Below are 288,358 nucleotides of genomic sequence, written 5' to 3'. Positions count from 1 at the left end.
TTAGTGCACTGTGTAATGAGACAGAAGATGGAAATAACAGAGTTTCAGGTTTTAAAAGACATCTCGTTAACCCCGTTCCCAAACTCAGAACTTGGACACAGTCACTTTCACTAACAACAAATTAGACGTGTTCAGACCCTTACTGTAAGGACTCATATTTGAGTTGACAGCGTGCTGACTAGGAAGGATATTTAATTAATCACAATGCCTCATGTTGACTCGCTAAACTTGGACACAACCATTCTCTGTTGGGATGACTTCAAAATACTCATAATGGTACTGCACTGGAAATTTCCAAAGCAGATTCCTTGTCAAACTGTGTCTGGCTGTCATGCTAATTTTTATTTGGACCTACTTCCACACCATGACCTTTATAAACCTAATTAGTTTTGTTGCTTTAAACCAAACCTGACTCTTTCATCTTAATGGGAAAGGAGCAGCAGCCCAGTTCCTACCAAAGTATCCTGTATGGGGGCCATAAAGCTCAAGACAAGACTAACTTTTTGTCTGGTATAGTCAAATTTAGTTATGGGTCTATATAATTGTATAATTTGATGACTTCTGAGCGAGGTGCATTAATGATGTTGCAGCTCGTTTCGTTTACAGAGTGTCCTCTTTAGAGTGTCTTTGGTAGGGCCAGGAACTTGGACATCCATGGGGACCTCAGCAAATAAGCCAACAAAATCGTTTCATGGTGTTACTAGAAAAACAGATTCAGCTTAAAGATAAGTTGATTTAAAAAACCCAACTGAAGGTAACTCCACTATATATGAACCATTAACTGCCCATTGTCTAACATTGGGTCTCATTATATTCTTCCTGGGAACCTTTCCTGGTGCTGGTTTGAACTAATCTATTTAAATGTGCGTGTGTGCTTGTGTGCAGAAAGAAAAAAGAGGGAATGTGACTATATATAGTAGTGTTTTCCTGCATTTATCTCATTTGGTTATCAGCAGCATTGGGCAGGCTAAATGCTTCCTCAGGAAATATAACATGTCGACATTTCCAAATGAAAAAGGAGAAAAGCAGACTCTCAATCAGTGAGTGAAATCAGTGTGTGTGTGTGTGTGTGTGTGTGTGTGCGTGTGTGTGTGTGTACAGAGATGGGTTTAGCTCTCTGCAAAATGCATGCCTTCCTTCAGAGACAGGAGGAGAATCAAACTGAATTGAATCAAACTGCCTCCTTCATCCCATGTCCTGGTGTCCAAAATAGTTCCCATGCTGAAAGTTGAAAGTTGAATCAAGCCCAACTGGGTCTAGATGGAGTTTGTCTTGGCCTACTTTTTAAGCTGTGTATGGTAATTGCTTTCTGTCCCCATCAGAACAGGGACAAGGAGCAGCTTTCCCAAGTATGTTTGAGCTTTACCAGTCAATGATGTCATTTTAGATGCATATGAGGCATGATGGAAAAGGTTCAAATCAGCTGTGGCTACGGTCAAATGATTGACAACCAACAGAATTTAAGGTGCCTTTTTTAAATAGAGACAAGGCTAGAATGCATCTATGTAATTCTAACTACATTAAAGGAGGGTTGTAGGCCTCTGCCATATGAATGGGACTATATTTACAGTTTTCATTTGTATTTTATTTTGTTTTTACTTTGTAGTTCTTCACTGTATTTGTGATGGAACTATACTTTTAAGTCTTTATTTATCTATATCCTCTATATCTACCCAGTATGGACTCTAAAATAATGAAGGCCCTATTAGTACTGAGGCTTATCAAAGGGGTTTAAATGGAACTACTAAATGATTCCTGAAGAGTTTGTCTCTATGAAAACAGTATTGTATTCTAATTATTCAATGTTTGCTTTTTATATATATATATAACTAACGTCCACCAGCAAAATGTTGCCAGTCATCGCAGAAACAGTACATTTGACTACTTTATAGATAATAGCTCATCTAATGTCTCAGGGGAAAGACAACATTGGCTCATATGCTGCACTTTGGGCAGCAAATGAACACATAAGACATCATCTCCCCTCATCATTGTGATTTGTGTGGTTCAAAGTTTTGTGGTGTCTCGCCAGACCCGAGACGCCCTCAAAAGTCCTCAGGGCTCACATGCAAAATTGCACACAGTGGAATTGCACGAGCAAGTACAAGGCACGTGTTTTCTCTTATGGACTGAAAACCTTCCCAGCAACATATGGAAACTATAGTGGTTTCCGTGGCGTCAGCGAGAAAACACTTATACGGTGCGATTTGAACTGTTGACATCACCTACAGTCAGACTTTCAGTACTCTCATTAGTACACATTTATATTTTACCATTTTCCACACATGCACAAATAAGCACCTATAGACTTAAAGACAAGCACATTATGCATTATTGTATTTGCAGATTTTACAGCTCAGATCTTCTAAAAGTAAGTTCCCTGCATTGAAGTCACCTGTATGAAAGACACCGAACTGCAGCTGCGCTTATACTTTGAGGTCATGCACTGCCCCCCAGGATTTGAAGTGGTGGAGCTGTATATTTAAGCAGCGTGAAATGTGTGGGATTTAATTACAGATGTAGAGATTGTGAAGGTTCACTCGCGGGCCACCTACTCCATCCCTCTGTGTGTGTCTGTGTGTGTACCGGTACTTTAGTCACACATGTGCCTCAGAAACTATGATGTCACAGGCCATCCCAGTTTGACTGCAATTAATAATAATATTTTTTTTAACCTTTGTAATGACAGTTGTGATATCAGTTTACAATACACATATATATGTTCTATAATAATTTCCACTGAAGTTGAATAACAATGTAAAAAGTTACATATAGAAGGCATGCAAATAAAGGACATTTATTTGCATGCCTGTTATCATATATCTGTTATCATTCTTCTATATCAGTGATTTTAACATTTGCATGTTTTTCTTCTGTGTTTCTCTCACCAAGACCAAGCTTTCTGTGTTACTGCTGGGCCGCTCATCAGACTTGAGGCCAGGCGAGTTTGTGGTTGCTATCGGGAGCCCGTTCTCCCTCCAGAACACGGTCACGACTGGAATCGTCAGCACCACTCAGCGAGGCGGCAGAGAGCTGGGGCTTCCCAACTCTGACATGGACTACATTCAGACTGACGCCATCATCAACGTAAGAAGAAGGAAGCTGATTGTTATGATTACACTTAGTCGTCCTCACTGTATTTCATAGTCTCTCTTTGTGTTTCACAGTATGGTAACTCAGGTGGGCCGCTGATAAATCTGGTAAGACATTTTTTTTTTTTATTATGGCGACAAATATGACCAATTTTTACTTTACAATCCAAATGATAATTCTATCTTACCTTTCCGTCTTACCTGACACTAAGCCGAGATCTACTATTTCAGGATGGCGAGGTGATTGGGATCAACACACTGAAAGTGACGGCGGGCATTTCCTTTGCCATACCCTCAGACAAAATCCGTCAGTTCCTGGCAGAGTCCTATGACAGGCAGGCCCGAGGTACACGCTCTCAGTGACACAGCGTACTATCTTTGATTGTAGTCTTTCTATGTGATGAGCCTGTGATGCAATTTCAACCTAAGAAACCGTGTGTGAGTTAAGCCGACCACAAAGTATGAATTATTTGCACGGATGCTGTTTTTGTTTGAATTGCACACAAACATGAAGCTGACAAAATGAAAGATGCTGCATGTAGATAAGCACACTGTCCTGCAGGACATGTGAGATCCGCTGTCTGATCAAAAGTAAAAAGTGCTTCCATCACTCACAAACAGAAGATAAATGCAACGCATTTTTTTGGGAAGTTAACAAAGAGGATTGGTGGCTGTATTTGTATTGTATTGTTGTCCATTTCTAGGGAGTGCAGCTATCAAGAAGAAGTACATTGGTGTGAGGATGATGACTCTGACTCCATCGTAAGTTGTATGCACTTAACATCTGTATTGGAAAGGCACCATATGTAGATTCCCTTCTCTATGCTTATACAAACATTCATATGTTGTTTAAAGCTAGATAGAATACTGTAATCAAATACAAAATTCACTGTTAACTTTTTCACTTTTAGGCTGGCCAAAGAGCTGAAAACCCGACATCGTGACTTCCCAGACATTACCTCTGGAGCTTACGTTATGGAGGTTATAGCAAAGACGCCAGCCGCAACGTAAGGAAGCTATTTACCGAAAATGGCTCCAAATGCGTCGCTGCTTTTCAAATAACCACGACTGTAACACGATGGCTCTCAGCGACGAGCGGACGCAAATGTCTCTGACTATCTCAGTTCCCGTACGTTGACTTTGGCAGCTAATGCTGCACACATGAGATTAATTCCCCCCCCCAAGACTTTCATCACTCTTCTTGCAGCTCCTGCTCCCCACCCGCAATGCGAAGAAGCAGCATGTTTCATTTCCTTTATTCACTTTTTTTTCTCGCCTCTAACTAGACACATACGTAGCACTCTACACAGCTGCCTTTGTAAAGCCTAACTTCACGACTCGCTCCAGTGTGCCTGAAGCGCCCGCACTTCCAAAAGCCTTCCCCTCCTCCCTTTATTGCTGCCCACTCCATCAAAGCCACAACTCGACCAGAGTGGGCCTTGTGAGACGCTGAGGTCAGCTAAATCCTTCAAAGCTCATGCAGGGAAGTTACGCGCTGTGTGGTTTTCCTGCGCCCGTTCCACACCAGAGCGCCGATGCCTACAAGGCCTCGTCAGTGTGTGTTCATTGCTGAGGTTCACGTCACATGTTATTTTCCAGGCTGCACATTCATGCATTTGAACTCAGTGAATTTTGTTTGTTCTCTTTGTACCTTAGCACTGTCCATTTGCTCAGTTTGAAGTGACACAACATCTGCATATATCGAGGGAAGCACTCCGTTGTGCTAATGGGTGCGATTGAAAGTGAAGGTGTGGTGGTCTCTGTTCTCATGTGGCTGTGATCTAGCAGCTGCATCGATGTCGCTGCTGGTTACTGCCCCGGGAGGAGGTTACGAGCTGCACTGTGGTTTTCCTGTCCTTGCTTTCCCCTTCCTCTCCAGAGCGATGTCAAGGCCTCGTCAGAGTTGACTCATTCCTTAAATTACCGTGTGTGTGTGTTTTTCTTTTTACACAACATTGTTTCTATGATTCACTTTGGATCCATAATCATTTTCATGCATGCCCAGTCATTCTTCTCATCTCACTCTTTTCCTTTTCTGCTCCTGTGTTTTGGAAAGCAGTTGAGAACTTTCCTTTTTGCCTCTGTTGGAGGTGTTGCCGAAGCTGAGTGTAATGATGGGATTAGTGAGCTGCAGTTTGTGTTAATAGAGGCTGTTGCAAGTGAAGGGGCGGTCGTGTGTGTTTACATGTGGCTGCAATTTAGCAGCTGCGTGGAGAGTCGGCTTTTAATGTCACTGTTGGTTACTACCCCGGCCTGCGAGTGGTTTCACATTTACTGGTTTGCTTCTTTCATTATATGTGTTTTCATTTGCACTGCGCTCTAGCCTTATGCCTGATCATTCCTTCAAGCTGGTCCCATCGTTGGAAGTCAAACAACAGATTGGTTCGGCTTGTGTTCACAGACCTGACCAAAGTTCAAGTTAGATATGCTTGTAGAAAACATTGACAAAACATCTGCCAGCCAAGATATTTACCTGCTGTTTTAATCCTTTCTAGCAAAATCCAAATGGAAAACATATCTACATATTATGGGAATAATCTCTAATCTCTTCTGTCATCTAGGGGTGGACTCAAAGAGCATGATGTCATCATCTCCATCAATGGCCAGAGGATCTTATCAGCGAATGATGTCAGTGCCACCATCAAAAGGGATGGCAACTTGAGAATAGTTGTGCGCCGTGGAAATGAAGACGCCATCCTCACAGTTGTTCCAGTGGAGATTGACCCTTGACCGTTCACAGATCACACTTTAGGATCTGGAGCTATGTCTTACTTACCAACCAGTGGGCCTTAGATGGGAAGGGAGTTTCTACTGATGCGCCCCCTCGCCGTGGCTAAAGGTCAGCGATGCCATACATCCAGAAGAACACTGGCTTTGCCTTGAAATGAATGACTGCGGATGCTCGTGTTTCACTTTTCATCTATGAGGTTTTTAATCAATGCTAAATCTTATTGATCACAACACACACATCATCAGATTTTTATCCTGTTTTTTCGCCTTTTTTATGGACTCGCTCAGTCAGGCCTACCTTCTGCAATTTTAAGCATTTTAGCGACTCGCTGGGCAAATCTGAATTCTATAATTGTTGTTTCCTTAACTCTTGTTTGAAAGTACTGTAAATTGTTTGTGTTGATTATGTGTATACTGAGAGGAAATAAACAGTTGACCTTCTGTTGTTTCAAAACTGATTCCTTTTCCATCTCTCTCACTCATTTTCACGCACAAAAACGCCATTTGAATATCTTGTCTGTGTTAAGAGTTTGCTCAACCATCGGTCATGCATTCAAACGTACACAAAAGGATCATAAAATGTCTTCTTCATATAGACTTAATAGAGGCCCGATGTGATTGTTGGTACTGGGCCTCCGCAAGCTGACCTCAGAGACAGGAATATGAGCCAAACAGTGATCAAACTCACAAAGAAATGACCACAGATGAGGGGCTTGCATGAATACAAATATGCACTTGGTGTTTTGGGAGAGTTCTTGTTAACGTTAGATTTGGAGGCAGATGATGAAATAGACCTTCTGGGAACTCCAGGAAAAACAGCATTAGGATTTACAAGAACATTTCTGACACTCCTGAACGACAATTGAAATCTTCAGTGGTAAAACTGTGCAAAAGCTTTTGCTTGGCTTGGCACCCCATCATAACCCAAATGAAAGGTACCGTACATGATTCTCCTGTCTGCAGCAAGAATGAACAAACGTAATAAAAAAATACAACAGATGTGGGTAACCAATTCTTTTTATTTTTGGCTTTCAGCCCTCTAATAGTCAGTGGATTGCTTCCATTCCCATGCTCCACATGTAAGCTCCATTACCAAAAACAAAAAGATCCTTTCCCTGATGCCATGCAACCCACAGGCATGTGTCACCATGATACATTATTTTAAATATAGGCCTCGTATTAAGAACTATTTTGGCTAGTAGCATTTTAAATACTCACATACTTGCCATCTAATAGATGTACTGTACATTCAGGCAAAGATCAATTGTGAACCCCCCTCAAAATAAAAACAAAATAAAAGAAAGAAAATAGAAACAGATGTATGACAGCAAGTGTTGCTGCCATCTCATGGTTCTGCATCAGTGTTGCAGTATCTCAGTGTAATTTACTGTACATGTCAGACAAAATTTGAATTGCAATGTTTTCATTTCCCTTGGCAATGGCGTCAATTCCTGAATCATGCATCAAGGTTGCAAAGGATTAGACATTACAGGATACAAACATCGCACTGGACACAGCTGTAATGTTTGCTTGTTGCCAGACTGTCAAGACCTGAGCTTAAAACCATCAGTCATGCAGGGCATGGCCATATTACCTCACCATTTATTGGCCTTAATGTGGAGGGGCAGTCTCTCTGTCAGTCCAAACACATGAAGACAAGAATGTATAAAACCGACTGAATACAGTGTGTTTCATTTTACTTAATGATGAGTGAAACGAAGTCAACAGGTTAGTTCGACTTAAGTAGGCTTGATTTGATATCCTGTTATTTCTGCAGGAAAAAAAAATACATTTTCACAAATGACCTTCAGAAGGACTCGCATGGTCTCTCAGCGCCAATGGACCATTTTGACAACTAGACCTATGTTTTTTTAATGAGATGCTATTCATTCAATCCCAGCAGGGGGTCAGTGTTATTAATATATGTGCTTTCTGTTTCCAGTATGCTGCAAGCGTCCATTAAGCACGGTATACGCAGACAATCAAACTGGCCCTTTTGCTTTATATTAATATTGATTGTGTGAGGTACGTGTGTGACTATATTTAACAGGCTATGGGTACTTTAATGGAGAGCACTTTTTTTCACCCAAGCAGATCAACCCACTCACAGCTTTGCATGCCATTTTGTCATTTAAATAGTGGATTACTTTGAAATATCAAGGACAACTCAATGTCCATCGATGATTTGTTTCTAAGCTGAGCATGAATATTAACTTCTGTAGGACATTTCATGCAATTCTGAAGCTGTTTTTTATGGAACCCCTACTTTTGTTATGTGACTAAATTCTAGTGGCGGTGAACGCTCTGTTGACGCCACAACGACTGCCTCTTCTCATGTAGATGTAGATCTCTGGTGCCCCCTATCGTTTGTTATGGTTTTAGATCTAAACCAATCGGATTCGAGTTTGCTGACAGAATCCTAAAACACGCGATACCATCCCTACCGCCGATTGGCTGTCTACTTTGCACTTCTCACTTCGTAGGAGTCTGCCCATCGAACGAGAAGGGAGGGGATATTTTAATGGCCGTCAGTAGCACTACAGAATGCAAAAAGTCCACATTAGCTATAATTTTAGACCATGGTAGTAACATGTGCGCTTTTGTTCTCTAAAGAGCGTTCCTTTATGGACGTTTTCTAGTCGGACATAATCGTCTAGTGTGGTTTGTCATCGGCTGAACGGACTTTAATCGCTTGATTTGTGCGCGAGTGGGGGATCAGGCCTAGCCGGCTGGCTAAAAAACAAACGGACGTTTAGCTAGTCGCCGGAGTTGATAGGTAACAGTGTGTGATCTTATTCTTTTGTATTCACAACCGTAATCGCTGGAAGTTTTAATATCACTTGAATTATGTTTTATAATAATATTACATTTATTACATGTGATGCAGTTGCAAGTTGAGAAATGCAAACAGGAGTATGCTGTTAGCATAGTTGAGCAACTCTGAAGCCATCGGCTATTTGCTAACTTTATAGTAACTTTACAAACGTAACCAGACCGAGGTTAACAGATGCGGGTAAGTTAGCTATACTTCCATCACGGCACCTAATGCAATTAAGTCCAGGGTTTACCTACCCTCGTATCCTGTCAAGTTACACTGACAAATAAATATTAGAATGCTTTGCTGCGTAAAATAGCAAATTAGCCATGTAAACTCGGGGCGCTGTCAACCAATAGTTGGCATATGATCAGCGAGCTTACCCGTAGTTTGTGAAACCAATAACGTCAGTGTCACTTTTGACTAAAATATCGACTGTAATTTGCTTGTTTTGTAACGTTGTATACTGTTTTTCGTCAGACACCCATTTCTGCCTGACGTCGGTAGATTGAAATTTTCTTCTTCTTTAGCTTTTATTGGTGGTCGGCCATCATCTTGAAATGTTCTTAATTTACTTCACACTTGATTTGCTAGCTACGTTTTGAATGATGTCTGCTTCTTTTCACAGATAATATGTAACAGAAAGCAACCAACATGACATCTAGATTTGGTAAAACATACAACCGCAAGGGAGGGGAGGCCAATTCAAAATTTGAAGAGGTCTTCTCTAATAAAAAGCCCACACTGACCACCAGATGGGGGGAGACAACCTACAAGGCTCAACTGGGAGCGAAAAGGCCGCTGTTAAAACCAGAACCGAGTGAGCTGTCCAAGAGGCCCAGGCTTGAGGACAGCAATAGTGATGAAGACCCATTTGGTTTTGATAGTGATGATGAGTCAAAGACCCAAACCTCTCATAGTGTATCCCAATCGAAAGTCAATGATGGCAAAGTCGTAAAGGTGACGACTGTGCAAGGCAGCGAGGCAGGCTCAGTTGTGACTTCTTCACAAGGTTCTGCAACCTCAACTACCACGTTTGCAAGTAAGTAGTCGATTCGTTTACTCTAACGTATTCCTTAAAATATGCCTTTGATTGCCCAACGCCCCAATAATTCATTTACTTTCTGTAGTTTAAGAAGAATGAAGTGTTTCATAATTAATCTCATTTAACTTTGTGACTATTTGTAATTTTTCTCTTCCATTCATAGACAGGCAATCATCTAAATTTAAGGATGTTAAAGATGACAAGTTCAAAACTACATCGGATGACAACGTAAATCCTGCATATGAGGCATCCTTGTCAGAAATGGTCCCCTCTGATGAGCATAATTTCTCAGCTTTCCAGAGGCCCATCTCCTCCTTGCTCAATATCGACACAGCCTTAACACTGTCTACTGGTGCACCAGGTGGTAGTACAGACCTTCAGGAGATGAAGAATGCCGAGTTGGCGCCTCCACCAGAGCCAGTGGACAACATTCCGCCTTCTCCATTTACACTAAGGGCCTCAAACTGCAAGAAATACCAGCGGCCCAGCAGATCCAACAAATTATCACCTGAACCTGCAGAAAACAGCAACGAGCTTGCAGAAACGGGGAATACTGGTACTCAAGATACACCCAACAGTGTGCATTCTGTTAGTACAAAAAGTGCTGTTCCCAGTGCTAAAGCAACCGCAAAGCCTGCAGGTAGAGGCGGTGGGAGGGTACGAGACTATACAGTTCTGCACCCTTCCTGTCTGTCGGTATGCAATGTCACCATCCAGGACTCAATAGAGAGGAGCGTTGATGAACTGGTCACCCCTGCTACTCCTGCTGACCTTGGACAGGCAGGTCAAATGAAGAAGAAATCAGACCCTCTTCCTCCTAAACCTACAAGGTTTGTCCTTTAAATTTCTGTCTGTTTTGTTCTGTGTGCTTTATTGAAGATATCATTCGTTCAGTTTTTCATAACTGAAAGGAATAAAATGGCATTTACGTTTTACACAGCATCCTAACCTTTCCGCAAATGATATCTATTCTGTTTTCTCATGTCCTGCATAAGACGATCCGCCCACAATGACAATCAAGGATATAGATTATCTTTATTATCCCCTAGGGGCAATTGGCTTCGCAGCAAGCAGTAAACACGAGAAGTAAAATAATGAATGGGAACACTATCGGACATGATGTACAGGACAATAAAATCAACTCACTTTGAATTCTAAAGCAGACCAACAGCAGTAGGAACAGATATGTTTTTTTTTTTTTAACTGATTGGTAATTCACCTTGGCACAACATATCTGCAGCCAGAAGGGAAGCAACAGGAATTCATTTGAAAGCAGATGGCTCGGTTCGGCAGTAATGGCACAAGGTCCGGGTGATGTGCGGATCATTCATGTCATTCGTTCAACTCTAAAGTCATACCTGCAACCTTACTGCAGACTTTAACAAGACTATGCAGAGGGTTTTGAAACCGATTGAGCAAAACAAGCATATAAAAAGATAAAATGAGCAGTGATTCAATAAAACACAAGTGCCAGGATATGAATATTGTTTCTCACACTCTGTCTGGTCACCAAAAACAACAGGGAAGATGAGTGCAGGATTCTTCTCCTAATCTACAACCATCTCTTTTGTTTTGGCCATGTTGGTGTTTAACTATGATGACTTGCACTACTCAAGGAAGTCTGCCACCACTGGGCCATGGTGAGGATATGCTATTGCTCACTAAGGACAGGATAATCAAAACTAATTATATGATTGCCTGTATATTATTGACTCTGGCAAGCGTTGGTGTGTAAAACAAATAAAAGCAGTGATAAAATGCAGCCCTGGAGCGATCCAGTTTGATCGCAAGCCATTGACTTTCACATGTTGTGACCAGTCAGTTAAAAGAAAACAAAGAAACTGCACTTTTTATATTTCATTTTGCGCTTGTCCATAAATATGGTATAGGCCATGAAAAAGAAGATATAGGTCATAAAAAAACATCTATTATTGCACTTACAAAATGGAGTAGCATATAATAGCAGAATTACTTAAAACACTTCAATTGCTTGATATGTTTGAGATTTAAATTATGTATTTGTCTCCCCCCGCAGACACATATTAACAGATTGGACATTTATTGCAGAAAGCAGCTGCAGAATGAGAAAATTAGTATACGGCAGAAATAATTTGAGTCTAAAATAGTTTTGCCTCATCAGAATTCATGACTGACAATGTGAAATTTTCCTTTCCTCTATTTTTACAAAGGTTTGATGGGCTACATCTTGGGCTTTTTTATTTAACATATCTTCATGCTGTATTTTCCCAGGTTCAGACCCACCCAGACAAAGGCGAAGAAGACAAAGACAAAGACTGAGACAAAGCTAGAGTTTTTCGGCTTTGAGGACAAAGAAGACCCAGAGGGTGAGGATGGTCCAGAGGGTGGTATGGTCGGAAAAAGTAGCTACAAGATCAAGTACTTTGGCTTTGATGACCTGAGTGAGAGTGACAGCGATGAGGAAAGCTCTCAGACCAAAGAGAAGGCGGCCAGGAAGGCGGCTGCGGCCTTAGCTTCTCTGAGCACCAGTGTGGACAGCCCCCATACCAGTGATTCTCAGGACAGTCAGGCCAGCAGCAACACAGGTGAGCTGTACATATTTCTACAAAGTCATGGTGAGGATGGCAGAGATGATAGTGTGGCTGTTTACTTTGCTTTTTCCCATTTATAAAGTAGCCTATTTTTTTTAAAAATATTTTGGTAATGGGAGATAAATACAGTCACTTTGAAGTGAGTGGCAGGTTTGCCTGTTCAAGCTGACACAGACGACACCAAAAATTGTCAGGAATGTACATTCTTTTGGCTCATGATAGTTTGTCAATTTTAAAATATGGATCCTAAGAAGAAAAAAAGGTAACCTCTGATTTACACTAGGTCACTCTGGTCTTTTCACATATTGAATTCTTCCCATGAACAATCTGCTTTCTTCAACAGATGCATTTGACTTCTCTGATGACTCCAGTCCTGGTGGAACTGAGGGGCAGAAAGGGCGCTCAGGAAAGCAAAGTGATAAATCTAAGGACATTGGTAGTGGACAGAAAAAGATCTTCAGTGGACCCAAAAAGGTGACTATGTAAACCGTACTATGTTCCTATGAGCCAAATCCAGCAGCATTGCTGTTACACAAGAACATGTTCAATATTCCAAACCCAATATATCTTGTGAGAAGAAACAAAGATAAAAGCCAGGATTTCTCCGGTCCAGTACATCATTATGTCACACTGCATGTTCTCTTTAAATAGTCCTGGGTCTGTTTACTTGTTGGTGATGAAAGTTCTGAGTGAAAGTGGGCACAGAGGTCAATGGACTCACTTCTCAGAACGGCACAGCACTGATGCTCTCAAATGAAAAACATTGTTTTTGGAATAAATCTTTGTTATATGAAATAAATACAGGATCTTTTGAACGTTAGATGTGTATTTGCTGCTGACTAATTCTTATTCTATTCTTCTGGATTTCCAGTCCCCTGCTAAAGCGGTTTACAATGCTCGCCACTGGAACCAACCCGAGCCTGAAGCGATTCCTGTGCCCCCACTTGCTCGATCCCAAACTGCTCCGGTAAGATATCGATCTCTTTGTGGTTACTATTGATGTTATGTTCAGTTTTTAGTGCTATAAATACAATAATTGATCATTAGTGAAATATGTTGCAATGAATCTTTACTTGAATTTGCATTGTGGTCTATTATGTAAAGTGAGTGCTAATAACTAGCTCCAACATTGATTATTAGAGTGCTCCATTCCCAACAGTCTACAATCCAAGGTGTTGTTTATTGGTCTTATAGTTATCACTAGTTTTGCTTAATTGCTTTCATTAATTTCCTTCTGTTTAGGGTTATTTCTCAGACGTGAATCTGGATTTACTTTTATATTCTGTGGAATTACCTTCATTTGAATAATTGTTCATTTAAACATTGTTTTCATCTTTCCGTTGCTTCATTCGACATCTGTTAGCGATACTTATTATAGTCTTGTGCGCTTAACAGACTAGTCAGCCGTGATAAATCTCGTGGACATTTCATTAAACAGATTTTGTTACTTTGGGATGAACCCCTATTCCACGCCTTTTTTCTTCCTTAGGCCATTTTATCAAGCAGCAACAAGGAGAGCAACTCCCATAAGGATGATGGCTTGTTCAAAGCTCCTCCACCGCCGCCCAAAGTCATTAAGGCAGAGACTATTCCCACGCGACTGAACCAAGATATTGTAACGGCTCTCAAATGCCGGAAGGAGCACAAGGAGGTGAGTCTGGAGTGTATAAAGATGCTTTTTGGCGTCAGCTCGGGGACAGGAGAGAGAGGAAGCGCTGTGTTTTTAGCTGTTTGTCGGTTCATTTTTTGCAAGAATTGTTTGCAGTCTTCTATGGACCGATTCTTTGTGTAATGTAGTGAAGCTGTTTTAACAGATTTGGAACAGGCCACAAAGCAAAAGGGCAGCATTTACGGGGTCCATTGAAACCCATCAGCACCAGCAAATAGAACTGATGCTCTTAATTTAAACTACAGGGGGTCATCGACTTATGACGACAATTGGTTCGGAGGGCTTTGTCGTATGCGTCATGATACGGAGTAGAAAGAGACTTTTCTCTCGTTCAACATCGTGGGTGAGACCGCATAAACTGTCGTACACTCGATTCGCTCGCTTTCCGGTATGTTGTAAAAGCGCCTCGTAAACGGACAAAAACAAAAACAGACGAGTGCGGTCGTAAGTTGACGAACCCCGGTACTTAGTTTTTGCAGAGACACCATTTGGCCCAAAATCACTCTAGTTGCCACAGCTCAGATTCAGAACCAACTGACTCACGTCCGCATCATACTGAGGGGACACATGACTGTTGATATTGGTAGGCATACAGAATCAATAAATGATCAGGGCTTAACTTCGCAGTGAGCTTTTGATGAGCTGCATTTCCACAATTGGCTTTTGGTACTTGGTACTAATGTAAGCAAGACAGAGGAACTTAAGAATGATGGTGCTCCTCATTTGTGCGAACTGATTGTGTTCCTGGATTAGATGCATTGTTTGCCCATTATCTGTAATCGCCTTCCTTTCCACCAGCTGTACACTGTGGTGCAGCATGTAAAGCACTTCAATGACGTGGTGGAGTTTGGAGAGAATCAAGAGTTCACAGATGATTTTGAGTACCTGGAGACTGGACTAAAGAGCGGTCAGCCACTCAATACAAGATGCCTTAGGTAAGTGTAAAGAATTGTAGGGGGCGTAGATGGTGCAGTGGTTTAAATGTGTGATCCCTGCAGAGACTGCAGTCTTCACACAGTGGCTATACTTTAGATTCCTTCTTAGTGTCAGCCCCCACGCTCTCTCACCATTTCCTGTCACATATCTTCAGCTGTTCTATCCATTAAGGCAAAACTGTCCCAATAACAATAGCATTAAAAGCATTTGGTGCTTCCTATTTCTTGTGGCTTTTTTTCCCAGAACATGAACAGTCTTGAAGTAAATGAAATACAATAGCCATCAGAAAGGATCTTATTCTCTGGCTTTTGAATTGATTTAAGCAAATAATCTTTCATTATTACAGAGTGAGTGCTTTAGAGACATCCTGCAAGCCCTGCTTCTACTTGGTGTGCTCATTTGTTTATGCATCTTTTGTTCATCTATTTCCACCATTGTGGACATGCTTTAGTCTCAGAAAGGACAGAACCGCATGTAAGAGATTTTAGAAAAAATATTCAGACAGTTCGGGGTCTTTGTTTCAGAATTGATTTCCTGTATGTAGAAAAGAACAGGGTGAAAAGTCATAATTCAGCTGAAATGTAAAACAAAATATTGCACTTGGAAACCGCAAATGGTGATTCTAATGTGAAGGTCAGATATGGATCATCATTTCTCTTTTCAGCATACCACTGCTAAATATTTGATCCAACATTTGTGTGATCCTTCCTTTCGCTTCCTCTCTCACTGCTCAAGTATTATCAGCCTGGCCACACGATGTGCCATGCCCAGTTTCAGGATGCACCTGCGTGCCAGAGGGAAGGTGGCGCAGGTCTTTAAAATGATCAGTGATGCTCCACAACACCCGGTCAGTGAAAAGTCTTTTCTTCCTTAAAAGAATGTACGATAGTACCGGTACATGTTTGCAACATTTAGGAATTACTGCCTGTATTATTTATTATGTCCTCAATGAAAATGTATCCGCTAACAGGATACATGGGGTGTTGGTTGCAAGATTGTTGAGCTATCCGATAGCTGCTATCGGATGTAGCAATGTTCTATTGAGTTTACTGGAACCTTTCTTCTTTAACCATTTGGTTTGTCTTGAATCACAGTTGAGTTGGGCATCGAACGTTTGTTCCAAATTAATGGGTCAGTTTTATGCTCATCCCCTTTGTAAAAGCCTCTCTTTATCGCTGTAACAGAACCTTGCTCTGTGCACGGCTGCCCTGATGTACATTCTGAGTCGGGATCGTCTTAACATGGATCTGGACAGAGCCTGCCTGGAGCTCATGATCAAGCTGCTGGAACTGGACCAGGACTACTCGGCACACCAGGATCAGCTCACTGCTAAGGAGGTGGAGAAGGTCAAGGAGAAAATCAGAAAGCTGTGCGAGACTGTGCATAATAAGCACCTTGACTTGGAGAATATCACAGTGAGTTCTACTTCAGTAATGACGCAGCACCGGCTCTGGATGTATGTTAGTCTAAACAAGTAACTGCCTGCAGTGAGTTTTCAAATAATTCTCTATCAAGCTCAACACAAAGACGAACCCTAACCCTAATTGTAAATGCATTGAGTAAATGCCCTTTTTTTCCAAATATAATTTTCATTGTAATTTGGTTTTCATACACTTCACTCCTATTTGTGAGATAGTTATGTCTTTAAGTAAGATTTGCATCATAGACTCAATTAATCTCAATCTAATTCAAATATTCTGTTGGACTAATGTTTTAGAGACAAAAATGAATGACAGATGGCTTTAATTCATTAAGTCACCTTGGTAGTGGCACGATTCACGTGAAGTCATTTATATTCCTTATCCACTGGTTTGCAGCTAGTGTTGCATCGGTTTTTTCCCCTTCTCGTAGACGGGTCACCTTGCCATGGAGACATTGCTCTCTCTCACCTCCAAGAGAGCCGGGGATTGGTTTAAAGAAGAACTGCGACTACTGGGGGGGTTGGACCACATTGTAGACAAAGGTGCGTGTGTGTGTGTGTGTGTGTGAGATGCCGAGCACCATGGTGAGAATGGGTGGCTAAAGTACAAGACTCTTGTGTTTAAGTGTAGAGAGCTGCTTTTCAAAGTCAACTGTCACAGCTGCTGACTTTCATGTAGCCTCTGGATGTGAAATAGTCATGTTTCGTTTTGCCACAGTTAAAGAGTGTGTGCAGAACCTGAGCCAAGAGGATGACAAGGAGAACCTTGTCGCATCTTTATGGGGGGCTGAGAGGTGTCTGAGAGTGCTTGAAAGTGTAAGTACTACGCTGTCAATTTGGGTTCTCCCTCTTACTGAAGTTTTACAGGCATGGCATTTTTGTCCAAACACTGCGACGCTTTACTGTGAACGGATGAAAAGCTTTTTCCGTAACACTGGGAGTCACCTTCATACTGTCTCATTTAAAATGTCACTGATCAAAAGTCACATCCCCTTATTTTCTGTTCCACCGCTCCATTTCATCCTTTTAATCCTCCCTCCCATAATCGTTTTATTTGTCTTTCATATCTAACAGGTGACTGTGCAGAACCCCGAAAACCAGGGTTACTTAATCGCCTACAAAGACTCGCAACTCATCAGCTCCTCAGCCAGGTGAGCATCAGAGACGTGTTAGAAATGACTGCACACAGATGACTATTACATCTTCGTATTAGGTCATTCGTTCACTTCACTCTGGATCTGTTTTTGAAAACATTTTATCTCTGAAATGGAAATAATGAATCAGGAGAGAATAGAATCATTATTTGTGTGTGAGCAATAGCATGCGCAGTTGTCAGATGAAGCACGTGGAAAAGATGAATCCGATGTTCAATGTAATGTCTGAAAAGAAACTGAGCTTCTCCAGCCGAGCTGCTTGTCTCTGTCACCGTCAGTAGCTGAACAGGACTAAAGATAGAATATCTGTCATGCTGGAGATGATGAAAGTCAACGTTATGGTCACGGCGTGGTGTGAGATATGTGCTGAGGCTGCATGCTAGAGATCTGGATCTGATTGTTTCTATAAAGATGGGCTCACACTATCCTTTTTGTCACGAGGGATGGAAAATTAGGGATGGAAGCTTAACATGCTTCCCCCTATTTTTTTTTATCTTTCTACTTGCATTCCTAAAATGATCACGTTGCTTTCTGTCTTCATTGTGTTTTTCTGTCTTTCCTCAGAGCTTTGCGGTACTGTGAGGAGATGATTCAGCGATACAGCAGGGCGTTAAACAACAGCTCCCTGTCATTGTCGGGTGCAGCGCTGCCCCACTGCAGCTTCAGTAACGTGGGCAAAGCAGTGGAAGACTGCATGAGGGCTGTCATAGGGGTGCTGCTCAACCTGACCCACGACAACGGTACTCTCGTTCACTACTTAAGGGGGTTTGCATGTACTTTTGATACGTGTTTGCCCTGTGTTGCAGTCATCTCGCATTTTGCTTTGAGTTCTTCGTTTACAATAATGATTATTTTTTAGTTCTGGCTTGTTCTTTGTTCGCACAGCAAGAAAGTACACTTCACGACGACTTGGCTGCTCAGCAGGGAAAATCATGCGCTAGTATGAGTTAATGATGATATTTTTGTCTACAGAGTGGGGCAGCACAAAGACGGGTGAGCAGGAGCAGCTAATAGTAACTGCTCTGAATTGCGTCCTTCGTGTTCCACGCTACATTCCCCAGGAGCAGCGTTTTGACGTGCGAGTATTGGTAAGATCAGAAAAAAACAAACCCCATCTAATTGTTCAAGGTATCCTAGCATCGTGTTTGCACTGTGCTCTTCTGTGTGATACGTTCACCAGGGTCTGGGCCTACTAATTAACCTTGTGGAGTACAGCTCCAGAAACCGCCACTGTCTGGTAGACATGGAATACACGATTGACAACACCTGTCTAGAAGACAGCCTGGTGCAACCTGCTGACCGAACACCAGCTGACACCGCCGTGGCGTCGGCGTCAGCGTCAGCGTCAGGAACGGCGAGCATCGCCGAGACTCTGGGAGACAGGCCTGATGAGCCCCAGTCCTCCGGTGCACTGGCTGCCCTGGTTCAGGTAGGACCTGTGCCAGGATTCAATTCATATTTTGGCCATCATTGTAGAATTGATTATTTTGTGTGTGGGGAAAAAACAACTCAATGTTTTTACAAAGAACAATTTGCATTTCATGAAAAGGTCATTTAACTCTTTTCTCAGGGAGATGCTTTAGTTTAAACAATCTACTGATTCTTTACTGAATATGGACGGTGCTATATCGTACCGTTGTAAATCAACGCACAATTGTGGGTTGGGTTGATGTTATTTAAACCGAATTCCTTGGCAAACATAATTGTCAGCTCTCTTAGTTTTCTGAAAGAAACCTTTGAGAATGAATTAGTGATGAACGTTCTTTTCTTCTTCAAGACCATTCTTTAATCGCTGATGAGTTATTAAAGTTCTGATGTTTTGGATTCTAAATCGGCCTATATCCTAGTTCTTTTTGGAGAGGGAGCGTGCTGCCATCCTGGCTGAAGCTAAGACCGATGACCTCATCTGTGAGGCGCCCAAGCCAGCGTTGGACAAAAGCGGCGAATGGCAGGAGACATCGGGAGAGATCCAGTGGGTGGCAGCCGAAACCAATGACTGCCAAAATGAAAAGAAAGAAAATGAGAAGGAAGAGGAAGATGAAGAATTGGATTTAAATAAAGGTAGACTTATTTTTGTGTGGAAGCTGTTTTTAGTGTTGGCCAGAATACAATACAAATAAATGTGATTAAAGTTGCTTTACTGATTTCTAGTTAGAAATAAATCCTTTACCTCTTTTCATTCAGCCAAATGATGAAAAAGGAAGCGCTGGCCTCAGAAAACTGTTGTCTGTGTCTTTACCCAGTGAAGCTGAAACAAAGAATTAGTAATCATCAGCAGCAACTATTTGACATTGTTGGACAATTTTAGAGCCATTTTCAATTGTCTAATTTCATTTTGTCATTTAAAAAAATAAATAAACGATAAATACATTTGCAGCAAAAACGTATTCACCTCTTCCCCTTAAGCAGCGTGTTTGGTATCTGAGCAAAGCATTTTAGCTGCTGAGTTAAATTCACAGGGATTATTCCAGCAACACTGTATTAAAAAGTCTAACATGAGTTTACCTCTAGTGGAGGCAAAGTTATGTATATGAGTCTTTCCCTTCTCTCCCAGCTCTGCAGCATGCAGGCAAGCATATGGAGGACAGCATAGTTGCCTCCTACACAGCTCTGCTGCTGGGCTGCCTCTGCCAGGGCAGTCAGGTGAGAGTAACTTACACATATACAGTATGATTTTTTTTTTCTTCTCACTGATCTCCAATTCATCGCTCACCAACGTTTCTGTCCCTCATAGATAAACGCAACTACTGTGAGGGTGCATCTACCGAAAGGGGATTTCTCCATCATGACAGAAATGCTGAAGAAGTTCTTGAGTTTCATGAATCTTACTGTGAGTAGAAATGTTTCCCGTCGACAACATTAATGACCAGGCCACCATTATGCTAAAGTAAAATATACAAATTAGAAGTCAGGGTAATACCAATCTATGCAGATCCATCTCTGAATACATAAGCTATGTGAATAAATGTTTCTTTTTCTTTTTATTGTAATTGCCTAAAAAGATTTATGTCATTGGATTGAGGGACTTTGTATTTATGTTTAAAAAAAAAAACGAAGGGTTGAATGGACCAAAAGAGTTCAAGCTCATATTTGTGCTGCCTGGATCTTTTGCTGATCAGTAATTTTATGTAACAGATTACGTCCTTCTAGGTAAACATTTTGCAGTTTTTACTTCCCATCTGCTGTCTTTTATTCTTTCTCCTGAGAAAATATTAGGATTTGAATGACGATAAAAGCTTTTATTTGTGTTTACACCGAGATTAAATAATGCATAATAGCTGTAAAGACCAATATCTAGACATGCTCTGATTGTCTTTCATTCAGAATCTCTGTCTCGGTTGGTTTAATATTGTTTAACAGCCTCTAGTGGCACTTAGATTATATTGGATTGTGTACTGTGATCAATAAGTTATCGGCCAAAGGCAATTGTTGCTTATGAAGTAGTGATAGAATGATAATGATAATTTAATATTCATTTAAGCATGAATATTAGATGGAACATTTACACAGTCACAGATGTGTATTTTGCAGAAGCGTTGAGTGCACCTCATCCCGTCAGAGCTGAAGAACGCCACCATATGTTTCACAAAAAACCCTTTCAAGTCCACAGAGGTGTAAACACCCCTAAAGAAATGCGAAACAAGACCGCATCAAGGATTGCTCCGTTGTGCACCTTGTCGTCTTCACATTTGTTTTTGTTTTTCCTATTCTGCTTTCATAGTGTGCAATGGGCACCACCGGACAGAAGTCCATCTCACGGGCCATTGACTACCTGGAGCACTGTTAACAGGCCACCAGAATGCAAACCCGCGCTCTGCACATCGAAGGGATCCCAGGCTTTCCTTCAGGCCACCCCTACCCGACAGGAGACAAAAGGGGGTCATTGGAGACGTGGCAGCATTCCCTTCACTTCAAAAGGTTTCACTCCTTTCCTGGAGCACAGCCTGAACCAAAGCCCTGGTAGCTGACGTACACAGTTCTCTCAGTTCCACTCTACTAATTCTACATATTCGGAGTCAGATCGAGATCCGTCCTCAGGTAGCTGCGAGTCAGGCCGAGTCGAGCCTAAGTTTCAGAATAGTCGGTGGAGTCAGGCGGACTGAAAGCAGATCTCTTTCGGAAACGTCCTAAAAAGGTCTGACGGCAACAGGCCGCTGAGGTGATGTCTGCCGGCTGGTTCTGGATCCCTGGCCACTTAGCTGGAGTGTGAACCTCTAAATCAAATTTTATGGATCATTAAATTTTAATCTCTACTCATCCACATAGACGCGAAGTGTGAATTAATTCATTAGCATGTAAAATAATGATTTTATTTTCATGGGTGTTCAGAAGATGTCTGTGTAACTGCATACATCTATTTACCTACATGTTTGCTTGAATGTTTAAGGGACAAAATTATCAAGCTTTGATTTTTATGTTCTCGTTGTGCTCCGCTCATTTATTAACCGGGATAAGCTAGGATGTCACATAGGTGTTGCCATGGTTTTAGATTTTTCCTTTCCCTAGAGGGCATTTTTAATGGCCGCTAAATTATGGGTTATGTTTTGATCCGGTCAGGAGTGTGTTGTTTGATTGATAATGATTTCCAGAGTTCACACTGTTCGTTTCCTTCATCTCTATTGTGTATTTGGTCTTCTTTTTTTTTTGTTCATAAGAAATTACACTTACTATGAATTTAACTTCACAGGCATAATGGCCATGAGTTATTTGTCATTTAAAAATTCTGGTTATGCTTCCTTTTGAATTTATAATGCGTGTTTTAGAATGTATTTAATTTAATGCTTTCTTCTCCTTTGTCAATGTCTTTACCGAGTGAGATTTCATTTGTCTCTTAAGTTTTACTTTAGGCTCATTAAAATATAGCCCATGTGACAGCTGAGTGGCTGGACATCACACATGCATGACCGAATGTTTGCTATGATTCATGAGTTTAGCGCTAAGTAATGCAGAAATTCATCCAAACCTGCCTCATTTAATAATTTCGGAGTTGTAAATGAATGCTCCTGTTAGCAATATTTTTTAAATTGTGTCCGTGCATGTCCAGCCACATGTGGCTGTCTCCTGTTCGCAACTCCCATTTTCTCCTATTTTTATGCCTTCGACATCATGTTTTGACCTCCGCGTTATTTATTTTTTCGAGGTGTCATTTTACCTGCAATGAAGCACAGGAACTTTCTGGCTGCTTCGACATGTGCGATCGCTCATTTGAATGGCAACCAAACCTGTATAAGCAGATTCGTTTGGTTTGTAGGGCTGCGGCTAATTACTGCTAATTACTTTGCAAAATTCTGGCCCGAGTGGAGTTTTTGAATGTATATACTTCTGTACATAGTGGTTAATGGACATTTAAAATGCTTAGACTACTTTTTTTCCCTGAAGCTGATATTTTTGTTTTATACAATATTTCTGAGTTGTCGTTTAAAAAAAAAAAAAAAAAAACTAAAATTGCATAAAGTGGAAAAAACAACTGTTTGTACCTGTTTCAAGGACATTGTCTTTGGCTACATGTAAATGGTTGTATCGCTAAAACAAGTTGCTACTTTCAGCACGCTCCCTACGTGTTTTCCTCCTTTGACTTTTCGTGCCAGAATGCCGTTTTTAATTTGTAGTTCAGTTGAGCTTTTCCGTTCGTGCAGCTACTAGAGGTAAACACTTCACAAAAGAGAAGTGACATTTTGCGTTCTGATGGTTTCCGTCTGTGGGCCAGACACCGGATGCTTAATGTTGCCCTCTCCTTTGTGTGTGCGCCTGTGGAGAACCCTGCACGACTGTTAGTGGATGTGTGTGTGGTGAGATGTCTCTCCCTGACAAACTGGCTAGGATGGAGTGCAAGTCTAAACCCTTGTCAGGATACTTAACAACACTCTGGTGACAGTTTGCGGACGCGGCCCCTCAGCCTGACTGACTGCTGAATAATGGAAACAAAAGATTCTTTTTGCGGTGGCAAGCTGAGAGTCAGACTTAGAAATAGCTTCGGGAGACCTGGGGAATGTAGTGAAACACTATCTGGCAACATGATTCCACAACAACCAGGGTCAAAAGCGGGCTTTAAATCTAAATGACAGGTTGGCAGCGCACTAGTAACATGTTATTATGTCTTGTCCAACAACATGCAAATATGTGATTACGCTTTGGATGAAGTGCAATTTAAATTCCACACGGCAGCGTTGTTGCTTGTAGACGACAGGCACCTTTGCCCTTCATCCCCCTCGACGCACGATACATGACGGCGCTTCTGTTGTAGGAATTCAAAGGGAAAATTCCCCATGTGCTGATCATTGCTGAGAACGTGGATGAGAGTAAATGCGAGGAAGGTTGATCGGCCGTCCGCCCCTGAGAGAGAAGGACCGAGGGCGAATGGGATCAGCGCTTTGCACCATTTCAACAAAAGGCTTTCACTGAAACTGATCAGACCGAGCCGAAGTGAATAATTGGGTCTTCCTCTGCATTCATCCTCATCTCCTAGTTTGGTTTGCATCCCAACTCTTGTTTCTTTCTATGAGGGAGAAAGAAAAAAAGCATTTCACCATCTGTGACTTAATTTGATGATTCATACCAAGTTGTTTGTGCAGAGGGAGCGAGGCGTGGGTCATCAGGTGTACTTATTATTCTTTGCCTTTTCCTGGTTGAAAGATGGGGGGGGGCTGTGTGCCGCTAGGTGGTGCGAGTACTCAGCTTCTGACCCCGACGCACACACCCACACAAAAACACGCAAGTGCATCTTCTCATCAGCGGTGTTGCCCACTGATTTCCCCTCAAGCTGGAAGAACCATGCCGCATGTGGTGAGACAAACACCCTCGACTCGCTGATGCAGACAAACTCCAAAGACTTATCGGAAGAGATTTGATTCGTTGCTACTTTACTGACTGCCAGGGCCCATTCAGTAAACTTAAATCAAGCAGGGATGTGACTTGAGAACAAACGTTTGTTTCATGGAAAGCTGTCTGCTTTTGATGCGAATTATGTGGGTGAATATGAAAAAGACTTCAACTCCTCCAGTTTGTACTTTAAGAGCACTTTTTTTCACAGCAGCATTTATAGATTGCATTACACAGATGCACACCCTTCCCTACATCAACACGACTGTTTCATTTTAACAAACTTTTAAACCATATTGGCTCTGGTAAATGAGTTAAAACGCCTCCAAGAATTAGTGGATTCTTCTCATGCGTCATCCATGCCACGTCAAAGTTTTTAACAGTGAGGCTGGACTGACTCTATTATCCTGAAACTGCAAAATATCCTGAAGGAGCATCCATCTGCCAAACCCAAAGAGCCATGTTGTCTTTTTACTGGTTTGAAAAGCCTTAGATTATTTTGCTTTTTACTCTGATTCATTCAATTGGTCCCCGATGCGGTGCCGTTCAGCTGCGACAGCACACTGTGCTCTGCCGCCTAAGTGGATGCTTTCACTGGTGTCTTGTTTACACACACACAGCCAGGCATACGAGAAAATTTACACAGGTCTGCAAACGGCTCACAAAAAGGCAGCTCACACAAAAGCACAGCCGAGGGTGCGCGTGCATTGCCTCGAAATGTGTGAACGCAGTTACATCCTAACTAAATGTAACAGAGTACACACATCTGCTAGCAAATACGCAGGTCTAGTTCCTCTTGTTTAATGCATACCTTTCAAATCATTGAGCGGCAGGGAAGAAAGACTCGCCAGCCCATCTGTATTCCTGGCAGTGCGTGAGCTGCACTCTAATGGATGGGCTTTGTCCACAGGTAGGCCGGACGAGGAGCAGAGCAGAGCAGAGTGGTCATGTCTCTGCTCCATTCTGCCTCGCTCTTTTGCTATTCTCCACCTCCGGGTTCAGCCAGACTTCCCTCTGTCGGTGACGGCAGGGTGGAGGCTGAGGAGTGTTCAGTGAGGTTGGTTGCTGTTAGGATGTCCTTCTGTTTGCTTGCAGTAGTGTTTGATAAAAAAAAAAAAAAAATTGGCCTCAGGTAGAAACAGGAAGTTTTCTCGACTTTCCTCCCAACACCAAAATACATGTCATATTAGTCATTTGTAATAATCTTTTTACGTGGCCTTATGATGAACTGGCGACTTGTCCAGGCGCTACCCTGTCAACCAGTTGGGATAGGCTGTACCAAAGTCAGCTAAGGACTGGACCAAAGGTGTGGGCCCAAGCGGTTTGGACATTGCACCTCAGCTCTAATGAGGTGGGTGCAAAGAGATCTCTCCAGCAATTCCATCAAGATGAGACAAAGGTTGACAAAATCCACTCCGAGAGGATAGAATTGTATGGGGGGTGGGGGGCATACTCCTTGTAATTGGGATGAAGTAAACATCTGTTCAGTATTTTAATTGGAAATTATTTTACGTTGTTTTGAAAACCCAAAACTCGAGCAGGGCCCCCCCAGAGGCCCAGACCCATGAGCATTGTGTGAGAAACACAAATACTAACACCACGCAAGGGTCAAATATACATCATCTGTTTGCGCCGTTTTGAGCATGCAAAGTGATTATTCCTTTCTTTCCCTGCGTGGACGGCACTGAGCCCAATCATCGACTCAATTCAGGTGCGGAGCGCGCGCACCTGGTACCTGTTGGTTGATTTCAGAGCGGGGGGGGGGGGGGGCTGCTTCACTGCAGAGCCATCGTACAGCAACATGGCAAAGCTGAAGTCGTGGCCGGAAGTGGGCGCGCCACGGCGCGCGTAAGGTTTGGATATAGCGATGATCGGTCAAACCTGTGGCACCGTTGTTTCCTGATCTTACGGTGTGTGAGTGCAGGCGAGGCTCTGAAAGACTGATTCCTCTCTCAGGCCATGAATACTTCAATCACCTTTTGATAGTTCCCTTCAAAGTAGGAGCTCATTAATCCACTTTTTAAGCAAGCTCTTGGTTTTTAATATCTATCACTATACTTGGATTCATACAGAATTCACAAGGACAGCCAGGCCGGAGCAGGGAAATCCTCTTTAGCGTTTGGATTTTCCTTTTTTAAAGGGGACATATTATGAAAAACTCACTTTTCCCATGTTTCTACACTATTTTTTTTTTTTTTTGAGTCCTTGTCAACCCCAAAACACCTAAATAAACCATCAAGTAAATGCTTCGTAGTTTGGGTAGGTCTGTAATCACCTCCTGAAACACGTCTGGAAGAAATCTCTCCCCTTTTTACGTAATGAGGGGGGAAACGTGCACAAAATGTTCCTCTTAGGCTGCTGGAACTGCGACCCACCCTGGATGAGAGGTTTGAAGATGATTCAAAGCATTTTTATTCCGTCCTGATAATATTTGTGTGTGCGCGCGCGCAATGACGCACACTCACACAAACGCGGTGCGATGTGTGTGTAGAGACACTCGCACCTTGATTGCGCTCCCATGGTGGCGTGCATGCGCGCGTGCTCGCTATGAACGTACTCTTGCTTCCGGGTTCAGAGCATCTCTGGCAGAGCGGCTTGATACAGAAATGACGGACGCTGTCCTGCAGCATCTGTTTGCTATTTTTACCAAAGACTGTCACATATATTTCATACAAGTGCCTGAGAGCTGCGTTAACTTGTAGAAAAAGGGTAGAATATGGGACCTTTAACATGACTAATTCTGAGCTTGCCTTGCTGTGGAAGCAGGCTCAGCTTGTGTGATGGGTTGTGTGAACATTATGAGGAGACACTTGCTCATTCACAGCATCTGTGGCATTGCTTTGGTCCTGAGAGCATAAGATCAATTAGATGAGAATATAAGATTCCTCCTGCTGTTCACTCCTGACTGGTCCATGCAAAATATTTTCATGCTGTCAGAACCTGTTTTCCTTTTTTTTTTTGGCCTCTTATTTGAATGTTGGTCCGATTGAGTGGAGTTCAAGGGCAGAAATGTGATGTAATGCTCAATTATATTTTCATTAATGTGTGTACAGAATGGTAAGATGATCACCTTTCAGCGCCACCACTTTATCTCGTTACTGTCTACACTTGGGGTTTCCCATCAGGGATTGCCACAGCAGGTCATCCATCTCCATTTCACGGGTATCGTTCATGGGTATCAGACATGGCACTTGTTTTAAGCTCGATGCGCGTCCTGATGCGTCCTTTCCGTTTATCCACGGTGTTGGCACTCTCAGTGGCTGAGTTATGTTCCACAGTAGCACGTGTACTTTTAGATGATTGAGATTTTATTCAGAGTTTAAACCTTGTATGCCAGTCGGTTACTAACGGGTGATAAAATATTTGCAAATACTGTATCTGATTTTCTTTCATTCATCCATCTTCTTGAAGAGTAGAAATCAGAAATCTCCTTGTCCTCAGCCTCTTGTCTGAATCTAGGTCACGGGATACACTGGAGCCGATCCCGGCTGACTACGGGTGAGAGGCTGGGCACACCCTGGACAAGTCCCCAATTTATTGTAGGACCACACAAACAGACAGACACCGATAAAAGTGCCATCCATGGCCCTTCAAGTGGAATAATAGGTCCACCTGTCATTGAGCCATGTTTAAATGTTGCTATTTGTGCTTATTATTCTCAAAATCTTTGGGGTAATTCGTATGGAGATACACTAAATCACTTCTGACACGGATTTCGGGATTTTAATGCTTTCTAGGCCATCGTGGACACATCTGGGTGCTGAAGGGTCATGGATAGGTCAAACATTTATAACACGGTCAAATTCTGGGTTTTTGTGCTGAAGGTTCATATATTAAGATTTTACACCATTAATGACACCACCCCGCCAAAAATCAACTCCCATGAGGAGGGTGGTTGCCTGTGAGTGCGTTTTGAATTTTCTGTCCAGGGGTAACCCGAGGATCAATAATATGAATAATTTAATCATGAATCATCATCATGAATTATTTAAGAATGCATTTGAATCCGCGTCTATGGAGGGGTGGACCCGAGGACAGCACCTGTGGTGGAACAGTGGGACTATCCTCTTCATGTAAAGTATTCAACACCTTGTGGACGGGGGGTTAACAGTCCTACTCAGGGTTTGACCCAAGAGCCTTTAAGAGGCTATAAACTCTGGAGCGGAGTGATAAAATGCAAATCCAGAGCCCTCCTAGACTATATTTACACGCTGGGATGTTCTACAACAACTCATTAAATACTACAGCTTAGTTGCCATGTGACTGACAATGGAGCATGTGCGCCGTGAAATACAACGCCTATGGGGAAGATATTGCAGCGGATCCCATTTTGTGAATACTGCAATGCTGGGACACAATCATACTTTGCAGTATAGTCTGCAGAGAAGATGTGCTGGAAATGTGTACAGGAAATGACAGGAATCCATTATTACACGCCTGGAGGGGGGCTGTTAAAGTCAAACTCTACTTTAACAACCTACGAGTTAATTTCTGAGCATCTAATAGATGCCTAATAAATGGTTTACAACACAATTAGATGATCCGTACATACACAAGAGGTATCACAAGGACTCTGACGATGCAAAAATATACATTAAACATACATAGAACATGCATAAAAATGCTATATAATATGTTGTCATTAGCATAATATACAATGAAATGGAAATATGTACCGGGTAGATCAATATATTCCTTGTGTGGGGGGGAGGACAGTGGTACTTCTGAGATAGTTCACTACAAAGGTAGAGAAACAACAAAGAAGAGGAGAGGAGGAAGAAAGGAACTTTGAAACTTCTGTCATGGCTAAAACCCCCCAGAATAAAAGCAGCCGAGCCCAGAGGGTGATGCAAAGTTTGTGTCTATGCTTTTAACAAAGGAAAGCATCAGTCTGGGGGTGTTTTGTCTCCTCGGTCACTGGTGCATTCTTTGCATTCCATTTTGTTTGAATGGATTTGCTGCTGGACTGCTTAGGATTTCTCTAAACTGAACTAACCTGTTAAGAACTTTTGCTGAGATAACCCCCCCCCCCACACACACACACTTTGCTTCCTTATTTTGTATTTTCCTACAAACTTGTGACACTTGAACACAAGCTGTTAATTCCCTTTGAGAGTGTTGAACAGTTAAAGTGAGGCTAACTCTCAGGCCGTAATCTCCCGAGTGTTGTATTTTGCTTCGAGCCTTGCTGATCACAAAATCTATCTTCATGAATATATTAGAACGTATTCTTATTTCTACTACATGTGAGTATTTATAGCCAATTATACCCAATCCTGAAATCAACTCTTATCTCTCCGCAGTCATCATCCAAATGCCGAATTAGGTTAGATGAAAGAATCCGGCGATAAGGTGCAATGTATTTAATTAGCATAAACTCATTTTACATAGAGACCATCGTAAAGTAAAAGATTGCCAGAGTCTGAATAGAGGGAAGAGATGGTGTAGCACTCTTAATTAAATTCTACTGAATGATCAGATTCCCGAAAACGTTCACGAGGAAATTACAGATGTCATATTTGCTGAAGAGAGAGAGAGAGAGCGAGAGAGAGAGCTCCTCCGCCGGAATGAAAACACAGACCCATTATGAATAAGAATGACTCATTTTTATTTTATGATCTTGAGAAGATGTAATTCACATTTGTAAACACAAGTGACTTCCCTCAAGGCTATGAATCAGAGATTCAGTATTTTAATCCGTGATATAATATACAGACGCCAAGAGTCAAAATCAATGAATCTCATCAATTCTTAACGACACATTTGGCGATTTTTGAGAAGACCTTTGTTTTGCCGCTTGGCTGTTGGTGTTTCCAATCTATTTTTTAAAACCCTGGTAGAACAGAAAATTAACATAGATGTTAATTCACAGTAAAATCATTTTCCATTCATGACCTTGAAGTTTTGAATCTATTTATATTGTGTTTTCATATGATTTTGAGTGTCCTAGACCGAGAGGGAAAAATAAATTCCATCTCATCCGCAGAATGCACTCTCTACAGAGACGTCGGTTTCTCCTGCAGCTGCACCGTTAATAGACCATGATGCAATGGAGAGGACATGCAGCATTTGATTGAAACAAGACGCTGTTTTCTGTTTTTAAATGAGAAAAAAAACTGTCACTGTCGAGTGCTTTTAAACCCCTCGATAGATGAATTTATCCATTTCACACATTTACTCTGCAAATCTTTCCAAACAATTCTAGGAAATGCAGGAAGACTCTCAGATGAAAATGTCAACAAGAACTGTTTGTGGAAGAAAAAATAAATCCTAACAGAGCATTGCAACACAGACATCTCATACCCTCTGCACAATATAACGTTCAGCAGGGATGGAAGACAATTGGAAAAATGTTGAAATGGCACAAAAAGCATCAACTTTTTCTAGATTGTCTTTTTGCTCTCCTGTCTTCTGCCTGCTCCAGCCCACTTCGCCACCATGCAGATCCGAATCTATCGATCTAAAACAGTGGGACATATCGTCAAGAAGTAAGGAATAACATTTCCACCAATTTCATGACAATTGATAATATTTGACATATTTAAGTCTGTACCAAAATGATCTAACAGATTGACATTACCATTTCTGGAGACACGTACTGGTCTCGAGGTCCCAATCAGTAGTTTAGACGTAACCTTCATGCATAGTGGCCCATTCAGCACCACAATGACGAAATATCCTGGTGAAGCTAAACCATCTGACAGGTGAAGTGTCCCCATTCGTAACACTGAATGCATAACAGCAAGAAACTAAATGCAACTGCTTGGAGAGGGCGCTAAATCCTGAAAGCTGAAACACATTGTGTGATTTTGGTTGCTGCCGTGCAGTTTAAAAGTGTAGAGTGATAAAGTACCAACTGCAGCTGCCTTTATTATTTCTTATACATTTACTCACTTTCTGGGTGTTTAGAGAGAACGTCCTTGAGGTTCTTTATTGAGTCCACAATGAGCTCTCAGAGAAATGTCTCTTCCTTGTGTGATATAAATAGGGCACTGGCTTGCTCCACCTTTCCACAGCTTTGTGAATACAAACCTTTGAATTGATTTATATGAGCCATGCATGAGTCCCAAGATCACAAGGGGTGATGGTGATGGAGGGTTAGCATCCTGGTTCTGATTGCTTGGTAACAATATAAGATGAGATGTCTGTGCATGCAGATAGAGATCAGCTCTCTGATTCCTGTCATACAACCAGGATGGGGTCTTTTCTGCTTCTTAATTCTATCCATCCAAACCAAACAGTCACTGCTGACATTTACTTTATTCTTCAGAGGCGAGGTGAATCTTGTGGGCATGAAAACATTTTAAACGGAGGTTGCCGGTGTTAAAGTGTCTTTGTTGCTCTTAATCCAGGTGTGACTAAATACATTTTGCATGGTAAATCCAGAGCAACCGAGTGCATGCCTCCGTTGCTCTCTCTAAGCCCCTTGCTCACATTGAGCGAGAATGGTAGACTTTACCAAGTTCATTTAGAGTTTTTGCATCTCTGCTCTCATTATCCATGCTGTTTCAGGAAAAGCAACAGCTGGGGAAAAAACAAACAAACCTGTCCTCCAAATTATTCACAGAGGGAAGAATAGGCCGGAGTCTAATTTGTTTTCACCTCACACAACTCTCTACTTTGGCTTTTACTTCTGACTCCAAATCACAGTCGCCCCATTGTTTTCCAATCTCTTTCCTCATATTCTGTTCTTTCTCTGTTGTTGAAAGCAAACAGACAGCAAAACTATTGCCATAGGCTACAAAAACGCACAAGGTGGATAAGTGGCTGTAGACGAGACAAATGCGATCATCTCATTCACAAGAAAATGGATGGATGAATGAGATACCGTAGCTGGATTGGGTTAGGAATGACAATGATGCTTTGACCTTTCATACTCAGACTTAGTACTAGGTTGGTAATTTGAAGATCAAACTGGCCTAAAGATTGAACGTTGCTGCCGCAGCGACAGCTGACTTCTTTTATACTCGTGGAATTCAGCATTTACCCCCCCCCCCAGTACTGAGCATTGTTGTTGAGAGGCCAACCCAGTGGGCACAGATCTACTGCAGTTCAACAGTAACTGAAGGGCCTTTTTGTATGTGAATGCGAACTGGATCTATGAAGCAGTCAGTGCGGACAGGCAGTTCACGTTGACCATTGACACGCTCTGGAAGCTTTGGAGAGAGTGGATATGATTTTTGTTTTCTGTTTTTCAATTCAACACTTTCTTTTTTGACTTTACAACCTTGGCCAGCCGCAGCATCCGCATCCTGTTGTTCACATGTTTGTTTTGTGAAGCGAAGCATCGATGTGCTTAAAAGTTTAATGGATGCTGAAGATGTTATTTTTGCAGGTTCTTACAGTTGAATGTAGTCGGACAGACAGAAATAATGTGTTCCACATTACAACCAGATAAATGTCATACACCCATGCTCTCTGCCCACACACACACACACACACACACACACATTGTCTGATACACTATTAATGACCTCATCTCCTCTAATTACCTTCTCCATCAGAGCTTCAGCTCAGCAATCGGCCAAGGGGACCATGTGCCTCTGGGATCACAGGCCTGGCTTCCTGCTGGCTGGCTGCATCTACATTCATGCCTGTCAAGCTGTGCACAGATTCATACTGTGGTGATAATGACAGCATTGCTATTGACCGATGGATGTGCTGCCTGTTGAGGTGTAAAGGGCAATCGCTGGTTTGGATTGTAAATATGGAAGTCCGATCAGGGAAAGAGGAAGTAATCGATTTATGAGATTTTCTCTAAGAGAAATGGCAAGCAAAGAATGAAATGACATTCCTGAACAAACCGCTAATTATTGTCATCCCTGTTAATTAAAGGAATGTCAGGTTAACTCTACCCCAGTCTGCCACTGATGGGCTGATGTGAAATGATGGGCTGATGGGAAATGTTGCAAATCATTTCAAGGTGTTCAAGACACAAAATTCGTGCAATGCAGAAGCCAGCCTTAATCAAAAGACCTGCATGCATTCTTAATGGGAGAGAGTGCATAAACATCTCCTCTGAAAAACGTGTTTCTCTCTAAAACTGTTACACCGGGTGTGATGCTGAAATGCCTTAAAGGCACAATAACACAAATTAGAGACAGAACCTTTGCCAATACGTTATTTAAAGCTATTGACCTGACTTATTTAATAATACCTGGGGTAATAACAGAAGCATTGATCCGGCAGCAAAACTGGCAGTAAAAGCAGCCTGAAATTTACTGTTAAGTAGCCCAAATAAAATAAAAATAAATAAAATGAAATTGAGTTGGTGTCTTTCCATATCGACTTTGCATCTGAGTGCTGTTTTTCGTTCTTTCATGAGAGTGTTTGAATGACAATAAACATTTCTTAATTCTTGATTCTTGATTCTTTATCTTCTTCCCATGTGTTGGTTCCCTCCAGTTGCTGTAGCTCAATCCTGCTGGTAAGTAGTGGTGTGATAAACTGGAGACCTGTCCAGGGTGGACCTTTCAGCCTGCCTGGGATAACATGCAATGTGAGTCCAACACTGAAAAACCCAAGGCTAAGATTTTTTTTTCCAAAAGTTAGTCGATGTTGCCAGTTTAGGCCTTGCAAGGTTTATTCTCCCTGCTCCTCTGGGATGTTTCTACATCTTTGTCACCCTCATTATCATCCCTTGTGAACTGTCTGAATAAAGCAGCTATCTATCAAAAACTATTTCTGAGGTTGCAGCATTTCTCTTTCTGTCCATGTTTCAGCAGCAAATGCGAGATCATTTCAGTTGTGAATGCAGCCAATCTGCTATTATGGGCCTCTCAAATCATGCAATCACAGCAAATATTGATCTCTAGTTATAAAACTCACCAGATCTAAATCTCAAATATTTACATTTTTGTTAATTTTGCTTGAATTGGGGAAAACAATTTCTGAAATCAAACTTGTGTTCTGAAAGTTGAAACCTACTGAGAACAATTAATGGATGGATAAATGGAAGGAGAGATATAACCATGATAATAGTTCAATAATAGCTTTTTCTTAGTTTAACTCAATGTTGTAGATGACATAATGCAACAATCATTAATATAGAGAAACTTAAGATACTTGATAGATGACATAAGATAATGTGTAAATTAAGTAATTTATAATTACTTAATCCTCTGACCCATTCAGTAATTAGCCTGCCCTCTCAATCAAAACTGATAGCAATCAATCATGACTTCCTTCTTATGCAAATGTTTCTGATTTTCATGGCTTCAAAAATATAATAATCCATCATGCAGCATTGTTAATAAGGTATGCATCATAACTTCACGGTTAGCTATATTTACCCCCGTTAATGCATCATCATACAAAAATCAACTCATTACTTACTCATTTGTTTTCCTTCCTCTTATTACTCACAATTGTATTTGCTTTATTCTTATAGCTTAATTCTTGTAAACCTCTCCCATGGACTTCGGTACAGGCTCACTATGAAGACTGATTGCTGGATTTGTCTGTGGGGGTTATTTTTGGCTGCATGCCTTTACTTCTGCCGTGTTTATAATTTCATTTTAAGTTGCTCATTAATTTCATTTTGATCCTGCTTCCTCTGTCCCTGTCGGTCTGCTCCTGGTTTATTAGAGGGCTGTCACTCAGCAAGCCGCTCACATAAACACGGTTGAAACCATCTTGCACTGCGATCAAAGTAGCATTCAACCTCAAGGATTTTTCAACTTATATGTGTGCTCACAGGAGAGAAAAAAAAGAAAAAGGATGCCCACACCCCCAAATAAAATCTGCTTTTATGATTAACCCTTTAGAAATAGTTTTGATAATTCCCACCCTGCAGTGAAATGAACTGTGAATGAAGAAAGAGGGAAAGATGTTAGAGCAGTAGTGAACCTCTTACAGGGATTTATATAATGATCAAGAATCTTTAAGATGATCACTCTAACAGAGACTCGACTTCTATTCTATTCTATTATATTCTATTCTATTCTATTCTATTCTATCATGAGATTTGCTGATATTTGAGTGAAAGAGAAACAATCCCCTGCCTCACTTGTTTTTCCTTCTGCTTTTAAATCAGGTTCACTTGTTGCTTGACTCTTGGATTGAAAGCAATAATAATTCCCACAATGCATTGTCTGCCCACCTGTGTTCTCATTTAAAGTTAGTTACATTTTCAGTTTTCCATCATCTATCTTTGGTATGATTCTGCTCAATGCTGATTCGTCAGATCTGAAGATAAAAACTGATCAAGAATTCAAGCTCCCTTGAATCTCTGAGAGCCATTCATTTCATACGATGCTGCTGCTGTGTCTGGGAACTGCGATACCTTGTGGAAAAAGAGTATAATATGTGATCTTTAAGAGAGCAACGGATTTCAGGTTGTTTGTGCATCACTGACTTACGCAGGTACTCTACGCCTCTGAACGGAGATTTATGCTGCCAAAATGTTTTCCACAACTGAAGTGCACTGCCTTTAAAATGGCCAAGTTCAAGGGAATGTCTTGACTAAACTTTTCTCTCAAAGCCTTTTTGAAATATGTTTATTTTTCTTAGCTTGGTGGTTTCTAACTTGCCTTGCCTCCCTACATCACTGTGAACCCACTCCCATGCATCATTTGCAAGTATGATTTGGAGCACGCCTGCACTGCCGGTGTGAATTGCAAATAAATACAAAACAAAGAGAACCACTTGAACCACCCCAATTTCAACTTTCACAAATACATTTCCATCCACTGATGACAGAAAAGAGATGCTGGAGCAGTCATCAAATCCTCGGCTTTGTTGTTCTTGTCGTATTGTATCAAGGTGCCATGGCATCCCTCCACCACGCTGTCTTTCAAATCCCGAGCCTCCCAAAGTGAAAGTGGCACAGCAATCGACTGACGGAGCTGAGGGGCTTGTGGTGAAAGTCTGGGCACGTATGAGGTCAGCACTGCTGGCTGAACCCAGTCCCTGACCACATCACCATTGTCTCATACCTGCTCAAAGGACCTCTGTGTTAGAAAGGGCTGACACACAAACCCGTCCGCTCTGGACTATCATCCGTTGCATATGCAGAGCTGGCGGGCTAGTCGTGCCATGAGGTGGCAAGAAGCGTCGCGCTGCCTGCTCAGATCAGGCTAACAGCCATTAATGAGGGCTTTTATCTCCCCGTCATTCCTTAATTCCAGCTTCAGTTACCTGAAGTCTCCCCTCAATCTGTTCTGTCACAGTATATGTTTTCATCTCTCCAACTTGTAATATCTCAAACTGTGAGTCCCCTTCTCTACATGCTATTCTTATGACCGTCTCTAGTTGCTGTCACTATTATTAATTCCCAGTCTCATTAAAGTGCCCAGTCTTCCTGTCATCTTCCGCTGTTTCCCTCTTCCCTCCTCTCTCCTCTTATTTGCTTCCCGTTTCTTCATTCCCAAATCAGCCTCTCCTCCACACTCTCAACACTATGCTCATTCCCAACCCATCTTCAGTGCTGTTTCCTTACCTAATTAGAAATCCCCTTTAGGCTTTGATTACATAGCAGAATATTTACAACGAACGGTTCAGCCGTGGGTTTCTGGGCCAACCAAGGGGGAAGGGAGAGCGAGCGATGAGCCTGAAGTTTGCAGCTAAATGTAACTAATTGCAACTAAACAACACATTAGTGCAATTATATTACTCTCCTTGGTGTAATAGTGCGAGGCATTATAGCTGGATATTTGGTAATCATATTTAGGTACTGAAACTGGTAAAACCAACTCGATCTACATGCAGGTTCAGCAGAACGCTTGTATAACTACTACTAATACTGTGTTTGCGGCTTGTCCCGTGAGGGCTCGCCACAGCAAGTAAGGTTCTCCACTTCACCCTGTCCTTTGTATTGTCTTCCCCAACACAGCTATTCTGATGTCCTCCCTCACTACGTCCATGAATCTTCTCCTAGGATCTCTGTCTCTCTGTCTGGCCAGTCCCTACTGATCCTTCTCTCAGTCTTTACTATCTAAGATGGCATACCGGTCATCACACGCCCGCTGTTTGGCCTTTGCCACCTCTACTTTTGCCGTGCGTCTCATCTCCCTGTACTCTTCTTCTTGTTTACGCTCTTCTGTCCTCTCGATGTCCCACTTCTTCTTAGCTGACCTCTTTTCCTGTATACACTTTTGCACTTCCTTGTTCCACCACCAGGTCTCCTTTTCTCCTGTCCTTCCAGAAGACACATCCAGTACTCTCCTACCCGTCTCCCTGATCACCTTAGCTGTGCATTCCAGTCTTCTGGAAGCCTCTCTTGCCTGTCACACAACACTCTTCGTTCTTTAGCCTCCACCACTTTGTCCTCTTTCACTTCTTCACCACTACATCATTTTACACCCCACCAGCTTGTGCTGGCTGGCAACACTCTCTCCTACCACGACCTTACAGTCACCAACCTCCTTTCAACTACTCTGTCTACACATAGCTCTTAATTTATTCCTTTTTATTGCACACTTAATATTGTTTTGATACAAAACTCCAATATACACATGGTGGCATGAACTGTTACCTAGCAACTGTTGCTCTAAGTGGGTGTAGACAGATGAGTGTATGTGAGGACAGATGCTGGAGATACCAAATATAAGAAATTGGAAGGGGAATTGATGTGCTTTTAAAAATTTAGTCATTCTTTATTCGGATGTAGATTCCTAGGAAGTAAATGATTTCAATTTCAAGTTGTAAAATGTCAGAATTACAACTTAATGTGTTGTCGAGGTTCTTAGCTATGAACTCTACTATAATGTAGAACTGACTGAAATATTCTTGCAGCATATGGAACAGTATTTATTTCTGACTTTGCAATAGTTTGCTTTTCAATAAGCAAACAAGTAAACAACAACAATGTGTTTTTAAACCTCTAGTTAATCAGCTGCATGTTCTCTGACTAATGCAAATCATGACCATGTATAACTGTCCATATATTGGTAAAAGTCAAACTGAAAATCTTTATTGAAAATGGGCCTGTTCCACAATCTAGATTCTGCATGGATTCCAGTATTTAATCACATGAGTGACAGGTTACAGAGGTTAAGCACATCAAATTTGATTGACACAAATGGAAAGAAACACATCTTCCTTAGGGGATCATAGTGTGGGATGATTGCCAATTAATGCAATTAAAGAATTCCCAGGCTCAGCATTAACCGCTGTGCTGGAAGCACTTCACAGGAGCTGCCTAAGGAGCAACACCTTGAAGGGAGTGTTTTATTAAAATCAGCTTATATATATGTCTTGGGTGTCTGGCAGCATGCTTGTCATGATTGTAAACGCGACCTGGGGTTGTTAGAGGCATACAGTGGTTGTATTTATGCAGCGGCGGCATGAAGGACACATTCAGTGCATTAAATGAATCAGATGCCAGATACTTACGCCATGACTTGATGACTTGTTTGCTTTGAATTGGATAAGCGCTTGCATTTTTTTTTTTAGTATTTACAAGCCTGCTGAGCTATCAAATATTCAATCAGTCTCAGCTCAGAGATCAATTACAGTGTGAGGTCAAACAAAGTAAATACTAAATTCAGGGGTTTATTAATCTACAGTATGTACAATGCTTTTGGTATCTGCTGTCCCCGCCGCACCAATTGTGCTCCATCAAGTTTTTATTTATATTTTTCATTATGCATTTATTTATATTGATTGCAATAATTTACCATCATTTATATTTCATCTTGAAAGCCAGTGCATCCCAAATAGAAGCAATTTGAGCAGAATTATTACACTGACCCTTTTTTCAAATCTTTACCCAGAGCATGGCTTCAATTTTGGCTCACAAAAGTATAGTTCAATATTTTTTTTAACCCTGTGTATGAATAAAACAATGCCTTTCTTTTGAAAACCAATTGCTTGGATGGCCAGTTTATATTAATATAAATACTGTTATGCTAACAAAAAGAAATGAGAGACCCCATTGGCTCCTTTCAGTTTGCCATTCACTGTGTTCTTATTAAATATAACATTTACATTTCACATGGGGGGTAAGTTCAAGTTCTCCACACACAGTCTGCTGTTTTATTAACTGAAGAACTACTTTTGATTTCAATATCTGCTTGTTAACGCCGTGAACTATTCCTTTCACACACAAATATCGACCTATAAGAAAGCAGAGCATGCTTTCTTTAAGGAGACGGCAGTCGGCGCTGAGGGATGAGTGTAAGCGCATCATGTCATATTTATACATTGTCTGTCAGCGATGGGAGGTGTGTTTTCATGTTGTTCACCAAAACCCACTGCAGACTCTCGTAAATAATGCAGCACCTGAGGTTGAAATACAGCCTTGGGCATTTTTCTCCTTGCAGTATATCTGGAAGGAATTAGCATTTCAGCCAGTTTTCATGTGGACTGCGAGCAACACAACAAATAGGAGTATTCAACTGAACCAGGTTAGCTGTTTTTAATGCGATTCATAGATTAGATTATTAGATTATGCATTAAATTAGATTCGATTAGACATTTTTTGACATGCAGAATGGAAGAATGATGCTGATGTGAGACACACAAGGTGCTGAATAAAAGTTCAAAACTCTTCTGGTCTGCCTAAAAAAGCTGTATCAAGTGAGAAACTGGATTGAAATCAAAGGACCTTGAAATCATCTTTTGTGTACTGCCAGTTGTATCTAAGCCTGCACCTAAAAAAATAAAAATAAAGTTCCTCCTCTTATGATGCAGGGAAAGAACATGCCTTCAGCGCTTCCTCAGAATTCAGAGGAGATTTCCGCCGAGTGGCTCGACCTCACAGCCTAATCACCAGATCGAGATCTCCCAGCTGCACTGAGAGGAATAAACCCCCCTCTCCCGCTCTTTCCTTCTCCGGCCTCTCATGCCAGGACACAATTAATTTGTGCTGCTGGCAGCCTTGACGGTCCCAATAGTTCAGCAACCGTCCCTCGTCGCTCATTTTCTGTCCATATTTGCATAATATCACTTTGGTTTATAATGCTCTATTGGGAAACACACAACACAGGTTTGCACAAACAACGCAAAAGAAATGCACATACCTCAGGTGATGTATGGTCAAAGCAGGGTACAACATCTGCTCCTGCAGTGGAAGTCGTGAGTGAATATATGCGACATGGGCAACATTGAAACTTTCCGTTATTTCGGTGTAAAGGTAGTTCCTGTGTATGAACCTTTTCCTGAGTTTCCTTTCGAGATAGCTCTATCTCAAAGGACATGTGTGTGTGTGTGTGTGTTTGTGTTTGTGTGGAGGTAAGTGTGCTGATGAATCCAGTAATCACAGCGAGGCAAACTGGCCGTGGGTTAAGTATGTGAGTAAGTGTGCCACACTCCTCCTCCTCCTCCTACACCGACTGCTTCAGAGGAATGCACACACAAAAACAGAGCGCGTCACAGTCAGGGAAACAGACAGGATAAGAGAGAGAGATGAAGAGAAATGGAGCGAGAATGAAGAAATTGGAAGAAACAGTGCAACAGCGCGGAGGAGAAGATTAGGTGAGGGCCAAACTAAATCTAGAAAGCAATCCCCAGGCAGGCTCCTACAGTGGAGCCAGAATCTGTATTAACAAAGCTCATAGGGATGAGTGCTGATAGGATCATAGAACATCGTACGACTAAATATAGCTTGGCAGCGTGGTTGGAGCGCCTTTTCACCAATAGGAGACAAAAAGAAGAAGTGGGACAGGAGACAGGTTTGATTTTTCTATGCTGGCTCCAATGTTGGGATCATTTATGAACATCATAAGCTGCGTTCCTGCCATTGTGTTGACACCCAAATGCATGAGGAGCCATACAAGGCGCATCCTCCTTTCATGCATACATTCTGCTTCTCCGATGATCATTTCTTTCCTAGCAGGCTTTCTTGCACATTCAGGGCAGGCAATGTATATACTGTGCATAAGAATATCATGTTAGTAATATAAATATTTATGTAAGCGCATGCTTTTCTGAAATGTAACCTATATAAGAGGAGAATGGATGCCTGTGTGAGAGTGTTTCATCAAACTGGTCATACTGGGAGAAGTTAGGCTTCAGGGCTTTCTGCCAGGGCCAACCAATGAAAAGGTGATTACAGTTTGAAGCGCACATGGACATGGATCCAAATCCAGGACCACTCTTCCTCCTGGAATTCTTCAATATTTTGCCAATATTATGAAAATTAATTATAGGCCAATTGAAATAAAAAATTACCCAAGGCGTGGAAAAGGTAAATTTTCCATCAGTATGCACAATTGGATTATGATCTCCATCATAATCTGGAACTAAAATATTAAAATACGCATCCGGATGAGGGTGAGACATTTCTCTTGTGGAAGAACACCAGATACTGAATTAATATTCCTCTGCGTTAATGACTTCCATTAGGGACCGCGCTTTGTCCATGAGGAGGGTATCCTGTCTTTAACAATTATCAAACATCTGGAAGACAGGATGGTTGCAGAAGATGGAATCAATTCATGGGAATCGATATTATATATAAAGTTTTGAAGTAATTTTCCCAGTAACCTCATTTAACCAGATCACTTATTTAATTTGCTGTAATTCCAGTTACCGTAAGTGGATTGTGGCAGGCGGCAATAAACGCAGTTTACTGAGTCATCCTATCCTCATGATCAATTTGTTTAATTGTTTTATGTGGAAATAAATCAAATTTATGGCGCTCGCTCATAGACTCTTTCACCTTTGGACACCAGGATAAAAGATATCTAAAGGAAACGCTGATTTATTGTTCTACTACTTACATGTGGCGCTTTATCTAATGCGAGCTGCTAATCATCAGCACTGTCACAACGAACATAAGCATGCAACTTCCAGGATTTAAATCGATGCACCCGTGTAGCCCAGCGCCACTGTTAGCATTTCAGCAGAATACGACTTCACCAGGATGAAGAGCACCTCTAAAACCTTTCCAAGCATTCAGGAGGGGTTATATTTCAATCCAGGGGTCATGTTTAAGCATAACACTGCCCACACTTTTACACTGTGGCCTCCCACATTATCCTACACCTGCATCTCACTTGAGTGACTACACAACCTGACATCATCCATGAATCATGATACCACCATTCAAACAGAAGTACAAAACACACTTTTGAGTCACCTCCAGATTTGCCATATTGCACCCTGCTGAGCATCTGAAGTAATGCACACTTTCTGATATAAGCCCCCCCCACACACACACACATTGCATTGCTTCAACATTTTATTTGTTCAGTTATTTGTCCCCTGGCAACTCTTTTGTCACGTACTCTTGTTGAATTCCTGCTTTTGAAGATACAATTTCCGACCAGGAGTGATGATGATCTAAATAATGACCCAGCATCGTGTTATCAAAACCCAGAATATAACACTTCAGGCCAACAAATTTGCTATTGTCCTAGATCTCTGGTATTTTTTTTTCCCAACAATTTTCCACCGGGACTGTGTGAGGCAGCACAGGAGTGAAGACAAGCGACAAAATGGGCATAATGACTGACCGTAGGGGGGTAGATGGAGGCAGAGCGTCGCACGAATGTCACACTCTTAACCTCATCAACAGTTAAACCTGCAGACTGATTTAAAAGGTAAATGTCAATAAACAACTTAAGTCCCAAGTGACAATGATATTTTGCCACAACAGGAGAGGAAATATGTCTTGATGGATATAACGGGAACATCTGGATGCAGATGGTGGGAGGTAAAAGATTGCCATTAACCTCCTCCCTAATTCAATTATAGACTGAAATATGGCAACCATCAAAAAACCCACCCATAATCCCTGGTGAATTGCTCAGTGCCATTATGGGCTTTTTGATAAACGACCAATTGTGCTTTATCCCTCTAAAACGTCGAAGTGCTTCATATGAAATATTCTATATAAATACCTACGCTCAATACTGCATTATGCGGCAACTCATAAACAAAAATGCCCTGAGGCTGTCAAATATATCAGAACATATGGACTGAAGATGTCCCCCCCCCCCCCCCAGATGTGGTTTTATATTGTGATTTACACAAAGAAGTAATGACCCTGCAATTATTTTATCTATATTTTTAGATTCCTTAGCCAAACACGCTTTCAGTAATGCCGGTTTCTTCGGATCTATAGACCAGAAGCTTTTATAGATACCGGTACAACAAATCTGGGTGCCCACTACTAATTACACAGTGTCTTTGTAAAGGCCAGCAAAAACAGAACCTCCTTTGTGGAAGTAAGATACACGAGATACATAGGAACAGGAGAGGCTGGAAATAATGATGAAACAGAGAGGATGTTCTGGCAGAGAACTGTCCAGAGAGGCAGGAGCTGATTCGGTGAGATGTGTAACAGGTGCGTCTCGTTCAGTTTAACGATGCCTCCACAGCTGAAATCAACCTGCAGCAGACATTACCGTAGCGACCCTCACAGATGGGGTTTCAATGGCAAAAGTAAAAATATTTCCTGACTTCATTCTACATCAGATCCGGAAGACATTGTGCATGATAATGCATATCGGACCCTTTATCACTGTGATTTTTGGTGAGTGTATTTAATGCTTATTTTAGATAAAGTTCCCCACCCCAAGGAGACACTTCCACATGACATTTTTATGGATTTATTTATTTTACTGAGCTATCGTTGTAGCAAGTCTGAAACAGTATTTCACAAATAAGTCTTTAAAATGGGATCTGGAGTGTGAAGGCTTTCAGACGGAGAACCTTTGACTGACATGAACTGGTGTTAGCTAACTACCTAAACAGGTTGACAGCAGCGTATAAATGCTCTTTCACTTTTGTGTTGATGCAAACTCATGCAGAGGATTTCAATTCACTATGAAGCACCTGTGGGGATGAAAACAGAGCCTGCCTTTGCACCAGGTTCATTCTTCTCATGCTGCATTCAAGTCACCGGTTTCCTACCTCTGCTGTCTTCATGCTAGATCAGGATAACCAATTATCAGTCATAAATACGATCCTCATATATGTCTCAGTTGTGTAATTGCCTCTTAAATGAACGCAGCCACATACACATGCTTTCAAATATAACGTTGCTGCCATGTCGGGAGATGACTTCTTGGAACCATTTGATAATCCATGAATCATGACGTGTCTTAATCAGACAAGCCATTTGTTCATTTTTTCCTTTTGAATCACTCAGTCGAGTGCAATGAAAACAGTCCATATACACTACAGTAACACACCGGGCATCCTGTTCTCTGCATCAGCTGCCACTAGAGGAAGCAACCTCCAGGCAAACATGCATTGCACCATCAAGTTCTTTTCAGTATTGCTTTCTGTCAATAGTCCTGCTAGTGCAATTACCACTGCAATCCATTTCAATAATTCACTCAACAGTGATCTGGAAAAACAACCTTTGAATTTGGTCACATTAAAGGATCCTCACGGCTCACACAAACATCTGCTGCCTGTAGGATTCTGCAGCTTCACAATCAAAATAACACATGGGGTACTTTGCTCTTATAAATTAGAACCCCATTAAATAGAATGAATAGCTCACACAGGCTTAAATCCATACAATGCTGCTGGATTTAATCCTCTGTTTTATAGGGGAGGCATTGTCATGCTTGAAACAATGTAATTTCATTAAATATCACTGAAGGAGCAAAAGGACAATTAAAAACAAAATTTGACACGATGGGCAACTACTTTTTATATATCTATCCTTCAAGCTCAGCTTCTTGTCCCACAGCACTGAAGCTGGCTGGAAGGAGGTCACATGTCCAAGGACCAGCAAATCTTAGAATGCATCTGGATGAAAAGGTGGCTCCATTTTTTTCTTTCATTTTCTGCTGCATTGTGAAAAACCTGAAGGCAGCTGTATTTTGATGGAAGTCATGTTTGGTGACTGCTTGACCTTGGAAAGGTTATGCACTCGGTCTGGCCTTCTAGTGTTTTGTATGTAACTTTAGGAGAACTGAATTCAAAAATGTGACTTATAAATTGAATGACTGGCCTGTATCAAGACTGGGTGCAATTTTAATGGCCTTCCAGTTGTGGTGTTGGTGTATGTTGACTTAATAAAGACACAACACCAGTCATATCACTGCAGGATCTTGTGGTTGTCTTGTTTTAATCCTGGTTGTGTAAGAAGAGGGGAATATAAACGTGCGTACAGAAACATATTCTATATTGCCTCTAGATTTACTTGCGTTGTCTTTTTTGGGGATGAAGTTTTTTTTTAATGATTTTTGTTAGTAGCATGGTAAACGGTGGACATGGGTCAAGGAAGTACTCATTAAATTATGGACAATATCAAATTGACAAATTAATTTAGAATACTTGCTGTTCACAGTAATGTGACCAAATGCGCTAACGGGCATCTGAACTATGTGCTGTTAGCTGTTAGCTTGCTCACAGAGAAGGGAATCGCTAATGAGCCTACTCTGTTGGACAGAGGGGGGACATAAAGCTTATTGGTTTTGGCTCCTTACTTTAATTATAGTACTAATAAATATCACCTAAGAAGAAACACTACATTGGGAAGAGTAGCTCAATGTGGCTGGCCTTTGGGGAGTAGGGGGCTCACGGGGTCTTTATTACACTCTGCGCTTTCTTTCGGCTTTAAATCTTAAAGTAGAAGAACGGAATCACGCACAGTCACATTACTAAAGTGAGTACATCTGTCTTTTATGGACTGTAGTTTCTGGAATATGAATAAATAATAAATTCTTGTCAAAACATTTAGAATGTTGCACTTTTGCAAATTACTTAGAAATTGTTTTTTTTTTTTTTTAAAAGCATCTTAGATTTTAACTTGTGATTCAGTGGATGCTAAATCTATTCTGTCTCTTGAGGTAAATGTAATACACACATTCTGATTTTCTTACACTTCAGAGAATGTAACTGTACTTCTACTTGAGTGAAGAGTAAGTACTTATACCACCTCTGCTGGTGTCAAAGTTCTGCACTTGACCTTTGGAACACAACACGTATAAGAATATGAATTTCCTTCAGTGTTTAACTGGCAATAAACCAGCAACATTACACACGTTATGTTAAGGTGTGTTAATTCTGGTATACTTCTGTGCCATTTTAATTCCAATGCTCCGCTTCATCCGTCCGTAATGTTGTGGTAACAAGGGTTACAATCCATCTAATAGTGGGATTGTTATAAAGGGACACTTTAATAATCATGCTCTGTTTCTTTACTCGTACTCCAAGAGAGATTTGATCCTTTTTAACAAGTGTTAAGGAATCATAGGATCATAAAACATGCATCTTCTCATAAAAGTGCAAATGATAATATAATATAATCAATGATTTTCAATTATCTTCATCTTAAGTGTTTATTGCATGTGAAAATATTGTATGCAGAAGCAGCAATGACTGAAATGCTGACGATGTCTGTACAAATATAGCTTAGTTTCTCCCGTGGGTGTGTGCGAGATTTATCCAACTGATGAAGACCTAACCCATCGTATTTGATCTGTGGATAGACTTTGTAGCATGAAAAGCCCCGGGCTAGACTTTTAAGAGGAATGGTTCCCTTGCTCTCCTTCTTGACATATCTGCATGTCTTTCTCTTTCTCTTCAAGAGGCAGGAATGCACACATACACACACAGGTATTCTTTTCTTCAAAGGTTCAAAGTTTATTGTAGACAGTATTTGATCATATTTTGATCAGCCTCATGAAAATGAGATGAAGGCACACACCCTTTTCATATTTACTTTCGAAAGCACATTTTGAAACATAATTTAGTGTGTGATTGTTTTTAATTATTATACTGGTATTTATGATACTATTGATTGAACTATTCACTTCTCAGGTCGAGACACTGTTTGATTTTCTAATCTGGAATCAATACTTCGGAACCGACTGTGCTGAAAACTTTAATTTGGTCATTTGTTACCTCAGCAGGAATGACATTTTTGTCAATAAAATTTTTATCAATCAAGCTTCAGATGGTGGAGAACAGGAAATTAATGAATGTCATCCAGTGGCAGCTTTGCATACTGTTATGAACCGGGCACTCGAGCAGTATAGATGCTTGCCATGAAATGCACAGGATTGCTTGAATCCCGATGCAAAAGACAGCGACACTCTGAAGGCACTTGTCAACCTGCGTAACCTCTCCTGCTGCTGCTTTCCTGGTGTGAAGCTTTGTTGCACTGTATTTCAAGCAGGTGTTTTTTCACAATTCAGAGCATATCAGTTTCTAAGATGTTTTCCTCTCAACCTATCACCACAAATGACTCATGTCATCTTCAGTCTGGCATCAACTCTATTTTTTGCCTTCTGTGTAGCACCTACTGATGTCATGTTTCGCCTTGCTGCTTTTGATATTGGTGCCACTGGAAAAGCTTTTGTGCTTTTGTCCCCTTAAAATTGTATTTTTTGGAATATCCAGAAACAAATGTCGTTTCAGTAAAGATATGTCTCCAGTATTATAGTCTTGACTGAATTGCAGGTTAGTTATAGATTAAAGGAGAACATTTCATTTAATGGTCAGATAATCAAAGAGCACATACCTTTGGCAAAGCTACAAAAATAAATTTGTGGAATCTACACAGTGATCACCTTGATCTCTTAATGCCTGAATCACAATGTTAACATAGAAAATTAAAAAGCTTTTTTTTTTGGGCACCTCATTTAACAGCTGCTTTAAAATCCAATAACCTCTTCTCCTTTCCAATGGCAGTTTCTCTACAATATACCATTTCAAATTTGCAAGGAATAAATAAACGGGCCCACAGACAAACAGCATCCTTGAATATTTTCATTTATTTATTTGTAAATTAATTTGACAAGTTTGCTCCAAAACAACATTTTACAGGTTACAATAAAATGATAAAGATTCATTGCATTGCATTGCAAAGCTAATTTACGTTCCCAGTCCCTGGTTACGTTACATTATTGTCTATAACACATATATGCATTTGTTTGAACTAGAATAATACTAATGAATAATTTACTGGCAATCATGATCTCTGTCAACCATGAAATATAGGCAAGAACTATCAGCTCATATCTTTCAGTTAATTGTTCCAGGCAGATACAAACTGTAATGAATGTGTACTAAACGTAAAGTGAGGATTTCTATGATGGCATCAAATATGTTTATTACAGCATACTCTGGCTGGACTGTGCAACATTTAGAGATGAACAATAATCTAAACATTTATGCGTATTGATCTCTTAGCTTCAAGTCAAACCTGCACTGCAAGAGTGCAGTGAGACAGAGAGACGTGCATCAGATAGCTTTGGCCCAGTTGGACGTTTCATGAGCAGCACTTATGGATACAGGAGCGCTTGTTTATTTAGCCATTTCTGACTCACTCAGGATAAAGTTTGATTTAGTTTGCTGCATAAATATTGTTAGCTACATAAATATTAAATTATCTGGCGAAAATCATATAAGAGCCTTTGGCAGATGGTGAAGGTTGTGTTCCTGTGTGTGGGTTTAAGTCGTGGGGTGACTGTTTGTGAAACTAGATGTATCTTTCCATTTATTTAGCAGCTCAAAACTTTGAGATAAATGCAATACGGTTGTTTTTATTATTTAATCATCATTTTGTTGATCCAGACAGAAATAGTACCAGAACTGTTTGATTATGAAATGTTTCTGCAGATGTTCATGGCTGTCAGAAGACGACCCGTTGTGATTTCCTGATGATTTCTCTTGCTATATACCAAATTTACAGAAATGAAATGTGTAAAGAACAGAATTGCTTCACTCAGTTGAACATTAGCCTCATGACATGTTGAAAGTTGGTCCAAAGGAAGGATCTGTAAGTATAATTCCAGTTGGATTCAGCGTGGGTAATGATGTGGAGGTCATATGCTCATGCACTCCTGCTTACTCATATTTCATCATTATGGCTTGTGTTTTTGTGGATGCATGTAAAGCATGATTGCAGACAGGCAAGTTAATGAGGACAGCAATTTCTATATGGTTATATGTGCATGGCATCATTCATTTGACTTGGTTGTGGACATGTGCATGATGGGTTGACACTAGCAGAGCAGTTACTATCCCGCTGTGTCGGCCCTGAAGCCATGAAATCCCATCCTTTAATCACGACATTGAAGGGACGTGGGGATTTGGCGGTGCTGTGTTGTACTCTGGGAACTGTAGCTGTCTCCTCTTCGGATGGGGACAGCAATGGATTGTGCAGAATATGCATTTGTTCTCTCATAATCTGTTCCGCCCTTTGGCAGGAAGCTGAGGTTGCTTATCTCCTCCTCGTTCCGTTGGCTTCGCACAAGATACCTGGTACGCAATTTGTTATTACCAGGATTGCCTTAACAAGGATGTTTTAGTGGATGTAACAATAATTACATGGCCTTACAGCAGCTTAAATTCATTTCTATTGGGTTGTAGTTGTTTTCTAATTAAACATCCTGAGCAAAATCTCCCTCTGGGAAATTATTAAAACATGCATTGTATCTACGAGGAAGAGATTTAGCTAAAAGTAATGCAAGTGTGATGAACGTTGACATGTGAATTTGAAAAATCTATCAAACCGAACAGAATGGTGTAATCTGCTCGGTGACTCAAGATAAAACTTCAACTTATAATAACCCTATGGTTATTATCTCAAGCGATGGAGTGACCTCCTCAGCACTGTCGTTTCTCAAGGTATGTGAAGCATGAAATACTGCATGTACTAATCTAAGTCATTAAATGCCACACTAAGCTGTAAATGGTTATTGACCAACATTGGGAATGCTGTGACGAAAGCATCTGTCTTGCACAATGTGTTACAACTAGGCAAAAGACGATAGTAATAATTGACTACATTGCTAAAAATTCTAATTCAAAGACATCTTTAAATAACCTTGATCTTTTTTCCATATGCTACAATAAATATTTTGTCCTTAATAGACTGCTAAAGTCTTGCCCTCAGCGTCTTTTCAATTGTCCCATCAAGCGCTCTGAGACCACCAACATGCTCTGCTGCACTGAATGATCTCTTCTAAAGGAAAAATCAATGCACTTTGTTTAGTTTGTCGCTTCTTCTCCCTCATCTTTGTGCTCCTCGCCGCATCTTTCTCCCACTCCCCTATTTAGTCTTTTGGGATTGATGATTTGGAAAGTATTATGAGGCTCAAAATCAGTTCAGTGAACAGAACAACACTGTGTGGCCAGCTCTTTGATGAATATCCTTGTTCTGATTGCATGAGCTCAGTGCCATATACTGTAAGGACTGTTTTAGCTCTGACCCTTCATAGCCTGAGAGACGGATACTGTGATCAGGCTATCTGGCTACTGTGGGGGATCAGCAACTGGATAATGAAACTTTCTTGTAGACGTTCATGCCCACTGGAAGGCACAGGCTGCCAGAAAGACACACACACACACACAAATGTATACAATGTTCCGTGACTGATCAGCTTTCCTTTCGCAATTGCCAGGACTGGAGGTGGCAATGGCTATGCTCTGCTGGAGGAGAGGCTGCCATAGTGAGCGAAAGTGATTTTAGTCTTGGTTGTTCGAACACCTCCACAGTCAATCTCTGCCCCTCACCAGCCTCAAAACCGCATGGAGAGGATCTGCTCCCTCTTCCTTCAGCTACTCTTTTACTACAGTAGGTGGAGCCGTGATGATGGGTCTATATTTTGCCTTAAATAATTTGAAAGTCTTTTTCAAGGAGTGTTCTGCATTCTGGCATCGTGTTCCATCCATTACATTTCTTACCGGATCTAATAAGGATCATCCTTGGTAGGACTCAACACCCACTGACAGCCTGTTTGACTTCATGCCGGGGATAAGGACAAGCCCTCACTTCACCTCTGCAATGAGCCAATGTCATGCTGTTACTCCATAACACCACACAATACCCACAAGACACTCTGAGGAAGTTCCGAAGCCATGTCCACAAAAAAAACTAAAATCAAGTGAATAAAAAAAAATGAAATAACAGCATGACTTTGATTCTACGCTTTTTCTCTGTTTTCATGGTGTGTTGCTCTAAATATCTTTGGGAACCTTGTGACAAACAACATTTCAGCTGTTGCTTGACATTCATTAGCGAGTCCATTTAATGCAATTTTGAAAGGGTGTTCTTGTTTCATTGCTTGATACTCTCTCCCTATCAAGGAGCTGGCGGTTGTCGCCTTTCAAATGCAACATGAAAGATTACTGAGATTGGAGTCAGAAGGTTTCCAAATGCAACGATAATAAGCAACTCTTCTCCGCGCTGCTGTCAGCAAAGAACCTTTATCCTTTGGTGTACCAATTTAACAGAACAAGGTGTGCAGGTCTGTACAATTAAGATTCCACCAGCGTTTCACCTGTTTGTATTATCGACCTCTGCAGACTGCCGGAGTGACTCAGTCACTGTGAAATGACCGGCCTCTGCAGAGTGTGAGCCTAAGTGCGTGTCCCCATGAAACTGCCAGGGTTCAGAATGAGGCTTCCTCACAGAGAGATCCAGACACATGCAAGCACAGAGCAAAACAAACCCAACAGACGACACCTGAGTTCCATCACTTAAGAATAAGTGTGGGGGGTATTAAAGCATGCTGGAGCCCTCGAACACACACACACACACACACACACACACACAGTCTCTCATGTGTTAGGCAAGGCTGGGTGTTTGGATTCTGACTGCCTACCGACATCTACATAGACAATTCTTCCTTTCAACAACTCAATAATGGCATTTTCTTTTAAAATGAGTTTTAAAATGTAGAATATTGAAGAGTGTCTGAGGTTCATAGATGAAAGAAGAATAAAAACATTTAATCAGTTCTCTGGCTCAGGCTAATTTAGCCCTTTTTATAACAAATTGAAAACCAATTTATTTAATTGACTGTGTGACACTATTTGGCCTGAGCTGAGAGCTTAGATCGACCCGCAATGTTTATTTACATTGTTTATCAAACAATTGACAGAGCCTTTCAATGAAACCATGCAAATTTAAAAATGCATACAAATTAAATTGAAAACACGGATGCCTTTTAGAATCGTTTTAACCTAAAGCAAGATGGTTTTTTTTTTTTTCAAACACTAACCAGGTAATAGTTTTAGATTGTAACCTCAAGTTTTGTGTTGACACATCAAACATTGCCTTTATTGGTTGAGAATTCCACCAAGATATTTAATTGTTCAGAAAAGAACAATAATGATGTCCTGCTAGTAGCACGGCTGATCGGACAACCCTTCCACATCTTGCTTTACTGCTAAGCCTCAGCATCATGTGTTTAACATGATCCTAGGCTTCCTTTGCTCCCACAATATCTTACTCCAGTAATGTTTGTGTCATTGAATGGATTATCTGGCATCTTGTCTTCAGATGCATGGACAGTTAATATGATAGGTTGGCAACACAGATTTTATAATCAAATGATTATTCTATTCGAGTCATTATAGGCCTATGGAATTCTCATTCCCACTAATCAAATTCCACCAGGATACATTGTCACTTACCCCAATTTTGAAGTATAATTAGCCACATGGAAGCCAGTCATGTAACCCCAGAGACTATTTAAATGATATCCACTTTTAAGTAAGGAAATTAGGCGTAATCCTGCATATTTTCATTGCAGAACTGACAGTTTTAATACGTCTTGGCTATGAGTGGTGAATCAGCCGCAGGGGAATATTTCAGCACAGGAACTCCCGTAACTATCAGGACAAGCCTCATAAGGTGTAGAGTTGGTAGCACATTTGGAGCCACTAAAAGGAAAACCAATTTGGTTTCACAAGTAGATTTCATCATTAGGCCCTGGGCTTCGAGGTCTCGGAAGTTAGGCTAGGGGCCAAACGAAACGGGGAAGCCCCATGGAGTTAAGAGCACAGTCTGAGCTGAATACTAAGGACTGTGTCCTAGCTACCCTTTAAAGAAAGTACGTGAGACTAAAAGAGCTCTCTCAAGTCAGTCATCTGTGAAGGTGGCAGGGTGAGAGAAAGAAAAGAAAAGAAAAGAGAGCAGAAGAGTCGCCACACAATAGTGAAAAGGGAATGACAGAGAAGCAGCTCTTTGTAAATCTACAGAGCCTAACACTGAAACTCAAACTTTTACCTGTAAATGATTTAAAAAATATGAAGGTGGGCTATAGAGAGCTGTGCTGCCGTCTACTCTGCGTGGACCTTTTATGCATGGAAATATCTTTCACATATTAGACCACATTCTGCTGCTGTAAACTGATTCCACTCACTGGAACTCTCAGACTAGAAATCTGGTGCCTGTGTTTTATCTGTAAACATAATCGAGATATATTTACCTCTTGTTTGTTTGTGTGTGATTGCAAGCAGGACAATGGAAAACATTTTCGATAAGTTGCAATAAGATTTGATGAAAGAATGTGGCCTGGGGGAGGAGAATGGGTGAATGGACTTTTGAGGCTTATCTAGAGGATGGTATAGATCTAGCATCCTACTATGGAGATGACATAATTTGCTCTACTCTGCTTGGTTTGGTAAATCAATAATGCTTCTGAGGTTCTCTCTGTGAGGAGCCATGGGAGAAATGTGATCTGAGGCAGTAAAGCGAATCATGGAGTTGCCATAATGGGTTTTCTGAATTTGCTATAGGCAGCATGTGCTTGCTGATTGCTCTCTAGTTTTGTGATCATGAGCTACAAAAAGGGAATTAGATCAAATGTTTGTAGTAGCAGATGATTAAAAAATATTTTAGAAAGCCTCCCAGTGTCTCACCACTTTATCGATTCTCTGCTTCCTTTTAGTCTGTATTTAATTAATCAAATTGACCTGATCTAACATATTCGAAAATATTTTGTTGCCTCGTTCAACTGCGTATTTCTTTGCAGGTATGTTTTTGGAATGTGTTTGAGTGGCTCCTCTCTAAACAGCCTTCCCCACTAATGACTGTCTTGCAGGCACAGCTGGAGCGAAATGTAGCGACACTGACTCTGAGTTAAAAAAAAAAAAAAAGCCAAACAAATGCCTGAACGGTTGCTATTAGGCATATAAATTGCAAACACCTCTGCCTCGCAGATTCAGGTAATACTGGATAATAACGAGGCTGCTTATGCAACCGTTATTTATTTCATTACGAACTCCTCCACGCATATTCATTGTTAATTTTATTATTTATTTAAAGAGGAAACAACTTCGATTATTCCAACTGCTGGCATTTTTGGTTTGTTAATAAGGTGAGCGATTTCTTGAGTCACTGGCAGACGGATGCATCGGTATGCTGTCCATTCACTGTGTCTGAGAGATGAGTGCAAGCAATGAATTCTGCACGGCAACAACAACAACGGGATCTTCTCCTTTATTTTTAATAGGCATAGCAATCCTTTCTCAGTCTGACACATGACGATGAGCCCATGTGGCTATGGAACAAGAAAAAACTTAAATAGTGCAGCAGTTTGGCCGTTCTTTATTTTGAATGGGCTTTTAGCAGAGCGGTGTTAACCTTTTGCATTTCTATAACCACAAGTGGTAAGGCATCTTCTGTAGGATATATAGTGTATATGCTTTCAAGTTCTGTACTCTTTTCTTACAGAGACAGAATGTTAACATTATCTATGTGGATTGGAAAGGTTTGGTTTAAAACTTGGCTTTTCATTGAATACCAAGTGATAGGAAATTGTCTAAAGCAGTTTTTACATTGTGAAGCATTTCTCATATAAATACTTCCGTGTAAATGAGATTCTTCCCGACTGTGTTCTTAGGTGTGAGTCATGAAGGCTAATGATACATTGAGGTGCACAAAGCAAGCTCTTTAAATTCCATTAGTAAATTATCTCAAATCAATTTGCATTGATAACACTGGCTATTTCCCCCAATGAAATACCAGTACAATGAAAGCTTAGAAACGAATAACCATGCACTAAAAACTAAAATATATAGATATATATTTTTTGAAAGATGTGCTTGTACTGGTTTCTCTCAGAAAGACAGACCTATGACTTATATTAAATAAAGGTCAAATGGTATTTCTTATTACTTCAGATCTTATTTTACCTGCGTCAAAAATGTAAGACTGCAAATCCGCTGATTCTCATAGAACTCTTCATAAAGTTCCAACATTCACCATCGGCTTGGCCACAAGGCGTATGTATGACAAATCCCTTTGGGCCAAGACATTAGTAAGCAAGGTCAGATAATAATTTGTACACAGTTCCTGCTTGGCTCATACTTGTATTACAAAATTGATTGTTGCTGTGGTTCCTAAATGAGGTTCCTAGTCTTTACTTCAATGGATCTATATTGCAGAAAGAGCAGCATATTCTAACAAGCCTTCCAGCCTCAGGCAACATCACTCTTCAAAGTTTCATACCTAATAACCCTGAATCTGTATTTATTTTGGAGTCTAGAAAACTCTTCTCATGCAGCTGTCGTACTTGTTTGGCTGATCAATAGTTTCTTTCCTTTCTAGAGTTCTCCTCTGGTATATATACGGTATATATATTTTATGATCATTCATAGATTTATAACCAGTCCATATTTCACTGTGGTTTTGTGGTTTACGGCTGAAATGTGCAATGATGAAGGTAGTCAACAATTCACTCATTGAAATTCAGAGTATGCAATAAAGGTTCCTTATCCACCTCTAATGCTGCAGCCCCTTATAAATATTCCATGCACATTTCTGTTTGACCTGAATGGATTTCCATCTCGTGTTCAATCTGACACACTTCCAAACTGGCGACGTGGCTTCATATCATCATAGTACCACAGTGGGATGGAGAAGACCGCCTGCTCAGAGACAGACTCTACATTTAACTCACAATCTCTTGTTGTTCTACTGTTCATGGTAGCAGACTGTCAACCTCATAACTGTGTCTACTTCATTTGTGGAACACGGGTTCTAATTTCAATGCATCCTTCACTTATGCGTACAATATGTAATTATAACGCATGTTACACAACTACTGCAGTAGCTAGGCTCTGCTGGTGTCCATTTCTTCCCACTAATGTAAGGCTACATGCTATTGAAGTCATTGAACTCTGACTTACACCACATCACAAAATCGACTAAATCATGGATACATGTTCAGTGATGATAGACTTAACAAGTAATCTGCCACAACAGTGCAAGTTGCCCCGAGTCAAACGCCTATTCTATGAACATGCAGTATTGGATATAGCCCTGCTAATCAGTGAGGACTGAGGTCAGTAACACAGGCCTGAGAGCTGCACTGTAAAAAGTCACCGCTTCACAGGAAGCACTTTTCTCAGCCCCAGGCCATGCATGAGAAATTAATTTAACATTAAACTGAAAGATGGTCTTTTTCTGAGGGAACCGAGGATCCAGAACGCAAAGATTCTATAGAAACGATTTATCACGTTGAGTCTTGTGCTGCAGGCTTTCGGTGAGAAAAGCATTTTGTTGAGGAAGAAGGCAATGTTGTTTCTCACAGAATAGTCCATTAGTAAAAGGTCACTGTGTAGCGCTGGCACTATTGATGACAAGCAGCTGCAGGGTTTTAGTGTCGCTGTCGGCTTTGATACTTCTGCATATGACAGTGTCTCTTAATCTAAATTCACTTTTTGAATTCATTCCAAAAAAGGAAGGGAAAAAGGGCTGTCTTTCCTTTTCACTCCGTCGCTCACAGGCGTAAAAATTAACGAAGCAGGCCTGTGTGACAATGAAATTCCACCTTCATCGCTGAGAATAGGCTTGACCTACTGTCTTCAGCGCAATGCAAGCCGACTTGCCATAGAGGCATGCTCCACAACTGCAACTAAAGAAAAAAAACAAACATTGACCTATTTTTAATATTCAGAAATAATTATAAAGGAGAAATCTTTGGAACAAAATCTGAGCTGGTATGAATGAAGAGGACAATAACTCTAGAAATGTGGTATTTTTTTGTATGACCTTCTTTCTGTCAAGAGCTATTCAGTCCAAATTGTTAATGTAAAATCTACTTACTAATGCATGGAACTCGCCTACTCAAGGACCCAGAAGAACGGGCAATTCCTTAAAATATCTCATTAAATCCTTTCTATATGCAGAGAGTGAGAAATTATAGGACATATTATATATTTTTTAGATGTCTGTCTGATATATGGTAATGGCTAACATAGCAAGACTTACCACTTAAGTCACTATGAGAATCTTGAGTTTGTTCCATCACCTTTTCATCAGAAACAGTCTTCACTTGATGCAATGCTTTGCCTGCTGAACCATCATTCTTGCTCTGCGTGTGCATATGTGAGGAAGATGTTTGCATATTGGATTGTAATAAACACAGGAAAACAAGACCTGTGTGAATTGACACTTTAAATGAATAAACTAGAATGTTTTTTTTTTTTTTATGAAACATATTGTTTCATAAATCCAGGAACAGTGATGCATTCCTTTATCACAATCTAGTTGACAGTGTTTTGGATGGATTACTACCATCTTAAAAACTCCAACTCTCAAGTTCAGTCTTTGTTGTTTGATCTCTGAGGAAAGGGTCTAGATTCAGCTACTCTGTTTTTAGGAACTTGAAATTGGATCAATATAAGTGACCCGCAAAACAGAAAAGTGATGGCAGGTGAGTCGATCATCTCATCTACAAGAAAATGGATGGACAGATATCTATCTTCCATTTTTATCACATCTTTTGCTCTTGATTGTAACTCATCCTATCCTTAACCCTCATGCAGATATGAATATCCCCTATGATGTGCTGCTTTTCATCTTTTAATATAATGGGAAGTATCTCAAATGCAGCTATACTTACAAATCACCTCTCTGTCACCCCGTTTATCATACATTTCTTCATATCACAGCAATTTTTCCAACCTTTGTGAAAAGATGGGAAGGTTGTGAGCCACCGTCGCTGCAATATGCACCGGTGACCAGTAGGGGTAGTGTGTGATTTTTTTACAACACCTTTGGAGCCATGGACGTTTATTTCTCTCTCCGTTGCAATAAAACATCAGATAATCGCAGCCACACAGAAAATACAAGACCTGGACATGGGGGGGGGGTTCTGATTTATAGATCTTTTGCAGCACATGGAGCTGTTTAGCAGACTGCGAGCTTCGGCCGACTCTTCTTGCTCTACAGGTGCGCTGCTGCTGTTCACTGTCGGGAGCTGTCCGCCGCTCGTGAGCTGAAAGTTTGCGTCTCTGACGGACTCAACCAAACAATTAAAAGACATTTCTCTTTTTACTGAAGTCACAAGAAATATCCTTTAATTGTAAGATTACGTCCATCTCCAACCCCCATCTGTTCCATGGATTATTCCTCCTCCTCCTCCTCCTCGCAGCTCTGCGCGCGCGCTTGGTGAAGAGAGTCGCTCGATCCATACAATCTTATTTTTTTAAAACGCGTCAAATTTAGCATGTGCAACAATTTTCCATTTGCATCCAGCATTATATACAGTAAAAATAAACCCCCATCCGTTTGGCTTAGCCACAATCTATGAAAGAAACAAAGCATGCGTCTATTCTCCTCCTTTACAAATGGCTCTATACCGGAAACCCGATCTAACCGGTCAGGCAGCGTGGTTTGGATCACGTCCCGTCCCTCACCCATCACTGTGGTGCGTGACTCCTGCGCTCCGTCACCACTAAAGTGAGCGGAAAACACACTTCTCTGCTCCCACGCGCACCAGCCACGCACACGCCAACTTTTCCCAAAGTGCACTGATCAAACCGCCGCCGACTTCTCATCTCCTGAGCCAGTCTGCAGGTTTTGCGCGCAGGAAGTCCCACAAGCTGAGCTTTCTGTTCATTCCTTGTTGTATCCTCCAATCGCGTGTTTCGATGTCGGCTCCACTCCAGTCCTCCGCCGGCTATAGTCCAAACCATGTCTACCCGGCGTGTCGGGACAGCGGGCGCGTCCTGAAGTCTCTGCAGTCACGTGATCGAGACGGGACCGAAGTGTGCGTGTGTGTGTGTGTGCGCGTGTTTCTTCTGAGTGCGTGTAGGCGAGAGTCGCTCCGCGTCTCGTTAAAGGGGTGTCCCTCCTCCGCGCTTTAGATGCCGGAGCTGGAGACGGGTGAGAGTGAGAGAGGTAACGCAACGCCGCTCTCTCTCAACGCACGACCTGTTATTTCAGTTTCACCTCGGGTCCCAGTCGATGCTTCTTGTTGAGCCCACCTTCCTGTGGCCTCTTTTGTTGCATTGGAGAGAGAGAGAGAGAGGGAGAGAGAGAGAGAGAGAGAGAGAGAGAGAGAGAGAGAGAGAGATTTCTCTCAGACGTGGGTCTGGTGGACAGGAGGGGGAGGACCTGGTGTCTGTGCTGGACTGGGGTTCTGATCATCTCTTCTTTTGTCTCTTTATTTCGCGCACTCCATTTGGACAGTGTCAGAAAGCCGGGCAGGGCTTGGATGAGCCGCGTAACTGAAATCCCGAGATGGAGTTGCTGCTGATCTGCCTTTCTCTGTGGATATTGCAGCGCAATTCGGCCAAAGCGGACTCCATCATACATATCGGTAAGCGTCCGATGAAGCGACTCGCTGCTTGGGGTCGTCCAGCTTTCAGGAGACGTGCGCGTAAAAAGCTCAGCCTTCGCGTTCTGCCTTGATCAGAGGATCTTGACGAGAGGGTGGAATGAATTGTGTATTCAGCGCGCATCCCGAGTCGGAGCAACACCGACTCTCAAGCGAGTTGAAAAGTTGACGTCGTGTGAACCGTCGTGCGTCCGACTTGCACTGACACGATTTTGTTTTACATTTTCTATCACAATTATGCTCCTGAGCCTGTTGGTGCAGACATTTCTTACACATTTCGCCTGTAGGTAACTGCGCTTTTTAGATCTAAATATGCTAATTAGGTCTCAAAATCATTTGACGCTTAAATTAAGGTTCATTAACTAAACGACTGAGGTTTTTTTTTAAAGACCAAGCTGCCTGTCTGTTCCCGACAAGCCTCAACTTTCACCAGAACGTGACTGCAATATCAAGACAGGGGGGGGGGGGCTGCCAGCGGAGTTTCGTTTTCGAGATGGAAAAACGCAGTGTCTTTGTTCTCAAACTTCAAACCACTCCTGCTTTTTTTTCTTTTTTCTTTTAGATCTTTTAACTCACGATTACTGATTCCTTCCCGATTTCCCTGAACGTCGTGTCTTATTTTAGATTCTGCGCAATCCATCGCAGACCCGTCGTCCCTCTCCGCGCAGACACAGTCAGGGAGCCGCTTTAAAACAGCTGGCGTCGTAAATTCAGATAAACATGTCAATGTCACTGTGAGCCAATTTGGTCTCGCTGCTGCTGCTGCTGTTCACTGCAACAGTCTGGCAAGCATCAGGTGCTCAGTCACTGGCTGAATACGGAGGCGGGACGCCGTCCAGATCATATTGGCTTATGCGCCGCTTTACATTTGAGTATCCAATAATACTTTCCCTGGTACCCTTTCTCCTGATATATTCCCGTCTACCACAGTGGCGGCTGCTTTGATAAACACTGATATGAAAACGGATTGGGGGGGGGGGGTCAGATCAAATTCAGAATGCCTATATATGGAAGGCCAATATTGGGAAGAGTGTTATTGATCTGATAAGAGTTATTCGTCTTTTAAGATGGGCTGCTTTGCGCATTGGGTTTGTCGCGCAGCCACGTCGCTGTCCAAGGTGCTGAAGGCGAAGCCGCGCACCGAGGGGCACATGTTGCACATGCTTCAAGGCAAAATAAAGCGCACGAGGATGAATCCAATTTCCAGAAACCACCAACAAACGGCTCATTTATGCTCTATTCTGACATGATTTTACCAGGAAAGATGAAAAGTGTGTTCACAATGGGCCTATATTGAGGGCTTTCTCCACTTGTTCTACCGCCATCTCTTCCGTGCAATCACCATTCACCTGCCTCATTACTTTCCTTCCCTCCTATAAGACTTGTGATTCATTTCATTCAACAGGTGCCATATTCGAGCAAAACGCAGTGAGAGATGATGAGATTTTCCAACTTGCCATCTCAGACCTGAGTCTCAACGATGACATTCTGCAGAGCGAGAAAATCACGCACTCCGTGAAACTCATCGAGCCAAACAACCCCTTCCAGGCTGTGCAGGAAGGTACGGCCACTTTTGTTTTATGCCATTTACTGAGGCTACATCTGCTTCGCTGTCCTGATCTCCTACACTTTTTTTGGGCAAGAAGCTGATACTGTTGATTTCACACGTGAATCAGCAGTCATTGATGAAGCGCTGTGTGTGTGTGAGTGTGTTGCCATCTGCAGAGCGCTGCGCTGTACTAAAGCGAAGCGTCTTCTCTGTGTGAAAAGCTAGGTGGAAGCATTGAGTTACAGCTTTTCAGCCAAGGATAATATATGAAACAGAAAGAAATATGGACGTGATCAAATGCAATTTCACCTCTGATACACTTCTTAAGTCACGGAAGAGGGAACTATTTCGGGCTTGTATGCTCCTTTGAAAGATGGGCACAGCATTCTCAATGTACATTTATCAATCTTTTTATTTAAGTGTTTTATCTACCCCATTTGTATCTTCCAGGAGTACCCAAAATATGCATGCTTTTTCAAAATAGACAGGGAATGAGCGGTTAAATTATTTCACTCAAGGTTATCTCTTTCATAGACTGAAAGATGGTTCCATACACTGTTGATTGCTAAAGTGATTAAAAATCCCTGTGCTAAAATGAATCATTAAGACTTTAATGGGTTCCCAGAGACCTTCAAAGGCTGTTTATGTCCACTGCACGTTGTCACCAGTCTTTACTTGTGTCCCCCCCCAGTTTCACGAAGGCCTTGAAGACTCATTGCTATTCATAGTGTCCTTGACATGTACTGAAAGAACATAATACACCCGGACTCTTCCTATAATTATCCCCCGCCATATCTGTGGTTCTTCCCAGCTTGTCAGACATCTAGGAATCTAAATAACATTACTTTGGTAAACTAAAATCCTGATGAAGCTCACATGGCTGTCATTCAGGTCCTTTCGGTGAACCTGAGCAGTGTAGACAGTTCTGAGATCTGCAGAGATGCAGATAAGAAAATGCATTATAAACATGTTTGACTTGCCTAATTTATCAGCCGTGGTTGCTTGAGATGGAAACAGACTTCAGCAAATCATTTACAGTACTCTGATTACTTCAGCAGTTTCATCAAATATGGAGTGTCGAAAAACACACACTTTAGAACATAAGTATCTATATTTGGATTTTACAACCATGTTGGCAATATTATAGTATAATTCCAAGCCTGTCAGTTGTAGATGTTGCTGCAAAAAAAAAAAGTCTGAATGCGTAACTGCAGAATTGCTTATTTCTTATTGAAAAGGATTCAGCTCTTATTTTTCCCCGCTTAAACTGTCTTTTGTTAGTCTTTATGGGCTAATTTCCCACACCTAATTACTGTTTACAGTTATGATCCTGATGATTAAATAGACACAGAAGAGTCATTAATGGCACATTATTGCTTTGGAGAGGGCTAAAGACGACACGAGTCTCAGTGAGTGGTGCCTGATTGTCCCTTGAGACAAGGAGGCGCGCTGCGTATTGAGTGACAAGCGGGATGCGCTGACCTTCAGCGTTGCTCTTTTGTTCAGTGCTATCCCACAGTGAGGACCTTGCCATGGCATGCCAAAGAAAGAAGGGTGGGCATTAACAGAAATGAGAGGAAGAGAAGGAGGGAGGGGGCAGTGAGGGCAATAAAAATGAGTCGATCGAGGTGGAGTGACCGTAGAGGAGAGGACAGGGGTGATATTAAGGGTGAGAAGAGCTTTGAGAGTAAGGATATCCATGGCAACCAGCTATGATGGGGACAGAATAACAACCAGGACCTGAATAAACATGAGTGGACAAAAGCAGCAGGAGGAGAATTAAGATAGGAGTGAGGTGATGAGGAAAATTTGCCAGTCCAGTGGAAGTAGTTGCAGAGTCATGTTCGTCCTTATCTGGCTTCCTCTGTCCTTGCACTTGTAGGAAGAGGTTGTCACACAGGAACACCGAGCTATTCAGTCGTCCCACGCTCTTGTGGTTTAAAAATGGCAGCTCAAGGCTGACTGGATATACCGCTTGATCACGACTGGCGGATGCTGTCCGATTTATAGGGTGTAGCGGGATTTCAACACCGGGAGAGAAAACAGAGCAATCATTGTCTTGTCTGCTGATTTCATCAGATTTTTAGATGCCATTAATCTGATGTACTTTGGCAAGAAAGCAATTGCATTTTAAACAGGTAAAATATATTTGTCTTGTAATTTTGTATGGTTCTCTGGGAGGGAAAGACTTTTATCGTGTAGCTTTGTAAAACTGAACTGCATAATGGCCACTTATCTGGTATCAGTCACGAGGGCCAGTTTGAGTCTCACAAGGAAGTGAGCAAAGTCAGTAATAACATTCGGACTTTGAAAATTTCACAAACTGCTTAGTAAGGCACCAGTGGCACATGTTACATCTTATTCTATTCAGACCTGAATGCTGCAGGAGTATAATATATCTGTTGAATGACTGACCTGAATCGGGCAGCAGCAACTGTTAGAATAAGAGGAATGTGTATTTAAGTGGTGTCTCACACATCCTCGGTGTTGAATACAACATTTTCTTTTCAGCTTATTTTAAAAGTAGAAGTTTGTCCTCTAAACCAGATAATAGGAAGCAAAGCTTCTGTAACCTTTTCTGTCTGGCAGTTTATTGAAAGGAGTGGCAGAAAGCGGCCAGTAAAGCCGCCACTTTGTTGGGTTATTATGTAAATCTGAACCTGTGCATATTTCATATTAACCTGTAGGGTGGATTTACTCAGGAGACATGATGAACTTCGAGAAGGTTGAACCATCAAGTGTCTCTATGACATTTGCAGTTAATCCTGCCTTTGAAGCACATTGGATATCGACAGAATTCTGCAACTATTGAAAAGAAAACGAATTTAAAGTATGGAAAGACATCAAAAAGAGAAGCACCAAGTGGAATCACCATTTCTGTATAATTTCGGTAATCTGTACAGTGGTACTTCTACTTACGAATGTCCCTACATCCGAAATTTTCAGGTTACGAAGTTTCTGAATGGGAAAATATTGCCTCTCGTTACGGAGGCGTTTCAGGCTACGAAGTCAAAAATAGCTGCTCGTAGCTGCTCTGCCATTGGCTATCGCCTAAAATCTGCCTGGCAACCCGTTGCGTATGCGTGTATCCCAGCACGCTATTCGTGTCCCCCTCGTGTCACCCGGAAAAAGTGTTGACAAGTCGGGCTATTGCTCATTATGATGACGTCTGCCTCGCACATTTCCGACGGATTGTCAAAAGCCGGCAAAAGCAGACGTCATCGGATCAGTTTTTCAAGAAACGCGAGGCAGAAAACACCGCAAAGGACCAGTAAACAAAGAGGACAAAAAGTAACAGCTAACAGGTAGATTAATATTTAAAAAAAATATCATAATGTAGCGTCCGTCGGACGCTGGAATAAGCACACGACGGGTAACTCTCTGTGTGTGTGGGTGCCGCGAGGAGGAGGAGAACGGGAGAGCTGCGGGAGCTACGCAGCTCCCCCGTTCTCCTCCTCCTCCTCGCGGCACCCCCACACACACACCGCCCCTCCTCCCTGGATGCCTTTGCGGACTCTCTGCAGCGTAGGAATAATGAACACTCCTAAAACATGAACCGTTACAATACTTTTGCGGGGCTTGGAACGGATTAGTGCATTTACATTCAAAATGCGTCTCTACTTACGAAGTTTTCACGTTACGAAGCTAGTCCCGGAACGGATTAAATTCGTAAGCTGAGGTACCACTGTATTTGTTCTAGAGGGTCTGTCAGGCTGCATTCAGTGATATGGATGACAGGTTTAACAGGACCAAAGTGTTGAACTGACAAACAGCAAAACTGGATTATCATGATAACCTATGACTAACCTAAAAAAGAAAAAACCTCAAAAGAGGAACATCAACCATTAGTCGAATCTAATTAACATGAATGTGTTGAATATGCACGTCTGTTTTACTGACACAAACCCTTTTGGTTCACCTTTAAAAATCCTTTTCATGAGGCCTTCAGGAGCTTTTTTCAAAGCCCTGCAGATTCTCATTTGATAAAAAATAATAATAATAGAATGAAGCAGGTAAAAAACAACCATCTGGCCAGGCAGGGAAGTCATTTCCTTGTTGAGTGTTCTGTCACACTGAGTCACAACCAGTGACCTGCCATTTTCAGATAACCTCTGCCAAGGTAACGTCAAGGATGACTTGATTCTTTGCTCTTTGTGCCCCGTGGATCAAAAGACGCTGAAGAACTTGCAGTGCACTAATTTTCTCTTTACATTTCTATCAATCTGCGGTGACAATAGTTAAATTAAACGTATGAAAGCGTTGGTGTGGGTAATGTAATGCCCTCCATCGGGTTCTCTGCTTATGACAACTCATTACTCCCCATGCTCTAGATATGATGGAATGCTGCCCTTTCTCTATTATTGTCCCGGTGAATTTAATAATGCAGCATACATCTTGGTAATGGATTTGTTTGTTTTTTTAAGGCCTTTTTACCAGCTTTACACAGAGGGGGGAATAATCAGGTCATTTTACCAGCCCCTGTTAATTACCCAGCGGTTATTGTAATCTGTCATAAGCTCCCCAATGGGCTGTATAAAGGCCTTCTGCTACCTTTAATCAGTCAAGTGATGTTGTGGTATACCTTTCACCGTTTAATCCCTTTACAGTGTGAGGTCTGCTACTCAGTCTGCTATTGAGGAGATGGAGCCATTCTGAAATAATGATAATACAAAAAAATCATTTCCCAGCTAGAGGGGCTACCTCTGCTGTTTTCACAGGGTAACTGGGTAGATGAAAATGTACTGTAGCTCGATGATTTATTATGATATTAATGTATAAACCTGTGTGGGTTTCCTTTGGATGCTCCAGCTTCCTGCTGCAGTCCACAAACAAGCAACATAAGTGAATTGGTGACTCTGAATTGCTAATTCTCTTTGAAGTTTGTTCATTTGGCCTCGTGACGAGCTGGTGACTCATCCAGGACATGCCCTGCCTCCAGCCCAGCAGGTAGGCTTCAGTGTTCTGCATGGTAAAAATGAGAAACCATAGAATGGAAGATGTTGAATTCCACACCAGCCGAGACGGCTGAAGGCAAGACGATCTTATACGTCTTCAAGAAGATTAATGAATGAACTTTCAACAGATTTCAACGCAGCATTGTGTCGCACTGATTAGAGAGAGTGGCAGTCATGTGTGGTGTATGTATTCATCACACTCTCCATGATGCCTAGCTGGCAGGCAGCTAAGGGCCGATTTCAAAGAATTCTTTTTGCTCTTCAGGTGGGAATGTTTGATTGAGAATGTTCTTCAGAGGGGGGGGGGGGGGGGTCATTGTACATAAGGCTGACTAATGGCTTCTGGGTGGCATGATGGCTGCCTGTCTCTGAAGGACAAATGGAGGAAAACACATTTGAAGAGTGGATATGTTTTCAATGGCCAAAGTGAAGGAAATCCTTGATTGATGTTTGTGCACAGGAATCCTCATCAAAGAATGTTATCTATATCTGACAGTGACAAAAAACTAGTGGATTCCTGAATGTGTCCTGGCCTCTTCCTTTAAATGCTGCTTATAAGGAATTATTTATAATGGCGTGGCTGTCTAAAAACCTACACACACAATGCACATAACTCTACAAACTGTGTGTTGTGCACACACAAGGACATACAACATGTGCTTTCTTCATCACCTATTACATGTCTCTCAGTCTCAACCTTTATTCATGCTCCTGTCTTCTCTGACGTGATAGATTTATAGCTAGCTGTAGGGAACACTGTGATAAATGTTAGTGCTTTGTCACGACCCCGAAGAGCCCCCGACCACCGCTGGGGATCGGCCATCAATACAGCTCTACCCGTTAGAGTAAGAGAGACTGATTGAGAAATAGAGAGAAGGAACGAGGGTGAGAGAGCTAGCCCTGAAGAGGTGTCCCGTCCAATCAGAATGATGCTTATGAGGCCTTCGGCCTCTGTCATTTGTAATTCGTTCTCGCCCGGCATGTTAGCTGCATCATTTCTCTTCTAACATTGTAATCACTGTTATGCCACAGCCTTATTGAGCTATAGTTGGACAAGGTTTGTTGCTGAGTTGCTTGGTATGAATGTGGGCCTTAGATGTGGTGTTGGCGTGTCTTAAAGACAAACGTTTGTGTTTGCGGATTTGCTTGAAAAACCATAATCAGCGGTGTTGGTGAGATGTAGCGCTAGAGTTGATAACACCTTGATGTTTGGAGGTTTCCGCCTCTCCTTGCACTCATGCTAATGCTGAACAGCTTTAAGGGAAGTGTGCATAATTTACTACCCATCACCTGCATCACTGGGTGCAAGAAGACTTAATGCCAGGGAGGAGGACGGGGAGCGCAGAATCGGCCTAAGGTAAATGTTATTAGAGGCTAAACATGATTCAGTCAGCGATAGCTGTGCGGCTATCAGCGACTTCACACTTCTCTGAGACGGAGGGATGAGAACGGTGCAGCCGTTGATGGATGAGGCGAGGGCCAGAATAGGAATCTCACAGAGAGTAAAGGACTCGAGCAAAATGAACTGGTGAGCAAGCCTGATGACGGAGGGGCAGGGAGTGGCAGAAGGCAGAGGGAAAGATAATGAAAGGAAAAAAGGAGCAGAGGCTGTGAAATTTCTGGAGACAAGAAAGGGGGAAATAAGTCATTTGAAAGTGTGGACTCAGATCGCTCTTGACGCTGACGTTGCCAAAATGTATGTGGGAGTCACTGTTTGCATTACTGCCCACAGACCTGGATACCAAGTGAGACCATCTGTCACGAGAGATCCTCCTCACTGCTTCATGGAGTCTCTGATGCTCTCTCTCTCTCTCTCTCCCCCTCCCTGCAATGGGTCCTCTATCAAGCCCAGCAACATGAATCTTATCCAGAGATGAGGCTAAGCTATTGTGTAAGCGCTTTGAGTGAAATCAAAACCCAGTTTAAACCCCATGAGTGAAAGCTTAATGGAGTGTAGATGGCAAATAATGCAGGCACCACTGAAAATGGCATTAAATACACTTCCTATTGTAAATACTCTTGACACTGTTAAGTCTTCTGTTTCATTCTTCAGTGAAAATCGTCACAACTGCGGATCAGAGAGAAAGTGCAGTCGCAGAACCAGATTCCCTGCATCTCAGGGCAATTCTGTCTGTTGGTGGTCTTCAGTCCATTAATATATATATGGTATCATATTGGTGCAGAGGCAGAAGTATTTCTGCTACTGGTGTTAGTATCATAACAACGGTGGCTCCACCTTTTGTCCTGTATCTTTGGTCTTTACTATTTAATTGTATTTAAAAGCCATTGATTTTTTTAAAGAGGAAATCTATAATACTAAATACTTTTTATTGATTTGTCCCTCAGAGGGCAATTTGGTTTACAGCAGCTACACCTTCTACAACTATAGTCTGCTGCTGGTTAGGGTTAGTGCCTGAGCCGGGAATCGAACCGCCAACCTCTCGATCATAAGAGGACCCTCTCAGCCACCTGCGCCACCGTGTATCCAAACTCGATGCTCACTGGAATAAATGTACAATTATGTTGCAGCTTAAAAAAAAAGAAATCTGAGATTCTTGGACTTGGGCTAAACTTAATAGCATCACCTTTTCTAGGCTTCAGTCTTGAGGCTCAGTATTAATGAGGTGCTCCACCCACAAATGATCAATGGCTTAAAGATGTGTGTACATTGTGTTTCAGTTTGAACCTTTTTTTATTGACATTAGTATTTATAGGATGGCGAGAAAAGGCAGGTTAGGGTGTTGCCTGCCTGTTAGAAGTCAGCAGTCAGTCACTCAATCACACTTACTAGATCCCAAGAGATGCTGATTCTCTCTTTTCTTCCTTTGCCTTCTACATTCAGGAGGTAAAGTACATTTCCTCCTTGGACAGCATTCAACCCGAGATAAAAATCTGACAGTAGGTACACGTGACTTACTGCTGCGAATGAGCTAACAAACAATAGTGAAGATAAATCTGCTCTTTAATCCCAAAAGTTTAAAAGTGCACTCTGAGGTCTCTTCCCACTGGTAAACGCCTCCAGATAAAGAAAGATTGCAATCTAGCTGCTGGTATTAATTTCTCCAGAAGGCCCTGCTCCGACCCCAGCTGTCACCTCCAGAGCTCACTTGTTTTCAGCAGCTGAGCGGCATCGATGCCCCTCTGCTCTGTCTGGTCCTCTCCATTCACAACACTCTGCAGAGACGTTTGACAAATGCAAACCTGTCACACATGTTGCAAGGGCAACATTTCCCTCATTTGGATTGGGCGGCACAAATAAACCCAAAGTCATGTCTTTTTGTGTGATTGCATTAACTTTTGTATGTAAGTCTAGGGTTTGAAAATTTTAATTTTATCTGTTTGATCTCAACACAAGAGTACAAAAAGGAAACAATCGCTCGCCATTGCATTTGAATATAATCATTTCCCTGTTACAGCACTTAATCCATCAGGTTACAGCTGAGAGTCTGATCAGCTGTAATCACGGATTGTCTCAGATGACGATACGTCTCACCCAAATTATTGATTTGCTGTTGTTTTATAAAAATGAGCCGAATTTGTATTTCTGTACAAAACAGGTCACAATTTGTAGCTGGACACAAGCTTAAGGTGCAGCTAGAAATCTTTTTTGTAAGTGGTGTGATTTGCAGGGCCAACTTCATGAGGCTGGTCGCTCTAATAAAGGGCTCTCATAGATTAAATAAAGTTGTCTGAATGTGAATCTGATCATAATGGGAAGCTTTCTTGTTTTACTAGCAGTGATACAGAGCCCCTTGAGGAGTCTTTTGGTTTCATTGTAAATGCAAGTTACCATTGCATTTTGTACATGTGTTTGTGATTCACAAGAACATTCCTGATCACCTCACTTTGCTTTACTACCAACACACAATCATTTTGCGAGATGCCTGAAACATTGTAGGCGGGTTGGTCTTGATAATGTTTGAGCAGAGCAAGGTAAAACAGGAGGGGGAGAAACACAAACAAGTGGGAGATGAATTTAAATGATGCAGCGCTTTGGGAGGAAAAGACGTGTCGACAATGAGAATATATTTCTCAGAAGCATGACTGTTTCGCCAAGAATCTGCTGCCAACCATGAACTAGAACAAACCATAAAAGCCGCTCGCACAATAATAAAATAATGACTTGGAATTGATTTTAGTAAACATTCTGCAGCAAGTAGATATATTTAAAGTGACATAAAAAAAAAGACCTTTAAAGCTGCAGCTGGAAGTAAAGTGTTGACTCAGGAACAGTGTAAAAATATCTTCTTATTATCCTCGAAAGTGCTCCAACGTCCTTGGTCCAAATTGTAGAGTTTATCTAATTTTAGATGACATCTATAACATTTTTAACCATTAGGCATTACAGTAGACGGTAACAAAAGTAAAGAGCACACACTGAACTCTGATCACACTGTACAGCAAAGGCTGTTTCTCAATTCAAATGCTTTCAAACACAATGTTGTTATTTCGGGACATAAAGTCTTGGTTGGTCTCATTACCAAAAACAGAGCTATGCTGTGCCATCCAAATAATAATGCAATCCTGAAATTACTTAGAGGGGTGGAGCAAGCCAAACAGACATGGTCAAAGTTACTCCACCTTGGTAGAGATATGCAATTTTGCTGGATATTATTCTAGTCTTTTTATTTCTGCCATAAAATGCCAAAATAAATACCAAACTGAGAAAAACTGCTGTTTTTTAAATTTAATTACATTTTTTACAAAATGTCAGTTGCCACACATAGTAACCCAAATCCTGAGGGTAGGTGAGTCTAAACTGGCTTAAAACAATATACCATACAGAGCAAAGTTTATCCATAAAGAGGAGTCCTTCATTATAAGTAGTTTGCTGTGATTGGCTGACCAGTGTTGTACTCCAGATAACTGCAGGCATTTAATGTACGAGCTCAGAAAGTGCAGGCACGTGGCTTTAAATATTCCAAGCATATGCGCCTAATGCAAAACAGGGAGACCTGCATAATGCACTAACTCATCCACTTCATTAATTCCATGTGTATGTCCATTGTGGTCTAATTCTCTGTATAATTCTTGTAAAGAATGATATACCAAGCTTCATGCTTCAGGGTCATCTCCTGCTTTTTATTCAGAGGACAAAGCAGCTGGTCCAATCCAACAACTTCTATTTAACTTTATTTTATCAAAATAAGAGCAAAATAAACATTCAAAACAATCTGATGTTTTCATATCTTTAGTTCAAACCACAGCATAATGTTTTGTAACAAATAATTTAATGTACTCAGGAGGTACAATTAGGCAAAGGAAAAAAATAAAACTTCTCATTTGATATAAGCAGCGCCCGCTGAATACTTTTGCGGTTGGTTCTTCAATCCGGTACAGTTAGTAACTAGGTATCCAACATGTTCCATCCAGGTAGCAATTGGTAGGTAAGTACACACACACACAGAGCAAAGAAGAGAAAAGAACACCCTTGGGCAAAAATGAGATTGGTTCTATTGATTTTCAGCCACTTAGAGCCTTACTTTTCAATGCCTTTCCCAGTGGGGCAGCAGCAAACACAATGGCATGAGCATGGACCGAAACAAACAAAAAAAAATGCAATGAAATGTTTAAAAGAGCTACATTATAATGAGGACAAATGTGAAGAACATTACAAAACAATTCAGCATGTAGAGGCTTATCTCCGACATACAAGGCACCATGAAAATAAAGACATGAGTAGGAAGATGAGAGAAGCAGATTGCCTCAAGGGAAAGAGAGGAACAGCGGGAGAGTAGGAGGTGGCAGCATTTTCAGATCATCTTTCCCTTTTTGGTTGGACGGGGGGGGGGGATGATGTCTACCAATGCAATGTCATGATTTCTGGTCTCGCCATGCTCACTGTGCAATAGGAAATGAGGCTAAAAATGAGGCATCACCCCTTTGAATATCCCATGCTGACTCACCACATGCCCAATCAATGCCACAATGAAACCCCCTTTTACCAGTACAGAAATGGAAGTACTTGTACACGGCCCACTTCGTCCTGGGACGATGCGCGCGTGTGCTTTTCTCACAGGCTTACATGTGGTTGATTAGAGTTCCGTCTCTGTGCATAGCATGTAGCAGTCAATGTACATCAATATACCTTTTTGCCATATGGCCATGAAGTAGTCTGATGCACTTCCATCTTGGTGAACCGCATGCTTTATTTCAGATTGCCCTCAGACTGAACAATCTAATGCCTCGAACCAATGCATTGGTTGATATGGCAACTGCTCCTTGCTTGACAACAATTTTCCCTTTCTACCTGTTGATGAGGGAGAAAGAGACCAAAAGATTCGAGAAGAGAGAACCGGTGAGATAAGAACAGTGCCCTGCACTGCGTAATTTCTGACCATGTAAAGATGGGCTTCTGTTGTGTTTATTGTTACGCAAAATAAAAAGAAAGAAAGAATCAAGGTGTTTAGAACATCACATGAGATGCATTGACATCGATGCCATACCCTGAGCTTCTTTATAATTGAAAAGCTGCATACTATAAAATGTTAATTTAATATCACCGCACACTGAAGAAATGAAACACAAACTTTAAAGTCAAATTCGCTGGACGGTTGATGCGGCTGTGTGTTTGTTGCTCCTTCCAGGACACATGGGGCTACTGTTCCTTGACAATATTCCAAGTGTTGTTCATATTCTCTAATTAATTCTGTAGCATTAAGAACTAAAACACTCCAAATGTAATGAATTCAATGTTTAGTATTTTTCTCATCATTTGGTTCTGTCTGCTTTACATTCAGAAAGCACTGACAGAAGCTGCTGCCACTGTTTTTTTTTTTTTTTAGAACATTTGGAACGGATTTATCTATTTTTTCAGGCATTATTTCTGCCTGGCATGAATCCTAATTGTTAAGGGGTTATTGCAGCTTTCATTTTAAGCCTGCTGAGGAGAATTCCACTGTTTGTGTTCATTAATGTGTTTGCAAATATTAAGACACATGTATGCCTGCGTTTGTGCATGCATACATTTGCAGAGAGCTATGTGCCCCACACACAAAAACACACACACAAATGTGGGATGCAGGCACAGCTTTTCGGATTTTGCCTTAAACAGTGCAAATCTCTGATTATGGGTTCCTCTATCTGAGCACGGATATTTATCCGTTATCCCGCTGCTGTGCTGCTAAAGAGGAAAAGCTTGCAGCTCTGCTCTGCTCGGCTGGATTTTGGTTGGAGTCAGTATTGGGCTTCAAATTGAGAGAGCTGAGTAGTAGAGGTGTGTCTTTCTTGTAATTTCCATTACGTTTTAATAGAATGATATTGTGATTACACAATCTGTTATTACATTTTGTTTCTGTTCTATGAATTAATGCTTCCTCGTCAGCTTACCAACCATACCCCAGGAGCAGAAGGCAGGGGTAAGAAAAAAAATATTCATAGTTTATCTCACCGAAGGCGTAACAGCTACCTTTTGTTTCCAAATATTTAAATTCTCCAAACGGGTTGAGAAATTGAATATATGGGAAAATGCCTTTTTCAGCTATCTCATTTGAGCAGAGGATGAGATCAATATCACAACAATGGCAAACGACTGTTGTCGTGCTATTTCATTGTTCACACACAGATCCTCATTTGTTATTTGCCATGCTCGACACCTTTGCAGCTACAGATAAAGCCTCTTTTGCTTTCATCAGTGCAAATGAACACAGATGTGGAGAAGGGTCCGTCTTGCAGCTTCTGGCTCTTTAAATGTTACTAGACATGACAACACTTATCAATGGCCAAATGTCTGCTTGGTAGTGATGTTAGAGCGATGCCACAGTGAGTCCATGAGAATTGTTATTGAAAGGACAGAACAGTAACCGTTAAACAGCAAATCCAGTCAAAACACAGATAAGTGTTCTGCTCAGGAACCCTTCATTTGGCCTTCAAGCACTGACTCCCCGTGGCGCCGGTTGACGCTTGATGTTTGAATCTGTGGTCATGATTAACTTGAGCATAAATATGGTGCTTTTTTTGAGGGGGGGGGGGGGGGGGGGGGATATCTGATGTTTTTTTTCCTCAGGAGAAAAGTCATAATTTCTGTTGACAACTTTCCTTTTAGTGGCTCGACGTTTTAATCTATGTTGTCGCTCTGTAAGGAACAGACATGAATACCAGGCTACATTTATCTTTTTTACAGGGAAACATCTTTATGTATCGCTGTCCGTGTCGGATAAAACAACTCAACAGTTGCTTGAAATGCATATTTTCACACAACAGCCATCACAGTGTGGAAAAACATCCACTTTCATCTACGTTCTCTGCCGCAGAATTACATCTTATTATCCCGCGTCTTAAACCTCGATGCTACCATGATTATAATGACACACACGTTCAACACTTTGTAGAAACTGTAGGCTGAGGTGCCAGAAGGCCAAAGGAGTGCCAAGAGGATTTGGTGGCTGTACTGAATACAGATCTCATCCTTATTAGCAGCCGGCTCGTCGTCATCTGGGATGCTTTCAGTTCTGGGCTTGTCGCAGGGTTTACATTTAATGATCGTCTGATTAAGTCTGATCACTAGTGTTTGAGCAACAGGATTTCAACATGCTGTCTTCATTGGTGATTCCCTCATTTAGCTCCCTGTGGGATCCATCATCTAAATGACAGAACCGCCCTCCAATGAAAACTCCAATGATCTCAAATGGAGTCCATCCGTCAAACCTTATGATTAACCTTTGAAGTTCCATTTCTCCACATATAGATTATTTCAGCATGAGATTGTTGCCTTCAGGATAATGCACATGCCAGTGGCTGTAAAAAGCTCATACATTGGATAACACTGTGATGTTATCTTCATTATATAGGTGAAAACCTAATCTTTAATCAGCTTTTTATCAGAAGCTCCATAATTTATAACAATGCTAAATTTAATAAATGATGCCATTATCAACATAATTTTCTCATCTATATATATATATATATATATATTTCCACACACGCTTAAATCAAACTACTGCATGCGTCAAGACCAGTTGATTCTGAGGTGGAAAACGAACCCTCCCACCCTCGGTGTTGTCCATTCAACTGGTTTGTCATCTTGCTCGCGGCTGCCATTCACTATATTCACTCAGCGGAATCTCCTCGTTGCTTCCCGTTCATGCCTTTTTACAAACAACTTGATATGCATGACCTTTGCAACACACTTGATAATTTTGACCAAAAAAAGGAGGATGGCTTTTCCTTTCATCAAAAGGGAAAGTGGACGACTTGCTTGGCTTTTCCAATGTACAGCACAAAGGTAGATGAAGGAGCCTTGCTGAGGCTCCAGACTATTTACAGAACTCCTTCTTGACTGAAGTCAGTGACCCTAGCAAGAAACATTCTCATTGTTGATGCATGTTTATTTCTGCATTTCTGTTTCTTCTTCTTTGCCCATGTTTCATCTCAGGAGGCTTTCTTTTTTTATAGACGAAATGTTAGGATCCAGTTTCCTTTGCGTTCTCATTAATGTTTGGAATGTCTCTTATGCTAATATGTTTTTTAAGTTTTAATGATGTGCTTTACTTCCCCATCATTTACCTCTCTAATCATATGGATTAGTTCTGAGGTTGATTCCCCTGAGGGTTTGTGGGTAATGCTAAAGTTTTGAGTCTTACTCAAATGCCCCCCCCCCCAATCAAACGCAATAGATAACAAACAGAGTGGATGCTAATTAAGTTCTGTTTCTGTTCTGCCTCTGATTTATGGGATGATGCCAGTTTCTGCTCTGCCTGCTTGCAGATACACAGCGTGTGTGAATATTTAACACTTGCTCTGCTTAAGAAGTAAATGTGAAATCAGCTTTTCTGATGTGATGAGGACTTAATTAAACGATATCTAAACACAGAATGGAATGGTTCATGTTCAACAAATGTGTGATCCCTTCCAGCTTTTGTGTATCATGACAACACAAACAGACATTCGTATTCATTAATGTGGCAGCTTTTACACATCTTTACATTCTCTTTTTAAAGACATACACTGTGTATGTGTTTGTACAGTTTCTCCCCTTCCAGCCGCTCTCATGTTGTCGTCATTGGGTTGTTTAAATCCAGGCTGAATCTGATCAAGGTTTTTATAAACTCATTGAAACATTAATGAAGACTTGACTTTGGTGAATGTGTTTCAGCTTGCACTGCTGCTGTTTGCCCTATTTGAGGGCACATAATCACACACGCACACACACACACACACGAGGAGCATTTTTATAAATTATGATCATTTTGATTCTAGGCGCTTTTCTTATTTTAAATTTGTAGAGGGATAATTAGATTTAGGTCACATAGGGGTTAAAAAAATCAGATTGTACTTATATAAATCCAGCTAAAGGGTAAAATCGTGACCTTTAGGGGTGGGAAATGGGGTGTGATTTACGTTCAGATCATGCAACCATTTGGTATTGGCTATTATCCTGTTCTCTTCTGCCTGTTAATCATGGCAATCTCCCAGGGTGCGTTGGCAAGGTGATCACATTTAATCTGGCTGTGTAAAGATCAGTCCACAGAGGTTGTTTTATCATTTAAGAGAGGAGCCCAGCATTATCCAAATGAAAAACAAGCCGGAGAAGAGGCTGATTTGTTACAGGCTGATTGGAGTTCTTTCTGGCACTGCTTGCTGCTCCTGCAAGAGTTCTTCAAGGGCATGGCGAGAGACAGAGGGCCTGTGAAAAGCACAACTCTATTCAATGCTAACAACAGACAACAAAGTGAAAGTCTTCCACTCACTGATTGTTGCTCACCGTGAAGCGACGATATAAAAGGAAAGGCTCTTACCTTCTACACACAGATTTCAACACAGACATGTTATTTCTTCTGTTTGTTTTTAGAAGCACAGCATCGTCCCGGCGCAGACCTTGATCTATTGACATGTAAAACACAAACCCTAAGATTTATTATGGTTTATACTGGTTGCAGAGGAATTTGTCAGCCTATGACGCACTGTTTGTGTTCACGTGTTTGTGTGTGCTTTCAGATTAGTTAGTTAGGATAGGGGCATGGTATAGTGGTACAAATTACCTTGTTGTATACTACAAAATAATGACTTTCCATCTTATTTTCCTGAGGGGGGGGGGGGGGGATATGCTTGTATAATTCATTAAATATAACATGTTGGAAGAGGTCGTTGAAGTCTTGCTCCCAGGAGCAATCACAAGATCAGCCTTCCCATTTACTGTTTGCCTTTCTCCTATTCCCATTATTGGATAACAGATGTTGATGGTGATGGTGCTATTCTCCTCATTCCTTTCCCCCCTGTATGCAAAGTGGTTTGACTAGGAGACTGGTCAGTTACATAATGAGAAAGGAAGCCATTCTCCATCTAAGAGAGATTTCAGTTTTCGTTTATGTTCTGATGAGTGCCTTAAGCCGTGGGCCTTCACACGATTTTATTATGTTCGCATAATGATAATAAAGTATCTTGAATCTTGAATCTAGAGATCCGTGGTTTACGCTCATCTACACATCTTTTACCAAAGTATGCTTGAACCTCATATTCCTGGAAGCCGTATCGTAGCCAGACTGTGGCTGATAGGCAAGCAGGCACACTAAGTACTTTACCAAGTATCACATTCTAATTAATGAGCTAAAGAGCATGTTTGTGTAACAACTTGATCATGCATTTGGCTGTCAGTCTGTCACACAATGATACTGTGAAATGCCGACATCTGCTCGTGTTTTGTTTGCCGCTGCCAGTCGGCCAAAGAATATTATTGAATGAACAAACAAGTAGGAAAACAGGAAAATATAATCTGATACTTCCGATTCAAACATCTGTAACATTTAAGCCATCAGAAAATGATTATAAATGTCAATTTTAGTCTTTTTTTTTATGTCACTGAAATCAAACACTTTATAGAGCTTTGGGTAAACAAGCTGTTTGAACATGTCAGGCAAAGGAAAATTGTAATATGATTTCAATATACGCTTCTTATGTGTAGCCCTAGTCCTGATTTGAAATTTAGACTGTGACTTCATCACCCCCATGAAGTGTGATCAGTTTGGGGAAAGGGATGATTATAAGAACCCATGTCAAAGCCATTACGAGGATTCTACGGGTATCACTGTACCCGGACTTTATTTTTTAGCATTACTGCACTGTTACTTGAAAGTTCTAAATGCTTCTTCCATCGCTGGTATTTATAATGACTTGTTTCATTGTTTGAATAATGTCGGTATTTATCATTACCGTAGATACACAGTGCCGAGAAGGAATGAGTTTAATGACTGCAGAGATGAGGTGCGATGATCACACAGAATGATGAGAGCTGTGAACAGTGGAGAGATCAAGGAACATCATTCTCAGCATGCTTCAAGCAGACAATGTGTGACACAATTGATGAAACATATTTGACTTACCTTTAAACGTCTAACAAGGAAGATATAATGATAATAATTCAGAGGCGATCCTTGTGGTAAGATAAGATCATTTGTGAACTGATGAATGAGAGTCAGTGGGTTAGAGACTTTCAAGAGATTAGAGTTGTAACAGGACAAAAATCATGATGCCTTGAGAGTCAGCGCCATCAGACATCTGATCTGCTCTGCTCTCCTGTGATTAGCCCAGTTACTCTTCCTCCGTCTCTCCTGTAAACCTTTAACAGAACCTCTCCCCTGCAGTCCACTCAATGCCTCTCGATCTGTGTCCTTTCCAGAGAGTGCAGTGAGTTAGAGGAGGTTGTTGGATGGACAGTAGGAGTTGCTTGGCACCATTTGGTTTGAAAAACATCCTCAATGCAATGTTAGATGTGGGCTCGATGTGACCTGACTCCATTTATTGATGCTGGCTGAATAGCGATGATCCGTGGGGGGTTCACTCAGTCTCTGTGGGTCTGCTTATAATCAATCATTCTTGGTTGAACAAAGCCACATCAGTTCTGTTTGTACAATGCAGAGTCAGTTTGGGAGAGTGTGTCACATGCTCCTTCTCCTTCACATGCATTTTGCACACTTTTAGAATTATGCATTATATATATATATATGGGGCACCACTAATTAAATCCTCTATATAACTGAATGTATGTTTTTTATTGGGATATTGCATTCAAACTCAAGAAAAACCCACATGGACATAGAACGTACTCCGCGCAGATAAGATTCTAACCCAGCACCTTCTTGCTGTGAGGCGAAAGTGCTGACCACTACGCCAACATGCCACCTTCCATGAGAAAATAAAAAGACTGGCTAGTTGCTCTTTGGAAGAATTTTTTTTTTTTCTCACTTGACTCGTCCACGTTTGCAGGAGTCTGCTCTGAAACCTGCGGCGTTCAGAAGGGCTGGCTGCCGGCGACTCTACCCTCTATCTCTATTTGCATTGATCCCCTTTCTGCATGAGACGCCATTCACTTAAATGGATGGGTTCTTTGGGATTAACCCACTGACCGACGATCACAATGACATGCTGCCAGGAACGTGAACATCGGCACACTCTGATTGCTGAGATGGAGTTTTGAAGCAGATATTTAATCAAACACTAGAGGGGCGAGTATATAGAAACACATAATATTCTTGTCAAACTGTTAGATCAGACTGAAAAAATAATAATAGTAATGATTAAATGTCACACTGCAATGGTCCTTCACCTCCTACAATTATGTATATGTGTTCTGAGAGGAGGTGACAGGGCTGAATTTTACTCTTAGCAGGAGAGGGCAAAAAGAAATCGGACTCAGTCATGTTTGAGTCGATGTGTCGTGACCTGTCCTCAAAGTTGCATCGACTGTCTTCCACGATAATGTGCTACACAAGATTACAGCATTAAGCAGGCTGTGCAATATCTCTCAGGGCTGTATCATTTAGCTTGATCTTTGAAAAATGTATGGATTTAAAAATGTATTTTAATTTTGTAGGTCATAGCAGATAAAGCACAAATGAAATTCTGTTTCATGGAAACAGTAGATGGCACGCAGAGCCATTTTTGACCCATGAAATTGCATTAAAAATAAAATTGAGAGCAAATAGCGTTGGCATTCATGCAAATAATCATTGCTGTGATGTTTTCTCACAAAGTGACACCGTGCATTTTATTACACCTTTAAAAACAAGGCTGCGTGAATTATTTTGCATTCAGAAAGTTCCACGTGGTTGTGATGCTGATGCACACAACTGAAGAACAGGGAACAAATAGAATTAAAGCCGCAAGCGGCGTTGTAGGCCCTCGCCGGCCGACAGGCCGTTGAGCTGACCCGCCGACGCACGCCGCTTTTGTCCTGAGTGCTTCGCAAGTGTTTAGATTTTAGCTGCATGAGTAGCTCACAGTTTAGTCAAATCGTTATTTGGATTATATGGCCATCTGCCATCAGGAGTTTCAATCCAATATGGCCGCCTTCCTGTGTGTCTGGGGGCGTGGCCACAATACTTTTTTTTTTTGCCCTGACATGACGCATGTCTGTACCGAATTTCGTGGCTGTCCGACAAAGTTGGCGTCGGACCCTTCCCCATAGGAGGGGTTGCCATCGCCACGGCAACACCGTAAAACCAACAACATGGTTACGATTGTGTTTTTTGATCGGGACCACATGAGGGACTTTTCTGGTAAGTTTCAATCATTTCTGGCAAAGTGTTTTTTTAATTCCCATTCAATTTTTGTTATCGTTCTCTAGGGGGCGCTGTAAGGCTGATTGTCAAAGTTTCACTTTTAAAATGTCCAGGTAGGAAGGGTCAAAAAGTGTTTAAAATTTGGTTTGGATTGGAGTGTGTGTGTGTGCAAACGCTGACTCAGCAGTTTTTAAGTTTCAATCCAATATGGCCGCCTTCCTGTGTGTTTGGGGGCGTGGCCATAATTTTTTTTTTTTTTTGCCCTGACTTGACGCATGTGTGTACCGAATTTCGTGGCTGTCCGACAAAGTTGGCGTCGGACCCCCCATAGGCACAATGCATTGTGATTTTTGTAGGTGGCGCTAGCGCACCACTTTTTCATGCCCAATTTTGAAACACATAAAATAATTAATTTTTCGCCGGTTCTGAGCTTGGTTCAAAGTTTGGTGAGTTTTCGAGCATGTTCAGGGGGTCAAATTGCCGTTTAAACAGCAGAACAAAGAAGAAAAAGAAAAAGAATTAAAGCCGCAAGCGGCGTTGTAGGCCCTCGCCGGCCGACAGGCCGTTGAGCTGACCCGCCGACGCACGCCGCTTTTGTCCTGAGTGCTTCGCAAGTGTTTAGATTTGAGCTGCATGAGTAGCTCACAGTTTACTCAAATCGTTATTTGGATTATATGGCCATCTGCCGTCAGGAGTTTCAATCCAATATGGCCGCCTTCCTGTGTGTCTGGGGGCGTGGCCACAATACATTTTTTTTTTCCCCTGACATGACGCATGTCTGTACCGAATTTCGTGGCTGTCCGACAAAGTTGGCGTCGGACCCCTCACCATAGGCGGGGTTGCCATCGCCACGGCAACACCGTAAAAACAACAACATGGTTACGGCTGTGTTTTTTGATCGGGACCACATGAGGGACTTTTCTGGTAAGTTTCAATCATTTCTGGCAAAGTATTTTTTTAATTCCCATTCAATTTTTGTTATCGTTCTCTAGGGGGCGCTGTAAGGCTGATTGTCAAAGTTTCACTTTTAAAATGTCCAGGTAGGAAGGGTCAATAAGTGTTTAAAATTTGGTTTGGATTGGAGTGTGTGTGTGTGCAAACGCTGACTCAGCAGTTTTTATGTTTCAATCCAATATGGCCGCCTTCCTGTGTGTCTGGGGGCGTGGCCATAATTTTTTTTTTTTTTTGCCCTGACTTGACGCATGTGTGTACCGAATTTCGTGGCTGTCCGACAAAGTTGGCGTCGGATCCCCCATAGGCACAATGCATTGTGATTTTTGTAGGTGGCGCTAGCGCGCCACTTTTTCATGCCCAATTTTACAACACATAAAATAATTAATTTTTCGCCGGTTCTGAGCTTGGTTCAAAGTTTGGTGAGTTTTCGAGCATGTTCAGGGGGTCAAATTGCCGTTTAAACAGCAGAACAAAGAAGAAAAAGAAAAAGAAAAAGAAAGATAAAGAAGAATAAAGAATTTTTGCAAAAACAATATAACTTTTTTTCTGAGTATGCGATTTCTACACAAAATACGTTTTTGGAATGGTCTCGACGAGGGCTACGCGCCTGTGGGGGCACACAAACACGAGTTGACGAGCTTCGCTCGTCAACTCGTGTTTGTGTGTGTGTGTGTGTGTCTGTGTGTCTGTGTTGTTCAGTGTCGGGGTGTGTGTGTGTGTGCTGTTGAGTGTCGTGGGTGTGGGCGTGGGTGTGTTGGTCGCCCGATGGTTGACTCGCTGCGCTCGTCAACCATCGGAAGACAGTTACAAACACGAGTTGACTCGCTGCGCTCGTCAACTCGTGTTTGTGGACCTCTGTGTGTGTGCATTTGTGTTGTTTAGTGTCGGGGTGTGTGTGTGTGCTGTTGAGTGTCGGTGTGTGTGTGCATGGGTGTGTTGGTCGTCCTCAACAGCATGGCAAAGTTGGATGCCGAGGGTTGACGAGCTGCGCTCGTCAACTTTGTCGAGGGTTGACTCGCTACGCTCGTCAACTTGTCTTCTGCGTTGCAAAAGCAATAGCCCCTTACGCCTAGAATAGGCGCTCGGGCCTAATAAAGAATTTTTGCAAAAACAATATAACTTTTTTTCTGAGTGTGCGATTTCTACACAAAATACATTTTTGGAATGGTCTCGACGAGGGCCACGCGTCTGTGGGGGCACACAAACACGAGTTGACGAGCTTCGCTCGTCAACTCGTGTTTGTGTGTGTGTGTGTGTCTGTGTGTCTGTGTTGTTTAGTGTCGGGGTGTGTGTGTGTGTGCTGTTGAGTGTCGTGGGTGTGGGCGTGGGTGTGTTGGTCGCCCGATGGTTGACTCGCTGCGCTCGTCAACCATCGGAAGACAGTTACAAACACGAGTTGACTCGCTGCGCTCGTCAACTCGTGTTTGTGGATCTCTGTGTGTGTGCGTTTGTGTTGTTTAGTGTCGGTGTGTGTGTGTGCTGTTGAGTGTCGGTGTGTGTGTGCGTGAGTGTGTTGGATGCCGAGGGTTGACGAGCTGCGCTCGTCAACTTTGTCGAGGGTTGACGAGCTGCGCTCGTCAACTTTGTCAAGAGTTGACGAGCTGCGCTCGTCAACTTGTCATCTTCTGCGTTGCAAAAGCAATAGCCCCTTACGCCTAGTATAGGCGCTCGGGCCTAATTAAAAGTACCGCCATGTTTCAACTCCCTCTATCAAAATCTTTCAATTTTCATGATGGACCTATTGTCTAAATTGCACTGATCCATTTTCGGTTCAATGGCAGCATTTATATTTGAGTATTTTCAACACCGAGCATCAAGGCTGTGATCCTACAGAGACATCATCACAAACTCTTTGCACCATAACAGTTTTATACCCCTTATTGTTTTGTTAAATGTTTATTGTTTTTTTTAGACATTGTCATGTATAAATATTCTAAATTTAATATCATCCATGAATCAAACAATGAAGCACTCGACAGATTCTCCAGTGTGTTATTGGCTACTCCAGCACAATGGTTCACAATGAAAACCTTTAGATATTGATTTATATTGTGGTTCTTTTTTGGCCTTCATGCGCTCAACTCATCCAGCCAGAAGTCAAGTGTATATAAGTCATTTACCAATGGCTTGTGAACAGCGGGTCAGTACACAGAGGGAGTACTTTTAAATACATCCAGTGCCAGTGACAGTTTTCTGTTTTGAAACATTGACCAACTAAAATGTCTTGTCCCTTTGCAATACTCAATAGCTTGCCCAAAATGAAAAGCACATGGACGCTTAACATGCAGTGAGTGGGACATGACATCTTACTAAGGGATTCCAGCATTATAGTAGGAAAACAACCTGATCAGGAGAAATGATTTGTCTTTGGCTATATCGGAGAAAGGACGCGGACCTTTCCCACTGCTGTGACTGAAACCGAGACATTTACTCCCGGTATATATCTGGTGCCTGGTCATATTCACAATACCAGTGGGCTTCTATAGCTGGACGAACTTCCAACCTGACAATTACACACAGCATTTGCTTGATTTTTTTTCTTTATTCGATTCTCTCCTGCCGTCCATGGCCTGGCTTGATTGCATCCAGCAGCCACGAGTAAACAGAGGCAAAAGAAGACATGCTGACAAGCAGAGAACAAACAAACAAATAAGCAAACAAAAACAAACAAATACAAATACACATATGCATGCAAACACGTACACCATATAAACACTTTCCTGCCTTTGCTATAATTTGAAATAAGACGCAGAAGCAGCAGCCCTCTGTAGGCTGTGTATTAATGTCAGCCTCGTATAGCCAAAGGCAGACTAATTATTAATTCCACTCTCAAATAATTTATTTCTGCAGGCATTGCCTCGAATAGCAGAATTTGTCTCTGCGACGCATCTTTAAAATAGCTTGTGCTCACAGAATATATATATTTTAGCGACTAACGTATGTGCATTGGTTCATTGGTTCGAATGGGTATTAGGGCTGTATGTGTGTTGATAAAAATTATCCTGTAACTATGCAGCTAATTATAAGGTGAACTGCAGGGCAGCCAGATCATTCATCATGACCTGCTGCAATCTAATTGCTGAGTTCTCATTTCCACGCTTGCATTTTGCAGTTTCCCTCAATTGTGGAAGCGCATTTTCTGAAACGGTCATCGCATCGTTGAGTAATATCGCTGCATCAGTTTTGCAAGGTGAAGCACAGCATTAATTGGCCATCACTCAATTAAAACATTTAACAAATCTAGCAACCAGTTTATTACAGTCAGGAACAGGAGAAGTCATTGCTAACCTTTTAAATAATGGAGGAGCTACATCAAGATCACTAATAATTTTTAAGTCCTGTTCGACGTTATTGGATAATCAGTAACACTCAAATCACATCTTTGCTTCTGTATTCTCTAAGTGGGTTATTAACCCTTTCTTTATCTTTCTGCTTTATACTAATACACAGTGCAAATGTTTGAGAAATTTCATATTCACTAATTGAATTTTCTGTGGAGACACGTTTGTTTATGCTCTTATGTCACTGACAAAAATCCTGGAAAATGATGAATGGCTTTCTTAAAAGACAGCAAAGATAAATAAATGATGAGACGTGTTTTTTCCAATATGAACCTCATCACCCCCCCACTCAATACCTAACTGTAGTTATGACCGTCATCAGAATCAGTGGCATTTCGTAAAAGTCGATTATTCACTGCAGCATCATTAGCATTTTCACTGACACATTTGTTTATGCTCATCTTCTTTAGATGTTGAACTTTAAAATTGGTTTTCTAAGTTGAGGCTCACCTGCACACACATCCTGTCTTGATGGGATTTTGCATACAAAGTGGAGATCATCTGGCGTGCCAGTGCATTCTGACACATTTGGCCTTTGTCTTTGAGTTATTCTGACCCTAAGCTTAACATGGCTTCTACCCTTATCGGCGTGCATTTGTTAAAAAGTGAGATGCGGCTGGATCGCAGCTGTTTAATGAGCTTCTGTTTTGTGGGAGCAGGCGTGCAAAGGTGCGGCATCGCATCTACAGAGGGAGGGCAAAAGACAATTACATGTAAAAGTAGATTTGTGAAATGAAAACCACTGTGGTATACATTTTTAATACATTTTATAATAAGGACATATTATATATAAATAAAATAAGAGGAGCTTAATTATCAAAGCTCAGACTTGAGTTGACCTTTTAAGAAATGTATTCTGTAAAGTTTGCTGTATTAAAGAGAATGAAGGACATATCAGTGGATCACTATAACAACTCTCTTCACTGCCTGCGGGACATCCATGCCCCACCCAAAACGTGAACTGTGTCTGTCTCACTCAGCGCCTTGGTTTACTGGCTGCTGGCTGAGTGATCTGCCATATTCTGGCCTCTCAGTTCATATAAGGCTGGGACAAAGCCTATTTTTGCATTCCTTTACAAATAATGCAAACATGCTTTTGTAATGTCCATAAAAAGAAGCACAGTCCAACTACTACTTTACCATCATCAATAACAGCTCTCCTCAACAATAAACCATCTCCCAATTCCTCCAAACCAAACCCACACAGCATCCGCAGTGGAACAGTGTGTTCAAACTCCCATTTTTTAAACACAAATCCAGAAAACACCAGACTTTTCTTTAAAAATCAAACTTTCACCTCAAAAGAAGTTCTTCTGTTGAAAAATCAAACAATGTGTGCATTTTATAGATGGATGCACACGTGCCAGGCATGCTGTCTGACATGGACTCATCCTCCCGATTGGTCTGATTACAATTGTGTGTTGTGTGAAAAGATAACAGCTGTGTTGGAGTTAGTGTTTCCATTTAGCTGGCAGTGAGAACAATTTTGCAACACAAGTGTATCACAGTGTGAAAATGTGTTTACTGGCAGAGTCTTTTAGCAACACCAAAAAAAGAGAGCAGATGAGTTTGCAATTAAGTACCTAAGTACCTAACCAATATTTGATTCAAGAAATGAGTTGATACCACTGATAATTTGGTTCACAGAATGGAGTTTCTTGTTTTAGCATTTGAGAAAAACTACAATGACAAAGTGCAGGCTAATTGTAACAAAATCCCCTCAAGACCTGACCATCCTTTGAGTCAGAGGTATCGATGGTTTGGGCTGTGCACCAATGGCTTAAGAGACCAAATCTATATATCCTGCTATTTCTATGCAGTCAAGAATAAAAGCAAAGACATCTGTAGCGGTTATAGGCTTATAAAAGAGCGATAGTAACTGACACACTGGATCAGCTGTTCATAGAAATAAATTAAGGCCGACATTCAAACCAGAGACGTCCTATTAGGTGTCAGATACATGCGTAGCGCATAGTCAGATTGAAGTAAATCAAATATTCATAGATTATGATACCAAATGTTTGAAGCTAATTTTCTTGCAGGATAACTCATGTATTTCCAGTTATAACCTTATTATGGGTTCAACGCTGTCACCTTTGCTGCTCCACTGGATTTGTTTCAGGGTGGCCTTCAGGTCCGCTGCGTGGGTGAGAACTGACTTGTCAAGACGCAAGGACAGTAGAGGCATTTGCATCTCATTAACCTCTGTCTGTAATTACAGTGTGAAAATACAGGCTGTCCTTTCACGTAAATATGGCCGCGGAGCAAACACAGTTTAATCGAAAAAGAACCCCCCCCCCCCCCTCTGATGTGATGCGACGCAGAGGTTATGACTATGGATAGAAATGATGAGCTGGGTGGGGATTATATATTATATATACCCTCCTAAACTAACTAAAAGGCACATCATTAAAACTCTGAGCCAATTCAAAGAATTTAACAAAACAATTTGTGATGTTAGTTTTTTCATGATGCAAAAATATGTTTACAGCATTTGGTCCATTACCGCCTAACTGTAACAAAAACAAACCTCACATATAGGTAAACTTTTTAACTTTGTAACTGATTTAAAAGACATTCAAGGGAAGCAGACAGATGGGAGAAAACTGTAAAGTCATTAATGGTGAAAACATGCTGCCAGAATGTTGCTTTGTGAAAACAGAAAAAAAAAGAAGCCAAAGCCAAAATACAATGGAGTGTGGAGATCTTTCAACTCGGGCAGTGTGACGAGCAGAGGGCCGTCACACTGGCATGATCGCTAAGCAGAATTTAAGGGATGAAAAATGCTCACAGCATGGATGCACAAATGTAGGAAATGGCCTTGACTGACATGTGATTTGTTGTCTGAATTTTTAGGGCTTCTGGTCGCGCCTTCACCTGTTTTATTAGCAGGATTATCCGTTGGTGTTTGATCGCAGATAAGTCATCCTGTTAACAATAAATTAAAGCCTGCATTTCTTGACATTTGACAGCCGACAAATCACAGCGCAAACCTCCAGTTGTTGATATATAAATATATAATATATAAATCCTACACAGAGCCCAGGTTCAGACATGCTCCTGCTGTAATTACATCGAGGTGTAATATTACACATACCTGGCGTGGAAATACTCAACACCTATTGCACATGAAGAATGGTGATATTTCTTTTATGAACTATTTTTATTGTTACCATAATGTTCCAGTTAAATGGTGAATACAACAAGATGGCGTACCCACCAAACCAACGCGATGCAAAATGTTCATCAGGAGCTATACAGAAAAGAATCCAGTGCGAGGAATTTATCCTTTCATTTCTTCCAGCAACTCATCAAGCTCGAGATATTCTTTGCAGAATTTCTTTGCAGGATCGATCGCATCTATCATTGTTTGAACAGGCCTAAATAAATGCCGCCCATCTTATTGTGCATCTCTGCTCAAAGAGCATAAGGCTCAGTGATGGTCTTTTGTATGTGAACTGAGCTGCGGATCATTCCGGATGTGAGCAATCATGGTAAGGCATAAGAATTGAAGCGCAAAAAAATCTGCCCCACAAGAATATCAGAGTTTCCACTCCATTTAAAAAAAGAATACCCCGTCATCCCTGGATACTGTGTTCAATACTTTGAAATGATTTCACTCACGTTACAGGACATCTGATGCACCTGGGGAAGAATGTGCAAAATGAGAGAAATATCAGCTGCTGCACATGACACAATCATGAACAGTTAAATACAGAAGCACCCATTACAGCCGAGGCCATGGTCAATGTTTCATTCTTTAGACAGTCGTGTTCTTAATAATAATAAAGTAACATCATGCCTCGGCACCTCCAAAAAAAAGAGCATCCAATTAATCCCTAAGAAGAACATCTTCCCAGTGTTTGGAGTACCATCCCTTCAGTAGGTTTACATTCATTGTTGCTGTAACCTGATGTGTGCTTAAATCTTACGTCATATTCTATCTGCATGGATGCAAATAGAATCAACCATTTGTTCTGGGAGAAAGGGAAAATCTCTTCATCCTTTCATCTCTCCCTCCCCGCCATTACTGTCTTATCAATCGCTCCTCACCACTCTTCTTTCAGGGGAGCGTGGCCATACCTTGAGGCTATGAAGGCACGTGGCACAGTCAGAAATGGCTGCAGAGGGAGGAGGGAAATCAGTAATGGTCACACGGTTAGCTTGAGAAAATGCTGCAGTGTGCTGTGTTGCATACCATGGGGGCCAATGGAGCTCCCATTGGCAGATTTTGATTCAGCTTGACCTTTCTCATACAAGAGCATGGACAACAGAGTTTTTTTTTGCTAACAAACCAACATAAATCAAAAACAAAACGCTGTGCAGGATTAAGTCACTCACATAGAAATTGTTGCCTGCAATGCAGAACCATCTCGATATCCTCTACAAGGAGGGAAAACTTTAAACATGGATCCTAGCAATCTATGATTTTAAAATCTTCTTTACAAATGAAACAAGAAAACAGGCAGCAAAAGCAGTTGTCATGCTAAGCTATGTTCATTTTGCATTTTATGAAGCCTGGGTTTCTGCTTCTTTTTCTGAATTTGCATCCTCCTACATCCTTTTATTGTCCGCCTCACCTTGTCTCAGGTTGTCTGAATACATTGGACAATATGGTGCAAAAATCAACATCCTTCTGAGGCTTTGAAGAACTGCCCCGTTACACACAAATACACACATTTACGCTGCATGGATCTGACATTCACATAAAGAGTACAGCGTGAGCCTGTCTCATAAAGTTACACACACGTGCAGTGTAAATACTTCCTGTGCTATTTGTACGAGACCTCGTGTACGGATATTCGGTTGTGCATGTCTCTGGTTACACCAGATTCTGATGATGGGGCCATGTTCCATACACACATGGAAATAACTCAGTGAGGCCTCTGCTCTTCTCTTCTCTCCTCTTCTCCTCTGTCACAGTGTCGGCTCCTGCTGTAGACAGATAACAGGAACTGGAGGTTTATATTTGCTTTACTGAGCGTTAGATCCAGAATTGTGTGTACAGCATTGATGGATGTTCCATATGAGCCATGCTATATGAATGTGATTGTGTTTATCCATGTGTATCTGTCTGTGTTTGTGGTGATAATGTGCTTACCGGTATATATTTGTCTAAACCTAAACCTACACAAAGTGAATAAAGATGAGTGTAAAAGGAAAGAGAGGCTGCTAAAAACCTGTGAGGGTTTGCTATACATAGGCAGATGGGTTCACACCGGCTTGTCAGCTAGTGTTCTGTAAGAGAGCGATAACAATGACAGCTCGCAACAAAATTCAAATTAACCTTTTATCCCATTTGTCATTTCCATCTCACATCAGCTCAGCTTTTAGAAGTTAGATAACAGATAATTCCATCTAATTTCTCCTTTCACCATGATATTAGTACATTGGGCTTTTACCGTATAATCCTCCTTTCATTTGCATTTTTTCTTTGAACCTTTTCTGCAAGTAGCAAACCTCCTCCAGCACACTGGTTGGGCCATATTTCTCCAATGCAAAATGAGACCATGACAAAGCATATATTATGCTTTGATTCTTATTTGACCATTATTCTCACCACCGTGCCCGATCTGACATTTTAAATGAAAGCCACTCAACCATGCCACTCATCACGAGTGCCATCTGCTTAGACATGCCTGCTTGTTATAGCAGCTCTCCAGGGAGGATATCATCCCTTGCTTGGCAGTGCTCCTTAGTGGTGAAGTAACCACCGATATGGTACGGACATATACAGTACACATTGGAAAACATGACAAGTGAAGCCCATGATGGAGTTTGCACACCTTACAATGCTTGCAGGGAACAGCTAAACATTCATAAATGCAAGTGGCAAAAGGAGTACCAACATTTTAGTTGAAGAGCAATCTGCAAGCATTGTTTTTTCAAGTTTAAGGCCTGCATTTTAAATGTACATAAAAATATATATAGATGTATTTGTAGCATCTTGCAATACAACAAGGAATAACTGTCATATGCATGTAGGTTTGTGTTCTACATTTATTTCAAGAACCATTTATGACTCAGCGCATGTATTGCTTGGGATCAAGTGACATTGTTTTTTTTTTTTTTTTGCAATTTGGACCCAAGACACGTTCCCTTTGAACTGAATAATCAGCCAAACAGCACTCTGTGCAGCGGGAGGGCAGGGCATGTGCATGAGATGCAGGCACAGATGACACAACGAGGGATAATCCATCAGAGAAACAGTCAGGCAAAAGTAATTTTGCATGTCAAAATATAACAAAGTGTACAGTAGATGGAATTGTCCACACCCACCCTGGTACATCACTCTCTCCACAGCCACCACATTCACACACTCCTATATACTAACTAATGCAACATACTGTATCATCTAATATTATTAATAATCTGCTTCTTGAGGTATTTTATTGTAATTTCTACTATTTGTTTCAGAGAATAACATAAACCAAGTATAGCTAAAATGTTTCTGGAGACCGATTGAAAAAAACTGCTGCATCAAAGTTGTATCAAAAGTAATAATGTTTGCACTCCTGAAAAATTACCATTAATTGTCACTCATACAATCTGTAGTTAAGTTAAGTTATTACCGATACATGACTGTTTCATGACCAATGGTGCGTGCAGCTCAGAAATAATTTACAATTCATGTTGAGTATAAATTACATTGACAACAGGCCGGGAAAACCCTAGATAAGTTTATCACAGGACAGATAAATAAATAAATATATACATATGTATATGTATATATTTTTTTCAGTGACCGCTAGTTTAGAAACTCCTTAGATAATATAAACTAACAGTGACAGGCAAAAAGTGCTTCATTGCTCTCACTGGCAAAATGTCCCAAGCCATAAGTTTAGCTCTATCCATATTTAATTAGCAGTCCCTTTTGTGCTTTTAGGCCTTTGGTAAATGAAAGGCACTCAACTCCAAGGGCACGGCTTATTCCCAGTCATTTTGGATGAAACTGTGCAACTGTGAAACATCGCACAGGGGAGAACTATAACAGAAGAAGCAAGCTTAAACATATATCTGTATTTGAGCTGACGCGCACTTTATGTCAGAATCAGAATATTTTATTAATCCCAGAGGGAAATTCTGCAGCAACATTGCTCTACTCAATGTCACTCCTGTACACCTCGATTTGTATATCCAACTGTTTGGCAAACAATGTGTGTGTGTGTGTGTGGGGGGGGGGGGGGGTTCTTTATTCCATCTGTTGGAGGGTCATTTCAGTTGCAGTTGTTCAGTGTTGTTGGCAAGAGGAGAGAGACAAAGAGTCAAAAGTTGCAAAGTGGACATATTTAGATTTGTTTTCAAAGCCAATTTGTCAAAGATTTATCTGACGCACTCACGCACACACACACACACACACACACATACATACATACACGCATGCATGCATAGACACATGCTGGATTTCAGAATCAGAATCAGAAAAAACATTATCATCCCCGTGAGGGGCAATTTGACACACGGCAATTCAGTCATCACACAATCAAAACATAAAAAGTACACAAGTTGAATAGAAGCTGGTCATAACAAGCTGTTGTTAAAACCAATGGATGCAGGAAGAAATGACTTTTGGAATCTGTTTGTCCTGCACTTTGGTGCCATGTATCGACGACCGGAAGGCAGCAGCCTGTATTCAGAGGACTGCGGGTGAGTCGGGTTAGCCAGGACAGCTGACCCGACAGGATTTAACATGTGCACATGATCAAAGGCACAAGCCCTAAAACACAACAAGAGCATGGCCTCGTGAATCCTTTTAATTTTTTTTCCCTCTTCATCTCAGACAATTTGAAATGTTTCTGTGTGAAATGTTTCTATGAAGACAGACGGCATTATTCATCATTTGGAAATGTTTCTCACAAATGCTAATTAATTCAGAGTTGTTTATTGCTTTTTAAAATCAAAATAATAGTTATGCAAACCATTGTATTAATATGCTAATTTGATTTTTGACCTTCATTTCATGACAGACATTTAGCGTCTGGCAAAATATTATTTTATAATTAAGAACTGGCTGTAGATTGTAAAATTAGAAGAGTGTCATGATGAATCTAATAATAGATTACAGTTTTTCGTTTGTTTGTCTTCCTCTAGATGTATTTATGAAGTGAACATTCCTATCAATGCCAGCCGATCGGATTTTTTTGGATTGCTCGTTTGACTGAGATGATGACATTTGCTAATAAATTCCACACCAACATAAAGGTGTACATGTAAATCAAAAACTAAATCAATAGACTTAAAAAATGGATCAATAGAAGTAACCTCTTTTTATCTTTTTCAATAAAATCCTTTTCTCTACGTGACCAAAAGGAAAATGCCATGTCGATAATGAAGTTCCCTCATTACTCATGAAACTTTACACATCTAAAATAATATGATATTGTTCTGTGACCAAGTGCATGCTATTGCAAGCTTATGGCAGACACTCACACAGCTCATTATTTTTAATTAGCCCAATGTTCTCAGTCATCACCAGGCTGCGCTGCAGATGACATTTAGCACCCACCCCAGTGGCCTGAATGAGCCATTTGTCACTGCTATCGACGGGATAAAGAGAAATACAGTTTTTAAAAAAACACCTGGATACATGATCACGATGATATGTAGGTCCAGTCCAGGGTAACGAGGGGTGATGGTTGAAATTCTTTATCTAGGAACTGGGAGACCACTCGTTGTGTCATCAGTAGATAAATCACATTGTGGTTAGGATAATTATCACAGACATTTATGCACAAATACAACAATCTTCTGGATGAACGGAAGAGTAGGTCCAGTTGACCCTTCCTTTTTATGCTCTTCTTGGTTGTGGCTGTTGTTTTCATCATAACTACAAAGCTTATAAGTTATTATAACACATTATTCACTCTTATTGTGTTCTTATTTTACTCCTGCAGGAGTGTGACCACTGTTGGAGTTTATTGCTTTTATTACAGAAGGCTGTGTAAACATGCCAGATAGGATTTTAGTGTTGGTGTGATTGGCATTAAGCCTCCTTCAATGCGGAAACCCTATTTGAGTGTGACTGGTGCTGATTGGGTTCAAGTGCTCCTTGACTGCAGATGCCATTTGGAGATTGCTTTCATCCCCGCTTTGAAACATAAGATAAGAGACAGACTGTTCATCTTTTTTCTTTTTGTAAAATACATTAAAGATAACAAAACCCACTTTTAATCGGTGGGAACGATGACCATTTGGCCCAATAAGATGTATCGTGATCAGTTTATCTCTATTAACATTTATCTGCTGAAGGTGTTCAAACATTTTACAATGAATACAAAAAAAAACATGTTTAGAGGATTCATGTTCACTGTGAAAAAATACTGCAGATTCCTTCAGACTTTATCAATCGAATGGAGGGTTTTCATTCATTCATTCATTCATTTTCCAACCGCTTTGTACGTTAGATATAAAATATTACCTCATCCTTGAACCTTTACGTCAAGATGGATGTTCAAAATGAAGGCAATTTCTATGATGCTGCGTTATTTGACATCGTCAGACCGCGTATTCTGCCGTGTCAGATTGTAACCCTAGACAATAAATAGCAATCTATGATTGAAACAAAGTAAAACTTTGCAGCAACAGATTGTGATCTGTGCAACCAACCACAGCAACTTTCAGTCCATTTCATCACTCGGCCAGATTATTGTGACGTTACACCTCAACTGCATCACTGCTGCTTTTTTTTTGACGAAGCTGTCGTACAGCACTTAACACCATGTACTCGTTTGAATCCTTGTAAACTGCAATGAGTACATGTTTGTCACAGGGAAGCAGACAACTCATGGCACTCCTGGGATTTGTCCATGAGCATTGCACAAGCTGTTACCAGGCCCTGTAGCACAGTACGTACATCACACTTAGTAATATTAATAAAATCGAAAAAGGCTTTCCAGGAATCTCTCACCATTTTGTTCAACTGAACACTCATAGCAGTAAAAATGTCCACGGGTGGGTGTGTGTGGCGGTGGTGGATAGCACAAGCCTCAAACGGCAGGACTCTAATCTAATAAGGTGCAATGCAGTCTGTGGCAACACTCCAACAAGCAGCCTGTCGAGTGGTGTAAGTTGGTGATAACACAGGCATCTGTAGGGTCACAATGAAAGACGTCTGATAGTGCTGACAGTGTTTCAGAACATCTGTGGAATCAGGAATCTGATATTCATGATGCATACATTTCACACTTTCTCCTCTCCTTTGTGTTTGCTCTTCTATCCTGCTGTCTTCCATTTCTCTGACCACCTCTTTTCTCTTTTGTGCTTTTCTCTGTTTCTCTCACTGCCATCACAATCAGTTATTTATGCCTCTTGCCTTTCACTCAATTATCCTATCATTCATATTTACAGGTCCATCTCTCCTCCTGCTGCCTCTTTCATCTTTCCCCGCTCTTTTTATTAGTCGACTGGCTGTTAACTGCCTCTTACATCTATTGCACCTCATTCCTCTCCTCTGGCTTTCTTTTTCCTTTTTCTTTTTGATCCCATGCCCTATCTTTCCATCTATGAGAATTTATGTTACTGCTGGGGGCAGGCAGGAGGACAGGAAAGCCGCTGTGTGTGTGAGAGAAGAGAGAGATCAGAGTGACCATCAGATGGTGTGCAAGAATGAGTAGATGAATATTAAAAAATAGAGAGAAGTCTGAAGTCTCAACTAATTCAAATTTGTCATAAGGAAATTCTGATTGACGTATGGATAGGGGGGCAAGAGGGATGAAAAAGAGAGTTAGGAGGATAATAAGTTAGAGAGGGGCCAAGAAATTGGATAAAAACTAGAAGAGAGAGAAAGCTAGAGCTCCTCTGGCCGGACCAATTGAATTCCGATTTTCCCACTGAGATTGGTTAGCAGCAGGAAGGCCGACAGGCCCCTCCAGCATGGATCAGCTCTATCTAACCAATCACACTAATACAGTGTTTATTTCCAATCCAGTGCAGCCTGGTCAATAGCATCTCCTCTAGTACAAGGCCAAGAGGAAAATTACTGGGGTAAGAGCCAACTTAGGAATTATACATAATTGAAAAGCCTTACATGTTGGCTGGAAATAAACTGCACCGTACGGAATGGGCTCCTTTAAATACAAGATAGAGAATAGTAAATATTTATTTTGTATTAATCATGTATTAATGTATGTAGCCATTGTATTATTTATTGTATAGTATATTGAGTATATTTATTTTAGTATAAGCAACAACATGTGTCCATCAAGGTCAATATTAGCATTCCTCTTAGGAAACAGAGGAAGAGAAGAATGCAATTTTAGGGAACTCTGTGCTAAATCAGACATCTTTGTCCTAAACAACGCACGTGTGTGTCCATTGTCAAGAAAAGCAAAACTAAACTACAAATCTACAAGTTATACATTGTGCAGGAATTCTATGCACCATATTTGATTGACTCGTCCTTCCATCTTGCACCTGGATAAAAGCAGCGCTTACAAAATAAAAACAAAAAACTTTAGAATGACAAACATTCGGGAAATTACCAGAGATGGCAGGGAGTTATTTTTGGTAAAGATTAATGAGAACATGTTGGTTCGCACACAGGTACAGGCCGTAGAAGTCAGGCAACAAACACAAATGTATTTATTTTCATTCGTAATACTAGAGAGAAAAGAAAATATAATAATATATAATACTTTGGTGAGACTTGCATGTGTTTAGCATAAACCCACCATATTCTGTGTCTAAGGAGAAATGTGCACGTTTGCATGCATGTGTGTCCATGAGTGTTTGTTTCTCTGTAATTGCACGTTTGTATTTGTGACTTTTTTTTCGGAGCGTCTGTGCCTCCACTCGCTGTGCGCCTCCAGCTGTGTCGTGAAGCATTGAGGTTTCTCTCTCTGTGCTCATTACTCGCCTCTCTCCTCAGTCTATCCTGTCTCCCATGCCGCTCTACGTCACTATACCCATCGCCACTGAGCCTTCATGAATATTTAACCGCTCCTCAAGCTTCTCACGCTTCTCCTTTTATTCCCTTGATTTTTATCTTACCGTCTGTCATACCTTTTTGTCACCGCACACATTTGTATGACTTTTTCACCTGGAAACTCTTGCAAGTCATTCCTTCCCCACTCCCTCCCTTTCTCTCCCCCACTCTCTCATTTGCTTTTCAGTGGGAGGGGGGAATGATGCTACTATGACAAAACCCTGCCCCTTAACGCCCAATCATTGTTTCTTATTTAATCTGTTCCGCTTTATTGGATTTAATTATATCTAAATAATTAACTCGGAGATCAGAAGAAGGGAGGGTGGGCAGAGGGACATATGCTGTGGGATGGGGTGGAGGGGCCATTGGATGAAAGATTGTGGGGATCATAGCTTTTTGTTTTGGACCCAGGCAGAGGAAATAACCTAATATGCACTCTCATCATGCAGTCTTGGAATCCATTAATGCTGCATGGCTGCAAATGCATGCCTCACTCCGACCAGCCTGCCCTTTTCACCCTCACACATAACACAATATGTAGGTTTGGATGAGTGTGTATTTTGAAAGGATTATTACTATTTTCTTTACAGGTGCTAATCTCTCGTTCTGTATGACAGGCAATGGGTATACTTTGACTCTCCAGTACCTCAACAAAATGGTATTCATTACTCCACCAGCATGGTGTGAAACTATAATGAGTTCAGATGCCAGCTCTTCAGATGAAAATGTGACTGGTGGAGGAACAAAATTGATAATTTTCCTGAACTCATGAAGGAAAAGCTCATGTACGTTTAAACACAATTTATTGCAATGCCAGATTATTGAAGTTTCGGCCATTTTGATGCATTGCGAGAAACACAACAGCAGTTTTCCTCTTAATCCAGAATAAACACTTAAAACTTATTTGAGACTCACACTGCTGTAATGTGTGATCAAAACGTTTCTTAGAATTAGTCCTTAAATTGCTCACAGTGAATATGTGCAATAGACTATTGGTTAGAATCATTAATATTCCTTAAATATTGCCAAATATTTTGCCAATTTGTTCAGAAGGTGTCAGAAAGGTTGTTAGTTGATTGATTAGACACAGCAAGACATTCGGTATTACAGAGCATTTTAGAAGTCTGAAATCGGTTGTCAATAGTTGCCTAGCAGCATCCACTTTTGTCTCATGATGATTGTTATTTTTGCACTGGTTTATCAACTATTTCTGTCAGGTTTGTCCTCAATAAGAAAGACAGCCTCATTTACAGAAACTATAAATTTATCTTCATCTGTAGTTGTCACAATTGGCAGATATTATTGCAAACAATTAAATATCAGAAATCTCACGACAACCAGTACATTTTCCTCCACATGATAACCCACTGAGAGCACTCAGTTGTCTCCAGAAAACTCCATTCATAATAGATTGTTATTGAGTCGAGAATCATTTTTCACCTCGGACAACTCAGTAGGGATTTCTCAAAATGTCACCGGCTCTGTTTAATTGCTCAGTGTGACGCCACTAGTGTAATCCAAAGCAATCCCTGTCAAACCGGGCCGAGTCGTTGATGATAATGCTTTACTGGAATCAGATCCAGCATGTTTTGCTATGAACCTCCAATTTCTAGTAGCACTCTCAGCCACCTAAATGCTCTGTGTTCTCAGATATAGCACCTCGATAGCCTGCAGTGAACACGAGGAACCCTTTACACTCACTTTGCTTTTGCTGTGCAGTTCCCCACCATGCATTATTGTGTTTAATAGCCACGCTTGATCAAAAATAAAATTCTGAAACATAGTAGTTAATCATCACGGCAGGTCCAGTGCGCACTCTTCTCAACAAGCTGGCTTATTGACTCTGCCTGCACCGACAATCAGCCTCCTAAGCTTTTAATCTAAAACACAATTTCCACCTGTGACTCGATGCTTTTCGGCAATAATGTTTTTCTGTTATTCCAGTGGAATTTCGATTAAATCCTAATTTACACACTGCATTGGTCAGTTAGGCAAAAAAATAAAAAAATAGAAATAAAAAGGCAGTACGATTTCATTTTCAATTATATATTAGTGCATGAAAAGATACCACAAACGCACTTATCTACAACAATGATTATGCACATATCCGTGCCAGTGAACAATGCAATGGACTTCCATACAAAATCTGTAGTTTACAACTGAAGTGGATGCTAGTGGAAAGATGTAGCTTGGAGCAAGAAAAAAAAACTTAAACTCATTACATTTGAGAGGATTGGATTTACAAGCCATCCACGTAATGTTTTCCACTATTAATGGGTGGCATTGGTCTGTGTGTGGCTCCCTCCTCCCTATCTTGAGAGAACAGTGGGTGGTTGGTGACAGACAGCGAGGCATCGGCTGAAACACCTCCTCATATCCCAGCAGGAAGGTACTAAATGCTGGATTTTGTGTGAGTCCCTAAAAAGAACACAACAAAAACACACATCCACCTGTAGCTCATTAAACATCGCCGACACAGAGCAGAGGGACAGCACTGCAACCTGCCCAATACATTTGAGCCTATAGTCACATTTCATTGCGTTATTATTGGCTGAGGGCTAAACAGCATCTAGCCAAAGGCTGATCCCAACAAAGACTCACGATGACTTGTGCTGGGTCGCAAGAGACAACAGGAGGTACTGATACTTCAGCCATGTAATTTTAACATGCAAACAATCAACATGCATGAAAATTAGCATATCAGAAAATAATGAATTGTTAGACTTGGTGCAGCGTTCCTTTACGCTGTAGTGTACAGCGGTCTGAGGGAGGCGGACGCCAACAGACTGAGCAGACCAATCGGCAGGGCTGGTGACATCATTGGGGTAAAGTTGGACTCTCTGTTGTCGAGTGGGACATTGTCCTAGTTAAGGGTGATCTTGGACAATGAGTACCACCTGCTTGTACCACCTGCATCATCCTACTACTGAAGGAACGCCCCATCCAATCAATGTATTGAATGCACTACTGAGTGGCATTGGAAATCATTCCTGCCTGTGGTCATTGAACTCTGACAGTCCTCACTCTGACAGTCAGGCGGTGAGGAGGAAAGAAAAGGAAACTGGACAATGATTACTGGATGCATCCTTACTTTCACATTATTTTCGTCATTCTGATATATGGATAGTATATTATGGTAAGGGGCTTTCTCTTGACTTTCAACTTGATCGCGGGACTCTTTCTGGAGCAGTACTGTACTGTACTGTACAAAAATCAATTTCCCCCACGAGGATCAATGATGATCAAAGCACAGACCCTCCACTAAGTGAACAAGGCTCTTCTCACCTAAGCCACAGCTGTCCAAAGAAAAGCAACATGGTTCAAACAATCTCTCAGCTTGTTAATGTGACAAGCCCTCTAGATACATATGCACAGCATGCCAAGCATGTAGTTACAAGCATAACTGTCATGTATTTACAAGTCAGCGATACAAGCTGATGACTCATTAGTTGAGATACCTATAAACATCTAATGATGTTATTTGGCCACAATCATCTGCTGTTCAGTTTCCAATATTAATCTTCCTCTAATGTTTTTGCATTTTATTTTAGGTATTCTCATTTCCGACATTGCAGATTGGTCGACCTACAAAATTAATGTTTGTATTGTATTCAAAAGTTGTCTGAAACACTGAAGATAGCAGAGTAGCCCATTGCTGATAATGTAATCTTGCAGAAGCAGAGATAAGCATGCAATAGGTCTGTGTGAGAAATGTGGCAGAGCTCGAAATATCCATGCTGTTGCAGTTCTGCCTGCAGGTAATCATTAGAAGGAAGTATTAGAAATTATTGCCCAGCCCAAAATAACTTCTTGACATGGCCCCTGCAACATCTGCGTAAAAGTCAATTCAAAAATGTAGTACACTTCTAAAGGTTATTGTGGTCGTTCATGTTATAACTGCTTTCTTGTTAAATGTGATTCTCAATTAGCTTTTAAGAATGGCTCTGACAAATGGCTACTTGAAAGACTCAGAACATCACCATAGTAATATCTCTCATTCTTCAACTATAATTGCATTTAGGTTTTGCCAACACTGACATTGCTTCTAAATATGAAAAGCACTGCATGTCCAATATTAGTAGATTATCTAAAGGATTTATTATAAGTCGTCTCTTTTTAAATAAGAATGCACTACAGTTGAAGTTGATTAGATTATTTACGCTGTTTGAACAGTCTTCTTTTGCTCATGTTACAGCTTAATAATAGCAATTAATAATGTTTCATTGAGCCCTAATGAAAAGCAATATGTCGCTGGCCATGTCACAGGAGTCATGGTATTAGTACAGCTGAGATATGTTACAGTCCGTGCATGTATGTGATCATGCATGTGTGTTTGGACTCTCATCAAAGTCAAAATTATTTGAACACTTTCACAAAGAATTCTAGTTAAGTGTGCTATTTCATGCATGTGTGCTATTTCAGTGCGGTCTACAGGTTCTCGTGGCTGTGTGTTTATGGGTTGGAGTGAGCTGCACCATGTGCTAACAAACCTGGCCAGAGAAAGCTAACATACGGATGGTTTTTCATTAGTGCGGGTCAGTGGCCTGAGAGAACCTGCTGGGTAGACAGACTGTCAGCCACATCAAGTGGACAAATGGGGCTGTCCAGGGCCTAGGGGCATCCAACAAGGTCAAAGGTCATAATCATCATCGAGGTGCACGGTGACAGAATACAGTGAGTCAGACGCAGAATCAGTTATTGTCAACATGTTTTCATTTATTTCCAGTTACTAGTTGTGTTGGTAAAAAAAAACCCTCAACTGTTATGTGCTGTCAACAGATATTTGTGTCTTAGTTGTTTCATGAGAAAAAGTTGTGTTTTCTATTTTTTTATTTTATCCTTCTGAAAAGATACACACAAAAAATGTGATAGAAACCCTTTTAGTCTACACTGGAAGTAATCCACATCCAAGGGCGGTGCCATTATTTCATGCCCAGTCATCAGTATGAAATAAAAGCAAGACCAAAAAAAAGAAAATGAAAGAGAAGGTGTGTTATTGCCATATATTAAAGTGATTTTGCCTCTGTATCGTAATGCAGCCATTGCCAAGGTTCATAAAGGACATAACGAATAGACTTTAATGCCCTTAAAGACATTAACAGTAATGGCCAAATTCATTTGACAGCATTACAATTACCCAGCCATGGGGCTCAGCGGCTCCCTTCTCCTTCTGTCTCATTGTCAGTGTCTTCTATCTTTCAGTCATTTTTTTTCCTCCCGTACTGCGATTCAGCTCACAGTCCGATTCCCAGGTTTTTAATAATGCATACATCATTCAGGCAAAACATGCCTGCATCAGGCAGAAGATGTGAGAAGCACAAACACACAAATGGACAACAGAACGCAAACATTTATCTTTAAACACCTTATGAGAATTAAAGATGGGCGGGAGCGTATCATAGTAAATTACTACAAAAAGGTACAGAACTGATTAGCCTCTATCTAGCTGGGGGAGGTTAGAGGGAGGGAAAGCATTAGACATGAGGTATGTCTAACAGATGATCGATACACAGTCATAACCCCCACTGTGAGAAATTATCGGTGTAAACAGAGGCCTCCACCTTATAGATGCAAATGCATCCGGTGATGTGACACCATGCCTCGCGATGCTGTCATTGCCAGCGAGCAATATCTCACTCAGCAAGAACTGCACTGACTGCAGACCACGGCAAAAGTGAAAAAATAAACTGGGAAAATAAATTGTCAAGTCAGGGTTCGCCAGGCGGTAAGAAGAAGCCACATTTATCAGTGGATTAATTGCTGCCATATGAACCTGGGTTTCAAGTGGAAGAATAGTCTTAGAACATTATGAAGGTAGTCTGGAAGGTACCACAGTATAGCTTTATGCATGTGGAGAATAGTCACTGCAGTAGTTCCATCAGCCACAACGAAGAGGCTTAAGAGGACCTCATCACTACCTACCGCCACACGAGCTTTAAATGAACAGAGAAAGTTAGGCTCGGTTAATGTCGGTGGCTTTCCAGATACTGTTTGCGATTTGCTACCTACGTAGAATATGAATAGCACCAAATACATAACATTCATTATTTATTTGAAAAAGATGAAGCCAAAAGTGGGCGGCAAAGTGGCACAGTGGGTAGCGCTGTTGCCTCACAGCAAGAAGTGTCCAGGTTTGATTCGTTTCTGTGCTGTTTCTATGTTCTCCCTGTGTCTCTGTGGGTTTTCTCCATTTGATCTGGTTTCCTCCCACCTCCAAAGACAAGCATCTTAGGTGAATTGTTCACACCAAATTGTCCGTAGGTGTGAGTGTGAGTGTGTACCATGCTTCTCGCCCATAGCCAGTTGAGATATTTCTTTTCTTTTCATTTTTCAGTTGTGGGCACCATCAGTTGAACTACTTTTGCCTTCCCTTGAAAGACACAGTCAAATATTAATGTTATATATGTTGACTGACCCGAGGTTACAAATTTGGTTAATGTGTTTAATCCATCGGGCGTCGATAGATCATTCATATAACCAGATTATGTGATAAAATAAACGTCTCCAAAAATTTACTAGGACCGAGAGTACAGTTTTCATCTGAGATGGTGATGAAATGATGCTACAATGAATATTTTTTCTTTAATAATATTTGTGTTATCTCTGCGGAGGGAAGCCAAAACAATAAAAATAAAATTAATCCTGACTGTTTGATTAATCTCAACTGAAAAATTCATGGCATTGCTGAAAACATTTAGCTCAAAACCTGCTTTGACTTCAAAGATTCATTTACAGTAAAAAAAAAAACCCCATCAAAGTCATAAATCAAGTTTTAACATATGAAAATGACCCTTTTCTAGAAGGTGAATAAAATAAGGTGAATAAAATAAGTATTACGCCCATAATAACACATTTGACATTATAGTGCAACATAAGGAACAGAACAGAACATGCAGATGGAGCGGAAAATCTAGACAACACTTTGATATGATAAACAAAATACTTTGAAAGCCAACAATATTGTTCAAAAAAATACATCCTACTATCATGAATCTTGGTGGGCAGATGCAGCACTGAACAACAACCCACTAAGTTTTGGAACCGATCAAATTCATCGACTCACACGCGAACAATCTCTCGGTTTCAGTGTGCAGAATTCAGAGTTGTGAGTGAGAGAGGCAGACGACAAGAGCGCTGAGGGAGTGGTGATGAGTTATTTTCTGATTGCCTCATGGTGGTTACAATCCAAAGCAGAAACACCCGTGTCCATGTGCAGAAGGTTGCCTTTATACCTTTATTTAGCCCTCTATACATCTGTGATCCACAGCAGAGAGAGGAAGACCGTGATATAACCCTGCTGCTGAGGTTTGAGTCTCTTCGGACGTCAAAATCTGCGCACTGTTATTGACTGTGGGCTAGAAGACAACCAATGAAAGGATGACGCATAAAGATGTCCCCAACGGACCATAATAATAAAATAATAAGACGAAAAAAAAGAGCCGAGCTACATTCAGGCTCCCTGCAGATGCTTTGACATATTTCTTCATAAGTGCTGGTGAATAATAATTTTTCCATTACAATTCTTTTCCAACCATATCCACATATTGAGAAGATGCGTTTATGGATTTGCATATAAAAGAAGAGTGGACTATTAGCCATGTCTTAAGTACAGAGTATTCTCTGCGTGCCCTTCTACTTTTGAAATAGATGATTCGGGTTATTTCCCCTAACATGATTCAGTGTTACACCAAATCTAAATCCACTATGGCTGAATTGTATGTGAGTAGATAATTGTCACCTCTAGATGTGGCCTTTCTTTTGAGTGCCATTAAAGTGTGTTTTAATTCAGCAAGGGGGGGCATTTCTAACCAGGAAAGTGATCATTAGCCGCAAGTTACAATCATGTCAGGAGACATAATCACAGTTGTTAACATTTATATTCTTCTATTGTGGTCTAATGTTTTTTTCAGCGACTCTTTGTGGCTGCATTTTGCCCATCTATTCAGGTGGTCATGTGTATCTGCTCTGGATTAATGTAATGGTGAGACAATTCAATCAGACCCTGCTGTTCACTTCACTCTATGAAGATCCATCAGCAAAGCAGGGGATGTTTACAGGGCAGCAGCGAGGGGGCATCCTTTACAGTCCAGACAAAGGGAAGGAGGAGCATGGGGGTACTCTGGACTTATTTCAGGAGTCATTTGCGTAGACATGGCACGACTGTGCTTTGGTCTTTGGTGAATTCAGTAGGCCTCCTTTGTCGTGTCTTCGTTTTCTGTTCTCCCATCTGTTGGAAGTGGAGGGACTGGTTAAAGAAAGAAAAAAAGGGGGAAAAACGGTTAAAGCTTAGGCTGCTTCCCGCTTCACAAAACCCAGGTGGCTATTTGATTATACCTTTGTATTCTCAGGAATGCTTCTCTGATACTGATGGACCTTGCTTGACTTAATAGAACTCAGACAACTAACAGAACGTCTCAAACCACTACAGGAAGTGCTGAAGAAATGTGCTTTTGCTATATTTTCAGTTAATGGAGCATTGTTTCATTTCATTTTAGAAATAGAAATAGAAAGCCTTTATTGTCATGGCATAGTAGCTACTATGCCAACACTATGATGTGAGCACAGTGTTGTTTGTAACTAGGCCAGTTAAAAGCACATAAAAGCTCTTTTTCAGAGCATTCATAGTTTGTTGTTGCCGTGTTCGATATAGCACCCCTCCATTCGTGCTTGCGTTTTGTCATAAATATTATTAGTGGACATTTTTACCCAGTAAATTCCAGTCATTATCATTCATCACTCTGCTTCACGGCCTTCTGCCTCACAAGTTTCCTTGGTTCTTAAGATAAATAAAAAGGCTGCTTTGGTTTCATCATACGTGAGTAATGTGGTGATCTTTAGGGACGTTCCGGCTGCTGATCATTAGCTGGCTTGTCCAGTGCATGAAGCTGCATTACCAAATTGCTGCCTCTAAATAAAATGAAGTGTAGCCATGGATGTAGTTCAATGAAATTAACATCGCAGCCAATCAGTCAGCCCTGTCGCTTTGTGACTTCTGGAGTCGGTTGTGCTTCACCACTGAGAGATAGCCCGCTGGGGGCCACGCTAGCTGGAATACATGAGGCACAATTAAATCCTTGTGTCACTCCCATTAATGATGCTAATATATTCCTCTATCTGGAGATCTTCCGGCCTCGTCTTGTTGAGCTGTGGATGCTTCTTTGATGGCGATGAGGCGCGGCAGACTCTGCACATGAATGCAGCATGTCAGGAAAGCAATGTCGCCCTTAGAGATGATACAAATTTGATACAAGCAAATCTGTTTGTCAAAAGATAATATAATCAACGTTGTATGATATGGTATCGCACCATGTTTCAAAACATTTGACTGAAATAAATGACTGCCTTTCTAGAAGAACTTGGAACAGTGTATATTTTTTCTGAGATTTGACAATTGTAGGAGATGGAAACTAATCTGCAAAGATGCAGCTAAATAATCCAGAATCTTGAGTGGATTCCGGCTCGTGGTCATATAAAAATATCCCTCCTTCATTAGGGGATTATTCAAATGTGGTTGTTTAATTCCCTGCTACTTTTGACTAAGCTATTGCACAAGTCAGAGAGAAAACTAATCAAAATAAAAGTGTCAGACTCACGTCACTGTCTAGCTGTTAGAGTCCTATTGTCAATCATATGACACAATTGTCAGTAACTGTGGGAAGCAAACAAGAGTCAACTGAGAGGCGGAAAGAGGTGACTCCAGCAGAGGCCTTCTGGTTCCACGCCTCCTTTTTCTCTCAGATAAAAAATAATGAGTTCAGTTCCACGTATGAACACTTCAAACAAACTGTAGACTGCCTTTGTAAATATTTCTGCTGTTGGATCTATCGCGTTAAAAGACAGAAAGAAAAGCTCATCATGTTCGTAACATCAACAGAGATGTCATGCTCCACGTTAAGACAATTTGATCACTCAGCCCACTGCAGAGGAAGCTACCACTTGTCTCGTTATCTCTCTTCACCGCTTCACGAACCAAGCTGTGTTTAATTGCAATTTAACTAAACACACTTGCCAAGCACCTGAGAAACTACATATCAGTTTTGGTACGGATCTTTTTCAACATATGATTGTTTTATTTGTTTTTTTTTATTAGTATTACACACACAAAAACAAATCTGTATGAAACAACAGATCACTTTAGCAATGAGATAGAGCTTTATTTATCTCTCAAATAAAATGCCTGCTTAATTAATTAATTAAATCAGGTGGGAGAGAGGTTAACACTAGTTTTGTAAATTCAGTTGAAAGATTACCATGGAATGGTGTGGAAGACCGGAACGGACATTGCCCTTAAGAATTATTGTGCCGGTTTAGATCACAAGAAGGAGGGGGGGCATATTGACTTTTGGGCTTGATGGACAGAACGTTTTCTACTTAGTTCTTATAAAAAGCAGTCAAATAAAAGCAGCACCATTTCCCTCTATCTGCTTCACGGAAGGATTGCACAGTTTGATCACGATGGGTTCTGTTTGCTCTGAACAGCCCACAAAGACTCTACCTGCAGGGAAACACTAATCCTCTCTCAGGCGCAACACGTGAATGGCGATCCCACCACGGACAGATTAAAGAGAGCGTTTGATGCAAGGGTCTCCAGATAAAAGAAGAGAAGGTAGCCTTTTGGCATCGGCATCAATAGCCAAAGAATGCTGGCAGAAAAGGACACGGCGAAGAACATTTTACAGCAAACTGGTGACTTTCCCCACTGATACGGGGTGGCAAGGTTTTTTGCCGCTCCATCAAAGGGGCCGACACACAGGGAGACAAATATCCATTCACATTTATATTCACACCTACAGGCGATTTCAAAATCAGCATTTCATCTCCATGTTGCATTTTTTTGGACACGTAGAAAGCCCATAGGGAACCCGCACAGGCAGGTGAAGAATGCTCAAGAACTCCACACAAATCCTGGATTGAACCCAGAACCTCCAAGACGACAAGGCAGCTGAGATTCACAGCTGGATTTGGCCACATCTAATGATGATAGATGCTGTATGCATTTTAACTTCCACTACATTTTTATTTATTTTTTGGTCCCTTTTTGTCCTTGTTCACAGAACAAACGGTGACAGCCACGTCCTCTGCTGATGTTTCGTAGCCCGCTGCCTTCAATAACCTAAACTAAAGAAAGTATTCATGTTGGGGATCTAATTACGTGTCCACTGAAGGTCAAAGCAGCATTGTACTGCATAACGTCCTCTTATTTTTCCTCCGAGGTGAAGAGTAAAACGCTGCATGTCGCTGCTGAACCATGACCGCTGACTGGACAGGAGTCACTGTGTACTCGAATCTGCGTTGCCTTCGTATGCATGTGTGGAACGCCACTGTGCGCTGGGTTAAAGTTCTCTTTCATTGTTTCAAGTGAGTGGAACTGAAAGTGCAGAGTCAAACGGCGCAACATAACTGTTGTTCCTAAATTCCCTGCATACACAGATGTTTAGTTCATGTATTTATTTATTTATGGAATTCAATGTCAAGCTGCAGCAATGTACTCAAGTGTAAATGGATGAATGGATTCATTTTGAATCACACTTTACACATTATGCCAATGGTCCTAATTATAGTTCCACAGATTATGGTCACCTTATCACAAATTACATACATGGTGGTTTAATTAATTCAATTGCACTTCTAAACAAACAAAACCCTGAAATGTATTCATGCAAAAACAAAGAAAGAAAATCAAAGAGGGAAATTAGGTCCAGACTTTGTGAATGTGATTGATATTAAATGAAAAATGCTGCCCTTGAGGATAATGTTGCCGTGACTAAATGAATGCAAGCTTGGCATATTTCTCAATCACTTTTCAAATGAACATCGGGAGCAGTAAGAGCTGTATATTCAGACACAGCACCAACAAACTCTGCACTCATGATCGCGGTTGATCTCATTTTATGAGCTATGCTGCTGTTGAACAGTGAAAGTTGGGCATAACTTGAGAACTGTTCTTGATTGGGATTCTAATTGTCATTCAAGTCAATGACTGCTTCTTGTTTAAGCTGGTGAAGCACCTTATAATATTATCGGGCATGATTAAGTTTGGCATGTACTATATTATGGGATACTCTATATTTCCGCTTGCCAACCACATCATACATGGAATCCAACAATAGCACTGAAATTGTGTCGTGCCTGTGGAATACTGTGAACATAGTGACCACTAGCCTGCAGAGCTGAGTCTGCAGATCATTTGGCGTGTTCCCAGGAAACCTGCTGCTATGTACGACAGCCTCTTTAAAATTAGAAATATGCCTCTTCTTCTGCTCTGCATGCATTCACCCCACACACTACCATAATGTTCAATGAATCATATGGACAAGTTGCTACTGGGCCAAAAGTGCAGCCAGTTCTTCTTCAGATGCACTGCATGCACACTATGCTAGATCTCAGTCTCCTCAATTGTCATCAACCAAGTTAAACTGCAACATGTTAATGCTGCTGACAACCTGCATGCATATGGCTGCCTCACTTTCAACCCTGCTGCAACCTCAGCAATCCATTTAAGGGCTCATGCAGCTTGCCCATCCTTTCCCATTGACTCTTTGCAAACATATTTATAGAGAGTGATTAAGGCCAGAGCCTAGGTCGTGTCATAGTCACATCCTCTGGATGAATCATTTGTGCTGATTCGATGGGGACATGGAGAGTTACTATAAATTATCCTCTTTTTTGTTGTGTACCACATGTTCTGTCATGAGGGCTGCACGTCTGTACTGAATACATATCTTGATGCTGCATCCTAACAGAATCACAAGACCTGTGTTAATCATGTCACAGCCTGATGATCAGTCAAACTGGGAGAAATCTCTATTAATTTCCCTTGATCATTTGCTTGTACATGCCCTTTTCCCCGCCTCTACTGGGACAATTTGGCTTGACAGAGTGGGTGTAACATTACATAAAGCCTGAAGCCATCTTGGCGCTTGCTAATTAACTCTGCTCATCGGCCGATGAACCATTCATAAAGCATCACACATTGACATATAGGGATCTGGTCAAGATCAAGACAGCAAAAAGGTTTTGCACAAAGTAAGATTAGAGTAACGTTTATTAAATCAGTCATATTTGAAATGAATCTAATTAAATATCAAACAGGTTGCCAATACTCCTATTTCACTAAATTCAACTATCAGTCAGCTGAATAGGAGTTATAATCAAATATAAAGGGTATTAGGGCACAATTATATTATAACTACGGGTAGGTTTAGGAGATGAACACAGTATTTCTAATAACATTTATACATTTCACTATTCCCCCTGCCCCCCCTTTTTTTTTTCCATCAGATGACTCTACTGCCTTCTAGATGGGGCTTGAGTATGTGGATTATGAGATCAGAAAAAAGACAACAGCAATAACTTCAAAACAACCGTCCCTGCCCCACTCCCCCGTGCTGCACCCCCCACTGTTTTTACCAAAATGTGCTGCAGTTAGTAGCTGTTTAAATAGCTTATGAGCAATCCTTTTGATGTCCAAATTCAGCATTAACATGTAGAAATGTTAATGGGTATTAATAACCTGAAGTAGAGCATGGTAATTAGAGACAGTAATGTGTGATTTTATTTATTATAAATGTATGTTTTAGAAATAGGTGCTGGACGCGATCACAAAAAGCACTTGGATTTAAATGTTAATTAAAATTGGTCCGAAGTCCACATGTTCATGTTTAAAGGATTTTTAAAGATGAAAACTTGTTTGCCAATGATTCCATTTATTTACACAATGTTGTAAAATCAGGGGTTTTCAGCTTGATGTATGTTTAACCTCAATAGCTACAAAACTTTTGCGCTTCATGGATAAAACTGCTAAAGCTATGGGACAATGTGAGGATCAAAGGGCCCTAAGCAGGACTTGAACCCGTCGCCTTCACACTGCCTTCCCGTTAGCTGCATGAGGTAATAATATTTTGCTTTATCAAACCTGGGACAAATAAGTTTACGTCTTGTGTTTACTCAGCCTTTTCAATGCAGGTATAACTTCACAATTTAGTTTTTTCTCCCAAATCTTTTTGGAAATGAAGTCATAAAATTACCTGAACTTTTAAAGAGCCAGTAGAGTCAGAACTCAAAAATAAGTCCTTTCCTCCTTTTTGCACAAAATGCTTACTGCTCTTGAGCTGCCTGTCGCACACCAACATAATGGTTTGGAAACAGCTAATTTAAATATATTGTGAAGGGGGCAAATTATATTGTCAAACCACGAAATGTTATTTACCATGTCTGGGAAGTTTAGAAATGATTTCTCAAATATTTTCAATACATTTCTTTCAAAAATAATCAATCTTGCAATGCAACTTTTACTCCGACAGCAGAGTTATTTTTAATGGAAGTATTTTTAAGCATTGGCAAAACAGTTTTAACATGAAAAGAAAACAAACACAAGCAGCAGACTTTTTATTTCAACAAAATCCAAATCTTCCCAACTTTATGTGCAGTTGCCTCAACTTTACTTTAAGTAAGGAGTCTAAATATTGGCCATGTCAATGTAGCATGAATAAAAACCATTCAGTTGTATACATAAATATAAGGAAAGAGGTTTGTTGACATCACCTTCATTATACAACACATTACAAAAGCCCATGCGGTACCGACACAACCCCTTTAACACGAACGTGTGCATGCATGCGCTGAGTCAGCGCAGACTGCAGTGATCACTGGCTGCTGTCCAGCTCAGGCTGGTTCACAGGTTAAAAGCGGTGAAAGGTGCCATGCCTGCATTTCCATCTCTTTAGAGTGTGACATAAATGGCTTTAATTTAACTTTCCAATGCGGGCACGGTGTTCTCCATCAAACATTGACACATTCAAATGCCTTTTCAAATCCTCTGTGTTTGGAGGTTTCATAGCCATTTTCCCTGCCATTAAGATAAATGTTTTGCAGTTTAATGTCTGACATGGGTTAGAAGAAGAATGGATATAGACTATTGGTACATCATGCTTGCTTGTTTGTTTGTGCGTATCTATCTATCTACCAACACGGTGGTGTTGTGCGTAGTGCTGTCGCCTCACAGCAAGAAGGTACCAGATTTGAATCATATATACACACACAGTATATATCGAGCCAAGATTCTGTGGGACTTACAGATCCAAAAAGACAAACTGGCGATGGCCAACCAGCCTGACATAGTGCTGGCGGATAAGCAACAGAAGACAGTGGTAGTGATAGATGCAGCAATCCAAAGTGATAGCAACATCAGGAAGAAAGAACACGAAAGGCTCGAGAAATACCAAGGGCTGGAGAAAATGTGGAGAGTGAAGGAAACAGTGGTGCCAGCAGTGATCGGGGCACTAGGGGCAGTAACCCCCGGGCTGGGTGCATGACCTCCAGCAGATACCAGGAACAACATCCGACATCTCTGTCCAGAAGAGCGCAGTCCTAGGGACATCTAAGACCCTGCTAGGACCCTCAAGCTCCCAGACCTCTGGTCGAGGACCCGAGCTTGAAGCAGACACCATAACGCCCACCCGGGTGGGCGAGACGCCGATTTCATATGCAGTATATATATATATATCAGAGTGGTGGAAGATATCTCAGGAAATTCATGCTCTTGGAAGTGTTGTTATTCTTTAAAATGGTTAAATTCATGCCTCCTAATACCTTAATTCTGATCATATGTGAGCGTGTTTGATTACTACAGTGTCCAAGTTACAAACGCTGGAATACTTTCCGCAGCCATGTTTCATATTTGTTCTCATACGTTCAACCGCAATTTAATTATGGCAATATTGCTCGTGTGGCAGAACGCACATTGTTGCTATTCTGTGATTATGTTAATGCGATTAAACGATGAACTGTAATTACAATAACAAAGAGTACTTCGATTATAATATTGTTAAATATCCTCAGTCCACACATGCAAGTTAATGGCATTTCTTGAAATGTGATTAGGCTTTGCATTTGTCGGGTTTATCCTGCCCCCTACAATGTAAGGAAACTATATGAGTTAGACTTAGCAATATTCTTTCCCCTATCATTATCGAGATAATAATATACAATTATGTTAAGTAATTTGCTGCCTGTCTTCACTTCCGTCTCCGAGAAGAGATTATAAAACACGTACTAGAAAATAGCACACACTGGCTAATCATGTGGCTTAAAGAGCAAAAGGCAATAAGCTCCAGTCAACAAAACCTATTCAACAATAAACAACAGAAAATAATAAACTTCATTGATGCTTGGAATTCATGAAAACGAGGACGTGAAACAAAAAGCCCACAGATACATTTCGCTTCCTCTGGTAACTCACAGGACTTGTCTGACAGGCACTAATCACAGACTTGCAAAAAAGCTCAATCGACTGTTCGGTTTCATATTCAGGCAAGCCACCCCGATCCATCACCCCCAAGTTCAATCCCTTCACACAAGGGGAGCTGACAGCGAGACAGAGAGAACATGTTGGCACTTTAAATCCATTGAATCACTCACAATAAAAAGTATGACGTCAATGAATAGTACTAACCGTTAAAATGTAGTCAGAACAGTGCTGTCAATTAAAAAACTGGTACAGACAAGAACTACTCATAACCTTAGAAACTCTACAATGAACAAATTGACTGCAATGACAACTTTACTCCTTTGCACCTGATAAACTCCAATCAAGACTGGGGCATACATATGCACAGAATAATTTTAACTTTTTTCACTTTGAATATAGAAAAATATTGTCATCACTTCTAACCCAGGAATAAAGAAAACACACCCTTCTTCTTGAGCCCGAGGGGAGATGACATCCGCTCGTCATAAGACTGACACTTTCTTTTCGACCTACTTGACATGATTGTGCATGCTGTGTAATATTAATTGGTGCCAGACTCCTGGTGTTTAGTTGGATGGATACTGCCTCCCGTTGTCCCTGCCATGTAAAGCCAAATTATGCATCCAAAAAAAGGTAAAGCAATGACAATCAGTATAAAATGGCACCTTTGAAATACTCCAACCATTGTCCTTAATGTGTTCTTTTATGCTAGACTGGTCGAGTGGACAGTGGGACAGCAATTAAAGATCAGTCAGCATTGTAGCAGGACAGCTCAATTCAAAAAGACAGTTTGGAAACAAGGCAAGACGGCAGCTCCACCAAGGAGGAAAAGCTTAGTTTGGAATAAACCGCCCCTGCATGGGAAATATAAAGTGAGAAAACATTCTACCATTAAAGAGAGGTGCATCAAGTAATACACACTCACATAGGTGCTATAGAGAGCAGAGTCTTCGAGGCAGCAGACCAGAAAGCTACAAAGCATCACCCTCGGGTGGGAGTCACTGTGAAAGTCCAGGAGGGTGGAGAGATAACATGAACCAGCCTATCTCAGTGGAACGAGATACCTTAGGCCGAGGCTCAAGGTGGGTCAATCAGCTCCGAGCAGCAGACGAGTAGAGAAGAGCCAGACATGCAGAAAAAAAAGGTGCGAAAACACGTGCCACAAGTTTTGCGCACAACGATAAATAATGCCGCGCAAGAATGTAACACAAAACCACAACTTAACTCATGTCAGACGCCAGACGGTAGAAGCCAAGGGGGAGGTGGCATTTGTGCAGCAGACATCGATTTAGACGGTCTGAGCCGCTTCGCCCTGCAATCAATGCACAGGTAAACACCGAGCGTGGTGATTAAAGTGGAGGCAGACAGGATTGCGAAAATAAGAACTTACAAAGAGCAGATTCTCTCCAAATAATAATAGTGCTGCATTTTATTTTTTCTTGTCTCTAGCTGTATCTATGCAGTTTGTAAGATGCGCGTATTCACACCGGACATCTGACCATCACAGGTAGTCGATCTGATAATGTCTTGTCTATTGCTGACACACACACACACACACACACAGGTAAGATTGTGTGCCATGCATAATGTGACATTTATACAGCCCTTGAGCAGTTTTGAATAGTAAGTAACCAATGTTGCCAATTTCTTTTTATTTTACAAGGCTCAGACTGCTGAAATGTCAGTGAATCGACTCACTGAAGTAATAGCCCTGGCTATCAGCCCTCTCAGGAAGGAAGATGTGTTGATTTCTAATGGTCCTCATGTCATTTTGCATTTAATTTATTACTTATTTCTATGCACAGTGACAAGTCCTGACAAACCTCTCAGGGGACACAGATGTTGCGATTACATCCACTGTGATTCTCTCAGTCCTGGTTGTCTCATAAAGCAACACCTCCAGTATCCAGCAGGCAGTTTTCAACCAAGCTGAAATTGCCCGGAGAAGGCAGGAACAGAATTCCTGTTGAGTGCTTGTGCCGCAGCATGGTAGTTTAACTGGCATCACTGTAGGTTCCCCTAGCAGGTACTGGCTTGGGGACACTTATCTGAACCATAATAACTGGATTAGCCTTTTCAGTGCTTTGACTTGAAGTTTTTCCCCATAAATACCAAGTCCACCAGAGAAAAATTGGCCCCTGGACTCTTGTGTGAACTCCAGCTGCCTTGTGAGGTAATGTGATCCACAGCAGGACTGCTGAGTGGGTTCTCATGTGACTTTAGAGCAGCAGTTGGTGAAGGTAACCCGCAGAAGAAAGCAAGGAGAGAGGGGCACAGAGAAGCAGACACGGCCAGCACATACGAACTCCTCACAGATAGGATTTGAACCCGGCACCTTCTTGCTGTGAGGCAACAGTGCTAACCATTACGCCACCATACCGCCTGCTCGGATGCCCTTTTAATATTACGCAGTGTTTTTCATGGTGTCATCATTGGGCATGTCAGTGGTCCTTCTACTGTTTGTGCATATTTACATCGTTTATAATTTTAAATTAAAGCTAAAGTCCTCCATGTCGTAACAATGTTCCATCATGTGTTTGAACGTTTTTTCATGTCTGTTCAGAGCAGCATGGAGAGAGAGTGAGGTTTGAACTACTTTAGGAGGTCTGAGCAGACACAAGCAGACTAAATACTGACAGATTTTCAGAATGACACACAGATAGCTCACTGCAGAAACTTGCTTTCTGACACAAACACACATGCTCACATGTTATTTGCACATAATTGCAAGTTAATTGTGATTAATCAAGCAGGCGTTTAGAATTGTGTACACGTACACCTGTACGTGTGTGTGTGTGTGTGTGTGTGTGTGTGTGTGTGAGTGTGTGTGTGTCTTAATTAACACAGACAGACAGCCAAAAGGGAAGGTCACAGTCAAAATGTTAGGATGGGGCTGAAGGTAAGGATGAAAGGGTTTTGATCACGGGCCCATGAGGCCTAATTGCAGGCTGCAATGCCAGGGCAAGTGAGGAGAGAGCTGATAAAGGAACATTTAGTCTTAGGCCACCCATTTTAAAAGTGCTGTGATCAGAAGAGTTGATACGACCAAACAGAATAGCCTGGCTCAAATAGGCATAGCGTCTTATCAACACCTGAAGGTAAGGTGGGAGGAAGCAGCCCGATAATGCCATTTTGTCACATCCCTTGTTGGTCTGATCCAGACGTCGGAGGTACCTGTTAGAGATGCGGTATTCAAATTCAATCCAAGAAGTCTGTTGAGTCAACCTTACTTCATTGCAGAGGTCAGAATAGTGACATTACTACAATTATGGGATTGTGCTTTTAATCAAACTGAAGAACTAAATTTAGTCTGCATTACCTTTCATCCATCCATTTTCTTGTAGACGAGACAATTGCAATCACCTCGTCTATAGCCCCTTTTCCGCCTCAGCTGGCTACAGTCGAGAGGCGGGGTGCGCCCCATACAAGATTCCAGCTCATTGCGGGACCTCACAAAAGACAAACACATGCATGCTCACACTCATGCATTGTCTCTACTTCCACTAGTCAGTGAGGAAAGTGGCTTTAACCTTTAAAAAAAAAAAAACTCAACCGTGTAAATGCAGTTCATATATTGCACAAATAAATAATGTATAAAAAGTGCAATGAAACCTTCATCTCTACATTTACATAACCTCTGCAGGAGTGGAGCTCAGAGCAGGCTGATGGATAATACAGTACTATGAGAGGAGATCTGGGCTGTCTTCCCTTATTTGGGTCACTGTCCCTTCCCCATTTCTTTTCCTATGATGGAGGGGGCACCATCGGTGGCATTCAGCACATTGTTTATTGGATTGATTCCTGTCTATGATAGCCTTTCTTTCATGACCAGGTACAGCAATGTCTTTCCTTCAGGTGTGTGCTGTAAGTGCTGTGACACCAAGGATGTCCTTGCAGAAACCTTGCTTCTCTGCATTGTAACATCTGAACACCAATAGTTGGGCATTGTCAGTCACATTAAAATTGTCTTTGTGTCTTAGACAGCCAAACTTATGCAAGGTACAGCTGTGACTTTGCATCCTCTACCAACACTCCAGCTCTTCTTGTTTTTGCCGCTTTTGCAGGAAGATCTGTTTAATACGTTTTCTCTCAGTTCACGTCTTTCTTCTCCAGTTCTAGCATTTGTTTCAGTTAGAGCATCCATATGCTCTCTGTCTATTGCCCCATCTGTAACGTGCGTTAATGCGCATTGTTGTGCTGTGTGGGAATGACAGAAGACCCGTGCAGATGGCTCATACTGGGCTCTGAGCTAATTTAATTTACCCAACTTTATGTCAGACGTCCGCGGGCATCTTTTTCCAAAGTGTCTATGTCTAGATTCATAATGGCATTTTATATTTCCACTTTTCTACAACACCATCTTTCAAACGTCTTGTGAACTTCAGTTGTTCATTTTCTGAACGCGTGTGCAATATATGCAGCAGAAAATGCTAACAATCTGCTGTAGTGGGCTTCATAGTCCAGATAGAAGCTTCTCAGATGTAGATTTGGCTGGTGGTTCGATAATCTGTGAATCATGCTTTATAGTTTTTATGATGCCACAAAAAATTATAATAATAAAATGGTCTGAGAAAATTAAGTTTAAATGTTAGTGTCTTTTTATTCTTTATTTATTTATTATTTAAGATAAAAAATAAATACTTTCTGTGAAGATTAATTTAATTTGAAGATTAAGATTAGTTTTGCTTGGTTTTTGTTTCTTCTGGATGAGCGGGGGATGAAGTGAATTCAGGTAGAAACTGCTAAATGCAGTGTTGTTAATTTCCTCCACTGTGAATTAACTAATTCAATTGACTGGTGGTATTTAAATACGGGATGTGAAAGTTGACGGGAGACAATTATGACACTAAACATCTAATTTTGTAAAGACAAGTTCGGTCTGCGATGGCAAATTGAAAGCTGAACAACAAGGCTCTTTAAAATAAGTCAAAGCAAACCATGGAATTAATTTATTCTTAAATGTAGTTGTTTATAAGGGCAGATGCCACAATGCTTGGAATTTAATATTTGCACTCTTAATCAGAATTGCATTTAATGCCTCCATACAGTGCAGGATCATGAAGTGACTGGTTAAGTGGGGGTTTGTGCAAATGTCTGGCAGTAGGAGATTATGCTCAGGACTTTCGGGTTCTAACTCGGTGTCCCTGCCAATTATAATCAATTCTGGGCCTAGCTTGTGTCATTATGGCCCACATCAGTTGAGGCGTTATGATTAATGACTGCTCAAATATGAACGTGGGAACATTGACATTGATAGATGTCACTTTACCAATGATGCTTTTAACTCACTTCAAAGTGGCTTTGGTCGAGGGCATCACTAACTGTGTCTCTGTTTGGTTTCTTCTCTCCCTGCTTCTCTTTCAACATCTTTCTCTCTGTCTCTCCATTTATTTCCTTCTTCACTGTTACTTCTGACATAATGGTGCCATCTGCTACAACAGGTAAGACGAGTTCCAAAGTTTTGTACACAGTCCATCTGAATGTAAAAAAAGGAAATGCCACCGCAGAAGAAGACATCAGTGACTTTATTTGCTTTGGGACCTTTGCAACACACTGGTCTGAAAAAAAATCTGCACATTCCAGGGGGGGGGGGGGGGGCAATGTGAGCACAATTACATTTTTTAAATACCTAAAAAGGTTTGTTGTTTAGTTTTATATATATATACAGTATAATGTTCTAAATTATAGATGCAATCAAACCAACACAAGGGAATGTTGTTAGCTTGTCTATGAAGTAAAGCAAATGAAACTATATCATGGCTCAGCAAGAACCACTTGAGGCCAAGAGCAGTGAGCAATGAGTTTGAAGTATTCACATTACTCTCAGCTGTGGATCATGTGGATCTAGATAAGATTGATCAAGATGGCAACATCTGGAGAGATACAGGAGTTTTAGAAATCCTGGAAACAAAGGAAATGAATCAGGCAGTGATATTTGATATGATGGCAGGTAAAAGAATCAGACTGAGATTAAATGAAAAGGAAGAAGAAGAAGAAGAAGAAAGTTCATTAAGTCCCTCAGTGGGAAAATTCCTTTTTCACTCGATATACATTTGAGTGAAGGGCAAGCCACCAAGCAGCGCCCAGGGAGCAACTTGTAGGGTTCAGTGCCTTGCTCAAGGGCACCTCGGCAGTGCTCAGGAGGTGAACTGACACCTCTCCAACTACCATTTCACACTTCATACTTTTTGGTCCACGCTGGTTTTGCACTGCCTGCTGGTCTTGTACAGACCACCCTCCCGGCCCCCAAGCCAAACCCTTATGGACCGAACTGCTGCTGCCAAAGAGTTGCTGGGGAGAATATTGACTAGGCTAAGAAGGGATCGTGTTAGATTAGTATTTGGAGTGTGCATAGATCAACCGTAAAATTGATAAAGAAAACGTAAAATAGAAAGGGATAGATCTAGGCTGTAGAGCAGAGCAAGACGGTGAGGTGCAGAAGAGAAGTGGTGGAGTGTGACCACTGTGGATTTCTCTATTAGTATTCTGCCTCTGTGGCAGAGCTGAAAGGGCTTCAGGCAGTCATGCTTCCCATTCTACTTAGTCTCTTTTATACATACACATGTGCATTCACATATGCCCCAAATGCAAGCTGTATTCGCAGCGGCTCCTTTTTAATCTTTATTTTTCAACACTGACAGCCAGAACTTTTCTTTCTTTCTTTTTTCAAGTGTAACACAGAAGCACATATTCGATGCTGCTGGGAAAATTGTCACAAATGTGCGATTGGACTGAGAGACGGAAAAAACGTAAATATAAACCAGATGTGCCATTTTGAAATGTTTTTTTGAAACATAAATGCTTTGGTAATAATGGTATATTAGAAGTTTGTTACGGCTGTTGGAAATCCACAGCGTGGCCAAGGGAGGTGAGGATTTGTCTGTGTTTGCTCTTCATCATGATGCCTGTTGGATTGGAAATGACTTCACAGTCTGCACATCTAGCGTCACTATGGCGACTGCACTGATGGCCTGCTACGACTGTAGTCAGTGAATCCGTGTTAATTAAAATGCAGGGCAAGGACTTTACTCTAAAACATGACCTTTTCTACAAATGTCTTTTGTCAGTGCTTTAATTGGGCAGCCCCTGAAGAAAAATGACATTCTGTGTTTAAACCTGTCTTTGTGTCCATTCTCTGCGTTTCACAAAAGCAGCAACAGTGAAAGACTCAGTTAAGGGGTAAAATAACCTGACAAAGACGACCAGCATAGCAGTATCTCATCTTATTTAGTTCATTTTGAGTCTTGAAAATGTGGACATGGCACGAGGCCTTGCACATTCAGTGAGCTGGGTCTGCTTTTATTAGATAAAAGGGGAGGTCACCAGCATTGTGCAAGTTCACACTTCAAATGAACCGCTTCAAAATTCAGTTGTCAAGTACTTCAATGGAAACTCTGTTGTCCATGGCTTGAAATATTAGAATTTCGAACAGGTTAAAGTTCATGTTCTTATTTATAACGAGCTAGTCTAAGGAATTCGTTTTAGTGGATACTCCACCAACTCTGTTGCCACTGCCTACTTCACAAGCTGCACTACATAGAATGACAAACAGATGAGTTTTAAAAGGCAGGTCAAACCAATGGGAATATTTACCACTTAAAACGGTAATCAAGAAAGGATAACCGGGATCTGCATTAAAAAAAAAAAAAAATCTCCAGTCGATTGTTCAAAATTGCAGTTTGAGTGAGATTCATGCAATCCTGGATGCTGAGGAATTAATAAGAAATAAAAATAAATAAACTGAAGTTGTGCCTCAGGTCTGCTCAAAGTGAAATATTCTAGAATGTAAACACTGTATACTTTGACTAAACTGAGAGTAAGTCATTCTCAGTCAGTTTGATTTTCCGACTGTTTTGGGTTTGCCGAGGGAGATGACAGGGCCCTGGGAAACATCAAAAACACACAGCATGGAGCGTTTAACACATCTTTTAAGTTGTGTACCGTTTTGTCTTTTGAAAGTTCTGTTTTTAGTCCTTTGAATACATTGATATATGGCGGCACCAACTGCCACCTTGTCCAGCCGTGCTCAAAGGATGCAGGTCTCCTACAAAGAGGTTCAGAACAAGCCGGTCTACTTCTCAACAAAAACCCGCTGTGGTGGAACTGTGCAGCGCCATTGTCTTACCCCATGTTGTCATCGATCCTTGGCCTAAGGTGTTGTAGAACTGATCGTCCTTGTGCCAGGGTTAGGGTAAAGTTTTATAAATCTGCATTTCTTAATGTTTAGAGATAAATTGGATGCTCTGCACCAACATATTTCTTTTGTGTACAATGACATCTAAAAAAAATAAAAAATACGTCATTGCTTTACCCATTAATAAATACTTAACTAAAATAAATAATAGACACATGAAATTACATATTCATGTTTTTTTTAATCATATTCCAGCAGTTGCCCTTTACACATTACACTTAATCATGGCCTTCAGGCTGGACCAGCGGTGCTTTGCCTTTCAAGAGAATCAGTCTGTATTACTAATCATTAGCGGAGTTGGATTTAGAATTGGATTTAATTGTTTGTGGTCATTTAACCACGACATCATCAGCTTCAAAATCATAACTTTGGGAACTTAGTTCTTCGTTAGTCAATGAATTGATAACACACTGGTGAGACACAAAAGAAAGCATCAGCTACTCAGTCTCTACTGAAGTCCTCTCTGTGGCTCTTTGGTGCTCGAGGACTCGACACTGGGTGATGGTGTTCACCTAAGGGGGCTGTCGAACCTGTCTGGTGGAGGGCCGAGATGCTACAGGTTCGACACCCCTGCGTCCTAAGGCATATATGTTGTTTGCTTCTTGACCAAACTTTGAGGAGCACTGGAGGTGTTTATGATGCCATTTCTGATTATTCTGGGGTCTGAAATGAACTTCAAATGATGTAGCTGCAGGCAAAGCTGCAGGGACAGAGTGAAACGCATCACCGAGGCACTGGAACTCAGCCTTGTTAATCTTTCACCCATCTCCTATAGGCAGTTATTTCAGGCTCTGCCATGATGATCCAGCAGCAACATAGGAAACCAGCATTCCCTCCAAAGACTCCGTTCCCCCCATTCCTATTCATAGGAAATCCCTGTATTTAGGCTTTTTCAGCCTATGCATGTAGAACTTGGAGACATTGGAAAGCATCTGTTCCAGAAATGTCAGTGTTTCTTCTTCTGCTCAACAAATTCTTCCCACTATTGCATCACCTGTCCTCGTCCTCGAGCCCTACCACTGATGAATCTTTCAGTAAATCTGTCTGTAAAAGTTAGGTGGCTCCCCTCAGGCACCGAGAAATGTTGAAGAAAGTGAATTATTTTATTTAATCTATTTTTTTTAGCCACTCATTTTTAGCCACTCGTTTTTCAACGTCTAATCCAATGGTACTTTCCTTGGACTGATGGTTCTCGTACCAGTTTTGCTGTAACTTGTTTAATAGTTTAAGCACAATTGAAAAATTTCCTGACACAGCCACACACAAAAATTGACAGTGAAGGAGGAACATTATATGCAGAAACTTGTCCATCTCATAGTAAATGCAATGCAGGTAAGATAGTCTGTTAATAAATGCAGCAACTTCTTAACACATAAATTCATCAGCTGGTGAGACTCAGCGTCAGTCCTGGCACAAAACATCATTTTGTCTGAGCTTGTTGAATGCAGCCTGTTGGATAACCAGAAGAGAGTGCAGAATGTCTTCTAAATAACTCAAAATGCAACCCATTAATCAACTCATGCATTTTCCTCATCTTGATTCTCCTCGCTGATTATTTGACAGGATTTCTGCTTCCTGTCTATTGCTCTCTTGAATAAATTGTTTTCTCAGTGACGCTGTGAAGAGGTTCTCTGACTGGTTGGAGTGGAAGAGCGTTCTTGTTGACGGATCCCAGGAGAGCTGCAAATCAGAGCTTGTGTGTGATTGTTTCTTATGTTATTATTCAGAGTATCTGTGTGTTTGTTTGACGAGGCTATGATAAGACAATGCCTCTCAACAGTGTTTGATGAATAATTAACCAATGTTTCCGTCATGTGAATGGAAACTGAGTCAAGTATAATCTAGATAAGCATTACTGATTTATATTGGCAGTCATATGAATACTGCACTGAATCTTTGGTAATTTTTCAATAGGGTTCATTTCTGACATAATTAGAATATTCATCAAATCATTGATTGTTGTTTTTGTTTGCCAATGCATAATGTCTGTGATAATGATCTCAACCACAATATGACGAGTGCAGTCCCATTTCAAACGTTATCAGGTTCAGCCACTACCCCTCGTGACTGTTACCTAAGGGTTATTTGTAAAAGCAAGGTGCACCCAAAAAACGAGGTAAAGGGTTAAAAAGTTTAGACTGGGCTTTTGACTGCTGTTAAATTATAATTTTTTTGCTTAGATTTTTCACGTAAGAGGATACGGACCCATGTCTTATTTTGATGCAATATAAGTTTGCATCAAACTCGTTACATGTAGGTATGTTCTGATTGTTTTCACTGATAAGCATAAGACATGAAAGCACAAGGTTCCCTGATCTTATTTCCTGTTTGTCACTGAAGACCTTAAATATCTTAGTTTGTAACAGTAAGGACAAGCACATGGGCAAATGTAGATTATATGTATATTGAAATACTGTACACCTAAATTCTATATCAGCAGTTAGTATAATTCAATTTGTTGATCTTTTTTGAAATCATTTTAGATTTTGCATGTCAGTGAGAGACAAAAGTGCAGATGTGGTGGAAGAAAGCTTTATTGTTGGGCAGATACTGCAGCTCTTTAGAACCTAATGAATCGCCTCAACATGGGACTCATGCACATTTTATTCTTGTAGCCACTGAGAGTTGAGTTGCTTTTGGTCCGACATCATTATCTCTTAGTGTTTTTCTTCCTGCCCAGCAGCACAGGCAGACGGAAGGGCTTGATTTGACTCTTGCTCAATCGCATGATGCTTCTCTCATTGTCTGATGATGTTGTGGCTTGCCCTGTGATTCATAGACTGAAATAATATACGCCACATTTCCTCTCACTTCTTGCTTTGCTATAACAATCTTTTACTTTGTAAAGTCCTGGTCATTATTATTACGGATTCTTTTCTTCGGATTTCATTAACGAACTGAGGCTCCTCTCTAAACAGACAATTATATTCCAATCTGTTATTGTTCCCTCTGAGCCATTATTACTGTGATTATTATTATTATTGTTCACTACAATAGGCCACCAGACAAATTAGGTTGCCTCCGAAGGTAACATTGGGTGGATAATTGAAATGAGGCGTGCCATTGTGCATTGGGTCTTACGGCTTGACATTAGCCTGATGTCAAAAATAAATAAATATATATATATATATATATATATATATATATATTTAATTTTGCTCTTAATTTCCAATGAACCGTTCAGTAGCATAACCAGCACCGATTCTTAATAATCTTTACTTCCTTGTCTATTTCTGCTCAGGATATGACATTAGATTTCACATTTTACAAGGCTGGAATGACAGCGGAATATTTTCCGAGAGTTTTTTGTTTGCTCTGTGGTTCTTTTTTTCAAGGGCGTACCATATGGTGGTTTCATTGCTGCTCTTCAGCCAGAGGACATGTGGGTCTATTCAGTTATTCTGCCTCGGCATGGGTTCAGACACGTCAAAGTTCCTTGACGTCACGGCCACCCTGGCAGAGGTGGTCACGTACTTAAATTATTTATTTTTTCAATCAGGAGATAAAGCCAAAACCGTTTCACAGGTCAGCTGAGAGAGTGAAAGCACATATTGGATTTAAGTTTTATAATCAAATGGCCTTTGTCAATTATGGACAAAACAAATAGAGTGACAGTGAGTAGTGGTGAGACACATACACACACACACACACACAGAGAGAGATACCTCCTGCTATACGTTGATGAAAGTTAATCTTTTGTACACTTTTCTATCAATCCCCTCATTCTTCTGTGAATCCCTCTCCGTTCATCCTTTATTTTATACTTCTGGCTCACGACTAGACGTTTGAACTCGGTGTCTGCACCACTAATCCATTAAGGTCCAAACCATTAGAGTGGCCTTCCTAACCTTTTTAACCTCTAATGGATCTGTCCTCTGACTAGAATGACACCCAGACATCCTCTCTGCCTTCCTTGTTCCATGCTCATTTAGCATTAAAGGTCTCCATTGAGTTTCCCGCCAGTGGGCCAATTGGCCTGTGCACTAAGGGATCCATCCTACCATATAGCCCTAATTTCCCATAACCTCACCTGCACCTTCTGCATTAGGATTTACTTTGAAACTTTCTTCTCTGTCACCTCTCCATCACCCCCTCCTCATGATTTAACCAAAATTCTTTGAATTGGTTCTCACAGCATTCTAGGTAAGTGCCAAAACCCAAAACTGTGGTGGCATCTGGCTAACTGTAGTGCACAGTCCTTATTCTAAGGAGGGAGTCATCCACATCCTATAGCTCTAATTTCCCTTTAAATAACATCACCCCTAACCCAGACTTTATAGTTCTTATTGCCCAAATGGAATGTCTTCTTCCAGCACATCACCTCTTTTAAGCCGACAATTAGAGCAGAGTGATTTTTTATTTTTTTTGTAAATGAGGCTGAAACGTTGTCTTAAAATAATGGCTAAATAATTTCTACAAGTGCTTATTTTCTTTCTCTTTCTCTTTCTGGCATTTTCATTCTTCACACTGTTTTTGAAGGAACACAACAGCAGACAATGTGCAAATATTTCAAAAGCAGTGTCTGTGTCTCATGACCCATCATCAGTGCCTACACACTGAGTATCATGCTGGCCACCCCATAGTGACCTGTCAAGGAGACGACTCCTTTCTAACATCATTCCACATTTAGTAGCAAAACCGATGCTAATTTTCACATTTGAACTTGGTTTAATGACATTTGTGCCACAGGTTTAAAATGACAATTCTTAAGTTAGTCCATGATCTGCGGCATAATATACAGGGAGGCACTCTCCAGGTATCAATTTGTGAAAATTCTGCAGTGATTCAAAGTCAATTTATTCAGTCGGGCTATCTGTCATTAAATAATTTACAGATCCAGTTTTGTTGTAGCTGGTTGGGAAACGTATGTAGTTGAGGTTAAGGAATTCAACTCGCGCAGAATGTGAACCTCTGTTGCCCACATTTAATGTGTTTCCAACAGATTTGACTTCATCATCAAAAATTGTACACTCTCATAGGCACAGATATTTCAATAACCAGGTTCGTAAATATATGAAGTTACTAAATTCTTAGTATATAAATATTAATTTGTTATCACAAGTCAAACTACATGATGAATGATTTCAGGCAAAGCCACTTCTTCAAAAATGTCTCTCCCTCTCTTTATGCACTAATTCAACCTCTCCTTTTGACTTTCAAGCTGTGCTGTCAGCCATAGACTGTGTTGGCAAGGCGCGGCAGCTTCACTCTTCACTGCTTCTCGGGGGGCCGCTCCTTCAAACACAGGTTTCTCTCACAAACAAGGCTGACACAGCCTCGACATGCTGATATTTGTCTCTGCTAATTTAGGCGGACAACACGCTAGTCAGAGTTACAATGACTATCAATCATACTGGAAGACTGAATGTGGGGGGGTGGATGGCGCGACGCAGGTTAAATGCCCCCCCCCCCCCGAGTGTCTGTTGGTTGGTCATATTGTTTGTACACTTTCCTGCATGCAATATGCAACAAATAGATTTTGTTAGTGAATAAAGACCTTGAAAATGGTTCCGACATTAAATTGCTCAGTGATTTCTGTGAGATGAATGTTTCTTCTCACTCCTGTTGCATAGTTGTTGTTGTTTGGTGGGTGTTGCTCCCCTTTTGTCAACACCTCTGTGTTGACACACCAGTCTGAAATCAGCCCTAATGTTGCAGTCGGCTCAAAGACTCAGAGGTGCGCAGCTCAGGCGTGAAGGCACGGGAGTTAGGCAACCTGCTTTTCAACTAAAGCAAACTCTCTTATCTCAATTGATGATCTTCTTCCAGTAGAGAGTACCCCAAAGGAATCGTAGTCAGAAGTTGGTGCATCTTTTACATCTTTCTTTTTTGCTCTTTGACAGAAGCATGTAAACACACTGTACAACGTTGTCAGATGAGTAGCATCCATTCAAAGAAATCTCCATTAATGTTTATGTATTAATTTATTGCATTCATGTTTTGAAATAATTCCTTTAATCCTGCTGTACACTTGACCAAAGGGGAAATGGTGCCTGTGAATCAGTCATAGGCAACCTATGAAGTCATAAACTGTCATAGGTTGGTATGATCTTGCTGTGGGTGGTCTCAGTGAATTAGCTGGTAAATAAATAGGACAATTTGCAATTGTCATTTATGCATATTTGTAATTAGAGGTTGCAGTTAATTTAAAACACCAAACACTAACTTAGCATCCATCTGTCTTGTTTTTGCATGAGCGCCATCAGATTGTCCGAGATTAGGAAACGTGCCCTGATGCCTTGCCATGTTTTAATATGTTGTCGTTCTTCAGCATGCTACTTTTACTGGATGCAAAATTACTCTTAACAGATGTTACATCTACATGATATGCAGTCAGCTTTAGCTAAGCTATGTTGGTACAGCAGGGTAAAGGGAATGGAAAAATACAGGAGTGCAAAATACCTTTAAAGTGGATGAATTTTCCCTTGACTTCTCGCAAATGGTGTCATTTTAAAGGGAAATTGAGCAATAGGATGATTATTTCTGTCCAACAGTGCTAAAAGAGGGGCATTGTCATGAGTCGCAGAAAGAGGACATAGAATAGATCAAGTGTCCTTTCGCTTTCCTTTGTGGGTCTCTCGTTCTTGCTTTTATTTTTATCTCTTCCTTCCCGTCCATCGAACAGCAATCAATCCAATCAGCTCAAGGTCGGCTCATCATCTTAGTGCAGACAGAGTGAGAGAAAGACAGGAATAGAAATGATGCAAAAATGACAGGGGAAAAAAAACATGTATACAGGATTCAGACAGGACTTCAGTAAACACAGGAATCAAAGCGATGAAACAGTCCCTAAAAGTACCACTATAATGTCACTCGCTCATCTTTGGCACCCACTTCTGATTTTTGGTCTGAGTAGTGGGAGACTGACCCACAGTAATGTTGCATTATCTCATATCTGACCAGAAGCCTTTTAACATTTAGCCCTTCTGTCACTGGGCCGACAGGGTCAGGTCGCTGTTGTGATGCCTCGGCTGGAGGTAGAGGTCCATGACATCCATCAAAGCTAAAGTGCCTATTAGCTGCTTTTAATAATTTAGTAATTAAGATTGCTGAGTCCTAAATCATCATCAACTCCTGTTAATTTGGGCTGGCTTCACTATGAGGTGTTAAGTGACATTGATCGCCCTCCTGTTGTCTACTCTGTGAAATTAGTTTCAGGAGATGTGACCTTCTTTCTATCTGATACAGTGATAGATCGTCTGCTGAATATGTAATTGATGTAGTTTGTTTCGATCGCCCCTCAGTTTGATTCCAACCTTTGCCCTCATAGTGCAGCCAGAATGGATAGTATGCATTACCGGTTACACCTGAAGCTGCATTTCTGTTCCCATTATAGGTGGGGTTATTGATTTTGACTAGCCTCAATTGATGCAACCTTACTGTTTTCCTCGCCAGGCTCTCTGTTTGTGTCACAGTACAGCCCAGTCGCTTCTGTGGTGAGTAAGCATTTTTGAATGCAGAGGCCTCCCTTGGAAAGAGCAGAACGCGGATGCCACTAAGCCCGCTTGGCTCAGCAAAGCATGGTATTGTTTCAGAAGATCTATTGAGCACACACCCGCCAATTCCCAGCTTAGTCTTCACCTCTCAGCCTTCACACAAATAATAGAATATGCCATGATAATGCAGATTTGACAAGCCATTAAAATGCATTATTACTTTGTGGCATCTCTGATTGAAACAGGAACAAATTTCTATTTGAGAGCATTCAAGCTACATTGAACTATACTGCAACAGGATGAATGTCAAATGAAAGGTTTTTGTCAAACCCCTGCAGATGACACACACTGCAGAAGAAGGAAATTGTTTAATTATTCAGAACATCTTACAATCTGGATTCTGCTGATGATTGCTGATGCAAGACATATCTGTTGAGGTTCCAAAATTAGCAGTCGAAAAAAATAGACACTTCAAAAAGGTACATTATACATAGTCGACAGATGCGAAGATGAGTGGAGAGGGTTAGCCTGATTGCAGAGCAGCACAGCCAGAGGTAGCTGACACATTGATGCCCATGGATGAGGCAGTGGATCAGGATCAGATGGGATGAATCTGTGGCTTAACAGAGAGTTAAAGTAAGTTTCACACCCCAAAAAAAGCAAAGACTTTAAAGCCAAAAAAAGAGACGTTTAGCAGAAGCTACAAGCTTCTGCTAAACGTCTCTTTTGGTGAATGGGCAAATGGTTAAATAGTGGCGATGTGAGCCAGTGCTAATGTCCTGCTGAAGATTGTTGAGTAGATGAGAAGCGCAGACTGTGCAGGAGCTCATGCTAGAGAGGAACCGGGGAAGGCCACACCCATCCCAGACTCACAAACACTAATGCTATGTGTCATCGTCCACACCACCAAGTATGTCAAAGTGCAATATGGCATACTCAATACCACCCAAAATTGGAGTATGCAAAATATATATTTAAGTACAAACGGAGGACCATATCAAATGAAACATGAAGCACATTGTTCGTTACAGTTTAAAACGTTTGAAAATGATCTGTTTGCGATCCACTATGTAACTCCTCGATTATCTAACTGATACTGTGGTTAAAAAAAACCTCAAATACAGGCTTTCCCATTTGAACAACCGGCAACGGAAGGAATTAAACATTTGCTCCTAAATATTTTGCCAAAGCTGTACCCCATGTATACAAAGAAAATTGTATTTTCTTTGCATAGGATATATTTACATTTTTTGAAAAAGCTGTTTAGTTGTGGATGAATGAAGTGGTATATTTCCAATATACAGCCAATTGATTTAATCTATGTGGGGAATTACTGTATATCAGCGATAAACTTCCAGTCTAATTATTGAGTCTTTATAACTGCAGGTAAATATAACAGACACACCTGCTTCTTAATTGGCTATGATAACATGGCATAAAAATGAGGGAAATTCCCCACAAAAGGAACCACGAGTGAAGATGAAAAGGAAAAATGATGATTTTATGTTATCCTAAGATTGGCTTTGAGCTTCCAGATCCATTTTGTATTTGTATTTTTTCAATACAGAAATGAAAAGGAGACCCGTCAGTCCCACACCCTCACATTTGTGAAATTATATAAAAAGGAAAAAGAGAGAGAGAGAAAGAGAGAGGGGAAGACATTCACTGTGTAAGAGAGATGGAAAAAATCTAAATAAAGGAGGCCAACACTAAAAGACCACGCAAAAGTCAGCCAGAGCTGAGTTAAACCTTGAAGCATGGAAATGAAAAGGATACAGAAAAAAAATCAAGGATTTATTTCTCCATTCTCATAATTAGTTCAGTTCCCATCTGACCTGTTCACTGAGGAAGAATCTTTTGTAATCGTACTGTTCTTGGAATCTACTTTGTAAATCACCATTTTTAATTCATTTTAGCTGAGCAATGGATGCAAACACAAATGCGCCTGATTATAATTCTCTTTTCAATTACTGTAGGCTACATGAGATAATATGAGATGAATACAGATGCGCCTGCTGAAAGTTGAAACCATTCATTCATGATTCAACATGTGCATGCATGCATATATATGTGTGTGTGCGTTTCTGTGTGTACAGTGGGTTGTAGTCATAAGAGCACCCCATCTGAATGCTGCTGCAATTTATACTTTGAATTGCAGTGCAATGAACATAAAAAAATAGCCTGAGGTGAGGGCTTTGTGTGGATTACTCAAAACAAAATGGAAGGAATACAATTATGGCTGTACATCCAAGTGTGACGGAATTTGGAGGTGAGGTATTTTTTAGGTGTTTCAGCAGCGGCAGTATACTTAAAACCTCATCCCTAAACGTGCCTTAATAAACATTAAATGATTATATGAAAATTAAGAAATGTATGTTCAAGTTAGGCTCCAAGCATGGATAATATTGCTTACATCACTTCTGTTATTTGATTCAACTCATCCTCAAGAAATGTTATTCATTTTTAAAGTGTATTTAAAGTCCTGCAGTGTGAAAGTACACACAACACAAGGTGAACATGTATTATTTGTGGTTACTAAATGGTATTTTTCTCACGCCTGGGACATTCAAACTCATTTGTATCAGTGAATTGATTGACATAATGATTATATGGTAGCTGTCCTTTGAATTGGCTCTTTCATTGATTGGCGTAGGCTGAGGCTGTTCCCTTGTTGCTAATAGCATGCTGATTTGTCAAGGGCAGGATGACTTTTCCATTACACACCCTACCTATACTCCCTACACAGAGTATTACACCTATAAGTAAAACCAGCAGCTAATGTGACACTTCCTTTTCCTTTTCATTGGTAGTATTTTATAGGATCATTTAGGGCATTGTATTCCTGCACACTCTCATAACCATGCAGGACTCAAAACCTTAGAGATTCATTAATGGAAAAAGTTAAGAAATCAATTGCAATCTTTAACTTAATCTGCATCACATTATGAGGATGGCTGCCTGTAGGTCACTTAAATGTGTGTTCAGGTTTTATAATTATGTGATGTGAATGATCCAACTGTACTAAAATAAAAACCCTTAATAAGGCTGGGGTTTTATTCCACATGAGAGAATATTCACAAGAACCAGAACCTGCACTAAAGTCACTCAACAAAAGTCTGAATGTGTTTCACATCCCGAGTCACTGAGTGCATATGAGTTTTCTTAAAATAAAAAAGAAGCAAATTGAGTCTACCTTGCTATGCAGTGAAAATGCCCATTTCTGCTTCCATAACTCTGACATCAGCAATTGAATTAGTGCAGGATGTACACTTTTAGATATTCTGAAGACGTGCACATGGCAAAGTTGACAAGAAAAGTCTCTGAGTGGGCACCTTTGATGGAAGGAACAAATGCCTCTTTGGTGCCCCCTTCAAAGGTTCCTTATAGAGATACCCTTGTCCATTCCATTTATACACATCACCCCAAGAACCGTATGCTAGAATTCAATTCAATTTCACACATGTTTTGTGGGTGGCTTAAAGTTGTGCATCTCAAATTGGATCCTTGAATTTGCCTATTTTATTTTTTCATGTTTTGGATATTTGAACTCTGGTGATGTTCTTGTCTTTTTGCACATGCTCACCTATGACAAATGTTATGTTCTCTGCACAGCAGCACAAATTGCATTTCTTCCATAGAGGAGGGCATATCTCTGCATAGAAACAGGTTTTTGATTTGTGGTTTTTATATTTTTGGTGACATTAATGCAGTATATACTAGTAGCTATTGCTTCTTCTGCTCACTGAGATGTTTTGTTTGTTTGTTTTTGTTTACCTGACCTGCAGTTGACCACATGTCTGCTCAGTGACAAAGTTTGGTTTTACTTGAACAGTTTTTCCTGCAGCTACAAAGTCACTTCAAGTTTGAATCTCTAGCTCCCCAACACAACACAACTTGTAATTAAGCCTCACTCTGTGTGTTCCTTGGAGTCTCAGTCTCTCCTGCACCCACACAATTCCTCTGTTTCCTCTTTCTGTGTTCATCTGTGTTTCCTCATACTCTTGGAAGTTAGAACATTGCCTGTGACCTTGCATGCACACAAACATGTGCACAAACACATTTGCATATACCCACATTACTAGATTATATCAGCATTGCTGTCTAATGAGTTTAGTGAATGCTGCCTGGCACTTCCTGCCTGCATTGCAGGCTCTTTACGGAAGTATAATTGTTATTAGTGCAGCACGTTGCTTTGGTACTGTTAACGACGCCTGTGGTCAATGCCAATATTGGGTATGCTCTGCCCAACTCTAAGACAAGCCCTTTGTGTGTTCATGTGCTTGGGTTTGCAGAATGTTGTTGTTGTCTTGTGCTGTTGCATACATGCATCTGCCAATTGTCCTTCTTTACTGAACACCGAAGAGCGCTAGAAAGTCACAGAAATTTATAAAGGAATATAACCATGAAGTTGAAAAAGTGATTCAGGTACACTGCTGAGTATATTTTACACAGAAAAGCCTTGGAATTGCTAGAAGTTTAGTGCGTAATTCCACCGAGTCTAAGCAATTCAGCAATGTCTGTCAACCGCATATTTACCTAAAATAAATGATCAATTTGTTATTCAGTAAGATAAATCACACCTAGCAGACATAACATATATGTAATAGATTACACTTTTAATTACACATATCTGTTAAAATACAGTTAGTTACAAAACCATTTACGTTAAATTCTAGTTTCATCGCTATCTGGATCTGCTCCACAATACGCACTACATTTAAAAACATTTTAAATATGTGCTTCTTACATTCTACTTCTTCCTTTTTCACCGTAGTGGAGGTAAAGCCAACGTGCATGCGGTAGAGGCTGGGGTGTGCTTGGATAATTACCCATTAGCCCTGGGGAAGAGCCCTGTGTTTGAACTGAGTTCACAATTCTTAGGGTCCCGTTCAACAGTGATTGGAAAATCGAGCGCAAGATAAACAGGCTGTTTTGCTGCACCATCAACAGTAATGTGAGAATTTTATCAACTTGTTGTCATGAAGAAGCTGAGCTCGATGTCAAAGCTCACAGTCGATCTATATAAGTCCAAAGCCTGTGATCCTGAGCTCTGGGTACACCTGAATGAATTGTGTTGCATCCATGGAATGGCTTAACTCAGCCTGAGGGGGGACAGGATGATATGCTTGGACATCCAGAGGGAACTCCGAGAAGAAAAGGGACTGGTCTGTTCTGTTCAAAGGAGCCATTTGATGCAGGTCAGACAGCCCATTAGGATGCTTCCTGGGTGCTTTCCAGTCGAGGTTTTGTGGGAGTATTATTCTAGGAAGAGACCCCAGAGTAGATTTGGTGGAGGGGTTACATATCTCATCCAGTCTGGGCTCACCTCAAGATTAACCAGGAGCAGCGTGTATGAAGAGGTTCCAAGCACCATTGCTCACCTAGTTAATATTTATCTGAAGTGAGGAAAAGTTTTTTAGCTGTTTGAGGATTCAACAAGGATCAGTTTACGAAATAATTTATGCGGATCCAACCCTGCTTCGGAGTCTCACATAATCCAGAGTGCTGACACCTGTCTTCCTCAAGAATTATGCTCAGAGAGGTGTGAAAATGAGTATTAAGAAAGACAAAGATTAGAAGAAGGCATACACTCTTCGGTGCTCCGTCTCCACTGATCCCCTGATTAGCCTTTGTATTTGGTGTCGTAAATTCCGGATTTTGCAGTATTAATCCTTTTCATGATTTCAAAGGCAGAGATTTTCCCTACGTATTTTATTTCTGAAAATGAAATGCTGTGAACTTTCCTTTCCCTGCATCATCATGACATGTCAGTGTAAGCCAAGCAAGGTTTTAAAAGGAGGAATGAATGAAAACCTTGAATCCCTTTCAATTCTTGAAGAACCGCAACAATCAGGGTAAAAACATATATTATACAAATATTTTACATTTGAATCTTCATCAGTACGTCTCACCACCAGACTTTACTTCATCAAAAATATGTACATCACCTTAGACTAAAAATTATAATCAGCTTTCAGGCTTAAAGTACCTCCAATCAAACTCTACCCTCTCATGTTGTATCACATTAAGTGTTACCTTTACCTTTACCATTCCATTCATCCACATTAGGCTTTGTTTCCCCCCTGCTCTACATTTGTCCTATATAGTCTTGTACAGTGCATGGTGAAGCTTTCAAATCTGTTCCTAATGGAAAATACATTGAAGCATTTTATAGGCTGAAAAACAAACCTGTGCAGTGGGAAATATTGTATCTGCCTCGTCGCAGGAACCATGCTGGAAGCGTTACGCAGCAGAGCAATGCCGTCGTTTGGTTTTTGTACTTCATGTATGGGGTGAAGAAGTTAGTTGTAAAATTACTAAGAAGACAATGCATCGTCTGAGTTGCCAATTGTTCGATTGTTTGTTAAAAAGCACTTGTTTTAACACAATTATCTGTGTGAAACTCGAGATTTTAATTGATTCCTAAATACAAAGGATGTTTGTATGTATTGGTGTAGCGTTTCATATATATATTCGGTGCATGTTTCATATATATATATTGGTGTTTGAAATATATATATATCAGCTTTTCATATATATATATATATCGGAGTTTGGTCCATATCCTCAAACCTCACTTTTTATATATATATATAATAAGTTCCTGAATGGCATGCCATACAACATGAATCATTCTTATATAATATTGTAGAACCATCAAGTTAGCATAACAACTGCAGCCTGGATTAAAAAATATTTTATGTATAATTGTAGAAAGCAAGATTTCATTGCCTTTTTTCTTTTCTTTGAATATATAGGTGTCATAAGAAAACAGTGTATCAAACAACATAGAATACAAAGGTTTGCCATAATTACAATGTCAAATTAGCATCAGGGACTTCTATAAGGATGTGATATCACACCTAAGTCCCCTCCCTCAGCCACTCTGCCATAATTGCAAAAATACAAACCCAAAAAACACACACACACAGCATGCAGAAACATTGGCTGGTCATGCCGACTTTGGCCTGTCAGAGCTGATGAATGAGAACAGACTGGGCTTTTTAGGAGAGGCACTCAAAGATACACTAAAACAGAGCGTTCAAACAGAAGGTGAATACAGATGCTGTAACAACAGACTGTTTGCTGAAGAAAGCAAATGTTTCATGTTGGACACCTAGAAATATTTACCTATAATTGAACAGAGCAATTAAACAGAAATAAATATATGTTGATTGAATTTTGAAGTTTTATAATTTAATTTATTTATTCAGCATTATTATTACTCATCAAATGTTCCCACATAAAAAAATACAACACAAATGAATCTTAAAACTTACTGACTGTTGAAGGCTCACGTTTGATAGCCTGCTGGTTTGATAGTCTGGTGGAACGGCTGCATTGCTCTCTCATATGGATTATTTGTTTTCACAGACAATTTTGATTGTTTGCTGGAACAAGTATTGCTGACGAAAATGATTGCTTGCAAACCCATCCTCCACTCTGAGCTATGAAAGACTGGCATGCCTTCTCTCTTTCCTCCATCTCAAACGTAACCGACAGGGCAGTGCGAGCCTTGCAGCTTTATTCTGAGCAAAGTATAGAGGGATCTCTTTAGTGCAGCTGAATGGACTGCTGAGCAGTAATCACGGTGAAACAACAGTAGCATCTGTGTCACTAAAATCTTCCGGGCAGGGAAAAGAAAAGAGGAACACATTCTAATGGATGGCATTACCCATTATCTCAATGGTGTTATTAATATGTTTCTCAATTGACTGCTGATCATCAAGTGAGATAGCAAGTTGCTTTACCAGCTTTCAATATAAGGGTCTGTTCTGATATAGCCAGTCAAGCAGTAGTTGGAGTCCAGAAGTCCAAAGGCTAAGACATATCGTTGATAGATATAGAGAAGTGTCAGGACACAAGGCTACTGCCCTGTGGCATCTCATTTGCATGTTATTGAGGAAAAGCACACACAAAAAAAAAACTCTCTGGCTGCATTCTCTTGGATAAATAATGATCCAGCCAGGAACAAAAAGACTCCAGGAATCAACTAAATCATCCACTTCTGGACAATTTATAAATGAAAAAGGGACAACAGGTACCTGCATGTACTGCTTATATGTTGTACTCCCACGCTACACTACTAGATCATGAGTCACCAGTAGCCAACTTTATGCTTCACTGCATTTTCCCTGAAGTGTTTGCTGCTGTGCATAATAGTATTTCATATATCACATATTATTTATGGTATATTACAGCTGCCATTGTATTATTTTTAGATATATTTCTATTATTCCCAATTTGAATGCAATTGTAAATGCAATTCCTGTAAAACGTTTTGTATTGTGTGTGTGGTTCTGTTGATGCATATTTGGGAGAGCAGTAGGGTTTTTAATGGGGATGAATCACCCTTGGTGCAGACTGCTACCAAGGTGCTTTGCTACACGTGTACAATATGATTCATAGTTCTCCATTATTGTCTTTGGTTAAATATCCTGGACAAATATAGGTAGGGTACAATGTTTTCTCCATTTTAAACTGATTTTTCCTAACATTATCGTTACCATTATGTAAAACTTGTGTTTAAATGTTGGAATGGTCTTGTTTTTCTTCTAAGAAGCACGACCTTTGTGATTTACAAGGCAAATGTAGTGTTCCATTATGTAAAGCATCCTTGGTCATTCATGGTCAGACCGCTTCTTCTATTAAATGAAAAGGTGCAAGGTTCTAGAACTGTCTGCTGCACAACTTCATGAATTTCAATAAGGCTGCAAATCATTGTTAATCCAAAAATAAGTACTTCTTAAATGTCTTTTCACCATACTTTGTTGAATTTATAAAATATTTTATAATGTATTGCCTAATTATCTTAGGTGTATTAAAAGGTATTGAAAATAAGCACTAACTGTAAGAATTTCAGCACCCTCTTTTATCTGCATCAGCCCCCCGAGATTCTTGGTATTTTTGCTCTGGATACGTCCGGTTCTTTCCTTTCTTCTGAGATGGAACGGTTTCTGTCACCTTGACCCAGTCTAACGTTCTCCCTCTATTTCACACATGCATCACACTCACAGACAATTGCCACATCCCCCTATAGCTGGCATTTCCGAGGTACCTGCTCATCCAATATGACGAGATGTCAGGGACTGGTCAATAGTAAGTCACACATGCAACAAATCCAATAGCTGCTGGTCAGTACAACCACAACATGATTGCATGTACATTTCTTTGCAGTTCAGCTCATTCAATGAAATCTCTTTTTGCTGATCCCATCAATGCATCTTCTTTCTCCTTCTAACAGCCATCTGTTGCTCACAGACATGCCCCTTACCTCTTCAGTTGCATTTCCACCATCCGTCATGTTCTCTCAGCCAAAACTTGTCCGTTTTCTCCTCAACATTACCCTCTAACTAGCTTCCCAGTGTGGTATTCTTATTCTTGTACTCATTTTTACTCTTTTCTTTCTTTCTTAATGTGTCTCCTGGGATCAGTTTAACAAAATGCAGAGCTCTGCTATTACCCTGCGGGGATGGCTATTTGACAGCTCCAGTTCTTATTACAACACAAGAGGATAAGGATGAAGGTAGATTGTGACTGACTGCTAATAAATAGTCTCGAGGGACTCAACAAGATAAGATAGCCAGGTTTACACATATTAAACACTGATCTCTTCCCTGATGGTGAAATAACTGAAGTTACAAAGAATGAAACCAGTAGAAAACTGATATCAGCTGGAGATGTCTTGCAATAAATGAAGACTAGATGTGCATTTTCTGACAGCACAAATCAATATACATATATTTCCTGTTTTATCACATTTGCATTCATCAAAAGAACTGATCAGAGCCCACTAGAAGAATGCCTAGAGCGATGTGTTTGGAAAAGGAAGGAGAAATACAAGATGTAAAATTAAACCTGAGGCAACACATGAGAGCGACTGTAATTCTCAGAGGGATGAAACAAAAGAGATGAAACATGCAAGTAAGAAGCCAACGCAGTGTGAAAATAAATACATTTTTGTGCTATAATACTATTTATATTTAAAGGATTTCCAGATGATGCAGGATCAGAACTTCAATCTGCATTCACAAGCATTTCAATCAAGCACAAATATTGAATTTGAAAATGCTGTGATGAGTGAGGACAAGAAGGTTTGATCTGCTTGTTTGTATTTTTTTGTATACAGTAGAATCTGCCACCTCCACCACTGCATAAAGACCTGCTGCAGTGTTTTTGGCACCTTCAGTCAAAGTTGAGTTGAGTATTCAACAGCAAACCGCTCCCATGAGAATCCATGAAAATGTTTGTTTGCTTGTTGGTGTTGGTTCGCTCTGCCCTCCCTCCACACTCACTCTGACCCCAGGGCTAAACAACTGCGATGAGGGTGAAATCAAGTGCTCACCTGCTTGTTGCACTAATTCGCAATACAGACAGAGAGAGAGAGAGCAGAGGAAGAGAAGTGGAAAAATCCTAGTCTAAATGGGACAAGAACATAAGTGAAACATGGAGCAATATAGCTATTCTAGGATGTCATATGATCTTGTGATATGAAATATAGAATTACCAGCTAATGCATTGTTTCCTTTTAAGATCTTAATTAAATTTCCTCTATGAGATAGCAATACTCTCCTTGAATGTGAATATTTTGGTATCTCATGAATTGATAATATATTATAGAGTATATTATTTAAATTACTGGGGGTTAAGGTTGATAAATAGAAGATCCTTGAGGTGATAATTATCTCCGCCAAGGAGGTTATGCTTTCACTGGTGTCTGTCTGTCTGTCGGTAAAAGGCAAGCTATGAATCGAGATCCAGAAGAAATTGCCATTACTGAAACTGTGATTCTTGTGAATAACTTCAATAAAATTGCTAAATGTTTGTTTTCATGGTTAAGGAAGCCATAAATGTACATAAAATAAATGTAGGACCATTATTTTTTTGTAAATCACAATATAGGGAGGGAGACCGAGGTGCTTGGCGGAGGTCTGCGCTCTCCGAGTGCTTTTCTAGTTATGAAATCACCTTGCAGTCTTGACTGTATGAAAATAACACAATCAGAGGAGGGAGGTCCCTCCTGTGCTGTTATTAATGCCATGGCTGTGCTGCGGCAGAGGCTCTTTCCTGTGTCCCTTCTCTTCCAATGCTCTCAGCTGTATCAGACTGACAACGGAGTTCTTTTCATAATTTCAGACTTGGTTTATGTTGTTTGTTGCCATGTGAGCATTGACCAGCCGGTCCTATTTGCCGACCCCCGCTTTCCTGTGTGGAAGTTAAAGTAACAAAATACAAGGTATTGGCATTATTGACGCTCACGTCACAAAGGTAATAATCTGTCATTATACTTACCTTTAAATACATGCATTTCCCTCATCAGCAGGTATTCCATGCATATATGTTCTTTAGTGTTTATAAATAAGATATTTTCATCAAAAATGGAATGAAGACAGCATGTCCTGTGAGGCTGGATGGGGGTAGGAGGGGCGTACGTAATGGTTTATGCTGGTCTGTGAGCGCAGATCAGTTTCTATACTTAGCTTTTGACTGAACCTCCCCCCCTTGAAGTCACAAAGGTAGTTCTAGAACCCTAAATACTCATGTATTACGGACAGACCAAGATGTCAGATAGGATTATGATTATGCTTGGAATTGAGATTCACCTAGCGATTGTTTTTTTTTTTTTTTAACCAACCCTTCTCATCTAATTGTGTTTGAATCAGTGTGAAACTGCTTCATCGTATAATCTTCACTCAAGGGATGTTTCACATCAGGGGGGCTGTCTCTTAGGTATGTCGTATATCAGGAATGTCGTATATAGGAAAAGCCTTTTAGAAACGAGATTTCCTGCAGGACTTGCAATTTATTCACAGCTACTCAGTGCTTTTATTTATGTAGATCTAGCGACTCGCTCCGGTACTGCCTTCATACATCTAATTATGTGCGGCTCATCAGAGACTGATTACTTCTCAGTAAAACATTAAATACTGTAATGATAACACTGCTTGCAGCAGATACAGTCGCTATAGGACAGGCAGCAGATGAAGCAGTGCACTGTGTTTAGGATTGACAGATTTCCCAGCTTTTCAGAAGGAGTGTTCTTGCAGAGCTAATGAGCAATGAGTTATCTGCAACAATGCATTGTGGGAAGAAATGCTGAAAAATGGTTGTGAGTCTAGAAAGATCAAATCGTAAACGGAGAAAACCAAGTGAGGGAACGTAATCAACATGAGCTACCAGAATGTTGACGATGTTTGATGGCGGTCAAAATGCATCGCTTTTAGAAACATCACAAGAAGCACATTTGAAGATTCAAGAGACCGAAACAGGTCTTCAAACAGATGACAGCCTCTGGCTCATTGAAGCAGACATTGATTCCACTGTGAGCCACCTGTGTCTAATACATATGCAGTATGGGTGCAGCAAGCTAAAACCCCAACACATATGCACCTTCTTCTTTTCGGGAGTATTGCTGTTGTGGCTAACATACTGTATTAAATGTTTGCATATATTATATATTACAATATAAAATATTGGCGTTTGAGTTTTAAGCAAGAGCACATTCACCGTATTATCAGCACTGAAACACATTTATCATAATTCTGAGGCTACAACATCCAAACAAGGACGTTTGCACCATTGTCTGCGGAATGAATTTATTACAAGGCAATAGTGCTTACCAACCTCCTTATCACAGACACGTGAGACCTCTATCTGATATAGATCTGTCTCACGTGGCAGAGGTAAAAAAAAATACCATTGCTGTAGGAGATGGTGGGATAAAGAATAAAAGAACAACTGTTTTGTGATTTGAATCAAAGCAGAAACCTTGTGGCTGAAGAGACCAGAGCGCAGCCTTGCAGGACTCGGTTTTAGCTCACCCTGGACACATCAAATAGCAGTTCTCTACACAGTAATATAACTTATTTTGCTAGTTCCATTCATGTATTAATGGGGATGACAGTTTATGTACGGGCTACATTAAGTGGGTCTTATTTCCACTAGATTTTCTGTCTCCTTGCATTTATCTCAGTATTTACCAGCAGGTTGCCTGTGTGTCTTCAGGGCAACCTGTTGAATACCTGTTGAGTCAGGATAATTGCCATACAAACAAATGATAGTAGAGACGACTATGCAGCGGCGTCACTGAACTATGTCCTGTATTTAGCACTGACAGCGTTGCTAACTTACAATACATAATCAACTGAAATTGTCTAAACCAAATATGTTAATTGCAAATTGCACACTGATCCTGACTAACGAATGAGCCCAAGAACCGTTAGTTAGCGAACCAACATAATAAAATTACCGCAGCTACTGAGCATTGTTCTGTGTTTCTAAAACAACAATAAACAACATTGAGACTGTGAATGATGTCAAAGGTGTCAAACAATATGGTCCACATAATGTGCAGAATGCAGACAATGGAAACAAATTGGGGTAAATTATATACTGTAGATGACAGATCAAAGGGAAAACTGCATTAATGAGTGAAGAGATGAAACAGATGGCAATGCTTTCACACTGGTCACGTAATGGAGGTTGTATGCAACAGCTTTTGCAATAATTATACTGCAAGTCTAGCACAATCCATGTCAAGATGGCAGAGAAAAAGAATGACTGACAGTATAAATTAGCATTCATTTAAAGAGCAGGAAAGGAAGAAACACAAGTTGTGGCATCTACCTCTACCCTGATGTACTGCAGGCCTAAGAATTGGAAAATAAATCTTATGAAATTTGCTTGACAAGCAACTTCTGATCACATAGATCCCATCCGTGCTGAAATATTGTGTTCAAATATGCTGCAATGGTTGTGGTCATTATTGTCATTTGTGACACTGATGATTTTAATAATGTAAGAGCAGCATCCTGGAATAATTATTTGGCATCATACACAAAGCCCATGATAAGACATCTAGACTATTTCAGTTACCCAGGAAAGTCAAGAGGTTACGAGGTAGTGCCCACATAGACTGACAGTATGCACAGCCATGAAAAGTTGAATGGGACAAGTAGGAGCCATTTCTGCAGCCCATCTAACACAGAATGGTAAAATGCAATAAGTTATTTCAGCTCATGCAGGTTTTCATATACCTTTAGAAAATTAATCAGTGTCAGCTCCTCCAAGACTGGAAAAGCACTCTTTCATTTCATGCATGATAAACTTGATTTTGTCGTATCGCTGTTCACTTCCAACCGTCTCCCAAAAGAGGAAATGAAAGAAATGTTGGTGCGCAGAAGAAATAGAACAAAGAGAGAAAGTGACAATTAGGATATTGGATCCTAATTCAAGAAATGATTAGTGTCAGAGACACAAGGAGACCCAAGGATCGCTTGGGCTGTATCAGACAATCTTTTTCCAAGTTTAAGTAGTTTTGTGTGGCTGCCATATATTCTAAAGTAATCCAGGCACAAAATGAAAATAGAAACATTATCTTGAGATTTATTATGCTTTTTGACTTCTGGGCAAAACCACTGACTTAATTCGACATGCTTATCAATTTTGCTTGAAGGTTATTCTGCTGATTCGGTACACAATTTAACCCTGACAGCTAATGAATATACTGTGGATGAAAGAAGCGTAATAGGACGAGCAAACCTTTTTATTTTAATTTCTGATTCATAACTATGGTGATAGTACAGCATAAGTGCAGAAAAGAATAACTAGAAAGACAATCAGAGATTGCAGACCCTCGCCTCTTGTGAGACAGTAAACAGGGCTTCCGGATCAGAGGGGCCAAACCTGCTCTAGCTTGCTTCTCCGGAACGGGACAAGATACAACTACAACTGTAAACTATATAAAACTAGAATGGACTATGAGTGTGCACACCACATTTGAAGTCTCTAGCTCCAAAATTGAGGTCAGGATGGACTCCTGAAAAATGCAGATTTTAGAACGAAAATTAGCTCTCAGATCCGGATTGTGATCCGGATCCGGCCGAAAATAGTCATGGTCATAGACCTTTAAGGAGTACTTATGTGTGATTTTTTTCAGATCCATACCGCCATGCGTTTTGAAGAAATTAAGAAAAATGTCAAAAAGTGCCCTATCTCGCAATGTTAAAGAATCCTTTAAAAGATTCTAGAATCTGGATCCAGATCCGGATCAATGCCATCCTCGGGGAGGACCGAGCCACGGACAGAACCTTGCTTGTGTAAGGTCAAGTCGATTGGGTTACTAGTTTTTGAGTTATGCACGCGGACAGACAAACAAACAAACAAACAGACAAACAGACAAACGGACCCAATTGCAATACCCTCGCCTCCCCTTCGGCGAGGGTAACAACACCCACATAAAAGTATGTTTTAATACTCCAGTAGACATTTAATGAATGTGTATTGTATGGAAGAATGATGCAGTGTGTCACCTTGGCCTTGATAAACAGATGCTCTGTCCGAAGTTCCACAAATCCTGCTGTTGGGTTTATTTTAGGGAGGAAAGAGTGTGGAGCCTTAATGGACTTGATAATGGGGATGTGTCCTGTGACAGCCATTACCGCCGAAGCTTAATGTGCACTTTCCAGGTAGTATGTTGACATTTTCAGTTTGGCACATCCAAAGGTTTGGCTCACCACGCATGCCTCTCCTATGTGCTCAGCCTTCCAAGGATAATGAGCTAATTTGTTTTTCAACAGGATGGTGCCAATGCTAAAATGAGAACAGATCTCTAAGGGAAATCCACTTCCTCCTCTCACAGGAAAGGCCTGTCACAATAATGTTATGGATTATAGTTTTGTTTCCAGAAATTAATGTTAGTGACCATTTTTTTCTTGTTTGGAATTAAAAAACAGGGATTTAGTGCAAATATGCATTTAATCTAGCATAAGGTTAGTAGAAGCACTGCATCTTCCGCATTACTGGTAATACATTTATCAAGGGCAAATTTATTTGCATAAATGACTCGTAGACAGCGACCACCTGATGAGAAAAGCATTACTTTGAAGGGGGAAGAGTTTAGATGAATGGTCCTCCATCTGCCTCAGTGCTGTTTGTTTACTTAAGCTCACACCATTACACTCATCTTAAATACATTACGCATGACATTAAGTGTTAATTGCAATTTCATTCATGTTTGCCTCTTTTAAACTGTGTCTAATTTTAGGGTTTACGGTACTCACTGCGAAAGAAAATACAAAAATAATTTGATTAAAATTGACATTATTGTTAAGGCAGAGGCAAACGTTCTCATTGGGCTTTTAGGCTTCTAAAAGCTTTATGAAGTTGTGTATAATTGCTTTTATAATGCAAAGCATCAATGGTCGGTTAATGTTAACACTCTGAGACAGAGCTGCTATGCATCAGGGAGGAGAGATGGTGAAGGGCTGGCAAAAGTATTAACCATGCTGGTTTTAAATTACTTAGAATAGAATAGAAAGCCTTTATTGTCATTGCATAGTGGATACAACGAGATTAACTTTTGTTAAGGCATCATTATAACACTTAATATACATATATAATCTCTTATATACAGAGAAGAACACCTCACATCCTTTAGAATACATGGGTTCTAAAAGCTAGCGCCATCATCTGTGCATGTTGATATCACGCAGCACCTTGAAGGCAGCAACTCTTTAGGTCTTTTATCAGCCATTGCTTTACTTCAGTTGGTCATTTCTCTAAATTAATTATTCACAACCTTTTCAATAAAAAGTATATGATTTGTGAGCCAACAGGAGCCCAGGTATGTGGTTGGATTTACTCACAGTCCCCGCAATATTACTGAGTCCAGAGTCTCAGCGCTGGTGATTGAAAAGCTGACAGGATGAAGGTTTTATGGGCAAAAACTACACATGATATTGCGTCATATAAGCAGGTGACTCACAAACCTCCCGGTAGAGAACATCAGCAACAGCAGTGCTTCTATATCGATGGACAGATAGCTGAAGGATTGGAACAATGCATAAAATATTGCATGTCGATTTGCTTCAACCCATTCTCAGTCATACATGCTTCACGCTCAACTACAAGCTATCTGTAACCGTTTACGGACTTTGAACAAATAGATCGCAATGGCGGAAATCTGTCAGAAGCGATTTCTTCTCGGGAATTCAATGCACATCTTCGCAGTGATGGGCAAAGCCATCTTTCTTGGGAAATAATAGTGCTGCAGACGGATTGAGTCGACGTCTGACGTGAACTCACGGGTTGCCAGAAGAATCAAGAAACGTGTCTGTGAGATGTCAGGGAAGAACTATAAATCATTCAGACACTTAAAGACGTTTTACTACCGAGCCTCTCAGCTACCTCTTTACACTGTTATCACATCAACCACATGTTAGTCTTGTCATGGAAAGTAAAGGATAAGAGACTGGACAGGAGGGGCTGGGATCCAAACGAACTTTACAGTACATTACATATTACATGTCCATCAGATATCAGAAGTAATACCGGAGATATTTTTTTATTTTATTTTTTCTGAGTCGCAGCAGACAAGCAAACATCCAGCCTGTCTCTGCCTCAGAGTTGAACCATTCATGATTATTTCCTGACAACGCTGTCTGTCCTTCTCAATGACACCATCCAAAACCACGCCCTCCTCATCTGTTTCAATATTCAGCTCACAGCTGCCACAGGAGGACCTCGCTCCAGCATGCATTGCTGGATGCTCATTTTTGCAAGCTAACTAGTCTTGTATTGGCAATGATAAAAATTAATATGAGAAGGCACATACCATTATGGAAAGCGCTTATGTTATGCACATATAAGACTGACCATATTAGCCCTTGCAGAAATAGCGATTGTGCTAAATTGATGCGACTACATGTGACAGAGTGGTCGTTATTCATTTTAATGTCTTAAAATAAAAACATTGTCAGAAAGACTTTTATCTCCTTATTCCAATGCGAAATGTTCATATCTGTTTGTCTGTTTTGTGACACTACCAATTGTTGAGCAGTTGAAATTTGGGTAACTCGACACAACAGCTTGTCGTCTTGTATTTTGTCTTAGTTGCTCATGTCACAGTGGCGACACTGTCTGTTGGATTAACAGTCAGTGACTCACGGTCAGCTCTGTCGATAAGCCCATATTCGGAGCATCTCCCTGGTTAGTTCTGTTTTGTTGTGTTTATTTATTGTGTTTACAGAATTCATGTCGGAGTGGATTCTGTTACATCGGGTCAAGCTCTCCACCCAGGCTGCAGAGTCTTTTCTGTTGCATCCCTCACAAAATATCCTAGAGCATAGCTTTATTTTTACTGTTTTCTTATTTTTATTTTTTTAACTCTACTGTCAAATATAATGACATCCTGATCTCAAACGTCTACCCAACACAGGGACCCAGACAAATAGAAATGAAAGCGCCACAACACATAAAGCAGGTGGTGACTGTCAATCCACAAACAATTTTAGTGTTCAATAAGCTATCTATTTTTCTTTCATTCAATCTTTTTTCACATTGATTGCAACTTCTTGAGAACATAACACAAAGTAGCAGCTGCAACACCAAACTTTAGAGCAAAAGAGTGACAGGAAACCACAAACAAACTCAGATGTTGTTTTTTATACCCTTGCTTTTATACGGGGCATAATGGTATGAGAGTTTTTCAGTTATTCAACAGAACGTTATTTGTATAGCCCAAATTTACAATTAACAATTTGCCTCTGAGGGCTTTGCCATCTGTGTAGAGTAACATCCTCTGCACTTAAGCACTTGATCGAGGTGAGGGAAAATTCCATAAAATAATACTAATGAACTCTCAGGCCATGAGGATAAGCCTCCTGTAATGAATTTACAATACAAAATACATGCAATCTGTAAAGATTACTGTTTGTCCTCAGACTGTGTCCAAGTGGAACAAAATCAAAGCATTGCGAGGTGAACTTTCTACCTCTGTGGACAAGAAGGAACTAGATATGATCTACTACACAGTGGTTTCCTTTCCATTCTACCAGTCAGTTGACTGTAGGGTATAACGTAGAGCAGTGAAACATTTCACAGTTCAGATACATTGACATTCATAGCATCAATAGAATTGCCAATGATACTAACCTTATTTTATTCTGACAGCAGGAGAGCAGACGGCATGGGGAGCACACAAACATTACTTTTTTATCTTCCCAAAAAAAGAGAGCCAGATGAGATTGAGTGATGGGTGAGACAAATCATTGTTATTGGTGGTGCTGTACACTTTAATGTTGCACTAAGTTCTGATCCAGATCCAGATATAACACATATATCCCATTTTCTTTTTTTTTTCTTTCTGGTGAAGAGCTATTATGCTGTGGGAATCTGCCAAACGCTAAGTGGAAGGACCCCCTTATAATTAGAAAATCACCCTTTCCATTGTCTCTTCGTAGCTCCTTGACACGATTATTGAAAAGTTTTTTAAATTATCCAACTGCAGTATTTGTCAAATTTCCTTGCTGTAAGGTGAAACACCATCAGTGACCATTTGATGGTCCAATCAACAATGTATGCACTATAGTTGGCAGGGGAATATACAGTATATAAATCAATGGTACAGCTTGAGTTGTTTCTTGGCTCTAATTTTGGAGAAAAAATAAAGCTCAAATTGTTCAGTCAGTATTCGAGTTCATCATGGAAAGATTACAAACTGATGCCTAAAAATATTATTGATTTTCCTACAAACTCTTGTTTTTCTAATAATTAACAGTATGAGATTCAACATTTTGCAAAACCCTAGCATTGTCTTCAGGTCGAAGATGAACCACCACTTACTTGGTGCATGATTTTTTTCTGGAGTGATGCCAACATTACAACAAGTTAAACATTGCCTTTATTCATATTTACATGAATTCCATAACTTTCTGTTTGAGCTCAGACAAAACCAAAACATTCTCCTGTCAGGTGCAGCTCTGCCATTCCCCAACCTCAAAATCACTGAGCTCAAACGGTTTCATGAACACATTAAACATTTCTTCAAAGCATTTTTATTAATGTTAGAAGAATTTAGTGGTTAGGAGAAGTGGTTGAAATTGTTCATCTCGGAAACGGGAGCAGTTTTTCTTTCTGTTGTTAGTCAGGTTAGATGCCTGTTCTGTCCAGGCATCCCTTGACAACGTTAAAGTATCATCGTATCATACAAGCCTTTTACTGCTACCATTATCAAATCGTGACCTAATTAATAGGACAGAACAAAAGAATAGGCAAAAAATATAAGCAGAAAATACATGTTTATTATCTAAGACTGAATGAGAATAGTGTGGGTAAAATGCAACTTAATTGTGATAGGAATTTACATCTACTTCAATCAGATATTCCTACAAATCTTTAACATTGGTGGTTGGTTATATTTAGATATTACATTTATGCACTTCTTTTACCACCTCGTTAGCCATTCTTCATTTTTGCTGCCTCTGTTTAGAATTTCTGTTTTTTTCTGGGACATTCCAACCTGTTTTGAGTCGGCATCTCATAACACGTTTTGCATTTAACTCGGGGGCAACTCTCCTTTGGCTCGAAGGATTGTCCATAAAGTTGGAGCAAACTTAATTCGTTTTACATGGACTGTGAAATCAGTGAGCCAGATTTATACAATATTCACTACAGCAGTTGCATGGTAGATTGTCTCATCCCTTCTTATTTGGCAAAGTGGATGCAGTACACTGGTAACATTATGTTTTCATGGGAAAACAGACTGTGTGACACAAACCCATAATGTTTTATTTTTTTTACTCTCTTTGGATCGTCCATGTGTAACTGAGCTGGTCTGACGAGGCAAAGAAAAGACTCTTGTAAAAAAAAAAAGCTGTGTGTTTTGGTTGATCATCCCAACTCTGCAAAGCAGATGTTCTTTATAATGGATTCAATTATGAGTCAATGAGCATGAACGAATTGCTTACAATCTTCCACCCCTTCCCTGATCTGATCTCAGAGTTTACTGACAAATACCGTAAGCAGAAATATACGAGCTCATGGTGATTGTATCAGGGTTGATGATGTGCAGTGATGATTGGAGAGGCTTAGATTTGGTTTTGACTGATTTGACTAATTTTGTCTAGAAAATGCATCAGTTGTTGTCTTGTATCTTTTATATTACAACTCTTTCAATTGACTTTAAATTATTATTTTTTCTCTTCAAATCCATCCATCTGTTTTCATCTTTATGCACAGTCTGTTCATTTATCAAATCAATCTAAATAGAATTAAATCAGTTTTGGGAAGCGTCATATGAATTATCTTGGTAAAAAAAAAAGTTACTCCTTTAAGGTTTTATTCCAGCTAATCTGACAACATTCAGTTGTCAGATTAGCTGGAAATGAGTGATGACTCCTGTCCCCTTCATGATGAGCATTAAACATTTATTATTTCAACATCATCGTCCTGTGGCACACTCCTTCCTCCTGTCAGGGGAATATATGCTGCCCGAGGTGTCCATTATGAAGCCAAAATGGCTGCAGACCGCCTTTAGCCACTCTTTGCTAAAAGTAGGCACAGAATAGGGACAAGGTGTAAGGATTAATCACCAGACTGGGAGTTTCTGTTGGCTCAGTATACAAAATGAAGGGAAATCTGTTCATCCACCTGTGTTCCAGAGTTCATTCACCACCTAGACCTCATAGTTGTAGTTGGAACAAACATGGGTAAATAGAACGCTTCGGGATCAATACGCAGCTGATATATTTAAATGTTCTCTCTTTGCCAGTGATATGAGACAGTCGAGTGTTCAGAGTGTTGGCCCTCCAGAAAGGTCAAGCACAGATTTTGCTCACTGCTCAGCTCTTGTGTCTGGGCCCATGGAGAGGTGACACCTTGCAGTTGTTTTTGCATATTGGTCAAGGCCCATCATCAGATGCTCACGAGCAATTTCTCTGCACATTTTGCCAGGAGGGCATGTTAGTTCAATGTTTGGATTAGGCGTTTCCCTTTCTAGCGAGGTGCTGCAGAACCTTTTTGGTTGATCCATAAGAGCCTGTTGCCCCTTAATGATGTACCATAATTTATGCACTATAAACCGCTACTTTTTTCATGCGCCTGTATATGTACAACATCTTATTTTTTCTTTTTACATTTAATGGCTGTGGTTTATAATCAGGTGCGCTCAATAGTCCAGAAATTACGGGAGTCCCCTCAATCAAAGGAACACTAATAGCAGGTGCTCATTATTTGGAAGGTCTTTAGATTTGAATTATTGTAAATCATACCACTGAGCAGTGCTTCAATAGTTCATGTTGTGCTAATAAAAGTTGACATGCCTGACGTGCATGATGACATCCATGCACATTTTTTTTCATCATCACTCCCACACTCGCACAAAAATGAAAGACGAAAAACACTTCCTGTTGTGCATGGAAAGGAACATTGTGCAGTGTTTCCTGCAGTCTCCGGTGCAGTAATGCAAAAAGCAACAAATAATCCCTAGACTTCTCTTACAATCTTTTTTTGTTGCTTTACTTCAACTCGAACAACCACAGTGCAATTCCTTCTTTTCCTTGGTTATCTGAAATTCTTACTTCCTGTGCTTTTCCTCTGCAGGTTACGTTGTTGCACCTATACGCATTGATTGGCACAGCCTTAATATAGACCTGTCTTTGCAGTCGGTAGCCAAAACTGTAATTTGTCACATTAATAGTCCTCCCCCTCTTCCATACAGGCACAAGCAAACACACACCTGCTTTCGCAGTATGGCTCCATTCAACATGCACTCTTATCATTCCTGCTTTTTCTTTTTTTTAAACCACTCTTCAAGCCTCACTTATAGAGCTCTCATCTTTAATGCCTCATTTTCCATATTTCTATTTTTACCGTTCCTCCTTCACATCTTCCCATTGGATTTATTCTGTATATGTGCATGATATGGTCATGTTTTGCATGTTGTGTTTGTATGACAATCTATAGTTCTAAGCCCTTACCACCCCCTCATATTTTGCAGACAATAAAGAAGACCAAATAACTGAGTGGTATAATGAGATTAAGTGAAACAGCGTTTAGTTTGCTTTCTAAAACAATGCCCTCAGCTGCTAATGCTGAAAGAGCCCTGGCCTTTGAGAAGCTGTGACTTGAATTTTAAAGACAGCATTTGCCTTTGCCTGTCCTGTGTCAAATGCAAAATTAGACTAACCCTGAAGAAGATGACTATCCACCTTATAACAGACATATGGCTCGAAATTAAATGCAAATTCAATAGTATTCATTAAATCTGTTTTGCATACAGCTTCGCATCCCTTCCTCTTTCCTGCTAATTGCTTTTCTCTGTGCTTTGTATCCTATAACCTAAGAGAGGATTGAAATACAGAGTGCTTTAAAGCTTGTCTTTGCCACAAATAGGTTAGGTGTTAGGTATATAAGATTAGGAGTAGCATTATCATACATGTATTTATTGAATGTGGTTTTAAGGCTACATCAGCCCCATTTTAGTGAATACAAATTATTATTATTGTTGCTGTTATTTTAGGTGATGTGGCAATTATCAGATAATGAAATAGCATATATTAAATACTGCATATAATCGAATATAACTCACTGACACTGAACAGCTTTTCACAGTCATTGTATTTTATTTTAAAGTTTTGAGGGTCTAAGCATTTAGTCCTGGTAGACATGCTGACCTTCCCTGAGAGGATTGCAAACAGATTTCTCAAATTGCATTTGTAACTTAGATGTTAGGATGTTTAGACTCATCACAGATATTATGTCTGTTTGTCCTTAATGTCTTCTGGTCTAAAGCTTTTCACTATGGGTACAAGAAAGATAAAGAGTAGTGGGTGTGTGTGTGTGTGTCAAATCACAACCTAAGATAAATATATCTTGTTTAATTTGTGACAGATTCCTCCCACTCAGTCTCTGCTCTGTGCTTCTGCTAAAAAACGCACTGACTCCTCGTATAACTGTTTTATTCATGTGCTGTTTCCAAATGACTGTTTCCCCTAACAAGGATTTTAGTTTTAATCGGCCAACTCATTTTGGTCCGGGGAAGAGGATTAAAGGGAACCCCCCCACTGAATCTCTATCTGCACATTATAATGCAAGTTCAGTACCAACCCTATCCTGCTTATGATCTCTTCTCGACTGCAAAGGCTGAGATGTAATCCTCAGTCACAAGCACAAAGAGCATCTTAAGTTATTAAGACAAGTTGGACACGCTTTCTTGAATAATGTAAAGATCTGATAACGTGAGAAAAATATTTTTGAAATGAACCTCTTTCTGGAATTTATAACAGTTTAAATGTATGTTTAATCCATGTCTAACGATCCTTTATCTTGTTTCTTCTCTTCTCTTCTTCTTTCCTGACCCAATTTTTCTCTGTCTCATTCTTTTTTCTTACTTTTCTCAACCTATATCTTTTTTTCCCCCCCGTCTGCATCATTTCTTCAAATCCTTCTGTGTTCTCCTCTTTGTTTCGTGTCTATTTCCTCTTTCCTCTATCCAGCATGTGAGTTGATGAACCAGGGGATCTTAGCTTTGGTCACATCCACGGGTTGTGCAGCCGCTAGTGCCCTACAGTCCTTGACAGATGCAATGCACATTCCCCACCTCTTCATCCAGCGAAATGGGGAAGGTGCTCCCCGTACTTCCTGCCAGCTCAACCCTAGCCCAGATGGAGAGAGCTACACTTTGGCTGCCCGTCCACCTGTTCGAATCAACGATGTCCTGCTCACCCTTGTCTCAGAACTGTACTGGCAGAAGTTCATCATCTTTTACGAGAGCGACTACGGTGAGTCTGGATGAATGGGAATAGCTGATGGTCAATGGTATCTAATGAACAGAAATGTATTCCCAGATAGTGAAATATAATTGAATCAGCAGTGAAATGTTGTTTGGAAAAAAAATCAAATAAAACAAAGAAACTCTGTCCTCCAAGTAACTGCAATGAACTGGCGAAAACTAGATGTTGGAAGTAATACTTACCTCAATCAACATTATTGAATTGGTGTTAGATTATACTTTTCCAATACTGGGTAATCGCTTTACTGCTTGCCAAAGTGCAAAAAAACGTAAATCTGTTTTATATTTTCGGGACAGGAGAACTACAGTTGATAGAGTGGATCGTGCAAAGAAGCCCTCAAGGAAATAATGTCCAAGTTTCCTTCTCATTCCAGTCGCTGTGTTTAATGTGACACTGACCACATTGAACACTTATAGGGCTCGTATTGATCTATTTCTGCCTCAGTATTGTTTCGTAGAAAGTGTCGTCTCATCTATCGAGTTTCACAGAAGGGTATCTAGATCTGTCAGAGTTTTTATCTGCCTTGTTTTCTTTCTATTATCTCTGACTAGCTGTCTATCTAACCAGAGCGTTGTCTATCTGTCTTTCTGACTAGACATCTTGCTTCATATTTCTTTGTTTCAGAATATCATTGTCTGTGTCTATCGGAATAAACCAGCCTCTGCCATCTACCTGTCTGTCTATCATTCATCTATTATCTATTACGTATCTATCATCTGTACTTTTGTTTTGTCTTCTGTCTCTCAATCTTTCTGGCTGGCTGTCTATCTAACTAGAAATAGCCTAACAATACATCCTGTCTGTCTCACAAACTTTCCGTCTTCACTACACTTTTTCTTGCTGTTTATCTGTCTGTTATTGACTAGCTGTCTGCCTGTCTGACTAACACTCTGTGGTTGAATTCGTGACTGTCTCTGACTTGTTTGGCAGGTTTCACACTGTGTGTCTTGCTTTCAGTCCAGTTTTCCATCAGCTGTATTTTGGGTAGATTCCACTTAGCTTTGCTCATTAGAATATTATTCCATTAATTAAATCACATTACAAGAGGAAGTCTTGTACAATATCCCGCATTAACCCTGTGCAACATATCACGACATTAAAAATGGCCCTGTGAGATGGGACCTATGACTGTCACATGGAGACGCAGTGGCACAAGGCGCCACTGTTGAGGAACAGCAGATAGGAATACTGGTCTAACACCAGTCTCTAAGCTTTTTAAAGTCTTCTATATGAGTTGCTCACAAAGTTTAAACCATTGACATTTGAGCTTGTGCCACGGTGTTTAAGTCCGCATTGATTAATTAAGAAATGCAGAAGATAAATAGAAACCTCATTACAGAACAGTCAAAATAGCAACAGTGGCTGTCTTGAAGCAGGACTACAGTGACTCACAATACTGCCTAGTGAGAAGAGATGTTTGCTAATGTGTGTTGGCACTACAAGATAGTAACTTCGATGAATCACACGTATGAATTTTAGGCCCTAAAATGAGATTTACTACAGAGATTAAAATGCTACAAGCTATATTAGCACCTTGCATACAAATGTCATTTTTCTTATACAAAGCTGGTCCTGCCTGTGTACTTTAATTACAGCTGCCGCTCACTTCACACGTCACGCCAACTGTCAGCTTCATGCAGTAGCTCCCAGTGTGTCATAGAGTTTGAAATACTGTGAGTTGTTGAGTATTAAAATTCACACTGAACACTTGTAATTCATATTTAACTAATTTCAGATGCGACCTTGTTCTTTCGGTCACTACCCAAAGCTTGTGACCACAGGTGAGGGTAGGACGGAGATCGACCGGTAAATGGAGAACTTGGCCTTTCGGCTCAGCTCCCATGACGCAGACGACAGCGCAGACACAGGGACGCATGTGCAAGCACATCTTGTGCATGTTTGCCCCGCTTGACGTCAAGACGGGCACGATTTCTTCCAGACTGGATGGTTTATTTAGCTGTTTTTTGGTTAAATAATGACCCAAACCCTCCATAATAGTAGTGCAGAAACATGGGAAAAGTGAGTTTTTCATAATATGGGACCTTTAACGTTTACAGTAATACAACTGTTTATAGGGAGAAGGGAGTTTCTGATTCTTTCATACCGGAAGTTGAAAACAGAACATTGAATTTTAGATTCAATGGAAGCATGGTTGCTATAACGGCCATCTTTATTGAACATGATACGGGGAGATTATGTGATTGATCTATGTGCTGTGTGATCTTCTCATTGTGCATGTAGCTTGAAGCACTGGAAGAATAATCAAATCCATACATCTATAGCGTGCATATTTGGAGAACTTTCATTTTCTAATCGTATCCTTTCGTCTTTGGATACAAGCACCAGGCTCTGCAGTAATAAAGCACAAGCAGAGTTGTTGCTTTATTACACCTTAAACAGCTGGCTTCCCTGACCTTATTGCCAATGTGTAGCTTAGTATAATGGTGTGCAGGGGGAGCTGAGTAATTCCAGGCTCCACCAATGCATCAGACGCATAAAAGGTGCTTTATGCAACTGACTTTTACGTCTTCACCTCATCTGGTTCCATTTGCCATTATACATTCGGAACACACACATTTTTTTATTATTAATTTGTAGTTCCATAAGAGCCAAGACATATCATTGTCACTGTTGTTATCATTATCATTTTGCAGAAAACATTGCTTTTCCTAAACAACCTTACAGAGTTGATAACAAGACAGCACCCGCTATACTTTGTGAATGCCTTTTAATGTGTTCTTGCTTGATCACAGTTTGTGGGTAGCTATTGATTTTGCGTGGGAGGGTGAACAGTGGTCAGACTATCTGCAAACAAAAGCTTCTGTGAAATTGCCTTCGTTTTATCATAACAAGCAGCATATAAAAGGCAACCGAGGTGAGATTATAGGAAATCTTAAGCAAAGGGTCGATTTTCTTGAACATCAGTGAGCTCCGTGGCAGGTCCGTGCGAGTTAACATGTGCTTAGTAAAGACTATGTAGCAGCTACATCTGTCTCTGCACACCCTGTGGCGAATGGCTCTGCTGGAGGAGGAGAGAATTAGGTGATTAGGAAGACTGATTAGGCTGCTTTTGTAGGGGCAGTAGGAGGATGGTTCCGACTGTACAAGTGCATTTACAACACAGTCATGGCCTGAGCACAGATAAAAGCAGAGGACATATCCAGCAGATTGTGTAGCAAAATTGTAATGGATATCACTGATTCTAAGGGTTGATTTTTTTTATTTTATTTTTACATACTACACTTCCCACAAGCTTATTTCGTATTGTTGCAGGGGCTTACATCAAAACAATCCCTCTGGAAATGGAATAAGGCAAAAACAGTTTGCAGATCCTTTATTGTGCACAAAAGGAAATCACACAGTGTTCATCACATAAAGCATTGCAGGAGTTCCTGGCAGGATATGTCTACAGGCAGCTTATATACACTTTGTCAGGCTTGTCATCCATTTTTTTCCCGAGTTATTATATATATATATATATATGTGTGTGTGTAAGCGATTTCTGTACACCAGGTGCAGTGGGAAAATAAAAGGTGTGATAACAGTGAAACAGTAAATTTCCTTTACATCTATGAGTTCCTTTATTAGTTAATAAACTAATCCCCAACACCATCAGCGGTTATCCCAAATGATCTGGAAATGTGAGGTGTTTGTAGATCCTGAATTCAGGCCTATTTATGCTCCTTTTATGTAAATGTAAATGTGCGTAAATGGAGAGAAACTGTAAATGTAGGGAGACTAGGTTTTGTGGTTTTGTATCTTATGCAGAACAGAAATACTCCAGGGAACAGTGAGAAATTTTGACACCTGATTGTAGTAAGTGAGAATTGCAGATATTGTATATGCAGTAAATATTGTTCTCATTATTATTCTCCATAATCAATGTCACTTAGCAGTTGGAAATGAAATCATTAATTGCCTCACAAATATGGTCAATTTTTAGGAGAAGGTTTTAACTGAACTATATTGAAAGGTATTGCTAATGTTAAACTACCTCCATATCTTACATACATGAATGGTAGTTGATGACTTCAACCAGAACAAGGCTTAAATGCATGCAGCGAAAGAAGGAGCCCTCACACAGTCTTGTTCCAGTGAAGTGAATGACCTCAGCAGTTCAGTATATTCTGCAACGTCTGTTTGGGTTAATGTGGAGCGGAGTGGGTCTATGCTCATGAAGCATAAACAGAGACGGTCTCAGTCGGCAGGCCTGGGAGAGAGAGAGAGAAGATCTTGCATGTCTGATTTATAGCTCCGTGAAACGGGCCTGCTCAGGTGTGCTGAAGCTGATGTGGTCTCAGCTCTGCCCTTCAGTTGCTTGAAACAGAACACCACAGCCATCAATAGAATGAAAGCTAAGGCTGACCATCAGGCAATCTTTTTTATTATACATTGAATCAGCTTTCGGATATATGATAAAAATGGAAATTGATTTGATTTGTTTCATGGTATAGCAGAAATATGGTGTCGCCACCTGGTGGCCTCTGTAGAAGGGGACCCACTCCTGAAGATTAAAGGCTTCGTTTTATGTAAAAGAATATATATATACAGGGGTGCACATAACCTTTTCAGAGAACTACTCAAGTGCGTAACAGGAGACGGTGTAGTCCTTACCCCATACGCAGCAAGGTCTTAATAAGCACAGTCTCCTTCACTGTCCTCAGTGTCTCCCCCACTATCCTCTGCTTCAACTTCCTGCGTGGCAGTAGCTTGTTTATTAGCAATAACTCGAAGAACCTGCTCAATGGGTGTTGTTTTCTCCACATCTTGCACAACAGTATATAACCCGGTATTTCTTTAACTTTATTTTTGTCACTGCGATCGCACTTTTTTATTTGGAAAAGAGAAAAAATTATCCTCTGTTTCTAACTTCACGTTGATGGATAATGACCTTCTCATTTATTAAGAGTGATATTATTCCCGCCTTCTGAACGACAATCTCAGGCACGTGTTAGTTTTTCGTTCTTGGAGGGGGTCTGGATTATTGTATTTACTTAATGTGAGTCTGGGGTTACAAGTAGGTTTATATATATATATATATATATATATATATACATACAAGAAATCACACAACCATAATTATGAGTATTATGTGTTCCTACCAATAGGTCCCTAAACCATACACTTCAAATCTTTGATAAAATGTGCATGATATGGTCATGTTTTGCATGTCTGCAGTCACTAAAGCAAGGATATATTGAAACTGAATCAGTCCCTTTTCACTTTCTGCCCTCGCGTTGTGCTGTTGCAATTGGTCTTCTGGCAGTGCGTAACAAACTCAGTGCCTGGTACATTTCAGATATCCAAAAAAAAAAAAAATATCCACATTGGCATTGCTTATAATTAGCTGATATTGTTGTAGCAGAAAAAAACAAAACAATGATTGCTTCATCAGACTCAGCTCAATTTTGGGTAAGCATGGGCTGGTGGTGGAACCATTTCCCAGGCTTTTCTGCTCTGATTGCAGCACATGCTTGCTAGCCGGGAACCGCCGAGCCTTTCATTCATGATAGTGCACGTTAAAGATCTAGTTCCACTCAAGTTGCTCCTTGAGATAGAGTGGAAAAGATAGTTAAAGGTATTTCTCAATTTCCCTATCTTCCCTGTCTCCTTTCAGATCATCGATATATAATGAAGTCGTGTTAAGTAGAAAATTGGAAAGGGACAGATAGCTATCAAGAGGTCAAGAGGTTGCCGTCTTATGAACAAGTCACTTAAACGGCAAAGAGTAAAGTTTGAATATCTGAAACTTCCAGGAGTTTTGTATTCAAAGTGAGACTTGGGTAAATATAGAAATCAGGCCTTTAATTCCACATTAATCCGCTTTACTGCAGCCTGTCCATCGCTGACACAGTTGCCAATGGTAAAGCCCACTGTCGATTTGAAGTATTGACTTTTAAGTCTGATGTTTCTAAAGGGGTCTTCTAGTAGCAACTACATGGCAGCTTTCCCCTGGCTGTTGGAGGAATTAAAAACTATGTTTGTTACAACATGTTTGTCGAATACCCCGTTTCAGAGATACAAGGATTTCACCCAGCAGCAGCATCACTATTGAAGGACGCAAACATTCCGTCAGGGATTAATATTCCTTTTTTAAATATGATTCTCTAACAAATCCTCTTGGATCAACAAATAATGTCTTTAACTTTTTGATGTGTCTGCATTAATTACCATTTGTTTACTTACCATGTGAAACATAAAACGGGGGCTCCTACTATTATACCCTCTGGACAGCAAAGAGCAGAGGAAATATAAAACTCATTATAGGTTTAGTTTATGCTCAATAGCAGTGTATTTTGTTGCAGCTGTATAGTACATCTAGATATGCAATTTAAAACCTCCAGTAGTTGAACAACAACAGTTTGCTGTGAACTGTTTGTGTGCGCTGACAAAAGGAGGAATGACTCAGAGATTGAGCCGCCGCCCGTTTCACCCAATGCAACAACACATCCAAATGGTAATCGCTTCACTTTAAAGACAAAGAAGAAAAGCGTGTGTATTTTTCTGTGTGCATGTGTGAGCGAGAGAGAATGGCGAGGCTTCAGAATGAGAACAATGAACCAATTAATTTCATAATTTCACTTTTCCTTTTATGTTATATTTCAGCACAGTAATGAAAATATGATTGTCAGATAATTGATCTAAGTCTTTATGGCTTATTGCTTCTCATTGTTGTTCTGGTCTTATTCGCTTCATTTCCAGTTCTTGCTGCATGGCCTCATACCTCATATGACTACCTCATGCCTGCATGGCGTGATATTATAGACTTGTGTGTGTGGCTCTGCAGTACGCTTTGCCTTTCAAAGCATCAGTATTTAGTCTGTTCTCAGTCCCAAGAACACTAGAGATCTGAGTGACTCATCAAAACCCCCGGGACACAACAACATAAAGCACACTCAAATTCACACACAAACACACACACATTAACAGATACCCATTTAGACAAACTTTCATTAGGGATTCAAAGGGGAATCCAGTATTACTGATTTTGGCTCGCCTGTTTCTCAATGCGGCATGAACTGGCACAAACTGGGCTTGGTGCCTCATCTATAAATCAGGAGGTCTCAAAACACTGAGAGGGTGCTAGTCCAGCAGGCCATCAAAACTGCTCAGGTGCTACCTGCCAAGATTAAGTAAAAATCTTTTTATAAACCGAGTTTCTTTCATGCATTAATCATTTCTGCAATCAGAAGCTATAACTCCCCTGTTGTTTCCCTCCTGTCTGAGGATTATTGTTGAGGAAATGGAATAATTGTCTTTTAACAACCGTGAAAGAGTGAGTGAACTTGGTTAGTTCTACTTCATTTCAGTCCACGATGGCTGCTTAACTGTGCACAGTTAACATATTGCAAATTATTTTGATGCCAAAAAGCCAATGAATGCAGATTCCAATGGCAGAAAGTGATTTGCTCAAAACGAACAGACATGACCTCGACAGTCTATCGAAATGGATCCTAAATAAACGAACAAGCGCAGCAATTTACATGCAGTTCCAGTCAGAACTGAAAGAACAATGGAACAGGTAATAAGATGGTGAGCGATTTTGATAGTGACAAAGGAGGTGCCAGATATAATGAAATAGGTGCCAATCTGAAACATCCCGGATGCTGTTCCACCAGGATCCAAATTAAGCCCTAAATGGGCTACTGTACCCTTTATGACTGCTGGAATTGCTGTGTCTATTGCAAGCACTCTGTTGCATATCACATTTGATGTGTGTCTGCAACACAGGGCACTTTGTGGTTTCCTGGAACACACACTGGGGACACAGTAACACCTGCCTGCAGTTTCATATCTTGCAAACCTCAGGAAACAGAATGACAGGAGTGCTTGTTTTATTTAGTCATACAGGGACAAATAATGGAACGTGCCATGAAGCCCTAGGAATAGAGCCCGGAAATAAATGTAGGTGTTCTTCTAAATAAACCCCCTCGAAAATGAGATGGATCTTCTCAAGGGGTTATTCCTCTTAATAAATAAATGTAAATGTAAACCAAAGCACTGTTTATTATAGGACTGTCTGTTTCTGTCTTCACCATCATCCATCATCTGCCGTCTTTTCCACCCCTGTTCAGATATCCGGGGCTTGCAAACCTTTATGGACCAGGCGTCACGGCTGGGTCTCGACGTTTCCTTGCAGAGAGTGGATCGGAACATCAGCCGAGTCTTTACTGACCTTTTCAACACAATGCGCACCGAGGAGCTCAACCGTTACCGGGACACACTGCGGCGGGCCGTGTTGCTCATGAGTCCTCGGGGTGCGCAGGTTTTCATCCACCAGGTAAGCAACACTGCAGCATTGTATGCAAAAAAATAAGATGAAGATAACTCTTCTTAAGTGGATATTTACATAATATATATGTAATATTGTCTGGCGCCCCAACTTTCATTATTTTAAATGTAGGTAAAGAAATACAGAGCAAGATTAGTTAATGATTAGTAGGAAGCAAACGGTTTAGTTTTCATTTGGAGCTTTCAGTTCAAATCACACCAGCGATCCTTCCCTTGTTAAATTGGATTAAACAAAATTGTAAAAGCTTGTCTGTAAAAATGAGACCAGATGTCAGAGATTAGATGGGTCCAACAGTGAATTGGATCACATTTCACCTGCCAATATTCTGATTTAAATGATGTGTTGCTGGACAGCAGAAACATTTACAGTAAAATATGAATTCAGCCTCACACTGTGCTGACAGCAAAGAGAGCTGTTCGCTGTACAGCTCGACAACACTGTATATACGTAACCCCTGGCAACGTTCAAACAAGGTCAAAGTCAGCTATCTATATACGTGAAAGCTGATCCAACAACAACATTATAGCAGTTGAACTAAGGAATATGTTGTAGTCAATGTATCAGCTCTCCACCATGCAGAATCAGAATACTTTAATAATCCCATAGGGAAATTATATCAGCAGCAATGCTCAACAAAGAAACAGAATAATTAACAGTATGTCCATAGTGCAGGAATAGATAAAGAAAACAAATTAGTTAGTAGTTTAAATTTTACAGTGACTTGCTCATTTTGTTACACACTTAGTGACGTACTTTAATGACTTTTACCGTGTTTTTGTTGTTTACCGAAACTGAAAGCAGAAAAAAAATTGGCTATTAAAGGGACGGCCTTATTTTTCATTCAAATGTTTTCAATCTCAACTGCAAATGAACCCTTTCATCCTTACTGCCGTGAGGGCATGCCCGCCCAAACAATGCCTTAGTAACCCACGTGGATTGTTCTGTGGACTCTTGCATGTCGCTGTTTGGCTTATGATAACTGTTTACAAAACCCAAGCTGATAATCTTTTGCACTTTCCCATGAATAGGGGGATATTCTGGTTTTGGCTCCAGTCTGTTTGTTTGTAAGAAGGATTATAGGAAACCTATTGGCGCACTTTTCGTGAACCTTTTGAAGGGTGCAGTATTAGCCAAGGAAGAACCCAGAACATTCATTTAGTGACTACACAAATCTTTTAGATATGAGGTTTTATGACATCCCCCCACCCTCTTTTATTTCTTACACTGTAAAAAATCTGAAAAAGTTGACTCAAATACACAGCTTTCGTGGTGTAAATGTCAGCATCTTTGATCATCAACCATTGCAAGGGGAAAACATCAATCGCGTAGGTCAAGATGAGCCTCAGCAGAAAAAAGACATCAGTTTTAAAGAAAACAGTGCAAAGCATGCGGATTCGACATATGATATAACACATTTAACAAATGTGAGGTCTTCACAGGAATGAAAAAATCAGGTGTTTTACTTACGTTAAATATCTGGGAAGTAAATTACAAGTTAATAGTTATTTCTCATCTCTGCATTGTCCTCAAATCCTGTTCCTTCTAAATTACTACCTTAAAAAAGTCCATGATTTCATTGCAAGCTTAATTTTAATGTCTTGTTCCAAGGATAGTGAGACATTTCCTTCAATGTCACTCATCACGGAGAGAAGAATAAACCTACGCTTTGTGTTGACATTTCTGTACGCCACTATAAGTATACTTATCCATCTAACTGAGTGGACAAGTTCATGTTACAGAGTATAGATGAAGGGAACTAAAATGGTCAGGATGATGTATTGAGTATAGTATAGGATAGCGAATATAATATATAATGTATACTGTACACCCATATGTTTTGTCTTCTTCATTGCACATGGAGCCCACTTTCATTTAAGTATCGCAGTAGAAAATCCCCGAGACAGCATTGTGTTATAAATGTAATGCATTGTTGCCCAGAGCCGATTTTGTGTCTTGAAATAAAACAAGATCCATGATATACTTGTATATATTTACGGATTAGTCTGTAATTAGACTATGGCGTGGAAAACACATGCCATAGAATAACTGTAGATATATTTTCTTCTTCTGTTTGAATTTAAGCGTGCCTTTCATAGTTGGCATTCTTTATCATTCTGTATTCAACTAGTGCAGCATGCCTTGAGGATAAAGAAATAACTAGGGCTTCACATTCTGCACTGTACCCACTGTGAATATGTGAATATATTCAAAGTGGCCGTGGATATTTGTTAATTCATCAAAGATTCATTAATACGTCGGTACTGGGAGAAAATGTAAATATGCTAATGTTCTGTATGGAGAATAATGGCGATGCTATAGAGACTTAAGTATCCCTGAAGGGCTTTAGCCTGATAGAATTCAGTAAGGCTGCAATGGAGACTGGAAATGTACCGAATGATGGATCAAACATCATCACGGGCAACCTTTCCATGCTCAGGGGGAATGTTTAATTACCCCTGTCAATCAGTCGGGATGTACTCTTTGCCCTATTGCCACAGCTTAAGAACCACTAGATGAAATGAAATGACATGTCAAGCATGTATTGTGGAAACTTTAAAAGTGTGTACCTCAATGCTGCTTTCTTTCTTTTCAATTGAACATTTTGAAACATGGTTAAAGCAAGTTAACCCCAAAAAATAACATCACAAGCACATACACACAGATCCTATTCTAAAACATTGTTTAGTGACTATGTGGTAGCTTTAAGAGAGTTTATAGCCTAAATGCGAAATGTACGAGTGGCTATTTGGGGGCATCCTTGAGACTTGAATTGGTTATTTTGGACTCTTTTTTTTTTCATTTATTTATTTTTGCCTCATTAATATGAAGGGATTGTCTTGCACGCATGAGCTAAATGTCATTCATTGCAACCACGAGTGACTGTAAGGTGTAGCGGCGATCCCATGGCGAGTGCCATTTGTCATAACCTTTGGTTGTAATAACTCCACACAAGAGCTGCATAATGCAGTCTGCAGTATCACTGTAGAAGATGGCGTATATACATCAAATCAGCCAGCTCACATTTTTCTACATGATTATATTGTCGAAAACAGAAATGATCAGGTATTTTGTTTCTATGTCTGCGCCGATTTGCTCCTCTGCAAGGTCAAGGAAATATGTCTCAGGAAGAGTAGGGCAGATTCATGAGAGGCACCTTGTCAAGCAAACACTTCATCAAATGGCTAATTTAGACAGACCATAATGATATGTTTAATGTGAAGAGATTGCTCCACACGACTAACATCCATACAAAAGTTATCTTAAGTCGCATCCTGTCACAAGTCGGTTGTCACTTCCACTGTCCTCTCTCAGAGCGTTTCTCAAACATTGAAGGAGATGCATATTTAATTGACAGTGGCTACTGCTTGTGCCAAATGTCTGGGCTCTTCTATTCTCCCATTCAGACAGTTTTGCCATCTTATTTCTTGTTCAGTTTTGGCTATGAGAGGATGTAGTGTCTACTGTCAACCCCAGTGCTGCCTTGTTCCTGACACCCAGCTATTCTCTGCTCCCTTCATGATTGGGAACTTCACTCGGGTCACGCAAGCCTTTCAGAGGACCATGCATTTGGACTTTGAGCTTTCAGTTGTCTCATTTCTGGGTGCTTGTGTGGTATGAATGAGCATCACTTACCTACATAAAATGGCATTTAGACAACTTTTATCCCATTTTCATATATTTTTCCAAGTGACTAAAGAGTTGTTGAGGGTGCAGCTTTGCGCTCCACATCTTGAAGATGCCTCCATATGATTTTGCTCCTCGGGGATGTGACGGGGATGTAAGCCTAACCCAACAACAACTGAAGCACCTGCACTGAACATGAATTATTGAAATGAATAGCACATTTAAATAGTTAAAATGACAATGCTAAAAAAGAATGTGTAAATCGAGTACAGTAATACCTTTACATAAAAGTATAATTTGTTCCCGGACCAAGCTCGTAACTCAATTCGCCGGAATGTCAATTATATTTTTCCCAACTGAAATAACTGAAAAAAATACATCTATTCCTGCCATCTAAAAACACTCAAATTAACGCAAATACAAAATGATATAAAGGATATACAGTATTACTGTAATCTAAAATGTGGTTTTATTATGGGTTTTTACCTTCAAGACCAACGATAGCAGCTAACAGCGGCGTGCAGTGCAGAGGAGGATGGATGGAGAGAGCGTTAGACGGTACGTAGAGACTTTACACCCGTACAATTCTTTTTCTTTGAATCCCATCACTTATTTTAAGAGATATTAATACATACAGCCAAAATCACGTAAATAATGCAACACAACATGGGAGACATGCAGGAGATGAGTACCGAAAGCGGTGAAAACGTGAACAAGTGAAGCGCGCTTGGAGCCCTCGCATCTGGAAGCGTGCTCGGATCTCAAATTCATGCTCACAGGTTTCTTTTTCTGTTTCTCGGAACACTCGTATATCGAGGTACTACTGTATATTTTGGAGGGTAGAATTTAGTGAACCTTATCAAAATTTTATGTTTACAATTGTGCTTTTGTTCAGTAGAAGCTTTTGTAATGCAAGGTACTGGATGAAATGCTTGCTCTTGTGATATATCACATTCATTTGGTTTCTGCTTGTGGGACAACGGCCTCCTGAAGGGGTTGATGTGAAGGGAAACAGGATGGGTGGCGACAACTGGCTCTGCAGTCTTGTTGATGGATGGAACAGAGAGGCTGGGTGAGGGCTGCCTCCTGTGTGGCGGCTGCACAGCGCTATGAGAGTGACAAGCTGCCTGCTGCCAGGGAGTGTGAGAGGGAGACGGAGACGCAGGAGGGTAAAGCGAGGCAGACGGGTAGACACGGAGAAAGAGAGAGAGAGAGAGAGAGAGAGCAGAAATTAGAGCATGCAATAGGAGGAAGGGAGATAGATGCAAATCGTAAAGGCCAGTGATCAGAAAGTGCTGGGGCGTTGTAAGGGAGGAGCTTCGACAGCATAAAATGCCCTTCTGTGGGAAACAGAAGTCTAATGGAAGAGATGAAGTGGAGAGAGACAAAAGGAACGAGTGCTGAGAGACTTGAGCATCTGACAGAAAGGATCTATTTAAGATGGGATTGCTTTTAAAGTCAGCGGGAAAGATGCATTTGTTTTCAGAGATAATTAAGGGATGCATTTTAACATCAGGGAGACGTGTAAATACTTTGACAGTGTGAATGCAGCTCCTTTCTTGGCAAATCAAATGGGGAAAGATAAAAACCGTCTCTCCCATTGCGACAGTTAAAAAGAATTCTGTTTGTTTAGTTTTTTTACTCAAGTCAGAATGAGTTTCCAGCTTTAACTAAACTATACTTTTCTATGCCATTGCTCTCGGGACACTTTAATCCTCTGAACCTCATCTGATAGCATATTACTGAGATACACACAAACAAATAACATTTTTGCTTTTATCAAGTGTTTCAGAAATACTTCATTTTAACACTATTTCTATTTTTTAAATCATTATTTAAATTCCTGATTCCAGACGTAACATTACCTGGTATTTTTTTTTATTTTGTTGTATTTTTGATAGGTCTTTTTTTTAGATTTGCTAATCAGAATGTATTGATTTGTTAATCATGTTTATGCGAAACACACTGTGTTTCTGAATCACTTTGCATATGTAAAACATGATTTTCACTCCACAACTGAAACCGTTTACTCATCTCTTCGAGTTTCAGAGTGCCCTTGAGCATATAATTTTTTTTCTCAGTCTGCTATTTAGAACATCGTCCCTGACAAACAAAATATCTTGAAAATCTAAATATGTTTGAAAGCTAGCAAGTAAAAGTAAATATACTGAAGCTGATTTCCATTCTTTGCTGTTTTCCAAAATAACTTCAGCAACAGTTCCTCACATCTTGATGAAGTGATTTATTCCAGTACACAGTTCCTTCCATTTTTCTGTTTTTTTCCTCTTTGCTTTTTATACATTCTCCAGCGTGGACTTCACTTTATTTCTTTTCTGAATGGCATAAAAGAGCTGAAAGATGGTGTCTTTCTGACCCATTTGAATGCAAGACAAACGTATGGTGTCAGATTCACTTGTCAAAAGCTGTGAGTAGCTGATTACTAAAAGACCTTATGACACTCGAGTGTGAGATGTAATAAATACAGCTGCCCTTTCTAGAAATTGCATTTTGATGTCAAGGTCTCTTCCATCTTCTTGTCACTTGTAGATGGTGATTTAAAACCAGCCTGACTTGATATGCTATTATGGGCTGCTTTGGGAAAAGACAGAGACAATGACTTCTTCTTTTTTTGTTGCTTGGGGAATTCATTCGTTGATGTGACAGTTTGTGAAGCTCAACAGAGACAGGCAGAGACATCCATGTACAAATGCAAATATCACACAGTTTTCATTCACATTTCCCTGACATGAGTGAGTCAGATGCACCTTCACAGTCAGCATCACTCACATGTTTGTGTATTTGACCATTTTATTATTAGAGCGTCACAGATTGAGATCACTGTGCAAAGAAGAAACATTTAAAGAGCATTTCAAACATTTGTGAAATGTAGCTGCTGATCAATGGGGGGTGTCTCAAACATTCCCAATGCTGCTAGCTCAATATTGGGAATGTTGGCAGGGAGCCGTAGCCGGACCAGCTCGGCAGCCCCCTTGTGAACCCAGCTGGGCTGGGGCTGAGAGTGATGGCAGCGAACACAATACAGAGGATTTACAGTCACCTCGATCAGACTCACGATAAAACGATTCCAGACGGGGATAGCGGAGGTGTGAATTGGGATTACAGTGAGTCAGCCTTAGGGGGCAGGAGTCAAGGCACACAAGAAACCGGCCATGGTGCTATTGGACTGAAGGTAGCCGTTTCTGTTCCCCCCACATCCAAACTGGAGTTATGAGTCAAACAGGGTCTGCAAAAGCTCATTATTTAGCAAGTTAACTTCAGCCACTATGTCTCAAAAAAAATTGTTTTAAACACGTCCTTGACATCAAAGCAGTTACTTCTGCACCTCTCTTAATATTTTTTTGTTAATTCTGAATGTTTAGAATGTATTCCTTCCATCGTTGTTTCCTCAAATGCCAATAATAGACTGTACGTAGTCTTATCAGAAATGGCAGGATATCAGTTTAATATCCCTTTCTCAGTCTCAGAATGTTGTTTCATCTTTGAACACTTCAATTTGTCATTGAAATATGACACTAATTCATATTTCTCAACAGTAGGGACTAGTATTACTTGCCTTTACTGTCGCCCATACATGTCTTGTGCCCTTACCCCTTCCTATTTCCACCCTGTTGTTGTTGTTGTTGTTCCTGATGCACTTTCTGAAAACATGTCTTAGTTTTAACCGCTGCTTCGCCCCTCATTCCTCCTCTCGATCCATTACTGCCAGTTCTGTCTACTCCCCTTCCCTGAGCGCTAATGAGTGAGGCCAGGTGCAATTATAGCGGTCCAATAGTACTTTTGTGCCTGAATGTTTTGTTTTCTTATTGCCGTATAGAAGAAACACACTTGCAGTCACCCAGAAGATTCATTTGAACTGGCCTGGAATACAGATGGAGGCTACTGTGTGCATCTCCGGGGGTGGGAGAGTTTACAGAGGTGATGAACTAAATAACATGTCAAGGAAGTGCTGAGCAGGGACAGTTGAAATAAGGATTTAAATAGGAGTATGAGATGCTGTACAGAACATTTGTACTGTATAAACAGACGTTGAAAAGTTCAAATTTGCCATATAAAGATTAGTTAGATTAATAAGAATTGCTTGCTTTCCTAAATCTAGTAAAGATGTAATTTGTCATTTGTTAAAAGGCTAATCAAGGTTAGTGGATCAGCCCTGACTGTATCACAGCACACAAAAAGTCCATCAATAAATGAATTTTCTTGCATTTTTTTTCTGTAATGGGTCAGGTGTCAGCTTTGGTGTAAAGTCAATCTAAAAACTAAACCGTGAGGTGCGCTGATGTGTTTAGAATCAGCCTTGACCCGGTAGGGCTGAAACTGTACGTATTGCAGCTCTATTGACATCATGTTTAGAAGAAATTCTATGGTGGAGCAGTGAGGGTGGGAAGAAGTCAGCAGAGGGCTCCAGTGACCATCTGCTGCAGGCCAAAGATTAAGAGGTGTAGGGAGTTGATCTTGCTTCCAGTCCGCTGGCATTGCTCCCTCCTGGCTTAACATCGCCACCTCTGGACCCCCAAACTCTTCCCCTGACCCTCACCGCAGCACCTCGATTCTATTTTCCTCCCAATAACAGTGTGACAAATTGAGCCTGCCACAAAGCCATCCATCATTGTCCTACATCTCATCATCTAATGCCGTGTTCTCTTTCTCTCTCTCTCTTCTTTCCTTTTTTGTCCCTGTTACAGGACATTCCTTCTTTTCCTCTTCACTACTTTTTTCTAATTTTAACAGTTTCATGTTTCTCTGCACATGGGCACTTAATCTGTGTGTCCTGTTCTTTTTTACTTCATAGCATCATCTCCATTTGTCTCTTATTTTATTGCTCTTACTCTTACTCTATGTTGTCATACTGTGTTTGTCTCCATTTCTCGCCCTCTGTTTAGTTCTCCTCACCCTCCCTACAGACTCGTTCTCTTCTGAAATACCAGTATTATTGTTTGCTGTGTCATCTCTCTGGTTGCATGCAGACAGATGCATGTTGTCATAGATACATGCTTTATTTTCCTGCAGTAATTTAATGGCTTAAATATATGCAATACACACAACAATTGCTGTGCCTCATTTTGCAGTAGTTTATACTCCAATACAGAGAAAATATCACTTGCTCTGTATGACTAAATTCTGCAAAGCCATGTGATTTTTCTTCATAATGAGTGTTTGTACTATGGAGAAGCTGTAGTGTGCAGAGAGAAAACAGTAATTGCTTGGCATAATAACTAAATGGAACAGGTTGACAGATAAGTGATCGATGGCTCCCCTCTGTCATAGAAGTGCCTCCTATAGGAGTTGGAGCAAAGAAAAGTTTTGAATGATCAGAAGTTGTTTGCATACAACATATAACCTCCAGAATACAACAAAGTATGTTAGTCCAACAAAGACAAAAAATAATATATAAATAAAAGGTAAGTATTTCATAGGGGGGTGGAATAATCGTGATAAATGGTTGATTTTCCCAAACTCTGATATTAAAATAAAAAATGGTTGGCAAGGTCTTTCGCTGATTATTACTTTCCGAGGTATGAATCATCTGCGGATGTTAAAGAGCTCTTCATAAATAATGTAGCATTTCACAAGTAAGACTGGAGAATGTGTATCTGAGGCGATACCTTATCCAAATCACATTAATCAATGACAGACAATCAGACAATTATCTGAAATGTGGAAGAGGACTTTCTGGGTACATAAATTGAAAGCTGTCTTACTGATGATGACAGGCAGCAGCAAAAGTGATTGAAGCAACAATACGTTAGCGGCACCACTGGCCCATGATTGATCGTTTGGTCATATGGCCACTCTAACCTTGGCCTTTATGCTTCAGTTACAGTCAGGAATACACAACAAAAATCTTCCCAGGTAATGTATTTCACTGGCAGCAGCCACATACACTCCTTCTGACTGAGGATGAAAACATTTGACTGATATTTGTGGTTTTGATATTATAAAACCCCCTTAAGCTCAGATTTGCTGACATTTCAGCCATTTTTCTTGCATCAGACGTCTTTTAAATAGACGTTCCTCCTTCTTTCCTTTTGAAGCGAGTCAGCGAATAGCGGTACTCGAACACAGTCAAGCTCATTAAACTATGTCAAATGGCTTTATATGTGTATTATTTCTATTTTAATTTGCATATGTCTATTTTAATTTGAGGTGTAGAGACATTGTTAAGCCATATTAACATTTTTGCAAACTATTAGCTTAGTTAATATTCTTTTTTAAATTAGAATTGTCAACAAACTTGTTATAGTGCATTAATAGCTTTATCACTCACGTATATTTGTCCCTAAAGCATACTATGAGATGCAATTACACCAAAACCCAGCAACATTGTTGGAAAGTTTTGTCTCTGTGAAATTGTTGCTGCGAGCTCAAGATTATTGCCCAATTCCCCACGTGGCAGCCTCAAAATCCAGTGAGCGTTATAAGAGTAATTGTGAAACCAACCACTTTGAAGACATGTACTGCATTGGTACCTGAGACACAACCTATTACAGTCCTAAAGCTCTGTGCAAAGCCTTCAATGAAAGTGCAGCCTGTGTGGAAGGAATACATATTTAAAATCCAGTGCAGACATTTCGATATCTTTCCCTACCTGCCTTATTTGGTTTCCTTTCCCTTATTTTTCTCTTTCCAATATGTATATATCAGTCGGCATAAGGATACGCATATCTATATGCATATTCCTTTGATGTCTCATTGCCAGCGCTGCCATATTTTAAAGATATGACCAACCACTGTATTTCACACATGCATAAGTGCATAGTGTGTCTGGAGATGTAGGAGCAGGCGGCATTATTTAGTGAAGACCAGTTCTCAATATCCACACAGGTGTGCAGTTTGTAAACGTCAGCTTACCTACAGATGAATCCCATAAATGATCTGTCAGTATGTGTCTCGTCTATCTGTTGCTTTATGTCTGCAGATGGCGCAGATGGATATTCAGTTCAGATAGCCAGCCGGTGCGGTGTCTCGGACTTTCCACTTTGCATTTAATTTTGTTTTATTCATTTTGCAAATACTCATCCATGATATTGTGTTTAAGATGTGCAGCTGAACTTTATCACATCAGTCACCCTTCAGTCAAATTTAATTGTAATTAAATGCTGGAAATGCTGTGCACGAATCTCTGAATCCATTTCCATGCAACTAATCTGGCTTTCCTCCAGAGGAGAATCTCCACTAATTTTTTATCAAGCGCTTCTTTTCTCCAGACACACACTCCTCAGCCTACGCCTCAGCTTCGGGAACGGGTCATTGTAGTACCTGTTTATCCTCAGGTATAATTTGTGTCTATGATTTTTACCCAGGCAGGAACTTGCGAGCTCAGAGGTCTTCTACCGCTCCTGGAAAACAGACGTTTCATGTCTCACTGTAGTGATTATCAGGATGCCCCCCACACAGCATAACAGGGAATTGTTATTATTAAAGCAGACTTGGATTTAAGATAAGATTAACCTGCCATATCTCTTTGGGTTGCCATGTTCCTCCTTCTTTTGGCACATCACTCCAAAACCGTGGATTATAAAAGATTTTCTAAGCATCATTGCTTCCTCCTCATGCTCTTCTTCCCTCCTGTTTTCGCTGTTTTATCCTTTCGTCATTCCCGCTAATTATCTAGTGGCGCTATGACTGAGCTAATTGGCCGACTCGAATATAACTGAACTATTTGTTACCTCGTCTTCTGTCGACGACCCACATACACAGTGGCTCGTGAAAGCAGCTATAATTGGGTATTATTATCACAGCGAAAACTGGCATAAATTCCATCAGGTTCCATGTCCAAATTCAAAGTCTGCAAGGGTGATTATAGTTTCTTCAAGTAATTACTATGTTCACTTAACAGTCTATTCCCCACATCACGTTTTTCCCTTTTTATTTCATTTACAGCCTACACTGCCTTGAACACCCACCTGATATGAGTGTACTGCTGTCCTCAGGTGTTCTTATAAGAGGGGATCCAAAGACTTTAGACATGCTTTGAAAAGACGATCGAGTGATCTTCTTTGTGTATTTTGTTTCCTCCATCTAATTAAATGAGACCTAAGATAAAAGCCTGCGGGGACAACTGTCATAAAGTTTTATTAAAGCATCTTCATGCTATTACAGCTGATCTCTCAAGAGGTTTTCATTATATTACTGCCCTGTTTGCTTTAGAAGTATACTCGCAATACAGATGTAACAATAAATAGCTGAAGTGTTGTAGAAATCTAATGGTGTATCATTTGCTGTTTAAACAGTTTACGATGTGTAATCTGAAAGATGCCTCGAGTATATGTTAATTACAATGTATGCCCCCCCCCTGCTCAGGGAGAACCAGTGAAGCGTCCCATTAAGCCTGATGAGACTCCTCAGAGAGGAAGTGTTAGTCAGGTACTGTGAGACTACGGGGTGTGTGGTGCAGCGGATGGATGGATGAAGAAGAGGCAGTCAGTCCAGGATACCCTGTAGAATCTCATCCAGAGCCTCCTCTTGAGCAGGACTTTTCAGCCTTCTATTCAAAAACCAGTAATTGTATCATTTTTCAAACGCCTTGCTTCTGTCTGGCTGTGAGACTGGCCCCATTAATCAAACTAATGGAGAAGTAAGTGATTTCAAAATATAGGCTTTGAGCATGCTCTTTTTTTTTGCCTCTTTGTGACTCCGCCTCCAACTCAGCTTCGGGAATCCCGCTCCTCCCATACCGTTTTTTCGGTATTTTTTGCAGGGCGGTCCTTGGTGACCATCACGACTTACCAAGTAGACAATTGCTGTGTGAAAGAAAGATGCATTTTTATTGTGCTTTTAGTCTGCTGTTAATAACATTAAAGCGTCCCCTCACCACATTCGAGCAGTGCATCATCTCTCCAGCTCAAATATTCAATATTCAATTTCTATTGTGCCAAAGCGACAAGCTGTGCACATGGGGTTGTAGAAAAGTCACTCGGAAATCATTCAGGCCTAAACAGGTAGTTTCCATCCCCCAAAGAGTCACAGTTTGGACGCATTTATTGATCTTGATGACCCAGATTAAATTAAAGTGCTCAGATATACTGTATACAGTTGCCCGGCAGCAATAAAACAGCAGAGCATTATGGAGGCCGATACCCGAGCACGCTAACAAAGCAGATTCCTTCCAGGCAAGGTGTTAACTGCTGCTTGTACAATAACTCATTATTTCTTTGATGCAACCATTTGCCTCATGGACATTAAAAAGCAGGATAATATTTACAGCATATATAATATTTATTGTCTGTAATTAAACCATGTTGCTCTACTTACCCCAGAAGGCTGTATACTGGGAATGATTGTCTCTAAAGACCCGAAACAATTATCGAACATGTTTCTATGAATGCCATACGTTCAAGTGTCTGCATCTGTCTCTTTGTGATCAACCCCTGAGAGCGCGTTTGAGCATGTATGGTATTTTTTTGGTGTTCCATTCTTCTTATACACACACACACATCTACCATACAACAGGGGGCTGCCCTGTACACACACTCCCGGTCTGATCCCAGTATTTTATGCACTTCTCTTAATACTTCCTCAAGAGGTTTGGTGTGTATCTGCAGGGATGGACAGAAATGATTTTTACTTAGTACTTAGTTTCTGCCTTATCTTCCCTGGGAAGGTGACAAGAAGTCATCTTCTGTCACAACGAAACGTAAAGGCTCATTGTTAGGGGATCAGCATTGATATTGATAAGACCATGTATCCTTTTATTACTATCTACTTTCCTCCTTTTAAAGCATTAAGAATAAAAAAAATGGAGTGACATCACATTGTTTGACATTGATATCAACAGGTAGCGTGTGCTGAGGCACAGGAACATGATTTTGCATGCAGAGTTGCAGATGCAGCATAACTGAGTTTGTGTATTTAATAATAACAGTCTGTCGAGTTCAGTTCTGATACCAATTACTATTTGTTTCTGACATATTTTATATTTTAAGTCAATATATTTGACCTCGTTCAAATATTGATGCCATGTTTCCCTCCAGGTTCCTTGATCATAATTTCCTTGGGGGGGGGGGGGGGGGGGTCAGATGAGCTCTGTGTTGTGATGGTCAGAAAAACAAAGTGAACCCCACAAAAATGAAATAAAAATGAAAGCTCAATTTACAGAGCGGATGTTCTATTGTACGATCCTGTTTACCAGACACCACAGCCGACTAAGTTTCAAAATGTAATTACTCGTGATTATATCTTAGTGATTACAGTGTCCTTTTAAAAAAAGCCTTGTCCACGTTTTATTATCACTATGTGGACCCTGATCTCTGCCCTCCACAGCCAGCCTGAGCATTTTCATCCATCCCCCCTGTCCCATCATTGTGCATAAAAATACACCAACATTTACTACCATCGCTCTCAAACGAGGACTCTTGTGAAACCACTGCAGCGTGAAAAAGCAGTTTATTTCTCGCTGTACAAAATGGAACAATCAGCTTCACACTATCTCAGCTTTTATGCACAACAGAAAAGACTGAAGTGTGTCCCAACTCTCTTTACCCTGTGCACCAAACTGTTTTCAAGTAAATTACAAGTTGAGTAAAAGACATTGGACATTTCACTTTGTGCCACAGGTGCCACCTTTCCTGTCCTGATTACATCACTGACTAAAGGGAGAGCTTAATTATTTATGTGCTTTCCAAATAAAAATTACTCTCTCTTAAGATGTTTGCTTAGCAGTGAAGATAAGTTTGAATAGAGAGTTCTGTGAGTCATTTTATTGACGCTAATGGCCCTCAAATAGTATTGAGAGCTTTTATGTAAAACAATTCTTGCAATTCACTCACCTAAAATTGCTTGATAAATAGTGTCTAAAATAATGGTACCATGAATTATTCAGTTGTATTTGAATAGCATTTTGCTCGTCTCTGGTCTTTGCTTGGATCAGGACCAATTAGTTACAGATATTAATTTTTTATGTGATTGTGCCTGTCAGCTTCGTTTCGAGTATTGTAGCTGTGGATTCTGGCGCCAGGTTATCAGCCAGAGTTTGTTGTTTTTTTATAGCCTTTTTCCATCTTGTCTTATAAAACAGAAGCGTCTCAAAACTCTGCTTCAGGGCATGTTTTGAAATAGATTTAAAATGGAAATGGAAAATAAAAATGCAGCACAATTACCATAGTAACACCAATAATTACATTTTTAAATTTTCATTTAAATTTAAAACAAGCTTGTAATATACTGTACTTACCACATATCTGTTTTTATGCTATGACTACAATCACAGATGAGCGAAATAACTATTGGTGAAGTATTTTCCATCATATGTGAAGTAAAGATTCAAGTGTAAATTTTCCCTCTGGCTCCCTCCCACCACAAATTACATGCAATAGAGGCTACCCTAAATTAACCTCAGGCAGAAATATGAGTGTGAACTGTTGTTTGTCTTTCGACTGCATGTGGCACTGCGATAAACTGGCGACTTATCCAGGATGTACACTGCCATTGTTAGCTGGAATAGGCTAGAGAAAATGAATGTCTACCTCTGTAGACCGGAATATTTTGTTGATTGTTTGATTATTCAAACAATAATGCTGCACATTCCTAAAGTTACTCTAATCTTAATCGCAGCATAATGTGGCCATTGGTGAGTATTCTCATTCAGAAATTAACTATCCCACTCATGTCTTGCAGCGTAAACCTGTAGGAGGTTATCTGCACAAGAAAGTGGCGGACTTAGTACCATAGCAGATGGGGAATAATTTGTTTTTAATGTGACACGTGTGTCTTCTTGGGAGGGACACCTGGCCTTCCATATTGCTGTAGAGGGTCAGAAGCAATTTGTTCAGGTGTCAGATTATCACTAAAGACTTCAGATCAGCAACCAGGCTAGACTCCCTTTTTTTTTTTGTTCCATCGGCTGCTGTATCTTTTGAAAAAGACTCTTCTCTTGGCAGTGAAATGCTAAAGCTAACCCACATGTGTAACCTTTAAATGGGCATGCAAGAGGCTGAAGTTTCCACAGCAATGGGGCAACGCTTGGTTCAGATGAACAATTGTAAACCGTTGTAAACCTTTGATGGTGGACCTCATTATTCCTTCCTTGCTATTATGTGAGGTCCTCATATGAAGAGAACATAGAAAGGGTGACAGCAAACCAAAGCCTTTCAGCATCCACCCTCCAAATTATGGCCCTGACTAAAACTAAAACCAGCGTGACCTGAATTACGGCCAGTTCAGCATCAGATTTCAAATGCTATTAGCTGAGCACTCCTTATTCTGGGTTCTTATAATTTTAAGCCTGCAGTTGAAATGAGCATTATCGCACGTTTCACTCTTCTTTCACCGAGGGAACGGATGTCTTAAAGCATGTGGAGATTATTTTTTACATCTGCTTTTTGATCTTGATTGAATTATTGTACATGAGAAGGTGTTCACTCAGAGGGTTAGATATTAAACACGCTGACTGGTACACAGAGATTCAGATAAATACATTGAATCATATTAATAAAAAGGAGTGAATCTTGCACATCTTTCAACATCATTCCCAAAAAAGAATTCAGTCAGGAAAACATACACTGAGTGAATTGAATGTGCTTTCCTCGCTGGGAGAAAGAACACGTCTTTATTTTTTCCACACGCTGAGACTCTACTTTTGAAGACATTAAATTTTCTAAATACCTAAAACCTAATCTGCAAGGGCGGCATTTATATCGCTCGCAAGTTCTCTACACTGCTATGTAACAGAGAACATCGCCATCATTATACACATAACACCTACACACAGGTGTGTGCATCTCTGCATAGTAACGCATCGTGGCTTCCCTCCCGGTGTTTGGCACTTAACTCATCGCAACTTTCGTACCCGCTGAAAATACAATGCCAAAGTTGAAATGAATACTTTTGAAGACATTATTATTACATTATTATAGTAATTAACATGCCTGGTATGTGAATGAGCTGGTAGATTCATTCACTACTTGATTTAACAAACTCTGATGGTTTATGTAATAAATAGATGCCGATACACACCTGTTAGTTATCCAACCCTTGTGCGTATCAATAGACAGAACACAAATAATTAAAGCATCATTCAGCATGTTGCAGTACTTTACAGTTGAACATCCCCAAATCACATCCTCCACCTTGATCAACAACCCCTTGTTAAAACCAATGGAAGTGTTGCAGGGCAGTTGGATTAGACTGAATTACTTTTAATTTGGTTTAGCCAATAAATTAGTATCTGTGGGAACAATAAAAATCATTTTATAAAGCATCAAATAGTATCGAGCGTGTTAATCGTTGCTCCTCAGTCGTTTTCGGCTTGCCCACACCAACCCGCACCTCTTTTCACATCCTTCTAACCACGATTGCTCTACTTTTTTTTTTTTTTACATCTGTCACAGCTTCAAATTGGAGATGGCATTTTGTGGCTGCCTTTGTGGCATCGCTACTGTATAAGAACATGCCTGGGGTCTTTTGCTTCTCTGATTGGAGACGTAAGTGTCACCATGGCTTTGGCGGTATCAACAGTATGCAGAGAATTCTTCAGATGTCGCTCCAGGCACATTTTTATACCTTCTCCAAAATTGTTTTGCTCTCCAGAGGTTGACTGTTAGCTATCTGTGAAGTGAAGGGAGACGTTTCATTTCTCCATAAGTGTTTAAGCTCCGGTGTGACACTTTTACTTTCTCAATGATGAGGCTCCTTTTTGTGGGGGCGTCCTTTCTGCCTTTGTACCAAATATTTCAATGATTTCAGCTGTCGATGCTTGTATGAGTTCCTTGCTTTCTGTGATGCTGTTAGTGGGAATAGTGAGTAGTGCTGACTCCTGAGTTCAATCGGCAGACGTCTGATAACCGACAGAGTAGCATTTTGAGCATTTTGTGCGTTAACTATGTTTATTCTGGGCACAGGTTTCCTTCCTGGTGCAGTGGATGCAGTTGCCATGACTGTTGGTTTGATTCATTTTAACATAGCTCTTCTCTCAGTCGCCGCATGCTCATCAGTAGTGTCCCAATTATATTAGATCCTTTCAATTATCAACTGGAATAAAAGCAAGTTTCTAATGATATTAGTGCGCTGGGCTACCAGAAACGTATTGGTCACCATGAATGGTGCTCTTCTGCTCATCCATACATCCCACATTTAGTGCAGCCTCTCTCCTTGAGCCTGCTGTTTTCTATTGTAACAGGAGCCAACCCCCCCGTCACCCCTCCGGTCCCCCAACGCCTGAAGGGGGGCCTTGTTAACCGGAATGACGTTCAGCTTTGCATCATCACATTTTAAATCAGACCCCAGGATATTCACATTGGAAGTTGTTTTCAATGTCTTTTTTTTCTGTTGTTTGCATTTGAGAACATGTTAATTATCAACAACACTTCCCAGCGACCACCTAGAAATCGAGCACCGCGTTCAATCCATTGGAGCAGCACTCGGCATTATACACAGTGTGTTTCATTTTCATTCTGCCGCAAGGTCAAAAGCAACTCCCTAATTTAACCTAATAAGGCTTCATTTCTAGAGTGTCTGGAGATGTCAGTTGCACTGTGAACTGGGGCTGAACCTCTCAAGTGGTGGGTTCTGTTGTGCCCAGGGCTTCAACAAAACATTGTAATCCAGCTGGTACACATTAGCTAACCCACACTCCAGTACTAGACTTTGTTTTTAACATCATGGCTTCTGACAGATTTTGTCTGCAACAATGAATGCAGCTCAAGGAGCTGTCATGTCCCTTGAATGTCAGGATTATTTTTCAAGGCAGACAATAGCTTTCATTGTCAGATTTTATTTAAGGCCGGAAATACATTATCCTAATTTGAATTAATGGATTACACACACATGAAAGGATTTTGCTGATATTATTCCGTCACATCGCATGCAGGAAACCCCTAACGATCTTTTGCCATTAACCGAAAGTGAGTTACAGAGAATTGCTGAGCCCGAGGTGAGCTTCACAAGCTGCGTTTGACTCATGAAAGAATGTGTCAAGTTGCGTTGCATGTCAAAATAAACAGTCTCATTGTGCAGTTCATGGATGTTTCAAGTTCAAACATAAATTATCCATGCAAAAGAAAATTATGCCGTGCATCTTTAAAATGATATTTTTACATAGTGCATGACGAAATTGAAAACTAGGGCCGTAAACTGTGTGTGTGTGCAGAAAATGTATTAATTGTTTCTTCATTTCCTTCACCACACGCACTCTTTCTTTGACGCGTGACGGGTTTTCTTTTTGCTCACCTTATGCCTTAAGGATTCCCTACAGCTCAACCTAAAACGCTGTGGCCTTAATTTCCCCCCAGACCTGGTTTCATGCCACACTTTGCACACACAAACATGCACAAGCTTTCCAGTCTTATATTGTACAGGCTGGAGTGAAACATTCCCATTCTTCTCTGCAATTATCACATTTAAATTGTTAAATTGTCACCTACAGCACCACTAATTTCTCTGCCAAATTAATGAATGTCTAGGATCAGGTTATAAACAATGCACAGAATTAATGTTTTGAATGTGAATTTGAATGACTGCAATACAAAACGCCATTTTTAATCACCTCGAGTATGACAAATAATGTAATTTCCTTTAGCTTGATGAGTTTGGCGCCCCCCCCCCCCCCCCCCCCCGTACCCCGAATCCCGATGTGACTTAATTTGGATGAATAATTAACCAATCACAAACAATTCTATATGAGCCAGAAATGAACCAATAATTCATGTGCAACAGTAAATGCTGTTCAGAAATCCTGTTGTGAAACCAAATGATACCTTTGAGCAGGTCAGAAGCACCGATCAGTGCTTCTCGTGAGGGCTACAGGGTCCCGCATTGACACGTTTTAGACCCTCACTACATTACACTCATAACTCTCTGGCATCCATCGATAATGTTGGCCTAACCTTTTGAATTCTGGGGCAATTTTTGAAGGCAAATAGTCCTGCATTTTCAGTTTGAGTACCAGACGTGACATTTCAACAATGGAAGCAAACGTCTCTCTTACCCTGGCATGGTCGCCTCAATCTGGAACAGGAGTACTATTAAAATTAAATCACGATCCAGCTATTATTGATAAGCACGCTGTGATGAATTACACATGAGGCGGGGCTCTGTCGGTTATATGTTGAGACATCGGTCTTCGTTGCTTTGTGTGAAACAGATTCATTCAGACTCTATTGACAGCAATTTGCTGCATTCTCTGTGATGTAAAGCATGTGGCAGAGCTCCGTGATGCGATGCCATTAAAATGTTTGTTTTAATTTTTATTTATTCAACATCTACATGTATTTTAGTCACATGATTACTGTGGCAGCCTAATTTTATTTAAAATATTATGCATATGAGGAATCCTTCTATAATATAGCAGGATACATGTTGATTTATGTATTGTCTGCCAGTCAATAGCATTAGCGTGGAAAATATCATTGTGTGGCAGGATCGAATGAAATATGAAGATTAAAATCTTTTTTCTTTTTTTTTTGCAAGGTGCGTCTTTTTACATGATGTATACTTCTATTCAATATCTGATGGTCACCAGACACACGAATTATGTCTATACATTAGCTATTGCCTAAATAGGTTTAAAAACCCTGGCCATTTGGATGATTCAAATAGAAACAGATCAGTGATATACTTAATTTAATTTAAATAAAGTAACTCATTTTAAATTTAAACCTTAATGTTTATTTATTTATCTTTCTTTAGCTTTGACGCTCCAGTGTCACAGAATCCAACAGATTTGTAGCAAACTGCCACCTTTTCCAGTGGTCTCCACATTGTCTATTTCACTTTAAATATGTATTTTACAGGCAAAGTGACATGACCACAGCTTATAAATTTAGGCTCAAAGCATTGGCTATAATATGTGCATCAGGCTTCTCACATTCAATTTAAAGATAATCCATCTTGTGTGTAGCAGGTCTGCACATTGCATAATTTATAATGGCTGGCCAGTCCAGTGCACTCCAGGCAGGGAGTGCATTCCATGCTATGTCTTTGTGCCTTGGCTAAACAGACTACCGTATCTTGAGTTACAAATTAGGCTCCAGAAATGCCAAAGGAGTGACTGAATATCGAAAGCTCCCAATGAATTGCATGCAAGATCATATAAATGCACTATATTTGTGCTCCCTGTGACCTCTTTTATTTTATTTATCACTGCAGGCTGTGGAAACCAACCTGGCATCCAAGGATAGTCACTGGGTCTACGCCAACGAGGTGAGGTGAAACGCAAACATACACACTTAAACCTCAGTGTCAGCTTGTCTGTCAACACACACTGGTATGCTGCCAAGGCAGAGGTAAACACATGACAACCCGTAGCATTGTCACTCTGCATTATACCACAATTACCTAAATTTTCAGTGCATCATTAGTTTTATATGTTCACTGCCTGAGGAACTGGAATTTATTTTATGTTGTGTAATTTCCCTCCCAAAATGCATTGATGTTAGTGCAGCTGATCAGTGTGTGTGTGTGTCTAATACTGACCTAAATGGTCTTCTAAATTGCTTATCATAGCAAGTACACTCAGTGAATACATAACAGTGGATTTTGCCTTTTAATTTTGTGGCTCAGCGCTGCATTTCCATTCATTTAAATTGATTTGGAGATAAAGGGGAGTCATAGGGCTGGGCTGATGCTAAAAGCGTGGGATGAAAGATAGAAGGTTATTCCTAGTTGAGTCACCTGAAACATAATATCCATGTAGACGCTCTCAGTCTAAACACATGCAGTATGCATTTTATAAGGATATCGTCTTCTAGTTTCATCTGAACATGTGCTTGAAGTATAAATAATGACAGAATGATCTGTGCTGGAGAGTAGAGGATCAATGTGTGCATGAGATCCAGATTATAATGTTATTGAATCAACATGCAGAAATAATTTGGAAGCTGGAGTCCTGGGGAAAAGATTGTTGCAAATTGACTTTTAAATAGAAGATTTAACAAAAAGAAATATAAATTAGCCAGAGAACAATCCAACAGTGAAAATATTTTTTACCGTGTATGCTTTATTAAGATATTGATGGTGAATTTTAGTAGCCTGAATTAATATATAAATTAATTGACACAAGTTAATGAGGGTGAGGACTTGGAATATTTCCAGGTATCTGGTTGCATAACTAACCTTATTCAGACTCTAATGAGCTCCAGCGAGCTGAGCTATAAAGGTCAATATTTCAAATTATTTTCACTGTGCATTTCAGCAGACACCAAACTAAAGTTTTGATTTACAACAGCTTTTGAGACCCTGAGTAATTTCAAACCTTTCGGGTTTCCAGAAAGTTAACAGTCATATTATTATGCGGTATTGATCTGATTAGATGCCTGAGGCAAGTTGACACACAACCCCGCGCAGGTAACATTCCTGACATCCGAATGATGCGGTTATCATTTTCACACCCAGCACCCAGGTTATATAAGAAGCAGACGTATTTACACCCATTCACCAATGGGTTTGCAGATCGTAGCGTGAATCAGGCTCATTATTGGTGCATTGCTATTGTTAGGCAACTGAAAGGAATTGTACTGACCAACAAAAGCCTTGTCTGAATTGAGTGGAGCAGCATTTTCCCTCTTTAAAAGGTCACATTATTCATATAATAATTCTACTGAAGTGGTTCCACAATGTGGACACACACTAGTGATGAAAACTGATGCTCCGAAATCATCTGAATAAATTATCAGAGTAACATTTTCCTCCAACCCTTCATCCACATGGAAGTTTTCCCTCATCTATACCAGATGCTGCAGCCTTTTAATGCCCAATCCCAATGTGAAGCCACCCGCCACTTCATCAGTATGCATATGCTATTAGGGTGAAAATAATTATCACAGACATTTATACATTGGCAAATGAAAACAAAAGTCAAGTCATGCCTCCCACAGCAATTTGGAGTGATGGCCATGTTTCGTTTACTCTGATATTTCCGGGCTAAAGGGGAGGACTGGGATTGGGCTTTAATCGTGTCAAGTAACAGGATCTTTACAGGATATTTCTTTGTTGTGTGTTGTCGTCATTCACGACTCCTGAAAGCAGCCGCTGAGCTCATTAAAGATTACAGAGGCTAATGTAGTTATAAGTTCGGCACTGTAATACTTAATTTGAATTAATATTCTAGCACAAACTCAGGCCTCTCAGAACTCCAGCAAGACAATTGTTAAGGATAACAATGGTCATTATATGCTGGTCACTGGCCTTCAGTGATGGTTAACTCATTTTGTTATGGGGCCAGTAAATACATGATATATATGCAGTCCAGCTGTATGGCAAAAACAGAGAAGTAACAGCTCCCTCCGTCACGTGTGGCTCCTATAAGCACCGGCTGTCCCCACGGACAGTGGACCCTGTTCTTCTGCCTGGTCCGGACTGAGAGGTGACATTTATTTTGGTGCCGCCCACCCACACAGCTCCCCAGACTCCGGCCCACATTTACAACCCACACAGGGAAAACAAGGTCACACATTTCATTGAAGTCTCACAACACGCCGTTGTGCTAATCTGCCTCCAGCAACTATACGAGTCGCCGTGAATGCAGCTGCCGAGCTAGAATAGCGAAACGCACGCATTAAGACAGATAGAGATGAAATGAGGATGAGGATGATGATGATGATGATGACTTGGTGTAAGCATGAGTGGAAAAAACCAATAACTTTCAAAAACATTTAAACAGGAAATAATAAAGTTGATGTTTCCAGATTAGTTCATATTTTTATTATGGGGTGCTTACATAAATTAATAAATACATAATGTGAACTTGACCATTATGCACCACGTATTTAAGAAAATGTCCCGCTGAACCAAAGAAAACATTGTAAAACTCAGTGGTGTCCCCTGAAGGAAAACAATGAGGTTAAAACTATTAACTTTCCTTATAACCTTTCTTACGTCACAAGCATTTTCATTGTGGGACTGATAGTAATGCATTCAAAACTAAGGCAAAGCACATTAGGCCTCTGAGTATTAAATTTAGCCAACACAGAAACAAGGAAAACTATATTTTGGATAAGTAAGGGTAAGAACGAGTTGATAAGAGCAACAGGGCATGGTTGTGATAGAAAGGCCACGAAATGAACCACCGTGCTGCAGCTTCTGGGTCTCCTTTATCTGACACTGTCTAGTGGGCTCAGATGGATCACACAGTCTCATAGGATTTGTTGGGGGGGGATGGGGGTGGTTCTTCCTTTGGTAGCAAGAAGGTGATACAGAATGCTTGATGGATTAGCTGGATGTGCCCATTGTGATAGAGAGGGTACAGTCATGATATGAGCGATGTCTTGGTTTACTGCCCATCAAGGCTGAGATGGAAAATCGATTCGACTGACACAAATCTCCACCAAGCCAACGATACAGAAAGGTGGAGTACCGCAGGAGCCGCTTGCAACATAAAGAAACCAAGCTTTTATTTAACTTATCCTGTTTCTAACGATCAACATGGCATTTTTCAAAACACTGAAGGCTCCTGACATGATCCTTCGTATAATTAATCGCCAACGGCATCCAAGCAGAAACACAAACACATTTTTAAAAGATTATGCAGCCACCCAAAAATGCTGAACAGAGGAGGTTTCCAGCAAGATGCTCGTCAATTCAAAGAGTCCCCACAGGCAGTTCCTATCAGCACCCTTATCTAAATGTTAATCTGTCACCTTTGGTAGGTTATTTAAATAATGCACAGCAATTTTATTAAATAAGTCCAAACACACATCCACAGGCTGAAATATGAAATACAAGATGAATCTTTGCCATCAAATCAATAGCGAGTCATGTAACAATACAAATCTGCACATTGTTCATGAGCAATTACTTGCATAATGCTGTGAAAATGAGACCATGAATCTAACAGTGCCCTTCACCCCATCTACATGATCCATTTGGGCAGTCTGTTGGGCAATCGGATCTTAGTTACTAACTCATTTTAAATGAGCTCGGGTCAATGTTTTTGCAATTCAGCTGGATTGATCTATTTCTACAAATGAATCAGTTTGCACACAGCAGTGCAGCTACAGCTTTGTTGATGTAGCTCAGACAATATATGCTAGTTATACCTTCACTGGATTAGCCTTTCTCTCTGATTCCCATTATAGTGCTTCACATTTAAGTTGCTTTCAGCTTCACAGCGTACCTATACTTCTAATGAAATATTTGTCATAATTACCAGCTATGTTTTTTTTATTTATTGCTAATGGCAGATTAATGACACTGATTGAGTAGCACAGAAAAGATAATTTAACCTACCTGTCTGCACCTGATGTGATTAATGTATTTTGGTCAGGCTGTGCTATATTAATTTTTCAGGAACTTGAATAGGTTGTCTCTGACGATTTCAATGCCTGCACTAAATGGGTGATTTTATTCTATTTTTCATTTTGTGTGTGTGTGATGTGTGTAGTGTTCAAATAAGCAGACGTATTTTCTATTTCTTCTAGTGGCCCTGAACTCAAACAAATAACCAGCATGCAAGTCAAATGTATCGTAATCATGTCTGTTTACTTGGAGGTTAAAGGAGACTTATTGTGTCATCCCTATCTGATTGGTCAGTGCCATCGCTGGGTCAGGTGACCCAAATGTCCCTTTTGATGATGGTGGAACACTGGGCCTGGGCAGCACTGGAAGTCATTAGCTTGGACGTGAAGGTTCAGCTCTGTGAGCCATGCAGCATTTTTCATCTGATTAATCTGTCACAGCAACTAATGAATATTCATACCCTCACCTTCCTGACTGGGAGGAGTCAGACAAGGAGTCATACAATAAAACTAGTTGAGCGAGACTCAAATGAGGAAGTGTTTAAACTCGCACTGTACAGCATGCAAGTCAAAAATAGATCAAATTGACTGATCAGATCAATCCTGATCACAGAGTCAGGATTGTGTGGTGGAGGATTAGCCGACAGCTGTTGAAGCTTTGACCTGCAGTTACATCACAGCTTTGTTATCAGACAGTATATGAACCCAACATTTCCCAAGAGTCTGCCTGTCTGCCTCAGCATTGACCACTATTCAGATCTGGAGAGACCAGCAGGCATTGTCTCATGAATATTAATCCTCCCCTCTTTACAGTTATCCACTCTGCAGAGGAGAGCCAGAGGTCAACTGCACTCTTGTCTTGTAGGATTTACTTGAAATGTCCATTGATTTGTTGATCATTCATTTGAATAATGCAACAAATTTGCTTCCTAAATGTCGTATGTTTTCTTAAAATTTGGCATGTTGACAATAACTATTGGTTAAAATGATTTAATATTTGTCTTTTGGCTTAAAACAAAGTTGCAGTTTATTCAAGATATTAAGCAAACTGACATTGGGTCAGGAACATGATGTATCATCCATCGATCATTGTTAATTTACTCTTGTGCCACTTTTGACTTTCTCTTCAATCTAATTTATGTCTTATCTTATATTTTAATTCCATAAAAGCAGCACAGCCAAATAAAATTCCACCTTGGTTTTTTGTTTCTTATTCAAATTTGATCAAAGTGCTTTTTCAATGAACCCCATTTTCTTAAAGTCAAAATCCAAATAGCATGAACTCCCTTGCACTGAAGACATTGACACTAAGCTCCTCCTGTCATCTTCATCTTCAGGAAGTAAGTGATGCAGACATCATGGAGTTGGTTCACAGCTCCCTGGGGCGCATGACAATCATTCGTCAGATCTTCCCGCTGTGGAGAGACACCAATGTTCGCTGCATGAGGAACAACCATCGGATCGCCTCCCTTCTCTGTGACCCGCAAGACGGCTATCTGCAGTCCCTGGAGGTAGAAGCAACCTAACACTCCATTGAGACAGAATAGCTCAACCATGGTATCATTTATTTATTCTCTTCTCTGTATAGCACATAGCTCCTCTACGGAGATTCCTTCTTCTTGAATTTGAACCTGCAACCTTCTTGCTGTGAGGCAACAGCACCACCACTGTGACACCCAAACTGAATGCAGTAATGTGATATTACGCACATACTGCTGATATTTTCTTTGTGGAAAGAAGTGCAACGCTCTAAAACAGATGATACCTTTGATTTTATTATTTGTCAACCGGAAATGCCACCCCGCTTTAAAAATGCAGTCACTCGGGTCGAGAACGCCTAGTCCCATCTTTCAGATGTGTCTTTTGTTCCATCCATCTGGAGAGCAAAGGCTGGGTTCTGTTGTGGTTTTATTGGACTGTTCATTTTCCTTTTCATCCATACTCCGCACAGATGGGAAAACCATGTGGTGAGTGTGTGCCTGCAGTTTTCAATAATTCACATGAAACAGGGTTAAATATTGGGTAATGACATTGCAAGCATACATCAGAATAGTTTAAACACCGAGGGGGATCGCAGAGTTTTGCTCTACTTGTTCATTTCACAACCAATCAGCTGTGGTTAGGCCTTTCATAGCCCGGGCTACTCAGCCCCTGATTCAGTGTCCTTGAGGCACTTGAACTTGACTTTTATGATGGCTTACCAATGAGATTATAGTGTGAATGCCCGGAGTGGCAGCTTGTATTGCTTCCATGAATCTTCTGTTGTGGGTTGACTGACATGACTCGACCCAGAGGAACTATCAAATCCACTGTCACATCAAGACAGAAGGCTGGAGACATGATTCCTGACAGGCTTCACTTCAGTTGCAAGCAGACAGTTGGATTGATAAGAGCTCTGAAACGCAATTATTGGACTAGAAATTACTTGTTTTTCTACTCTGTGTTAATTACAGAAGACAGTGTTGTATCATACATATAATTTCACTGAAGTTGCTGAAATGTCATCATTGCTCAGTAAATCGATCTCTGTATTTCACCAGAGAGTTAATTTAGAGAACGAAAAAATCCAATATCAGTCAAAAGTGAGAATTCTGCTGGCTCTCCTTTCCCCTCTCCAAATAAGGAGATTCAATTTTATTTTCCGATGATATGTGATATGAGATGAGAAAATATGTGTTTTATTTTTGGTATCCATGGATGCATTGATTCAAACTGACCACCATCCAACAGGTGTCCAACCTCTACCTGTACGACAGTGTTCTGATGCTGGCCAACGCCTTCTATAGGAAACTGGAAGACAGGAAGTGGCACAGCATGGCCAGCCTGAATTGTATGAGGAAGTCCACCAAACCGTGGAATGGAGGGTGGTCAATGCTGGATACCATCCAAAAGGTACTCAAATCCCAGAGTTACCATTCATTCCTGCTCGGAGTTTATTTAGGAATAATGATTATTGAGGAAAAAAAAATGATTGTGATAACTCACCATGAAAAGAATCTGGACCACAGACTACAGATGTGTCCTCACCCTATTTCAGTTAATCAGAGCCAAAATAGGATTTAAAAAAAAGGAAAAAGAAACTCAATATTCCGTTTTGTGGTTTATACAGTCAAAACACTTCTTTGAAATGTCCGTTGAATGACTAATGATGCCCAATAACCATCAAAACAGCCTTATAAAATAGGAGCTCATTATTAAATGTAATTTAAAGTTTGATTTCAGGATAGATAGGAAGATTCTGGGTTTTGATCCCTTTCAGGTCTCTAGTTTGAATAAAGCAACATGCAATCAGTTTCAATGCAATAATGGAATTTCCCATCAATGCGTAGAGTCACGCTGGTGCGATCTCAAGTGTGACATTAGATGCACAGTACCCGAAAGAAGGTGGATCATATTTTTGTCTTTGTTTCATTAAAAAAATAAGTAAAATAACTTAAATTGATTTAAATTCTGTTTTTACAAAGGCCTGGCTGAATGGCACAACAATAGAGATGAGGGCGTTTAACTGAGGGGATAATTGCCCTGATAAATAAAACAATATAAAACAATACAGCCATCAGTACTGCCGCTCCTGTGTCGTGGTATCTCACACAGTAACAATTGGCTTTTTTTTGTTCCTGTAGGGACGGATCAGCGGCCTCACGGGACTGATGGATTTCCGTGCAGAAGGATCGAATTCTCACGTGCAATTTGAGATTCTTGGAACGAGCTACAGTGAGACGTTTGGGAAAGATGTGAAACGGGTCAGTCAAAGGAAAGAGACACTTACACAACCATTCACACTCACGTTTCACACCTACTGGCCCTTTTGAGTCACTGATTTCAAATTCCTCATGTTTTATGGACTTGGAGAGGAAGTTCAGACTACGAGAGGGAACCCATGCAGGCTTGGAGGGAACGTTGGTCCTCCAGTGTGTTTGAACCTAACACTATGTAGACCATGATTAACTACAGTTTAGTTTATGCTTGAAAAAAAAGGTCTGATATAAGCGTCTAGCTCTGTCATTTATTAGTGTAAAGCATGCCATGCCCCAGCTTCCCATTTACTTACTTACTCATTTAGTTACGCAACTGTGTCACATCCCAGTAAGATGCTGTGTATGATGGATTTAAGCTCATTGCAGAAGCTTTTCAGCCGTGGAAATCATTTTTCATGCACTTAGATTACTGTCCATTTTGTAGGTGCTGAGGAGACAGCAGAGTAGAACTGCTGCAGCATTTATAACAATAGATTTTCCTGGACGTTCCGATGTGAGCACTTACTGCGTAAAGAAAGCAAATTAGACCTATGTCTCATTTTCTCAGGGCCCCCCCTGCAACCTCTTATACTGAGGTAGTTAATCACGCCCCATTTTGAACTGGTCTCCTGTAGCGTTCAGTCGCTCACTGGTAGTTGATTATCCAGTACAATTGTATCTGATTTACTGAAAGCAAGGTGGAAATATACTGCTAAAATATTTGATACTATAAGTATTAGTTATGTTAGAAACGTAGGAGCCTATTGGAGTAGCCACACAGAGAGGCTTCCTATTGTCTTCATAAGGCACTTAATCCTAAGTATCCAGAGTTTTGCTTTGTTTGACTTTGAAATATCAGGTGAATTCGGTTATCTCACTGGTATGATTGAAATCCTGCTCTCCTCTGATCCCGGACAACCACATCCAGTGGGCTTAACGTTTGACAGAGCGGCGTCGCATATGCCGGTCCCCCCCTATTGGAGTACCCTAACTCATTTTCAATAGCCCAACCATCCTGGCTTGATCGTTGTCAAGGAGAGCTAAAAATAAAGCTGGGCTGTAAAGCACGCCTCTTGTTAGACATTATCTTTTTCACCTACAGAACAGAGGCCATATGAACTGACTGCGAAGTACTTGCTATGAAATGTGCCCGATCCCCGAACGTTGAGACAAAGCGAGAAACTGCAGACCATTGTTTGTGCACTCTTCTCATAGCTGCAATTTGGTTGTCGCTGTGCTATGCCCCGATTCAGTCAGAGCCTTCTTGCAGAATGAAGAAGAATTGAGTTCCTTGGCAATCTATGTAGAGCAGGACTGACCAGAAGGGGTAATGAAGATTTAATCACCACTCAGCCTAACTGAAATCATGAAGCCAATTCATCATCATGTGGCCATTAGCATCAGCTTGGACAACACACACACACACACACACACACACACACACATGCAGACACACACAGACACGGCATACTCACGTACACACAATCGATAACATGAATGCACTTTTTTGTCTGCCATCCGGATAGAACTTTTAGACACAGCATGATGCACACAAACAGCAGCGCTGTAAAGCGCATTCATACGCAAGCATGTTTTGTATTCCCCGTTTTGGATCTCAGACTATAAGAGCATAGGAGCCGGACAAACAGAGAGAAGAGAGGCCAGGGAGCGATCTAATATTTGGGTGGTTGGAGGTCAAAATGATGAGAGACAGAAGGGGACAGCAAGGACGGATAACAGGATACCAAAAGGCATTCGGTGCCGTGTTCATTATCTGGCATGTCTGTCTCCATGTCTGCCATTAACTGTGAGAAAACAGACACAAAGTCATGCATGTCTCCTCTCTGGTACTCAGTAAAAAGGACATCTACATACACAAGCTTCTGACCACGTGATGTGGAAAACTGGTATCTACCAACAAAAGCAGGCGCACCATTACATGCGGTTCTCTGCAATGTGTTGTCATGTCAACTTACCCTGTGTTTCGTTGAGTGAAGTGTAACTTCCACATCCACCCAGCAGTCAGCCTCATTTTGTTCCCCTCTCCCCTCTCTTTTATCTTTCTCTCTCATTTCATTTTTTCCCTTCCTCCCCGTCCTCTATCCGCTACTCTTTTCTTCACCTTCTCTCTCTCTCTCCATCTCCCAGCCACGGTTTCCTCCCTCTCCATCATCATTTATCTGCATTCAGTCCATTTTCTCCCCAGCCTGATAGCTCTTAGATGAGGCATCTTTGTGGTTATAAACTGTAATGAAGACTGAAATACCATTTCCTGGATGGCTACTGAGAGTTTTCTCCACCATCCCGTGTTGCTGCAGAGTGATCAATGTTGCTGCTGCTGTTGTTGTTGTTATTTTGCTTTCCCAGTTGGCTCTTATTGATGTGTCAGTTTGCTTCTAAGCATATATTACTAATGGATTCCATCCTACAGGAGGCTCTTCATGGAGAAAAGTCAGTTCATTTTATTTTAATTTTCTTTTTCCAACAGTGCGACCTCTCAAATATGTCAATATTAATAGTCCTGCAATTATTATCTTTTTCAAAATCCTATTGTTGGTAGAATTTGTATTATTCTACAGCAACTATTACCATAAGACTATTCTCTGGATAAATATCTCAATGTTTCATCTTAAACCTCATTTGATTTTCTGGTTGCAAAGTGCATCACAATGCATTTTACATTCGATTCTAAGATGCATTTAGGAGAAACACTTGTGCCTTGGCCATGGACTTTCTTTTTAATGTTTGGTGGCTCAGTCTGTTTATTTATTTAGTAATAAATAAATTCATTTTCCTTTAAGTAGCCATGAAAATAGCTTTGTCATAAACAGATGGCTCCTGTACCTTTGCCATCTCCTATTTTGCAGCATGTTAGCAATGAAGATAATTTACTTGTGAAGGATGAGGAGGAATGTGTGTGGGTGGGCATGTGTTAAATAGTGGTGGATGGATCAGATGGACAGCTGGGTTATAGAAATTATTAGACAGTAAATGAGATGTGGCTGGGTTAAATTATATATATTTAATGAGGAAAGTATTAGTTGCATTAGCTGTAATTATCCCACAACAATATAATCAATTTGTGTAATTAAAGAATTAAAGTGCTTTTTCAAAATGTCTATAAGGACCTCCAGTGTGTACTTGGGTTGTGTACATAAAGGTTTGCGAAGAAATATTTTAAGACTTTTTTTTTAGCTAAGCCCCAGAAACCTTCATCTGAGACAAATCCAAAGAAGGAATTCAATGTGGAACCACCGAAATGGAACAAACAAAAATGACAAAATGTCTAAATTGCAAAGGCAACACTTCAATACTTGGCTGCGTGAAGAAAGTTGACTGAAAACAGTTTTGCTCTGGGAATAAAGCGTGATGGACAGACGGACAGATGGGACAGTTTGGACCCATTCCTTTATTCCCTATCTCACGTCGTTTGTGGTGGAGGATAATAAATGGACCTTATTTGTCTTTACTGCTGGTCACAATCACTTTGACAAGATGTGAGGCAGTTGGCTTTAAATCTGTAAATATTGCAGACACACACACACACGATGCTGCTTGATCGATGGACAGATTTAAACTGTCCTGAATGAAAGGCTAAATTAGCAATATTTGTCTTCTAACCTCCAACCTTCCACCAAGCACATTCATTTCATGTCAAAAAAGTCGTTTTCATCACTTTCCTGACGGTTGTTGCCATGATAAAGAACCATCAATCAGGAAGCCCATTTATGGGGTGCTTTGCATTACTGCTTGAATGTAGGTGTGTGCAGGGCAGTGTGTGCATGATCTACATGTGGGTTACTAGTTTTTGAGTTATGCGCGTGGACAGACAGACAAACAGACCCAATTGCAATACCCTCGCCTCCCCTTCGGCGAGGGTAATAAAAGCTTCATGGGACAAGCTTTTGAAATCAGCATAACCTGATGAACTAAAATGATGTCAGAAAGTGACATGTTTAGTAGAATACAAGAATGCAAATGTTACTATTTTCAGGTTTGGGCATTTGTTTTTTTCTGAAATGTGGAGCTATCAATGGCTAAGATCGTAAGAGAGCTATGAACCCCTTAAATTGGACAACACACACACACACAGTACCAATATGGAGCATATTTAATATACAACTGTATTGCTATTTTGTTCTATGCATCAATATTTTTAATACACCATGAGCCTGCCGATATAAGCAGATCTTCGTATCTGAAAACGGTGCCATTTAAATAGCAGGAAACTATAGTCCATTTCTATGAGACTGAATTCACCAACATTGGGCCTGACCAGACATTATTGTAATACAAAGACCCCCTTGGGTGCAAGTATTTTTGCATCTTATAGGGCCGAGAGGGCCCTTGGTTCATTGACCATGGGATTTAGATGACATTGGATGACAGCACTTTCTCATTGACCATTATCACCCTTTCATCCAATAATAGATCAGAAATAGAGGTGGGTCACATGAGCCTCATGTGCTACATTGAATCCTGTGGAGTCGAAACACAGTCGTCTAGAACTGATGTGTTCACCCTAGTGCTCAACCATATTTCTTGCTGGTTCATAAAGCAGAGATGGCATTTAATAGTCTCTAAACGGAGCCTCTCCCCCACCAACAACAGATCTGCAGGGAGTTGATAGGGCTGTTGATGTAATGATTAAGTTGCCAAGCACTGAGATTTCTAGCTTTGAGCAACATCTGTCTCCTGGAAGGTTTTGAAACCTCCCCCGTCGGCTTGGATTTCTACCTTTCCGGAGCTTAAACACAGTGTTAGACGTAGCAGATAAATGCCAGTTCTATTTTAAAAGCGAAAGCGAAAGCAACATTATTATTATCATATTAATACCATGAGAGTATTTGTACAATTCCACAAATTATATTAACTGGAATATAATATATCTTAAATGATAATTAACTAATTACCTGCATCAAGGAGATTATGTTTTTGACAGTGTCTGTCTGTCTGTCTGTCTGCTGGACAGATCTTGATGATAGCAATTTTATATTCACTACCACGCAAAATGTCTTCTGGATCAGCTCTAGAAGGAGGTCAGGAAAAAACATTTTAACATTGAAAACACCATTTGCATATTAAAAAAGCAGTTAAAAATACACATCAACTTTGATTCCCTTCTGCATTTCATGGCTGGCGTACAAAGATGCCAAGAACAATTTATAACCTTTTGATGATGATCCAGATCACCATGTGAATGGTTTAAATCCAACTACAAGGGCAATGGGCTGCTTGGCGGAGGTCTGTGCTCTGTGAGTGCTTTTCTAGTTCATACTTATTTTCACAAACGGAGCAATGGCACTTACACATTTCACATTATGATTTTGAATCATGGTAAAAATCCTATATGGTATGATGAACTGTAAATGTCCATAAATAGCTACAGCGTTTGCGTTAGAGGCATTAAACGCGTCCCACTTCTGGTTGCTCCTGCTGCCACACTCGTGAAAGCAAATCCTATTAAGTAAATCCTTCTTATTTGAGAGCCTCATATAATTGGATGAAAAGTGAGTGATATTTCTCCACATCCCTTAATTTATTCTCTATCATGTACTCTGCTCCATCATAGAAGCAGTTTTGAACAAATGTCGCCTCCTTTATAGCCATCAGGTTCATTGAAATGCATGTCATCTGCAGGACCTGTTTGCTGTGGCTCTCACTTTTTGAGGTGAAATATTTTTCATTTGATAAGTGAATATGATGAGTTGGCATCACAAACCGTAATTTGCCCACCCTGCCAACAATACATCTAATGAGCCCTACAGATAGTCCTTCCTCCAACTCATGCAGGCAGTCTATTAAAAAATAAGCCTAATTTACACTGAAGCAGAGTTGATGCAATAAAAGTCTGCACACTGCAAAGATATATATTTCATGGAATACTATACTTCCTTTATTTTCACTCAGACATTATATTTTCCAATAGAAATGAACTGTATCCTTTAATCTATTATTTCCCTTTCTCTCATTTCTCTTCTTCCCTTCTGAATCTATCAGATTGTCATTTTAGAACGCTGTCTGACAAATTTAAGTAAACACTGCCTCGTGTTTCTGATTGGTTTTGAAAATAATAGATCCGACACAGAATGTTGGCTGCCCACATCGTCACTTGTGCTTTCATAACAGATGTCTCAATGGCTGGGTAGAATTAGCATCATACCAGCCTTTTCCTCTGGGGCCAAGTACAAAAAGTGCAAGCTAAAAAATAAGAACGCAAGAACATCACATGGATGGACAGCATACTGCACATACATGTGATTAATAAAGACGTGTCTACAGTAACTTTAGTAGAGATAACATCAGGTCCAGTCTGCAGCAATCAAGGCAGGCGGGTGCAGTGTGAAATAACACACACGCAGACTTGTCACCGCATTTTCAGTCGCACAAAGAGCGTAGGTCAATAAAACGCTCTGGAGCATGATGGGCCTGTCGATACATGAGAACCTGTTAGACTGCCGGGAAGATGAGAAATAGAATAGCAGAAATCAACCCAGACTGTGTTCCACGCCCAGAATGATGCAATTTAGACCGGAAAGTCAAAAACCACTGAGAGCTCTGTCGAAGATGTTTCGGAAGTGCTGTGATTAAGGCATTTAGCAGTCTGTGAATCTATGGCTATTTCACTTTCCCTTTGTTATTCAAAAGTGGCCATTGGCCAGCCCATTACAAATGGTTATTTTACAGCATTGAGTTTCATAAGCATTAACTAAATCGAGGTGCTGCTCCTGGTCTGACTTTTTAAATAACACGTTCTAGAATCTCATTCGCTCAGTCTTCTGATGATTAAAACATACTTTAAGATATAAATGGAAACAATATTAGCTTATCTAAAATGTAGATACCATCAGTGAGCTGACACTTCAAAGGCAGAAGCAAGAAAAGAGATTGGGCATGAAGCAAAGAAAATAATATATCTTTCTTTGATTAATAGTTTTTTTTTTTCCCTGTCTTCATTTAACACACACGTCATATGTTCTGTATAGTGTCCTTGAACATGCCTGTAAAAGGTGTTCACAATTGACAGTAAATAAATTACTTTATCCACAAATGACATTGTCAAAGCTGCTAATCAAATATGAGAGTTTCTTCTACAAAGTGTGTCTCGTATATATGCAGGTGGTGAGACCCAGCAGCGTGCATCGCTTGTGACCTTCCCAGTGGGGTGTCAGTGTTCAAAGCTCCGTGAAGTAGAACTGTTCCTCTTTAGTATTCTTCGGTTTTTCCTAGAGGACGAAGATGAAGCTCGCGAAGGAAACATTCCCCTCATAATCTGGCAATGCGCTGTGGCATTTTGCCCACACACAGACACACTCAGGCTTTCCACGGTCGCACAAATCCGCATGCATACATAACGCACATTTTCATTTAACTACCGGTAGTTAGAAGTGTAGTTTGCCTATCTCCCTTCAGCATGGCGTGTATTTCAGTGGGTATAAGGTATGTGGACGAGGCTCCTGTTGATGGGAGGGGGGGGGTGCTACAGCCTGAGATGTTCTGTGGCCAGAATGGTCTCTTGTTTGGCCTCGGGCGACCATTCTTGTCCTGTCAGCTCAGATCTCACAAACCACTCAGAGTGATGTGTCAGATCCTTGAGAAGCCGTGTCCGGTTAGCAGAGCTGATTAACAATTGAACAAGCATCAGTCTCACAAACTGAGACACGGCTCAAAATGTTCACAGCGTGGAATGACAGTTTCAACAATGAGAGGCCATTTAGATTATCCACCCAAAAAAATGTCAAGAAGTCGCACAACGTCAGATTCCACAGTATTTGTTTTTTATTTAGCAATTTTTACATGATGACTTCTATTTTAAATACCATTTATTTATTTATTTTAATTTGTACTTCTGCTGCTTTCCTTCCTCTTATCCTCTTCATCACCACCTCAATCTCTGTGATTACTACTGAAGCATCATGAAAATACTCTGCTTGATTAGATGGTATAAAAAGCTGCCTTTTTAACTAGCACAGATATTAATGTACGGTACTCGCCACTTGGTGCTGACAGACACTACAGTGGAAGGTAGTATGGCAAAACTCCAGTATTGGTCATAATCTTATCGGTGATAATCAATAATTTGTTTCCTGTTGTGCTTTTTTTCCCATCCTGGTATATCTGATTTTTCTTTCTCTCCATTAGCTGGCATCTTGGGACTCCACCCGTGGTTTGAATGGTAGCCTCAAGGAGAATCGGATAGAGAGCGGTATGCAGGGAATGACACTTAAGATTGTAACACTGCTGGTAAGTTGTGGGAGTACACTGAATCCATTAACACTTGGCCTTAGTAGGCAAATGTGTGAGTAAGACAGCAAACAGTACGATAGAGGCGAACGCATCGACAAATTAATTAGGCTGTCGTAAGGCTGTGGATTCTATTTTATTAAAGTAAAAGTTCCTCCTCCACCTTAATCGATGTTTCCAGGAGATATTCTCAGCATAAAATAATTTGAACTCAAAGCATACAGCAGCAAGCAAGTTGGAAATGTGACAAATAATTTACATCTGTCCACTTTTACATTGGTCTCATCTTGAATGTCCCTCTTCTCCTATTTGCTCCAATTTTATTCTAACCTGACATTATCAGCCTATAAAGAACAAGCACCATGGGGTGTAATTAATTTAAACAGGCTATTTCAATGTTGATGAGCCACAGCCATGGCATCATGTTTGACAGATCAACTACTGCTGAGGACACTATTTTTCATCTCAGATCAAGCTATAAGTTCTTCATGAAGGTGTCTCCCTCCAGTTCTTAATATGACTGAATTTGCCTCCACATCGGTGCCCTGAGGAGATTTTGTGCCTCTTGATAAATGGCGAGTGACTAAGTACACATTCTGTACTCTTTTCCACTTTGAGGGGAGTAAATCAGGAGCTTAGAGACACATACTGTCATTCACATTTTTCAGAATTACTGTTGCCTCTTATGACTTGTCCCAAAACTCCTAACCAGTTGTGCCATCATCACTCAAACAGGAAGAGCCTTTTGTGATGGTGGCAGAGAACATTCTGGGTCAACCCAAGCGATACAAAGGTTTTTCAATCGACGTCCTCGACGCACTGGCCAAGATCCTGGCCTTCAAATACGACATTTACCAAGTTGGCGATGGGAAGTATGGTTCAGCACTCTCTAATGGATCTTGGAATGGCATGATTGGAGAACTCATTGGAAAGGTGAGAGCATTTTCTATATTCCTCTCAGCCAATCAATGTATCCCAAATGTTCTCTACAAACCTTTCATTCTGGGGAAAAAGGCCGTATTGGCTCCTTCTGTAAACCAGCTGTAGAAAGCAAATTAAGATTTTGTTTAAAGAACGCTAAGAAAATGAAAAAAAAAGTTTTCCTTCTCTTGAGAAATTGTGCATCAGAAATGTGTGAAACAATTTAATTTCTGATACAAGTTTTTTTTATATAAATTTGTTATATAAAAAAAAAAGTAGATTTCATAAATGCGTCATCGGTGATTTATGCGCACGCACCTCTTTGTTGTTTTTAAAAGTCGATATTAAAAAGCTGTTTCAGTGGGAACATGTTTCTCTCCATAGAGAGCTGACTTGGCCATATCAGCCATCACCATCACTCCGGAACGGGAGAGTGTGGTGGATTTCAGCAAGCGCTACCTGGACTATTCAGTGGGAATCCTAATGCGCAAGTCAGAGGATAAGATCAACATTTTCTCTTTGCTGGCACCATTTGACCTGGCAGTGTGGGCCTGCATCGCGGCAGCCATCCCTGTAGTGGGCATCATGATCTTCCTGCTCAGGCGAATCCAATCTGTGCGTTGCCAGAATAATACAGGAGGTCATCCACCGCCGTCTGCTTCCAATTCACTTCAAAGCGCCATCTGGATTGTCTACGGTGCTTTTGTGCAGCAAGGTGTGTGTTTAAATCTGGCCTGCACGGCATGCAATGGCAGCAGTAAACCAATCGTTTACTTGTCATATATGTGAGGGCCAAGGCTATGCAGGATTCGTACACCATGCTCGCACTGATTTGGTCCTTCCTGTTTGGTGTTGAATCACTTTTGTAATTATTGCTAATTCACTTGAAACTCTAAATCTAAACTGAACAAAATTTGAAGGAAAAGAGCTCTGAAAGCTACTTCAAGAGATTAAGGACAAGTAAATTAAATGGAAGGCAAATCAATGAGCATGCTTATGTGGATGCCAGTATGAAAGCAAATGTTAATTTAGTAGTGAGTCATTTTGAGGCACAACGCCCACCCTAAAATTTTCTGAAGGTGCCCTTGTCAAGGATCACACCCCATCTCTAGGTCTGGTAGAGAACCAGGTGTGTCACGAGGTCTGGATAAATCACTGCTTCTGTAACTGATGTTAAAACCTCAACTGCTTCTATCAAAGTCTGGCGCACTGCCTTTGAGCCTTTTTCTTTTTTTTTTAAAGCTAACACCCACTATTTTCCCACAAGACCTAAATTCCACGACTTTCCTCCGGCTGCTTTTTTCTACATGTTTCTGGCTCTCATTACAGCTTTTCGTATTTTCTGATCCAGTCAAGTGGATTGCCTTATTTGTCAAGATGACAGAGGTCACTTTGATAGAGTGGGTTCACAGTGTGCTACTGAGAAAGAGCACATTATCGACAACTGACTTTATAATGATATACACAAACTTGTCTGTTTGGTTTTATATTGAGTTCAGATTAAACTACCCACCCACGGATGCACTGACGTTCTTTGTTACCCTTGTCAAACAAGGACTGGCCTTCTGCGGCTCCATCGTGAGGTCAGGGAGAGGTAGGATATCATTAAATTCTAGGAGAACTAATTAAAATAAAGACTTGTGAAATAGAAGATGGAAGTGATCACAGCAGTGTGGTGCAATCCAGTAAAGTTTCAAGAAGCACATTTTATGTTTGAGTGACCTTAGGAAACCAGCCAAAGCCATATGTAATAAAAATGACTGATGCCAGACCTCTGTGCATCTGACAACACCTTCAGTGCTGAGGGCACAGTCGTGTTGATTGTGACACTTTCAGACAAATATGTTTTCATTACATTTCACATTCCGGAATCTTTCAGATGACATTTCTATGTCTTTACTTTTCAAAATTAGAATTTGTGCTGACATTTTTCTCATGCACCTTATGAACTGTTGGATATAAAAAGAAAAAGCCTTTCTGACGGTGATGATAGGAGAGCTTATGTGGCACAGTCATATGCCCCGCAAAGACAAGAAGAAAGGGCAAAGGATTAAAGATATTAAGGAAAGAATGCAGGATGTTGGATGAATATTAATGAGTACCACTCTGGAAAAAAAAACTGGGATATGTAATGCAATATGAAAGGGAGCAAATAACATTTTAGGGTACATGGTTTTGAATATACTAAGCTCCTGGGAAAGTAAGCTCACTGCTGTTACACAAAATCCTGATGCGAAGTAATAAATGCAAATATGGATATTTCTCAAAAGCAAAATACACCACTTAGAGGAGCTTTTATTGAAACATGGTTGGTTATTTAAAGGAGTCTCACCAATAGTCTCTTGTCTGTTTTGATATTTTAGGAATAGTGGGATATTAACATGACTTGGGGAAATTTATCAATTGTACATATACATAGCATATTTGGTAGGGTGGCGGTGTCATTGCTCATCTCTGAATCTTTTGCTTTGTCAACAGCGTCGACCCTTTATTGATGAAGTATTGAGGTAGTGTTCCACCCATGCTGCATTTCTAAATCTCAAAAGCAGCTGAAGTTTCGGCTGTGATCTTAAATGAACCTGTTGAAGATCATTCGATTGTCTTGATGGAACGCTTAATGCAGTTTTGCGTGAAATTGAGGCAGTCTACATGATTTATAGATGAAGATAGGTTCGCTGGAATATAACCTTAGACACGGACCACCTCAGAGTATCCGTATGGGATGTATGTTGGAAAATGTCCTTCACGAGTTTTACATCCTGTACCAATCCTTGGCCTGATGCCTGCAATGCCTTTGCAGCAAAGGATTTGCTGCAGGGGAGCAGAAACGAGATAAGGGAGCTGGAGATGTGACAGTAAATTACGACATTGAAATTACAATTCTTTATCACTGTGTCTGGAGCTGCAGAGTGGACCTCTGCTCATTAAAAGTGAAGCCATTCAATTCAATAAATACATAATTACTACTATGCCTTTTTTGCAGAGATGGGATTTTATTGTTTATGTGGAATATATTCTATGTTGTGAAATGTTTGTGCCTGCATCTCCACAGGCAGCGATTCCATCCTGGGATCAGTGGCTCTGCGTATCGTCATGGGCAGCTGGTGGCTCTTCACCCTCATCGTCTGCTCCTCTTACACAGCAAACCTGGCAGCGTACCTCACTGTGTCCCGCATGGACAACGCAGTCCGGTAAGGCAAACGCCTTCGCTTATGAAGTTTTAAATCAAAGGCACTTCATTCTCTTCTTGAGAAAACTCATCACAACAGAGGATTCCCTATCGACACCACATTGATGGTTTCTAAACATTGAAGGTTCTGGTTTGGTGTAATATTAATGAATCAATAAAGACTGACTCTATGCTGAACAATCTGTTTGAGAGAAAACACAAACAAGAAAGAGTAGAACAAAATCCATCAGTTTCTATTTCACAGAGAGGCCTCAAGTCGGATCTGAACCTGTGACCTTCGTACCGTGAGGCAACAGTACCACCTCTGCACCACCGTGTTGCACAGACTTGCTATTAAATTGCATTTAGTGGATTTTCCTTCCCAAAGGATGGACGACAGAGGCGATGATTTTTTGTGCATATTTTTGTTGGACAAATAATCACATGTAAGGAAATGGAATGAAAGCAAAGCAGCACAATCTGTTAAATTCACAATTACTGCAATAATATGTTTTCCCCCTCATTACATTTATTTAGGAAAAAATGCTTGCTTTGCATGGCTGTATCTGCTGCTCTCAGAAGTAGCTGTTTGTTAAACTTATCATGTTGAACATCTGAGCACACAATAAAACCTGACCAGCACAAACCAAAATCATGCACAAAACATAAACCAACCTTTTCATTTGTTAGAGGAAAATATAAAAGATAATAATGACAATATTCCTGGAGTTTCAGGATCATTCTTTGGATGTGTAAATGCTGCATTCGATTCTCTGTTAGGGTATTTGTTTTATTTTTACTATTACCCATCTTGGATAAATCATCTCTCTTCCAATCACGTGTTAGATACCAACACCCAAATGCAGCAGCGTATTATTTAAATAAAGACTATTCAGTATGTCTTCTTTTTGACCTCCATCCATTGATTTGTTTTGTGTTGTTTTTTTAGCTTCTACTTGTTTCTAAGTATTTGTGTGCATTTGGTATAAAGGGAACAATTAATGACCTTTGCACATTCAACATTTGCATATTCAAACATTTCTTTAAACATTGCAATGCTAATTCCCATTTGTTTCTCGCTGTGTAAATAAGGCTTTGTAAAGACTTGAGCCTTTGGGACAAAGCGGTGAAATACATGTTTTTCCTTCTACCCAAAAAACATTATGTTTCTGGCCGGAAGAACAGAAAACAAAACATTATCAGTCCTCCAGGGTTTCACCGCAATTATATGAATAGTAATAACTTTGAATTATTTTGTTTTTGTTTTTAATGTGGAACTAATTGTTTTATTTTCTTCCATGGCCAATTTTACATCTATAAAGTGCAGGACACTTTACAGGATGTAAGTGACAGGCACACATGAGGACACTATCATGCATCTGTGTAGCAGAGCATGACAAAGATGGAAAATAATGGTGCGTGTGTGTGTGTGTGTGTGGACAGCCAATAAAACTAATAATGAACAGGGGGCTGGGTTGCACCTCTTTCCATTGATCAAAAAATCAAAGTGAGAGTTGTGCTGTTTTGAGAAAGAAAATATAAGAAAATGGGTGATATCCAGGATGTACATTAAAGAAAATGTATTAGTTCCTTCTTTTTTCATTTTTACCACATCTGATTTTCTGTCATATGTTGCCATCTTTAATTGATTTGTCTCTCTTTTTCCTTTTTTTTTGAGAACATTTGAAAGGTTTTGCACTTTTATTTACTGTATTTATCATTGTATTTAATTCATGAATGTAAATATATAATATATATATATAGTAGAGTTGATCCATTTTAAATCTAATCTTCCATTATTAAACAGAAGAGCAAACACAAACTTTAAACCGACACTCTACTTACTTGGCTGGAAAAGAACAAGAACGGGGTTTAGGCTTACGAATTGGATTGGAGAGAAATAAATGTTGAATTTCAAATAAAGGGAAACACTGACACTGGAGAGGCTTCCATGTTAGCATTATTCCTGTCCTTCATCAACAATTGTGTCTTTCCCATCGGAATGTTTGCAGATAAACACGAACACTTTCTGTTAACTTCTACAATAGGAAGTTTGCTTTACAGTCGTGGAAGACGGGTTTGAAATTATATAAAATGTGATTTCACAAGCCTGTTTCCTACGTTTTCCGTTTATGTTTTTTTACATCATGATGAATAAGTTTATCATGAAAAAATACTCTAATATTTACAAACTATAGGTACATTCTGTATAAATAGAAACCAAAGATCACAAAATATGCCAAATATTGAAACAAGATAAAGTTATACGAGGTGATATTTGTTGAGCTATTTGCTTACTTATATTTTCATTTGCTAATTACTGGTTAATGAATCAAATGTGTATATTATATGTATTTAATGACATGACAGATGACATTATGTTTGTTAAATCTAATAAACCAATTTGCTAATCTGTCCCTGACCCCAGGTCTTTCCAGGACCTGTCCCGGCAGGCGGACCTGGCTTACGGAACCGTGAGACAATCGGCCGTGTTCGAGTATTTCCACACAAAAGGCACCAACCCTTTGGAGCAGGACAACACATTTGCTGAGCTCTGGAAGATGATAAACAAGAACAAAGGTCTAGAGAACTCTGTGTCCTCCCCAATAGAGGGAATTAAGAAGGTGAGAATGTGTCTTGTTATTCAAAATTAAAATGTCAGGACATTTGTGACACTTGGGTGCTTTGGCCATATGCTGGACCTAAAAAAATCCTTATTTTTTTAATCCTTTTAAATAAATAATATGAAAACATAATATAGTAATTTCTTCAGCTCAAAGACAGGAATTAATACTGATAAGCATAATGAAAAACTTCAGGCCTGAAAATAATTACCTGCACCAATTTATTAAATAATGATCTTCCTGGGATATGAGATATGAGTGAGGTGATAATTCACATTTATTGACTTACGAGGTTTTAATTATTTGTCCTCAGTGGGCTACTAAATAATCTTGTATGAATTTCTTCCTCTGTCTTTCTTCTCAGTACAGTGCATGTCAGTGCCACTTAAATACACACACACACACACTCTTGAGAGTAATCCATAATTTAGTGTAACAAATTACAGTGGGAGTAATCCACTTAAATTAAAGTGCTTTCTTGTGTGTGGAGGTATAATTGCATTCAGTGTCGGACCATTTGACATTGCACAGATACACATCGCTGGAAAACTACTCGTCTAAATTTTAAATATAACGCTAAACACTTTGGCTCCTAAGAAACCGTTTTAGTCAGAAAGAAGTTATACTGTATGCATATAAACATGGGGACACACACCTATACAAAGACAGACACACACACACATACATACACACAAGCAACTCTCAGAAGGATTTCAAGCAGATCTTCTGCTGCTGTTGTACACGATGTGCTACATCCAGAGGAATGTAAAACTACAACATTGTCATCCTATACTAATTATGTATATGAATGTTTTCTATAGTGAGTGTCATTTAATGTGACAGGTTACATAATTAATTAACACAAATATTGTTTTGTTATGCTATACTTGTTAGAATTAACTTGGGTAAATAACTAATATTGGTAAGATACAAAACTGTCAACCAGGTTGTTGCAACAAATTCCCAACTTGAAACTGATGATGGTGCACAAGACAGGAAATGGGAACAATAATGGAAATGTTTCTCTTTAGAGGATTTATGATACAGTTCATTGTAAGAGTGTCTTCAAGAGGCTCATTTTATTCATGTGCCTTAAATACCTTTACGTGTATTTGCATGCCTGTAAGTAAACTCTTGTTCAAACGTCTGTTGAAATGTTCAGGCAAAACGAGAGTCGTATGCTTTTCTGTGGGACATGGCGGTGGTTGAGTACGCCGCTCTGACAGATGATGACTGCACGCTGACAGTAGCAGGACACGGCATCAGCACCAGAGGCTATGGCATGGCGCTGCAGCATGGCAGTCCTTACAGAGACCTCTTCTCTCAGAAGTACGTACGGCACATTTGCATACATTCTATAGTGTGCAGGCATATATTAATGAAAAGCATCCAATTTACTTCTACAGTAATGGAATCAGCTGACATTTGCTCAGCTTATAAAACATATTGCTAAAGATTTGTCAATCTGGGCATGAAACACAAGCTGTCAGACCATCATCAGACAGGTTTGTCACCGAGTCCGAGGGTTAGCTTAGCGATCCAGCTGGTTCATTTGAGGGGGAAACCAAAGGCTTACGCCACGTGGTGTTAATATTCAGCGTAATCATGTCTGTGATCAACTAGCCCGGGGGGGGGGGGTTAGGATGCGAGTGATTCCCTGTGGGCTTGGAATATTTTCCCTGCTGAGACTGATGTTTCAGATGTCCACAGAATAAAACAACGAAAGGTGAAACTTATGCCAGCGTTGCAATCAACCATATTTTCGGTATCAACCCTTTCCCTCTTCTTCTCACCAGACACAGAAATATGTTACAAGCATATTCAGTGCAGTATCACAAGATAGCCTGGAGTGACTTTTAAATGAAAACAGCAGGCTTTCAACGTGACGTAAATGTAAATTCAGGACAAACGCCATCTGAAATTGAGTGATTGATCAGTCTGCAATTTACAAAGAGTGCCTCTTTGGCACACAACTTGCAGGAGAAGCAATGATAAGCATTGGAGCACATCTGCTTGCGTGTTTCCTGAGTATGAATGTCAAAAGCTTTGACAGCTGAGTCTGCATAAGTGTGCAGGCTACACCATATGTGGAAGTCACTGTTAGAGCTAAATAATGACAGAAGGCCAACCAATCAGATTGGACAGGCTGACTGCCTCGCCTGTTTGTTCTCAGCCCTCATAATCTTCCTCCACAATATCCATCCATTCATCCATGAACAATAATTAATGAGCTGACTGAAGTTTTTGATGTTGTTTCCAGGCTTCTGAAGGTTGATATGAACCCAATAAACCTCAAAGCTATGTTTTGCCTTGTTTATATTGAGCAAATATTTTCAGCTCTTTTATAAATTGTTTCTCCAACCTCGCAGCACCACATCTAACAACCTGCTGCTGGGATATTTGCAATGACGTTGCGCCTACTATGGGTCTGTAATGACCTAACAATCAATGCTAATGCAGTCCATTCACTGGCTTTGTTTCTTTTTTTGTATTTTTCTTTTATTAATTTCATAGGAATGTAATTGTAATCATTCATAATAGTCCTTCTTTCTTAAAAAGTGCATAATGTCCCACTATAAAATCAAGTGTCTCTTTAAACTCCTTATTCTATTGGAAGATATTTTACAGTGTCCTATGTTGGTATTGCCTTGAGCATCTTGTGTGTTTCTAAGAACTACTTTTGTCTCCGCAGGATTTTAGAGCTTCAGGAAAAAGGTGACCTGGACATTCTGAAGCAGAAATGGTGGCCAAAAATAGGCCGCTGTGACTTGCAGAGCCACGCCGATGCCCAGCCGGAGGGACGGGCGCTGCGTCTCCACAGCTTTGCTGGCGTCTTCTGCATCTTGGCCGCCGGGCTGCTGCTGGCCCTCCTGGTGGCTGCAATGGAGACCTGGTGGAACAGCAACCACTGCCGGAGAGAAAAGCCCAAAGAGGTGACCACTGACAACTCGTCGGGCCAGGGCCCAGGCCCAAACCTCCTAACCCAGAACCGGGCCATGGTGGCCACCATGGGTCCCCCTGCGCCTCCAAGGCCTCGGTCGAGACCCAGACCCTCGGGCCCCCCGGTCCTGCCCAGAGATGTCACTGCCACACTCTACTTTATGGATCCAGCAGGCGCAGATGGCAGCCCCGATTTAGTAGAGCTGCAGTACACCCAGTTATAATAGGTGTGCCCATGATGATAGTACAGCCGTCATGTGATCAATCTACTCATTTCTTCTCATGCTGGGAGGGAGGTTGGGGTTTTTGGTTCAGCACTTCTGAGGCTTCTCTCTCATAGGACATATTAAGTCATTAATTACAACATTATAGTACGAGCAAACAATCTCAGGTGTTCATGAGAGAGAACTACAGATGGAAAGAAAATTAAAATCTTTACGTTATATACATGGCATTTTCATTGCCAATTGAAAATCACACACTTAAATTGTACTTCTGAGTCAATAAGTGCTTCAGTTGTACAATAGCTCTCTTTAGCTAATCCATTCAAGTCTTATCCTATAAAGACTCCTGATTTGAAACAGGTGACGCTTTAGCGCTCTGACTACATTTTGCTGCTGTCGACTGGGTAGCCCCTTTGCACGAGGTGTCCAGACAACTAAGGCTTGACATGGATCCCTAAACTAAAGTGTGAGCAAAAGCAGATAGTTAAGAGTCTGAGCGTGCCTGTCCTTAATAGATGCACAGTAAATCAAACTCCACACATGAATGATTTCAGTGCTTTTGAGAGTTTGAGCTACTGCTGTCAATTACTATTCCAGTCTCTGAGTGCAGCTGCTCCCATAATATTCACATGCTAGTGTCATGTGAGATTCATCACTGTGTCTTTCTTTAAGGAGGATGTGCTAGATGTGTTTAAGTATAATCTTTGTCTTCAGGAATTTTCAACTCCAAATCTTTTGTGCATCAAATTATTTCACTCTTTGAAGCTTTGGAATGTAGTTTTCTTGTTAATAGACATATATATTTTTAGTTTCAGTTCATTATTAGTATTATTCAAAGATTAAAAGAAAAGTCAGATATTACACAAATTCAGATTTAGTATATGGTGCTAGAATGCTGGCCAGACAGATAAATAAACATTTTCTAATTTTTATATAAATATATATATATATTATATACTAAATAGTTCATCTTTAATCAAAAAACGAAGCACATTCTCTGGCTAAAGCCTTTGAAATGTGATTTTTTTTTGCTTAATGAACAGAGGCTGATCACAGCAGCTGTTACGAACTTTATTTAATTTAATTTTTACAGCTACCTTTCAAGCCTGCAAGGATTGAGGATTTTAATATCAAAAGGTTTGGCTGGAGTATCACTTTCAGTTCTAAGCATTGCTAGAAACATGACAGCACAGAATGTGGACATAATGACAGCCATTTTAAAACAAAAACATTGCAAACTTGAACACGTCAGACATTTAAAGGAATAATTTTACTTTTAGAAGATATCCTTACTGGCTTCCTTTACCAACTTAGATGAAAAGATTGGTACGTCTCTCATATCTGCCTCTTAAATAAGAAGCTACAACATGGAGAAAGTTAGCTTAGTGCTAACATTAGAAGTGGTGACAAACTTTAGCATTAGCAAAATCATAAAATTCTGCCCATGTTAGAAATAACACATATTTTCCATTAAATGTTTATACTTAAGTGCATCTTGAGAGAACAAGATTTTGCATAAACATGTGATATATAACTTTATCTATTCCATTCCAGGCTTGTACTGTTTATGATAAAGAGCGAGATATGTTCTAACTTTTAAGGGAACGATCTAATGAGGAGAGTTTCTTGCTCATTCAAGCCAGAGAAAGGCTGCAGTTGTCAGACTCTTAACATTTCCTCTCAGGATAATCGTTGGTCTGGAACCGAGGATGTCCACGATAGCTCCTTCAGCTTTGTATTTGAAGCAAAGTTTTGAGAGTGATACCGATTCCTTATCCACTTCACAGACAGGCAGTGACTCGAGTATTTCCAAATTGTTAAAGTTTAATATATATAACGTAATCATTCATTCATTCATCTTTGTCTTCATTCACCGCTTTGTCTCTTACCGGGTCACTGGTCGTGCTGGAGCCTATCCCAGCAGTCAAAGGGCAAGACACTGTGCACAAGCCACCAGCTTATCACAGGGCCACACACAGACACACACACACCTATCAATTACAATTATATGTCATTGCTCATATTTAAAGGGGACCATTTTGATCTATGTATTGCAGGCAGCAATCTCCCACAGGGGGTTGCGGAAAATCTTTCTGAGTCATTGCCATGAAATTACATGACATGCACTTCATCAGAAGAGAAGTGGGAGATGTAGACAGACTCAGGGGAAGAATGGGAGGAAGCCGAGGGTCACGGGTTAGGCCTGACATTCTGTATTTCAAATGGTCATTGGCTGTGGAACACTGAAGGGGTGGGGCATGTGTCTAATCATGAGTAGATGGTATCTGCTTCATCTGATCTGTCACCCTGTGGTCCCTCCTATCGTTTGTCTTTACGTTCATAAACTCACATTCTGGAATGCATACATTTTGAGGAGGTTTTTTGAGACCAACAAAAAGGGAAACACGTTTTTTAGGATTCTCTACCATGATAGATTTGCAAGTAATGGTGGAACAGATGGATATTTTATAATAATTATTATAATGTAAGTGTCTTTTCTTCCAAGAAAAGAAGGACTGGAGCAATGGCTATTTCCAGAGTAGTAACATTGTGATCACGTGTTGCAGCTGCATAATGGAAGTGCTTTTTAAATAGGCAGACAGTTGCACTTTAGCATAAGACACAACTCTTTTCTATCATCTATATTTTCTCTTTGATAGATTATCTATGACGGCTACTATATGTACGCATCCGCGAATCACGTGTTTCGAAGTGTGAGGGGTCGAGCCATACAAATCACAGATCAACGACACCACTAATTGGTGCACGGTGGGAGAATCAAATCTTGTTTGGAAGGCAGGGTCAAGCAAAAAGTCAGGGAAGTAATTGATGTTTCTGATAAAAGTATTATTTAAAATAGTCTTCAATTCAGCCACATTAACTTCTTTGCCTTCACTTAATTATTGCCTGACATTGTCTGATTGATTGGATTTGCTCCTCCATTGGAGCCGATCCTTTTAACAACCAATGCTATTCATGCATGAGTCGTCCAATGCAGATGTGCGGTCGCCTAATTGTGGAGAAAATGTAAACGCTTCTGCATGAAGAGACATCTTCATTTCAGTTTATCTCAGGAGTAAACACATTACATTTCATGTTTTCTGTTTTTCTGCGAGGGGGGGTCCAGTATATTATGTATTTGGGGTTCTATTAAAAAGCTGAAATATGTTTATATGCAATTGCATCTTTAAATCTTTAAACTAATGTTAGCATTAACAGAAGTATGTTACCAATGCATAAAATAGATTAGACTACATTCCATGTGAACCGGTCCAGATTGTAACCTCTCCACTTTTTGTCTCCTTTATCCCCATCCCACGCTTTTTGTTATTCTCTCCACCGCTTGCACTTCCCTTTAATTTTCACTTTTTGTCTTGATCACAATCCACTTTAATTACATTAATTATCTCCCTTCCATTAAAATCTCTATTCACTATCATTTCCCCTTGCTTATTTTATTCCACATGCTCTGCTATGGCTTCTTCTCACCTTTAGGACAAAGAGGTGAACCTGGAACAGGTCCACCACCGACTGAACAGCCTCCTTGATGAGGACTTGGCCCACAAGCAGCTTCCAGGTCAGTCTATTGAGATATCTGCCCTGGACATTGGCAGCATGCAGCCCAGTCAGTCCCTGGAGGCCTTGTCTGCACGAGACTACTCAGCCCATCGGGGGCCCCCACGGCTCTCTGTGACCACCTTCCTCCAGGAGAGTCATGGGGCAGGAAGGACACTGGGCGTAGCTACAGGCAGGACCTTGCCCCTGCCCCTTAGCAGTGCCACCATGCCCTCTATCCGCTGCAAACATAGGGCGCCAAACGGGGGTCTCTTCCGCCAGAGCCCGGTCAAAACACCCATGCCAATGTCCTACCAACCAGTGCCAGGTGGACCCATACCAAAAGCCAGTGAGCCCAACCACGGGACATCCATCTAAGCACGTCAAACATTTACAGACCCTCAAGCTCAAACAGGAAAGCGGAGCGCTGACAGAGCGCCACCAATGTGAAGAGATACAAGCGAAACGAGGATTTATACTACCAGCGACAAAGAGTCAGTGGAACGGCTAGCGACAAGACACTGAGACTTTAATGTACATATTTGTAAGTACAAAGAGAGAAAGAGAAACAACATTAAAAAGTGTATTTTGATTATACAGCCGTTGAGTTTAAAAAACATAAAAGTATTTTAAAAAATGACTGTTTGAATGGCTTTGTAAATCTTGTTCTAAATGAATAAAAGTGACAATTCTTTGTGGTTGTTTTCTAAGTGCCAAGTTCAGAGATGTTTTCTTTCGGATTAACTGAATGTATTGTGAGAATTCATGATAAAAAAAAAATATTTCACACTTCAAAGACATCTGAAGACTTGATTTGTTTCATATGAAAAAATAAAACGTCTAATGAAAAAACACTGATGTGTGCTTGGGAATATTTAGCATATCGCAGCTGTTCTCCCGGTGTGCTTTTGTGACTCAGTCACCGGACTGACTGATGGAATTGCGTGAATTGTTCATTGATATTTTAACAGAAAATACATTTTGGTTTGGATTTTAAAGTTTTTGTTTGAATTCAACCAGTCAGTGCGGTCATCTTTTTTCCAAGCTTACTGAGACTTGGCCTTATTAGCGGCATCTCAACACCTTTGGTCTCAATTTTCTCCTTCAGTTTTTATTGTTGAAGGATTCTAAACTCATTAGGAGAAGACATGACTCACTGTGAGACTCAAAATTATTCATTAGCTCTTTCAGAAAATTTGTCTCATTGCTAACAATGTCCATGAATTTATTTTTTCTTTCAAATTATTGATGATGATGATGAATATATTTATTAGATAGAATGTTAGAGTACAAGTACAGTCACACAGTAGCATGTATTACAGTACAAATAACGTCAAACATCCGGTCTAAGAGGAGCATTTCAAAAAAGCCCTTGCGGGCTTGTTTCCGTTGAAAGTCCTTCGTACATAAATCATCCACAATTAACAATACAAATAAAAATAAAACCAATATTAAATTACGCAATTGATGCAACGTAACATTAGAAAAACAAAAATAAATGTTTTTACACCGCCAGTGCAAACTAACAATTAATCTAAAATAAATTACACCACTGATGCAAAATGACAATAAATAACTTACATAAATTACAATAAATTACTAAAGCAATTAATACGTGCAACGTAGGTGGACAAAAAAAAGGAGGGGGGGTTTGATCCGGAGAGAGTCGTGATGACTATCTCCGTTTCTGTCCCCCTAAAAGGTGTATTTTTAGGCCCTTTTTGAAGGAGGCCAAAGAGGTGCATGTTTTGAGGGCGGGAGTCAATCCGTTCCACCCTTGGGTGGCCGTATTATAAAAAGACGATTTACCCATGTTAGTCCTATAGGAGGGGGTAATCAGGTTGTTGTCCGTGCACCTGTCTATCACAGATAGAAACTGTACTTCATTCTGAGAAATGCGCTTCATGGTGGACGTATATGAGATGCACATTTTCACCATGACAAACATTACAAACAAAAACAGTTGTTGCCATCATAAAGATCATCACGTTTTAATGTGTTGGGAAAGAAATAGGCTACAGCTATTCCCAATGTGAACCGTCGTCATTTTGCCATGCTGCTAGCTTTGTTAGGCTTTAGACTAACATCTGCCTCCGCCAACACACATGGAGTCACCATCTGCTAGTTTTCATGAGGAGAAAACAATCAAAAGTCCTGGAGGAGTCACCAATGCAGCAGCAAGGATGGGATTCCTCGTCACACACAAGCCTTTGACTCTGTTTACTGGGTCGCTTTCACACCAGAGCTGTTTGGTCCGCATTAAACGAACCAGAGTTTGTCTCCTTGGATAGGCCGCTTCGTTTGGGTAGGTGTGAAAGCTCATCTGAACTCTGGTGCAGACCAAACAAGCAAACTCTGGATTTCCCCTCCTATGTTGTCCAGTCGATGAGCGTCCCTTTCAACCACGTGATGCTGCTCAGAAAGTTTGATTACTCTTGTTTCAAGAGATAACTGAAAAATACATCTTAAAATTAGACAATGCAGAATAAAATGAATACAGATGCAATATAATAAATAAATAAATAAACAATGTACTGCAGGCTACAAGGTCGAAAAACACCTGATGGGCTCACATTACTTGTAAAAGCAGAATCTACATCATTTTCTAGCATAGCACATTATCACAGGAACAGGGTCTTTGTAATTATACAATTGTGCCATACAAGGCTTGCATGAATAGTCCAGTATAATTAGCTTGTGTGGGCAGCCTGAAGCAATCTGCTGTAAAATAACTATTCTATTCTCCCAGCAGGGAGATCGCTGGCCGTCTGTCCAGACTTTCTCTCCAGCCTTATTATCCATTCATCGGCCATCGTACCTTCAAGTGCGTGCACTGCTTTAAGCTTCTTATTTTCAGGGAAGCTCTTAGCCTTAATATCACTTGTCTTTTTGTTTGTTTGTTGACAGCGACTTAAATGTGTACAAAAACAATAACATTTCAACATTACCTAGCATAAGAACAGAGGCTTAATTGGATGTCAAATCCATAAAGCACGGGTCAAAATAAACATATTTTATGTCATTACAACATTTTGAATGTGAGGTCTCACCCTTTGTTCACATCTGTTTTAGGGATGAGATTCAAAGGTCCATCTGTTATCGTCTGAGGCACATTTGAAGAGCATGAATGGGGGGGGGGCTTTAACTGCTAAACATAAACTGACTTGAACATGTGTTTTGTTTTTTTTGTTTTTTAAAGGAACCATTTGATATTTTGGGAAACAAAGTAGATTTTTCACTGAGCATTAGATGAGGGGATTTTGCAACCCACTCTTGTGTCTGTATGGTACACAGAACAGCACAAGAGCATATGATTGAATCTAAAAAGATATGAATGTGACTGCATTTTTTATCACATATGTCTGAAAAACTCCATACTTTCAAACCTCTAAGGTTACTACTATTACATTCTTGAATAATCTTAAGTCAAATCGAGTAGTGATTCATACTGTAGTTTAAGCAAGTGTGCAATTATTTCATATCTGCAGAATACTTCCATTGTATTATGTTCAATATTCTAGTATATATATATATATAGTTAGTTCAAAAAGTAAATAAAGAAATTAACATTTCAGGCTGTAAAAATCTAACATGCATTCTCTTTAACTGCTGTTTTAATGAATTGGTGAAACTAAAATAAACTGGCATTAGTGAGCATTTTATCGTCGGGCATAGCGGTGCTAAAAATATTTTGCTGTCATGGTAATGCCTGCTAAATTCAACTTTCTTTTTTTTTAAACTTTGACATTTTTTATTACATATACACAACAACAGTAACAACAACAACAACATTCAACTTTCAATGGATATTATGAAAAACTGAGCAGACAAGTAAAAGTGATTCTTTTTGCATGAAGATAATACAGATACTGTATATTAATATTGTTGTGAAACACCTTACTCTGGCATGTTAACATGTTGAACTCTGCTTGAAGAGATATTCAAGATCGAGAACCAGAGGATGGCAACACCCCCCCCCCCCACACACACACACACACACACAGGGGGAAAAGGTATAGCAATCATGTCTGCATACTACAAACATCCAATATTGAATTTATGTCACTGAGAAAATGACAACCATCAGAGTCAACTGAAAATAAATACCAGTGAATACATAATTTCATTGTAAGGGTGTTGAAACTCGAGAGAAACCTAAAATATTTACCTATTTATGTCCCTTTACCAGTCTTTTAGTGATAAAATGAAACAGGCATATGATGATGAGGAGACTAGAACAAGTCAGTCATCCTGAAAAAGACCACTCGTTGAATAGAATATAAATTCATTGTGCATTGAGTTGGGCTAAAAGGAACTTTAAAACTGTAAGCTTTGGGACTCAAAGAAGTCCATGCCAACTGCTTTAGACAATTCCTGGCATTATAATAAGAAACACTGTGGCTTATAAAATGTTGAATATTTCATGATGCGAAAGGGCTGCAAGTGTACGAATGTTACGCTGTGTTATTTCATTTTGGAGCAACTGCATACTTTACTGTTAAATTATGTACAGTATGCTTCACCTCGTATTAAAATGTTCTGTGTTCCACCTACAGTTTTAACTTTGACTCCCTGCATTAAATGATCCAAAGTAAAAAAAAACCTTCTTCACATTACAGTTGTGGAAAGAAAGTGTAAAAAGTGTTTTCCTAACTGTGATATTTGTGTGTTGGGGCAAATGGCTTTGACTGGAGCATAATGTTGTTTTTAAAAAAAACATCCTGGCCTTGTCAAGAAGTCATAGTGCAGCAGAGTATGATGAATATTTCACAGACGTACCAGTAGAGATATCAGCTCCCATGACATCATATGACAGCTGAATGACACAGTAGCTTCAAATAACTGGATAATAAATTCTACATCATCATTAATAATGTCCTGAGAGTCAACTGACAAAATGCAAAACAGGCAGCAATAGTTCACCAGCATTATTCTGCTATAACAGAAATAAAGAAGCTGACAAAACTTTCTCATCAATTGTTCCAATACCCCATGAGCTGTTTTTTTTCTCTTTTTTTTGGCTCAGGCAGTTAGTCTGCATCATGACCCCCTTTAAACTGAGCAGCGATCGACAACCGATCTGGCAGATACTGCACCAGATTCAGAATTAGCAAGGGACAACCACTAAAGCTCCAGACAAATCTGAAGACTGTCAGTGCTTTGGTGAAGGGATTGATGACTGACAGAAAATCAATAGTTAAAAAAAAGAAAATGCAGCATGTTGCCAAGATATGGTACTAACTTCATCAAGCCAAGTGTGATGAGCATTGCTTTTCTTTTCTACTACGTTTTTCGGGAGAGAAGTCTTGTGTCAGGCAAAGGTCACCGAGTATGCTCAATACTGGAGTTCCAAGCTTGTACATGAGCTGTGATGCTCTTCATAAAAAAGTCATCTTACCAAAATAAAATCATGGCACTTCTGAGCCCTTAGTAGTTTGGGCCAGTAATAGAGACGTGTGATTTGGAGGAATCAGATATATCAAGAGCACTTTTTCACGTTTGTCTGCGCCAAGACAACTTTCTTCGATACTTGTGCCAATGTCTCCTTTTGTAATTCAGGTTTTGTCTTCAGTTCCAGTTGTTGTTTTTGATGCCTGTTTGACAGGTCCAGGACTTGAGTGCATTGATAGGAGCAGACATTGAAAATAAATGTGATATTGGCATATAATCGTTTCAAAATAAGAATCACTAACTTAGAATAAGCCTTTTTTTTAATGCTATATAGAAAGAAAGCAGAATTTCTTCCAGAGTAGCCCCAAATGACACTAAACCCCACACAACAGACCTTTAAATGCACTGCTTCTGTGCTTAAATAAACCACTCCGTTATGCAAAAAATGAGCTCTACTGACAATTAAATGGAAAAATGAGACTGGATTTTAAGTAAACTATACATATATTAACATATTTGAGGCCTATTCTGTCTAAAAATAGCAGCATGTGTCCATTAGCAGGTCAATTGAGGAAAAAGTATCAGACATTGAATGCCTCCTGAGTCCACCTCTCATCCTACACAATGAGCTAATTACTGCAAACACTGGGAACTGCTTACCCCCCATATAGCTTAAGTGCCCAGAACAGCAAAATAATGCATAACAAATGACCCTCTCGCTTGAAAAATTTGCAATATGTGAAATAAACATAAAATGATCACAGTACTAGTAACTTTTGGAGCTACCGCTGCTCATATGAAACCACATTTTCAGAGATTTCCGTTTAACTTTTAAACACATTATAAAGTTATCATTTGTGGTGATCACAACAAAACCTTGTTTACTCTGTGAACTCCAACTGATTCAGAGAGAGAATTAACAGAAACTTTGCAGTTTCTGTTAATATTGCGATAAATGGAGCTTTAACATTTGTTCCTCAATATATCGGTTGATTGATTATTGACGGACCTTTATGGAATTTGACTCAGTCATGTAGGGTCGGTACCTCTATCTTACAACCGAATTTCATCCAGAACAGACCTGGATTCCGGATACTATTGAGATTTTCCGAATAATGGGGCTACACTTGCGTTTCGGCCTACTGTTCATTTAATATTAGAGATAGAGATTTCTAACACGCATTGTATTATAGCTGAGTCAATTCCACAACGGAGCAAGTCAACGGATTTGTTCTACCTGAGGAGATCCAGTTGAACTATAGAAAAAAAAAGCCAACCACATTTTCTTAGCTGTGTGTGAGCTTTGCTTCTGTCAGCAAAAACTACATCTAAAAGGGAAACTGCATTGTTTCCTCATTATGTACTGCTATGATGAATTTTTTTCCTCTTGGGTGCATCACAACACTGCACTGCAGCTACCCCTGATTAGACCCACATTAAATCATTTATGATATATGTTTTCCTCAACAACATCAGAGGAAGAGTTTTCTCATTGAGTTGCTATACCTCATTCCAAACTCAGGCCAAATGAATGTGGCACGTCCATTTTTCCTCCTCCGTTTTGTTGGAAAACAGATTAATATTTATCATGAGGCCTAATATAAGTGAAGTTACCAAGGTCTTACCTGAGCAGAGCAGTATTAGCTGTGTGATAAACAACTTCTCACTATTTGATAAATAATCCAAGAGAAACAGAGAATTCTGACAGAGCCATGAAAGTTTTATGTCCTGTGCCGCAGAGGCTCTCATTGAATGCCAGACATAACTTGGGGGATCCAGTAGAATTCCAATATCTCTCTATTTTTTTCCATCTATTTTCTCTCTCACTTTTTCTGCCTCTTCAAAGAAGCGTGAATGCCCCCTTTCCCTCTGTCCAGTTAATATTTGCATTTTCTTTCTCGTGTCCTTGGGGAAACGTTCTCTGCTCACCGATAGGTTGTTTTTCAAATGTGATGCATGGCCCTGATTCACTTCTTCCCCTGCAGTGGTCCAGTTAATAAAGACGCTATTTCTCAAGTGCAGAGGAGACAGGTGAGTCCACTATGAGTCCAAAAGAGACACACAAAAAAACACTGCTTTGGGCGTTATCTAATATGCATGTGGTAGAAATGATTGCTTATTTGGGGATGTATGTTTGTTTGTTTGTTTTTCTAGAAAAGCAGATTGTTGGCCATCTGATGAAATTAAAGAAATAGACAAGACCTTGGAGATCCATCTGCCGGCATGTTGTCTCAATATTATTCACGCTGCTCGTTCTTCCATATCTACGAATGCAACTCGGCTGCAGATGCCAGATTGGACAAAGTGTTTTAGTCTTTTGGTTTTGGGTTTGGCCTCTTTGACTGAATCATCGAGAGATATTCTTCTATGTTACACTGCATGTGTTAACAATAAGAACACATTCTAGAGATGCACACACCAGTTATCAATATACGTTTGGTGCATTTCACTCCATAGTGATGACTGTCAATAACATTCTAATCAATTGAACTATTTGCTTTCCAAGTTTCTGAGGGAATGAATGTGAAATGATTCACGTCTGGCGGCATGGGAATGCCGTCCTCTCGAAACAGATATCTGTATGTGAAACCACAATCTATATCAAGAGACAAGATTCAAATCACAAATGCATTTTGTCCGTGTCTGAAGTCCAATAGTACTGTCCAATAACATTTGAGTGGGATTCATTTATACAAAGATAAATAGTCCATGCGGAGAGAGGAAGGATGCGGAACGGATTGAGCCTGCAGTAATAGGAACAAACCGAAAACACATTCTTGTCAATCATTGCCTGTGAACCCCTTACTTCACTTGTGTGCCTCAAATAGCTGAATGTAATGATGACTTGCACATTATGGATGTGAGCTAGTTTCAACCCTTAACCCTTTCTGGCCTGCACAATAGCTGAAGCATTGCTTACATTGCTTCAGAGATTCAGACTCTGCACAACCTAAACACTTCCATACATTATTATAGGGGATATTAGACTAGAAGCAAAATGAAGCAAGCAATACACCTTGAACATTTTATTCATAAAACCACTGTAAGCCATAATAATCATTGATGTTGTTTTAGAAACATGCAGTGGAGGAAAGCCTTACTGCCATGCAACACGTTCACTGCTGCTCTGAAGCTGGTGTTTGCATCCCCCCCCTTCTTAGCTATGGATGAATCTGTTTACTCTGTGCCTGGTGTGTTTTGGCTGCCTTTCAGTGAACAGAGCCTGCTCTATGAATCTGCACTCATCCAGGCTCAGCTTGTGCTGCAGATAAATACATCTGGGAAGATTATTTTGACCGAGTGGAATAAAAAGGTGTCGTTCTAAAGTTCAAAACCAAAATAATCGTACATTTTTATTCTTGCCGGAGGTTGAGTACAGTAAACCTCAGACACTTTTGTAAGACACTCAGAACCATAAATAACATGGAGAATAACTATCAGTATCACTCAACAGTTACATAACGGCTAAGAAAAATGATTATTCCTCAAAAAGCCTTTTTGAATGAGCCCTTTCTTGTGTCCGTTGATCGAAGGCTTCCCTCAATAAGAAAATAATTAATTGTTGTAAAAGACTTGCATCATCTCACTCTCTGCCTTCACAGTTTGATATCTATATCAATAATAAATAAATAAGATATCTAGCATCCATTATGCTGCCTGTAATTACGGGCGTTACTCATGAGTATGTAACACTTCAAAACACTTCTAGGATATTTCACACAACTAAAATGTCTTCTGTTGAAGTCTTCTGGATTTAGAGGATTTGGATGAGAAAAAGTATTAAAATACATACATTTTATTAGAATATTCATTAACGGTTTTCACTGGTTTAAGAAATGTGCGTCTGGAGGCTTTAACACAAATAGAAAGATCTCTATTGGACGACTTTTGACGTGCTGGACGGCGTCCCTGTCTTTTCAGAAGAGAAATGAAGCATGAGGAGACATAATTAAATAATGAGTCATAATGCAGTGCCTCTCTCGCTCTTTCTCGCTCTCTCTCAAGAAGTCTGAATTCATGACTTTATCCAGATCCACAATTTTATGCTCCATCCTTGGTATTATTGTCAAAATCCCTCGAGTAGTTTTTTGCATTATCCTGTCAACAGACAAACAGAACCAACCCTGTGGTGAAGGCAATTATTTTACTGTCTTACCCAGTAGAAGTATTCAGATCCTTTAAAAATACACCATTATAAATTTAAAGTCTTGAATTAGCTATTTTGCTCCCAGTAAAAAAAAATCATGACGAATTCACTGGACAGTAAGGTAATAGAATAATAAAGCAAAATATAAATGAATAGTCATACAAGTATAATAAATGTCCCTCTGACTGCTTATGTACTGCGATACCAAGATTAGGAGACAAACTAACAAAATAGTTTATTGACAAAGCTGCTGATTGGTCAACTTGATGTGTAGAAGCCTGCATTGACAGATAATGCATCTAGGTTTAAAGGCGTTTCTGTGAGCAATACCACAGGTAAAGACAGTAAAAGTTTTCAGGTCTCCAGCAGACAGTGTAATGGCTACAGCGTGGCAGGCGTGGAAGAACGGCAAGTTTATTTCTGTCGATCTGACAAAACAAAAAGATAAGGACAAACTCTCCCCCAACCTAATAAATTACACATTATGTGAATTATTTTGTTATTAATGTCCCAACTTCCATTTTTCCAAATTCGTGCTGACGTCTTAAGTAAATCTGCTGCCCTGGTCCTTAACCGACAGACTGTGTGTGTGTATGTGTGTGTGGTGTTGTGCCTCAATTCCAATGCCTTCACTTTCACAGCGGCACGCACTTTGTGTCAGCGAAGCAGAACTAAACTGCTGCAAGCCTCGGTAGCTGCTCTGCCAAATGAATCTAAAGTGGATTTAAGGTGAATTAGGTGTCAAACTAAGATTATATACACAAGGCTGGTTTGGTTATTTAAACACCAGCTGAATAATTACAACCCTCTGTTTTAAACATCCTGTGTTCATGAGTTCAACACAGGACTGCAGCAGGCAACAATGATTCCACTGTTTTTGTTACACTAAGAAAGATTTTAAAAAATTACAAAAATTAAAAAACCAATGTAAAAATAAAATTGCATTAAAATCATTACCAGACCAGATGATGTCATTCATTATATGAAAAGATACAGCATTAGTTCCCTTCATCCATCCAATTCATCTTATGCGGGGTCTGGAGGGGATGAAGCCCATCCCAGCTGACACTGGGCAGGAGGCGGGGTAGAAAGACGAACGACCAATCACAGTCACAGTCACATTCACACCTGCAGCCAATTTACAGTCATCAACTTACTAACTGTATATTGCCGTGGAATGTTTCAGGCAGCTACTCACTTTCAAATTCATCTTTGAAATGAAAATGTGTAATTTATGTGTTTTTATTGTTCATTTTATAGACAACACACTCAATTAAAAATAATTATTTACTGAAGCCAAATAATTATTGTCTGATTAATATGCTCGCTGCGATATTTCATTTATATTAATATTTTCTCATGTTATAAGAACTACTATTATTGCAACTAAATTGTCTCACAGTTTAAATTCTACAAGACCACTGCTGATTTTTGTTTCGTGACAGTTGGACCCATAAATTATTATTATTTGGCATGGTCTTGTGCTTTACTCAATGAATTCCTAATTAAGTAATTGCACACAGTTCATAATAAGCCTCCAGAGACTTCTGTCACACACAGTGAAGATGGTGACTTGCCAAACGTCTGTGCTTCAACATGCCCTGTGCTGTTTATGTGTTGGAACAGTTTTGAACTCCTCAGAGTTGTTGGACTTCCTTCACAAACGGTTTGCTCCAGCTCAAGCAGAGAGAGAGAGACGCAGGATGCCAGGTAAGAACAGCATAGGTCTGTGTCGACGTGATAGTCTCCCTCACGCACACACCTACTGGCCAGTTTGTTCGCTGAGCGATTGCTGTCATGGTGCCCGCGGCCGAACAGATGTCCCTTCATATGGACAGAACCAGAAAGAAGAGACAGCTTAGATCTCATTAGCAAATTACAACATCAGCTTCCACACTACGGAGCAGCCTCCGGCTCGCCTTCCTGCTTGCAATCAACAGCTTTTATCCTCATTCAGGAATCCTTGGCCTAACGCTCCTCAGAAAAAAAAAAAAACATATGTAAACTGAGGAATGAAACTCACACCAAGTGGCGGGGACCTTTTCGTTCAAATGCTGAGAAGTTAATCGCTTTTAGTGACGTGCATCTTTTTCTGCATGCATGTGGCTCCTTTTCTTTGTGCCGTTTTCACTGTTCTGGACATGGAAAACTATAGCAAATATTCTATGTTTTATTCCTTATGCTGTGCAAAATGTGGCACATGTGCACAAAAGGATTAATGATGAAATAAAATAGTGGCCATAATTGAAAGATCCTTATGGCTGAGCTGGTTTATGAGGTAATTACATGCAATCTGCCATTGAAATATGTGATCCTACATCTGCAAGTTACTGCTGCTCTTAACCTCAAATCTATTCATCAGGGATTAAAATCAGAACCTGCAGGCTCATAGATGATCAAGCCAGTTGCTTAACATGCAGGAAACAGCTCGCAGCAAATGATTGAGATTCGAATTACATCTTTCTCAAATTTCCATTTTGATTCTGGTACCATGGATTATCCATCTACTGATGAACTGACAAATCAAGAGGCACCCCAAAGCCATGGGAGTTTTTTTTTCTTTTTTACCACATTAAATGCTCTCAAATTGGAATTTTGCCCATGCCACAGATTCAGACGAAAGATGTGGCTGCCACCCAAAACGAAAAGGAGGAACTGTAAATCAGACGTACTAGATCTGAGACATGAGAGTGGTTTACATTCAAATAGAAGTAAAACAACTTTGTCTGACAACCCAAAACCTGCTCCTCCTCCTTGTGATGTTGATGTGAGGCTTTGGGAGTTTATCTCCACTGTCATATCAAAACTGATTATTGATTTTTCAACTCCATATCAATGGATCAGTGGCACCTCCTATCATTCTTGCCTTTAATCATGAGCCATCCTGTCAAAGGATGCGTCCCAAAGAAATGCTCTCATCTCTGATTCCGACGTGGATCAATGGCAGCCAGAATGAAACAAGTTTCTAGAAGGCAGTATTTTCCGAAGGTTATTGATCAATTGTTGTGCACATTTACCTCGGGCCCTTTCAGCTATGAACAATGTAGAAGCCACAGGCTCATGATGCAAAAAAAACATATCACCTTCTTCTCTTCTTTAAATTCCCTGTTGTTGTATTCATTACCAACAATGCAACTCAACTGCAGACAATTCTGATTGATCATTTTAGTCTTGAACCGCTGGTCACAAACACAAGCCTACAAGCTCCTCTTTCAAACAAGATACTTTGGCTCTCTAGAGGCACAACAACTTTATTTTGATTTATTTGATATTTACAGCTACATCCAAGGACCTGTGCACATATCTCAATATGCACATTGGCAGTTAAATTGTTTGCATGAAACTGCCGCTAATATAAATGGCAGAAATGTGGAAAAATATTTTTCAACTTTTTTCTGTGGAAAGAAACCACACTATAAGCAAAGGTGAATTATAGACCAGTCATCATGATACAGAAATAAAATTAAAAAAAATGTTAAACAAAGAAAGCTCTACTATGGTGAAGGTAACACCATTTAATTTTGATATCTGATACTAATGCTGACTGGTGCTTTTTCAACTTTGTGTACGTCAAGGCTAAAACCACAAATAACTCTGTTAATGTGCAGTGTCAGTGGGGGGGAAACCCAGCTTCTTTCTGTAGCATGGTGGCTAAATATGAAAACAAACGTCCAGTAAGAGACAAGTATGTAAATGAGCTGTTTGCACAGCAGGCATTTTGCCTTCCACAACAGGGAAACACAGGTGGGCTGAACAACAGAAACAGCAACAGCACTAATTGCCCCAGCAATGGTGACCCGACATGCACAACAGCAGGTCCTTGTCCTCCTCATTAACACACCTGTGATTTTCTCGCTGCGACACGTCCGCCCTGAAAACAGTCCATTGCCTGTTGAATTCAACACACGGAGACGCAGCTTCATTAGGTGCCAGACGGTGCTCATTACTGTCGTTTTATGTCTGTCTGGTTAAAGATTTTCAGCAGAAAAATATATCTTCGCATGCTTAGAACGCAGTTTCTGCATCATTTTATCCCATCGTTCACACCTACCTACCGCTGTTGTCTGGGACCGTCAAGACAGATATAAGCTCCTCCCAAAAGATGGTCAAGACTTATTAAATAGCCCAGGGACACGCCTTCATCATTAGTCATGCTGCTGCTGTGCTTTAAAATGTACTTCTCTCTGCATCTTTAGTGCTTTCATGTTGCTGCTTTTTACGGTTATTCCCTCCACCTCTCAGCTCCACCCAGTCTTGGAAGATTCACTCACCATGCCATCCTGTGCGGTCTAAATGCTGCATGCTTTATGCAGTTGTACAATCTGTACAACTGCTTTCGCATCATTAACATGTCTCTCCCCTGATTACGACATCACATGACTGTTTAAATTTGCTGCATGTGTGTAATTTTTACACTTGTGTAATACTGTCACTCGGGGTGGGTGTCTAGTACTCAGTACCGGTAAGCCAGAACAAGCCAGTAACAAACATCTATAGGCAAGGCAATGATCTATAAAATACAATTGTTGGTGTTGGTGATTACAAGTGTCAAACCGTGGATACCAGTCAGGTTAATCCTTTATTGCCAAACGTATCATGTTTGATACACATGGCCTTTCGGTATTTTGAGACTTCTACTTCAGAAGTTTGATCCCCCCCCACCCCCACAGCAAAAAAGCTGATAGATACAAGCAAACAGATGCATCTGCATTTTCGATGAAAAAAAAATCTGCACTTTGCCAAAGTTACATAAATTAGAGCGCTTTTTTGGGGGGGGGGGACAAATTTGTCAGAAGGTTCCATTAAGACCTTATCATTTCCAAAAATTAGAGTGTTCTGACAATTACCTCATGCGTTGGGCTTTAAAGGGTTAAGTGAATTCTCAGTGTGCAGGAACTCATTTCTGTGTTTATGTGTCTAAGGAAGCCAACACTTCTGTATTTCTGCCTTTGAAAAATCCGTAGCACCATTTGAATGTGCTGAAATGCAAGCGGCATTGTCAAATTACATCACAAATCACTTTGCGTTTCATCGCTTTGCTAAGAAACAAACTGTCTAAAGACACAATCCTGCCGACCCCAGAAAGCTCCAGTTTGAACTTGACAGAAACTCCACGAGACAGCTCTATATGATCTCATGCTGTGACGATGTACGTTCATGTCCTCTTTGTGTGCACCTTTGACCTCGAAAGCTTAATGTGTGGGTTGCTACTTTACTCTCCTAAGGTAGGATGATGGATAACTAGAATGGTATTTCTGCTAGGGTGATAGTGTTTGCCATCAAATCCATTTCGTATCATATCTGACGGATTCATCTGATTGTCATGCTGTGGGTCAACGGATGATTCCTCTGAGCTGTGGTGGGTGTTGAAAATGTTGATGGAAATGGTTTGTGGTAGTTCTGGAAGCAAACTGAGTGCATGTTTTGAAATGGAAGGAAAAAACAGTGGATGTGCCAGACAATTGGTCAATTAAGTGATGTCATTCATGCAGTAGGCGTGTCTTTATTTTTTATTTCCATGCTGTTAAAAATGGCTTCCACCCCTGGCTCTGGTTCCTTCGGCTCCCGTGGGAATATACCTAGCCACCACACACTGTAAAACATGACAAACCTCCCAATGAATCTAATCATTGGATCAAGAAATCAAAATCTACAATATGACTAGATTACGCAACCAAAAATATATATGAATATTAATTATGAACAAAAAGCTAGCATATAGAAGAGGGCTGCAACAGTACTGTGTCGCTGGTCAGTGCTTAATATCCCAAATATAGCTAAAAGAATGGGGTCAATAATGTTTCTGCATTAATGCAACACCATCCATCTAAAAACAACAAACAAAATAGTAATGTAATTTGAAAGCAATAGCTGAAGAATCACAGCAAACAAATCATATAAAAGGTGAAATGTGATCATTTTTCCAACAGAGTATTTCACGTGTTGAACAGGCAGCAGATGGAGGGACAGGAGACAACATGGAATTGAGTATAAAAAAAAACCCAGGAATTCTGTTACGGATCCCACCGTCACCACGATACAGGTTACTGCACTCGGTGTGTGAGCCCCCCTCTCACATATGGCCATTATTTAATCATGTGAGTTGTTATCGTTGTCATATTGGGTTAAATGAGAGCGGAGGGGCCGGTGGGAATTTTGCGTGCAGCGCACACATGCTGATGTACACTGTTCTGTGGGGTCACAGGTGTTGCTGGAGCCTGTCTCAGCCAAGGGTGAACGGTAGGGTACACACCCCAGACAAGACCTGGCACGTTCTTCCTGCGAGTCAACAGCACAACCCACTGCGCCACAGTGCTGTACACTGTTCTGTGTGTTCATATTACTTACATGTTCCAGTCCCCCTCCTGAATGAGGGCTTTACTTATATTTGAGTGCATCCTTCAGAATGTGTCTTTCCTCTTCAATAAATGACTTCAATAATGATTTTGGCATTGTTGCCAGGCAACAGCCAGATCTTACCAGGTCATATTGATGATAATCAGTATTAGTATCAGCACTGAGAAAAACATCTCTGGCAGTTCTTCAACAGGCTTGTAGGATGGTATAAGAAAGATAAGCTCTCTTTTGAACATTCAATTCTTGACATGTTTTTTTGTAGAAAAATGAGAATAACTTGGTGACTTTTAATTTATCATTTTGTTCTTTTTCCCTTGTTTCCCATCAGAAAATCAATAACAAGCAATATAACCACAACCCGCATTGGAAGGCGGGTCGATCAGTAGGAATGTAACGATATATCAGGTGTACATAAATGTCTCAATACATCGAGAGGAAACTCGAATTACCATACCACACATGTTTGAGGTGTTATTTTTATCAAAGTATGATTTGTGTTTACGAAGATAATAAATGTAATACAAATGAAAATATGATTAAACGCTAATCAAACTGTATTGAGCCTAAAATAAATTATCAAAAGCCAAAATGTTGTCTCAAATGTTCTAGCTGTCATGGATCAATAACAGATTTGTTATTCTATTTGTTGGTTTGTTTTTTGTTGTGGAAGTTGTGGAAACACTGTTACTTAAAGTGGCTTCTGAATACACGTTAATGCGTTTATTGAATGATGCTTGTATTTGCCTCCAAGGTCAGTTCAACTCAAAATAGAGAGGCGCACGATGCCATTCGCTCTACGCCTAATCGATCCAGCCTGCAGCTGCCAGGCTCTGTGGACCAGGAGTGAATTATTCCAAGACTAGTGTCTCGTAACTCCTCCAGATTTTCACAGATGCTCTAACACTATTGGCTGATGTGAGTGTTCCTGAATATGTAGCTCTCAGACAACTGTAATGCCAGGAACTCACAGATTACCCCTCCAATTGTCAGAGTCCTCATATCTTGTGTTAGTCAGTCCAATAATCCCTGAGCATCTCTAGAGCCTGAACTGCCCACCACACAACTTCGCCTGACAGAGGAATGCGAGAGTGCTTGTGGCTTCCTATGTGCGCAACTTCTGTATTTCAGCATCTAGATTCAACACTCTCTTCTGCAGATGGATGTGACTTGCACTGAAATTGTTAAGGCTCTCAGTCAGTGAGACCAATTAAATTTAAATACATGGCATCTACACCTTGTACATTAATATTTTAGGTATCATCTGGACGGACACAGAAAATTAAGACCTGTTTCGGCTGCATAGCATGAGCGGCACTAAGAGTTTTGCAGTAAAGGTATCCTGAACAATCCAAGCAGCAAAACGGCACATCAGTACATGCTCACAAAAGGCTGTTTCTCACACTTTGGGCTCAGACCCTTACTTTCAAATGAGAATGTTTCCAGGCAAAGGTTTAATGGAACCACTTTGTTATTTCAACCTGACAAACCCTGTGTCCCCAAAGCCCAGTCCTTCAAGAAAGTATTTTCAAGTTTTCATATCTAGGAGCAAGAGGTGCAAATCCTGCAGCCAGGAGAAAGAGTGAATTTATATAATAGTAGCAAATCAATGTATTTGGAATGCTCAGCAACCACATACCGGTATGTGCAAAAAGCTGTCCAAGTTGTGCCTCAAACACCTCAGGGCCTGTGTAGGCTTACCTCTGCACTGATGCTGCGCATTGTCCACAAAGCGCTGTTGGGTTTTCCATGCATGATGCTCTAGCCATTTCACAGATGTGCAATTACTTGTGAGTCACGAGGAGGCACAATGCTGTAATAACTTAAACGCTAAGAAAATCCGCTACAGCCGGTTTCCCATGCTGCCATCTTCATCTGAAGAGTTTACTGGACTGCTGTCAAGGCTTTAGGCATGGATTATGCAACGGTTGTACAACATTTCAGATATCCTATTCCAGTACTGTTCAGGTTTAGCTCCCTGTGGGTCAAGTCTTAAGGTACTGCAACACAGAGTGAACTTCGGATATATTTCAAGCTGGCTCTTACATTATTTAAAACTTGCCTTTGTTTCCCAGGTTGCGGTTGTTGTGTGTGTACTTTTTTCAGAAGATTTTGCATAATTGGAATAGTTTGCCATTTTTGCGAATTATTGATTCCCTTATAGATTCCAGTAGGTGCGAATGCCGCCGCCACGCATGTTGCAGTAATCGCTGCTGGTCAACATGAACCAAAGAAAGCCCAAAGCCAGCTCTATCAGTAAGAGGTAGATGTGCGTGACGACTTCACTCACCAATCAGCCATAGCGAGACATGGCGCCTGGGCGGCACAAGCACGCCAAAGTTTGGCTTTATTTCACGAGAAAGGACAGCAGGGCAGCCTGCAATACTTTCAAAGACAATATAACATCAAAGGGAGGAAAAAAGTAGTAATATGTAAAAGCATTTGCTCACACAGCATACGATGACTGTTGGGTCTCCGCCCCCGGTTCGCCAGCTTCCTCCCACCTCCAAAAACAACTTAGGCAAAGTGGTCACTATAAATTAACTGTATGGGTATGAATGTGAACATGAGTGGGTGTCTTTCTGTGTGGCCCTGCAATGAACTGGCGACTTATCCAGAGTGTACCCCACCTAAACCTGTGACCCAGGTTCGGATACGTGGCTGATGAGATGACTACTGGTTGTCTTGTCTTCATGAAAATGAATGTATCAAATTCCGTTAAATATGCTAATATCATTAGGTTTTATGATGATTTGATGGACCAAGTCAACATTAGATTAGCCTTCCTCCTTGAGTAGAGGCTGATTGCAGTCCTGTGAATCTAGAAAACAGATATTTCTCAAGATCAATTTCACAACCGGCTGTTTTTTCCCCCCAGATGTTTGTTTCTATCTGTAATACGACTGGCTTTCGCACCATTCTTCCTGAAAAGGCCAGCCTCACCACTGCAATAATGCACGGTGAATGAAGTGGTTTGGGCCCGCATGGAGACGTGTCACTTAATTCAATGCAATCCACACACTTCTTTAAAGAAAGGTCCGCTATTTGGCACTGCTCTCCGAGCATGCAGACTGTAACGTCAATGAATGAATGAAAAAGGGAGAGGAGGGGAGGACTAATCAGAGAAATGGTCAGGATGTCTGTAGCATTCTTCTCTATAAAGCAGCGGTCAACTCAATCAGCCTTCGAGGGGAGGGGACAAAGAACCCGCAAGTGCTCTATTGACTACTAAACATCACCATGGCAACACTTGGCCCTCTTTCCAATTTTCACTCTTCTTCATCTGTGTTGCCACAAATCTTTTTCATGAGCACTTTCATTAGCATGGATTTGTAATTTCTTTGTCTTAACTCATGCAACCCATTTTAATTGCATCTTCAAATAAAATCTCCCTTTATTTATTTATTGATGAGTGTTTGGATTCTTTTTTTTTTTCTGGCTTCGTCCCGTCAGAATATGCACTCAGTATCTTGAGCTGCTGCTAGCCAGTACAGAGCACAGTCACAGGGAAACTCAACAACACGCAATCGTACAACACAACGTGCTAAGATAACCGACACCAAATACTTCCCTGCAGTGTGTGAGCCACATTTTTAAGAACTGCAATGGCCGTGTGATCCTGTTTGGAATTTTTATGACTCTGAAATGGATGCTGCAAAATTCAGCAAATCAAATGCAAATAGAAGAGTCAACAGAAATGCATCTAAATGTGCATGATTACCTTTCCCCAGGGTAATGTTTGCACATGTCTGTCTGTCTGCTCACTGTTGGATTAGGACTCTTTCAGTTTGGTGCCGAGCTGGGCAGGTCCAGGATTTATCATTTCTGTAACATTTAGAGAGGGCACTGATCTGTATTTAGGGCGAGAGTGTGTATGAGCGCTTGCAGATGTAAATTAAACCGTCATTTAATATGCTTTCATATTGGATTGTCTACCCAGTAAATTCTGTTTACAGGTCTGAGAAGCTTGATTGAATTACAGGGAGCTGCTCTGCATTGGTTGAGGTACAGTATAGTATATTCCCTATAGTGAGTAGCATTTGCAAATTTGTTTAGGTATTCTTCTTCTCAGTCAAATATTGAAGATGAAATTATAAAACTAGAATGAATGACTTTAAGGTCATTGCATTTGTGGAAACATAACTTTCATAGAGCCAATTTGGAGAAAAAAAATCAAAAAAAATCTTTAATTTGAATACAAGCATCCATTTAAGAGTTACAGGTATTGATCATTAGAAGACTGTTGTTGCCAACAAATTTTAATACGATGAACAGATGAGTGCATCAAGTCAGATTCAAAACATATTAGACTAAATGTTTTGCCGAGATTAGGCAGGATCAGAGAGATGATGGTGATTTCCTCAGACACCCAATGAACCCCCCGTTTCTCTATCACTAATTAGCCTTTTTCCTTTCCTCCATGGTCCAGTTCTGATGCTCATGTGACTTGGTTTCTGATTCCTTTCTACCAGAACCTTTATTAACATCTTCAGCAATTTGAGCTACAGTAGCTCGTCTGATGGATCAGACCAAATGCCCCCCTCCCGCCCTTCCCATGGCCTAGTCACCAGTTCACCTTTCCTTGTTTGAACCACGTTAGAGAGGTACTGACCACTGCAGACCGGCAACACCCCGGAAGAACTTACATTTTGAGGATGCTCTAACCCAGTTGTCTCGCCATCACAATTTGGTCCTCGTCACTCACATGCTTACGCTTGCCCATTTGTCCTACTTCACACACATTAACTTTGAGGACAAAACGTTCCGTTGCTGCCTAATATCTCCCTCCCATTAGCAGGTACCATGATGAAGATGATAATCAGGCGATTTATTATGAAGTGCTCTACTATCAAACCTAAAATGCTATAGCTATAGTCTTTGCTTTGTGCTTTCAGACAGGGGTTTGGAGTAGCGTGTTCACCTGCTGAGCCCTGTGAATCAACACTTTCAATTTGGAGCCTTTAATTAAAACCTGGTAAGTTTGATGTGAGTTGTTAAATCCTTTTTACTAGACCCTCTGTTGTTTCTCTCAGTCCGCTGTGTGAGAAGCATCCAGCTCCACCTCACTGGCAGTAATGAAACATCGCACCATTGAGTGTGCTGAATAGCGCTTGTTATAATGATGGAATTGCTTTTGTTGAAATGTGTGCAAAGAATTTATTAAGGCAACAGGTTTTGAGTTAATTAAGAAATTTAAATGGAATGGTTCTCGGTAGACAGAATAGGCCAAACAAACCTGCTTGTCTGCTTAGCTTGCCTGACACACCTTGTACAAAGTTTAATGTCATTGTTTGTTTTTTCATATTTAGGGGAAATCAGCTATAAAGATCTATATTCAACCAAATAATATTTTACTCTGTGAAAGTCATGAATCTTAAACGCCTGATGACTGACATGCTTTTGGTTCCTTATCATATAGCAGTTCAAAGCTGCTTCTGGAGAATTACCCTTCTCAAAGCTTCTTTGGCCTCTGATGTCTGACCAAAAAGGTCTTGTGCGGTTTAATGCACCTTTCAAGACTCCACAGTTACCCTGTAATTTACCTTGGCCAACATCCACCGGTTTCCCCACCATGCTTTTAAGTTGAAACTTAGCAGCACTGGCCACTGAAAAGGCTTGCACCCATCTGACAATCCTGACAGCTTACACCCTCCACCTCAAATGTGCCTGTCGATTCCCAATCACTCAAAAATACGCGGAGTAAAACCAATGTTTTTGGGGGGTATTTTTATACGATACCTGTGCAGTCGTGCAGCAATTCGCATTTTAAGAAGTGTCAGACTGAGAGTGCCCAGAGGGAATTCCTTCTATTTGCAGCAGATTCAATTAGATCAGCACATACTCTACTCTCTTTATATTGACGGGCTCGATTGCAAAGAGCTCCGTCAGCAAGATAAAAGAAGCTACTCTTGTACATGTTTAGGATTTCTAATCATCGCGGGTCATCCCGTGGGAAATGCATTTAGTTTCTCATCCTTCCAGCCAGGGTGGGTTGGGGGGGCAGGATGGCAAGTGGTTGCGGACAAAAATAAAGGAAGTTATGGACCAGAATGATGAGCATCTAAGAAACAAGTGCATTGTGCCCACAGCCTCTAGCTGTAATTACACTGTAAGTCATTTAAAGAAATTAAATGTAGATTAGACTAAATTAGATGAAGGGATCACCGCCGATGGCCTTCAAGCCTTCATTTATTTTGCATCTTGTCTTATCCCCGAACGAAGCTCTTTTTAATCGCGCAGTAAGAGCATGGTAAAGCAGAGCCATGCAGAAATCTGAAGCTTGATAAAGACACTATTATCGGAAAATCATTGGCCAAGGGAAGCTTTTGACAGATCAGTTAAGAAAACTTTCACAAACCCTATTTTCTAAATTATAGGATAGGCTACAATAAGCATTGCTTCTGCCTATTCCTTTTTTGGTTGTAATGTATATTTAGTTTAGTTTTGTTTAAATTGTATTTTTTTGTCTTAATCTGACAACCAAAATAAAACTCATTATATCATATCACATCAAATAATATTTTTGGTATCAGGTAACAAATGTTTTGCACACAGGAGGTGATGAATTGAACATTTCTAACTAAAATTCTTCATTTACAGAGGAGAGAAAGCAATATGTCGCAAAGAGAGAGAAAGAGAGAAATCCTCCTTCAGAATAAATGAGTTCTGGCATTTAAAGTCCACAAAAGTGAAGGTATCATACAAGTACTTGAGGATTCTAATTTGTGAAGCTCTCTGCAAATTCTCGTTATTCACATTATTCACTTCTCTTCACATTCTCACAATCACTTTGACGACAATCATATCTCCATTTGCAATTTAAAAGTATTAGCAGTCGTATAATTGCTCAGCGCTGTTGCATGGAATATTCTGAGCCAGTATAAGATCCCTTGCCTCAAATTAAATTCCCTTTTGAGCGATGTTGCAACAACCGCACATTATCTCTAAGGTCTGCCTCAAAATTAACTGGGTATCAATAATTTGTCATCGGGCTGCGATCTGTTAGTGTGACTCCCAAATGACTTCTTTGATGTGGATTGGGAAGGCGTTGCTCTCCGTGTCCCTTGACAACACCCCTAAGCACTTCAATCTCTTCATGTCCCTGTTCTAGTCCCGCCTCCTCTCAGATCATTATACCAAGATCATTGCTTACGTGCGCTCTGCTCCACATCCGCCCCTGTGCCGTCCCCTCCAATCAAACACACACACGCACACACACGCACACACACACAAAAAACACTAGGCAAGCAGCCTTAACTGGCAGGGCTATAAATTATTGACAAGAGCCATAAAATGTAGGAATTATATGAATGTTGCAGAGTAGTAATTAAAGCAAGAGGCTGTAATTAGAACAGCAATAGCAGAGTCACAGAGGCGGAGGCAAGGACTAAAGGGCAGCTGCACTCGACCTCCACTCTCACCCGCCACAGACGTCGAAGCGTAGTGAAATTTAAGCCCTTTTTATTCTATGTACCTGTCTGCTTTTTGATTAACAGACAGCCTCCGACACGTCCCATTTGTCCCATTTGATTAGCATTCCACATTAATTTGTCAACCGCTTTACGACTGATGCTCAATTTAAGCCAAAGTTTTTATGACACAACTGCATGCTTTTAATTTACTTAAAACGTCTGAGTTATGACTGCAAGCCGTACTGCAGTTACGTACTGCAGTTACGTACTGCAGTTATCAGTTTGGTACTTCATTGTCATTATGTTTTATTAGCCTGCGTATACCGGTAGGTGATATTTATGTGTAATTGCACTTTAAAAATGCTGCTAAAAATCCTTTATCTCAAAACAATGAGTCACTTTCAAGCAAAATATTACATAAAGATCTTTGCTCTGTATTTCATGTACAATTTAATTTCATCTCACTGCTCAGTGAATGAGTTGAGAAAGCTGTGAGACACATAGAACTCAAGACTCAAGTACTCTTGCAAAAATACCAAATAATTGATTTTAAGGAAATAAATGTTGATCTGTTAATTTGCTGTTTCGCTCAGGTGTTGGAGATGCTTTTAAGAACTAAGAGAGAAAATATAAAAAAAACGAGGCAAAATCCCTTTCTCCAGATAGTAAGAGTATCAGCTCATGTTGCCCTTGAGAGATTTACTTTAAAGACTATAGTTGAGCTCATTCAAAGTATTTATTGGGCAGCACAGTGGGGAGCACTCTTGCCCCACAGCAAGAAGGTCACCACAGGTTCAAATCCACCTGGTATACAGTACAATGCAGGTCTTGTTAGTGGATGATGTTAGTTTGTATGCTGTTCCTGTATAAATAAATAACTGTCGATTAATGAGGATCCCTTCCCTTTTCTCTGTCAAGAGAAATAAATGAAAAAAACCATCCCTGGATAGCAAGACATCATTCAAAGCACACACAGCCACTACATTGTCCACTTCGCCCTTTGTGAAAGGTGACGAGCATCAAAGTTAGGGAGATGTCATTCCCGGACTTGCGCTGATCAATAATTCAGACATCTTTGCAGTGTCACTCTGCATCAGTCCACAGCGCCGCTGTTCCACTCCCACACTCACATTTGCAATGCAGACACGAACTAGCATGCACACCCTCGAAGACAAACTCTGCTAATAAAAGGTTACAGTTGACGGTTAACCTTTTTCTGCCCCGACTTCACCCAAGCGCTCAGAGTCAGAGATGTCAAGGCAGTGATGTGAAAAGAGGACGGAGTCATCCTGTCTGTAATGAAGAGGTGACAAAAAAAAGTACGCCATTCATTGTCAACTTGTCAAAAACACTGACTAAACAAGTCTATACTATTGTGTAGAAGTAGCATACAATTTATCATCACAGTTAGAACGCACTTTAAAAAATTACATCCATGAGAATCATGTTGGCTTATGAGTCAGTGTGTTCAAAAATCAGAAAATCTATTGAAAACAGTCCTCGGCACATTCCGAAAACTATAAACGTTAGGGTTACAATGAAAGTTAGTGGGATTCCTGCTATGAGTGCAGCAGCTTCCGTGGCTGTCCGTTCTGTTGTTTAAATATATCAAGCGGGGTCAATGCGGTGGCAGAAATGACTTGCAAAGCTGTGCCAGGAGCAGACTCGGTAATGATATCTGTAATTAACACGCTGAGGAAAATAGAATTATGTCTGCAAGTAAAACCAAATTGTTTTCATTGTCAATTAATCTGACAACATTAAGTCCAAGTGGAGACATTCAAATATAAATCTGTCTGATTAACACGCCCAAACCCAAAGACACTCTATTTACAATGATGTAAATACAAGAACAAAACAATAAAGCCTCATATTTAAATATTTTGGAACGTCTTTGTGGACAATTACTCTCACGCAATTATTGAACTGGTTGCAAATTTAATCAATTTGTGGATTCATTGACTAAATTGTTGACACGTCAAAGCTGATTTCACACTCCTCTTTTGCTGAATACTAATACCACAAATGTGAAAATAGTATCTGTTTCAAAGGAGGGAAAGAAGGAGTGAAATGGAGCGACACAGGTGGTGAGTCATTCTGACCTACACAGCGCAGGTCATCTGAAGGAGGCCGCATGACGGAGCGACTCCTCTGTCACTCAGCATGCAAAAGAAGGAGCACACCGAGCTCTCTTAAACTCATCTGATAGGGACTTCCTTCCCGCCTAATGGACTTGACACTTTTCTACCTCTTGTGCCATTTCCGTGAGGGCACTTTACACCAAGCGTCAGTCTGCATCAGAGGATCCCTCTTTTGCAGCAAAAAAAAAAAAAAAAGGCCCCCCACCGCAACCTCTCCAGCATGTCTTACTTCATGGCCGGGTGATTGCATCAACTGAGAAATGATTCCTCGACACTTAAATAGGCTGTCTTAGGTGAACCAGCGAACAGAAAGATTGTAACCGAATATTACAATTTAGAGCTAACATGGAACCAATTTCAGCTAAATTTTCCAATGACATTCGTTAAAAAACGAGAGTTTTGCACGTTTTTTTGGGGGGTGGGGGGGGGGGGGTTCTTGGAATGTTAAAGAGCACATACATTCAGCAAACAAGTGCTGGAGCTTGCTGTGGTGTTTGTGACATGTGTCTGACAAAGCAGAGGACATTTCCAAGCGTGTCTGATTCCAGAATAATAATGTATTTTTAAATGCAATTTAACACTTTCGTTAAAAAAAAAAGAAAAAAGGGAGAGAAATTGCTCTTCCACAGGAGCATAAAGTCATCAAATGACTTTGTTGTCAGATTTTCAGTTCCAATATATTTTTCTGCCGTCATTTCATAAGTGGGGATGTAGATGAGCAGTCAAAGACTTGAGTAGATGAGGGCAAGGCTGGGTCTCTCTCTCTCCTTTTAAAAGACAGACTGTCTTTCTGCTTTCCTTAAGAACTTCATAAAGTCTTTGTTCGAGGATGTATGAACGCTGTTCTGTGTTTATTCAGGCCTTTGACACGAGAGTGATTTTCTTTGCTGGCTCATGCAGGGAGTCATTCTCTCCCCCTCAATCTTGCTGAGAATTGTGTTGGCTCCAAGTAGGGTCGGATTTCTTTCTAGCCAAAGCCTAGTTTGGCATGTTAGGGATGGCATGCATTGATCTGTTTGTCCCTGATCACAAGCTAAATCTCTCAATGTCACTCCTCCCCTTTCCAGAAGACCTCAATGTTAATATTTTTTACATCTGGGGGAATGTTGGATTTTCTCTTGTTCTTTTTCTTAATCCCTTTTTTTGTTATTATTCAGAACAACAAAGGATAACATGTTTCGCAGTCATTTTTCCAATCAGCACACTAAAATTATGTATAACGCCTCCTGTCAAATGATATATTGATGCATTATGAGAAAGCAGAGGCGCCTGACAGATGTGTGCTGGCAAGAAAACACTTGATTGTGTCTGTCCATCACAGAACCCTTAGTTTCCTCGTCCCTCGGGAGAATACGGGCGAACTATAGTGTCACCGTTAGACTGCGTTAGTGTGTGCCCGGGCTGACAGGACTTTGTCTCTGAAAATTTGACAAGTGTATTATATGATCTGAGTCGAGATTGTGCGATGACATCTGTGCGCTAAACATAAATATGTTCGATTTTGAGCAGCTTTTCCACCATGAGCTTCAGAGACGGATGCACCAACACTCTCTGACATATGGGCCAAAGCCTCCGCAAAGCTTTAAGTATGGATCTTCAATTTGAAGTGCATTTCTTAGGCAACAGATGGGTTTCCACATCCCACTTAACCAGACACAGGGGTTTGATCCATGCAAGGGAGGACAGTCACGCACAGCGGTGATGAAAGTACCTGCCAATGCAGCGGCACCAAGCTGATCTGTTACTGACAAACTCTCTCCCTGGGGTACGAACCTCCTCCCGATCCCCCCAACGGAGCTGGAATGGCCAAAGCGAGCAAGACAAAGGGAGAACGTCTAAAAAAAAGGGGGGGGACTAGCATGCAGAAAAAAGTAATCTTGCAAGAAGCTTCGGGCTTTTATCCGAACTTTTAATATTAGGTTTTTAAGGCTGACGGATAAAGAGAATCCAGGGCCAATTAATCTCTAATAAACTGCATTTCTGCTTTAGTGGGATATCAAAATGAGAGTAAAGTGGGCAGAATCCATGAAGCTCAACATGAATGAATAGGAATGAGCATGTTGCCTCATAGAAACGACCTTGTATATGGCTGATTGTGGTTTACCCTGTATGAATCACAAGCTGCATCCAAGGACAGTTGAAAATTAAAATGATTAAAAATGTTTTTGGTTGCCTGTTATCTGGAAGTGGCTTGGAAATTGTTTTTTGTTTGCTTTACTCACTGATTATCATCATTTTGCAACCATCTGAGTGAACGTCAGATATTTCTGTTTTTGAAAGCAGCATTTGTGTTTCGTTTAAAACACAAAGACATAAAATTACAACATAAGATACAGAAAGATGTCAAGGAAGTCGAGAGTCTGCCAAATACATTGGCAGAGATACGGTTGTGACTTATCAGCTGGCTCTTTATAAAGTCTTCTCCTTTTTTTTTAGATCAAACATTTAATATCATTTCCTCCCCATTGGACAATTTTCCTTTACTGATTTCCTGTTCATTTTGTCTGGGGAAGAAACGAAATGAGAAAAAAAACGTGGTTTGCACGATAGAAATTAAGTAAAGAAAGGCTCAGCTTGATCCTGACTGATCTCCAAAATGTCCGCTGGACTGTGTTACATGGAAAGTTTCACATTTATGTCCAAAACCTAACAACGTAGGGCCCTTAGTGCTCAGCGATGGCGTGGAGCTCAACAGTCACCACGCAGTCTGTGCTCAGCAAGTGATCACAGACTGAGACTCAAATTAGAATTAAAGTTGAAAAGGCTCCAAGTGAAACATGTTTCTTTGTGTTAAAACTGATGGTTCTGCAGAAAATTAAGTTTTCATAGTTTTTGAATTGTGATTTAAAAAAAAAAACTATTTTTCTGTGTTTGTCCAGAACAAAATGGAACAAACCATGTTTCTTAGCTATTGTCCAGTTGTCAATTTGTGAAATGCACTTCCTTGCCATCTATGAGAAGAGGGCAATCACTCCATTCACAGTATAAAATGGGCCTGATTATTTTAAATAAGCTACGTGAAGACCAGGTATCAAGCAGGGCATGGGACAAATTAGACTGGGTGCGAAGTGTTTTGCTATTCCCAGTGGGAAATGTCGTTCTCTTCTCGACTCATGCATTGAAGTGAAACAATGGAGAAAATTGGACAGCGTGAAGGAGGAGGGGAGCAGGGAAGAGACAAAATGCAGGACAGAGTAGCACAGAGCAATTCAGAGGACAGAAGACAGCATGAAGCATCATCCCTTTCTTTCACGGTAAATTTGAATACGCTTCATTTTAATTATCTGAATTTCAATATCAACAATTTAGTTTGTAGTACCATTAAATGAAACACTACTCTTGTACGATACAGCCAGCATTTGACATCTCATGTCCCTCTGAAGACAGACTTTCATGCCTGACGTGTGTGTTCAGCTCTGCTATAAACTGTTAGCTCTATTTGTGTCGGGCCTTCTGGGTTTTTTTTTTTAAGCAACTCAAATTATTTGTAAGACACTGCCAGCAAGCCGTTTGTGACTGGGAGCACAGATGGACCAGTACCACAGGCACACGTCAGAATGGTTGTGTTCTTCGTGCATCCACAGGGTATAACCAACCAGTAATTATATTTACAGTAACAGTGTGAACAGACACGCCTCGTTTGCTCAGTTCATTGTGTCATTGGCTCTAGCATGTTGCGACTCTGGCTTTATTTGATCGTCTCATTTGTTCAGGCATCACAGAGCTCAGCAGGACTTCGCACTGTTTGGCTGAACGTGATTGGTGGAGGAGTATCCTGAAAGGATGAGTGAAGTTATTTTTAAGAGCAAAGGAACTGTCCTTAACTAAGTATTCAAGGCCTCCGGCGCTTAACATCAGCAATGCATCCAGCTGTGGTCCGCATAAAGAATGAGGCAGAAATGTATGATGCAAGTAAATTTTTTAATATATAATCATTAATTAGTGCATTTCAAATTATGTTAAACTGTATGTAAATGGATGATGAAACATGAAGTTAACCTTTTTTCTCCTGCAGCTTACGCTCCAAACTAAGTCAGACTGCTCTCACCCTCGATTAAACAAGCCGGGGGTTTTGTCTTTTTGTGTTTTTCTCTTTCGCTCCTGTTGTCTGTGTGTCTGTAATCTGGGTTTGTTTGTGCCTCACCATCTGTGGGTGGCTGTGTGGGCGAGTTCAGTCGAATTATCCTCCAAATGGAGAAGACGTGTTCAGGTTCATAAATGGAGGTTTGAAGCTCCGCAAAGAGACGGGCAAGACACAAAAAGCACTTTGTAGCTCCGTGCAGCACAATCACTGTTCTTACACCGCCACCGCCATTCTGATCTTTCTTCAGAACAAACTTGGTTAGATTAGCTTTCATTTACCATGCAATTCAAATAATGGAAAATAATTTTATACATTTGAAGCAATTTGTCAATTTTATTCGTTTTTTACAGCGTTGATAAATGGTAATAATCATCCAGTCAACGTTGAGGATGCTCTCTGTTTTCTGTTAACAAATGGAATACCTTGCAGGGCTCTAACATTTGATCAGAATACAATTGTTATATTCTGACAATCTGTAGCAGAATTTAAAAACATCATGAGGTTAAACCAAGAGGAATAATAGTTGCCGCCTGGATTTCACTCCGTAATCATCCTGTTTATTCGAGAGGGTATGAAGAAGACTTAAAAAGTACAGACTACTGTACTCTTAAAGTGTTTCAGGATACTTTATTAATCCCAAAGGGAAATTCATCCACATTCGCAATAATAGGCAGCTATGCAAATGTTCTTCTTTTTTATGTTTTTTTCAGAATTTTGATATGATTCTGTGTTCTACCCTACAAACATCATTGATTCCACTGATTTTCTATAATTGAGATAATTGAGTTAATTATTATAATTATTGAGAGACTGCATATCTAAATGCTGCAGTCTCGCATCCTTTAAAAACAACCTTTATTTGTAAAGTAAATTGAATTATTTGTATCCTGAAAAACGTGATAACATTCCTTCTATATAATGTAAATGAGGAGTGGCCATCCCTCAATCTTTTGCGTTTTTGTTTTGTCTATGTTGAACACGTTCAGCGTCTGAATTATGCGCGCATGCTGTAAAAGTCATCTTGCAAAACAAGTTGCAGGCAATGGGAGATGGTTGATCTGTAGATCATTAGCAGTGATCGCCACTGCTTAGTTCAAACTGATTGAGACAGCTATGTATAGTCATGAGCGTCTGTTTGTGAATTAAAGCACCGGCGCGAGTCGGTCCTGTCCCGGAGGAGGCAAAGTCAAACACCTGTCAGGGGATCCAATTATAGTATATTCCTTTGCCATCCCACAGCGGACACAATGTTGCACGTGCCCTCCAAAACCTCCCATCTGCACTCAGGTTAAGCCATCTCGCCTGCAGCGTTGGTGAATATTTGAAAGAATTGCCGGAGGAGGAGAACGAGGCTGGCATTTTTTCCTTCAAGAAGAGTGGCAGGATACTCCTGTGTAATTCTCAACCTGGAAACATAACAAAAGTCAAATATGGAGAGGCCCTCTGTGACTTTTTCATGGCTTAACTGTTGAAAGAAACTCTCCTGCTGCTTCAAGAGTTTACATACCAGTGGCAGTAAGGGCATTTAACTCAACATTTAAATACGTTTTCAAATCAAATGTAGAAACATCAGGCCATTACTGATCAATTTCTCTGGAGCAGAGCACATGAATCTCCCTCGAAGCTCAGCGGAGTACATGCACTTTTTGCCTAAAGAGAGTTTTAAAAAAGAAAAGAAGTGGTGTGAAAAACCTTTCACCTCTCATCCATCACATTGCTGGAGATTTACAAACAAGAGTGCAAAGTGACTGTAGATCCTCATGAAGAGCTGTGTTGTCGTTTTTGCCTTGTAAAATGTCTTTGAAGGGCCGGTGCATGTTTTCATTTTGGTTCACTTTTTAAAGAGAGGCCTTCATAAAATGGATTAATTTAGTGAACTTGAAGTAAACAAGGTTCATCTGATAGCGGTCAACAAATGGACTTTGGATAAAAGATCCTTTAAAAATTGAACAGCACAGACTTTGTCCTTGATTAAATTATTACAGCTTGGTAGCAACCTTTGATGGCACAGACGGTGAAGTGGCAGACGCTACACAAGGACGCACAACTGGAGTTGAAAAGCGAGTCGGCAGTTTGAGAGAGGCAAACATAGAATGATATAATGCCAGCAATTAGTTAATTCAATTTAAATCATATTTAAACTAGACGCCTCTGAGCGGAGGCGTTGATGCTCATATGAATTGTCGAATCCGTATGCAGCCGTTAAAGTTAGTGTCAAGCAAAAAATATCCATACAGAATAAAGTTCAATCAGAGAAAACGCAGGCACAACGTGTCTCTTTCACATGCAGACCAGACCAGAGGAAACAGGCATACACAAAATCCAAGGAACACGCAGCTTGGAACACAACTGAAGAAAAGTCCAAAACATGTACTAAAAAAACAGGAGCCAAAAGCAAAGCCTAAAAATAGGAAGGGTAAAAAAACACACACAAAAAAAAAAGATAGAATACATGACAGAGATAAAACATCACAAAGGAACCACAACAATGAAAGGAAAAAACAAAACTTACATTCTTAAAGGAAGGAGGTGATCAGGAGACACAGGTGAACTTAATCAGGACAAGGCAGACAGTCAGGGTGAAGGGAAGACACTGGGGAAGCCTTAAAGAGGGAGGCGGGTGTCTGACAACACAGAACAAGAGAGGAGGGCAAGAGAGGGGGAAGACAGATGATGAACAGCGTGACTGATGGAACAGATGGAGCAAAAATATGCACAAAAGAAAACAGACAGGAAGTGCAAGCACACAAACACGACAACATGGGAACAGGGAAGAATAACTAGACCTCAAACCATACTATGAACAAACATAAAGTTTCAAAATAAAACAAACTTAAACCAAAATCCTGACTTTATTCAAGCATTAGTGAAAAGGATTTGAATGCATCCAGTGAAAGTCATTCAGTAAATAGATTATATCCCAATAATGAGTGTAGGTTTGTGTATTGGATTAAACTCTTTAGAATATGCTGTTTTTCATGGCTCTCCCACCCTGCCAACATCGTGTGGATGCAGAATAACAAACATGCCGTTCACGCTCTTCCTTGGACTTGGCAGGTCGTTATCCTCCCATTGTCTGCGGAGCATGTAACCTCATTAGTAAGCAGACTGCATGCAATGCGTACAGAGGCTCTCTGGTTCGGGATGAACTAAGATGAGTAATGTTGCTTGGTATTACACAACAGGAAGGGAAATACCGCCGCATCAAGAAACTTCAAGGGCAAGTATTGCATAGTAATTATTGTGATTATCAGAGTTACGCATGTACCACGATAGGCATGGACGTAATTATTGTAAAAACAAAAAAAAAAAGACGAAAATGAAGACAAATCTGAAAAAGTCGGTTTCACAATCGTACTTTATTTCTGCAGAAATATAACAAGTACACAGTGAAACCAAGGACAGGAAATACATTTTCTCTTTCATTTTGAGATTAGCAGCTACATGTTTGTGCGTGAGCAGCGGCAACCATCTGCAATCCAGATCAACAGGTAGCGTTTGAAATGCAAGAGTCTTCACACAGTCTAACGCCGGCACAGCCTCGACTTCGGTAATGATGTGGAAGACTTAGCCTCTGGCCTGCAGTAGAGCCTTTCAGATTATTGGTCGAACGGGAACAATTTGGGTAGAAAGCGGCCATTAAAGCAAACAAGGCTAACGATTGGAAAGCTCCAGTTTGAAGTCATCCCAGACGCCCTTTGTAGATTTTCAGTTAACCCTTTACCCTCTCACTGATGTCTCGCCTGGATTTCAAGGAAAATATGATCTTGCCAAATAAAATAAACCAGATAAAATGAATCTAAATGAATACAGTAAAACAGATGGTCTCTAATTGTAGCTCCTAAATCAAATGAAATGTTTGCTCTCAGGGGGGAAAACATCTTAAAGTGCTTCAGATTAGACATGAAAAATGCTTTATTTGCTCATTTTCTGCGTTCCATCATCTTTTTTTGCCTGAGTCAGTTCTTCAGAGTAGAGTAAAGGTATTCTATCATAAAGCAGCACATATTGGCCGTTACGTAGCCGTGAATGTTGGGGCCACGCATATTACGCAAGGAAAATATGAACAACTCTTATGCCGTTTTGTTGGCTAACACTTGAATCATTGAAAACACCTGAGCAGCACAATGTATCAGTGATCAATGGCTCCTGCTTGTGGTTTTAAGCAGAATCAGAAAACTTTGTTGATCCTTTATTCAGAAACGAGAAGCAACTATTAACGCCATCCGAAGCTGCAATCGCCTTGAACTTTGATAAAGGTAAGCAGGTGATTGCATAACAATTTGGTTGTTATTATTTCGGCAGCTGCACAGATGTTCATTCAGTGTCATCCTTGTGTTCATCAGACAAGCGTAAATATTCACCTACGCTGATCCTGAAAAGAACCGCTGAACCTAAGACGGCAGAAATGAACAAACATTCAGAAAAATAATTATTTGACATTTACTTTCGAGTTTTTACATTTCAGCAGGATTTAATCACAGCTTTCAATGCAATCATCTTTATTTTGCAGTCAAGAAACCGAACAATAAACAGTCAAAACCAAAACCATTTGTTAAGATGTACAAAAAAGCTGCATAGAGCTAAGCGAGCTCAAGGAAACATCTTTAATTGCTTCTGTTACCATAAAGATATAGTTTATAAAACAGAGTTGCACTAAATCCTTCAAAATAGATATTATTGCATTTCCTCTACAGTCTAAACATCACTGGAAGACCTGCTTGTATGTTTAACAATTGTGATAAAAAAAATAATAAAGCATCATCGTTAATAGAAATAGTCATCTGTGCCATTCTGGGTGAAAATCGAACAAATTGTTAACTTTTTTTCGATGTTGTGCAAAGCTGCTTAATAAATATGTTTGTTTTTTTTAAAGAAAAAAAAAAGGGAATCAACTGCATTAGAATTGATCCAGACTGCTGCAGGGACTTTTCAGTCCAGTTGTGGTTTTGTTATAGCATAGTCAGCAAGACAGATTGGCTTGACTGCTAAACTGAGAAGGGACATTGATTTGGAGATAGCGAATACAACATGGGGAGAGAATGATGGCACTTCTCTTCGTTCCCTGGCACGGCTTTGGTCTGTGGGCGGACCCATTGCGCTCCCTCTCTCTCCCACACACACACACACACACACACACACACACACACAGTGGGCAGCATTGAATTCCTGTTTGCCATTACTTAGCAGTGAGTGACACAGCTGAGGGTATTGAGCTATTCGTTGGACCAAACACACTCTGAATCTGGCCTTCCTCTCCTCTCGTCACAACAATTTATAGACAAACATTAACCAGCAGCAAACTCTGCCAGAAACTATTCTTCCCAATCACAGCACCTCCGCTATCTCATATTTGACGCTCCCGCCTCCTTCAGTCAGATTGTCGTTCTCCATGCATCTTTCTCATCCTCCGTATATGTATATAGGTGTGTGTGTGTGCACATTTCCATTTTTTACACAGTGGATCTGAATGCTTTGCTTGTTTGGCACAGTGACGCTGTCGAGCAGGTAAACATGTTTTATCAGCTGGGAGCCTCTACCCATTTTCACGGTAATTTAGAGATGCCAATCTTGTTTTGGCTACTGCCGACAGATGGATCGATGTTTACAGACCGGGCGCTCATTTTGTGTGAGCTACTAAAACAACACAACCACAATGTGTGGCTGCTGGGAAGTGAGAAGTGATGTATGCATTCTCTTTGAGTTTGGTGTCTCTTTGAGTTTTGTCAGAGTCCTCGTGCATGTGCATCGCCCATGTGGTGTGTCTGGGATGTGAGTGTGTGTGATGCCTCTCTTTCTATGTAGGGTGCATTATTGGATGCAGCAGACCAGACAGCGCCAAAGGCGTACACCAAGCGGTCAGGCAACGTGACAGAGGAGAGAGCAGAGCTGCTGTCAGAAGGCCTTTTTAACACACTGCTGCTTTCTGTTCGGGGACATTTGGGAAGCGTTTGACTGCAAAAGGAGCGCCGCAAAGGAGCGATAAACACAATTCTTCAAAACTCCCACTGAAACGGCGCAGAAGCCCCGAAGGCACCCTACCTGAAAATACTGTGCTAATACCTTTGCTGGTCCCAAAGAGATGTGCAGGAGAGTGAGAGGTGGAGAGAGAGGGGGGGGGAATCTACAGCTCACACACACACACTCCAGGCAGCACTTTCACATCTAATAAACACCCATTAGCTGATTTTTGCATGCAAGGGTTCCTCTCTCTTATCAAACTTTCTATTACTCCACACTCAAATGCGTGTTCAACCATTTAAACATGAACAAGTAAACCTGTTCTGAACCTTAGCACACGCTTACATTTTCAGCTATGCTACAAAAGGTGGTATTTTAAAGCCAATAAATGCTCCTTTTAAGATGCATTCTCTCTAAAGGTCGACAAGCACTTTCGCCAATATGCACAGGGATCAAAGGTTCACCCAGGTCATAAACAGGAAAGTGAACTAGCGATATGCGTGAATTTACACGGTGGGGCTGTTTCTCTCTTTACCCCTCACCTCCTTGTTTAACGTCTCTCATGTTTACACAAAAACACATTCTCACAAACACATTTTTATTCTGAAAGCGACAGCTAGGGAGAACTCTCACATTTTTGTTTTCCAGTCTTAAGATGCTCATTCTTTCACTTTTATTTTCTTTCCTTTCAGTCCAACTTTTCAGTCCCCACGTTCAAAGCCAGATGCACTTGTTTGTCAGAGGGCAGAGCTGTGTGAAGACAACTGAACTGCAAAATTTGATAATAGCTAACAGGTATAACAAAAGAACACAATGAGCTGACTCTAAATGGCAATGCTCTTTCTCTTGCATCAGCAGATTTCATGTACAAGGCCAGTAAAGGGGAGACCCATATACTTCATCTTCCTTAAATTCCCACCAAATGGAAAACTATCATATCCCACAATGGATTTTTGTAAAGATACGATTTCAGTCAAAAAGAGAGAATGAGGTGAACATCAATGTCAAAGTGATTCCAGTTTTACATTTTGATGGGTGATTTAAGCGCCTCAAGGAATCTTTGGCTTGGGGAGACTTGAGCGACTTAAAGGGATCGGGGTCTTGGTTGACCCCGGTTCTTTGAGCGTCCCCTGATTGTTTTCCTCCGGACTGGAGTTGGCGGGCCTTGGACCCCTGCAATGCTCTGATGCTCTGCGAGGCTGAAGCAGTGAAGTGAGACACGGATTTTGAGGCTGCACCTGGGGTCCGGCATTAAAGCAGGGAAGGCCTCTAGAAGGAGGGGGCAGCTGCTTAGTCCGGTTGGCCAGAGGCCCTGAGGAACACCCTGGCTTTGGAGAGGCGAAGCCACCGGCCCCCCCTGCCTTGAGTGCAGGGAGAGACACAAACTCGTGGGGGCGAGGAGGCTGCAGCATGCAAGGGCCTGCCGAAGCAGCAGATCCAGGAGTGATGGAGTCCTGAAATACCTCAGCAGGGGCTCTCCACTCAGGCTGTGCTGCAAGCAGGGCTGCTGAAGCCGGACTGCGTCCGCCGTTTGCCCTCCGTGGAGTTCCAGAGCTCTGATGCTGCAGTTGGCTTAGGAGATGACTCGCGTCATTGGGGTCTGCCGGACTGGACACATCTAGCATCAACTCTTCAAGAAGACAGTCGGTATCTATTTGGGTTTCTTCCTCCAGCAGGCTCCTTGTGGAGTCACTGCGGCCCTCGGTGGAGGAAGACTTTACTGGACTTCCCTTGTGGAAGTGTTTGCTGAGGCCGGGGTTGAAAGGCTGTAGTATTTGAGGCTGCAGAAAAGAACATAGATTAAACAGTATTATTAAATATTAAAGAAATAATGTAATATGAAATAGTCGTATAGCAGTCAGCGTGTAGGGTGACGTAGGACTCGTTTGTTATAAGTTGCCACTTTTCCAGTAACTCCTGAGGGATCCACAATTTTTCAATATTTTGTTGCTGAAAAGAATTCCAATTTAAAATTCTGCCTTCTTTTGACTTGTTTGACTCTAACGTGACCACAAGTTGTTAAACCAATATACCAAAATTGGAGGGGCAAAGTCACAGAGGAATCCTGATTCAGCAAGAAAACCAAGTTGAGGAGAATAACCTTAGCATGTTTGTCTGTCTTTGAGTTGTTTGTGATCCCCCCCCCCCCCCCCCAAGCAGAGGCTTCAAAACCTCCCCAGCTGAGAGCCACGATGCCCACTGCCAATGTTCAAACACGCTGAGCCGCTATCCACAAGGAAACTAGACCAACCACAGTGTCACCTCCCAACAGGGGACATGCAGCGTGAGAACACAAGAGCAGGAACACCTGTACTATCCAATGCAATCCTACAAGTGTCGTGTGTTGTGCGAAGCTCATTACGCAGAATGTTTTGTTGCATTGCGGAGGTATTAATTATCCAGTATAACAAGAATGCATCAAACTTCAAAAGGCTTCAGGTAATATTTATCAGGCCAGACTCAACAAAGCTCATTATTACTGAAGAGAGAATTTGTTTCAGCCAAACTTTTCTACTTCAATGCTTTATTTGTTATAGATGCAATAATTCTCAGGCTCTCTGTACTTTTGGCACCACAGCTCTGAAAGAGAAACGTAGACAATTTGCCTTTGTTTTCCAGTATAAATGGTGATAGGATGGTGTATAGTTTAATCAAATGTAAGATAAGCAGAAGAATAGCTGGGGTCCCAGTGCCTATTAGAGCAACAATCCACCAGTGTGGAAGAATAAAACAGACAAAATTAATATTGAGCAATACATGAACACCTTGGGAGATTTCACAAAACAATCCTGAACATATCAGACACAGGACGAGAGAAGATGCGCGCTAGGAACAACGGAACAAATATATGTTTTTGTGTGTGATATAAGTCTAATACACTGCAAAAGAAATACAGGAATATTTCTACATGATATTCTACTTTTAAAGAAGTTCATTTCTTTGATCCATTTTTGACAGTTTATGAGGAGAGTAGCATCAGACAAACATCAATTATAGAAAATGAAGAAAACAGCCCCACCTAACTAGACAAAATAGGCGTGTCTAAAAGGCTCCCACTTCCAGAGTTACTCCAAGTATTGCAAACAAAGCAGTTCAGTCAGAGTCCATCTGAAGACCGCAAGAAGAAAGACAACTCAAAGTCCACGCCAGGATTTACTGCAGAACCCCCCCCCCCCCCCAAAAAAAAAACAGCTCATCCAAGACTGTCAACTCGGAAGAAACTCACACTGAGAAATCCACACATCTACTGGATTATTCCTCCTGACACATTCCACACACCATCACGTTCTTCCAAGCGCTGGGCTGCAGTGATGTGGTCTTTAAAATATGATCTGATGCTGAGGATACAGCTGGTGCATCTCTCCTCCGCCGATCAGTGCGGCGCCAAAGACTCAGGATAAATCATGCTGTATTGAACAGGCCTCTCCGATAGATTCCGCTTTTGTGCCAGCCTCTCTTATAAAACTTCCCGTGACGTGATGATCGCACATGCATCCACAGCATTGTTCAGGCTCAACAGATATCATTTGTAAGTAATCATGACATAAAATATTTAAGTGACATTAATTTATTTGAATTAGTTAATTATTGGCTTATTATGTTTTTCCATCAATGGAACCTAAATCATCTAAATCATCTGAGAACATCCTGAAACCTTTCAGAAGATCAAAAACAAATTAAAAGCATGAACTCTGTGCGGGTCAAGCTGCTTCCACCGTCAGTCAGTTGTGGTGGGAGTAGCAGGGAATGTCCGAGGCCACAGCTCCATCTCCTGGTCCCCCGCCACAGTATCTCCATCAGCGCAATATAAAAGCCACCTCTACCTCTAAGGCTGACGTAGCATTTGCAGTTCATGCCAAGCAAGGAAATGTCATTTTCAGATCTTGCATCTGCAAAAGCATGAATAATTATTATTCAAAACAGCAGAACTCTCAGCTCACTAATGATCACTCCAACAGGAAATCGGTCTTACTGAGGCACCTGGAAGGTATAAGTCCCCGCCGTAATCAATCTCATCTTTCTCTCTCTCTCTCTCTCTCGAACCATAACAAACAGCTGTGTGATTAGCAGAGCAGCATGCAATAATTTCAATAAGGATGTATATAATATCAATTACGGTCTATAAGGAGAAAATGTGGGTTTATGGTGGGACTCCATTTCAAACTGAATTCGGATTGCATTGCATCGTTGTAAAAGGTGGTTTGTAAGTGATAAGATCAGCGGTTGATTGATTTCATAGATTTCTTTCTTGTCTGTTGAGCTCAACAATTTGAATGAAGGTAATTGATCAGGACAGCAGTACAGGGGGTCGTCGACTTACGACCTGTGTGACTCCCGACAGTTCAACTTCAAGACCGCACTGGTCTGTTGTTTACGATGTGTTTTTAAAGACATTCGGGAACGCAAGCTAGCAAATCGAGTTTCTGCTGTCTTGACCACGATGTCTCCCGAGACAAAATTGTCTCTTTCTACTCCTCAATTAAGTATCATGAGGCAGCATAATATACTTACGGTAAATTAAGATGGGCCGACTTACGACGAAACCCTCGGAGCTAACTGTGGTCGTAAATCGACGCACAGTCAAAAACACAGGAGAATCCAATCCATGCATAACGTTTCCTATATACTTAGAATTTGACATAATGGAACAAATAAAGAGACACCAAAACATACCAGTGAATCACGAAAGACCACAAGACAAAATGACTCTTACAAAATCCAAAAAAAGAGCAAATGAAATATAAAAAGGATGAAAATTAGCGATTACTAAAAGGGTGTCGCTATAACACCCATTAGGAAGTGCAGATATTTTAAAAAAAGCATACAAAAGATAAAAACTCAAAAACTGTGGACGATCACAAGTCAAACATGCAAATGCAGATTGAAAAGGTCATGCGTCTGTCATGCCGTGTGACGCCTGACGCCGGCCCAGCGTGCAGGAGGCGGGGTGTCGACTGCATGTTAAAGAAAGGGTTACTGTACCACGCTGTGTCACAGAAGTACTGCACTAGGCGCTCCACTCCTTGTCATGGGCATTATGTGTGGGAGGGCGAAGGCACAAAGAAGAACATTGCTGATTTTATTTCACCATCATTATTTCACTTTTTCCAAAGCAACTGGATTGAGATGCAGGAGAACAAGAGGCATGCACACAAGCTCAAAATGAGACACCATTTCACTGAAAAATGTGTTTACTGCGTTTTCTGCTGAGCAAAACACGTGTGAAGCTCTCTATTTTCTGTTCTGGAGACCGTTTTCCGAAATGAGCTCCTCACTGGTTAGTTTACAGCGAGACCTTTCAGTTCAAGGTCGGATCGTTAGCCCCCCACCCCCTTTGCTGACCTGACTGGATACTGGCTATGACTCAGCATGCTTCCTTGACATTATCTCTTTTCTGCAACTCCGTTTCTCTCTCACAAAGCAGCTCTGTATTTGGAAGAATTAGGCCATGCATTCTGCCAAGAGGATAAAACGTCCTCCGACATAATATTTTGCTTTGCTCAAAGGTACACACCTGTAAACGCATTTTATTCCGGAGTCTATTTACCCGCTGTCATTCCCTCTCTGCCTGCCTTCCTTACTTGCTAAAGCATCGGCACAGCATAATTCTGACACCTCACAGCTGAGGCTGTTGTGACTGAGCTGTCATTGTTTCTGCATCAATTGCCTATCCCAGTGGAGTCAAACTGTTTAAGGCTGCAGCCGCTGTGCATCCCAAGACCCGGGTTCTTTGAATGAGCGGCTTCCAACAGTGGAAAAGAGTGAAAGTATTAGAAAAATACAGGAAGTATACAAATCAGCCAGGCATCGGAATTAGAACCACGATTAGAGGGGAAGTTCCAGATGTGCAGCAAATGAAAGTAAAAGCAGAAAATTAATTCAGACTCAGACTCAGACATTTGCATGTTAGTAACCGTCGACAATGAGTTGATAAGCCATTTTAGTCAGCTTGTGCGCGCACTCCCTTGTGTCTTCTGTTACGGAACAGATGCAGTTGTTAGAATGTGGTTAGCGACTCACTCTGTCTGCGCTGGGGCATGCTGGTACGGGTCAAGCCCTGCTGCGGCAACTGCCACGGAGAGAGCGACTGGGTGGGCAACACACCCTACGCAGGGAAAAACACAAAGGACAGACGCCATGACACACGAGAACACACGCGCGCGCACACACACACACAGATGCATATTAACATAGAAAGCACACACTCATAGGTATAAATGGGTGAGTATAGCCAAATTATTAACACAGCACACATCTGGATTTTCCCTCCGTCAGTGACAGTCCATCCATCCATCCATGTTAATGAGATGCTTTTCAGCCTTTCATGTGATGACTGCACATGAACGAGTGAAGTGTTCAACCCAAAAGCCCCGTGTGGTTTAACGGGGCTTTTTATCTGTTTTGCACATAATTCCTTCCCCATTTATATTTTGTAACTCCACTGAAATTCAAAATAGACTTGTACTAATGAGATGGACGTTGGGGGGGATTTTACATCAAGCTGTCATGCCATCAGCGGTTATGAATTTGATATCCACAGAATATGCTGAAGAGATTTGCTGTTGTATTAATTAGACAGTATAATTATTAGTTAGTAAAACGTTGTGAATCTGTTGGTGTTTTGACGACACGTGGCAGCCGGAGTCATCGTTTTTGCGGTTCATTCGGGGAGTTCTATGCAAACATCTATACTCTGCATCTTGTCACCTGAAGGTTTTGCTGGTAAACCCGAGTGAATGCAATCTGTTTTTCTCGTACCACACCAGCCTTCTGATTAAGTGGTTCAGATTTCTGATATCCTAGAGGCAAAGTGAAGAAGCAGCAGCCAGTCATCGCATCATGAATGAAGCCAGCATGCAACCTTATCAAATGTTGCTCCTCTCCTCAGTCGTGGATGAATGCTGTTCAAAAAGGACCCAAATACAGAGGAGAGAAGTATCATATTTATCTGAGAGAATCAGCAACACAGGGAGGAAGACAAGAGAAAAAGTGAAGGTACAGCCTAAACTTATTTTGGCAACTACACCGCTGGAGAGGCGTGGAATAAGTTTCCCTGATCTGCTCTTATCCTTGTTCTGCTTTAAACACCGGCTGTATCGGCAGGAGGTCTTGGAGAAAACTCCTGTTGAGGCTTCACTTTCAGACTAAACCCTTGACTGTTTGGAAGGAGAGGCTCTTGAGTGATTCAGGCAGTGTTGTGCTGCTTTATTAGAAGTTCCCCCCACACTTGAAAGTGAGAGGCTGCTGGAGCTTCAAAAGGTTAGTGAGACAGAAACCGGACACATTTTAAAAGTTTTTTTTGTATTTAAATGGGGCCATAATGCCTTCACTGGTTTCTGACTTAAAACAATAAAGTCATTAATTCAGAACAACAGCATACTGTTTTTCTAGATTAACAAGACAATTATCTACTTAATTCAGAAAAACAGGACAGAGATGTGATTTCTTTTTTTTATAACAACGTTACATCAGAATCTTTAGATCATCATCTCATTAATTCAGGAAGTTTTCATGAAAAGCTCAGATTTTGCCACAATTTTTCTGAATTAATGAGAAAAACAAATGTTTTCCTTAAAAAGAAAATCAAATCTGTTCACCTGAATTAATTAGACTTTTATCTTATTTCAGAAAGAAACAGGTTTTTTTCTCAAGCAAATGCATCATGCTTCGTGATGCATCACATCAGTCTCATCAAAACGTCTGTGGCTTTTGCACCCTGCAGCAGAGACGCCACAGATCTCTGTTCGCGACTCCCTCTGGTTGGAGCGCTCGCTTGTGAGCCTGTTGCTGGGGGGACAGCCTTAAGCTCCCACACTTCCCATCCACACAGTACAGCTCCCGAGGTAGCAAAGGCAGTATAAGGTGCTAAACATGTGCATGTGTTTTTTTGAGGAGTTTCGATTGTATTCTTTTTTTAAAGGGACTATCTAGGATCTAATAAATCTCAATGTCAATGCTTCAGCAAATGAGCTTGAATGACAGCTGAGAATAAAAATACAAATAAAGAGCCACTGAAGAAAAAAAGTGCTGTTATTGATTTTTAAATATCATCATCCTCAATAGAGAAAAAAAACAACAACAACCTCATCAGTAATATCAGTGGTTTAAAGACAGACTTTTCACACCGACATTCATTCTCCGTGTTCGTTTAGCTAATTGTGCTGAGCAAAGCCTCCAGTGGAGGCTGTGAAACTTAAAATAAGAAGCTTGGTTGAAGTAAAAGTTGCCATCCTACAAACTTTTCATTAAACAGCAACACTACTTAGAAGGAACCATGATCCTGTGCCCCTGCCTTGGCCTCTCGCTACTCGAATCCCCTAATCTACAACAGAGATTCACATTGCTGGATACAACTAATGCTTCAGGTCAAGCCACCATGTCTCATTTCACTGACTTTGGCAATTAAATCCTCACCTGTGCAAATGAATCTGCTGTGCACTGTGGATTAATGAGTGTGTGTGTGTGTGTGTGTGTGTGTGTGTACTTGCAGTCTGTGAAGCAAGGGGGGGGGTGTAGGTGGAGAGATAATGCCGGGATCTGAGAATGGAAAACTTGTTCTTTCAACCTACAGCTCAACATAGATCACTGACCTCGTTCAATCCAGCCGTCTCCCCTTTCCCGCTCCTTCCTATCTCCATCTGTCTGTCTCCCTCGCTTTCACCGTGACAGCACATTGATCTAATTACATCCGAGGTAAGCCGTACAGAGGTAGCGTAGAAGAAACCCCGACACCGAAATCACCGGAGCAGGAAAGAAAGAAACTACCAGAAAGAACATGAGTGATAAAAAGACAAGCAGGAGAGGGAGGGGGGGTTAAAAGACGGAGAGAGATTAGGACGGCTGTTGTAATTATCTTCTGTTTGCTGCTGATGAAACACGGCCTATTGAGTTCCCATTGTTTCCCTGCTGTTTCTCATCTGTGTATTTATTTATCTGGTGTATTATGATGACACACATGAAGCTCCTAAAGAGACAGACAGGCAGGCAGACAGGCAGACAGAGGGCTTTGTAGTTTCCATTATGCTACAACCAAAATGTGTCAAATCACTACTAGAGATGCTACTCTGGCCTGATATAACAATTTCAGAGAAGAAGAAAACCAACAGAAAAGGCCCAAAGAGAGAAAAGCAATAAAGATGACACCAGAGTATGAATTTGTGCTCGTCTGTGTCAGTGCTGGGGGTTAAGGGGTTAAGCATAAGAACAGAAGAGAGTACAGCCGTGATGAGCGTGTGAGTGGAATAAAAGAAAAATAACTAGTAGAAATGTAATGATGGAAAGACGGAGTCCAGAAAAGCACATTAAAATGTTTGGTGTGAAAAGCACAAGAGGTAAAACCCCAGCTTTGTATCGGCAACAACGTGAGCCCAAACTCAATGAAGGCGTCAAAGCAGCATCCAAAAGAGAAAGAGGAACGAAAGAAGCATCCACTTCTTCGTGTTGTGTGTTTACCCTGTGCACTCTATCTTGTTACAGAACAGAGAGCAGGAAACAGACTTAATTGTAGTGATGGCACGGTAATGTGTCTCAACCGCGAGGAAATAGAGGGGTGTTTCTGCTGCCTCGACTCGTCCTACTCCCGCCTAAGCCTCCAGCTGTTTTGCTGGATGGACCCCGCTGGGCATGGTGGGGGGGGGGGGGGTGCGGACCTCCTCCAAGGTCCACTCACAGGAAAATGAAAGGGATCAAATGGGATTCGTGCTGGCCTGCTGTGCTCACATCATTGAAGGGACCAGATGACAAACATTGAGCTGAACATCAAGTTCTGAGCTGAGAGAACACAGAACAGCAGCAGGATAGCAGAGGGGAGGGTCGGTGCGTCTGCACCGATGGGCTGCTGGCGCTGCAACCTTCACAGACGTCACGATCTGGATGTGAACTATAACAACATGGACATTTGATTGTTGCTGTTGACGTTCAACCAGACGTAAATCTTTAAAAAAAACATGTACAGAATTATTTCCTGTGTGTATTTTTATGCATGTACTGCATGTACATTCGACCACTGCAAACTTTGCATTGTGCAAAAGGGTTGGCTGCAGTACATCGATGAGTGCCTAATATATCTAGTGATCGGGGTCATAGAAATTAGCCTTCAGATTGATTAACTTCCTGAACTAATTAAACCTCTCTTGTATGAAAGCATGTTCTGCGTTGTTCTCGGCTCAACAGAGAGTGGCCATGTTTCTATATAAAAACACAAACACAAAAGCACAAATACTACCTCGCTGTATGTTTGCTATAACCACAGTACTATCAATAATTATTACAATTATACAAATAACAAGTAAATGTTAATGTCTCTTTAGTATAAGTTTAAAAATGTGTTCGTTTTCTCAATGTAAGCTTTCTATACTGATGCCATCTGCCTCTTCAGGTGTGTGTGTCACCTTTTAGCGCAGAGCTGGTCAATTAAGGGAGCATTTGTGAGTCGCCCTGCCTGCAGCACCCGCTACGGAATCAATACTTGGCTGCCAGACGGCACGCAATTCTGACAATGATGCTGTATGCAATTAACACATACCGGTAATCTGACTATTGTCCATATCGCTCTCTCTCTATCATCTCCCGATGGACAATCCCACTGACGTCCTATTCAACCTCATCTACTACGGAGGACATGGCTATATAGAAACAAAAATCCATACCAACCACAGACATTTAACAGACAAACTGATGGGGTCTGAAGAGGGTGAATAACTGCACACGGTAATTTGTTTTTGTTTTCATTAATCCTGTATTGCAATACAAAATGTAAAATAGTGCTATTGTGGATTGTGTGAACGTTTGGACTCACAGTTGGGAATGGTGGTCTCCAGTAGGTCTGCGTAGCCTTGTCGTAGTGATGCTGAATGCGCCTGTCGCTCTGTCGTAGTGAGGATGGCGCCCTCTGGAGGTGAGACTGGCACTTGTACTGGCGGTCGTGAGTAGGCTGAAGAAATAAAAAATAAAGGATATATTGTATTATTTATCTTCTTCACCTGGGTCACTCATGCATTCTTAACAGTTATATGTTCTCACTCGTTGGAGCAGTCGAATCAAATCCAGGGGCGGGGAGGGGGGCGTTTCGAAATGGAAAACCAAGTGGAGTTGCTTGGAACTGCCTCTAAACGTTCACATTAAAAACCTGACGCATCAATAGGTATTTACTTGCCCATGAAAGGAATTCCAGGTAGTTATTTCAAGGGAATATGTGGAGAGACAAAAAGATGGGTTTTGATGTCAATGATAATGACTATAGAAAACAGAACTGGTGAGAATCTAAATATATTCTGCAGGAGGCTGCTTCCATCTTCTTAAGACCTTGAAATGCTAAAGCAATGAAACACCACGATGCATTTCTTAAAGTTGACTAAGCAGTTTATCACAGTTTGGATTAGATCAGACTGGCATGCTCGCCAAATTAAATCCTTTGTTAAGTAAAATAGTTCTTCTCACGTTTAGATAAAAAAGCAGTGTCAAAGAGAGTATAGAAGGAAAACCTCTCAGAGATTCCTTGTTTTACCTGCCTTGGTGAAAAATGTCAGCAAGGCTCAAACAAGAGGAGTGCAGAATCATGAGCACTCTTCCTCAGCCGTTTTGGGAGCAACATCCATAACTGCATTCCGTCACGAAATCAGGTCTCTGTCTTTTGATAGCTCCCCTTTCCTCTCACCCATTATTTCGTTTTCCTTCCCGTTGTTTCCTCTCAACCCGACAGTTGCACTAACACACACACACACACACACACACACCGCACCGCAAGAAACCTTATCGCTGCCACACAAAAGCGCCTTCAAGTTTTTTTCATGACTCCATTATGTTCAATTCAGTCAACTGTTCCTCCTTCCGTCTCTCAGCAGCTTCTCTGTATCACCTCACCTTCCTCTCGTTATCCGAGTTTAATCTCTTAAACAATTTCAAGGACAAGCAGCAAGTTCGGTGGCTTTTGCCATCTTTTAACATTCCTGGGCATCAATATACCACGGATGACTTGCATTCTCTGCAGACTCTGAGACAGAGTTGTTCAAAAGCCAAACGCAAAAGAATACTTCACAGGTCTATGTTTGGAGCCGCGCGGCTCAAAGGACAGGGACGAGTCAAACAAAATGTTAATAAGGAATCACTTGCAGAATCACATTCATTTGAGAAATTCGACAAAATACAGCAAACAGTGTGTGACAATGCTCTGGTTGCCTAGTCTGCATATATATTATTAAATGCATGCATCCCTGCTTTGATTCCCTTACTGAGGTGTGTCCCGAGGGAGCGAGTGTGTCGCTCGTTACCTCCTCAGATCCATGTATGAATGATTTATATACGCTGCCAATCGACTCAGTGATAATCAGAGTCTAATGTCTAATATAAAAAATGCTACTCTTAAACGACAGGAGTTTTATGACCCCCCCATGTATTTAGTACTGCAGCTCACCATTAGTTCCCACTGATGCTGCTGAATCCGTTTGCACTGCAGGGTGAGCTGAGAAATGGTCCTGTCTCGACTCCTCAGCTCCTCTCTGAGCACCTGCACCTCCTTTATCAGCTCCTCCATCTAAACACATCAGAGAGCGTGTGAGAGCGACAGACAGACAGACAGCAAACAGGTCAACAGACAGAGACTGAACCAATGGCTGGGTGTTGTCCCTGTGAAAGAGGTCAGGGACTTGCTTTCCATCTCTTCCGTATACAAATTGGCTACTTCTATCGGAGACACAGGAGAACCCAAAGTACAACCATGATTCTGCCTGTAGTGGTTTTCTCTGTACTGGGTGTATGTCTGGTAAAGAGCTAGTGGGTGTGGATCTATTATCACTGTCAATGTGGCAATGGGTATAAGATTTAGAACGCATATTAGGTATAGGAGAGACACTGAATCAAACAGGAGTGATTAAAACCTGGAATGTATAAATTAGAAAAAAATTAAACAGCCAAAAAACGTTTGGAGGGGAAGCCTCTATAAAGTGTGACTGCAGCAGCGGAGAGCCAGCATTCAGTAAGAAAGAGCAAGAAGAAACCGACGACCGGCGCTGCATTTCTTACCTGCGATGCAGAACTCGGGTCTTCAATCTCCTCCGGAACATCTGTAGGAGATTCTGTATCCTCAAGCTGGAAACAAAACAGAGTAAGGAAGGCCAACAGACACACACAGTACACACTGAGCTGATCAATGACAACGGCTTCAGGTGTGCCTCAAGAGAAAAATTCTACCAAGGTGGAAGGTGGAATAAGTTTATACTCTGCTGACCCTGAACTGTCAGCCAACACAGGTCAAGACCTGAGGCAGAGTTGCAGAGAAAGTTTGATCTAATTAATTTCACAGAGTATTAAACAACCTGCACATTAGACTGCTGAAACAACGGCAGGATAACTGTTTGTTTGTACTTGTCCAGATTCCATTGTGTGTCTACAGAACAGTCAGCATATAACTGAGAATAAAATTTTGTGACACAAAAAGGTCAGTAATTCACAGTGGACTGACAGAACATAAAAGAAATCGAATCCTCACAACTGAAATGTGTAAAAAAAAGCAAACCCGGTAAATTCCTTCTAATTCCTTCTTCCTTCTAGGACAGGTAGACGAATTCAGCATGTGTAAAGTGAATCAAGTCGAATGCCTCTTAGCACATCGAAGAAGAGGTCAGTTAAGATTCATCGAGGTTGGAGGCTCATTTTACATCCGTCGCTCTGAGCCCGACATCCACAGCAGCAAACATAATTAAGAGTTACGAATGGGCCAGCAGCAAATGTGTTCCCTCTTGAGGCTGTGCAGCGGCGGAACTCGACTAATTGTAGTGAGCACAATGGAAGACATCTGATGCAGGAATTTGATTTAAATGCAAACACCACTTTTTCATCCTGCAGAGACGACATTCAGTCAATTAATTCAATGTAATTTCATTTGGCAGTGTGAAATGCGTTTATTTCTGTGAATTTCCCCTTTTTCCTGGATGGGGTTGGAGTAGGATTTGTGTGTCCACACACATTTCTGCAGCTGACATCTTCAGTTTCTCTCTCCTCTTTCTGTTAAATGGATTTCTCAGACTGGCAAACGGATAGAAAAATGTATTTTGAGCCATCACTTTCACATATGCACAGATATTCGGTGTGTATACTGTTCATGGAAGTGACTTTTTCAAGTCCTGTTGAGATTATCGGCTTCTGGAGGCTTGGATTCAACTCTGTGTGTTTTTTTTTATTTATTTAATATTGTTTCTTATATTTCAAATCGAAAGACGTCAACAAGCGGCAAAGTATTGGATGGTTTTTTTTTTATTGTGAAGCTCTGAAAATATTTTGTGAATTAATTCAAGTCGATTTTAATCACCAAATGAATCAATACGCAACTTTTTTGAAGCTTTTTTTTTATGCGGAAATGTTATTCAAGTTGTTCTTACTGAAGATTCTGGAACAATGCCACAGCGTCTTCCTGGCAAACTTATTAAGAGTATTCACGCTGAAAGCTAATATGCCGCTCAATTCAACAGAAAATACAAAAGGCTGAACTAAAGCCCCGACTCCTTACTGTTCACAGTGTGTGGCCTCTTTTCATGGCCAAAACAAAAGGCTGGCAGTGGTGACACGAGCTGCATATTATACGCCTATGCAGCAGCAGTCAAACGATGATAGCATCACAGTGTTTTCTGTCGCTGGCTGATGCAGGGTAATAAATAAGGCTGTGATCATGTATTTTTTTTTCTCACTCTACTGAACAAAGACAATACGTTTAATATTAAACTTCACTGTTTTTAATTCCAGTGAATTTTAATTCCAGCAGCGCTACGAATTGGGGTGACGGCAACATTATGTTGAGAAAGTTGTGAATGCTCAAAACCTACCTCTTTGGAATGCTCCCCCCCAGGTGGATAAGTGTAGATCGTACCTGTAAAAGTGTCCTGAGCCTGAGCAGCTGGTTCTTCATTGAGCTGCAGTCCTGAGTCATGTGATCGAGCGTGAGGCCATCCAGAATCGCCGTGTAGCCGTTTTGCCTGCCCGTGGAAGGTGCCTGCAGTGGAGAGATCCTCGATGCCTTGAAACCGTCTATATGCTGGATGATGCCGGTCCTGCGATGGAAGCAAACGCAGCAGTGAGTAAAACAAAGTAGCTGCGGATTTAAAAATCAGGATGGCGTTTCCTTTATCTTACATATCAAATACAATTTCAGCTATGGTTCCAGCTCAGACAACCTGTTATCATTGTGGAAGCGATCCGGTCCACTCCAGCGGTGATGCTTATGCCGTGGCCCCTGTCGATTAATCCTATCTGAGCGTTCCATGTGGGACATCTTGTTGCTGCCTACAAAGGCGGGATTTAGAGCACAGTGAAACAGAGTAAACGCATGTCTGCAACCAAGGATGCAAATGAAGGATAAGCTGAAACTAAATTCATATGGCCTATAAACTGCTATAAACTGTAGATGCAACGGAGATCTAAAGAATACAATTTGGAGAAACTCACTGCTGTTTATGCAACCTTTTTTGTCCAAGTACAACTAAAGCATGTTTGTGGCTGAAAATGAGCTGTATATTTGCATTTTATTACAATTTAGATTTTTAAATGTATTTTTCTTATTTCTGTCCACTTTCTACACACACACTCTCACACATACACACACACAATGGCACACCATTTCATTTTCAATGCGGTAAAAGGAGACAGTATTTGGCGACACTCAATGGAATATAACTGTCATATGGACCATGACACCAACAAAATTGACAACTAACAGAGCATGACCGAAAGGATCCTTGACTTTCGAGACACCAGGGAGTTTTTGGATTTAGAGAAAAAAGAGAGGAAGAGAACATGAAGAAGCATGAAGAAGTACCAGATTGAAAGGCCCGACCCAAAGAATGCAGCGGGCCTGTTAAAATACTTTACCCCCAAGTGTCACCACATAGCCCAAAGACAGTCGGCCTCTTTCATTCCGGCCTGTAAACTTCAGCACTCCCTATAAAACTTCCCTTTTCAGCTCAGGACGAGTGATCTAAAAAGAAGTGCGACCAGAATATACTCCAAGTTTGAGTAAAAATCCACGAAGGCAGAGACGGAGTGAGGAGAGAAACGACGCCTTGCCCTGTCAGCTGTTGAGCACTTAAAGGGCCAGAGAAGGAAATCCAAGCCAGCCCCGACCCTGCCTGGTTCCGTCTTTGTTGACAGCCTTTGTTTTTCTGGGAACTCCCTAGGAACTGGAGCTGGGCTGAGATGATCGTGCTGTTGGTGCTAAGAGAACAGCTGAGGTAACTGGTTCGCATCCATCGAGGTCACCAGTAGAAGCAGGCGTGGGAGAAAAGCTGGGAGACTCGTTTATGTCACGGGAACTAAAATATTGCACGGCCCTTCCCTTTTTTAACGCCTCTTCTCGTGTTCCCCTCTTCCTGCCATTTGGTCTAGTCGTGGTGTCTTGGGGGGGGGGGGGGGGGCTCCAGCCATGACATAAGACACTAAAAATATGGACACAGCAATTCACATTCCTCCCCCTCTCCACATTATATATATATCATATCTCTCAAAAGCAAGCTCCCAGTTCACTCAAGAGTCGGGCTGCAGACTCAGATATCAGATGGGTAAACCTGCCTTGGTTCAGCTGCTGCAGATTTATTAAGTGCACCTATCTAAAACTAATCCAAACTAACACGACAGGCCTGCAATAAATTCTCCCTCACAAAGGCTGCAATGTTGTGTTTATGTTGACGCTCTGAGGGGCGTTTGCGAAGATATAATTTACTGCTGATCCATTGCAACTGTGCAAACTGTGCGTGCCCCTTCAAGCAACGTGTGCCTGATTATTGTGGCCTGATGCCCTTTAACACCCGCAGAAGGACCTCGTTCCTGATTGGCAGTCGATTACACGGTTCAATGTGACAACACTTTAAACTTAAAGAGAAATCCTAAAAGACCTCGAGAGATACGATCTCAAACGAGAGTGGCTTGTGTAAATTGCAGTGGCGAGCTATTATCCTAATCATGCCAACCCTCCACGATCAAATCTAAGCGTCAATGTGGCGACTGCGATTGTGGTGCTGCCGTGCATGTGTGCACGTTCACTCCTGTAGAGAGAGGCAGAATATGGTTCCCAGTCAGCCGCCATTGGTGGAGCTGTGATTTAATAACTCCTCAGCAACAAAATACAGAAAGCATAATAGCATATAATAGACAAGGTGTTCATTAAAATATTTTAATAGGTGTCGCAATAGCAAATATTCACCCAAGGAAAGGCAGGATTCATTTTATTCAAGCCATTAAACGTTAAAAGAAAAAAGGCTGTAGCTGGAAATAGAATCTTCAGACCTTGGCAACGCAATAATTTACAATTATGATTTAAAACATTTTGCTGGAGTGTCCGTTTATACAAATAATGGGCGGCAGGCGAGATTTCTCAACGCCATGTAATAACCTCACAAATTAAAATCCTTTGTAGGCTAACCCACACGTCCATGGCAGCGGTGTAGTGTGTCTGTGTGTCTGTGTGTGTGTGTGTGTGCTGACCATGCAAGCCATCCTCTGGTAGGTCCACATCAAGCATGAGGTCATCATCATCCAGCTCTCCAGTTCCCAGAGGGTACAGGTTGTTCAGGATATCCTGGGAATCAGGAAAATAACAGGTGGCGCTCACTTCATGGTAAAGCATTACAGGGGCATTATGAGCGCATTACAGCCATTATGATCATCTTCCCTTTGGACAAAAGGCTTTTTGTTCAGTGAGACCTACTGCTAGGATATTTTGACATCCAAAAAGCCAGATGCATGCAACTTCCCTGATACATGCATATTTTCTGTGTGATACAGTTTCTGCCCTCGGCCTGGCATCAGCAACACCTTCCAACGGCACCAAAGCAGCTTTTATTTTGCCACAGACCAGCAAATATTAGGATATAAAATATAAAAATGCATTACAAAAAAAGCTGAATTTACTCTGTGATCCTTGCGTTCAAGCATAAACATAGAAAATACTGCTTCATGATACAGTTGCACACGATTCTCTCACCCCTCCAACAGTTCACTCCATACATAAAGACACAGAACGAAAGATGACACAGAACGGTTTGAAAACAGCCTGAAAACATACAGTTTACTCTGACTTCTGTGGCGAAAAATTCAAAGTAAACCCAAAAGCGACGGATTGGCTCAATAGTTCAAAGCTTTGTTTTTCCAAGGCATTTTTCCGCTTCAAGAAGCAAAATTGACTTGAAGACACGAGCAGAAAATTACTCATTATAGACAATCTCATGTGCTGTACACCAACGAATGTGTACGCTGTGAACCAGGCTTCAGGAAGGAAATAGAATAAACAGATTAAAATGAAATCCAATTACTATCAACCAACATGATGTTGGCATCTTTGAAAATGTCTCTTTTCAGGAAAATTCCTCAGTCCCATAGTTCTGGTGAAATGTTCCAGAATCCAAACTGTGACACTGTGATGGACCGCAGAGGAATACTTACGGAGCTACTTTCTTGTATTGCCCCAGGCTGCCGGGAACCTTTTTATGTTCCCCTCACAGTTCACCTTGTATGTGCCTTAAAAAGACTTGCACACGCCATGCAGAACTTCACCGCACAGCGCAGCGGCAAGTCCTCCAGTTTCTAAGTGTTATTTATTCAGCCAATCTGCCAGGGTGCAGGATGAGCTATTTGACAAAACCCGCAGTGCAGCGCAAATTCACACCATAATGTGTGCCTGAGCACGTGCACAACGCAACTCACACCTGTAGAGAGCTGCTGCATAATAAATGAAACTGAACTGTAGTTTGTTCACAAAAAAGAAGAAACACAGCACGAGTCACCAATGATTAATCTTGCATAACCCAAACTATTGCCACGACACTGTGTCTATGCTGCAGGAAAGTCCGACTGGCATTGGCAATCGGGTTAAGTATAGAGCAGATTTTCCCTTTTCTGTGTGCTGGTCGGTAACTCAGTGGTTGTTGCTATGACACTACAACAGTGTACCGTCACAGTGAGTGTACAGATTTGCAAGGGGGGGGGGGACAACAACTCATCACAGAAACCTGAATTTTGCCCATTGCCTTCTATAAAAGGATTGTTTTAAAATCTCAAAAGAAGGTCTGTTCCCTTGGTTTGAATGAATCAATATCACGGCCGCAATCAGCCAATCAATGAACTAGCTGGTGTTTGGTTCTGATCGAGCAACATGCGCTGCAATGCAACAGTTCAATCGATAAAGGCCAGAGAGAAGTTTTAAGAAGGACTCGAGCTGTTTTTCTCAGACATCTCCCAGACATTTTCGAAAGAAATCTCAAGCTCCTGAAGAAATCAACCTCAAACTTATCTCTTTCTGTAATCGCTGCTGTTTGAAAGAATGTCGCCAAATTAATAACAGAATATCTTTTAAAATAATAATGAGACTTTTCTCACACTGCTTCTTTATTTTATTCTCATTCTGTTCAATTCAAATGGGCATGCTGTCGTTAGAAAGCGAGAGAGCTAAAAGGAAAGCATGCTCCGTCTAAATGACACTAAAATGCAGCACAGAAAATGTGCCTTAAATATTGTGACAACTACGGGTCCCTTTAAAAGGCTACCTTCATAATGGCTCCCATTGCAAATGTATCAAATTATGCATTCATACACATCAATTCCTTTGGTACGAAAACAGTTATTCCATATTCATCACGCACACTGCTATATCGCAACAGAAAACTTTTTTATTGATCATCCTACTTAATTCTTCCTTAATGTTACAGAGAGTTCAATAAAACGAAGCGGAACACTTCTTCCAACCTGCCAGGCATGCTAATGCTATCGGGTTGCTCCCTGGACTGTCAGGCAGCTTTGACTGCAAAAACATATGGCAAGTTAAATTAAGCTATTAATATAAGAAGCAGTGGATTCAGAAATTAGAGCGTTTTTGTATTTCATACCAACGTAAACCAATAACAACCTGTCTCTTCAAGACAGTCCAGGACTCCAGGTAATAGAAATGATAGTCATACAGAGGGGCTGATAATTTAACCGTTGCTGCACTCGTTTGCTTCTTGGTTCCATGACAAGGGTACCATGTTCAATTGTATTTCTAGAATTCTTCAAATAGATCACTCCTTCCTGCGCATTTGGCATGGAACACTCAGAAAGAAACAAGCAAGCAGCACAAACTGAGATGAAAAGCTCAACTCAGCAGCAAGTTTCCCATCTTTTTCCCATTTCACTCACTCAAGATAGACTGTTGGCAGAACACGGTGATGCTTCAGCTAGTGCATGCATAGCCTATACAGCATATAGATCCTTATCTATATTGACATAAAGGCAATGGTACAGATTCAGAGGTAAACCCGAGAGGTAAAAAAAACAAAAAATGGGCTTAAAATTGTTGAGATTTAATTAGATTTGTTCAAATCTGATACAAACTTGCCCAACAAATATGTCTCCTACTCTTCCATCTGTTTTTGCTCGTCTTGTCACTGAATCAAACATTGTTTGGAGGGAGGAAAGATGACTTTGCGTTAAAGTGCCGGTCCTATCATCAAGAAGACTGAATCGCAAGCTCAATTTAAAACATTAAATGAAGCATAATTTGAAATTAAAATGCTGGAAGTTGAATTTAATTCCAATCACTTTACACCCTAGAAAATGTATTTTTGCAAACTCAAACCAAAATTACATTTTTAATAGTTTTAGAGTCAGATGCTCAGAAGTTCAGCTCTGATGTTTTCATTTCAAATAGATATTCTAGACACATGCTGTTTGACGCAGAGATTCACATTCAAACATGTGAATAAAATATAAAATGCATATTTTCCATTTTCAGCTCAGCTATATGCCGAGTGCCCCAGTTTTCGCTCATTTAGCCCAATCTTCCAAGCCCCACAGAATATTCTTTACTATGACTTTGCAGACACCGAATGATGGATAACAACAGGCTGTGATTTTGGGAATAAATCAGACACCAGCCAGGAAAAGCTTGAAAAAGACAAATGTAAAAACACTGTTTACCCTAAAGGGCCACTTGTGTCAATTTAGAATCAAGACAAACAAAAGCAGGTGAGCAATAAGCGTCATTAATGCAACAGCATAGGCGGTTCTATAAATGGCTAAGCACTGTGTAGACAAAAAAGCTTAAACACTTAAACCCTCATTTAAACACTAATGAATTGACCTGTCTCAACCCGACTCCAGTCCACACAAGCCTAAATTAGAGGCAAAGTAAATAAATCAGGGATAAGAGGCAGCGGAGGATTCGCCCGGTTTCCTCCCACCTCCAAAAACATGCAATTTAGGTGAATTGATTACTCCAAATTGTCTCTAGGTCTAAGTGTGTGAAAGGTTGTCTGTCTTTCATGTGGCCCTGCAATGCGCTGGCGACACATTTGGGGTGCACCCCACCTATTGCCCGTAGTCAGCCGGAATAGGCTCTCATCTACAAGAGGACGGATGGACGGATGCAAAACTGTCCAGAAAGCCAAGACGGTAAACGAGAAGGATATTGGCATTTTCAGCTCAAAACTCTCTTTGGCAGTTTGACCAAACTTCTACTTTTATGATAAACGTCCCATTATTTTATTTGACCCAAATGTTTGACGTCACGGAAATATTTGCCACATGTAAATAACTAAACCTATAAATAATACATTGTTGGACAAACCAAAATCAAAAAAACATTTAAATGTAAACACATTTTGTTGGAAATTGCACTGATAAAGAGAGTGCGGCATTTCACACTGTCCATTTTGTAAATAAAAGGTGGCTCTGCACTGAGCTGCATCACGGAACAGTTATTATCAGCTAAAGTAGCCCACTCCTTGAATTTGAGAATGCACATAGAGCCACGTATAGCCAGAAAAACACTCGGACACACAAACACCATCCAACACATGCACATGATGTTTGTCTCAAAGCTGCACAGTGCCTCCAAGTGGACAGAGCGTGTCACTGCACTGTATGGCAAAATAAAACCTCTCTCAACCAACAAGCAACAGAGGCGGATAGCTTTGGTTTCATCAGTGTTATGAACATCTGTCACACACAGCTTTTTTCTTTGCTTGGACTCCCAACTTTCCTTTCATATAGGAAAGAGCCGTCTGTGCCATCAATTTCTTTTTGTCCAGCATCAAATTCAGAGCAGGAGGCTTTTCCAGGTGCTTAACATCATGAGACAAGCTTTAACTAGCACACTGTGATACGGACTGATTGACGCCTCAACTATGTCATTACAGACCGACAGATTATGCTGCATGAATTATTATTATTAGTCATTTTGTATGCAGACAGTGCTGAGAGGATTTTTATTTGTGGTGTTTTTCTGCTCATTATTAAGAAAACGCAATGTACCTCTGGAAGAACGAATGAGAGTGGGGAACAAAAGATGAAGAGGATATGGAAAAAGGTAAGTAAAGGGGTAGGACAGACAGGGCTCTGAGGACCCAGTTGCAGTAAATGGTTTCATTTCCTCCAATCAAATCGCTCAGTAAAATACCTCAAAGTCAGATTCCCCGCAAACCCGCACCTCACATGTGAGAAATAATTATCTTTTTAAACTCACTCAACAAACTTCACTAGATCTTTCTTTCAATGCACTTTCCTATAAAGCATGTGTGGTTGTACTTACACAAGCAATGAACACGTACAAACACAGACAGGCGATGCACATTATTATGAAATAAAGGCATTCTTTTTGGAGACTCTGTGCTTGTCTCAACATCGCATGTTACAGAAGTAAAACACGCTAATCTCATTAGATCATTTCTAATCCACTTTACTTTAAGCCCTTTACAAATTCCTGAGATCAGGTGCCTTGACGCCGGAATGCAAGGAACCAAAGCAAGGAAAGCAAGACCGGCAAGGCCAATTAAATCGCAGTTGTCAAAGAGAAAAGATCTCACAGGAAACTGCTTGAAAATTGCTCAATCCTTTCAAAAATGTATTTAAGTCTTGTTAAAGTCAAATTATTAAAGGAACGAGGAACTAATATATTGTATTGCTGTTTTGCAGCAGGCAATTAATGTGCTATGCAAAGTGAGTGGGAGAAAGCAAATTGTGTTTTTTTAAATGTACTTCATAGACCAGCAGGCAAGAATTTAATACTCGAACGAATATCTGTGCCTGTGGTAATTTTTGAAATGTGCATGACCACTTTTAAAGTATCATGACCTCAACATTTATTTTATCCTCTCCCTCCTTAAAAAAAGTACAATACTTGGAAATGAACCCCCGTTTTAATCAGACAAGCATACAACTTGTCAGCATCAGTGACCGTATCCTCGTTAAATGATTTTGGCTGCATTCCAATCCTTTCCCTTTTGGAAATAGCCTCTGGTGAAAACCGCCAGTTGGCACCGGGAGTGCCGAGCTCACGCTCGGTGCTTGTCGGCAGATGCTACAGTAATCTTTAACTTCATCATCAGCTGATTTATTGTGAATTAGTCGATAGACATAATTATTAACATCACCATCATTATCGCATTATGGGGATACGTCGAATAGAGTAAACAAGCATCTCATATCTTGTATTTCTAATAATTCTACACATTTCAGTCAAAAACTCGGACTTACCATGCTGTTGAGCTCAGAGTCATCACAGTTGTCACATGGATGTGCTCCAGGCTCCTTCAAGGGCTCAAGACCCTCTTCATCCCACATGTAGGTGCCGCCTGAGCTATTAGAGGGCGACAGCTCTACGGATGAGGCCTGAAGGACTTCACTGCACTCTGGAGACAGCCCCAGTGGTCCATGGGAGTCCTCCATAGGGCTTTCCTCTTTATGGTCTGATGATATTTAAACACAGAACTGAACACCTGCGTCACAAAATAATAGTTATATTACATTCAATTCAGTTTGAATACCTTCCGTAGCCATATTGTCCCAGACGAGGGTCTCATTGTGAAAGCCTTGTCGAGGGGTTTCAGTAGTGTTGCCAGTTGTCCTGTTATCAGACAGATCCCCATCACTCAGCACATCTCCCGCAGTGCTTAAGTCGTCGGTAAGCTCTTCACTGGTGTCTCCTCTTTCTATTGACGAGGCAGACGATAGAGACATGTCCTCCAAAGTCTCGCCTGCTGCCTGGCCAGAGCTCTGTGTCAGTTTGCCACTTCCTCCTCCTTTTCGTCCTTCTTCTGCTGAGCTTCCATCACTCTCACTGTGTGAGTCTCCTTTGTCAGTCACAGAAGTCAGCTCAATGTCAGTTGCTATTGCTAACAGCTCTCCACGCACAGGGGCAGCTACAGGTCGGACATCCCTGTTGACCCTACAAGGAAAAGGAGCATTCTGCTGCTTGGCCTCTCCAGATCGAGTCAGCCTGTAACCAAATGAACCCCCGCTGCTACTCAATGACTTGGTCAGCACACTATTGGGGAGTAGAGGCTTTCTCAGAGTACTGGGAGTCATGGGTGCTGATGGGATTGACAGCGTGGGCAAGGAGGAGGCACCTGAGGACATTCTACTGCACTGCGGTCCTCCGAGTCCTCCACCTAGACCTCCTGAACCTCCAAAGCTGTCACTAAGGCCTCCAAGTCCTAACCCCAGTCGTCCGTTGCTGAGCTGAAGGGGTTTGAGGAAATTGCTACGAGGAGGCCGGAGCTGAGTGTTTGTCAAAGGCTTAGCTAGCTCCACAGCCCGGTTAAAGGAGAAAGACCGTGTCATAGGCTGGCTGGTGGGAGACGGAATCTGCTTGATGTGAGTGAAGCTGTTTGAACGTACTATATTGTCCAGCGCCGAAGTCTTCAGGCTCTCACTGGATTGGGACAGGCTGTCTTGAGAGCTGCTTCTAGGAGAACTTGAGCTCAACCTTTGACGCATAAGGCTAGATTCGGACACATTTTGGGCAGGAATGCTGGGGCTGTTGTGACCCATTTTCGGGCCTCTATTCAGCGGACTATGGCCGAGCTGGGTTCCTACTTTGGGACTCAACTTCAGAGATTGTCTGGGAATGGGCTTGGGACTGGAGATAGCCACCATCAAAGCGCCTGACCGTCGCATCTTGGGCGTTGCTGGAGAGCCTTTCTTTACTTCATTCCCGAATGAAGAAATCTGTGGCTGAGCCTCGTCTGCAATTTCATCCCCGGGGCTGACAGGGCTTGTGGCGCTGGAGGGAGTCCTTCCTTCATCTCTCTTCCACTTCACGGAGAAAGGGGAGGAATGGATCATACCATTTCGCCGTGTTCTAGGAGGAGTGCTCCTAACATCCTGGATAGGGGCAGTTTGCTGTGCAGAACCATTGGATAAGGGAGTGGTACTTCCAGCTGGGGACCGTCCACCGAACTTAGGCAGTCTGGATACCATGGCAGACCTGATGGATTGTTTTTCTTCCATTAGATGCCAACTAAGGCATGGAGGAATACTCAATCTTGGGAGAACAAAAACAGACAGAAAGACAGAAAGAGACAAGATTAGATACATGATTTAAGCAGATGAATATGCCGATCCAGACCTTAAAACTCCTTGTTACTGGTAACAGATTAAAAAATAGCTAACATTGTAGCGGAAGCTGGAGATATAAAAATGTATTAAATCAATACTCAACCATCATCATAACGTATAAATCCTGACACTATGTAGAAATACAAAGTAATACACAGTATAATATCTGAAGCACATTACACTACAACAGAAATACAACACACATGTGCGTTAAATTGTTAGCACTGCCTGGTGTTTGCCTACATACACTTGTCTTGATAATGTACTGTCCCATTGCAACACAAACACTAATGCCATTAACTTCCTTTGAGCGGTTGCTCAACAGAACCAACCCTACGGGTATTCCTTGTTGCAGAGGTTGCATGTTTGAATCCTTTCCAAAGGCCGCTGACTTTGAGCAGCATTAGGGATTAATATGGCAAACTTCCAGGGAGACGCGAGTCTTTGAAACGACAAGGCTGCCTCGATGCATTCAGAAGGTCATGTGAGAAACTAAATGGACTAAGTCTCTGTCTTTACGCAAGTAGTGCAGGGCTTAGTGGCCACAACTATCAAGCCCACATGCTAAATCTAATTCCTCGTCCTTAAACCTGTAAGTAAGTTGTAATTACTTCTGACTCTTTTTAAAGCAGACAGCAACAAAGTACAGAATATAAATCAAAAGCAACAAACAGAACTGGGTGATTTTTGCTGCTTATAAGGAACAAACAGGACACTCTTAACCATACGTGTATAGAATACGTGTTTAGGATATGACCTGGAGCCGGTGTGGGTTATTTCAGGATACAATATGTCTGACCAAAAATAGAACGGGGAAACTCATTAAACAATGACTATGATACGAATGGAGATCAGCGCTGGGAAAGCATCCAGGATGATTTGAATAATGAATGGAGCATATACTGCATGCAAAACCAGTGGAGAGAGGGGTCAGCACGGTTTCATTTGACTCGTTAGTATACATTAAGTTCCAATTAACTGTGAAGCATGTGCACGTGTTCATGGTAAACCTCAGTCTGGCGAAACGATGGAAGGTTATACTGTACATAGAAAAGTAATTTGGCTCCATATGGTGGGTGTGGTTAACAGAAAGTGTCCCATGTGCATAAAGAGGAAAAGCAGACATGACTAAGCGTCGGAAGGCTCGATCTGAATGGAAAATAAGATACTACATCAATTAACAATTTTATTCACAATTACTGCAGTTGCTGAACAAGAATTTCCTCTCTCTCTATCTTGGTATCCTTTGAGAAACTGGCACAAACACATTAAGCAGATAATGGAGTAATAATCCACTCTAATTGTAAAGGGGGAGGGTTGTCGCAATGTGGGTCTTCCATAGGAGAAAAAAACAAAACATTGACTATGCTGCCCCACATTCCCATGAGCAACCACATGCGTCTACAACTGAAACGACACACACACACACACACACTCAAACACACACACACACAGCAGTGTCTGGCTATGCCACCATTCTAATCTGCTGCATAAACACAAATGGGCACAAACACAAAAATACAGTTACACACACAAAATCAGGTCAGTGTGCGCAGACAGAGCAAGCAAAGCCTCCGCTGCCCCGGGGTAATGACAGCAAGGTTTGGTGAGTAACGATTACATCAGAGGCCCGTGCCACTGTCCATCGCCCTGCAACGGCTCACGTTCCATCCAGTGTGGAGTCGGACTTTTACGTTGCAACAAATCCACACAGTGCTGCAGAAAGTATCCTTTTATCTGGGCGAGCTCGTCCATCAGCTACAGTAAGATATCTTCCAGGAATGTTGTTGTTTTTATTCATCCATCCATCCATTTTATCCATGTATCCAAGGCCTTGAAAACACACAAGTCAATGACCTGTTACAGAGACTGAGAACTATTGAATTTATCCTGATTGTATTTATCCTCAGGCGGCTCATCACCACAATACCACTGTCTATTCAATACACGAGTCATGATAGCAATGCCAAAAGCAGGTTTTGCACCATAAATTTTAACATTGCTGGAATTCAATAAATATATCTACAGAAACATATTACTTTCACGAAAAAAGCAAAATCTGTTATGTATTTAGAATTCTTCAAAAACAGCATAAAGCCCCTTTTTTTATATATATATAAAATTATTATTTCTTCTGGATAAAGATTTTAAAAAATAAGACAAACACCAGTAAAGAAGTCAGCTCAAATAAACAACAGATAAGATGCTCACTGACTGACACACATTCAGAGGTGAACCGTGCAAGCCATCTGTCACATGCTCATATCTGATCGGATTCCCCCCCCCCCCCCCAATGGAATAGCATTTGTAAATAAATACCCTATCCCAGCGCTTCATGGCCTTCAAGTGCAAGGACTGCGATAAACCCTTGTTAACCAAGGCCAACGATGTACCACCAGGATAACAATATGAAACCTTGTTATTGCAAAAGAATGAATAACGTAACAGTCTATGAAGACTCCGTCCAACTGAAGTCAGGGTGACAAACATGGCTCGAAACGTAAACGGAGCAGGAAAGCAAGATGCCATCTCTATCTGCCACAGAGAGAACGAGTGCTTTCTGTCGTTCAGCCAGCGGGGCTGTTTTGCCTCACTTCATTTCCGACTCGGGGGACAGCCAGACAGAAATGACCTGGCAGAGACACGGGAAGGCTGAAAAATCTGATTTGCGAGAATAAGGTCATTCGTTGCACTTCTGGCAAAGCTTTCACATTTGAACTGTGTGTGCAAACATGACAGAGATGCCGTCTTCAGCAGGAAGAGGACAGACACGGACAGGATACAAAAGCAGGACTTGAACAGAGGTGTCCTACATAGTGCATCCCTTATCCTGCAGCCCCCCACAACCCACACCCCAGCACTCATTGATCCTAATCACTGTTCAGGCTTTGTACAATCTCTTTCTTCTGAGATATCACTATTGTTATTTTTTGTATTTTATTGCATTTTAAGATTGGCTTTATTTCAAACTAATTATATTCTCTGTGAAGCAGTTTTCAGAATAAAGAGAGAAAACAATAACATTTGGATATAACAAAACACGTGTCCTCTATACGAAATAGAGCGTGTAAAAATGCCATTGAACTGATAAGGAGTGTATATACCTTCATTCACTGGGACATAAGAAGGATGGACGGATCATCTCGTTTCTCATCGGTGCCTCCCTGATTCCGTCTCGGTGCATCCGTCTTTCTGGGTGCCAAACGTACCTCGATCAATAGTTCTATTACATCTGTCTAAGTGCCCAATGATGTCATCCAGCTAGCTTCACTTAGGTGCAAAATATCCTCAAGGCAATTCACCAACACGGACACAAAACTATGATCTCAGAGCAGTTTTCTGCCGAGATGATTCTAAAACAAAAGGGTTGAGCTCATCACCGACTGCTTCAGGTCCAAAGAGCAGCTTTGCATACATAGGCTTTGCCCAGTGTCTCAGTGGAGTGATAACTAGGGCGGACATCTGGACAAGGCCGCACACGACCACAACGCTCTCCCTTAAGAGGTTAGCAAGAGTGCCATTAGAGCGGGCTAATAGAATGAGACAGAGATGAAGGCAACACTGGCGCTAGGCTAATGTGTACCGAGTGAAAGCAATACTTGGCTGAGCTGCACCGATGCCTATGGATGCTAATTCACCGACACAACACGAAAGGGTTTGTTTAATCCTGTGTACTGATTCTGGTAGATCAAATGGCAAGAACCCAACAGAAAGTTAAGGTGCCACGATCAGCGACATTACTTTGTGTACACATTGCCTGCTGCATCACACAGGACCGCCACAAACACGACGTCACATCAATCCATCTTGCATTTCTGATTATAACATTCTGACTGAAGAGAATAGAACATATTACCTCAAGGCAGTGATGTTATGTTTTCTGGTCCAGCCATTTTTTAATCCCTTGGTCAGCCGTTCAGGTCAGAGCTTCACCCTCGGAGCGACTCGGCACTTTGTTCCAGTCGACTTCTGAAAAGTAAGGCAACGTCCATCAGATGGAGCACAGAGACACGAAGACACTCCTCAGAGGTCGAGCCGTCTGCCGTCTGGCTCTCTTATTGCGTTGTAGCGTGGGTGGAGACACCAGTGGGATCCATGGGTGTGTTTAATATTTGATGGGGCATCTTTCAAAAGCCCCATTAAGCATGCGATGAGAGGAGAGGGCAGGAGGGAAGGGGGCGCTATGCACGTGGGACAGTACATCGGTAGATGAAAAGACTATTGTAGGATATTTGTGACTGGAAAAATCCAGCAAAGAAAATCACAAGCTTCAGGAGCCGCACATGATGCCACCGTCACCGTCGTGTACTCAGCTGCTCATGAGGGGGTGAGGTGAGGTTTTGTTGTTGTTGTTGTTCTCTTAAAGATTCAGAGTAAATTAAATTCCCCCCCCCCCCCCCCACTCATTTTATGGCTGGCAGTACATTTATTCAACTGTTTTCTGTGGAGCGTCAGTAAAAACCACGCAAGCATGGCCAGTTCAATATCTCCTGTTTATAGGTGTCACAACCTTTGATCAATTACAGCTCGGTCTAACTTAAACCAGCAATAAGCGTCACGAAAATAGGACTTAGAAAAAGAAAAGTTTGACCAAAGAGTCAGTTTTTTGAGCCACAGTAATTTAGCATACAATCGCAAAGAAAGTCTTACCCCGAAGGATTGCTGCTCGCCGCGACCAGCAAACATCTGTTCAACCATAAGGATCATTATTAGAGAGCGTTCTCTCCGAGGTGTGATGCTCAGTAACATGGTCAGATTGGTCAAACTGAGAAAGTGTCACTAGGCAACAGCACAAATGTCAGTCACCATCAGCGAGATCATTTGATCCATTTAACGTGGATGGCAGCAGATGGCAGATCCCAAGTCTGATCCGATTTCACTCAATAGAATTTCCTAACATTGATTGATCCCTACAGGAGTGGTTACATTTTTATGATGTAATCATTTGCATGAACTGACTACACAATCTCTAAAAGGAATTTCATAGCAAACCTGTTATCATCCATTACCTTTGGTGAGAATAGTGCACTATATGAGCCGTAATAGTGCAACATTACATTCACCGTAGTGCCGGGTCTTTAGTCGTGTAAAGATCAAGCGCATCTGTAGGATTATGCAGTGAATTCAGCATCTTAAGTGGGACATAAGTCTTTAGAAGCATGTTTTTTTCACACAGAAACTAAGATTAGGAGTCACACGTAGCGTTAAAGGCCAGCCACATGCCTTCACAGCCATATACCAGAACCATGACATCACCCTCTCTGCTGTATCAACAGCGTTTCTCCGCACTGACCTTCATTTTACACTGCTTGCGGTTTATTGGGTGTTTATTTCTATATGGCCTAAGATAGCAGCTTCCTCATTTCTACATGTTACAGGCTGTCATGTGAAGCGTTCTTACAGTCGAAGCTCAGTGTGAAGCGGTCTAAATAATACGCTTTTAATAGATCGTGTTCCTATTGGATCCATCCTTTGTGACTAGTTCTGCTTCCTCTCTTCCCAGCTTACATCTTTTCCTCTACATCCTTCCTTTGCATTCGCTCCGTCAAGATGTCTCTCTTCACAAATGACCCCCCCCCCCCCCCCCCCACAACGCTCTGCTATTACCTAAGGCGGTACTTTTCTAAATAGTAACTGGGAAACCGTCTCATGTGAAGTCAGGGAGAATAAGAAAGCCCTCCTCATATGCAATTTAGTGCTATTAGCTTTATTGAAGCAACTGGAGGAGAATATACCCAAAGCGTGTCCGACACTGAGGACGGTAACCTTTTCAGTCACCACAGGAGGCTTCTGGGTAACGACTGAGTCAACCCGTTTCTACTACACGGCATCGTCTACACACAGTGCAAACACGCGTTTTGGCCAATGAGGAGAGGACCGTCTAACACAGGCATAGGCAAAGTACGGCCCGAGGGCCATATACGGCCCTTTTTAATCTGGCCCTCTGAACTTGTCCAAATTATATAATTAAATTACATTGTATTATAACTAAACCTCATTCATTTTACCTTATCCCTGTAATGCTTCCTGTAAAAGGCTTAACATGTCGTTTATGTTAGTTCACACAAACACTCCATCCATCTGTTCCTGGCCCGGCCCCTCTGTCAAATTTCAGAACCCATTGTGGCCCGCGAGTAAAAACGTTTACCCACCCCTGGTCCAACAGAAATAGCAGCATGCTATAAAAGGCATTGTATAGAATATTATTTATAAGAACAGAGAGCAGCCGTTAAACAGCCTGCAAATCAGAAACAAGCGGAGCGGTTAAAAATTGGGTCACACATTCCAAGCACAAGTTTCCCCCAGTGTTCATCTGCCTTTTCTTCCTGATATTAGACGCATGAGAATCTGTCACACAGTAAAACAATGTCTGGCATTTTTCCCACCCCAGGGTATATCCTGATTGTAGAAGTGCATTGCTAAAGTCAATGTCAAATTCTGAGCCTGCGTTTCTCCATCAGAGATTGCGTTTCAACGCATGGAGGTTTGGCATGTGTGGTTAGCTGAGAATAGCTCTAATGATAGACCACATGCAGGGAGAGCGGGGGACAACGCAGATCAGGGGAAACTCAAAGTTAAATCAAGCTGAGATCAACAAGTGAGAGAAAAAGAAAACTAAAACCACAAAGGATTGTCTCATATGCTCTAATTCCTAGGCATTTTAAATACACAACCTAATCGATAATCATCAGGATGAAACAAAGTCCGAGAAAATAGAGGAGAGACAGATCATTCAGTTTCAGGTTTACGCTGCCTGACCCCCAAATCGTTTCATGGAATCAGTTCAGTTTGAGAAAAATATCTTTCTACTTTAAAAAAAAAAAGAAATTGAGAAAGAAATTCAGGTCTAACTCTTTTCTACGATCTGCACCTAATCTGCACGGCACTGCTCTTTCCGGTGGTTTCTGTGAAAACTCCAATCAGGGGGTTAAAAATTAAATCATATCAAGCAAAAACTGCAGTGGAGCACAGAACTTACAATTCCGTTTAATTCAATCAAGCCTTATCCTCAAGCAAAGAGCTGACTGGGGACAGAGTGACTGGAGACAGAGTGACTGGGGACAGAGTGACTGGGGACAGAGTGACTGGGGACAGAGTGACTGGGGACAGTCCTGGTCTTGTCATACGAACAACTCATCTTGGTTCTCGTCATTCGCTCTGGAGGTTTCCACTAAGGAGCTTTACGGCACGCCGTCACAGCGCAATGAAAATCATGTTTGTTCCCGCATAACACTGGCACTGATAACAGGAGCACACAGTGGGGACACAGGCTGGGAATAAAAATCATATTGAACTGTAATTAGTGGGCGGGGTCAGAGTGGAGACATTCAGCTGTTCTTGGGTGGGGGGGGGGGGGGATCAGAGTGTAAACACACCCTCAGCCAAGGTGGACACCAACAGGTGTCTGAGGAACACACACGGGGATTTGCATGTGTGTGTGTGTGCGTGTGTGTGAATGCAACCCCACCCAAACGCTGGGGCTCCAGCAGAGTGTCCTTCTCACTTACACTAAGGTCAATCTGTCATGCCTTATCCTAATGTGTACTGGCATGTTGATACCATGGCACTTGTACTGTCTGGGCTGTAATAGATCACAGCCTAAAATGGCACACACACACACACACACACACACACACACAGTTATGAGACTTGACCGACAGCAACTTCAGTCGTCGCTGAATCACATGGTGTGAGACCTGTGGTAAAATAGGAACTCCTGGGCAGCATGTGAAGGTGTGAGAGTCATCTTCAGTCAACTTTAACATCTCATGAGCAAATACTAACATAAGAATGTATCTACAATTATACAAATTGTTCAGCTATATATATATATTTTTTTTTTTATCCATCTTATCCACATGGTGAGATCTGTGTGCGCAATGCCTGGCCAAATATATATATATATAATTTATTTTTATATGCTTATTACATAAAGGCCTGCCCAATCTGTTTCATGGTACGGTGGGCATGACAGTGAGGGGCGATGTTGTGACGTCAGATGACATTATATATATATATACATATAAGCAGCAATGACATTCGTAACATTAACATGAACAAAGTAAGTTTTTTTTTCATCATAACTCCACACGTGACTCGTTATTACACTTACCTACATTATACCGTCAAGCGCATGTTTATAAGCTCAAGGATCAGCGAACAGTCCATTTGCTTAGTGTTGAAAATGACAGCATGTTGCGGGTCATTCATGCAGGGGGGGGGGGGCAGCAGTCCTTCCTGACGTTCCTCCGGTTCGGTCAACGGACGGACGCGTATTTCTGCCCCACGCAGATCACCTCTGCTCGTGTCCTACCGGGAAAAGAACAAACTGTTGTGGAAGCCTCACATTTCCATGAAGTATTCCCACTTTACGGCTTAAAGAAAAAAAAACTACAAAAAATCCCGGAGCTCCGCTATCACTGAGCCGCTCGTTCACGTGTCAGCAGCGACGACCGGAACAAACTATTCTCGAAACGAAGGGACGAACGTAAACAAAGAGCCAACAAGCATGTCAACAAAAACAAACGCTGGTCCGGTAAATAGAGTCACCGCTACAGCCGAGAAGCAGCGCGGATGTGCGGGTTAACTTCTCAAAGCAAGTCCATCATCCCAACACTGGCCTGTCGCCCCGGTGGGGCGGAGCTCGGAGGCGTCACCTGGGCTGTGACGTAGCACGCTCGAGATAGATAGATGGATAGATAGATAGATAGATAGATAGACAGATAGACAGATAGACAGATAGACAGACAGACAGATAGACAGATAGATAGATAGACAGACAGACAGACAGATAGATAGACAGATAGACAGATAGACAGATAGACAGATAGACAGATAGACAGATAGATAGATAGATAGATAGATAGATAGATAGATAGATAGATAGATAGATAGATAGACAGACAGACAGACAGATAGACAGATAGTGAGCCTTCACAAAACTTGGTGACATTAACATAATGACAACAAAGACTCTTGAATCTTGAATCTTGAGATAGATAGATGTACTGTTTCTGTATTTCTATTTTCATGTTCTATCTATGCCATGGACTGCAGTTGAAGTGATGAGTTTCGTGTGGCCATCGGTGCGAAGGTTAGCTGTAACGGTGTAACGCCCGCCTCCCGACCTTTGGTCAGGTGGTCAAACAAACACATGCACAGTAATTTAAGTTTAAGGCTCGCGGTTATCAATCCATCCTACCGTGAATCAAAACAAATATAGAATAACGCAACACACATACGATATTACCTAAAGGTTAGCCTCCCTCCAATCATTTATTTATTGATTGATTAGTTAATCCATATTTATCTTTGTTCCATTTAATATTTAGTACCCAAGGACATACTCGAGAAAGTTATTATTTCTCGAAATAAAGCAAATGAAAATAAAATTGAAACCCTTGATGGAGAATAAAACTGAACAAAGAAATAACCTGAGTGCATTTGGTGATTTTAGCCTTGCCATCCAGCGGCAATGTTACCGACCAATGCAGCCGCTAGAGGGCAGTATTTCCTTTTAATTGCTGTAACTTTACATGGACCAGTGCTAAATCAGTGCATTTAACCCTAATCTTTCCCCTCCTAAATACACCCCCTCTCCTTTTATTCTGACTTTCTCCTCGTATAACTCTCCGTTACATTTTCACTTCAGCAACATTCATTTGCACAGTTTATTCAAGTAAAGCTGAGGTCAGACACCTGCAAAATCAAAAAGAACTCATGTGGTGGGAATAAATCCAGCCAGACAGGGAAGAGCAGAGATGATGGCTGGGATAAAAGGCAAGAAAGCTGAAACAAATGGAACAAATAAACGGAGAAGTAAAACCTGCTGCAGAGTGCCATAAAAGAATACACCCTCAGAGAGAGAAGGGAGGAAGAAGACAAAAAACAAGGCGATATGAGAAGAGAGGAGCGACAGCGGTAAGATGTTTCTATTCTTCTGGGATAGTAGGAGACTTGTTTGATTGTGTCTTCATTAACTTAAAGCTCATTGAGTGTCATTCAATACGCTGTTCTCTTGAAATTCAATGAGCTGCAATACTTCCATCTGCATTAGTGGGATGACCGGAAATGCAGCAACAGTCAGTAAATGAATCCGTGGGAGACGGAAATGCAATGTTTCCATTAGGAAAGCAGGGTTTTGTTAAGCTGAGCCCTGTGGTTCCTGGATCCGAAAAGAAAATTTGTGCATCTTTTCCAGTCAGGCACATGTTCAATGTGGATAGCGTCCGCAGCTACACTAAAAGATCAGACTGATTGATTCCATTTTTACAGGTAGATTTTTCAGTTCCCTCTTATGGCCCATGCTATAACTCAACGTGAACCATGAGCCTCAGCATCGTCCTGTATCTGCTCCTGAGTCTTCACACTTGTACATCCATGGTGGGTTTATTGCTTAATTTTTAAAACTTAAAAGGGCACAGAGGTGGCTCTGATTTATGATTAATGAGGGCCTCGCATAAAGATGATGCAGATAAAATCAACATCCAAGAAGTCCACCATCACTCTCACCCCAGCGTAACCAAACACTCCACATAAAGTTGCTTCTGACACAAGACACCATCTTTCTGCCGCATGGTCATCGCACCAGAAATCAATGATAGCAAACCACTTTAGGTGGAAAGTAGGTTGTGCTACGTGTTGTGTGGTCATCCATGGGATAAGACATGGTTCAAACTCACTGCATATTATTAGGAGGTGGTCAATAATCACTAAATTATTCAATGAATGGAGGAATAACTTCATATCCTCCCAGCCGACACGTTGAAGACCAGCTATTCGCGTGAATAAAGAGGAGATCGATGTCTGCCTTGTTTTTGAAATAGAAATATGACTTACACTGATTTGAAGTCAAATTAAAACACTACATATGTGTCGTCATCCCCCCCACCCCCCTTGTATTAATGATATTTCTTACATTAATTCCAAAGTAAAACAGAGACTTCATTGTTAGCATGCTAGTAGATCTGTTCTTCCTCTTACAGTGAATGCTGTAGCACCACGGGTTAAAAATGTTGCACCTCCCACCATGCTGTTCTCTCTGCACGCCATCCATCTATCAATCCTGCATGCCAATATCCTCTTCCTCTGTCCTTGTCCCCTTTGATCTCAAGGCCGCTCCACATCTTCATCGTCTCACTCCTCCGTAGAGAAACTTTGCTTTTCCACCCTTCTGTGCATTTCTTCCTCAACAAACACACAGCTGCACTCACCAACCCCTCCTTCGTTTTCAATCATCTCTCGTCCATTCCGCCTTCCATATATCTTCCACCATCCCTCCATACTTGCACCCAACCCCCTTTTGTCATGCCAGTCCGCAGTGACAGGTTTTGTGGGAGGATGGCTGACTGTGTCAATGTCAAGCCATTCCCAGCAATGATAATGTTTATTACCCGCTGTGTCTCCCGCTGCCCATGGATTAACACAAATTGAAAGAGTACCCTTCAGAGATAACGCTGCAGGGTGAACTGAAAGACAATGGCTATCCTTTCCATACCTGAGGATGCAGTTTTCTGTGTGTATCTATAAACATATGTCCTTCTGTGCATGAGGTTTTTAAAGTTGCTGTGATCGCTCTGTTGTATGTTGCTGTCATGTGTTGAGGACAGCATGTGTTATACTGTGCCTGCAGGTCATGTGACCACAACAGGAACAGTAAAGTGACCCTAGATTCTAGAAGAAGTGGACTTCCCGTCTTGTGGATCGTTCCGAGGCCTGGTTCTACCAATTCATGTGTTAGTGACAACCTTTTCCTGTTTGTTTGTTTTTTCTGTTGTTATGTGATTCTTCTACCTTAGTTTGACAAACTAGAAAATGTATTTAAAAACAGAGCATTTTATTATTCTTTGTGAATTTGTCAACCATATAGTATAGCGTCACATCATAGAAAATACATTTTGAAATAGCACAATTTAATATTTGCTGCTCGATAATGCTTTTTTTCAGGCTTAAAAGTGCTATAAATTCAAATGTATTTCTACTTAAGCATTATTTTTCAGTAGCGATGCAATTGTGCACATATAGTTTAACGTAAGATTAAAAGTTTTTAGCCATCAAGTGCTTCCATAGTCCGCCCTTGTAATAAGATTTATTTTAGTTATTTGTTTTTTATTATTAATGTGGGTTTTTTTGTTAAAAATGAAAAAGAAAAAAGAAAAAGCATATTTATTTTCAAATCATTTAAGTCAATTTCTATGAGTACTTTTGCTTTGTTTAACAATTCAGAACACGTGTCAAACCAAACATGATCTGCCTTTTGCTTTATCCACAGCAATGAGGATGGGTTCCCGTAAGCTGTGCCCTTCAATCGAAGCGAACGACCTCTGACATGAAAGACAGGCGTGAACTCCAGCTCTGATCCAAAGAACTCACTTAAAAAGAGCATAATGGCTTTATTAGATTTAGACGCTCTGGGATGGCATTGCTGCACACAGCTCATTTGTTCGGCTTTGTATTGCAGCTTGTAATTTTGTGATTTATCGTGTCATTAAATCTGACAGGTTGATGATTGTCTGTGCATTCAAATGTGTTCCCAAAAGGGACAAACACATCTCTCTGGATGAAGCGATCGGCAGCATTAGCTCGCGTTTGTACATTGATGTTGTGAAAGAACAGAGTTTACAAAAATAATTAAATCCCTATGCCTTAGTAGCCAATTAAAAAGGAAACATGACAGGCAGTGCAGTGTGATGTCTACTGAATGAAAACCTAGACGGGAAGTTAAGATTAGGGGAAAAGAAACACTCAGCATCAGATGACGTAACTAGAGAAGAGACAAAGGGATGATAGAGGGGACTGAAGGGGGGGGGGGGCGTAGAAGAAAGTATCATGATGCACTGGAGGAGAGAAAAGTAGAACCGACTGAATGCAGGACAGAGGAGGATAAAGTGTGTTTGTGAAAGATGTGGGGGAAGTAATGCACTGGTGGAGAGTAATGGAGACGGAGTAATGCATAAAAAATGGATCAGAAATGAGAGAAAGACTGAGAACAGAGAGTGGGAGGGGGAAGGGATGGCTGAGAAAGTGGGAGGAACTGAGGAGAAGAAGAAATGAAAGAAAGGCGATTCTGAAGCTGCAAATGTTCCCTTTAGAACCGACAGAAAACAACATCTCAGAGCGGAACACCTCGACCAAGGTCAAAAATGTACGGAGCTGTACTGGCTGAAGATGAACGACGTGAAGCATGGCTAGCTGTCGGTCCTGACTCTCCAGTGTGAAAGAAAACTCCATGAGTCAAAGTCTCTCCTTTGTCCTTTTTCTTCCCTTCATCCAAAAGCATAACTCGATCAAAGCCCAGTATGAACCTCTAGGCTGTCCCTCTAGTCTGCACCTCTAGTCTGCACCTCTAGGCTGCTGTAGCTCAGTGGCATAGCAGCAGACAGACTGATTTATCAATGTCAAGGCAGCAGCTACTAGTTTATTCAGCCGCCACTAGTTTATTCCCACAGAACTTGGGAAAATAGCAGCAGCCTTGCACTTTCACACACGCAGATTTAAATGAGACATTTGCATGGATGATGTTTCCACAGTTGCAATGCCAAGTTTGACTGGTGTTTCCATCCAAGTGCCATGTTAGCGCTGAGCTAACGGGCCAAGCTTTAGTAAGTCATTCTTGAATATGAAAAACGTATTCAAGAGTCAAGCAATTGAAGAATCGAGTGAAAATAATTAAGGTAGGTAAGTGAGTTCATAATGAAAACATTTACATTGTGAAGCAAATAAAGACAATAAAAAACTACGATAGTTATCTTCTCCTCAGACAAAGTAAAGCTGCCATGTCTTCATGTTGCTCCTCCTCCTGTGATAATAGATTCTATCCCATTACCGCTGCCCGCCTCCTTCCACTCCCACATTTAAACACAGAGAGGACAGCTGCAGATTGATCCTCCGTATCCTACTTTCTCCTGTCACACACAAACACACACACACCTTCACTCCGATACTCCTCTCCTCTCTCACCTTAATCCGATATTAGAGGAGAGAGATACCTGTGGCCTTCCCATTTCCTTAACCTTGTTCTCCTCCTCCTCCTCCTCCTTAGGGTGCTGATCTCGTCTGTGTTTGCTTGCTTGCATGTAACACATGCCCACATTCCCAAGAGACTCTGACAGCACAGATGGGTGGACGGTGATGGCACGTTGTTAAAAATAAAGATTTCTGTCAACACGTCTCTCCGTCCCTCCCTCGCGTCCATTTTATCTATACCAATGTCTCTCCCTCACTAACTGTGGCATTGAACGCATGCAGCATAAGACCCCCCAACCTCTATGATATTTAATACACTATTGTTATAAAGGCGGCCCTCTGCATTATGCATGGTTTATAAGCAGACACCAATTGCAGATGAAAAGTCCAGTTTTGCAGCTTATTTTCATGCGATTTTGCGAAATGAAAATTTCCATTTCTATCGCTTTCTGTGGAGATGGAGTTTGTCCGGTGACCGTATGTCATTAAATTATTAAACGGCAATGCGAGAAGAGGGGAGCCCCTGGATCAAAAGAAATATTCAGGCCACTCATAATTATAGTGAAGTGGGGAGGGGGAGGATGTGTGTGATTTTCTTTTTTTTGCTCAAGTCTGTGCATCAATCTGAGGTCTGACAGTCTTGAAAAATACTTTATTGCAATTTTTTATGAGTAGAAAAATCCTGCAAAAGTGAGATAAGAAGGCAGTGCATACATGCACAAACGTTCATGTGTTTATTAATGTCTTAAAAGGTTAATCAACATCCAGCCTTCAAAAGCAGCTAGCAGAGGAACGGCGAGGAACTCTGGTGGCTCTGAAGGAGTCCGGCCACAGAGAAGTGTCCTCGCTGAAGAAAAAAAAAGGCCAGAAGTGATCCATTTTTCTCCTCATGTGAAGTAACTTTGCAGGCAGATGAGAGAGAGAGAGAGGAATGGAGAGAGGGAGTGTCTCTGATTTTAGCCTGTGGTCAGACTATATTCCCTCTGGATGGAGTGGGTCCCATTGAGAGCGACCTCCATAGCCCCATGTTGAAGTACCCCCATCCGCCCTCAAAAGCCTCCGAGATCTACACTTGACCCAGACTTAGAGGACCTAAAGCCTTTAATAAGGTTGCAGGTCAGAGACTCTGAGCGTCTCTCTGAGGGGCTTCCAGTTTATTGCTACATACAGTTACTATAACATGCAGGAGCACATGCTTTTAATCTCATCTCCATGGAGAGGGGGATTCACTCGCCCCCCCCCACAATTGAATATGAGCTAACGAAGCAGACTAGAGCTGAACTTCAGCAAGACTGAAGACACAGAAACAACGATTTATATATGAGAAGAATCTGCACCGTCAGCAAAAGAGGAGAAAAAAAGTAGTGCGGATAGAACGTTATCCGTTAAATATGAAGCTCAAGCTGTTTCATTGTGCACAAAGACAAGAAGCAACTAAGCTGTCTGTCGACAATCTGCTCATCCACACACAATTCTTGGGGGAAATATAACAAATGTTTCTCACTGGACAGTGTTAATTTGTATTAAAGGCCACCAGCGAACTAAATATAAACCCCAAATGTATTATTATGTCTGATAATAGACCCATTTAAACTGTGTGTGTGTGGGGGGGGGGGGGGTGTCAGCTTCTGATTGAATGAGGGATAAGGACGCAAAGACAGAATAACCTCTAACAGACAGTGGAAGCTCTCCCCTGACAGAGATGCTATCGCACCAGCCAGCTAATGTGTTTAACTTTACATCACCTCGCCTTCGCTCTCAACAACCCCCCCCCCCACCACCATACATCTCCACCCCCATTCAGCAAACACGCCACTAGCCCCCTCACACTCCTTCACTCACTCTCAGGTTGCGCATACAGATAGAAAAAGCACACACACACACATTCATACACACAATCGCATAT

At 40.7% G+C, this 288,358-nt stretch overlaps 4 protein-coding genes across 4 annotated transcripts in view; 3 read left to right on the top strand and 1 right to left on the bottom strand.

The window, feature by feature from the left end:
• LOC137895603 (serine protease HTRA1A-like) overlaps window positions 1-5,822 on the top strand; it is a 13,670-nt gene extending 7,848 nt beyond the window's left edge. The window contains exons 4-9 of the mRNA XM_068741094.1: window positions 2,893-3,087; window positions 3,168-3,200; window positions 3,324-3,438; window positions 3,797-3,854; window positions 4,004-4,099; window positions 5,654-5,822. Of these exons, the coding sequence (XP_068597195.1) occupies window positions 2,893-3,087; window positions 3,168-3,200; window positions 3,324-3,438; window positions 3,797-3,854; window positions 4,004-4,099; window positions 5,654-5,822 (666 nt within the window). The remainder of the gene's footprint in view (window positions 1-2,892; window positions 3,088-3,167; window positions 3,201-3,323; window positions 3,439-3,796; window positions 3,855-4,003; window positions 4,100-5,653) is intronic.
• A 2,708-nt stretch (window positions 5,823-8,530) lies between these two features.
• On the top strand, window positions 8,531-22,984 carry wapla (WAPL cohesin release factor a). The gene is made up of 20 exons (XM_068741060.1): window positions 8,531-8,598; window positions 9,266-9,679; window positions 9,846-10,512; window positions 11,933-12,246; window positions 12,596-12,726; window positions 13,124-13,219; window positions 13,742-13,903; window positions 14,720-14,856; window positions 15,593-15,704; window positions 16,042-16,272; window positions 16,709-16,820; window positions 16,996-17,093; window positions 17,352-17,428; window positions 17,996-18,171; window positions 18,404-18,519; window positions 18,612-18,860; window positions 19,279-19,492; window positions 19,986-20,074; window positions 20,166-20,261; window positions 21,153-22,984. Exons 2-20 carry the CDS (start codon window positions 9,292-9,294, stop codon window positions 21,216-21,218), a joined length of 3,531 nt encoding a protein of 1,176 aa, XP_068597161.1. The 5' UTR covers window positions 8,531-8,598; window positions 9,266-9,291; the 3' UTR covers window positions 21,219-22,984.
• A 36,382-nt stretch (window positions 22,985-59,366) lies between these two features.
• Window positions 59,367-212,025, top strand: grid1a (glutamate receptor, ionotropic, delta 1a). Its single transcript, XM_068741145.1, has 16 exons — window positions 59,367-59,445; window positions 60,869-61,024; window positions 152,835-153,119; window positions 161,207-161,412; window positions 182,149-182,202; window positions 187,571-187,744; window positions 188,964-189,125; window positions 189,857-189,976; window positions 198,113-198,214; window positions 198,950-199,147; window positions 199,520-199,850; window positions 202,188-202,326; window positions 204,733-204,928; window positions 206,091-206,257; window positions 207,621-207,861; window positions 211,588-212,025. Exons 1-16 carry the CDS (start codon window positions 59,367-59,369, stop codon window positions 212,023-212,025), a joined length of 3,048 nt encoding a protein of 1,015 aa, XP_068597246.1.
• Window positions 212,026-247,724: 35,699 nt separating this feature from the next.
• Window positions 247,725-272,379, bottom strand: ccser2a (coiled-coil serine-rich protein 2a). Its single transcript, XM_068741418.1, has 9 exons — window positions 270,915-272,379; window positions 270,625-270,836; window positions 264,604-264,697; window positions 262,302-262,410; window positions 261,998-262,178; window positions 260,158-260,223; window positions 259,550-259,669; window positions 257,936-258,070; window positions 247,725-248,918 (listed from the first exon to the last, which is right to left on the bottom strand). Exons 1-9 carry the CDS (start codon window positions 272,377-272,379, stop codon window positions 248,187-248,189), a joined length of 3,114 nt encoding a protein of 1,037 aa, XP_068597519.1. The 3' UTR covers window positions 247,725-248,186.
• Window positions 272,380-288,358: the final 15,979 nt, after the last annotated feature.

The sequence above is a fragment of the Brachionichthys hirsutus genome, chromosome 7 (assembly GCF_040956055.1).
Source record: "Brachionichthys hirsutus isolate HB-005 chromosome 7, CSIRO-AGI_Bhir_v1, whole genome shotgun sequence".
In the NCBI taxonomy this organism is placed as follows: domain Eukaryota; kingdom Metazoa; phylum Chordata; class Actinopteri; order Lophiiformes; family Brachionichthyidae; genus Brachionichthys; species Brachionichthys hirsutus.
Note: the sequence above shows the minus strand (reverse complement) of the source record. Positions and strands in the feature narration are given on the sequence as shown.

Bases quoted from the DNA above. Each gene is read 5' to 3' on its own strand.
- ccser2a (XM_068741418.1), bottom strand. From the start codon at position 272,379: ATGGAAGAAAAACAATCCATCAGGTCTGCCATGGTATCCAGACTGCCT. The intron at 264,698-270,624 runs GTAAGTCCGAGT...CCTGATTCCCAG, and splicing joins ACTCTGAGCTCAACAGCATG to GATATCCTGAACAACCTGTA. The intron at 258,071-259,549 runs GTGAGCTGCAGT...TTATTTCTTCAG, and splicing joins AGCATCAGTGGGAACTAATG to CCTACTCACGACCGCCAGTA.
- wapla (XM_068741060.1), top strand. From the start codon at position 9,292: ATGACATCTAGATTTGGTAAAACATACAACCGCAAGGGAGGGGAGGCC. The intron at 15,705-16,041 runs GTCAGTGAAAAG...TCGCTGTAACAG, and splicing joins GTGATGCTCCACAACACCCG to AACCTTGCTCTGTGCACGGC. The intron at 17,094-17,351 runs GTAAGTACTACG...CATATCTAACAG, and splicing joins GTCTGAGAGTGCTTGAAAGT to GTGACTGTGCAGAACCCCGA.
- grid1a (XM_068741145.1), top strand. From the start codon at position 59,367: ATGGAGTTGCTGCTGATCTGCCTTTCTCTGTGGATATTGCAGCGCAAT. The intron at 61,025-152,834 runs GTACGGCCACTT...TCCTCTATCCAG, and splicing joins CTTCCAGGCTGTGCAGGAAG to CATGTGAGTTGATGAACCAG. The intron at 182,203-187,570 runs GTGAGGTGAAAC...CTTCATCTTCAG, and splicing joins ACTGGGTCTACGCCAACGAG to GAAGTAAGTGATGCAGACAT.